The following is a 288,358-nucleotide window of genomic DNA, read 5'->3' on the forward strand; positions in this document are numbered from 1 at the left end:
CATTCCCCTAGGCTCTCTGCATATGTCATAAACCAGGTTGGAAGGCCAAAACAAAGCATTCTGATTCCTCTCACCTTTGCATCCTGGGTGTCAGATCAGGAATCCATGGAAAGTTCTGCACTCTGACTCCCTAAAATCCCTTAACTCACGGATGCCTTATCTGCCATCAAGAGTAGCATCTGAAGAGGGAAATGGCCTCGCAGAAGCTCCACTCCTGCCCTGCTCTGCAGTGCTGCTGGCACTCTGTGGCTTCCCATCGAGTGACACTCTGAAGCTCCAGTCGTCACTTTCCACAGCTATGCTTTTTATTGTGTCTCTTGGGACATTCAGCTTTTCAATTTATGTCATTAAAGGAAGAATCATCAGAGCCCCCCCTGAATAGCAGACAAAGGTCCTACCTCTTTTTATTGTAATGGTTAACCCAAAAAGCAAAAATTCATGAAGAACACCAGATACTCATGCTTTGAAAGAGAGGCACACCCACCCCTATATAAAAGGCATCCATTTCTTTTTATTTTGAGACTGATCTTTTAAGACATCAATGTGCCATCTGTGATTTTACAGCCTCATAATAGCAGGCATGGCTCATCAAAAAGGTGAATGATCCTGGCAATTTAATGTCCTGTATCTGTGATGCAGATAGAAAGAAACTGGAGAACAAGGGAGGACAGAAAAAGCCGCCTATATCATATGTATAAAAGTTTCCACCTATGTATTTGAACTAGACCAAACCATGTACCATTATATATTAATTTAAGTCAAATCTGGTGAATCTGTTCAAACAGAATCAACCACATGTACAAAAGGAAATTTACTAAACTATAAGAAAACTGGAAATTTCTTATTCTCCAATCTTCTGAAAAAAACAAAATCCGATGTTAAATTGAATTTATATCCCTAGTCCAAATATAATCCAACACTATCAGAATTTCTACAGCATAGTATCAGAATAGATGATAGTAGAAATTTATTTTGGATGAACTGTTATACTAGAATCTGATCATCAATTATTGCTTTCAATTCTTAAGGAGAGACATGATAGCATAGCTGAGAAATCCAAACCAAAGTTTGGCCCTATGGATTATGTCCAAAGGCATGCATGCCTCTGTGTCATAAAACCTTGGGTTCATTGGATGTAAAGTTGCATGTGTTGAGTGGTTGAGTGGTTATCCCCAGTGGGACAGGGCTGATGTCTTTCTTCCCTCTGTCAGGAAGTGCAGTAGAATTGACCCCATATCTGGGGATGTCCATAGAAGCAACTATGAAGATCTAGAAAAAACAAAGGCATAGACTACAAAAGAAGTTGACAGTAACAAGGTAGACAAGCATACATGGCAGATGAGTAGAATCAGACAAGGAGAAAAAAAAATTTCCATCAGTCAAAGTGGAAAATAACTTTCTTTCTTAAGCACAAGACTTGATTTCCTCTGAGGTAACTCTGCAAATGAGAACTGAGGGCACAGTGGAATTTTGTGCCTAGGCTGAGATCCCTGACCTTAGCACCAGCACAAGGCTATTTATGCTTGGTCAGAAGAGCCTCCCATTAAATAATTGATTATTCAAGCCAAGACTATCCATGTGGAAGGCTTCATCTCTTTCCAATTTTCTTAAACACAAAGTCCTGTGGGCTCCCCAATAATGCTGAAATTTAAAGATGCTGTTTTGAAAAGGCAATGATTGTCAGCCCCCAAGTTTCTCTCATTTGCCTTTTTGCAAGTAATATTTTAGCACTTAGCAACACTTGTTATTTAATACATGTGCCTCTCCTAATATCAGAACTCATAAGTACTATTTAAATTTTAATAAATTTATGCATAGGATTGTATTATTTAAAATTTGTCCATCACCCAATCTTGCATATGTGCTGAGTTTCAAATTTCCTTTTGCTGTCTTTGTGTTGTCTCTGGGTAACACAAAGCACTTAATTTAATTAAAGCAGGTGAATATAATTGACAATTGTAAGCAGGCGCTTGGAATGAGACAAAAGCAGAAAGATGCCTTAACCGGGCTAATTCATATCTATACTGAAAGTTACAAATTCACTCAAATTTTTAGCACATTTTAGGGCAGTGTATTGTGAATAATACAAAAATCAATTAACCATGGGCTGTGCCATCAAGGACCCAGCAACCTAAGACAAAGAATTACAATAATAACTGTAGTAAGAGAGTATGTTAAGCACCATGTGCAAGGCAAGGAAAAATGACACATAAAAATGAGTTTCAGTTGTTACAGCTGCATAACAAGTTCTCCCAAGACTCACTGATGTTCAGTACCCACTTCTTATTGCACGATTCAGGATTAAGGATAGGGAATAGCAGAGACGGTTAGTCACTGATCATGATGTCAGCTAAACAACTCAAAGTCTGAAGGCTGGAATCATCTGCAGCCTCATTTGTTTGCATGTCTGGCAGGTGATGCCAACTAGACTCATAGGACTCGTGGGCTAAAACGCAGTGTTCCTAGGGCACCTCACTCCTCTTCATGGCCTCTCCACCTGGTCATTCCAGCTTGCCTCGTGTCTTGAGAAAGAGTGCCAGGTGGAAATTGTATGCTCTTTTCTAACCTATCCTTGAGTTACTTCTGCCACATTTTTTTTTTCACTGAGCAATTCATTAAGGCAAGGCAATATTCAAAGGGAAGAAAACTGGACTCTACCTATGATGGGAGTAGTGTCAAAGAATGTGTGGGCGTGCTTAAAGCCACCATGCTGGGGAATCAGGAAAAACTTCAAGAAAGTACAAGCATTGCCTTTGAGTTGGGTGTTGGAAAATTAATGTAATTTAAATAAGCAGAGGTGAGATAAATGAAAAGCTAGCACAAAGATCTGCATTATCAGCAGGTGAACATGTAGAAACAGATAGGACCGGTTAGGAGAGGGCATTGGGAGAACAGAAAATAAGCCTAAATATAGATGGAGGTATAGATACCTCTAACAGATGGTAGGGCAACATGTAAATGTCACACTAAGATCTTGGATTCGATTCACCTGGGAAGGGAAAGTAGTGGTTTTCCACCTTTGCTGCTATTGGAATCATCTGGGGAGCTTTAAAAACGCTTATAACCGAGTCTCACCCCCAGCAAGTCTAATTTAGTTGTTCCTGAGTGTGGCCAGATGTCAGAAGTCTTGAAAGTTTCCTACTCAGTTCCAAAGCCAGCCACCGTTGAGAACCAGTGCACTGAAGGATATTTGAAAAGATCGTATCAGGGCTCATTTGGCTCTCTTTGGGATACCAGTAAGTAGTTTATAGCAAATCTCCTTTATTTGTTTGTTTGTTTATAAAGCCAGACTCTTTAATTTATGGCTGCTTGAATGGAGTACCAAGGAGTCAATAACCCTAAATTCGTTAAAATCTAGACTTCTCCTTTTGACCATTTTATATTGTAGTTTTATTGTAATCTCTAAGAAAAAAAAAAAAAAAAACTTCCTGGTCTGTTTTGTCCCGGGAAAACAGGACTTCTTAGCAGGTCCTCTGGTCACCAGGATATGGGAAGAACTGTTTTAGCCCTGAAAAGGAAGTGCTTATTTCACTAAGTTCTATACCACCCCTTTATCTGTTCATGTTAGGATCCATTACTGGGTCATAGTTTTGTAATTTATATTTTTGTTTGTATTTGGAGTTTTTTGCTTTTTGGTTTTTTGGTTTTTTTTTTTTGTTTTTTTTTGGTACTGGGGTTTGAACCCAGGGAAACTGAACCACTGAGCCACATCCCAACCCTATTTTTTATTTTGAGACAGTTTTTCACTAAGTTGCTTAGGGCCTTGATAATTTGTTGGGGCTGGCTTTGAACTTGGGATCCTCCTGCCTCCCAAGCCGCTGGAGTACAGGCGTGTGCCACTGTGCCTGGCTACTTTAAGATTTTTGAGGAACCTCAGGCCATTTCCAGATTGGCTGCACTAAGTTACATTCCCTCCAGCAATATATGAAAGTTTCCTTTTCTCTACACTGTCTCTAACATTTATTAGCTCTCATCTTTTTGATAGTTTTCCAATGGATGTAAGCTAATATCTTGCTGTGACTTTAACTTGTATTTAACTAAGAATTACTGGTTCTTGAGAATTTTTTTTTCATATACCTATTGTCAAGTTGTATGTCTTCTTTTGAGAAATGTTTCTTGGGGTCCTTTGCCAATTCTTAAATCTGGTTATTCTCTTGCTTGAGTTATTTAAATTCCATATATAGTTTTGATATTAACCCCTTACTTGGTGTATGGCTTGCAAATATTTTCTCCCATCCTGTAAATTGTTTCTTTGATTGTTTCCCTTGCAGTGCAGATGCTTATCTATTTTTGCATTTATTGTCTATGCCTTCAGGGTCGTGTTAAAAAATCCATTGCTGAGACTAATGTTGTAGAGGTTGCCCCCTATGTTTTTTTTTTTCACTAATTTTACAGTTTCTGTTCTTATATTTTAAGTCTATAATCCATTTGAAGTTGATTTTTGTATATGGTATAAGGTTCTGGTTGCATTCTTCTATATATGGATACGCAGCTTTCACAACACCATATTGAGAAATTCTTTCCCAAAGGTTTGTTCTTGGCAGTTGTATCAAAAATCAGATTTACTTCTGAAATTTTGAAAACTCCTGAATTGATAGCTGGGTTGGTTTTATGCCAGTACCACCCTGGTTTTTGTTTGGTTTGGTTTTTCAATTTTGTTGTTTGTTTGTTTGTACTAGGGATTGAACCCAGGGGTGCTTAATCACTTAGCCACATCCCCAGTGCATTTTTTTTTTTTTTTTTAAATCGTGAGACAGGGCCTGGCTAAGTGGCTATACCATGCTGTTTTGACTGTGAGCACATTATGTATTTGGGAATTGGGAAGTGTGATGCCTCCAGCTTTGGTCTTTCTGCTTAAGGTTGTTTTGGCTATTTAGGTATTTGTTTATTCTATACAAATATAACATTTTTTTAAACTTCTGTGAAAATCGACAATCAGATTTGATTATGATAAGCTTGAATTTGTAGATTACTCTGTGTTGGAATAACTTGGGGTTCACAGCTAATAGCTACAAGCAGCTCAGAGTGCTAGGAAAACCTACGCTCGCTCCTACAGGCCTGACAGGAACACCTGCAGGATGGGACGCTCTGCTCTAGGGAGCGTCTGTGAAATCATGTCCTCAGCACCTGTGGTCAGCGTTGCCAAGCTACCAGACTACCAGGTCAGGAAACAGAGTCAAGTGCTTCAGGGCAAGTAACCCCCAACTCATAGCCCCCATCCTTTAGGGACAAAGACCCTTCCAGACTGCCTCCCATCATGACAACAATATTTAGTGCTTCTTCATAGTGAGGTTACATTAGGCATAAGGTGATTGGCTTAGAGCTGTTAAGGTGTTTGTTTGATTGGCTGGCACGCCCTACCTGAACCCTATAACAGCTGAATGCATTCCAAAAATAAATGAGTTTGAGCTTGCTGATGAAAGGCGACTGCTGAACGTGGACTCCGTTTTCTCATCAGCCAACTTTCTCACCAGCTCCTGGTGGTGTCCATGTGTTGCTTTGACACCATATCTCTACCCCTCATGACTGAGGTAGCCCAGTGACCATTGACCAGAACCAGTGGCAGGAACACATATAACTTTGGATAGTGTGGACATTTTCATGGTATTAATTCTTCAAATGCATGAGCACAGGATGTTTCCACTTATTTGTGTTTTTCTTTGATTTTACTCATCAGTGTTGTATAATTTTCAGTATATGCATTTTTAACCTCCTTGGTTACATTTATCTCAATATTTTGGGGGGTTTTGGCTATTATAAGTGAATTATTATTTCATTATTCCTTTTTCAGATAGTTCATTATTAATGGACATAAGAGTATTACTAGTTTAAGTCATTTTTTGAATCAACACTATACTATATGTATTTGCAGGGTATGATATGATGTTTTGAAAAATGTTTGCATTGTGTAATGATCCAATCGGGGTGACTCCTACATCCATCACCTCAAATATTTATAATTTCTGTATGGCAAGAAACATTCAAAATTTTTTCTTGTATGTATTTTGAAGCACAATGTTATTAATGATAGTCACCTTCCTATGCATAAATGATTGTTCCTGTCTAACTGTAACTTGGTACTCACTGAACTACCTCTCCTCTTTGCTCTTTATCCTCCCTGAAGCAAAGGACCCCACCTCTAGTAACCACTATTCTATCATCTGCTTCTGAGATAATTTTTTTTAGATTCTAAATACACTAAGATCCTGCAGTATTGGTCTGTGTCTGGTTTATTTCACTTAATGTAAGATCCTCCAGGTTCATCATTTTGTCCCAAAATGACAAAATCCCATCATTTTTACAGCGGAATAACGTTCCATTGTGTGTATGTACCACATTTTGCTTTTCCATTCATCAGTTGATGGGCACTTAGGTTGTTTCTTTTTCTCAGCTCTTGTGAATACTGCTGCAAAAAAACATGGGGGTTTGGATGTCTCTTCAGCATAATGTTTTATTTATTTTGTGTATATACCCAGTAGTGGAATTGCTGAATTGGATGATAGTCTTATGTCAGTTTTTTGAGGAACTTTCTTACTGTTTCCATAATGACTTTGCTAATTTACATTTCCACCAATAGTGTGCAAGCATTCTCTTTTCTCTGCCTACTCACCAGCACTTGTTATCTTTTTTTTTTTTTTTTTTTTTTTTTTTTTTGGGAATAGCCTTTCTAACTGAAGTAAGGTAATATCTCATTGTGATTTTGATTTGCATTTCCCTGAGGATTTGTGGTATTGAGTATTTTTCCGTGTACCTGTTGGCCATTTTTATATCTTCTTTTGCCTTTGTTTATTTATTTGGACAATGCTGGGGATTGCACCCTAGAGCCTTGTGCATGCAAAGCTGTGTTCTACCACCCAGCTACATCTCAGTCCTTACCCATTTTTAAACTGGATTTTGATACTGACTTGATTTCATATACATATCGAACATTAACCTCTTGTCCGATGTGTACATGGCAAATATTTTCTCCCATTCTGTAGGTTGTTGCTGCACTCTTGTTTCCTTTGCTGTGAAGCTTATATATAAATTTATATGTATACACACACACACACACACACATATATATATATACACATATATATACACCTTCCCATTTGTCTATTTTTTGCTTTGTTGCCTGTGATTTTTAAAATCTATAGTAACTGCCATGAAGCAATTACCCATGCTTCCTTCATGGTTTCATAGTTTCAGATCTTACATTTAAATCTTTAATGCATTTTGAGATGATTTTTGAATTACCAATTAAAAAATCTTGAATTGGTGTGAGATGTGTCTAGTTTCTTCCTTCTGCATGTGGATATCAATTTTCTCAAAACCATTTATTGAAAAGACCGATTTCCAAATGTATTTTCTTGGCACCTTTGTCAAAAATCATTTGGTTTTAGGTACATAGATTTAGTTATGAGCCATACCTAGCACTATACTGTTTTTATGTCCGTATGAGACCATTTTGTTTACTATTGTTTTATAATATATTTTGAAGTCAGCGTGTGATACCTCTAGCTTGATTTGGCTATTTAGAATTTCTTGTGTGTGATACCTCAAGATTGATTTGGCTATTTAGAATTTTTTGTGGTTTTATACAAACTTGAATGCTTTTTCTGATTCTGTGAAGGATGTGATTAGTATTTTAACAGGGATTGCATTGAGTTTGTAGGTTGTTTGGGCTACTATTCACATAATAATAATCTTCCAATTCAGAAACAGAGACCATCTTTCTACTTATTTGTGTCTTCTTCAATTTCTTCTCATTGATATTGTAAGTGTAAAGATCTTTCACATCCTTGATTATTTCTAGTTATTTTTCTATGGCTATTATAAACTGGATTGTTTTCTGAATTTATTTTTCAGATGATTCACTATTAACATATAGAAATGCTATTCATTTTTGTATGCTGATTTTTGTATCCTGCAACTTTACTAAATTTGTTCATTTTTAAAAAATTTTATGGTGGAGTCCTTAAAGCTTTTCATGTACAAGACCCATGTCGTCAGCAAACAGATTTTTACATTTTCCTTTCCAATTCAAATGTCTTTCTTTCTCTTTCCCAGACACTCTAGTAGGACATCCAGTGTTCTATTAAACAGAAGTAATGGCAATGGGAAACCTTGTCCTCCAGATTTTAGAGAAAAATCATCTCTTCTCCATTCAGAAAGATGTAGTTCTGGGTTTGTCATTTATGACTTTTTATATGTTGAGGCACAGACCCTCATTCCAATCATGAATTTTTTTTTTTTTTTGGATTTCATTGTGTTGTCTGTTTTCTCTTGTATCTCACCGTGTTTTCCTGAGATCATTACTTTCAATTCCTTTTCAGACATGTGCAACTTTCCCTTTCATTAGAATTAGTTACTAGAGAGCCATTGTGTTCCTTTTATGATCTCATGCTTCTTTGCTTTTTCATTTATCTTGTGTTCCTTCCTTGATGCCTGTGCAGCCGATAAAAGTATTTCCTCTTCCAAACTTTACACAGTAGCTTTCAGAGAGAAATGCTTTCACCTGCAGATTGGGCTGATTGTGCCTATTGGGAAGGGTGTGTTGGCTCTGGTTCCAAACAAATAATGTGGTATGACTTCTGTGTAGCTTCTTCACAGTGATCAGTGCCAGCAATGATTCTAGTTGCCTCAGTGACATAAGCTACAGGAACTTGTGTCAGTGGCAATAACAGTATAGGCTGTCAGGGTCCTCGGTACCAACAGTCTTGGTCAGTTTATCCACAGCAGGAAAACTTAGCAAGAAGATCCCACTTTGGTATTGATTTGGACATAGCAAGCACCTACAGCAGTAGCGGTACTGCATTCTAGGACACAGGTGCTCTGAGCAGTGTCCTAGTCTCATAGAACTATTGTTGCACCCGAGTCTTGGGGTGTAGTTTTACTCTGTGAGATAAGGTTAAATGTAGATTGTGCACAGAGCTGATGTCTGAGACTCTGAGGCACTACCCAACAGCTCAGCATTCCCCCACCCCCACCCTGCCCAGGGATGGAAGAATGGTAGCATAACTGCCCTGGGAGACAGGGAACAGCACTGGCCTGACTTTGGAAAAGAAGGAATTCTCTGGAGGTTTGGGCTCAGAGACCAGGTTACAGATACAATTTGAGAATCAAACTCAGAATAGCACAGTAGCAACTAGGTCTTGGGTGATAAAGCACTGTGTACTCTGCATCTCATAGAAGAAAAAGTTGGCCCTAATCTCCATCTCGTGGGGTCAGGCTCCAAATTCCTTAATAGGACACCTATAGCACAAGAGTTAAAATCAAGAATCAACAAATGGGAAATATGCAAACTAAAAAGTTTTTTCTCAGCAAGAGAAATAATATGCGAGGTAAATAGGGAGCCCACATCCTGGGAACAAACTTTTACCCCTCACACTTCAGATAGAGCTCTAATCTCTAGAGTATACAAAGAACTCAAAGTTAAACAACAAAACAATAAATAACCCAATTAACATATGGGCCAAGGACCTGAACAGACACTTCTCAGAGGAGGATATATAATCCATCAACAAACACAGGAAAAAATGCTCATCTCTAGCTATCAGAGAAATGCAAATTAAAACTACTCTAAGATACCATCTCACTCCAGTAAGAATGGCAGCCATTATGAAGTCAAACAATAAGTGCTGGCGAGGATGTGGGGAAAGGGATACACTTGTACATTGCTGGTGGGACTATAAATTGGTGCAGCCAATTTGGAAAGCAGTATGGAGATTCCTTGGAAAGCTGGAAATGGAACCACCATTTGACTTGGCTATTCTCCTCCTCGGACTATATCCAAAAGACCAAAAAAAAAAAAAAGCATACTACAGTGACACAGCCACATCAATGTTTATAGCAGCACAATTCACAATAGCTAGACTGTGGAACCAACCTAGATGCCCTTCAACAGATGAATGGATAAAAAAAAAAATGTGGCATTTATACACAATGGGATATTATGCAGCACTAAAAAATAAGATCATGGCATTTGCAGGGAAATGGATGGCATTAGAGCAGATTATGCTAAGTGAAGTTAGCCAACCAATCCCTAAAAACCAAATGCCAGATGTTTTCTCTGATATAAGGGGGTGTGACTCAAAATAGAGTAGGGAGGAAGAGCATGAGAAAATGATTACCACTAAATAGGGAAGAGATGTGGGAGGGAATGGGAGGGATAAGGGGAATTGCATGGAAGATGGAAACCCTCATCGTTACACAAAATACATGTATGATGTGAGGGGGAAGAAAAAAAGAGAAAGGTGTCACAGTAGATTGGGTAGAGAGAGGGGAGGGGAGGGGGGATAGGAAGGGCAGCATAATAAAATATGACACTAGTATTGCTGTATGTATATAAGTGGCCCTATAACCAATGTGATCCTGCAACCTGTACACATGGAAAAATGAGAATTCATACCCCATTTGAATCAAATGTATGATATGTCAAGATCATTGTATTGTCATGAGCAACTAATTAAAAAATAAAAATAAAATTACATTATAGTTTAAAAAATAAAGCACTGTGTATTGGTGACTGCAAACCTTGGGATGGCAGGGCACAGGAGTATCCAAGATTCTGAGACTAGATGAAGCAGCAGCAAGGACACCAGAGTGGTAGACTCATTGGTTGGTTGGGCAGAGGGAGCAGAAAGCACCAAAGCAATAATTCCAGTTCTCAGGGAGGCAGATCTCTAAGCAGCTCAGATTCCAGATAGTCCATTTTAAGGGACAGGTACCAGCCTATAGGGAAGGGTATCTCAGCTTAACCAATGCTCTGTTTTCCTAGGACATAGGGCACCTTGTCACCTCACTCTTGGGATATGTGGTTGCTCAGATCAACCAAGGCACCGGGAGCTATAGCTCAGGCCCATGGGGTAGGACTTCTCTGAGAAGCCAAGGCACCACTTCTTCAGAAGAAGGAGGATGCTTTAACTCATGCACAGAGCATGACTATACTGGACAGTCAAAGTACTGTTCACCCATGTCAGCTCACAAATAGCGGAGACAGGAGTATGATTACTGCTATAGTCAAGGCATTATTTTTCTCAAAGGAAGTATATATATTTAGTGCAGACACCAAGGGACAGGTTATAGAAGTATTTGGGAGGAGTAGATGGAGCAGTTCCATAAGCAGCATGGTCCCTTGGGGTGAGGGATAGCCGGAAATGTGGCTTGGGGAGGATGAGCCATGAGGCAGGGATCATTCAGTGGTGGCTTAAAGGCCTCAGGGATGGAATGCTACGGCCATTCACCCCCAAAGCAGGACAAATTCCAGCAGTGTCTGCAGTTCCAAGGTGGCATAGCCTAGGAACCATTGCAGGCTGTTGGGGGTGAGGCTCATTGTTGACCTCTTCTCTGCAGTGTTCATGGGGGCTGCCGGGATCCTCTGGCTAACCTCCTTCTCCAAGAGAGACACCCCCCTATTTCCAAGGTTCCAAGCTGGGGATGGGCTGATGGGGGCCAAATGATTCCTTCTGTCCTCCATGTAGCTATCCTGAGCTTTTATGCTCTATGGGGTTTCTGTTACTACTTTGATATACTCTAGTACTTTCTTTTGGTTATTTTCATCAAAATGTAATGGTTTATTTGGTTTTTTTTTTCCCTTTGGGTGACTTGATGGAGTGAAGAGTGCAAAGGGCTTCTAGTTGAGCCTCTTGCTGATGTCACCCTAAATTATTTCGTATTTGTATATTTCTGTATTCTATAATTTTTGCTAAATTGGTTCATCAGGTCTAACGGTTTTTGGTAGATTCTTTAGGATTTCGAGTAGGTTAAGATCCTGTCCTCAGATAGCAGAGAGAATTTTCACATTTTTCCTTCCCTGTTCACATACCTTTTGGTTCTTTCTCTTGTCTAAAGGCTCTGGCTGGAACTTTCCGTCCAGTATTGAAAAAGACTAGTGAAAGTGGGTATCCTTGTTCTGTCTCTCATGTTGAAGGAAAGCTTTCAACTTTTCTGTTGGAAATGCTGTTAGACTTGGGTTTGTCACTTATGTCTCTCACTGTATTGCAGGATGTCCCCTGTGCTAGAGTTCTAATGTAGTTTCCCTTCAAAAGTTCATGGATTGAAAACTGGGTCCCCAGTTTGGCCATGTTAGTCGGTGGTGGGACCTATAAGAGATAAGTGTGGTGAAAATTTGTTGGTAATTGGGGTACTGTACTTGTTGTTTTTTTTATTTTCATTTTTGTTGGTTCATATTATTATGACATTAGGAGTCACCTTGACATAATTATAAATCCATGGACTATAATTTGCTTCAATTCAGATCCCAGTACTTCCCCTTTCCCTCCTCCCTCCCTCTGTTCCCTTTCCTCTACTGATCTTTCTGCTATTTATTTACATTTTTTCTAAGTTGGTGTCTTGGGGATATACCTAATAGTGAAATTCACCGTAGTATAGTCATATATAGATGTAGGAAAGTTGGGTCAGATTCATCCCACCATGTTTCCCTTCTCCTGTCCTCCTTCCCTTCTCCTCAATCCTCCTCTTCTACTCCCCTAATCTTTTATTTTGATGAAATAGCCCCTTCATTTCTCCCCTTCCTTCTCTCTCTCTCCCCTTTTCTTCCCCTCTTCCTCCCTTCCCCCCCCTTCCTCCTGTTTCTCCCCTCTCTCTCTTTCTCCCTCTCTTCCTACTATGACTCTGTAGTATGTTTTGAAATCAGGTGTTGATGCCTGCAGCTTTGTTCTTTTTGATAAAGATTGTTTTGTTTAATACAGGTCCTTTGTGCTGTGGTGTGTGTTTTTCCCCCTAGTTTTATGAAGAATGTCACTGGTATTTTGATGGGGATTGCATTGAATTTGAACATTGTTTTGGGGTAGTATGGGCATTTTAACAATATTGATTCTTCAACCCATGAGCATATTTAATCCATTAATTTATCAAAACTACCTTTTTCGGTTTCCGTGTATTGTTTCATGAATTAGTGGATATTTCCAATGTTTTCCTTATTGATTTCTAATGTGATGACTTTGTACTCACTAAAGATAGTTGCTATAATTTCAGTTCTTAAAAACTTGTTGAGAGTTGTTTTGTGGTCTATCATATGATCTATTTTGGAGAATATTCATGTGCTGATGAGAAAACTATATGTTCTGCAGCTTTTCAATGGAATGTTCTATAGATGTCCCTTAGGGCCATGTCTGTTAGTTATAATTTAACTCTGCTGTTTCTTGGATGATTTTTCTGTCTGGATGTTTTTTTTTTTCATTGCTAAAAGTGAAACAAATGAAGTGTTAAAAACATTCAATTACTTGGGAAGTTTTATTATTTCTTTGAATACAAACTTTTTACATCTTTGGCATTCTGGAGTTCTTGAATCCCATTAACCCCGTAATATTTGCTATTTTAGTACTGCTCCAAAATCCCATAAGCTTTCTTCATTCCTCTTTATTCTTTTCTCTCCTCCAATGATATATTTTCAAATAGGCAGCCTTTAAGCTCACCAATTCTTTCTATTGATGTCTCCTATTATATTTTCAATTTTGTTGAGTGTATTTTTAGCTCAAGAATTTGTTTTCATTTTTAAATAAAAAAAACCTTCCCTCTCTTTAACTTTCACTGTTAGAGTACTGAAACATTTTTCTGTTTTCCTCAGATTCCTTGAGTTTCCTTAAAACAACATGGAGTTTTTGATTCTCAGAGTTCTCCCATTCTGATTGTTGTCTGCCTTTGTCTCTATTTGGTCAGTTTCTGGGAACTTTTTTTTTTTTTTTGCATATTATGATTTCTTAAAAGCCCTTAATGTTTGTTGGCGTGTAACATCATCTGGGCATTGAAAAATTAGGTATTTACTCTAGACTTCAAACTCTGGCTTCTTGCCCGTCTTTCCAGGAATTCTAATCAGGCTGCTTATTTTCTCTGAGCCTGTAGTCACTTCCACTATTTCAATAATGGATGACACCCAAGTCTAGATTTATAGGAATCAGCCTTTGGTGTTGTTTTACTGTTTCAGTACTAAAAAGGAAATCCAATTTCAGTTTTGTCTAAAAAACACCATTAGTGTTTTCAGAAATAATCATGAGAGTACGTAGAGGTAAGATTAGTCTGCACCCACAAAACTCTCCCAGGGACTATGGAAGAACTAGATGCCAAGCACAGCTCTGGGGTAAAACGGAGGTCCTCACAGCTGTGGGCTACTTATTGCTGAGGTGAACCCATGGCCTAAGACATTGCAACCATCCCCAGATGATGCCAGTTGGACTGCAGGTCTGATTGACTGGGGTTTTGTATCTTCCCCTAGCATTGGAGCTGGTCCAGAGGCCATGGAAATCGGGGCATTAGGATCTTCCCAGTGTTATGATTCACCATGCCAGCATTAAGTTCCAGGACAAAGTCCCATGCTTACTATCCAGCAAATAGTCTTGTAGCATACTAAGCTGCCTGGGGTGAGGAAAGTGTGGGTGAAGGCAATACCTTGGTCACCTAGGCTAATACTAAGCTGGATTATGCCTGAGTCTCACAAATGCAAGGACATGTACAGTGTCAAGGTTGCACCAAGGCTCAAGCCACAGCTGCTAGACTGAGTTTTGGCTTGCCTCACTATCTCACTGGGGTACAAGTCTCTGAAGGTATTGAAGCGGTTCTAGAACCCCATCTTCTAGCAGTAGCCTGGTGATAGTTGGCATGTCCAACGTTGAGGTACAAGTGGTAGAGACCATCCTTTGGCCACCAAGGTTTATACCTGAACCTCACAACCAAAGGGGCCAGCCTAGGCTCAGGAGGAGCAAGACAGTTTTTGCCTGGATCACTCCAAGTTTAGAAATGATGCAGGCCGAAACTTGAGTCTGTCCCACTGGTGTCTGTGCCTGATGCCAGGCCTCATCCAGAGGTTCCATCTCTGAGTTCTGGCCTGCAGATGAGCCCATTTCTACAAGGTACCATAATGTCATGGCTCTGGGCTCTAAAACAGAGCCCTGCCATAGTTGTCATGCCCTGCTCCCAGCAGGTTGAGTCTTGCTCCCCACTCTGCCGCCTGAGGTTGATGGAGAGGTAGGAAAGTCCGTCACCAGTCCTAATGCAATGCTACCAGCACAGTCCATGGATATTCTCCTGTCAGTAAGGGTTGTGAAGCTTAGCCCAGCACTGAGTTTTTACCACGGCAGTCATGGCACTGGGCTTCAAGTCCAAGAACTGGAGTTAATTCTCACTCCCTTCCCCAAGGACATATCTCCCTTCATACTGGGCATCTTAGAGCTTGGGGAAGGGTGATGTGAGCCATCCTTTCTTTGTTTCCCATCTTCTTCAATGCATCTTTTCATCTTGTTATATTGAAAGCAAACCTTATGAACTCTCACCTGATTTCCTTCATTCTCATGAAGGTAGTTTGGTGTATGAATAACCATTCAACTCAGTGTGTCCTTGGGGAGGTGATCCCTGAAGTATCAACTGCCATCTTGATCCCCTTCCCCATAATTTGTATTTCATAACAATTTATTGTAGCAACAGTTGTTTTTTTTAAAAAATAGTTTTCTTTCAATCATCTTAGGATGAAACTGATTTACACATTGCCCTTACATAATTTTTTTGTATGTCTGTTACTGATACCATTGAGTTTTTTATTTTTCTCCTTATTAACATCCTTTTGTTTCATCTTAAAGAAGACCTTATTACAATTTCTGTAAAGTGCTCCTAGTATTAATGCAATCTCTTAGTTTTTGTCAGGAGAATTTTTATTCTGATTCATTTCTGAAGGCTTTAGTGGATACAGGATTCTGTTGGTCATTTTTTTTTTCTTTCAGCACTGTTAGTCACTTTCCTCTTACTATTGAAAAAATAATTGAGATTTTAATCAACTTGTAAAGGGGACAGGTTTATTTTGGCTCATCGTTTTGGGGGTTTAAGTCCATGAGTGATTGTCTCTGTTGCTTTTTGGTTTCTGGTGAGGCGGCACACCATGGTAGGAGATAGTGGTGGAGCAAACTGTGCAGGCCAGAAAACAAAGAGGAAGAGGAAGAGACCAGGGTCCCACAATCCCTTTCAAGGGAATACTATCCAATTACATAAAGCCTCTCACTAAGACTCACCTCTTAGAAGTTTCTGCCACTGTCCAGTAGGATCAAGATGAGGCCCAGATCCAAACTAGCAAGAATTCTGAAATATAGTATCCCATTGTCTCCTGGCCTGTGGACTTTCTGCTGAAGACTCATCTGAGATATCTATTGTCCTCCCTTGAATGCGATATCCTTCCTACCTCTTGATGCTTTCCACATTGTCTTTGAATTTAGATAATAATAATCAATAATTTGATTATAATAATATGTCTTGGTGAACTTCTCTTTGGGTTAAATTTTATTGATGATCTAGATATTGTCATCTTTACCCAGACTTGAGAAAATTTGACATTATTTTTTTACATATTTTTCTATGCCTTTTTCTTCTTTTCCAAGTATTCCTATTATATAAGTTAGTTCTCTTGTTAATGCCCCATACTTCCAAAAGGATTTCTTTATTCTATTTCATTCTTTTATTTTTGTTCCTGTTTGCCTAATTTCAAATGTCTTATTTTCAAACTCACTGATTTCTTTCTACTGTTTGATCAAGTCTGCTAAAGAAGCTCTGTATTAAATTTTTCATTTCAGTTAATTTATTTTATCTCTAGGGATTCTTATTGTTTTATTTGTCAAACTTTTCATTATCATTTTCCAAATTTCATCTAATTTGCTATTTGTATTTCCTTTTTGTCCGCTGTACTTCTTTTAGGGGCTTATTCTGATTTATTTGTCATTCATTTCATAGATCTCCATTTCTTCCAGGTCTGTTTTGATGCTTTATTAGTCTAGTATAGTAGAATTCTTTTTTTTTTCCTGATTTTTTTTCATAATCCTTGCCTCCTTACATTGATGCCTGCATTTGGGGAGATAGTCATCTCTTCTGGCCTTTGCAGGTATTCTTTGGGGTTGATAAACATCTACACATTGGTCTAGTCTGGGACTCTGAATCAGGTAGACCTTGATGCCGTCTTTTCTCTAGTTTGACTAGGTTGCTGTGTTATATAGTCAAATAATATTGCTGGCTGTATTCCCTCTTCTGGTGAGACCACTATCGGGACTCTGCTGTCAGGAGGAATAGTTGGCTGGGCTTTGTAAACATTTCTGATTGGGCAGTATGGCTAGTTGTCTTCCTTGGATGGGTAGTAATGTGTAATATCTGTAATTGTGTAGGCCATGTAAAGGGCTTCAAGTGTGGTTAGGGTATCTGGAATTGCTGTTCAAACACATGATATAGAGAGCCAGAGACTATGCACTTCAGATTCTTAGACTTGGACTTGCCTCTTAGCTCAGGAATGGCTTAATCAGAACACAGGTTTGGTGGAGGTATATTCTTGCAGTTGGGATTAGGCGGGGTCAGATATTCCTTTCTCCTGGTCTGAAAAAGACTTAATGAAAGCACCACAACTTAGTTAAAGCACCTCTCCACCACTACAATTGTGCAGGGACAGATGCTCCTTCCACATGTAATCGCTAACCTGCAGTTGGTTCCAGGACTGGGGAAAACTAATGTGAACACTGGGATTTAATTTGATTACCCTTCCAACACTAGGGACAGGCAATGCTTGAAGATGCTTCTCAACCTTGGAGAGAATTAATAAGAGGACCTGGCCTGGGTGTAGATCCAGCCTGAAAGACTCATAAAAAAAAATGTTTCCTGCAGCATGATGCTATTGGCTAGTTTCTCTGAGATTTCTCCTTTGGTTGGAATGCAGAGTGACCAAGATTCATGCATAGGTCATTGTGGCCCCCACCTCCTTTCTTTGTTCCTAACTGACCCCAGATGGACTATCCCTGATAATATTCCCAAAGATTTCAGTGGAACAAGATAGGAGAGAGCCTTCTTTGAAGGGACTTAGAAGGGAAACTGATTTATTGCCTCCAGCTCACTTTTCCCCTGTAGAAATCATGGGTACAGGAAAATTCTATAGAGCTGGGCTAGCTTGGAAAAGGAGCAATACTGTCAAAGCAAACCACTGCTCCTATTGTTTGATCATGGATGTCCTTAGTTCTGTGATGTAACAGGGTGTCTCAGCCCTACTATCAAACTCCAAGATATTTAGAATGGTATTATTTGCATGTTGATATTGTTAGTTTGAGTTATAGGAGAATGGAAGAAGAAATCAGAAGACTTCTGCCATCCTTGTAACATCACTCTCTGGATCTTAATATTAGACAATGTGTTTAAAACTTTTGGGGGGTTGTTTGTTTGGTTTTTGTGGTACTGAGGATTCCCAGGGCTTTGCAATGCTAGGCAAGTGCTCTGCCATTGAACTACATCCCCAGTCAATGGTCTATTTTTAATAATATTCTATACAAACAAGAATAAAATGTAAAATAGGAGCCCAATGTTGGGGAATCTGCAGTTGTTAGAGATAGATAATGCACAAAGATACGTTTCTAAATATTTAGTGCTAAACTCTCAAGAGTATTTCTTTTTTTGTTTTATGTGGGAGGACTGGAGAAGCTTTGTAGGGATAAGGGAATATTTTTCTCTCTGGATTTTAGTCCTCAGCTATTCTTTCCTCTCTTCCTTTTGAGTGTTACTAAGGAAATATGAAAGGTAGGGAAGTAAATCAAATTATCTATGTACTTTTAAGAAGTTATTTATTTTGAAGCATGAAGCTCACCATGAATTTCAAGCATGTCCTCTCCCATGTATTTTTCACATTCCTCACAAGCACCTTGTTAGATGGGTATATTTCTCATATACATTTATGATTTTAGGCTTAGATATGCAATGCAATTCTCCAGGAGCTAGTTAGAAATTGTTAGAACTGGGTGTGAGTCTTGTTCTGACTAGTTCCAAAACACTACTCCTAAATACTATCAGATATTACCTCCTGCTGTAAGCAACGACTTATGTAGTTAATTACATTTATATGGCATTGGCATTGAGAATAGTAGAGAATGATCCAAATTTGAACCAAAACATGCAAAATTTAAATGCAATATGTTCACAAAATTGATGGGATGAACACTAGACATATGTTCTCATGAGGTGAAAAGAACTTGGAGGGGAAAAACCCCAGTTAAATTCACATATCCACAAAATATTTATACAAATTCACAAGGTTAATATATATAACTGCTGCCCATTCAGATCTAGTCAGGGCTTGATTTTTTTTTTTTTTTAAGAAGGACCCAGTTACAGTAAGCTTAGAAATTTAAAAAGTCTTAGTCCTAATGTGAGGCTGTGTACTCGCCTTTATCTGTTTTTCCATTAGAATCCAGTCTAACTTTATGGTATTCGAATTTGAGGGCGAAAGACTAAATACTTAGAATGTAATACAGGTAGCATGTAATACAGGTAGCGTTTGTGCAACAGGTAAAGTCACAAACACACAAAAGGGAGCATTGACTCCGACTCCTTCTGTCCTAAAACTCCCATACAGCTTTAGTATGTTGGGTGAGACTTGAGAAATCATAGTAGAATTTCTCAAAAGTATATACACCATCATGGAGTAACTGATGTGACCTGGGAGGAATTTCTAAGAAAATTTTAAAGTTGGTTGTACATAAGTAGAGGGACAAGAAAACTTATGGGGAAATATTTAAAAGTGAAGAAAGCTTTTTTTTTCTTGGTTTTAAAAAAAATGGGAATACTAGAATATGAAGAGTGAGGCTTCCAAGGGTGATCCAAAGAACACAGGCATGGCTTTAAAAATGAAATGACTTTTTTTTTTTAATCTCCTATTAGCTTCCCTTTTTATTCTCTTTTGTAGTGACCCCACTGAATTCTGCTGAAGCTGTATAAAAGGCATTTCTCAACAGATTTTTTTCCAAAACCATAAATGTATTGTGTAAGAGCCTCTTATTATTTACTATAATTCAAATAACTGTCAACATAAAATGTTAGTTGTTTCTCCAGTCAGAAGAATCCCTTTCGCCTATGAAAGACATGGTAATTAAAGAGCATCCCCACTGGATTTCATTGATCTTTCGCTCAGGATTAAAATATTTTCTTTAAGAAATCAGAACCCACATAATAAGTTAGCAGTTGCATATGAGGCATCAATATCCAATGAGTATTTAATTGCAAACACTGACTGCAAAAAAAAAAAAGAAAGAAAGAAAAACATTAGACTGTAGTCCTTCATAAGGCAGGAAAGATTTGTACCTGCCTTGCTGTAAATTGCTTAATTTTAAAAGGAGAGAAAATGTTGTTCAGGTTCACATGTACAACTTTTTAATTTGTAGTCAGTGTATATAAATTCTCTGTGTGCCATGATGTTGTCTGATTTCTGTTTTATGTTTTTCTGTGTTTTTTATCATTCTTTTTTTTGATAAGTTCATACTACAAGGTAGATATTAGACATGTTATCATGGAAATATATATATGCATATACTATATATTTTTTTGAAGAAGTGATTACAAAATAAAATCAATACTTGAGATAATAAAACACACATGGCAGCACTAGGACTGGTTTTTGTCATCAGTCAATGCCTCTGTTTATAGATTTTTCTGGGGTCATCATTGTTATTCATCGGCTTAAGTTTTTGGTTCTGGATATTGGAAAGGTTTTATCTCATTACAAACCCATTGAGTTTCTTTAAAAATATTACATTTCTACATCTGCTACACCTAAAATATGATTTTTTTAGTTGAGATCTTTTTATAACTGCATAAAGAGCATAATAATCAACCCATTCACCTATACTCCTTTGCAGGCACTATTCTGAGTACTCAGAACAAATTGAACAAAACCAAAAAAAGATCATTATCCCCTTGAGCTTATGTTCTACTAAAAGAAAGACATACATCTTAATAATTTTTTTAAGTGGCATGCTATTATATGGAAGGGTGGTTAGTGTTATGGAAAAAGAAAGTGAAGCTGAGTAAGAGGAGGCAAGAGAAGGAGTGGGATTCCCTTCTTATAAAGTGTGGTAAGGGCAGGCCTCACTGAGATGACAATTGAAGAAAGCTTAATGAGCTTGAGAAGGTCAGCTAAGATATCTGGGAAAACGGTATTCCCGCCATTGAGGATAGCTAGAGCTGACATAAGGTAGAAGCATGTCCAGTGAGCCAAAGAATTGCTAAAAGGCCATTGTGCCTGTAATGGAGAAAGCCAGAGAAAGAACAGTAGAAGAATCCAAAATATGGAGACTTGTTTAGCTGAAACAACTAGGAGGATGGGAGTGTCAGTATTTGGAAAATATATAGCCCAAGAGTAAACTTAAATAGACCAAGATGTCTAATTTAAAAGTTTAGACTTGGGCTGGAATTGTGGCTCAGTAGTAGAGCACTTGCCTAGCACAGGCAGGTCCTAGGTTCGATTCTCGGCACCGCATAAAAATGCATTGTGTTGTGTCCATCTACAAAAAAAAAAAATTCATATTCTCTCTTTAAAAAAAAAAAGTTTAGGCTAGATTTCCAATTTGGGGTCCAGCATATAAATAGTTTAACTGTTGCCACTCCATTTCAAAAAGTAAAATACCTGAATAAAGTGGTGGTGTTGGTGAAGCAATCTATAAGTGTCAACTATGTCCTGTTGTGATTAATGGTCCTGTTGAATTTAGCTATGTCTTTGTTTAATTATGCCAAATATTTAAGGAATAAATTATACTAAATATCTACAATCTCTTCCAGAAGACAAATAGATCAATAAAACAGAGAACCCAGAAAGAGACCCACATAAGTGTATAAAGTTAACTTATCTTTGATAAAACTGATATTTGACAATACAATGAAACAGTCTTTTCAACAACTGCACCTAGAACAACTGGATATCCATATGCAAAAAAAAAAATGAATCTAGGTAAATAACCTTACCCCTTTTCTAAAAGTTAACTCAAAATGGATCATAAACCCAAGTATAAAATGCAAAACTATAAAACTCCTAGATTACATAAGAGAAAATTTATATAACCTTGAGTAGGAAGATGGCTTTCTAGATAAGATGTCAGAAGCAGGACTCATTAAAGAAAGAATAAGTTTGGCTCAAATTACAAATGTGTGTTGTGGAAAAGATAATATCAAGAGAAAGAAGACACAATCCATGACTGGAAGAAAATATATTCAAACAATACATCATGTAAAGGATTGTTATCCAAAAAAATTATAATGTAGGTATAAACATGAAGTAAATAAATGAGCATTCAATTTTAATAATGGGGAAAAGGCCTAAATGGATATCTCATCAAAGATTTGCAGATGTCATGTAAGCATATAAAAAGATGTTCAATAGCACATGTCGTCATGGAATTGAAAATTAATTAACTATATTACTAGAGAATTGCAAATTAGCAACAACGAGATGCCACTACATAGAAATTAGAATGACTAATATTAAAAATATTGACAAACCAAATGCTAGGAAGGATGTGGAGCAATGGAAACTCTCATTTGTTATTTGTGGCAATGCAAAATGGTACAGCCACCTTCAAAGACCAGGTGAGAGTTTCTTATAAAACTAAACATATTCTTACCATACAATCGAGCAACTGCACTCCTTCATATTTTACCAAAATGAGTTGAAAATGTGTCTACACAAAAAGCTGCACACAGATGTTTAGAGCAGCTACATTCATAATCACAAAACTTGGAAGCAAACACGATGTCTTTCAGTAGATAAAGGGATAAAGTGTGATACATCCAGACAATGAAATATTACTCGGTGCTAAAAAGAAATGAGCCCTTAAGTCATGAAAAGACAGAGGGAGCGTATATTCATATCACTATGTGGAAAAAAGCCAATCTAAAAATTCTACATATTGTGATTCTTACTATATGACACTCTAGAAAAAGCAAACGTGTGGAGATAGTAAATTAAATGTCAGTGGTTTCCACGTGAGAAAGGAAGGCTGACTAGGCAGAGTAGGGTGAGTTTTTTAGGGCAGTGAAATTATTTTGTGTGTAGCATCTATTTTAAATTCCTGTCACTCTTAGGTAGATCACCATAGTAGATACAGAAAAGTATTTGCCAAAATTCATGCTCCTATACCTAATTTCAGCTTTAAAAGGACAACTAAAGAACCACAGCCTGATAAGAGCAGGAGACTCATGGATGAAAATCTAGGTCTAGGTGGCTCCACCAGCCATGCCACTTGGACCAGCAGAAATGCTACCTAAGAGTGACGGGAATTTAAGTGACACAGTACTATAGAAATCATGATAAACACCATCCCATAGAAGCTGCAGCAGATGCAGTAAACTTAATGTGAGATGCAAATGGTGAAATTAAATGGGCCCAGCATAGAACAGTAATGGCAAGTGTTTGTTATGCCCAGATCTACTCAACTCCCTTCATAATTTCTGCCTAGCCTACTCCCAGACCCTTTGGAGACAAAAACCACATAGTCACCTCTGTGTGACACCTGTGACTCTTTGTCCTACTAGCTCAAGTTACTAGAGCCACTTGTGCAGAGACTGGAGTGTCTGGAATTTACAGTCTCAGAATCACCACGCCCACACCTTTTTCCCTTCATTGTGTCCTTTGTGAGCGATGAATGGAGGGGCAGCATAAGAGCCTAGCTTAGTTCCAGGGGTTCAGGACAAACTCCAGGATGCAATTGACACTCCACAGTTCCCTTGCAGCACCAGGGCTGCAGCAACCCTCCAGAAACTGCACTTTGGCTTGGCTTCTTCCCCTTTCCTCTCCCCCTCCTCCTCCAGTTTCCTTCAAGTTTCTCTGGGGAGTAATTTTCTTGCACCAGAATCCTTGTCTTGCAGTCTGCTTCTTGGAAGCTCAAGCAAAAACATTTTGCTTGAGCTTCCATAACACGGTGTGTTTTTACTTTATATTACTAAACTCGTGGGCAATTATTTGTTCAAAGACTGTCTTCCCTGCTGCTATATAACTGCATACATGCCAGGACCAGGCTCTCTGTGCACAGCGTCATCATTAGTATCTAGCCCAGTTTGAGGCACACAGATTCAATTACGTGTTGGTTGATTCACAAATAAGCAAATCAAGAAGGTCAAGATTAATTAGCAAACTAGTGACATGTTTGCAATTTTTTTTTAAAAAAAGAAAGCTTTATTGCTTTCAAGTAGATTTAATAAATTGACTTAGGATAGATACACAAGCTCTGTTATTAAAAAAACAAAAGTCCTTAGGAATCTGACAGTTTTCAACCCATCTGGACCTCTTTCCTCTTCATTGTTGTTTATTCTGTATTTTATAGTTTGAGGTCACTATCTTTTTAAAAAAACGGGGAGGGAAGCACAGCAAGAATGAAGTAGGTACCAATTACACTGAGTACCAAAGTTATCCTTGGCCTCCTTCTCCTAGGGGTCTATCCTTATAGTTATAATAAATTAAAAGATATTAAGAATATTTGAATTTTTTTAACAATATCAGCAAAGGACAGCAGCACATGGTGTGAACCCCAAATCACTATTGTTGCTGCTCACAGGGGCTAAGCATGGTGTCAGCAAATGGGTCAGGTTGTTAGAGTAGTAAATAAGAGGAAATTTGCATGCTAGTCCACCCACTGGGGGCTCTTCAATGGAGAAGGAACTGACTGGTGAGTACTCCCAGTCACTTAAGGACACCAAATTGCTTCAAATAGATTCCTGAATAATTTTAGGGCAAAGAATACTGAAGAAAAGAATAGACTGGGGGGGGGGTCTGTTTTCTATGCTAGCTTGCCTAGAGTTTTAACTATCAAATTGAACTGATTTGAATTCTTTGCTTTTAGAACGCTTTTTTTCCCCTGAGTCCTTGTCTTCCTCTGTGAGTTGAATACACCTGAACCAATAAAAATGCCAATTTGGGGTTGTAACATGGAAAAGAGACATGTTCAATAATCCTGAGATCTTGCCTCCAACTTGTGCCATTTTCCCTTTGGGAGCTAAAGAAACTTTGCTCCAGATGAAAGAAATTGGGCTCTGCAAGTTGAATAGAGTCCAGGGGAGGAAAAAGTCAACGTACATGGCTTGCAAAAGATGTCTTCTTTATAACAGCCGCCTGCTAAAGTATTAGTTTTTCTTCTTTCAATTAGTGAAACTTCTATGTTTGACTTAACCCACTAAAGGAAGGGGCATTTTAACTTCAATTACTAAAATCTCTATTGAACTGCATGTTCCAATTGTCTTAAAACATAAGTAATTTATTTATTCCAAACTTTAGACAAAAGGTTTAGTCACATCAGCAAATGTACTAAAAAGAATTAAAAAGAAAAAAGAAAAATGGGGGGAAAGCATAATTCATGTTAGTATTGTTTTATTGTTTTATTTCATTGGGGTTTATTTGGCATTTTCTTAATGCTCTTTCTACAGCTTGATAGTCATGTTTAATTCTTAAATGTGCCTGTGCCCTGGTCTTTCAAAATGTTTAATAAGCTTACAAAAAATATACTTCCATGGTTTTCAGAGATATATAGCAATTCAAAGAAAAAATAGGAATTCAAAAAAATACTAAGTATAGTAGTCAATCCTGGTTAAGTGACTGAACTAATGTGGCTCTGGCTTCCTGGCAGTCAGCCACACGAAAGAAGAGAAAACCCCACTACTTCCTTCCATGAGACCTTTCCCAATTCTAAATTATAGACTGAATTTTTCATTTGAAGATTTTATGTATGAGAACTGTGGGGTCCATGAACATTGTTTCTGGCAACAATTTCACAGCAAATGCATGATCCTTTTTTTTTATTGGTTGTTCAAAACATTACAAAGCTCTTGACATCATATTTCATACATTAGATTCAAGTTGGTTATGAACTCCCAATTTTACCCCAAATACAGATTGCAGAATCACATCGGTTACACATCCACATTTTTACATAATGCCCTATTAGTAACTGTTGTATTCTGCTACCTTTCCTATCCTCTACTATCCCCACTCCCCTCCCCTCCCATCTTCTCTCTTCCCCATGTACTGTAATTCATTTCTCTCCTTGTTTATTTTCCCATTCCCCTCACAACCTCTTATGTGTAATTTTGTATAACAATGAGGGTCTCCCTCCATTACCATGCAATTTCCCTTTTCTCTCCCTTTCCCTCCCACCTAATGTATCTGTTTAATGTTGATCTTTTCTTCCTGCTCTTCCTCCCTGCTCTGTTCTTAGTATGCTTAGTGAAGCTAGCCAATCCCTAAAAGACAAATACCAAATGTCTTCTTTGATATAATGAGTGCATGATCCTTTTGTCAAATGTAATTGGCTCAATATACAGTATGACTGATGGTGATTCTTTAAGCCAGGTTTAGGTGGCAGACTCATCTAATGTGTTTTAATGGCTTTCAAATTACCAAAAGAAGAGAGTACCTTGTCTTTCCCAAGTGGAAGTTTCTCGGCCAGGCTTTTGTTAAGAGGTAAATGGTACATAAGTTAGATTGTACTCTTTGACAAGTGATTGAAACACAAATACAGAATCACTGGGGTTACAGGCATATGTCACCACACCAGACTTAAAGACTGAAAGCTTCTGTATTATAAATATCATTTAAAAAATTGGAAAAGAAGTTTGCAATGCATATTACCTACCATTAAATAATAAGCAGAATGTGTAACACTCTGTAAACACTCACTCATATACACACACACACACACACACACAAAAAAAAAAAAAACTGATAGAAATAGTTAAAGGACATGAACTCCCAAAAGAAAACCCATGGACTGGAAATGTAGCTTAGTTGGTAAAGTGCTTGCCTTGCATGCACAAGGCCCTGGGTTTAATTCCCAGCATCACAACAAAGAAAAGAGAACCCACATAACTATAAAACATGAATCAAAAAAAAAAAAAACATACCAACTTCAGAATAGATTAAGCTTTTAGAATGAGGAGGAGATGAATTAGGAAGAATGTTCCCAGGAGAGACTTTGTTTTTTGTTAAAATTGAATCAAATATAGCAAATATGTCAGCATTTGTTAATATATCTTCTATTTTCATTATATTTTAGAAAAAATAATACAATAATCATAAAAATCGGGAAGCCCCCAAGTTCAGAGTTCTATTAACATCTCTGGACTGCCTTTCTTCTTGGAAACTCTAATACTTGGTTTTCTTTCATGGTCTTCCCACTGACAATCTTTCATCTACACCTGCCTAGACCTGCTATCCTGGTTCTTCCAGTGCCTGCTCCCTTTCCAGCACTTCGCATGGCTGGCGCTAAGATATTTGCTGTTATGACAATAAGGGATCACTTGTTAAAACACTTTCTTGTTTTTCATAATAAAATCAAGGTATCATCAGAATATTTATCCTCCTCTTATTCTATCAGAAGACCATCTATCCAGTAGATTTGGTAGAGGGATTGAACTCAGGGGCACTCAACCACTGAGCCACATTCCAGCCTATTTTGTATTTTATTTAGAGATGTGTCTCACTGAGTTCCTTAGCACCTCACCATTGCTGAGGCTGGCTTTAAATTCGAGATCCTCCTGCCTCAGCCTCCCGAGCTGCTGGGATTATAGGCACACACCACAATGCCCCGCTATCCAATAGATTTTAAGTACACAACTTCAGTGACGATGATTTTGGATAGTCATTAAACAAAATCCCAAATCAAACTGGTTTCAAACAATAAGGCAACCCTAAAACTGTTAGGATTCTTTCACTGTCTTCCCATTGACAATTTTTCATTTACATCTGCCTAGATCTACCACCTTCTAATATTTTAATCTCTCACTTTTACTTGGAAGTCTCAAAGATGACTCCAAGCAAGATATAATCTTTTTTTTTCAGTTTTCTTTCTCCACAGTTGTCTTGACTATGTCTTTTCTATGTATATATTGTCTTTCCAGGATGACTTCTCTATGATAGCCAATATAGGTAGTTGCTGCCGGCAATAGACATCTCTTTCTTGACACATCCAACAAGAGAACAAAATAACCATGAGATAAAAATACTTCATCAATCATTTAAATAAGCCATGTTACATCATGTGGCCACCATTGTACCAGAGGAATTACATATGCTAATTGGCTTCAGATTGGGTGTTTTAACCAATTGTTAGCAAATAGGTGGATTGATTATTACTATGAATATGATTGGTCCTTTTCAAAACATATGTTGAAATTGGTTCCTAGTGTAACAGTGTTGAGAGTTGATGGGACCTTTAAGAGGTGTGTGGATCATGAGTACTACTCTTGTGGAACTGGGTTGATTCTCATGGGATTGGATTAGTTATCTTGAAAGAGGGTCCTTACAGTGAGGCTGCCCTTTTTTTTTGTCTCTTCTGTATATGTCTGTCTACTCTTCTGTTTTCTGCCATGAATTGAAGCAGCAGTATGAGGCCCTATCAATACCATGTTCTTGGACTTTCCAGTCTCTGGAGTCATAATTCAAAATAAACTGATTTTCTTTGTAAAATTTCAGGTATTTTGTTATATACAATTACCAAGGAAAACTTTTGAGTTGAGACTTTTGAGGAATCAATTCAGCTCTAGAATTGGAAATTGTTTTTCCTAATCCTCTTGGGTCCAGTGGAAGAGTAGGTCTCTCAAGCACATAAGGGCTTGCTTGGAAAGGAGGAAGAGAAAGCAAGTCCTAGGTAGCCAGCCAATATGTTTACTACTTAATTGACCAGACTAAATCTAAGAAATGGTGATAGTAGCAGGGAAAATTACTTTAGAGACTATTATCTGGCTTGTGAAAAACCCATCTCTACTTAACCCAAATTATTGAAGAGGGAGAGAGAGGTTTTTAAAAGACTTTTCTTAAATATTGTATTAAGCTCGGGCAGCTTGGCCCATACCCAACAGTAGTCTGTAGAATCAAAAACCGAAAAACTCATGCTTTATGCTGCTATGAAATTGTGTCCTCATTTGCATATGAATGATTGCTATGGTAATTATGATGTTGTGTGTTGAATGCTATCACTTCAGAACAGGATCAGCAACGAAAGATCTTGGGACCTGAAAAGAAAGACTTCTTGCTAATAAGAACAAATACAATTATAAGTTGGGCATCAAAACAATGAGATATACTATGCAAAAGAGAAGATCTTGTACTTCAAAGAGACACACTTGAAGTTCAAGGAAATGAGACTGTATTTCACTTAGGATTTATCCTACTTCTAAGTGATCTTGAGGTAGCCTTTAACATGAAAGCTCATAAAACTTTAGGGCAACTAAAAACTTGAAAAGAGAAGGAAAAAAGAAGGGTATAGAAAGAGAAAGTACTCTGGGGGATTTGGGATGGAGACTGTTTCCCTTTTCCAATTTTTTTTAAGAGAATTTTTTAATATTCTTCAGTTTTCGGTAGACAAAACATCTTTATGTGGTGCTGAGGATCGAACCCAGCACTCCATGCATGCCAGGCGAGCACGTTACCACTTGAGCCACATCCCCAGCCCTCCAATTTTTAAAATTTGCATTCTGGCCAAATTTTTCAACCTCTAGCTCAGTAGCTTGCTTTTCAACAGAATACTTGCTACTATATAGCCAGTGTATTCAGCTTGTGTATACTAACATTTTACTTCCAACAATATAAAATTATTTTATTAATACATACTAATTATACATATTAATGGTATTCATTGTATTCATTGTGATATTTCCATAATGTATTCAGTATGCATTGATCAAATTCAACTATCCCCTTTTCACCCTGCCTGCCCCCAACAATACGCCCTTCTCAATCTCTAGTCACCACTATTCTACTTTCAGGTTGACTTCGTTTGGCATCCAAATGTGAGAGAGACCACCTAAGATTTGTCTTTCTGTGCCTGGTTTATTTTATTTTACACATTTTCCTCTAGTTCTACCTATTCTGGCAATGACAGGATCTTATTCTTCTTTTGGCTGAGTAATAATTCATTGTATATGTATATGCCATATTTTCTTTATTCATTCATCTGTTGATAGTTACCTAGGCTGATACTATGCTGTAGCTATTGTGAATAGACCCATAATAAACATGGGTGTGCTGTATGTCTTTCATATGCTGATTTTATTTCCTTTGTATATATACTTAGACGTGGGATAACTGGATCATATGATAAATTGGTCTTTAGTTTTTAATAATCCATACTCTTCTCCAAAATGGCAATGCTGATTTACATTCCCACTTACAGTGAATAATTTCCTTTCTCTGTGCTTGCCAGCATTTGTGTTTTGTTGTTGTTTTTGTTTAGTTTTAGGTTTTGGGGGGTTGTTTTTTTTGTTTGTTTGTTTTTGCTTTGCTTTTTTGTTTGATAGTGACTCTAAATGAAATAAGACAGTATCTCTTTGTGGATTTAAAATATATTTGTTCCTTGTGGATTTAATTTGCATTTCCTTCATAGCTAATGATAGTGAACACTTTTTCATATTGGCATTTGTATTTCTTCATTTTAAATTTTTCTTTGAAGACCATTTGCCCATTTTTAAATTGGATTACTTGGTTTTTGGTTTTTTTTTTTTTTTTTTTTTTTTTTTTTTTTTTTTTTTTTAGTTTCTTATATATTCTAGGTATTAAGCCTCTGTCAAAAAAATAACTGGCTGGGCTGGGGATGTGGCTCAAGCGGTAGCGCGCTCGCCTGGCATGCGTGCGGCCCGGGTTCGATCCTCAGCACCGCATACCAACAAAGATGTTGTGTCCACCAAGAACTAAAAAATAAATATTAAAAAATTCTCTCTCTCTCTTTCCTCTCTCTCTCTCCTCTCTCACTCTCTCTTTAAAAAAAATAAATAACTGGTAAATATTTTCTCCTGTTTTGTAGATTTTTTTTTTCTTCACTGCTGTTTCCTTTGCTGTGCGGAAGCTTCCTAGTTTGATGTAATCCCATTTGTCAAGTTTTGTTTCCTGTGCTTTTGAGATTCTGTGAAGAAAATCACCTGTACCCATGTCTTGATATGCTTCAACTATGTTTTCTTCTAGTAGTTTGAATTTCAGTCCTATTTTTAGGTCTTTGATCCACTTTGAGTAGATTTTTGAACAGGATGGTCAAGTTTCCATCTTCGCTCTGTGAATATCCAGTTTTCTCAAAACCATTTGTCAAAGAGGCTATCTTTTTCCAATATGACTTTGTGAGAAGCAGTTGGCTGTGGATGTGTGGGACTATTTCTAGTCTATCTAGTGTTTGTTTCTATGCTAATATGCTGGTTTTGGTTATTGTGGCTCTGTAGTATGTCTTGAAATCAGGAATTATAATGCCTACTGCTTTGTTCTTTTGGGTCAGGATTGCTTTGTGTATTCTGGGTCTTCTGTGTTTTCCATATGAATTTTAAGATTGTTTTTCCTAGTTCTGTGAAGAATGTCATTAGTAATATAATCTACAGATTATATTGATTATGTAGAACATTTTCAGAAGTATGAGCATTTTAATAATATTAATTCTTCTATGAACCTTGGAGGGCTTGCCATTTTTTTTAGGTGTATCTTCTTTAGTTTCTTTGTTCAATCAGTGTTTTGTAAATTTGTGTACATCTCTCACATGTTTATTACTTTATGCCTAGGTATTGTTTTTTTTTGTGTGTGTGTGTGGCTATTGTAAATGGGATTGCTTTCAATTTATTTCTCAGAAAATTAATACTTAGTGTCTAGAAGAGCTGTTGGGTATTATATGTTGATTTTTATATACTGCTACTTTGCTGAATTCATTTATCAGTCTAAGTCTTTTAGTGGAGTCTTTGGATTTTTATATGTACAGAATTATATCTTTCTCCTTTCCTATTTTTGTGTCTTATTTACTTCTTTCTCTTGCCTAATTGCTCTGGCTAATTTTCTAGTATTACATTGAATAAGAGCAATGAGAGTGGACATCCTTGCCTTATTATCTTTCAGTTTTTCCCTTTTTCTATTATATTGGCTACAGTTTTGTCTCATACAGCCTTTATTATGTTGAGACATGAACCCTGTATACTAATTTATGAAGGACTTTAACCATGAAGGGATGGTGAATTTTTATCAAAGGATTTTTGTGCATCTGTTGAAATGATCATATGATTTTTAGCTTTCGTTAAGCTGATGTGGTGTATTATGTTTATTGATTTGCATATGTTGAATCATCCTTACATCTCTAAAAGGAAAGCAACTTGATCATTGTGAGCATCTCTTTAATGTGGTATTGAATTTAATTTGCTAGAATTTGGCTGAGAATTTTCTCATCTAGTTTCACCAGGGATATTGATCTATAGTATTTTGTTTTATTGTTGTTGTTGTTGTTGTTGTTTGTCTGCTTTTGGTAATAATAGGATCATGCTAGCCTATTAGACTGGTTAAGAGGATTTCTTCCCTTTGAATTTTCTTTAAAAATAATTTGAGAAGGATTGGCATTAGTCCTTCTTTCAAACTTTGGTGAAACTCAATGTGAAGCAGTCTTGTACTTTTCTTTGTTGGGAGACTTTTATTGCAAAGTCACTCTTATTACTCAGTATGGGTTCATTTAGATTTATTTATGTTCTTGGTCATCAATTTTGGTAGGTCCTACATGTCCAGAAATGTGTCCATTTCTTTTAGGGTTTTTGATTTATTAGCATATAGTTATTTTTATAATAATCCCTAAGGATCCTTTGTATTCTGCAGTATCAGTTGTAATGTCTCCTTTTCATCTCTAATTGTATTTATTTAGATCTGTTCTCTTTTTTTCTTAGTCAATCTAGCTAAAGGTTTGTTTACTTGAAATCACCCCACTTGTCTTTTATGTAGGTATTGTTTGCTATCAGCTTCCTTATTACTCTTTTGCTTGTAAGGATTGGTATGTTGTGCTTACATTTTTTATTTTGTTACAAGAAATTTTTAATTTATCTCTGCTTTCCTTAATGACCCACCACTGTTCATTCAAGTATTTTGTTCTGTCTTCAGATGCATTTATATTATTTCAAAAGTGATTTTTGTTTTGTTGACTACTTTTTTCCCATTGTGATCAGAAAATATACAGGGAGTGATTTCAATTTGTTTGAATTTTTAAAGCTTTGTTTTATAGTCTAATATATGGTGTATTCTAGAGTAAGTTCCATCTGCTGATGAACAGAATGTGTATTCTATAGCTTCTGGGTGGAATGTTCTGTAAAGTTCTGTAATAAAGTTTAACTCTGTTTCTCTGACCTTTTGGTCTAGATGATCTCTCCATTAATGTAAGTGAGGAACTGAAACTTCCCCCCCTATTATTGAGCATATCTTTCCCTTTAGGTCTAAGAGTGTCTGTTTTATATAATTGGATGAATAAAGATTTATAATCATTATATCTTCTTGTTGAATTGATCCTTTAATCATTATACTGTTAACCTTCTTTGTGTCTTCTTACAGTTTTTCTTCTTACAGTTTGTTTTATCAGATGTAAGTACTGCTACTTCTGCTTGGTTTGGGTTTACATTTGCTTAGAATATAATTTTTTTATCCTTTTACTTTGCCTCTGTGTCTTTACTGGTAAGATGAGCTTCTTGTAGGCAGCAAATTGTTTTGTTGTTGTTGTTTTTGTTTTGTTTTGTTTTATCCATTGAGCCAATCTGTATCCCACCACCACCTCTGTACAGGGAATTGAACCCAAGGGCAATCTACCACTAAGCTATATCTCCAGCCTCCCACCCCCATCACCCCACGCTGCTTTTTATTTTATTTTTTTTTTTTTTTGAGACCAGATCTCATTAAGTTGCCCAGACTAGACTCAAATTTGCAATCCTCCATCCTCAGCCTTCCAAGTAGCTGGCTCAGTCTGTATATTTTAATTGGAGGATTTAGCTTGTTTATAGTCAAAGTTGTTATTGATAGGTAAGGGCTTACTCATACTTTTAATGATACTTAGAGGCTAAGAGTATAGCTTTGGTGATAAAGAATTTGGCTAGTACATATAAGGCCCCATATTTAATCTCCAGTACACACACCCATACATACATCACATTATAAATAGTTAATTTTGTTGACATTTTTCTAGCTAATATTCAATTTTCTTTGAATATTCTTTGTTCTCTCTTGTTTGTGACTTAATGATTTTCTGTAGTGATGATGTTTAATTCTTTTATGTTTATTTAAGTATCTATACTTTACCATGCTTGCATGATGGCAATTACCTTTCACTATTAGATGTAGGACTCCCTTGAGCATCTTTTATAAGGCTGGTCTGGTGGTCATGAATTCCCTGTTCTTGCTAATCTTGGAAGGACTGTATTTCTCCTTTATTTCTTAAGGACAGCCGTGTTGAATATAGTAAATATGGCTAGCAGTTGTTTTCTTTAAGAACTTGGAGTATATCATTTAATTTCCTCCTAGACTGTGAGGTTTCTTCTGAGTAACAGGATTTCTCTAGTAAGACTCCCTTTGATGTAATATCATTCATTACTCATGCATATCTTAAAATTCTTTCTTATCCTTTTTACAATTTGACTATAATAAGTCTTGATAAAGATCTTTTCTGCTCAAGTCTACTTGGGTCCTGTAAACAGCTTCCTATACATGCATGTCTGTTTCCCAGGATTTGGAAAATTGATACTATTATTTCATTGGACAGGATTCTCTGCCCTTAGCTTTATTCTCATTGCTTTTGGGTATTCCAAAAATGTGTATATTTGTTTAGTCAGGGGTATCCCTAAGGTCTTGAATACTCTCATCACTGTTTTTTTCTTCTTTTCGTTCCTTCCTCCTTTCTTCTCCCCCTCCCTATTCTTCCTTCTCCTCCCCTTCTTCTTCCTCCTCTTTCTTTTTTTGTGGGTATTTCAAAAGACCAGATATTTGTTATTCCACTTGATTTAGACTATTTTGGGGACTTTTAATTCTATTATCATTTGACCTATTGAGCTCTTCATTTTCAATATTTCAGTTCAGTTCTTTTTCAAAATCTCTTTGCTAAGTTTCTCATTCATATCCTGACTTGTCTTCTGAATGTCTTTTAACTGTTTGTATTCTTAGAAGGTACTAAAATTATTTTATAATCATTAAGGTCTTTATCAAGAATTTCTTTCACTTTGTTGTCTTTGGAATCTGTGCTACCACATTATTATATTCTTTTGAAGGCATATATTACCTTGTGTATTTGTATTTTGCTCCTGTGTTGAGCTTTGGGCACCTAGCAGAGCAGATATCTCTACCACTTTTATGAGGCGGCCTTCTTAGTAAGTGGCTGAATCCCAAAGCTGTGCCTTGGGGGGTTGGTTGGTTATGCAATGTTGGCTTTGATTCTAGATGTGCACCAAAGTACAGTCTCCCTATAACTTCTATGGCTGTAATAAATGACTTTGGAGCCAGAATATACCATGGCAGAATTGAAGAGACCCACTATCTCTGTAGTCTCCATGAGAATGGAGACTTTACCAAGTAGTTGTGGTATAGACAGAATGCATATGGGATTCTCACTGTGTGGCTACCTTTTATAATAGGAGTGGTAGTCCCCAATGCAAGGATGATTGGCATTTTCTCAGGCACTATGGATACTAGCCCTGGTACTAGCAAGGGGCCCTAGTACTGGAAGCCCCTGTAGTGGGGAGGGGACTGAAGAATTTGAATTCTGACCAATCAGAGGGGTAGGCTCAGTTGTTCTACAGGGAGAGGCCATAGGGGAAACCACAGCACACTCTCTGTGTTGCTCCCACCTGATAGCAGTGTTGGCTAGGATGAGGTAATAGAGGGGGTAACTGCTTCTTTGGTGACAATTTCTGCCCAGGCTAGATCTGGGAAAATTTTCTTTGGGAGCCTCCTTTGGCTGTGCACACCCATGGACAGGGATAATTGCTGGGATTTTATCCCTCCAATTCCTTCAGTTTTAGTGCCTGCCCAAGAGTAAGAAGGAGTGGGACATAGCTAGAGCCAAGTAAAGTTGCTTTTCGGCCCACTTCTGTAGCGTACCAGGGTCAGGGTGATGGCTAGAGCCATGGAGTTGATCAAGACTCCTGCAGTGTGGCCCATTGTAGTGGGCAGCCGTGAGAACTGTGGTGTTCCCTTCCCACCTTGTCAGTAATAGGAGTTTGAGAATGGTACAGGGGCAGGGATGGCAGGAATCGGGTGTCTACCTTCAGTCCTAACACTGGCATGAGTCCACGTGTGGGTAGTACCCTCTGTTCCCCTCCGTATCACAACAACCTGCCTACAGCGCAGGACGCCCAGCAGGCTCGGGTCACAATCAGTATCCTGGGTCTGGACCAAGTTGGGTTTGTGAAGCAGCTGCCCACCATGCCAATGTAGTGGAATGTCTGTGGAACCATGGAAATGGGAATGTGCAGGAATTTCTGACCCTTAGACCAATACAAATTCAGACAATAGCTGCCTTCTCTAGCTGACTCCTGGCTATAGCACACTGAGGGTTCGTTGCTAGGTGATGTGAGATTCTTTCCCAAAGCAATGCTATTGTGCAGATGATGATTACTTATCTAAATGGACTGAGAGCTTATAAGGATTGTGAAACTTTCCAGAAGCAAGGACTGACGGCACGTGCAGTGACAAGAGTTTGCAGGAATAAGGATGAAAGAATTCAAGCAAAGGGGAGACTCCCTCTCCCAACGGTGAAGCCATGGTGCAGATACCAGGGGATTTTGTTCCTTTTACTATGCTGTTGTCCAAGATCTGAGTCTTAAGTTTCGGCCCCTGATTTCCAGTGTTCTCCTAGGGTCACTCCCCTCAAAATGTAGCTATAGATCTGCTACTTTGGTTCCTCCTTTTGGAGGAGGTAGTAAGTGTTGGGCAATTCTTTTCAGCCACCTTGAATCTCAAAATTAAGCCTTTTTAATAAGGTGATATTTGCATCTTTATTGAGATTATCAGCTATACTTCTGAAGTTCTTGTTTTTTTTTCCCCCCCTTGGTACATTCTTTTCTTTGCTGAGTTTTGTTTCAGATTCATAATTGTGGCTTCCCACTAATGCTGGGTGATTCTTGATAGTATACACATTTTTGTACTAAAATTTCCATATTAGCCTGTTATATTTATTCTATAATTTTCACATTGGAGAACTGGGGCAGGCTTTTAGGCCTCTTTTTAAAAATATTTATTTAGTTGTAGTTGGACACATACCTTTATTTTTTTATGTGATGCTAAGGATCAAACCAGGGCCCCACCCATGGTAGGCGAGCACTCTACCGCTGAGCCACAACCCCAACTCCTGTTAGGCCTCTTTAAGTGTGAAGGAGACGGTGGGAGAAACTTCTAGGTGGCTGTGCTCATTGCTAATAATTTGAATATAGAGAATCCTTTTCTCCTTTCTCCAATTCAAGTACCTTGCTCTCTGTTCCAGTCTGGAAGAAATCCTCTCTAATGCTCTGTGTTACCCAAGCACAGAATGGTTGTATGCAGAAGTCAAAATGCCCAGCTAAACCAGGCATGGTGTTGTACTCCTGTAGTACCAGCGGCTTGGGAGGCTGAGGCAGGAGAATCAGGAGTTCAAAGCCAGCCTTAGCAAAACTGAGGCACTAAGCAACTCAGTAAGATCCTATTTCTAAATAAAATACAAAATATGTCTGTGGGTGGGGCTCTGTGGTAGAACGCCCCCGAGTTCAATCCCCAGGTCCCCCTCATCCCCCAGCTATTGACAGTCACTTCAGGATCCCAAGACACATGGATCAAACTTCCTTGTTTGGAGCACCCTTGCAGCTGTCTTTTTTTTGTGTGTGTATCTTGAACTATGGGTTTGTTCTTCACTCTGCTCCATTTGTCTATCTTTCAAAAATGTATTATAATCACTGGCCCATACAGTACACTGTTTGTCATGGTCTAGTGTAATCACGGATTTGTGAAAACATCTTTTAAGTCATTTTCAAGGCTTGAGGCAAGAAGAGGGACGTTGTAGCAGGTACTCATTCTGCCATTTTGAAGTAAAAATTTAATGTTTCCCAGTGATATGTAAGATACAGAATTAGCTAGTAGTGGAAATTTTTGAAAACATATGAGAATCAGGCCAATGTATATTTTTACTCCATCCGTAATGGGTCATAATTCAGCCTACCATGGGCCTTGTTATGTATAAAAAACTTGATATGCAACTGTACAGCTAGAATATTTATGTAGCAGTAGATAGTCCCTTCAGCATTGATTTCTCTACACGCCCTTCCCACCTACCCATTCTGAACAAATGGTATAAATTACCACCACCCAAGGATCTTGACTCTTAAGACTAAGACCATTGAATTTCAGAGTTAAGGAGGAACCTTACAACTCGGCAATGTAGATGTTACCTTCATTTGTTATGTGAGGAAACTGAGGCTCAGTGAAGCTGTTCAAACTCGGCTAGTTAGAGTCAAATGTTGAGCTTGCAGACATCTGCCTGTCTCAAGTCAAATATTGATTCAGCATAAGTCGGCATACTTTACTATGGCTCCATCTCAACGTGATGATTCTCTTCTGTAACTTCTATTGTATTTTCTCAAATTCTCACGCCCAAAGCAAAATCTCACCAGGTTGAACTCTATTTGTTTTTACAGTCGAAATATGGTCAACAATGGCTGTCTTTAAAGACAGCAAAATCAGGTTGAAACAGAATGGAGAAGATTTTACTTTTTAGTAGCCAACACATGCATTCCTCAGAGGTGCCTTGAGCCTGCTAGGAATTCACCTTGACAAGCCAGAATAAAGCAGGCCGATCTTTCCAGGAATGGCTACCAAAGTTTCTCATGGAAAAAAAAGAGTTGTTCCCAGAGGGAGGAGGAATCTTATGACAGAGTGCAAATTCTGGTAATTAGGGGAAATAATTAGGTTTACTGCTTCCTCATATCAAGAAAATGAAGGTTTGAAGCAATCGTACCTGGATTTCAAGGAAGCTTTCCCTAGATCTAAGATAGTATTCTTCATGTGTGTATTAAGCAACCAGCACCACGAATCGGGGACCAAAGCTGTATTTACACATATGGCAGTGGTAGGCATTCATTAAGTGTTCATTGAACTAAGGAACAATCATCCCAATTAAACTGTCAGTATTTTACTGAGTGTCACATAAGATAATCTGCATTTTTCTACAGTGCCTTAAGCATGTGCTAAAAATGTGAAAGGCATTCATTAAAAGCTAGATTCTGATTGTCAGTCTCTCAGCTTTCAGACTGGTAAAAATATTCTGCCATGATATGGAAATTAACCTTTGTCCCAGGGAAGATCAGATCATAAACTTGTAAAATGATCACATAAGAGTGCCACTCATTTTGATTGATGTACTATGCCACTTAAAGTTGGGGCTAATGTTCAGTGTAGGGAGTCTTATTCCACCATGTTATTTCTGATTTCCAAGTAGTATGTGTATATTTTCCCAATGGTGTGTAAGCTTCTTAGTTTTACTATTTCTTTTTTAGGCAATATACTAGAAGGGAATGACTAATGTTCTAATAATTTGGTAACTAAATTAAGTTTAATTTTAATCCTTTTGGATTAAAAGACAGCTTTATCACAAACTAATTTTAAAAAATCTCTAAAGATCATTCTAAAATTTTAACTACATCATGATAGTGCAAATTAAGAAATCTCTGCATATTAAATACCTCATTATAAGCACATTTTAAAAACGACTTTTGTTTTATATTTAAGATAATTATCTGTATTACCACCATCCCATGGGAGTGTTAAGATAATTAACAGACATCTACCCAAAGTAAGGAACAACATTTTGAGTAAGACAAAAAACACTGAGATTAAATAATTTATTACCATTGCTAAGATGAACACATACTTAATACTCAATTTTTATGTGGTACTTTAAAAAAATAGTTTTAATACAGTATCAAAATTTACACAAGTATTTTGCAAAAGACCAGCGTCCCTTGTATTAGCTTCTGCAGGTTCAGCTGCAGGCACAAAAACTTGTTTTAAACATTTTCGAGTGTAGGAATACAACAACTTAAGGATAAAAGCACTTCTATGAGAGAAGGTGGAAATATAGCAACCAATTTAATACAGTAATACTTAAAAATACATTTTAAAAGAAAGCAGCTTAAACTAACCCAATTGTGATAGAAATAATTTTATAATAAATTATTTTCTGAAAATAGGGTAACTGATGAAAAACAGCTCTTTCTTAAAGTATACATTCTCTCACCATTGAGCATTAATACATTGTGTAATGGGCCACTTTAAAACAATATTTGCTACGAACCAAATCTGAATAATTTAGAAGATGCCTAAAAATTGTTGCATCCCTACCTTTGTAATCTTGAACTACAGTAAAAACGTAGCATTCTGTCACAGGCCTCTTGCACATTCATACAAGAAACTATCATTGCATTTAGATAAACACAAATACCTATCATAGCATTTCCAGTACACACATTCTAATATTATATGTATATATACCAAAAATAGGAAATAAACTAAGCAAAGCTAACACACCTCTGTTTCAAACCTCAAGCAATCTGAAGAGCTTTTAGCCTTAATAATGAAGGACATGCGTTAGTTTCAGAAAATGCTAGATAGCTGCGGTAGGCAAAGAAAGCTTTTTTCATAAATGCAGTGCAATATTGTAAAGTTTACATAAAGTTTATTAAATATACAGCATGTCTAGAAACTAAATTGTAGAAATTGACATCTCACAGCTCGAAACACTTAGAAAAATTTATGTTTAGTTGAAATTGATATACTGAATGAATGTAGAGGTTGGTCTGTCCCCAGAATGTGCTTTTATGAGCAACTCATCAAGATTAAAAGGTATTTTTTGATCAATCAAAATAAGTGGTACTATGATAGGCACTCTACAAACTCTGGCTACCCTTCTAGCCGGCTAAGAGAAATGATGTGGTCTTCGTAGCACCTAAAATCAAAATAAAACCCCAGAGATCAAATCTATTTGCATCCAAATAAAGGATGCATCAGGAACTTTTCTCAAGGGAAGTAGAAGAAGGTGCCCAACTCTCAACTTTGGGTAGCTGGCAAACCTCTCCAATACAGCTTGGTAGAAAGTTCCCACCATTGTATGCTATGAGTCAACTCTTTCCAACCATGCAGGTTTTCCAATTACATTCTCAGTTCTGGGGAGTTAAAAATGCTTTTGTTCTAATGAAAATAGTGGTACCAAAACGGCGACTCTTTTTTCCCAAAGCTAACTTGTTTGTCATGAACACTAAAGTGAGACACAGAATATCAGCTTGATGGGGGAAGTGTGGTACTGAGGGTGGTTTCAGAGGGGAGATATGTGCAATGTACAATCACTCCATATTATTCCATGAGTCCAGGTTTGTGGAAATCCACTCCTCTCTTCCTTTATCTCTGTCTGGCAGTGGTGATCTCAGGTTTGAAAAAGAGGGCTTCTCACATGGGTCCTTTGTACTGGTTTCCTGATAAATGTTGCCTAATTCCAGGACACGAACCTGCAGCATCTCCAAGTTTCCTCCACACAACCTTAAAAAAGAAAGGTAGAGAGTAAGCGTCTTCCTTGTCCTTTCACAGGGATTTGTAGGTCTCAAGGTGGGACTTTGAGGGGGGGCAAAGACGGATGTGGAGACAAGAGACAAAATATTCACACGAATGAGTTCAAACACAAGATGTGATGAGCTTCTGAAGCACAAGGACTGTTCTACCTTGCTAGCAACCACAGTCAAAATTAAAGAACACGGTGCCCATTTACTCAAGTGGTCCTTAACTCTGGCTGTATGCTAAGCTCTTAGGGAACTCAACAGTAACTCCCACCTTCAGACATTCTCACCTCAGTGGAGGTGAACACTGGCATCTGTTGTGTTTTCTAAAGCTCCCCAAGTGATTCGGATGCATAGCCAGAATTAAGAACCCTTTAGCAGGATCATCCTAAAGCATACATGAAGTGTCTAATTCACTTAGGAAAATGAAGGAGCTTTTGTTCTTGAGCTGGTCTTAGTAAATGTCGGAGGACCTCTCTACAAGCAGGAGCCTTGGTGGTCACAAATCTTAGCTACTAAATAATTCTTTCAGATTGCTAAAAACAAAACATCCAAGCATAGGGAACAGATCTTTGAAAGACAGTTATAACCTGTTAAAAATTGGGACACATTAGAGGGATGTTTGCAAAAGTGAGATCAAAAATAAGTATAGCCAGATGCGGTGGAGCAAGCCTGTAATTCCAGCATCTCGGGAGGCTGAGACCAGGGGCGGGATCATGAGTTCAAAGCCAGCCTCAGCAATGGTGAGGCACTAAGCAACTCGGTGAGATCCTGTCTCAAGTGGCCCTGAGTTCAATGCCCAGTACCAAAAAAAAACCAAAAAAACAAGTCAGCAGTATACTGTCATTATATAAATTGGAGTAGTCCTGACCCACATGCATGCACACAAAACAGCCAAAACCTTCCAAGAGTTTTTCACTATGAGGATTATGTCAGATTAATTCCACAAAAATTGACAATGTTCACACAGGAACAAAAAACTGGTTTCTTCATTAGTTACTCAGACTGTTTTTTATTATGCTATTGCTTTATAAGTAGGTGAATGTTCCAGGGAAACACAATACCATTCACTTATTACTAAGAACAAAGGTCTATCTTCATTTCTAGGCCAATGGAACTATTAGTGTTTGAGCAGATACCACTATTGTCAGCAATGTCCTGTTGTACTCGAGGGGAATTACAGCTATGGTCCTTGAATATTAGGAAAGGAATTATAGCGCAATGGGAAGCAAGCCAAAAGATACTATGAACTTTGCCTTTTTAGCCCCTCAATGTAAGTCTACTTCCCAGAAGGTGTGGATTGGAACTTTAAGGCCTTACAAGGATCAGAGACGCAAAGCATCAGCTGGCCATTCTCAAGTGCAACTCCTCATAAATTGTCCAAATATGAAGCACAATGGGCCTTCACCCAAACAGGATGTAGAGAAAGGAAACAGTGGCAGAAGTCTGAATTAAACCAATGATCCTAAGGGGGACACAGGAGTAGGGACTGGGTAACTGAAAAAAATAAATTAGTTGGTGTGCATTTGAGAGCAGGACTGAAATCCCTGGTCAAGTGTTTCATCAGTGAGTTTACAAAAAGCTAAACAGACAAATAAAACGAAAGCATTACTACAAACATTTTTTCTGGGAAGAGAATAACCAAGTAAATGCTTACTAGCCCACATCATTGTTCCACTATACAGAAGGCAATGATTTATCTCCAGGAAGAATATCAGAAATAATGGCAAAACCTCTTATCCTAACTTTTCCCTCAGTCTTACAACTGACTTTATGCAAAACTGGTTTTCATGTTATTATAAAAGCATATAGCATTATGAGCCCAAGGCCTCATAATCCTTACTAGGTTGAGAAATTATCTATGAAACTTCCCTGTAATCTGCGTTTCTCTCTTCAGTATTTACTGTGTTTTTCATCTTGGTATATGGGTATAATGGTGACAAATATTTTAAGTTAAGCACTCATATTTGAAAATGATTTAAAAGACAAGAAGTGTTAAGAATCATATAGGGTTAGGATTGTATTTTTTTCCCCTCCAGTTCCAGGAATCAAAAAGAAAAGTGGACAGTTAGAAAAGATACCTTCCTTGTTTATGTTAAAAGTTCTTTAGTGTAAGTTTTTGATATTTTTTTTTTTAAAGGACCTTACATAGTGAAAAACACCGGCACTGTATGATGCTATTTGAAGCATTTATGGAAATACAGGCAAACAAAAATATCAACACAAAGCTCTTCAAGACCAATGCAGTGGTTGCTTTCTTCTCAGAAAAAAAAATATTAATTTTCTCATGTCCAGAAATCCTTTATAAGGGAGTACAAGAAACAATCCTAGCACAGAGATATTAATGCTTTTTGTTCTTTAGGAAATTCCATGATTTCTGAACTTGGGAAAGAGCTAGTCCTTAGGAGATATCTGGTCCTACTCCTGACTTCATTATTCAAGATCTCATGTATGGATCTTGGTTCATTCAAACATAAAATGTGAAAGTTAGAGTTCTTATCCGAATCACCTATGGATAGGTGATTAGATGAAACTCCATCTTTATCCGATTACCCCGGAGCTCCATACTCTTTGCAGATCACAAGAGGATGACTGAGGTTCCTTCTAGTTCTATCATTCATATTGTCTGAAATTTATTGCTCATTACACAGTCAATAGATGAGAAGTAACAGGCACTCTTAGGCATGTAGCTCAATGTTTTATCTAAGGAAAATATTCAAGTTAAAACTACAGAAGGTGAAAAATGGGTGTTTTAGGAAATTATGGCGTCGATAACTAATTATATTTTTAAAACAGACAACAGATATGCAAGAAAAAAACACACACACAACTTGGAAAAGGTTGCAAAATAAAAAGCAGCCACAACACCGGCAAGCAGGAGCTAAAAAATCTCACCACAGCACATATAAAATGCCCATGGGACCCGTGTTAACATTTACTGGATTCCAGAAACATCTCAAGGAGGTCAATCAAGGTTTGAGAATATCTGGTTCTAACAGAAATACCCTTTAGCTTCAGGTCTAAGAAAGTTTGCTATCCTAATGGAGAAGAGAAAGATAAAGTATACTATAAAAAACAACTAGTTGCTTAATATATGATCAGTGCTTAACCATGATTTCTTGAATTTAACAAATGGCTTCCTCTACCAGATTTCAATTAGCTCTTTAAAGTTTCACAAATTGTGTTCTTAAAAATTTAGTTGGCAATTAAAATCCACGTTAATAATTACAGTGGATATACTTTATGAAAATAGCTTTCTGTGTGCTCCTCTCTCGATGCATGGATCACCTTCCCCACTCTGTCTCACCTTTCTATACCCTGAGTTCATGGCAACTAGTGAAAGATAAAGACAATATTTTTAATGACATGAAGAACTAAGCAAACATTACCAAAAAGTTCATTATTTTCAATAGATACAAATAAATCTGAAGGTTATGTCTTATCTATTTTTAAACACTGATCTTTAAAGAATGTCTTAAGTGACAATCCATTTAGGCAACAAATATTTAGAAAATGTTCATAGATCATTCTGGAATACAGAATTGGCAGATCATTTCTGATTGGTTTTTTTTTGCAGTGCTGGGGATTGAACCCAGGGCTGTGCACATGCTAGGCAGAGCTCTATCACTGAGCTACATCCCCAGCCCTCTGATGGAATATTTTATAATGATTATTTTTAATAAGCCTGCAATAAAACATTGAAGATAAAAACAAAGGCAATTGTATCATAAAAATGTGAAGACATTCGGTCAGCACTTTTAAAGTAGTCATAAAGCAATAACTAAGCTATGATGAGGCTTTCAACACAGAATACACAATAAAGCACATTAAACTTACATTGCACATTTCTCTGACTATAGCTTTTTCTGTCTCACTAAGGTCATGTTCATACTCTTTACCCTGTTGACGATCTATAGTTTCCTGAACATCCAAGACCTGGATTTGTTGAAAAAGAAAAGCAAATTTCACATGGGAAATTGTTAGTTGAGATAAAACCATGAAAGAGCTCCATTTTGTAAGAAACCTTTAGTTTTCTCTGTTTGCATCTCAGAGCGGAATACTATGCGACAAAACCTATCTAGAATAAAATCAACTTGATTTTTCAAATGGTCATTAATAGTCAACTGAATTCATTAAAGTCTAAATCAATTTGGTGCATTTAATTCGGTCATTAAGATAACCTAATAATGTGTACTATTTGGAGACAGTCAATACCTCTTGGTCCATTGTAGTTGTGAGTAATGTAATTATATGCCAAACAGTCCAAATGATATGTAGACATGGCATATAGAAAAGATAACAAAAAGAATATGCACATAATAACTATTGCCCTCAGTTCTTGCCTGAACATATTCCTAGTACCTAAGAGAAAGTGGAAATGCCTCTTTGATGGTAACAAAGAAAAACACTAGGTTTTTAGGATGAAAATATTTTTCATTAGAGTGAAATGTCTGGGGATAAAGCATTTTTAAACAATTTTACAGGCCTATCTTTCTACTCCTAAATTGGTTTTAAAACAATGTTCATTTAATAATTCTAAAATTTTCACATGGATACTTTCTATAATGCAAAAGGAGAGAAAACTTTGAGTGCTTCTGGTCGTTCTTCTCCCTATCAATCGACTTTTAAATCAGAGCTAATGACTTTCCCAAAGGCTCCTGCTAACCTAGCTGGTTCTATTGTCTTCATGGTCCATACTGATGGCCACATCTAAAACTGTCTCCTGAGAATTTGCAACAATGAACAGTAGGGACCTTTATGTCAAGTTCATCCATATTGAGACTAATTAGAGTTTATGAATTGGATGTATTTACAGGATTAAACTGCCATCTTGTTAATTAAAAAAATCCTAGCCATTACTATATAGATACCATTTCCATAAAGTCCTGACACTTGCTTCTTCTTAAATTACATTCTTTACATACCTAAGGGAAATTATTGACTTCGCTCAGTGAATATTCATATAAAACTTTAAAATCACCTTGAACAAGCAGCTCATTTGCCTACAAATTTGATTTGTAATACACCTCACAAAACTGTACTTCAAATCAATTTCTACTAAATGAGGTGAAGGCCAATCATGGATTTGAAAGCCATAGAAATATGGTATTATTACAAATGGGCTAATTTCTCATACCGATTTACAACACTCCCCCTACAAAATATGATCGTAATTTATTACACCCAGAGTTTTCCTTGGAATACATCAGAAAGTGGGAAACTGAGCCATTGTTCTAATAATTCCTTTAGAACACAAACTTCATAATATCAAATTTTTAATAGAGACCTTCTTAACAGTGCAGACATTGTCTTTTGAAAATGCATCTTAACTGTATTGTTTTTCAATACAGTTAACTCAGAACCAAACATCTCGTATTCAAGGGCCTCTAGTTATCCAATAAAGATGCTTCAGTTGCTCAGTATCACCCATCTGCCAACCAAGGACACTTCAGTGCTCCAATTAATACATAATATCTCCTTCTCTTGAGACAAAATTTCACATGAAAATTAGAGAATGAATTCAGAGAAAATTGAGAAGCCCTTCTTTGCCCTCCCTTTCCTTTGAAGCTGCATTGAAAAATTAGAAGACTTCAACGTGACCCACTATGCTGATCAGATAGATTCAAAGAGCCCTTGCCCTTTAACAAGGCAACAGATTGAGACAGTTGGATTAAGAGGGCGAGGTGCTGCTTTTGGAGTTTGTCTAGGCACTACAATGCTACAAAACTGACGAATCTGTGGCCCATTTTCTTTTCTGAAATGCTCTTCAGATGGCTAGTGCCCGATTCATGTTAAAGTTCATCCAAATACTGCTACACAGAGCAAAATGGTCAGTAAGCCAAAACCCATCATGCTGGCTGTACTGTCCCTTGAATTCCTCTTAGTTGCTCGCTTTGTAAATTATTCTAGCCAAGACAAAAAAAAAAAAAAAATGCATTGCCAATGGCCACCAGCCTGATTCTCCTACCTTTCCTCATTAAAAATCAGTTTGTGTTTGGAAAAACGCACTCATAAGCTAATGCAAAATATATGGAGAGCGCCAAGCCTTCTGCTAAAATTAAATCACCACAAGAACTGAACATTTCTCATCTGCTTTACACAGGTTGTGAAAAGGGTGCCACACTCCAAAAGAGCATCTTCAGTCTTAGGATTAATCATTCCAAAATTGAAACAATTTTCAGAAAAATTATAAAATATATGTAACAAAACACAACTAAAGCATTCTACCTAGATTAAGGATACCTGTTAGGAATTATAGATACATTTGATTTCATACTATGGGACTGATAAATTGAAGCAATTCCTTGAAATTAAGATTTTCATTACCTATTAGTTTATGTTCATCAATTTTACTTATTAGAAAACTCATTATTGGTTAAAAAAAATTAGCTTTACATAAGACCATACAACTTTTTTTTTAATGCTCTTTAATACAGCATTAACTGGAGTTTGAAGACCTAATTTCTACACAGAAGAGTAGGCTGTTATTTCTGTACTGTAAGTTGAACAATGTACTTCAATGCATAAAGTGAAATAGAGTACCTTCCTCATTTTGACCAACTATTAACTCCCTACTTCTGAAGACATCCATGCTACAAACATTGCACACATACCTATAACAATATTTCACACATATGGATATGCATGCATAGACTTCAACTTCAATGCATATAGGTATGAATCACATTACTCAAAACAAAATGATAAAAATAGAGATTCAACCATAAGTACTCAAACCCATTGTTAGTTTAAAAAAATTAAAATCATACTTCAAAGATGAAGATTAAAAAGTCATAGCATAAGGGATCAAAAAAATAAAGTATCTATGGTTAAAGCAAGACTGTGAGGATAACCAGAATACAGCAAACAAGCCACGACACAACTGAGGTTCTGGATAAATGGTTGCACACAGTTGGTTACCTTAAGAGAATGTACCACAGGTTCAGGCTGCTGAGAAGGTGTGGTATGTCCACTGAAGCTAGCTGGAGAGTTGGGTGAACTGTTACTCCCATCAGCCCCTGATGACAACCTAAAAGAACCCTTAGTAGAAAATCAACAACTTTGTTATTAAAACAAAAGTCGTTTATAACTACATAGATGTCATTCAATATGCAATCTCACTGCCAAATGAGAATTAGCCACCTTTTTCCTATGCTATCCTAAGATGCTATCAACCTGCTAATTTGAGTTTACTTGCTGTTTGACCTGCAAGAAAACTAAAAGACATCCAACAGGTCCAGACGTCATCTCTGATCTATTAAAGAAAGCAATGTCCCCCAAGGAAAGGCCATTAGCAAGATTTCTAGAATAACATTTGAATCTTAAAGATTCTCAAGAGCAGGGGAATTCATGAATTACTCCATGGCTAAGTTCAATGTGCTCATTCAGCAGGTTAAGTGCTACTTTCCATGTGTCTCAGTAGATACAGACTCATCACATTTTTGGACTGAAGAAACTGTCTCTTCTAAACTGTTTGTTGAGGGAAGACCTGTAGCAGAGCATTTTTGAAAAAGACTGGAGCAAATTCAGCATTTTCTTCAAGGAATTTTTCTATTTTTTAATACTTTTTAAAAAAATGTAAACAAAATAGATTCAAATTAAATAGTTTACTGATTCAACTCAAATGGTGAGATATAAGAAGTGAGCATGGTTAATTAGACCTGTGTGAGCCACAGTCATCTATCTGTACATGAACTGGGAATCTCTCCTAGAGGTCAGCCCTTTTATTAAAGATTGCTTGCAGAAAGACTAATGGATCAGTAAAGGAACAGAGAGCAACAGTTATCTACTCTCAAAAAATATATACATATATATGAATGAGCAGGAATGGAAATTTGGGGATTTTCCAAACGTTTTTAAACAAATGTATACATTTTGCCATGTCTAACAGTGATTAATCTGTTAGACATGGCAAAATGTATACATTTGTTATCAACCTAGTCCCCTCAATAGGAGTCACTGAAGGTGTAACATGAATTCATGAAGGAAAGATGGGTTGGGATATTAAATTGCAACATCTCTAGGTAAGTTTTGGGGGGTAAATTTTAGGTATGGGAAATGTGTGCAAAGCAAACGGTAGAAGGTGTGTGCTGTATGCATCCAGTGATTTTTGCAATGATTACTATTTGTGCAATTTGGAATATTTTCTCTCCTTGGTGCCATCATGTCTTCCTATGTCCCTGAAGGATCCCTTTGCCTACTTGCAAGCCTTCTAGGGTCATGTTCAGTTCCCTGAGACTTGGGCAATCTAGGCAGGTCTTCCTCCACCCCCACTAGCCAACAAGTAGAGGAAGCAGTAAAATATGACACTTAGGTCACTTCTCCGGCTTCTGTCTTCTCTTGCTACTAACTTCAACTGAAAGCAGTTGATGAAACAGGTCAGTCAATTATAAAAGGCCAATGGAAAGTGTAATCTTAAAATTTGTTTTCCTGTATTGTGTAACTCAAATCAAATAAGACATAATAATTCCTGATACACATCATAGAAGGGAAACTATTTGAAGTTTAAAAATGGTTAAGAGACATACCCTCCCGCTACCTCCACCACCAAATTTTAGGACAACTTCTCTGTCAAGAGCAAATAATTCCAAAACTATGGAGTACGAAGGAAGCTCCTCCTCCCTGACTAACCCATGTCCTCGGGCGTTGTGTTTGCTTCCCCCTAGTAGTACAACCCTTCAGAAAAGACTCCTGGAAATCATACAGAGTTCACTTCACCTCACAGTGCCACTTTTTTCCTCTGCTAATCTGGTTTTCTTGTGATGCGTAACCCGATTTCTAACTCTGGGCTATCCTTTTTCCAATTCTTGCTTTCAAACACACTCTGCCCAGTCTTTTTCAAAGGCTTTCTTAGATTTGGCAAAAAGGTAGGCATGTCAATTCTAACATGATCTTGTTTGGGTATGGGCCTTTATCTTTCAAAATCAATGTTAATAGCATCCTAATAGCCAGTTAGCTTTGGTCATCTCTCTTCAGAGACAACCAAATGCACATTTTTATTAAAGGGGGTAGGGCTATTGAATGCTATAGTAGAATCTTTCAAAGATGTGAGCGTTATTTAGTAGGGGACAACGTCTTTCAAAATTTTAAGTTTACCTCAAATTAGCTTTGAGAGTCATGAACTAGTAATCAAGGTTTATATTTTGTGTTATTCTTGTGATACCAGAAAGCAATAAAACATCTGGTAAAACTTAGTACCAATGGGTACTAAATAGTTTTCTAGGTTATAACATAGGCAAGCCCGTCACTCTACCTTTATTTTGTACTGTAAAATAAAAGGTTAGCTTTCTGTGTGCTTAACAGAGTAAAGCCAATCCTTGGAGAATTACTGAGGTTCAATCAGTACGTACACTCAGCTAACATTTTTTTTTTTTCCACCAAATTATTTTCTCTAAGTATGCTACTAAATGAAATGCCGGTACACCAAATGATGTTAAATATTCTCTTGGAGCTTATTTCAGTGAAATTATTTAAATGGTACATGCCTGGTTCAGGAGACGGGAGATTTAAAAAGTGGAAAATCTTAATCAAATTGGAAATGTGATTCCCAGCGTGAGTTGCTTGTTTTTCAAGCTCCACAGGAATACACACTGCACATCCCTCTTAGCCAGTAGTCAATGGCAAAGGACAAGGAATAATTTCCCGAGCAGCTGAGACACGACTGGTGGTGTTCACTCCTTCTCACAGCCCTGGATCTTATTTCTCTTCATAAAAGGTGCAGGGTAACTTTGTTGTTCTTGTTAGGGGTTGCTCAACTTTAGTCTCCAGGTTCAGGAAGAACACTGGTAACAACCGTTTTAGGAAACAAAAGACAATTTCCATCCTCCCTCCCAGTTTTAGACACACAGCCACCTTCTCCCATGTGTTTGGACTCATTCTCTATCCCCATGGATAACTTTTCTTCAAACAGCAGAGCCATCTGGTTACGCACAAGCAAATGCAGCCAGCTGACTCATCTTCACTCACCGGGAGAGTGGGCAGGCATCGTCCTATTCCTCGGCACCCTTGCCACCACTGCAAGACCCGCCGGGCTCTGGGCCCCCAGCCTTTCTCCATATTTGAGCTGTTTCTAGTTGGAGGTTGCCTTCTATTCTGGGTGGCCTTATATTTGGAACAATACGGTACAATCACTCAGAAAAATACTGTTTCCCAAGTCTCAAAAAAAAGCAGATAGAACAAGATGCTTAATGAAATGAACCACAATGACCACGATGGCAAGCTGTGACATGCACCTTCAGCTAGGGAAACACAAACATCAGCAGTCTGAAGTCTGTTGTATTACAGCTCAGACCGATTTCTTCTACATGTTTTGGCAAAAGTATAATTCCATTCTCAAGTTTTCAAAATGAGTACATGGTAAAGGTAAAATGGCAGAAAAATCTTGAAGCCATTTAAACATTATTGCATGGGTTTTACCTGTGAGAATCAGAATTACCATATGTCTTCCAGGTATCTAAATTGCAGAACTTCATACAAGTTACTTTTTTTCCCCTCTTAATAATTGGAAGCTGAATGCCCTTTTGTTCAGAAACTCAAGGTGGGAATAATTTCAATAATATGCAGAAAAACTGACACTAATCAAAGTTTTGACAAAATTGCTGCACACTGAAGAGGATGTAATCAACTAAGAAACTTCCACTGCATTAAAGTAACTATTTTACATAGAATTTTTAATATTCATGTAGATTCTCTATTAATCACTTAATTCCCAAATGTCTATGTTTATTGGAACTAGAGATCACACAACTGAAAAAACATTGTTTGTTGCTTTTTTTTTTCTTTTTCTAAATTTCAGCTTTTTTCCCCATGGTCAAATGGTATAATCCTATGAAAATAATCAGAAGCAAAATAAACTTATTTGAACATGGTTTCCTTGCACTACCAATTTTCACCAACTATTGACAAAGAACACTGTCCCAAAGAACAAGGAAAAAAAATATTATGGAAAATTCACAGGCTATTCCAAAAATGCTAGTAGCTAAATGTCGAGGTTAATTTGGGGAAACTAATAATATTTTCATTCATTTTCTTGGAAGTTAGTATGTGCTTCTAAATGGTGCTGGCCTAATTTTCACTTGTTTGGAATTTTTGGATGCTGAACAACAAAAATGAATAATGGTCTTAAATGAAGTTTTTTAAAAAAGGGAATTAATATCTAGCAATTACTACTCAAATTCTTTTCTGAATATGAATTCAGCCCTAGTTCCTACCAAATAAGTCATGCACATTCTATTCTTCACATATAACAGAAATAATTATAAACTTACATTTGGGTAATGATGATTTCAACGCTGATATGAATATTGTTTTGATAGTATTTCATATGTAAGTGTGTAATCTATTTCCATCAGCAAAAGAATTATATCCAACAGTTTACAATATAATTCTTAAACTGAACTTCTAAATATTTCTGTGATGATTAATGAGTACTGCAAACTGTATACTTTTACAAATAAGGAGACCTATCATCTGGATTTGGTTCTTTCCATGGCTTATGCATCTCTCAGATCTTATGTGTTCGATTCAACAACTAAGTAAAACATTCAGGAATTCTTCGGAATTCTATTTTCATTCATTCTTAATGTTTAGAAAGGCTAAATCCTAATGCCTGTCCACTGTGAGAGAACTTATTGCCAAACCCATGAAATCTAAGGTTGCATCTATAACCATTCAGATACTCTACAGAGAATGCACAATATTTACCCAGATAGTATATAAAATAACAAATACACAGGTAAATCTTATAACTAAAGATAAAAAGAAACTTATATTATAAATACATATCTCAAAAAAGAAGGAAATATATATGGACCAGACTTTTGTGGAAGAATAAAATGTTTGATGCAACTCTTTTAAAGGAAAAAGTACTCTTTGGAACCAGGATTATTGATTTCTTATTCATATAAGCAACTTTTTAAAAAACCTAGGCACAAATAAAAATGTGTTCTGGGCCAACCATCATATTTGACCTTCAAATAAATTGTATCTGAATGGCATTTCTATACTAATGAAGGCTTAGCCCTTTTGCCAGGATTGGAATCAGTCATGGTGTTTTCTTGAAGACGGCTTTGTAAACCTCAGCAGGTCAGTTGTTGGACTTATTTCTGTAAACTTTGGGGCTCAAAAGTGGGTAAGCTAATTCTGGTCATCAGTTGGAAAAACAATTCCAAATGATCTGAGGGGCTTCCTGTTTTCTGAGGACTTTTGTTTTTCTTGGTCTTGTTTTCAGTGATTTTTCCAAAATTTAAAAGTTACAAAAGAAATACCTGAGTGACCCCCAATTTCATAAGTTTGTATATTGGTCAGCTACTTTATATACAGATACATGGCACAACTAACAAATTATTTTAGATACTGGGATAACTCCCTAAATAAGAGAAAGTAATGCTCTGCACCAAGACTGTATGGGATGTAAATTACAGATTATTTACTATGTGGTAAGTGCCCATGATAGAAATCATGAATTCTAATGCTGTAAACAAGCACTCTTGATCAAGAAATAAAAGTATCCCTTCACATCACAGAAAATATGAGTACTTCTATGGCTCTTACTAAGTATCTGAAAGACTTTCCATGAAAGTTGAAAATTTGTAAATCTTGTATTATTGCCCTTAAAATAATTAATGTATCCTCAATGAAGACTAAAGCCCAAATTTTAAAAGAAGCATCTAAACAAATAGAATATATATTATTTATTATCTTGCTGAGTAAAATTATTGTAATTTGTAATATTACTTTCAACAGAAGTGGCAGAATGAAACTGTTGTAATTAAGTTGTCATTTTGCTATTTTGTTATTATGTTTTGGTTATAGGTATTTTTAGTAAGATTATTTTAATTAGCACTCTGAAAGTTTCCATTCTTTTGTCCTACAGAAGAACACATTAAAAGATTTAGCAAGAATATTGTCCTTTTTCCCCTATTATACAAGCAGTAAAATAAAAGCAAAGTAGGAGTCTGAAGTATTTTAAGATTATTGTTTTCAAAGCAAAAAGATGTATGCACTTTGAGTACTGTAGCAAAATAGATCTTCCTCACAGCAAGACAGTCTTGAAAATTGCATCACTATTTTAAATTCTAATGAGATCCATATGAGTTTCCTTTCAAATAAGAAAATGATACTAATTGCTAACATGATGCAGTGGGCATAGATGTATCTCATCCTATCTAGTCTATTTCCACTCAGCTTTCTCCACCTTATAAGCAAGACTAATCAGTAGAATAGTTTTTAGAAAAGAGCAAAAATTATACAGGAAATGCAGAGATTTTACCCATCCACTTATATCCATTGTTTCATTAGTTAAGTAACTACCCAAATTAAAGGGTTACATAATTTTAAGAATAGCTGTGAACAACTCAGTCCTTTTTCATAAAATACAATGATATTCCAACAATCCTATTGCCAAATGTAAATAATTTTTGAAATTTAAAAAGTTATTCTAATTTTACACATACTCCTTTATATAATTCCTGTGTATAATTATGCAATGTGACTCAATAAGAAAAACTTGCAGATAAACAAGCAAATGGTGAAAGAATTAATCAATTTTTTCCTCAAAAGTTTCTATACAAGTGTGCCGTAGTCTATTTTATTCCTCTCAAATTCTAAAAACTTCTGTAAGGGGGATATTATGAGATCTTGTGGAAAAAGAAGAGCTTATGAAATTTGTAATGAAGAAGTGAAAATTAAATCCTAAAAGAAAAGGGAGCTATCCTGGTTGCATCCTTTAATCAGGCACCTCAGCAAACTGCAGAAATACAGAGAGGGGAAAAAAATGTCTCTAAGAACTAGCCACTGCAAGCCTCAGTAATAAAGAATTATAAAGCAAAAAAAGTGATTTTTTTTTAAGGTAATGGGAATAGATAAGAGTCTGACTTGGCAACTTTTACCTTACCGACTTTGAAATAAGAGATGGGGAAATGAATTTTCACATGGACAAATGTGTAGCTTTTGCAAGAGCCTAGGGACTCAGGACATCCCAGGGGCAGATGTTGGATGGTTCTCCAAATTCCTCTGTACTGAAACATGAATTCAATATGGCATCTTTAACCACTGTCCATAACATTATCCCTTCAAACTATGACCATTCTTTTAGTTTTCATGTATTTTATTTAAAAAATTTCTTTAAGACATAGTAGTTTCTCTCTTCGTTCTTGCTCAGAGTTTTGGGTCCTATATGTAAATGAAGAAAACAACTTGCAAAACAGAAAACTTTTGCTTTTCTCAAATTTATGGGAATACATAAAATGTTATTCCGTGTAGAAATAATGAAATAACATAAAAATGAACATTTTTAAAGCATATTAAAAATTACAAAAGATGTTCACCTTGAATTTAATTTGTGGTCTCTGCAATGAAGAAAATTACCAAAAAATTAAAATTTCCAGAAAAAGTTCACAATGTTTCATTAGAGTTGAGGAAAAAATTTTTTAAAAAAACTGAAAGTGTTTCCTGAGATAAGTAGAAAACAAAACTATATTGTAGAGTAATGAAAGATAAATGCACTGGGCTGCTTATTGAACGTGTGTGTGTATGTATATATACATACACATATATGATGTCTCTATCAGATGCTGCATATATACACACACACTCCATTGATTAAAATCACAATAATACTGTAATGTCCTATAAAATGCAGGCCTTTCACTTGATTTAAATCAGATGTAATGCACCTAAAGCAAATTTTAGAGCCCAGCCTTCTTATCTATTATAGGAAACCAACTATGAAAGCCTGAAGATTGATTAGCTTAAAGTAGTTTCCTGGTACTTAAAGATGTTTAATCTTTTATAAGTCCTGAAGCTTGGTCAAACAGTATCTCATACCTCTATCAGAATATGTGCCTAGTTTAGGATGGGAGACAAATTCTGTTTTTCCTTATTATAGGGCAAGGACAGATGCTTTCCCTAATTGCAGGAGGAAAACAATGTTTCACTGAAGTTGGCCAGCCTTCATCCTGATACACTAAAACTGCATTAAATAGAAGCTCAGATTAGATAAGAGATTTTAAAGGTCGCCTATGAATAGACTTGTAGATGCTGAGATCCTCAATTTTGTTCTCATAATATTTAGTTGTTTGAAGTAAAAGAAAAGCACATTTCATTTAACTAAAGAACCTATTCAATTCTGATTTATAATATTTAAAGTTTTCCAAAATTTATAGATATTCATTCACTTCATAACTATGAAGCATCTATCAGACAATATATTTCAATAATTTTTTGTTGAAAGAGAAACAGTTCCAATTACAGCCTGTAGAGTCATGTCGCCTCAATTTAAATTCTTTATCTGATACTTAGTTGTATGACTCTGGACAAGCTATGTGACCCCTCTGTACCTCAGTTTCCTCCTCTATACAATATGGGGAATTGATATGTCACCATATGGTCTTAAATCATAAGAAAACAGTGCCTGGCTTGTGTAAGTGCTCTATACGTATTTGCTGTCATTATCACGAATGTTTTGGCTTTGGTTGTCAACACATTTTATAATGTGTCAATTTACTTTCACATACTTATTATATATAGAAATAGTTCTCAACCAGGGGCAATTTGCTCCCCCAGAGGGTACATTTGGTAAAAACGTGTACCAACATTTTTAGTTTTCAAAACTGGGGAGTTTCTACTAGCATTTAGTGCACAGACGTCAAGGATGCTACTAAACACCATGCAATGTGTAGCATGGGCCTCAAAGAACTTTCCAGCCCCAAGTGTCAACGATGTTGAGAAAGCCTGATTTAGAGAAAGAGAACTATGTTGGAAACTTGCAATGCAAAATCTCTGGTGACAACTCTGTGTAAGATGCTGCATGTCAGGAGAAGATGCCGGCAAGATTTGGAGCTCAGCAGTAGTGCACTGGCATGGGTTTGATTCTCAGCACTGCATATAAGTAAGTAAAATAAAGGTCTATCAACAACTTTAAAAAAAAAAAAAAACTAAAGATTTGGAGCTCGAAACAACTAAAAAGGAAACTCCCTCAGTTTCAGTCTTGAAGTATTCTGCACACAAAGGCATATATATTCCCATCCCCAAATAGGAAATGACTTCATAACAAATGGAACAGAATTAAAAATGTCCCGAACTGTAACAACACAACAAAGAAAGGGGGGGGGGGACAGCACAGGGCAGTGGTCCAAAGAACAGAGTTCCAGAGTAAAGAGATACAGCAAGCTGCAGCACCTTGAAAATCAAGACAACATATGGAGAATGAAATTGTCAGAAGGTGCTTTGTGGAAATTAAGGAAAATAAAACTTCCTTAATAATTATATTATTAATATTATTAATAATATTCCTCACTTTATTCTTTCCTACAGTGACTGTTTAAACAATGCCATCAAATAGAAGGTCCCTAACACTCCAAACAATATCCTTTTGATGGTAAGAGCAATATGCACGAAGAAAGGAGAGCAACCGTTCTCTCCTTCCGTGACTAAGGTGTGTAGTCTGTCTACATGTTTGTATCCTTAGTAGGTAGAAGACTTGAGAGGCCTTTGTCACAATGTTTCCCCATCACTAAGGCCCTACTACATGTTAGGACTATCCTAAGTGTTGACAATTTAAGGTGTAATAGATCTGTCTTAATCCTTTGAGAGTAACTGTATTAAAAAAGTTTTTTATATATATATATAAATAATTTAATATATAGTATTCAAACGACTCCACAGCAGGAAAACAAGCCAATTTTTAAAACATGGGCAGAAACCCAAATTGACGTTTTTCCAAAGAGACACAAATGGTCAAGAGGTAGATGATAAAACCCTCAGCATCACTAGTGGGACAAATGCAAATCAAGACTGAAATGAGATACAATCTCACTCAAGTTAGAATGACTGGTAATAAATAGAAAACATAACAAGTGCTTAGCAAGGGGAAATCTTATATGCTATCATTGATAATGTAAATTAATAAAGTCATTATGGAAATCAATAGAGGCTCCTCAGAAAAGAAGTAGTTCTACCTAAAAATAGTAGAACTACTGTGCAAACTAGCAATGTCACCTCTAGATACAGGTCCAAAGGAAATTAGTTATGTCAAATAGACACCTGCATTCCTATGTTCATGGCAGCACTGTTCACCAGCCAGGATATTCTAACAACCAAGTGTCCATCAATAGATGAATTCATGAAGAAAATGTTGGAGGCATACATACAAAATATAAGACTACTCAGGCATAAAAGATGACTACTCAGGATAAAATTCTGTCGTTTGTGACATGGATGAACCTGAAAGGCATTAAGTAAAATAAACCACACATACAGATATTGTGAGATCTCAATCATACATAGAATCAAAGTTGCTGTCCTACAAGTTGAGTGTAGAACAGTGGTTACAAAAGGTGGCTGGAGGTGGGAGGACTGGGGAGATGTTGGTCATAGGATACAAAATTTGTTAGGAATAAGTTCAAGAGACAACATGTTAACAATAATTAATCATGTGTTCTTGAAAATGCCAAGAGTGGATATGAAGTGTTCTCACCACAAAAATGATAACCTTGTGAGGGAATGCTATATACAGTCATCCCACCATGTATACATATTTCAAAATATCATGTACTTGGGTAATATAATTTTTTCTGCCAGTATTTTTTTTTAATTTTTAGAAGGTGCTGTTCTCAATACTTGATACTTCAATGATTTTTTTGTTTGTTTGGGGACCTAGAGATCTCTTTCTAGTCTATGTATTAATGTTCTAGCTCTTGGGCTAGAGGAAGATCCTGATTAGAATGACTTGGGGGCATGAGGATAGTTAGATTAAGAATAATCACACTCTCCTAATGATAAATTAATGACTCATCCAGATGAACTAGTACATACAGCTCTGTGCCCATGTGACTTCCTGTACTCCAGACCCAAAGCTGAAGCCATAATAATACAGAAAGTCTATACCTAAAATATTAATGAAATGGTTTTCTGAAGTTACCTATTTGTTGAAAATTACTGCCAACTCATTTTGAGGTGCTATGTAGGTCATGCTATAAATGAAATATAATAGGGATCCAGCTAAGTACAGTGATCTCATTAAGAGTCTAATCTCCTATTCCAACTTTCCTCTCTGAATTTGAATTCTAGTCACTCTTCTGAATCCTTCACTTTTTCTTGTCCCATATCCTTGATCAAGGATGTTACTTTTTTATTCTGGTTCCATATTTAGCATCTCTTCTTTTCTCCCTTGTCCTACAGTCTAAAAATCTTGTTTCAGACCCAGCTTTGCTAATGAGCAAGTCACATTCCTGTGAACTTTTCTTCCATTGCCTGACAGATGGGTATAATCACCACCCCACCTTAAGGGTAACTGACAAGAGTTCTGTTCATGGGTTAATTTTAAGCCCACTCACATTTTATAGTAATACTTCATACATCTTAGAATACTGAGGCTATTAAGTTTCAGAATGGACAATCAAGATCTATGCATGAAACTATGGTATTTCTTCTATCATCTCAAAAATAGTTATATATATGCTTTGTGCATATGTATTTGGTAATTAAGAGTCTCTCAACTATTAAGTGACTGAAATGCACTTTTGGAGTGCTAAAATGGCCTGAAATAAGTGACATTTACAATGCTTTTGATGGTCCATTTTGGCAAATCTGCAGTTTAAACATATTATAAATTCCCACTATTTGTCTCATTAGCCAGTTATTGGGGCAAAGTTTAGTTTCTCCTCAAAATCTTGAATCACTTAAATCAATTTCATTAGAGAAGCTAACCTGTTAAAACAGTAACTGAAAAGATCACAAGGAATGAATAACAGACCAAAAAAATCACACTATCACTGCAACATCCAAAGTATATATTTATCAAAATCTCTATGTAATCTCCACATCAAGTGGAATTTTTTTTAAAAATCTGATAATTGCTCTCAAATTCATTAAGTGTAGACCATTCTACGTTTCCACGAGATCTTAGCTAAGAAAACTGGAAAGGAACTTTTACTCATTTATTATGACAAACAATGGCTAAGACTGATGTCTGCGGAGTTGGTTAGGAACTCTGACTCAGAGAAATGAAAATCATAGAGTGAAGACATGGATGCGAGGCCCAGAGCAGGCAAAGCTGAGGCTGCCGTGACATAAAGACCTCAATCCAGAAAAATCTTGAAGGCTGCAAGAAGAATTTGAAATTTATTCTTCATGGAGCCGCAAATGGAACTGATTTGTGTACTAGACTGATGTGGTGATACTGTGAAGAACGATTTGATCAACGCAAGACTAGCTAGGATGAAGTTTCAATTACAAGATTAACAAAGAAGTTCAAAGTAACAATTACTTATTGCCCACACTGGGCAACAGTAGAAGGAATGGAAACCATGATGTTGACAGATTAAAGGGCAGGTCACTATGAGTCTTAATATTTGTTTGAATGTAGACAGTGAGGTTGAAAAGAATCCAGGATGACTCCTCGATTTTCAACTAGATGCCTTCCAAATGGTCTTATCATTAACCAGGCTAGGAAATACCAAGGGAAGTAGCATATCTAACTCCTTCCTCAGAATTTTAAAGCCAAGATCAAAGAGGTGATTAATGATATAAAGCCCTCAACCATTCTTTCTCCCAGGTAACCCCCAAATGGCTTTCTTCTGATATGGGAGATAAAATCATGTAGAACTTCAATGTTTTGCACACTTTTAACTACATGTAATGATCAACTGGTGAAAATATCTGACTAAACACTACAGTGTTCTTGGAAGGAAAAGAAAATAATTCTGAAATATCCGATATTCCAGGTGAAATTTGCAGACATAAATATAGTGTCCAAGAAAATAAATAAAAGTAATTACAGAAAGTTTGCAGGATCCCCTTTTTCCCCCAAGAATTACAGTGGTCAAACCTGAGGAACAAAAGCATTAGTATATTGAAAGGGCAAAGATAGCAAACACACTCTCTCTGGAGCCAGACTGAGAATAACAATAAAGGTGTGATTAAAAAAATAAAGCTGTTAAACAATAGTTAGGAAACGTGGACAACTGCATTCAGCTAAGATAATGAGTTTATGTGCTTAATTTTTTACTTATGGTAAAGACTTCTGGCATTGATGCTAAGAGGAACATATCTGAATATTTTTAGGCCTTGGACTTATAAGAAAAAAGGAACACGAGGGCATGAGTGGGACACAGAGCAAGGGCATAGAACCGAATTGCCTGTGTAGAGGCAATAGCAAAAAATGCAATGCTAATTAATATTGCATTTGACTTGCAGAGCACAGCCCATTAAGAATAGCGTTAAGCATCTCAGCATGCCATCAGGGCCCCGTGGAACACGTGTGCGCAGCTACAGTCGCAGAAATTAAACAGCTATTGAAAATAAATGTTGAGTTGACTAAGAAATGTTACATTTTAAAGTGGAATTTGCTACACTGACTTTGGTAATAAGAACTATTCAAGGAGTCTTCCAGAAGCTGCCACACAAAGTGGAAGGTCAAGAATGAGAGAGACCTAGCAGAGAGGCAGAGTCAACTTCATACAAGAACGCTACCATTGGAGGATATGGATCAATAATACAAACAAGGACTGTGGCTATTAGAATGCAGTCCATCTGTCATCTGTTGAAACTTAATTAAAGCATTAACAAGAATCTTATGCTTAAAGGTTTGCAAAAATAAAAGTAGCCAACATGAATCTAAGCAGTGTAGCTTCTGCCTAATTGGTAGTAATAAAATTGCCAGCGGGGAGAAATGAAATCTGCCATTAGAAAGATCATCACAGCACAAAAGCAGCTTCATGGAAGCAAGAACTCTGATTGTCACAAACAGTGCTTACTAGGAAGAAAAACAGTAATTTCAAAAAAAAGTCTGCTTTCTGCCTCTTTACAAAAATAATGTATGATAGTATAAATCAGAAAACCTTATTTTCTATTTATTCACATAGAATAATATTCCATTTAGCTCCATGAAGTAAGTCCTCCATAATTCTCAGAGTCTGAAAGAACTAAGTAAGTTTCTCCATCCACTCTCCACTGACTCCTCCCTTGTTTCTTACCTTTAAATCTTGGGGTGTCCCCAGGACACAGTCTACAAGCATCTTTTCTCAACACTCATGCTAATTTTAAAGCCATGGGACCAAATGAAAACTGGTGCATGTGGGGCATGTTTATTCACACATAGAAGTATGTATACTTCATTCTTCCGTCTCCAGCTCTGACCTCTCACCCAAGTTTCAGGTCTATGTCTCCAACTCCAAATACAGCAACTCCTCATTGATGTCTTGATACCTCAAATTAAGCATGTCCAAAATAGAAGTCGATTCCCCTGCATCTCCTAACCTGTTCCTCTCAGTCTTCCCCATCTCTGCTAATGGTCCGTCATACTGCTGTTTGGTGGTAACAAATACTGGTCTTATTCCCGTTTCCTCAACCATGCCTCACTGATTCCTAGCCAAAGCTTTTGTTCTTGTTCCTGTTTTCTAGAATATTCTTCTGCAAGCCATGCTCCTTCACTCAGATTTTTCTTCAGTTGTCACTTCCTAGAGAGGCCTTCTCAAACTCCATGTTTCATCCCCTCTCACCTGAGTCACTAACTCTATGCCCTGCTTTGTTTTCTTCATAGTGATTACTATTTCCATGTATTATATACTAAGGGTTTTAAAAGTAATGACCCATCTATTAAACTTTAAGCTACATGAGATAGAAATTACTTTTCTTATTCAAGACTATATTCCTCATTGCCTGTGTTTAAGAGATTATCAAAAATATTCAGAACATTGTGGAAGATTGGAATGATGGGCTTCCATGATTTATAGAAATTATATTCTCTATTAAGGGTTTTTTTTGGTTATAATAAGAAATGCAGGGGAAGCCCAGTAAGCACCTATCCCTGAATGAACAGTCCTGTACCAATCCAATGATAAATGTCTACATTTTTTTTTATTACAAATAGCAGGATCTACATGCGATTCTGGGGATAATATACATCTTAGATAGCTAGATTAAAAAATAATGTCATGTCGTCCTTCCAAGTTCTAAACATAGCTAATGCCACAAACCAAAGCTGCCTAGTTTAAAGAAAAAAAAGTTTATTTTTTCTAAAATCTTTGGGTAAAGAAGTGAAAAGAATAAAGATGGCCAAAATCCTGAGGGAATTACCTAAATAAAGGTAATGCTTAACAGAGGCACACACACAAAATTCTCTCAAAAGCAGCATCATGAAGCTCCAGGAAAGGCAAAATTTTTAAAGAAACTAAAAATTACAGTTTGGCAATTAAAATAAAACTTGTAATTACAAGTAAGAATTTTAGCCTAGCAAAGATATAAACCAGAAGTATTCAAAGTTTGGTTAAAAAAATTGTAATAAAAGCAAAACTAAGAAGTATTTTTCTAACTCAAAAGACAAATGACCCAGAGACCAATGAGCTCCATAAGCCACTCTCTGACCCTTAGCAAATCACTTCTCCTTAGGGCCAAAAAATAAATAAGCCTATCGATAGGGGTGGTAGCACACACCTGTAATCCCAGTGGGGCTCGGGAGGCTAAGACAGGAGAATTACGGGTTCCAAGCCAGCCTCAGCTACTGCGAGGCACTAAGCAACTCAGTGAGACCCTGTCTCTAAAATACAAAACAGGGCTGGGGATGTGGTTCAGCGGGTTGAGTGTCCCCGAGTTCAATCCCTGGTATCCAATCAATAAATAAAAGGCCTATCAATGAGCTTCATGTGCTGGCTAGGAAGTGTGACTAATAAACCTGATTATAGCATTCACTGCTTTCAGAATGCTTTACAGAGAGGTTTCATGACAGCTAAGTTGCCATCAGTCACCATACTAGTGCTGTGAATGGATCTGGCTTATCTTTTTAAGCTTTATTTTTAAATTGACAAATCACAATCATCTCTCTGAGGTACAAGGTGAACATTACAATGGTAAGTTCCCTTCCACCTCATGGCTCTTCTGATGTCCATCAGTCCTGGTGACAAAGACAAGGAATGAAGATTCCTCTCACTTTCCTGTTCAAGTCTCTTTCTGACCCACAGAAAACAGAAACTATCCTGTGTTCTTTGTAAAGTATGTTGCAAATCTCGATGAATAGATGCTACACAAATGGCCAACCAACGGCATTTTCCTTTCCTTTCCAAGAACACGGAATTAGAAACGTGAAGATGATCATGGGAGGAGAATATATGGATATGACAAGAAATAAATTCTACAAATTCAGAGCCTATCGATGGTCTGCTAATTGCTCATTTTCCTATGAAATACCCTCACTTAAGGAAAATAGGAGATTGATTTCAGATCTCTTCCTTAGCCAGAAATTGTTTCTCATTCACAGATAGTTTTAGAATTTCACTTGTCTCTAAAGGGCTACTTAGAAATTAACATTTTTTCCAAGCTACCACATAGTGGTATCTAGTTTAAAGACAAACATATCCCATGTTATTTTCCTAGCAATCTAAGATATGCAAGAATATCCAGGACACAAAATTAATATAAACACTCAAGTGTAGCCTCAGTCACCATAATTATTTCAGAAAAATTTTCTAGCCAACAGCACCAAAACCGTTTCTCCCAAAGGCGGCAGCCTGTCGAGTCAAATGCAAGCAAGCATCCTGACCTCTAATTTATTTTTATCCTAACACTAATGGTTTCTTAGGAAAGCATAACTTGCCTCTTGCTAAACTACTGATTTAATCACAGCACTTTTCAAATTCCAATACTGATAACAGACTAATAAAAAAAGCAAAGAGTAGGAAGAGCATTTGTGTATAATAAAGCCTATTTACAGATGAAAATTTAAATAACACTATAGAAACCAACTCTTAACAAAGAATGATACAAGAGATAAATTTGTTTGGTGAATGTTATGATTTTAATGAGGTCTCCCCCCAAAGCTCCTGTGTTGATACAGTAAAATGATAGAATTCTGAGAGCTGTTGCCTAATCAATCCATCCTTGTTTAATTATACTAACTGGGTGGTTAACTATAGACAGGTGGGAGTGAGCCCTAAAGACTTATGATACTGAACCCATACTTAAAAATTTGAAGTATCAATCCTAGTTGGATTTAACATTTAAAAAATCAATATGGTAATACTGAACATTTTCTACAAGTAAAGTACTTTTGATTCACAGATTATGGCATCATCTATAGCCATGAGAAATCAGAAATATTTTTTTTATCTAGAATTGAAAGATGACTTATCACATTTTTGCGCACGATTCTAATGAAGTTTGACAATATCAAGATCCTGAGCAACACACGTGTAGGTGAATATGATTTGGGGGGCAACAGACTTCACCTGCTCTCATACCTATTTTGATCTCACCTATAATGTCAAAAGCTCAGCACAACTCTTTTTCCTAACCTTGAGGATCCTCTCCAATGTAAACCAACTCCTATGAGGCCACATGAGCCACTTTCTTCATGTGACCATTTGGAAGATGTAGTCTTCAAGAGAATTCTTCAAAGTCCTTTCCAACTGCCAAAGAACCCAAGCTTCCATCAACAAATATCTCACCATTTGTAGAACTTACTGACGAAACATGTGAGTTTTACTAGTTAAGGAATTGTATATTAAAATAGGATTGGGGGGAAAACAGGAGTAACAAGTGAATGGACGTCACCCCAAACAAAATACCTTTTTAAAATACAAAGAGACAAAGGTGCTAAAACTCCCCTTTATCTGAAACTTTGTCAGATGGATGCCATCCAAATTCTACCTGAAACTTCTGCTAACTTCCAGCACTCAACAATTGGGAGGTGCAAACAGGATACAAAACCATCATTCCAACACAATTTGTGATTAGATTTTCCTGGTTATGTTTTATTTCTGAATAAGCATTTTATATTTTCCACTTATGAGATTTCTATAGTTGTAGATATGAAATTCCCTAGCAAATAAAATGTTTAAATAAAAAATTATCTCTTACATTAAAACACACTTGCCTTTGGTGTCAAAATCGTTGATGTATCTTGGTTATTAAAAAGCCTTCTTTCTTAGAGCCAGTTTTTATATCAGTCCAAAATGGCTCCCATCTGGTCCTGAGTTTATTAGTTATTTGTTATCTGTCAAACATTAGAACTCCTGCCTTGCATGCTGTTCTGAAGTAAATGAGAGGCATTTTAGGTCATAAGACAGTACCAAATTCCTCTATTTGCTGTACTACATTTGAGTCTGAATTTTATTTTGTAATCTGCATCTCTGTACAATCGTTTTTAGATTAAAACTTCTAAGAATAATTAGATCAACAAAAAGAGTTCATGATGAGTTTTAAGTGGGGAGGTTAGCTGTTTCCTCATGGTTTTTTTTTTTCTGCTTTTAAAACACGATTCAAAGATTGCTTCTCTACCACTAGCCTCTGATAGATATTACAAAAATCGAGAATAAAAATTCTGAACATCTCAAGTAAGCACTCCTAAAATCCCACATACCTCTGAGTTAATTTTTCATGAGTTACTATGAAGTTTGGGGACAAGAAATTCTTCCAGAGGGAAGAACTAGACCAGGTAGACACATGTGAGTCAAAAATAATGGAATGACTTCAAAGGGAGAAATAATTCTGAAAGCTGCCTCTTGACTGGTAATCATCATTCCCACCTCTATTCCCTAGGATTGGCTCTAGAATCCTGGGGTAAGAAACTACTTTTTCAATGAGTTTGGGGCCTAGAATAGGGTATAGCCCAAGTAATAATGGAACTGTCTCAGCCCCAAGAATATTAGAACACTTGGGATCTCCACTGGTAGGAGCTGTGGGAAAGACCAGGGGGTCAACAGCCAAGGTCAGGGTCAGGGGGGGTGAAGCTCAGAAACTCATAGGGGTAGGCTTAAGATAGTGGGTGAAACTTGTAAACCTCAGAGGCAAGCGGCTCACAGGGGCTGAGCCAACAGGGAACAATTACCATCTCTGCGACCCCAGTTTGGGATGATTTGATCTGAGTAAACTGTCTATCGTGCAATAATGCCACATCTACAAATGCGGGTGGCCATTACTTATTGACGTAGAGATACTTTTAAGGATTTCTAGAATAAACTCTAAATTAACCCCTCAATATTCTCCTACTAAGAATTATTTACCAAGCCACCATCAAAGAACCTCAAATAGTAAAACTATTAAGCTAAAACCCGTCATTTATTCAATATGTTCTATTTCTTTTTCTCCCTAAGCAAGCACACTTAAAACATGCTTTATTTAGTTCCATATGCTAACCTGGTACCAGGTTGTATGGGCTTAATATTCGTCAATGTAAAAAATGTGGAAGAGTTCACTCTAAACTGTAAGCACTACACTGATCATTACCTCACAGCGTACTTTCCAATTTTTTTCTTTCATTCTCTATGTCAGCAAGAAAATCTAAAGGCCCCATCCACTTGTCTCTGGCTGTTACTATAGAATAAATTTAACAAATCAAATATCCTTTGAAAAGACATTTTCTCCCTTTTCACATTGTTCTTTATGTGGCTGACAAGTATGGCTCGCTTTGATTTATACACTGGTTCTCTTCTGCTGTAGTCCACAGTCTAGCAATACTGCAAAAACTGATGTGTGCTATTTCGAATCTTTGTCATCTCTTTTTCACAGTAACTTATTTTGGAAATGAATTGCTGAAAAACATGCTATATTTTTAAATAAAGAATTTATATTGTTTGGGTATAAATTAGAGGTAGGTAACACATAATTCTTATATCTTCTATACTGGCATTCTTTCATCATAATTTTTAAAATTTCCTCTGAAATATCACATCCCCATTTATTATATGCAATCTTGGAATATTTTTAAGTGTGATCTTTTAAAAACATTAGGTTAGATGCTCAAGAGAAAATCTCGTAAGCTCAGGTGATTTTTGTCATTTGTGCCAACTTTTAAAGGAATGGCCCCCAACCAATGCTTAGCAAATAAAAAGTAATAAGATTGTTCATGTGTGTGGACTGTCTCTGAAATATCGCATTCACAAAATAGAATTAGAACACATTTCAGGGATCCTCTTAGGACACCATAGTCACCACAGTGGTGCCTAGAGCTCTGCATTCACTGGGAAGACCTGTCATGGCAGTGGTATTGACATTCCACTTCACTTCCTGTGGCTCCTTTTCACCTCTGGATCAAGCCAACTACATTTTTAATGTATTTCTCTATTCTTTAAATAGTCCTTAATTCTGAAATTGGGTAACTTTGCAAGGGTATAAGACATCTTCCCAAGCTTTTATGTATACTTAGGCTCAGGATGTTTAGAATTAGAAGGAACCACACTTTTATGTGAAGAAAGCAAGGCTTGTACCTAACCAGAGGGGGATCCACTGACATTTATCACAAAATATATATACTGTTAGGGAAAACTAGCATTTTCATATTCATTGTATATGATTTCATTTAAGAATATCATCGAGGGGATTGCATATTATCCCTCAAAGTACATGTAAGCTAACACCACATGAAGCCACTTGATGTGTGTGTGTATGAGGTGTTGTGTGCCTCAGATATACCTATCACTGTGTGAAACTGAATTAGGAGCTATCCGATTTTTTTTTTTTTAACTTTAGAATCCAGTGAGGTCAAATAACCCACAGCAACATAAACAGAATATTAAGTATGGTAGAAAGTTTTCATTCTAAGAAATTTTAGCCTCAATACAAAAGGGACACACCTTTTAAGGTATACATTACAAATAAACACTAACTTTCTCTGGAAAAAGAGCTGTAAATTTTCAGAACTGAACAGTACCTCCATATCACCTATATAAGGGTCAAAGAGGTTAGAAGTGTCCTCCTGGTCAACCAGCTAACTAAGAACAGACATAAGCCAGGACCTATTCAATGTTCTTTCTCGCACATCCACGGTACTTCTTTTGATCATTTGATTACTGATGATTATGTCTCCACTTTCTAATATGACCCAGTTATGTTTTGCTAATTTTTCATACAATGAATGATGGCTATTCAGTATAAATTAACAGTCTCCAATTGCTTAGAAATTTGTATAAACTATCTTATTTTGTTCAAGAATATAGACATTTTCCTACACTACATTGTTTATGTGTGTTATGGTTGTATTTAGGTGAGATGGATATTATCTGTTACATTTGTATTTGTCAAATTTGCATAGAAAGAATTTATGAAATTATTTACCAATTATTAAGAAGCACCTACGTTAATTTTTAGTGTGTTCTACTTATAAGGTGCTTGCTTTGTTCAGGCTATGGCAAGAAATAAAGTATAAGTACAAGACTTTTGGTTGAAAAAGGTCTAAATTCCATTGTGGGAAAGGTCAGAACCAGGAGGAATAAGGCAGCTTGGCTTAGGCAAGTCTTTCCCATCAGTCAGGAATGGAGTGAAGTGCAGCAGGAAATGGAGATGGAGGAGACTGTGCTATCAGGAATCATGGCCTCTCAGTGTCCATGAAGCTTCATAGTTTACTGCTATTTAAAAGTTAATTAAATTCCAAAATCAAACACTGTCCAATGCTTTCCATGTTCTAAGAACCTGTTACCTTACCCTACTTAGAAATAGGAAGACTGCTACATCTTTCACTTTTTAATTTTGGCTTCATTTTTTTAAAAAAAAAAAAAGTAGAAAGTCATTTCTACTAGTACAGTTCACTATTTCTCAAAAATCCCTGTTTAAATCTGCCCAAATATTTTTTTGATATTTCTTCTAATTGAAATATCTATGATTCTTGTTGATATAAGTATACCATAAAATCTGATGCTCAACAGAGTCCTAAAATTTGTTGTCAAATTCATCCAGGACATGGTTCCAAAAATGCCATTTTTATGGCTTTGACAAATCAAAAATTTTAAATGTGCCCTACTGAAATAATTACAATGTGCTAGTGTAGATATGAAAAGACAACAGTCGTAAATGTGAATTGTTGATAACACAGCCCCTGCTAAATTCAATATATATTCTATGAATTAAGTAGCATTACCATATATTCTCTTTGTACTTCTGGCTCACCTATATTTGCTCATTAGAATAAGGATTTCTTATCATGTAAAACGATATTCTCAAATAAGGATCTTTAACCATGAGGGATCTAAGAATGTTATAAATCCCTTCACTTTGTAGGGAAAAATGTCTAAAGCAACATAAGGGCTTCCAAAGTTTACTCTTCAATACACATTAGCTTTTTTCTTAATCCAGTCTCCATTTACGTTTTCTAGCATGAATTTCTCCCATAAATTTGCTTCCTATACCTATTTATCTCTTCTATTCCAATACGCCCATTACCACTTGCATAGCATCCATCTGTCCCCTAAAAGCTCTACTGAACTACAGACTTTTTATTAATTATTTAAATTGTTCACAAGCACTAGTCATTTGATGGATTCCATTCCCCCCCTGAAAAAAAATATGAGGAGCTACCAATCTTCAATCGGTTTAATTAATTTTTCCTATCAGTAGCATCCAGATTATACCCAGATTGTGTGACATAATTAGGGTTGCTATTCATGAGAAAAAAATAATTCTGCACAAGTTACTCTTCAGTATGCCAGAATGGTAATTTCCACACAAATAACAGTTGAAGAATACCACCACTTGATTTCAGCATCTCAGAAAACATTACTCTGACTCTTGAGCAAGAGTTACTGATGTTTCCCTTCTAGAGCCATTCCAACCCTGAAAGAATCATTTATGGCTTTATTACCATAAAAAATATTAGCAAAATATAAAGTAAGGAAATGTGAAAACAAAAAAGAGGAAAAAATAAATATCTCCTGTGGAAAGGGAAAGCACGTAAGGAGAATGTATGTGTCAGAAGAACCTGCCTTCACTGCCCGGCATGCTGGACCCAGGCTGTGTTGCCATGGAAGTGAGAAGCTGAATTTCCTTAGCTCTTGTGTACCACACTCAGCACTTCTGGCAACGGGTGACAGGTTCTTTCCTTTGTTCAGAAACTGCTCTGGAAACAGCCTTGCCTCCCTCCCAAGGCACTGAAAGACTGCATTGTGAGGCCACGCTGCAACCAAATCATGGGGAGGAGATTTTTCATTTCCATTCCTAAAATTAGATTCTTCTGTGTGTGCTAGCACAACAGAAATAGCAACACTTGCTGAAAGGGGCCCACTCAGTGGAGATCCCAGTTCCCTGCCTTTCAAACAGGTCTGCTGAACCCCAGCACACAGGCAGGGCTACAACACCAGGCAGCTTCAGGAAGCTAGCTCTCACATGTTCCCAAGAGGTGGCTGGTGTCAGGAAGGGTCTCTGAGGCACAGAGCACACACGGTACTTGGCAAGCAGATGTTGATGCCAGGGCATTTGATCAAAGGGAACAGATTTCCCACTAGGACTTTTAACAAATGTACTTAATTGACTTTGCAGTTGCAGCAAACTGCTTGCTTCATGTCTTGAACCATCTTCATGATGCCAAAGCCAAAGTCAATATAGAGTAGGTAAGAATGGTTGAAAAACAATGTCTCAGGGTTATAGCTGAAAAGTAACTTATCTTTGAAGGGAAGCCCTATTTTTTATAATAAAGACATCAGATAAATAGTGTATATCATCCATTTAAAGACTTTCTAGTTGAATAGATTTCTGCAAATGCAGAATATAAATACATTACTACATCTGGATGAATAAATTGATGATTGCTAAGAAAGGACCATGGAACGAGCAGAGAAACCTAAGCAGAGTTTTGAATTGGGGCTAAAACATCATTTAAATTTTCCAAGTTTCAATTTTAAAAGTGCCACTATCTGTTCCCTACTCACCTCCAGCTTACTCTAGACAGATAGGCCTCTGACTATATCTTATGCATGAAATTTCCATGCAGATTTATCTATGAGTGTATAATAAAATTTTATGACTCTGGAGTATCTGGAAAATGTTTCAGGGAGAATACAACCCTGTAAAATGCAGTTTTGTTTTGTTTTCATTTGTAATAGTTTTTTTTTTTTTTTAAGAAAAATAGAACATTTCCCTTAAGACAGGAAAGAAAAAATGCCTAACAAACCTTTGATGACTAAAGAGGCCCAATGTTAGTCTTTAAGATCAATATTGGGAAAAAGTGAATTTGACAATAAGATTGAAATAGATTCAGTGGTTTAATTATACTAAACTATCTTAATGCTATGAAATGATCAGAAAGGGTACTGTGCATATACTAGAAAAACCATGGAGTCAGTCTGCTGCCTTGGCCCGAGACCATCCTTAATTAGCTGTTCATAATGATACCCCTAAGTATGATATGCCTTGACTCAAAAAAGGAGTTATCCTATGTAATATTTAAGGTTCTTCTCAAATCTGAAAATATATTACTATACCCAAAGCTAGTTTGTGTTTATAGGTAAATGTATACACAAAATGGTTGTATTTATTTTTTGTTTTTACCAAAAAAAAAAAAATGTTTAAAACTACAAACTTTACCCCACAGTAGGTCTGTTATTAATAAATGCTACTTATGTTTTTGTGGATGACCCTACTTCATTGGATTCAAAAGTTAGAAATACTTCATAGAAAGCAGTTATATCTACTTAAGAGTCTTCATTTGGGGTTTATATCAAATTTGCATCATGTGGGACTAGTCTGAACAGTTTTAGCATCACGTGTATAAAGAGATTTTATGCAATCCTCTGAAATATTTTTAAATGTGATCTTAAAATGATGTTCACATTAGTTTACATGCTTAAAGAAGAATACCCGAAGTTCAGGAAATCTTCCATTTTTTTCCCCAAAATAATAATACTGCATTTTCTAAAAATAAAACTTTTCACTTTAGGATACTGTTGAAATGTGGTGTTCACAAATTGAATATGAAGTACAGTACAGCTTAAGGAACCTCGTAGGACACAATAGTAGTCCCCATGGTGGTGCCTGGAGCTCTGTGCTCCAGGTCTTTGCCCCTGACCAAAAAGTCGTCACAAGCACTATACTCTTCTTGTTTATTTTTAAATATGTATATTGCTAGAGTAAAGTTTTGACTTTCTATTCACTATACACAGTTTTACACAATGAGTAAAATAAACATTAAAAGGTTTCTTCTTCCAGGGCAATGCTTTAAATACTTTAAATAATTAGCCTAAACTCTAAACTATCATCAAAGGACCTAACATAGCCAAAGATATCTGATACACTTGGGATTCTGATTGCCAGTTGCATCCTTATTCCTATTTACCCAAAGACAAATGGATATATTTTTATAAACTTGGGAATTAAAAGGAATACCTTTAATCAAGGCACAGTGGAAGCTCTTATAATTGAAAATCAAGTGTTCAAATATTGAGGCTAATTTATTCAGGAATGTCAGCATGTCGCATTGAATTGACCTTGCAAATCAGCTAGAATGCAGTCAGAAGTAGTTCCTACAGGGAAATCTCATCAGACCTTATTTGCAATAGTACCAATAACATCCAACAGTAAGGTGCATATGCCTTAATGCTCCCTGGCCCAAGTCAGCCTTCCATAAGGACTCCCTTCACACAGTTCTCACTGCTCTAAGATCCATTTGTAGTGTTGCATCCTCGTCTCACCCACGAGCTGTGCTCATGTCAGTTTCTACCTATAGAAGTAGTCGAACCCGTGGTTCTCTCATATCTTAGGCGTAGATGAAAACAACAATCTCCAATACAAAAAATTTTTTTGAACTGAGAGATTCTTTGTTATTTGCACATGTCCAATAACATACCATTTCAAACAATGGATTTTCTTTGCATTGAAGTACTTTGACAGGTAGCCATTAAAAAATCTGAAACATTGTTTTCTCATTGTTAACATCTCTGAAAACAGCAAGAATCTGACATGGTTTAATGAATATCTTTTTCTTTTTGTAATAATGCATAATAATGGTGTATCCCACATCAACAAAATTTCAGATTCAATAAAACAACCTTTCCTAGCCATTTCTCAGAGGGAGGAAAAACAAACCTAAAAGTAACCTTCCTTAATAGCAAAATGCACGAAAAAGCGCATAATTGAAAACTACCCTGAGAAGTTAATCTCTCCTAGTCTTAACTATGCAAGTACTATATATTTAAATACATACACACTATAAGAGCTGAGGACTCTTCCAATTTTCCTTCAAGAATTCTAATACTTGCTTTTATGGTTTGTTTTTTTTTTAAATAAATCTTCTAATATTTTTTACATTTGTTGTGCTTGTTTGTTTTAATAAGATGGCTTTCAGGCTACCACTTCAGTGTTATGTGATACTCAATTCCCACTCAAAGAGAAATATTACCTGTCTTTTTTTCTACTCTCGTCTTTTACATTCTCCGTTGTCTAAGAGATGGTGTGACCATTTATTAAAAAAAATTAAATATTAAATATTTTCAGTCAAGGGTCCTAGTAAAACCACACTCTTAGCCCAATATAAAAGACAAAGAAAAAAATGAAAAAAGGAAAGGAGAAAAGAAAAACCTCTACCAGTAATATTATATGATACAAATAATCCCTCTGTCATCACACATTCTGTGTCCACATGTAGTGAGAAGGGGGAGAAGTAGGTTCATTAATCTCATGATTTCTAGGCAGTTAGTTGGTCAGTGGAATAGAGGGAAAGGCATTCTTCCATTCGGTACATGATAGCCCAAGTCACCATTAATGAGTAATCTTATAAACAGATTAAAAACTCCTAAAATGTCTTTCCAAAGAATCTTTGCATTAATATTTAAATCCCTTTTGGGATACGATCTTTGACTTCATATTTAAACTATTACTTATGTTTTAGGTATCATTTTCCATTCATCACTTATAAAATAACCACCAAAATGCAGAAAGAATGCTAATGACTAATTGCTTAGAGAAAATCCATTTCATATAATATTAGAATACAATTCTATCTTCATATCTGTCATGGAAATTAACCTAACATCAGTAGATGAGTTCAGCTCAACAAAATATTTTCTGACAGCACACAGAAACAATGTTGTAAGTGAAATATATGACAAGACATTAAAGATCCCAGAAAAAGTTCCACTTTACATTCACCAGGAAGAAAATGAAGTTCCAAAGTAAAAACTGTCAATTACTGTCATTGCTTTGTTGCACTAAAAAAGATCACTTAAAGCACAAAGAATCTTAGAAAGTATTAATTTGATTAAAATTAAAACTACCTGCAGGTTTATCCCACTCATAAACTAGCAATTTTTATAACTTAAATGAGTCCTTGTCCTATATTCACTGAGTACATGCATATGCATAAGAGTAATACAAACAAAGGGACTTTATTTTCTATTCCTCTATTTTCTCTTCCTTTTAAAATTATTTCACCTTATTTTCAAACATCCATATCCTTGATATACCACTTACAAATGTGGATAACACGATGGCCCTCATGGAACATAGTCACACTCCACATGATGAATGGCTATTTACAAAATGACTTCTGTCATTTAAAGGAGAACATGTAATTGAGACTTTACAGTTTAAATAAAAAAGCTACAACTCCAAAGACACTGACTAGCTATGAGCTCTGGAAGTCACCCACCTGGGGCAGCATGCGATTTTCTTCCTCCAGCTGTCTTACTCTTGCCTCCAGCTGCCTAACATAGGACAAGGTTGATTCTAAAATTAAAAAGAAAGAACTCAGATTATCCACACAGGTCTTGTTCAGTGCACTGTCAGGATATTTCTGGTTTGATTTATTTAAATCAGACTAAGTGACTACTTAGTCTATTATTTAAGAAATATATTCCCCAGGAAAAATACAACAGAAGCCATGGAAACTATAAACAGTTTTGAACAATTGTGTAGTGATAAGAAGTATGAGAAGTTTCTAGGTGGTGAGACTGCCGGATTTGCACACCAACCAGCCCTTAGAACATTAAGCATCTTTAAGAAAGTTACTCCATCGTTCTATGCATTTTGCATATTTCTGTAAAATGTGATCTGTAACCAAAACAAGGTCATAATAAAAATGCCAGATACTCAGTTCCCTTCATTTTCCCAGTAAATAATTTAAGACCAACATTTGTTCTTCTCAAAAATCTATAGATATTGAAAACAGACATAACAGGACTAAATATTTTAATTTAGGCTAAATTTTAACTTTTATATTGGCCACATGTGGAATAAACCCAAATTTTCAGGTACAATCTGGGCAACTGAACTAAAATTGATAGTCTTCAATTCTTCACAATCTCAGATGGATGCTGAAAGTTCAGAATCAGCATCATACTCATTTTCTGTGCCATATTACAACCCCAAAGTTTATGGCTTCTTCTAAAAAAAAAAAAAAAAAAAAAAAAAAAAAAGGATAACAGATGGAAGAAAGTAGAGCTTCAGTTTTAGGAAGAATATTAACAGTAACTTTTTATAAAATGAAAATATTCAAGCATGTCATATAATAACATAGTTGCAAGTAATTCATTACCCAAGAACAAACCTTTTAGGTATAGAGTAAAGTATACCATCGCAAAAATCCCTGGAAAGCATGCTTCCATAGTTAATACTGAAGTAGCAGAACCTTCTCAGTGATCATGTTCTTTGATCTCTGAATCACAAAAGGGGGGGTGGTAGTGCATTTAAGAGGCAAGTGTTTGGAGCCTGGAGCACCTGATAATCTGAAGTTAGGCTAAATATTCCTGTATTTACGCCATGCTCTTAAATTTATCATGGAAACCCCATTTTTATTTTTTGATATGGGAATTGCTTGGATGAATTCAATTCCGTGTGTGTTTTCAAAGCAATAAGCTAACATTTTATTTTACATAGTAAGTGCCAGCCTTTTATTCACAAATATCACCATTAAGCTCATCTCTGCTGTAGACACAGCATGCCTGTTTCACAATGATTTGCAGAAAGCCCCCATCATTAACATTAATATAAGGACACACTGACCTCACAGGGATAGAGAAGATTTGCCTTGAGTATTCTTTATGTAAGAAATGGAAGGTAAGGGAAACTGAAGACATTTGCTAGAGAAGTTTTTTTTTTTAAGCTTAATGAAATGTTAAAACTCTGCTTTATGGACTTTCCAAAGGCAAAAAACAAGTATACAGCATAAATGAATAGCAAAATTATTGATTTCATGAGTCTGCTTTACTCTAGCAAATGAATAAGTGATTTGCAGATCATCAAGATGTGAATGTAGATTGCCTGATTTACACAGTTTTGCAAGCCCAGCTCTCTCCTCTAAAAAAAAACAACTACTTGCTAAGGACCATCCAAATGAAAAATTGATCAGCAATATTCTATGTAAACCATGAAAAAAAAATAAAATTATTTTCTCCTTTGTTCACAATTTATAGCTTATCTTAGTGCCCCTGTACTTCACTATCTCAAAATCTGTGACATTTAAAAGACTCTACGTACCATGATTTGAATAATATTTTTAAAATGCCACTAAATCGAATTTGTTTTAATTCTGTGACTAACTTCAGTCACTTTAATACATTTCTCGTTCAAATCTTTACACATTTGATGACCTCTCTACTTAAATAGTAGTATTCTGCCCATAAAATAAATAAATGAAGCCAGAGGGCAAAGGCAAATTCTAGAGTTTGGAAAACATTCTCTAATTTCCATTTTTAAAGTTGAATTACAAAAGATCAATTCCAAATCTTTGTTCCAAAGCATTCACCGAAAATATGGGCTAAGGCAGGAATAGATGGGAAATAGTTTATACCCATAAAATAATGGAAAAAATACTAGAACTGAAGGCAAAGGCAAAGAAAGTTTTGAGTTCATCCCCTTAAAACATTACTCTAGGCGCTGTTCTAGAGTTGGAAGAGAATATCAGTTATTGCAAGTCTTGTTTCCAGAATACCAGTTCTCTTTTAGGATTACAAGCCGTGTGCTAGGTTCCAGAAGATACTGTTAATTAATCCAGGCTCCTAGCCTCTTTTGCAATTATTAGTTAACTAAAGAATATTCCAAATGAAAACACTGTCCTGGAAGGAAAAAAAATACCTCATCTGCATGCACAAATCAGAGTACTCATGCTGTTTGTTGCTTCATTCAATAAAAGAGCTGATTATATAATCTTTTAATGAGAGTAGACTAGGCAAACACTTTTCTGAAATATAATGCCTAAGTCCCTAATCCCCCAACTGGAATGGAAGAGAGAAATAAGTTAATTTTGTTAATTTATGGAAATTTCAAGGATTATTTGTACTGCACCATAAATCAGCTGATATAACCTTATAACCAGTAATATGATAGGAAATGCATAAACTACTTTTTAAAATAAAATGGTATAGGATAAAGAAACTCCACACATCACAATTCCTGTCCTTGTACTAGTTGAATGTCAGGAGAAAAAAAAGTGACAGAATCTTCTTGTGGGATAAAAAAGAAAGGGAGTCCCCTGAGCATCAGATCATATTTGACCATATCGGCTACAACCTTTTCTTTCTCCACGATGACAACCATAGAATAAGCTGGTGTCTCACTATATACAACAAACATGAAAGACAGTAGTACATTGACTGAAGTACCTGACAAAAACTGGCAATCTTTTTAATCATAAAGTGATAAACAGAAAACTTCGTTATGATGTATTATAATTTGAATTGATTATATTTTATACCAGGGACTGATAGTCTCATAAACTGATGTTTCAAAATGCCACTTGAACTTTCAGAATTCTGAGGCTGATGATCCAAAAGAGCATAAAAATAGACAAATATTCTGCTATAATCTACATAGATGTAAAATGTGTTAAAGAAGGACCCTTTCTTCCAGAAACTATAACCACTTGGGAGAAGTAACAGGGGGAAAATAAAACCAACAAGGTAATATCAAATTGAGTGCTAAATCACATAGAACAAGAATAAAGATCAACAGGGGCTACATTTCTTACAAAGGCGAAGCCTGAACTTCAATGGATCAATGGAATTATGAAAAGTTGGAGATGCGTAAGGGGAGTCACAGGGTAGACAAAGGCCAGAAGCTAAGAGTAATCCTACTGCATACAGAGAAGGAAAGTAATCATATGACAGAAGAGTAAGGGACTATTAGGGAGGGAGAACAAGGATGGGCCAGGTTATGTCCTGTGTCAGGGATCTGGAAAAGCCAACATAAAAGCAGATTGACACTTGGATTACTGTAATTTTAAGTTCTCCAAAAAGTTATTTCTCTTTCCATCCTGGGAACCTTTAGACAACTAGACATTGGAAAAGCAAAGAACAAATCATAGCAACATGAAAATTCAGTGACATGCTAAAGATGTTCTTTGGGTAAGTCTCAAACTTTCTAAGCAGAAGCCATTTTTTCTCCATGCATCTCACTTTTCTTTGAGCCTATGTGTACAATGTTCACAGCAGCTCTTGCAACAAGTGTCAGAAATCAGCCGAAGAATTCCACTAGCTTCTCTATCTTCTAAATTATTCCAATTTTAGAGGTGGACTGTATCCTAGCCTTTCTATTCCATATTAACCCCCAGTCCCCAGGCTACTTTTGCAGATGAGAGAACTATAGCCCAGAGAGTAGTGAACTTGGATCTTAACCCTGAGGATTTGTCAAATATATTCAAAATATTCCATTCCATTTGCTAGGGCACCACAATGATTCCCGTCTTAGATCTTCTAATAATGAAGTGACGTCAAGCTTCTTACCCCGATAGTTGAACACTAAATTCTCTTTTTAGATATTCTTAATGGATTTATCTTTATAATCACCTGATATTTTCCTCAAATGATATCTAATTTCATTTCATTTTACCTGAAATGTATTCAGTTGTATAAAGGAGCTCTATTTTTTCCCCTCCACTATTGATCAAAATATTAAACACTCTTTTCTTCCCTTTGGTTTCTAAAGCATCCTTTCTCCTACTATGGAAACATCCACCTTTGCAATCTCTCATCAATGACCCTGATTACTATATATAAAGGGTTTACCATTGGTAGTTAAAACTGTCTAAGGTTTGTCAAACTTCCAAGTGGTTTTAATCTGCTTGGATAAGAGAACTCTCACGTTTCCATTTTAGAGCAAAAAATAAATCTGACGATGGTCCATTCTAACACAGATACCAACCACAGTGATTTTATGGTGTAGAAAGGGGAAAAATCATTCCAAAGACTATAATAGCCTTATAGTTGTACAAGTTTCTGTGGCTAAGAGCTAAGATTTGAATGTCCCTTTCAAGACTCTTGTTAAAATTTAATTATAATGAGAGGGGACCTTAAAGAGGTGATTAGGCCATGAGGTCTCCCCGACTTATGAGTGAGATTGGTGCCTGACCCTCTCTTGCCCTTGAGCCATGGAATGATATAGCAGAATGTTCTTGCTAGATGCCTGCCACTCAACCCTAGCCTCTAGAACTATGAGCCAGTAAATTTATGTTCACCATAAATTCCCCAGCCTTTGATATTCTGCTCTAAGAGCACAAAATGGACCAAGTCTCTCTCAACAAGGATCCAACAGCCACAGGATTTTCATTTCATAGGCAATCTTTTCAATGAACCCCAAGCTCAATAGACGTGGTTTGAACTAGTTCCAGATTAATCCCACCAGTCAAAGGCTTTAACACATTCCTGAGGAAATTATTTCAGAACAGTACATTTTAAAAATCATTACTGTTCTGACAAAAGTGTTTCTCTTTCTTCCTCAGGCAAGCTAAGGTCAGCTTCCTACTTACAATTCATATTAGCTCTGAAAGTATAAGATTACATGTCTCACTATAATTTGATGCTTTTCTTATTTAAAAACTTCTTGGAATCAGCATTTTCAGATTTGTCTGGATATATAATTCAGACTGCTTTATTGGAACAGTTAGGATTTTTTTAAAATGGAACTTTAATTACCCTACAGAATTAAAAATTGGTACCAAGCCTACCTCTACTATTGATTAATTCCACTCCTCTCAGTTCCTTCTCTCTATGCTAACCTGAAGGAGAAATGAAAGTTATTTCCTATCCCTCTTTCCCCATATTGAAATCTGTTCAGTTTCTCACTGGCCTAGAGTTCTCTTAGCTCTGCTTCTTCCCATAGCCTGCCCTGACCATGTATACCCTCCTCGTGCCACTCTGCCTGGTCAAACTCTCCTTATTCTTCTATTTACAGAATTAAACATTTTATCAATAGGGCTGTGAAAAATGGGAAAATACTGCCTTGTGTAATGATGTGTCTCACATAGTTTAGATGTGTTCTGAGAAAGCTTGATGAGATGGTGCAAAGATTTTTTAACCTGTGTACACACTGTTCGGTTGGTCCCTTTAACTCTGAAGGGAAATGATTCTAAAATGTTAAATTCCACCCACTCTATATGTTCTCAGCTTTCTCCTTGTCAACAGATCACATATTGAGTGCCTTGTGAGTTCCCTACTTTCTTATAGTGTTGTTTCTTTTCAGCATTTGCCCAAGTAAGCTAAATGAAAATACTACAACCCCCACATACTGACTGGTAGTGTTTCCTGAAGTGGTTAATGAATACTTGATTCTTCAATATTAAAAGAGGTCTCCAGCCAATAGTTTTTAATCTGCTGTATGCCCGACCAGTCCTGGAGACACAGTAGCAAGCAAGAGTGGTAAGATCTGGGTATTCATGGAACTCGCATTTCAGTAGGGAAGACAGAAAATAAAAGGCAGACAAAGAAGATATCTTATGAAGGCAAAAGATACAATAAAGGCAACTAAACAGTACTAGGATAGAGCAATTTCAGAAGAGAATTACTATAGGGTGGAAGGCCCAGGAGGAGCCCCATTAGGACTGTGACTAGCAAATAAACCCACCATACAAAGATATTGGAGAAATGAGTTGTAGACAGAAGGAAGCAAAGCAGTGCTAAGACTCTGGCTGAGAAGATCCACATTCTAGAACCCAGTCAGAAAGGGGGCAGTGACAGCAGCTTGAAACAGAGCTCTGTCTTGTCACCTTCCTCCACTGCTTATGGTTTTAAAACCTTGTGCTTTTCTTTGGATATTCCTAGTTAGACCTAGTTGTAGACTGTTTGATTATTGAGCATTCATTTTAACAAAAACTTTATTATGCATGATTCCTTTCTCTCGCACTCTATTTCCCATCCATTAGAAAATGTGTTGTCTATCTCCAATATTCTGAAAATCCTACCGCATAAGAGTCTAACAGGTGTCCCTGCTTGCATTCTTGCCTCCTCTTCCCCAAGATTTAAAATCATTCACAATTTGTTTCAAACACGAGGTATCCGGGGTTTTTTCTTTCTAAGTCAGATCTTTGCAAGCCCTGCAATAGCTCTCGGCAGCAGCATCCTTCCTGATCTGACCACCTGAAAACCTCTCTGACTTCAGGTCATTACTTGCTCTTCTCCAATCACAGGACTTCCTTTGTGTTCTCGAAACACTGCAGGCATGCTTCTGCCCCAGCAACCCTGCTTCATTCATTCCCTCTTCTTGACATGCTCTTCCCCAAGTCAGCTGTTTGACCCCTTTCTCTTCCCTGAAACCTCAACTGATCTCAGGGAGACACAGCCAATCCTCTGCATTTAAATATTCACCCAACTGCCACCACTTGCACCTCATCTCCCTGACCCTGTTGTACTTTTTTTTTTTTTTGGGAAAAATATTTTATCAACTCCTATCATGCAAACTAGTTTGTTCTTATTTTTATTGTATAAGGTCTGTCTCTACAAAGAATATAAACTCTGCAAGGTAAGGACCTTTTACTACTCTGTTGCATGACATAGTCCCAGTGCCTGGAATAGTGTCTGGCCCAATAAAATGTTACAAAATGAACAAATCAAGCAGTTACATACACAGTGCCCCCCAAAGCAGGTGACTTCATAGTACAAGTCTATACCTTTTGATCAGTTCAGGAAAGAAAGTTTGTAATTACATGAAGCCTAACACCAATTTCATTGTATTATGTGAAAATCATTCTGTGGCACATTAAATGTTGAATGGAAACTTTGGGGAGGATCTCAACTGATGTCAGATTCAACTCTTTTAAGTAATTTCAATAAGAGAATCTGAGGTGTGTTCTCATCAGCCCTCAGAGTTAAAATGTTACAATGTAAATATCTGTGTCCCTACCAAAATTCATATATTAAAACCTCAACCCCCACAGTGATATTAAGAGATGGGGCCTGTGGGAGGTGATTAGGTCATGAGGAAATCAGATTAGGGCCCTTACAAAAGGGGCTTGAGGGAGACCTTTTGCTGTTTTCCCAAGTGAGGACACATACTAGGTGCCGTCTATAAGGCATGAGACCTTAAACTCCAAGTCTGCTGGTGCCTATATCTTAGTCTTCCCAGCCTGCAGAACTATATGGGTAATTAATAACAGAAATTTTTCAGTCTGTTATTTTGTTACAGTATCTTAAAAGCACTAAGAGTAGGGGAAGTTTGGAGACATGGACAGAGAATCAGTAGTAGAAAGATTGCAAAATGTAGACCATGTCTACCACGAAAGTCTTGGAACACAATATGAGTGCCCTAATCTGCTTCAGGCAAATGAAGTTCCTTTTGGTTATAAATAGCCACTGGAAGAAATTTAAACTTCACCTGGAAATTTTCTCCCTAGTCTCTTCCTGAGAAGGTCTATTGAGGGAGCAGGAGCGAGTACAACTGTGGGACACTGTGCCAGGCAGGTGTCAATTGAGCACTGAGTGAGGGAATCTGAGCTGTCAGAACAGTCTGAGGACGGCTGTGGGCAGTGGTCCACATCAAAACAGGGTGCGTTTCATCATGAAAAGAAAAAAATCTGTCACTTCAAGGCAAGGAAAAAAAAAATCCTGTCTTGTTTATTTTAATTAGAATGAAGTCTGGAAAGACTGAGCCATTTTACCAAGAATAGTTTGACAGAAAAATCATGAGTGCTCTTTGCTCTGCTTCAATGCCTTGCAAGTATTATATTTCCTGAAACAGTATTGATTTTCTCTATTTTCTATGAAAGAGTAAATGGACATTTAAAACTGACAATCTACATAGAAATCAATTTGAAAATCAGGAAAAAAAATGTCAGAGTCTATGCCCCAACTTTTATAAACAAACACTATAAATTTGTTCAAGATTCTCTTGTCCTAAATGAGTTTTTTTTTTTAATGGCATTTTATTGGGTATTTGCTACCACCCACCTGTTGACCTGATCCTTGGTGCTGTGGATTCAGCACATCCCCTGAACTGTCGTGTGTCAGAAACTTAACCCTCAAAGTCACACGTTAATGGAGTTTGAGAGGTGATTGGGTAGAACACTAATAAATGGATCACTCATTTATTAGTGGAATGTCAAGGGAGTGGCTTTAATGTAAAAGAGCTCCCTCTGGCATGATTACACTATCTCACTATGTGGTCTACCAGGTTTCAATGCAGCAAGAAGGCCCTCACCAGAAACTGAGCAGATGCCAGGACCATGTTCTTTGACTATCCAGCCCCCAGAACTATAAGAAATGCATGTGCTATCTTTATAAGTTGCCCAGTCTCAGGTATTCTGTTACAGCAACAGAAAATGGTCTGGGACACTGAGCATTGACACCTGTCTGTCACAGCTTTGATTCCCTTCTAAGCTGGAGACCCTATCTGATAAGGCCTTGCCTTATATTTTTTTTCCCCAAGTTTCCCCTATGACCACCACAGTGCTATATGCTAGATGATGTTCCATAACATTGTTGAATGAATGAATGCCCTCCTTATTCTGTTCCCAACTACCCTGGGAGTTACTGCAAGTTTTGTGTTCTCAGGATAGTTTGAAACAGTTAACTCAAAATGTGGGTCAGAGTTCCATCTATAAAACACAATAGCAAGCAATCTCACTGAAGGGTGTTGTACAGGAATTTTTTTTTTTTATGCTCTAAAATTGTGTTCACTTTTACTCTTTTTCTCAGAAAGTGTCAATCCCACATAGGAGGTAGCAGGTAAGTAGCAATAAATTGGGCTAAAGAACTAGTGACTACGTGGAAAATATTTCAAACTCTAAAGAGCTATTTAGTATGAGTACCATTTTAACAGCTTTTCAGGGATAAAATGTATCTTACTTTCCACTGTTACGTTGCTTGTGTTATTGTTGTCATTTCCCAGAGAAAATAACTGCCTTTTCCTAATGCCAGAGGATAAAAACGAGTGTCATTTTAACAAGTGTTACAATTTTCTTTAATGTACGTAGCTCCCTTGTAAGTGCATCCTGTTTGGTATTGTCAATGAATGCATAAGGAAGGAAATATGCAAAAAAACAGAATTTCAAAAGACAGTAAACCTATAAAAATGTCATTTTTCTCTTAGCATAATTAGTATGCTTTTTATGTATATTTAGCTGTTTTAAAAGCTTATATCTACCAACTTCTCTATTGCCATTTTACTTTTCAGAAAAATAAAAATAAATTTTATCAAACGGCACAAACATCAATAATTTGAACTCCATCAGCTGGGAATTCATAAAAGTTTTTTGGATTTAGCCTATGTATACACTCTGCACTGGCTAGGAAACAATAGTTGGCAAAACAAACTCAGTGCAATAATGTAGCAATCAGCAATCGTTATATTTGGAGAGGAAATTTTTGCAAAATTTTAAGCACTATTTGTACATTGAATGGTTATTTAAAATGAATATGTTAGTTTAGTTAAACAATTGGAAATATTACACATTTTGGCATATATTTTGTAAGTTAGCTGTTGGGGTGTGTTTATAATTGCTGTGCTTTGTAATCTTTGAGTTAATACATTGAGCGCTTACTATGATCTAGGCACTCTTTCACGTGCTAGATACAACTCATGAAAACAAATACGGCTCCTCCTCCTTGAGAAATATTGTACTTGGGAAGGCAGGTAGACAGGCATGTGGGCACGCGCAGACACACACACAGCTGTTCTAAACATGCCACTCTGCTTCAGCTTACACCTAGATCAGCAGAGACTAGGGCATCTAAGTCCAAATGTGAAGGTAAATAAACTGGTAATGAACTTTCCAAGCAGCAAGAACATAACTTGTAATGAGTCCAAAGTGAGAATGAACCAGAGGCATTCAAAGAACAGAAAGAAGGCTGGAGGGTTTGAAGTTAGTTTCAGGAAGTGAGGGGACAGGAGAAAAAAAACAGGGAAGATGGATTTGTTTCCTGGGCGAGGCAATTTAAAGAACTTGGATTTTTCCCTGTTTGCAGTAGGGAGCCCTTGGGGAAGGGAAGATGTGATACAAGTAGCAACATCTCACCTTACTTATACTTTTAAAATAGGCATCCTATTTTCTCTGAAGATGACAGAGGAACAAGAATGGAGGTAGGATATCACTGAGGGAACCTCTGCAGGAGATGAGCGGAGCCAGATTCAACAAGTCTCCAGCAGGTAGGGCCAACTAAGCATGTGGATAGACAAGATGTGAGGTGTTAAGAAAAAAGTAATAATCAATGGTAACTGCCATTTGGGGCATGAACAGTTGGGGATAGTGGTAAACACATGATATCTTAGAAATATTAAACCTAGTATGAACAAACATCTAGGGCAACTGCGAGAACGCAATGGAATAGATGAATCTAGAGCTCAGAAAAGTGATCTACAGTTTTGATTTAAATGTGGAAGACAACAGCAAAGAGCAATTGTTGAAAAGAAGGATTAGGATATGGAAGGGGCAGAGCCACATGGTAACATTCTTCAATCCCCTTCTCCCAGACCTGAGCCAGTATCCAGCCTTCCTTGTAGACACAAGCACAATTACTATGTATCCTCTCCTCGATACTGCTATAGTCAACTTTCCATCATTATAATAAAATAGTTGAAGCACTTAATTATTGTAGTTGATGACTGAAAAGTTTTATTTTGGCTCATAGTTCTAAAGGTTCCTATCCAAGATCAGGTGACCCAATTGTTGTGGGTCTCCAAAAGCACTGGGTCTTAATTGTCAAATAGGAACACTAAAGTTGATGACCTTTCAGACTCTAACACCCATAATTTCTGGTTTGCAGTTGTGCATTTTAGAATTATCCTAACTAATGTCAGAACTGTGAAAGGGGGCTAAGATAGGATTTCTAAAGGTATAAGCATATTATTTGGCTACTCTTTTATTTATTCATTAAGCAGTTATGGAATACCTACCAATAAAGAAGCAGAAAACATGTAAGACTACATTGTAGTGTTTTGAGAAAGGGAATAAGGCACACCTATGTGACAGATGCACAACTGTTTGTAGCCAAAAAACATGCTCATCTGAAGCAGGTTTATATTTAGAAGTACTATTCTTTAAGAATCTCCTTACCTCCTTAGAGTCTTTCCCAAACAAACATTGAATCCTTAAAAACATCCTTCCCTGAAGAAAATGACCAGATTAAGGAAAAACAGTTCTCCAATTTTAATTCTATATAATGAAATATTATTTGTTGTCATTCTTATGATCCTATTACTGAACACTGGCAAAAAAAAAAAAGAATCAAGAATTATTGAAGAACTACCATGTTGAAGCATCTATGGTATGCTAATTGAACTCGAAATATCAGGCTATTGTTTTCTACAGGCATTAATAAAATTGAAATGACATAAGTCTTAAAAGTCTGGTTCAATTGAGACCACACAAGTTAACCTGAATGTGTTCAGTGTGTTCTTCCTGTTCTTTGATTTGAGAGACTCTTTAAAATAGTGTGGTTAAGAGAGAAAGTTCTAGCCAGGAAAATTTCAGCTGACCTTGAAGTTCATTTGGGCTCTGCTAGCCTCACAAGGATTCCATCATTTCATCTTTGCTAAACAGTTACTAGGCAACAGCAGAGTAGTCAATTTGGTCAAGCAGGCAAATCAGACGACACAAATAATGGCTAATAACTTTAATTTATTGTGTATCAAGCACTCTGCTAAAAAGGCGCATGCATTTTTCACATGCATTAACGTATTTGATCTTCACTGCAAAACTAAGTGGTAGACATTATTATCTTCATCTTATAGAAGAAAGATTGAAGGTTTAGAAATATAATGTAACTCAAAGCCACAAAGCTAGTAGGTTGCAATTCTGGAACTCAACCCCAGGTCTGCCGCAGCAAAAACCACCACAGCAGCATTATAAATATTCCTTATTGCATAGACAAAAATGAAGACCAGATTAAGCTGTTGTTATCAGCAATTTGATCAACATCCATCATCTACTTGACTTACTTTCTAAAATACATTTGTTTGTTTATTTATTTAGGTGGTGCTAAGGATTGAACCCACTGCCTCACACATGCTAGGGAAGCACTCTACAACTGAATTACAACCCCAGCCCCAATCTACTTGATTTGAACCTTCTTATCATTTTGCCTGAACAGTATCCCATCACTCAGTTTTGTTCCTTCAAGAAATGTTATCAACTATTTTTCCTAAGTGCATAAACTTCAAACTGCACTTGATGGTACCCTCAGGTGAACAAATCAGCCAAAGTGAGGAGGACAAGTTTCACAGTCAACAACCACCAAGCCACCCCAAGCCATGTGCCTGGATCTATAGGTCATTAGTGGGCTTAATAAGTACAGTGCAACCTGTGGAAATTTTCACAAACATCTTACAACCCACGTCTCAGAAAAGTCCACAGGCTTCGAAGACATGGACACAGGCAAGTGGTAGTTTCTCCTGGCTTGTTAATGTCTAATTTTAGTTTTTCAAAGGAGCTATTTTCTAGAATTTCTCCAGGATTCCCTTCTGGATAATTGGGAAGCCAGTGAAATATTCATGGCATTTAAAGTTATAGCTATTCATGCAGTTGACATTATTCTTGGGTCATAACAGAGAACTTGATGTATATTACCTAATAGAAGTAATTACAGGCATTTGGACAAAAGTTGGTCCCCTCACCTAAATCAAATGTCCAATGCACTATGTTTAAAGTGGTCATCCCTGCCTCCCATGAACTCTCAAAGTACATATCAGTTCATGATACCTCAGAAACCAAAGTAAATATAATAAATTTCTGTACCTAAAATAACTAATTTTTATGTAATGGTTTCTTAAGCGACATACAACTGTGTATAGCCTATAATTATACAATCAAACCAAAAGCATATTTTAAATCCATCTTGGCCAAACAATAAAGTCTGTTAAATTTTGTTCTGCTTTTGCTAACTTTCAGATTGATTTTATATTACTGTAGAAGTGCTGCATTATGTGTATAAAATGAAATTCTAAATCAATTGTTTTTATTCGCCTTTACAAAATAAAAGAATGCTTCTGTCACTTTCAAAGAAAATGGAATTGAAAATCTAAGTTTTCACTTGAGTTACCTCTCTTCACTGTGTGGTCATTCTGTTTAGTAAAATTTTATGCCATAAATAAAAATTTACACATCAAAAAGTGTAAGAGTAGATTATGAAATTGTAAAATAGAATCTGAATTCCATGTCACTTGGGGAAGGAACTTTGTTCATCTTTGTAAGCCCAAGTCTAACATCCTTATTAAACCCCAGATAGTCATTCAACTAAGGTGCTAGCCTCCTTAACATGAAAACACCACAAGTATTTTAACAGTTTAAAATGTCTCTGGAACAAATCCACATATTTCAGCCACCTGATACTTGACAAAGGTACCAAAAATTTATATTGAAGAAAAGATAGCCTTTTAAACAAATGGTGCTAGGAAAACTGGATCTCTGTATGTAGAAGAATGATACTAGATCCCTACCTCTCACCATGCACCAAAGTGAAGAGGACAAGTTTCACAGTCATTAACAACCTCATCTCTATACCTGGGACATTGATCTACTTTAAATAATAGTGATAAATACAAAGACTTAGGAATTTGACTAAAAACTTTGCTATTGCTAGAACAAAATCCAGGGTCAACACTCCATCATATAGGTCTTCCTTCACAAGACCCCTAAAGCTCAAGAGATAAAACCAAGAGTCAACAAGTGGGATGGCATCAAATTAAAAAGTCTCTGCAAAACAGAGGAAACGGTTAAGGGTTTGAAGAGAGAGCCTATTGAATTGGAAAAAAAAAAATCTTTTCCAGATGCTCCTTTGACAAGGGTTTAGTATCCAGAATACAACAAGAACTCAAAAAACACACCAAAACAATCAAACCCCCCAATAAAATAATCAATAAATGAGCAAAAAAACTAAGACATTTCTCGGAAGAAATGCAAATGGTCAACAAATATAAGAAAAAAATTGCAATATCTCTAAATAAAAATGCAAATTAAAACTACACTGATTTCACCTCACTCCACTCAGAATGACAGTTATCAAGACTGCTAATAATAATAAATGCTGGCGAAGATGCAGGCGGAAACACACACTCATACAATGTTGCTGGGACTGCAAATTAGTACAACTCTGGAAAGCAATATGAAGATTCCTCAAAAAACTAAGAATGGAACCACCACATGACCCAGCTATCCCACTTCTTGGTATTTATCCCAAAGAACCAAAATCGGCATACAATGGCAATACATCCATTTCAATGTTTATAGTAGCACAATTCACAGTAACCAAATTATGGAATCAGCACTGGTGCCCATCAAGAAAAGAATTGATTCAGAAATTGTGGTATAAATACACAGTGGAGTTTTACTCAGTCATGAAAAAGAATGACATTATGGCATTTGCAAGTAAATGGATGGAACTGGAGAACATGGTGGTAAGTGAAATAAGCTGGACTCAGAAAAATCAAGGGTTGGCTGAATTTTTCTCTCATGAGTGGAAGCCAGAGCACAGTGAGGGAAAGAAGGTGGGGGTGGGGTCAGAAGTCAAAGATATAGGGAAGATCAGTGGAGTGAAAGCAGGGGATGGCTATAGGGGAAGGGAAAGGGGAGGAAATGCAAAATGAATTTAACAAATTCTCATAATGTACATGTATAAGCACACCACAGGGAACGTCACCTTTGTGTATAGATACAAAGCACCAATGAAAAGTAAATAAATGAAAGAAAAAGATCAGTAAAGGAAGGAGAATAGGGAGAAAAGCAGAAGTAGGGGAGGAAGAGGACTGCAATGAAGTAGATTCTGGCACACATGATTTTGTCAAAAATGGAATTATGTCTAACTATAATGCCCTAATAATAAATATAAGCTAAAGTTAAGATGTCCTAGGAAAGTTAGAACGAGAGCTAAAAAAATATTAGCAATTCACTATAAATACCAAGAGGGTCACAATAAAAGCACTACCTCTTAGGGCATATTAAGATGAAAAAGAAAGTCCACCTGGTCCCAAATGGTTTGACACATTCTAATTAAAAATAATAATAATTAAATAATTTGTATTCACTAGGGAAAATTTCATTCTGATAAAATATCTCAGGGCTGGCGAGAAGGATGTCTGTTGCCTTATTTTTTAAAATAAATTAGCATTATTCTCTCCTGGCTCCAATGGGAGTACACAGCTATCTATTGGGGGCACTACCATTGCATAAAGGGAATTAGAGTTCTGCACCCCACCCCCAGAATAAACAGAATTATGCAAGATTTTAAGACAACAGAAGAAAGTGTAGGGTTCACTAACAGAATTGCCTATATATACACCCTCTACCCACTCCGTTGGAAACTCAGTTTTGTGTTAACACCAACAGCCCAATTGGCGCTTTAGTTTGAAGGTACTGGCTTATCAGATTTACTGAGAAAGGCTTCTTAAATCATCATGTTAGACCTAGAAATGAAACAAGATGAATTGTTTTTAATTTGCAGTCTGTCCTTAGGAAGTACACAGGAACATTTAGAATAAAACAATAGGCCCCTGGCCTGTATAAATTCAAATCCATGGAAAATGATGAATATCTCCTACATTTATAAATATATATATCTTTCCATAAGTGATCGTTTTAATGCACTGGCCTAGAGATGAATTCATCTTTTTAGTCTAAATAACAATTCACTTGAAATTTATTCTCGTCGCTTTGGGTCTTATGCTGGGGTGCCAGAGAAGTCAATCATCGTGAAAACACCACTGTTTCACATCCTGGCATGGCCATGGAGCTAGGAATGTAGTTCCAAATACATATGAAGAAAAATTAATTACTTGGAAGAGATATGCATTAATAATTCTAAAGCAGGAGCTGCTCAATTTTCTGCTAATAAGATCCAATCAGGTTTTATATACAGGTTTAGAAAAATACTTGCTTTGAGATTGACACCATGATTGCCTATTTGATAGATTTGTAGGGAGGAAAAATAATTTTAGGTTTTCAGCCAGGTTTCATATAAGCTTAGAGAAGCTACTGCTTCAGGAAAGAATATCAAAAGAGGGGAGGGAGGATATTCTATTGTTTTCTACCGAGTTGGACCTAAGCAAGCCAATGCAGTGGTCCTACCAAAGTTAAACAGTCTCCCCAGAGCTCCAACACAGTCTCCCTTACTCTAGTTAGATGTGGCCCTCAGTCTCTACATTTTCAGAGGCGAGTTCTCTTGTACTGCTGTTGAATCTCAGCACTTGAGGTCTCAGCTCACTGCCCATGACTTTGTGTGGCAGGCAATTCCCTAGCCAACTTCAGGACATCACACAGAGGTCTTCTCTGAACAGCTTACATCTTCTACCTGACCTCAGCTGCCCATATGAACTTTTCTGAAGCAAATCTGACGAATGTAACACAGACCAGATGGCCAGTATGTGCATAAAGCACAACTTACCTCCTTTCCTCATACATTCAGCATCATTACCACACAGCTATTCCAACTATTTTTTCATATATATTATTCCACTTAATAGTATCTGAAAAGAGTATGAAATATTTATTTATTGCAAAACAATATCTAAAAAGGATTAATAGATTCCTTTAAAAACTTGTTCAGGTATGATGTCTTTTCCAACATTCTTCTTACTTCAAGAACCAACTCTTTGCAGACAGGTCATCTGGGATTTTGTGTAGACTGGTAGTTAAAAGTGAAGTGCAAGAACTGGGCCTCCTGGATTTGAATACTTCCTCCACCTACACTGTGGCCTTGAATGGAGCGATGCAAAACTCCTGGCTGGGCATAATGATGCATACCTGTAGTCTCAGGGGCGCAAGAGGATGGAGAATTCAAAGTCAGTCTCAACTTAGCAAGACCCCGTCTCAAAATTTAAAAATCGGCTGGGAATGTGGCTCAGTGGTTACATACTCCTGGGTTCAATCCCTGGTGCCAAAAAACAAGATGAAACAAAAAATACCTCCTGTGCCTGTTTCCCCATTTGCAAAAGGGATTAATACTACTACTTACCTATGTAGTTGCTGTGAAGAATAAGTTACTATGTATAAATCACCTAAGATAGTATCCAGCACATCATAAGGCCTAGCTATTTATCGTTACCAGCATCTATGTAGTTTTTATATTGTGACCATTACTACCATGTCCCTGGCCCTCTCCATAGGGTAGATTGCTTGTCCCACTCTACCCTCCTGATCCAGTGCCCTGAGGGCTGATAGGAGTTTGCAGTCTTCTTTCTACCCAAGGCAGCCCACATGATCGGCAGCCTCGCTTCCTATTCTAGACTTTCATGGGCTGTTCTGTCACTCAGCCATCCATACTAAACAGCAGTAAGAACTAACAACTTTCCCTGAGTGTACCCTGACTGCTGTATTGGGCACTGATCACAGCAATGACAATCTGACAAACAGATGTGAGAACCAAATCACAACAAATGGATAAGAAGATTCAAAGGAAAAATGCATATTTTTGGAGGCACACTGACTAAATGACTACGCACACAAAATTTGTTTAACTAGTGTTTCTAAACTGACTAGCTATACTGTTAATAAATATTATTAACAGGCAAAAAAAATGAAAGCTATACATAAACAGATGTTTATTAAACAAATAATTGAACATTCTAGATACTAGATTATAATGGAGAGCAAAGAAATAGATAATATATAGATAAGAAACAAAATAAGTGCATGAAATTTTAAGTGTTATAAAAGAATGATTTATGGTCAGAGAAGGCCACTCGGAGGAATAGGCATTTAATTGATAATGAATGAAGAAAAGCTAGCCATGGTTAGATCATGAGCGTTCTAGACTGAAGGAACCGTTTGTGCAAAGGGCCTGTGGTGGGGATGAGCTTAGCATTATAAAGAAACTGAAAGTCAGGAGCCTAATGAGCAAGGATATGAAATAAGCAGGGACAAGGTGACACAAGGTCTTACAATTCATGTATTAGGAGAAGAGCAAGATACTTTTAATAGTGAACACTCTCCTTCCTAATTGTGCTCTCTAAGCATTAAGACCTGTATCCATCTCAAACCAGTTGGGTTATTAGGATCATACTATTCCTTCCTTTTCTTAAATTCTATTAGTCTCTATAGAAGGTGATATATTGATAAGCAGATTAAAGAGATCACATTGTCTCCAGCACCTTGAACTGCCAGAGCAAGGTGTTTCAGAAGATGAAGGGCACAGCAGGTATCAGCCTTAATTAGAGGAATAAAGAAGATGGATTGAATTTTAGACCCTCTGTGGTAAACCGGTGAGTCAAAGATGGCAAAGCAGGTGAAAATCTCCGAAAATTCCCCAACCTCATACCTATAAGACCCTACTTGAGGATAGAGGTGGGGTTCACAGAGAAAGCAGGAAGTAGAAATTACATAGCATCAGGCAAATGGATTCAGGAATGATTTAGAATCTAAAAAGAAACTAATTCCTATTTCTAAACTGAAATGGAGTTTTTGTTTTTATGAAGAGTTTACATCCCAGATTGTTCAAGAACATCAGTCAAAATACTCTGCATACTCTGCATGGGGACTTAAAAAATATTTAAAGTCCCTTCTGAAAAATGCACTTCCAATTAGGAACACAGCTCAATATTTCAGGTAAAATTTCCTCTTAATGAGGAAAGAAAAGAGTCTAGGGACAGATGGACTGGGTTGCCTGGCTAAGTACTTAATTTTGCACTTAGCTCTCTGGAAGATGAGGCAGACAACCTTAGTTCATGCATTAATATTTATTTTAAAAAAGGCAATAATGTTCCATTTGGGAAGAAGATTTGGGGGAAATGAGGCACTGGCAATGCTAGCTAAGGCTTCTAGACTGCTCCACATTAGTGTAGGTGTGCTCCTTAATACAGAAAGTAAACCTCCAATTAACATGGAAGTTATTTTATGAAAATATCTTTAAAGATAAATTGCTTAAATGGATGGCTAGGAAACCATAGCAACTATATATTTTAATTAAAGTTTGCTGCTTGAAAGAAATCTTAAATAATTGGTGCCTACAAGGTCTTGCTGAATTGGCTTAGCTATGAAAAATCCACACATTTAATAACAGGAAAAAATCTACCATCTTCCCTTCATGTATGCATCTTATAAAAAGAGATAACCTGAGTTAATTTTCCAATATTTGAAGCTAAAATTAGTCCTATTAATAGGAAGTCCACTTGAACACAATAGAAAAAAAATTATAACTCTGGTTTAGGAACATTTTCCCAGCCCCATATGATAAGACACGCAAAAAAAGAAAAGACCATTTTAAAAACCCTTTGTGACAACTATTATTAATACTTTCAATTTAATGAATGCCAATGATGTCTGTTTACCGTAGAAAAGTGACATTTTGACATTTTGCGAATAATTGCCTGAAACAGAAATGGGCATCTTCAACTACACATTTATTTAAACATTTATGGGCAGTCAACTAGGTGTCTGTAGTGAAATAAAAATCCTCCGTATATTTAGTAGAATATCTCCTATGATAATAATTTCTTGACACTTTGTTTTAGCCTCCAAATAGTATTGTCTCTATTCAACAGCTAGGGCAGATGAGGTCCAGCAGAATGATATTTCCAAAGCAAGTATGAAGATTTTATCTACACCAGTAAACCAGTTCAATAGCTTCAATAGAACTGATCACTGAGCCCAGCAACACCATATCCATTTTCCTAAATAACAAAGCTAAAAATAAAACTGAAGTGGGTTGTTGTACTGATTTTTTTTTTATTGTCCTGGCTGGGCAGTGGGGATGATACTGGGGATTAAACCACATCCCCAAACCCATTTTGTATTTTATTTAGAGACAAGGTCTCATCGAGTTGCTTAGTGCCTCGCTTTTGCTGAGGCTAACTTTGAACTTGGGATCTTCCTGCCTCAGCCTCCCCAGCCCCAGGATTACAGGCATGTGCCTGGTATACTGATCTTCATATGCACTCAACAGGTCCATTGGGTGGATTCTGAACCCCAGGCTAAAACAGAACTACAATCCTGGGGCTTTGTCTGAATATATGAGGACAAAAAGAGGGAAATGGGGAAAAAAAAACTATGAAAGATAGTGAGGACAAACCAATTTTTTCCTAAGAATAGGATATAGGAGAACAGGACAAGCCAACGGTGTCCTGCTAGAGATTAATGGGTAAAAGCTATCCAAAGCCAATTAGACACTAGGGCAGTTCACATGAAAACCAACAACATTTCATGTTAAGTTTATAATCTCACTAGCTGTTAACTAATCCAAACAGCTAAGTTCTTTTAACAAATTTGTCTCGGAGATAACCTTTATCTAACAGGTCCCTGCCCCCTCTTCCTCTGGACCCAGGTCTTCCAACACCAAGTGCACCAGTGAGATGGCCCCTCTAGCTGGTCTGCACAGCTCCACCGTGCTGGGAAAATCTAGAATTAACACTACACAGGGCCATTGGCACTGTCTCTCTCAGTCTACAGTTACAGACTGTAACAGCCCACGTGCCACATCATTAAGGGGACTGCTAGTACCCACTCTCAGGCACAAAACCCACTGCTTGGCCAGCAGGATTTTGAACATTTTATGTAAAATTTGATTTGCTCATGCTTTTGCTGATCTAAACATTCTTTTATCACTTTCCTCTATGAAATTTATTAACTCCACCTCTCTTTCAAGAACTGGTCTTTCTATTCTTCTATCTTGCAACCTCCTTGGATTAAGTTAGCCTATTAGACTCAATTAGGGTCAGCCCATCTCTGAATTCATACTATACTTTCCTTTAACTCAATGAAATACCATATAGATATTTCACACTTAACTTCATTCTAATTTATTTTGTTGGGGGCCACCTCAGCTGCATAAGTTCCTCAAGGCAGGAGTTTGGTGGATAGCAAGTACTTGCAAAGTTGATAATGCCTATTTGAGTAAATACTTTCAGTCTTAAAAAAAAAAAAAAAATCACTCCCATAATTCAATTCAACCACTAAGAAACAATCACTTTCATTTCATGAAATTTCCCCATTCCCAAAAGGCTGCTGGGGAAGGAAAAAAAAAAAGGCAAGCTGTTCTTATTTATGCAAAATGCAGTCTGATAAAACAATTAGTATTTTTCCTACTCTTGATTACAAACTGTTTAAATAGATTGTATTAAGATTTACCTCAGTCAACCCCAAGGGAGGTAGAATGGGTGGGCAGAATTCCAAAAAGTTTATTTGCAAATCACTTGTTTGGAAAAAGGAAAACACAATCCCTGTGGTGGAAATGATGCTCCACAGGTTTAGTTTTCCAGAAGCCTGGATAGATGAAGTAAAGAGAAGGTCCGGTAAGGATACAGAAGTAGATTTGGGAAGGCTGACGTGAAGCCCAACACCAAAGCTCTGGAAGGGGAAGGCAGAACAATTACAGGCGCTATCCACACCCCTTCCTGAAAGTGATGCTCTGAGGATCTGGGAGATCTCCAGAGCTGGGAGACAGGAAATTCAAAACAGAAGTGTAGTCTCCACTGAAGCTTTCAAAAGGAAAAGAACAAGGAAATGTCCAGTTAAAGTTGTGGAAAGGGACCACCTGTGGCTGCTCAACTGACCGGGCCACTTGTGTATTAGAAGGGCAGATGTACTTGCAGGATGCTCAAATGGCACACATCTAGAAATCACTGGGTCTTGTCTTTCTCAAGCCGTGTTCCTTTGAGTTCTAGATTCTCTCATCAAATCAATAGCTGGACAACAGAAACGTTCCATGGTCAATCAGTTTGAGAACGACTAGGCTAAATAAAATCATAGTTTACTAATTGGTATTCAGTTAAGAACAAGCATTGTAAATCTTGGAAGTGTGGGCGGAAATATACTACGTAACATTTCCAAAACTGTTTAACACAGATTTTTTGTTTCAAAGGACAAATGGGTGTGGCCACAGGATGGAAAATGCACATCAACTCTTCCTGCTCTTTCTACACATGAGAAAAGAACTGAGACCTGGGGAAGCAATATCATTCTTTGATGATTTTTCAGGGATGAGTAGAGATTAGAAGTCACATTTCTTATGCCAGGTCAGTTCTCTCTGTTCTACACTATCACACATATTCTGATCACAGCTCTGTTCACAGGTCAAATTCCATCATACCACAGTGCCTTAGCCCCATCTTCTTTCCTGAGAATTCTGATTTTGGTTTCTTCCTCCCCTCATGTCTAAGTGCCCAAGGTCACTCAAGATTGACCTTAAGTCTTGTCCCTGATCTATTCTACTTACTAGACACAATCTCGCCTGCCAGCTCATCTGGCTATCTGCATATTACCGGCTCCTAGAATCCCTATCACAACATGACTGGTCCCCAGACAAAAACATCACCTGCTACCTTCAACGGACCTCCTCAATACTAATGACCTACTTGAAGCAATGCCATCTCCACAGGCCCAGCCAACTAGAATACCTCTCATAGCCTCCGCTAGGCTCAACCAAAGTCCCTGCCCTCCCTAAGTTCTCCTGTTCAGCCTAGTTCCTCGTGCCACTCACTGAGCTCTTCGTTGCCCCAGGCAACATTGCATCCTATACCAGTGCCCATAGGACAACCTTCTGCCACAGCAAGTATCCATGGCAACCAAATGGGGCTGGAAAACAGAATTAAAGTCCACAGATGATTCCCTAAAGTTGGCTTAGCCAGTAGATGATTTATCAGAGAAGTGAACGTTTGGCAAAACCAAGTATATTGTATTCCAAATCCTCTTTGTTGCACTGTGGTCTGCCGGGCAATGACATGGCTTGTAATAAGGGCCTGGAAAACATGGAGAGCAGCCCAGGTTTGCCTGGCTTGAAGGAAAATCACTACCTAGGGAATCAGACAAATGAGGGGAGGGTGCAAGTCGGGAGATCGGTTCTCCTTATTCCTCAACTCATCTAAGTTTACTGAGGGCCTTTGATTATGCCAGCCACTATAAGGAATATAAAAGAAATAACATGTGAGATTTGCAGGCTAGTCAGGAAAGTAAAACTGAAGTGTATAAAAAATAAATATGATTTAAGGACTATCAAGATAAAAATAGAAAAGAGAATTATTGCAAAGAGGAACATGATTAGTTGCCAACTGGATTGTACAAACAATAACAGCCAGGAATGTTCAGAACAGTGTGATGATCCCTCATCTATGAACATAACAAAATACTTTCAAGATGCACAGGGTAATATTGTCATCTGGTTCATCCATCTTTCCATAAAATGGGCATGTTCAGACTTACCCGATGTGAGAATTAAATAACATAGTATATAATGGAAGCTCTATGAACTGGTTTATCATTTTAATATTTCAGGATCAAAACCCAGATCAACAAGTCAATCTTTTATATATAAGACTCTAGAAATATTACATAAAAAATATTTACCCGGTATTCAGTTAATATTGTCAGTATTTAATATCAGAAGTGAATTTACTTAGCACATATAGTAAACACTTGGAATCAAATAAATTCATGTTGAAATAAAAGTGCTGTATAATGTTTTCTTTTTACCAAGTTAGTACATGGTGGACATGTATAAAGCAAATCATGTTTTCCTACTGATACTATACTGTAATTGGGTGTTTGTTTCTGACCAAGGATTCAGTATTACAGTAGTCACACGTATGATCTATAATGTCATAAAAGTAAAGATTTAAAAAAATCATAAATCTTTATAATCATGTAAAGTAGTAAAGTTATTCTTCAAACCCTATAATATGGATATCATTCATGGTACACTTTGATCAAAGGGCCCTAAAGCATCATAAATTGTAGCTATATCACAGAATACAATGCTATTACATTCTATATTAAAACCTAAATTACTGTAGCAGCTAGAATAGACATTAAACATTTAATTAGCAGTGATTTCTTGCCCTTTTAGCACCATCTCCAGGTGTTCAATCATAATCCAAGAAATTCTGATTTAGGCTCCCATTTTATCCTGAAAAATCTCCCTTATAATAAGCAGAAGCTTCTCTTAAATCATTTCATCAACTATGCCCTCGGAGAAAGAGGTTCTGGGTAGATATTTGCTCTTGTTAGTGATAGTGATAGCCATGTTCCTACATGTGCAAAAAATATATATATATATCAATTTGTAGGTCATCATTAGCTTAATGCTTCTCATTTTCCATGAGGTGGGTACGTTCAAACTTAACTGATATGAGAATTAAATAACATAGTATATATGGAAGCATTTGGGAAACATAAGAGCTTCCAAAAAAAAAAAAATGATGTAAACTCATTTTTCTCCTAATCCTGGCTTCTTTTAAAGTTGGAAAAGCAGACATCCAACATCAACCACACCAGTGCCACTAAGAAACAAGTGTCACTGGTCCTCCTTATCAGCTGCCTCTTATGGATCTGAACTTCTAAATAAAGCAGCACTCCTCAAACTTGAATGTGAATCCAAATCACATTTTGTTTAACTATAGATGTTGATTCAGTGGTCTAGTTGTGTGAGTACACTCTTGGAGCTAGTGTAGGAACAATCCTTCAAGAGACAAGGTATGAGAACATCACGAATGCCTGATCCCTGCTCCACCCTGCCTAGGAAAGAGACGACACGTCACAGTTTTCCGAGATTCTTCTATCTAAAAAAGGGAAATTATACTGCTACGTTTTGGGTAGTGCTATATTCTTCTTATTCATCATCATCATCCTCATCATCCATCATTTTGGTGGCTGGGATTGAACCCATGGCCTGGAACATGCTAAGCATGTACTCTATTATGGAGCTCACTCCCAGCCCTTTGGTATGCAGATAAACTGAACTCTCGTAAAAGCTCTTAGCACTGTGCCAACACATGGCTAGATTCTTACTAAATGTTAGTGACTTTCTCTTCATTGCAAAGCCATTAAAAACAACAGTAACAACGATTAACAGATCATGAGCTTGAGCTTTTAGAAGCAGTTTCAAAATAGCTCTCATCAGAATTGTGAAAAGCCAGCAAAAGCCCAAATCTTGTGCTTAAGCATTGTCAAGCAAGTGGGGGTGAAATGGGGTAAGATCCTGAGACCTTGGGAGTGGTGTAAGTCATGAAGTGTAGATGGGGTGAGAGTGGTAGAAGCCAAGAGGAAGGCTGTCCCAAATGGTTGACTATAGAATTTGAGACATTAACGTGTGTTTCTTTCTCTCCGCTTTATCATCAGAGACCCAAAATTCTGAAGAATGTTTAAAGGAAGAAAACATGAATCAAAACAATTCTTTCCCTTCTATATCATAAGTCAAAACACTAGCATCTAAGAATAACATCTCTCTGGAAAAGTCCAAATGCACTGTCATTAAACTTCAGTGAAATTTAGGTGGAAAGAGTCATTTTCTATTTTCTCCCTAAATTAAAAGTCATTAGCATTGCAAGGATCAATCATTCCTTGAAACTCTGCAAAGACAGAGAAATGGATCAAGCAGTGGAGGCAATAGGGCTTATCAGTCTTTGTTTTCTGTCTGTTCAGGTCTATGAAACTGCACTGGAAAGTCAAGATGCAATGACTCCCCTTTCTAAAAAGGGATGCAGTCGTCTATAGAACCTTGTGTCTACTTTACAGCATGAAGGGATTCTGGATGCTGCTTTTACTTAATAGCATGGATTGCTGTAGATCTTGCGGTTATATGTGAAGGGAGGAGCCCTGTAACAGAAATCTCACTTCCTTGGTCCCCACTGTGGTTCCTTAAGAGGGCATTCTCAAATGCTGAAGTAAATCAATTCTTTTATTGTTATTTTCTTGATATGTTAAGAACCAAGTCGATCCAGACCTATGATCATCATTGTGACCCAATTTTGCAAAGGCCTTACTCTAAGTTACAATAGAGGAAAGCCATTTTGTCTCAAAAGGAATTCTTCTGAAACTTTTATTAGATTCCAGATAAACACCAAGATTTCCAATTTCCAATTTCACTTCCAATAAGTGCAATTAACAGAAATGAGTAGCAGAATACTGAATTCCAGCAAGAATACGTACTACCCTTCATGGTATCCTAAGCTCATCCTTAGTGAAACTGCTTCTTATAATTGCCCCACCACCACACACACCCGCGGCCTTTTCCTTCCTGCCAGAACAAGTGAGCATCCACTTAGCCATCAGCTGCATCAGTGAACATGGTCATGACATTTCACCCAAGGCATGTCCCTGTCTCACTGGAGACTACATGTGTAGGTTAAAGTGGCTGGAAACATACAGAAAATGACTCTAACCCCATCATAAGTTGCATACAGCCTGGAGCAAGTCATAGCTTTAGGTCTCCAATTCTTCCTATGTCAGATGGAACAAAAAGGGAAAAGTTGATGGTGTGAACAGTGTGACTCCGCAGGGTCTGGTACAAATACATAAAGCTCTAGGAATGAAAAGAGGAAGAACTACAACCTTCTCTCTGGGGAAAGTGCACATTGTGTTATAAACACTTAAGAAGCAACCATAAAAGTCTAGGCACAGACCTTTAGCCAACTATGCTGTGATGGCTCCCATCTCAAACACGACTGCCAAAACCCCAGAACAGTCTCGAAAGCTTTCAGCTTTTCAGCAAACATCCTTTACAGTCCTCTGCTGTACAATGGTCAAAGTCAATGATAGTCTTTCATATTGGGATACATTCAAGCTTCTTTATTTGTTCAAACTCTTCTGAGAGCCGATTTCTAAATGTGACAGTCCAAAGATAAATAATTACCAAGTATATTCATCCACAAAGTCCACTAATATGCCCCAGTTCACCCAACTATCCAATTTTATCTTGACAATCACTTTTATTGTTAACCAAATGCCACATGCAATCTTGACACGTCTCCCATCAAGATCACCATCACTTTCTGAGCAATACATTGTGGCATTAAAGAAGCTATTGCTACATCATAAAACATTTAAGAAACCAAGCCTGTGATGCCAAGCAGGGTTACTGAAGCTTTCATAATCATTATGCTGGCAGTGTCCCTTCGCATGTTGCAAGCTGAAGTCCATAAAACACATTTATAAAACCACTATGATCTGCGTAGCTGCCTATCAGATTTAAGAGCTGGGTGTGCTGTCAAGAAATTTAATTTTAACTATCTCATGAAGGCCTCATAACAAAATGTTTTCTAATTTTCTTCCTTCTGAACAGTCCTTGAACCAGAAATAAAACTGAAGCTTTACTCTACAGTTACCTTCTGATGAAAAAGTTTTGTCATAAAAGTTCATTTCTTTTTCCTTTTTTTTTTAAACCCATAATGCATAAATTTCCCATATGACCAAATAAATTATATTTAACTCTCAGGACGGAACATCATATCAAGAAAACTATTTTTCATCATTTCTATAGGAAGCACCATCTCTAATCCCAATGGAGGAACATTGGAGGCTGAGGGAGTCACATCTCTCACTACCTTCCAAAGAGTTCTGGTTTCTAGAGAGCAAGCCTCTTGCTTTCCCCAGACCACCCTCTGCTAAAAGTTCAACCTCCTCCATTCTTCCTTCCCATTCAGCAACATGGGAAATAGAAGTTCAGGATTCAATCCTAAATCTAGGTGACCCCAAAGCCAAATCATGTTCTTTGTCCTATAGCATAGAGATTGAATGAAATAGAGCACAAGGTAGACCTTCCAAAGGGCTGGGTTTAATGGATATTCAATAAACATGAATTCTCTTTCCTTTTCCACATATACAAACGCAATTCAAGTTGGCACATTCTCTTTGCCAGAAAAAAGACAGTATGAAGCAGAAGTGGCACCTGACAACAAATATCCAAGGTTGTTATTATTAGGACCCATTTTTCAGTTAAAGGAAACTGATACTCAGAGAAAATTTTATTCTTGTTGTGTTTTTCTAGTTCTGCCCTGCTAGAAGGGAGCAGAGCCAGGTTTTGAATCTTAACTCTTTCTGGGTCCACAACTAGGTTCATCTTGCTTCAATTTTAAGTAGATCTTTACAGTTCAACAGTTTCCTAAATAAAAATTGTTTGTTCAAATGAACCTCTGGGTGAATCCAGAACCCCTGGATAAATCTATTGATGAGAGTCCACCAGTGTTGCCTTCCATTTTAGTCCAAGTTTGGGTTTCAGTAGAAGGAAGGAGGAGCTCTCCCTATAGAAGTACAGATAGCTGAGGGGCTGGGGTTGTGGCTCAGTGGTGAAGCACTTGCCTAGCATGTGTAAGGCACATGGGTTCAACCATCAGCACTACATAAAAATAAAGATATTGTGTCCATATACAACTAAAAAGTATTTTAAAAAGAAGAAGTACAGATAGCTAAGAGTGGCATGCAGAAGAGTAACATTTTGATGAACAGCAACAAAATATCTTGCTTAACAAAATGTCTGAAAATAGTGAACCCTAGAGGCATCTCAAGACTCACTCTAAATGTCAAACTACTAGGTCACCAGAGACCCTCCAACGGGTCTAATCATGCTACAGAAATAAAAATAGAACATTATTACAATGAACCAGCTTCAAAATTGGAGTGACTCACTCACATAAGACATATCTCCTAAAGGCACATAAGTGTTTGCTGTTGATGATGATGTCATCATGGCTATGTTCAAAAAGGACTTCCTGTGTTCTTATGCACAGCCAAGCTTCCTTTAACTGGAAATAGCTCCTGTTCAAAGCACTCAAGAAATCAGTCCTAGAGAAGAGTATCCACATATCTACTTATCCATACATAACAGTTGTATCTAGAAAAGGTTTTCTGTACATATAAATCACCATTTCTATGTGTTAAATTATCCCAAACTGTTTACTTTAGACAAAGATCCTATGCCTTCTGCAGCAAGGCTGAAAGCAAGTGGGAACACTGGGCATTGGAAGGAGATATAAATAACCATTGTAGGCTATTCTATCAGCTTTCTTTTACTTTAGATCAATGTTGGAATGGACTTTGGCATCGTGTGTATGATGATCTCTCTAATGAAGCCATAACTGGATTGACCATCTTTATAACATGTACAAAAGACACTTGGTTTTAAAGTCAGAGACATGCATTCTAATCCTGGTACCACCTATCTCTAGGTTCATTATTTTGGGTGGCTTTTCATCTCCTTGAACCTTGGTTGTCCTACCATAAAATGAAGATAATTCACAATTTGTAGAACTGCTGTAAAAGTAAGAAAATTAAGCAATATAAAACATTCATTGATGTACTCATTGTTATTTTTAACATGGTTACATCAAGAAGAGCCAGCCCAAAGCGCCTTCATGTATGAGGGTCACTCCATGGAAGAAAAGGTCTAGTTTATTCAACAAATGTTTATTCAAATTTCTCTGCTACCTTCTCCAAGTTAGAGAACAGGATTACACTGCAAATGAGGGGAGTCTGAATAAAGCTCAACTCCAGTGAAAAGTGGGTCTGAGAGCACTGGGGCCTGAACCAGTTTGGGTTTTTTAAGTATATGTCGTAATTTCTGCATTATGAAATATTTCATCATGATAAACTCTGTTACCCAATCTTTTTTTTTTTTTGCTTTGCATACTTAAGAGTAGGCAACCCCTTTAACTGGTAAGACTGTATCATGAAAGAAAATAAAAAATGAGTTCAAAGCATAGTATTTATAATAAACTTTTACAAAGGCTTTAATTGCATCTATTCAAAGCACAGAAACTAAATATAAAGAACTCCCTAGATTGTTCTGGATTTAGCTGTAGTCTTTGAATTTTTTTTTAAATGCTTAACTTTAATTTCATCTTAAAAGTATACATTGTTTTAAAAAATTAAGTATATAAATTGTTAAAGTCACAAATTTTGAGTCAACAAAACCACTAACTCTGAATTCTCATTCAATCCATCTGAAATAAGAAGATATTTTGTCCAATTGAGGAAAATTTAGCCTGACATCACACCGAAGGGGGAAAAGAGATGTAATGCGCTTCAGAGGATAGTGTCCTCAAATCTGGCCGTGTCCTCCTAGATCTGCTTGTCCCAGAGGTTAGGCTTTGCTTCTTACTCATTGCTTCAGTTCAATATCCAGCTTGGACTTGGCAGAGTATGTGCTCAATAAACAGCTACTGCCCAAACAAGGGCTGAACATACTTACTTGAAATTTTAGTATGCCTGGCAGATCTCCACTTAGAAACATTATGGGCCATTACAAGGGATGATGATATGCAATAAACATGTAGTAATAAAACCCTTATAATTCATACTTCTTAATATCTGAAACTTGGAACTGAACATTTTTTCTGAACTAATGCCATCAGGATGTATAGTTGCATATTGTAGTTTTTTAACAGGAGCAAAAAATGTAAATATCCTGCATACCATTTTCAATCCCACTCAGAAACAATTATTGTTTAAGATTTGATACATGAGAATTCTCATAGACAATGATGTAATAAAGGAAGAGAAGCCACAACCTTCCTGCTATAGTCATCAATGTAGTCATTGCACTTTGGCAGAACACTGGCACCTAGCCAGACATAATGCAGTGCTTGTGAAGGCACTGGAACGAAGAAGGAGGGAGGAAGGGGGACAGAGAGACAGACACAGAGACACACACAGAGGGAATTGCTTTGTGGAACCAGTCTATAGTTCTATTAAAAAGAAATGTGTCAATCTACAAACTGTCATTTTTGCTACCTAATGTTATTATGTCATTATTCAGGACACAGGAGGACTTGATTATTAAATCAGCAATGCTAATTACAAAATGAGAAGTACTCTGTGCTGAATTAAATTCAGTAATTAATCAAAGCCAATGTGCCCCCTTGTAAATATCAATATTGAATTTTAAGCATATAAACCAGCCAATCAATTAAAACTGAAACCATGACTTTAATCAGTGAAAGCGGAGATACAATTTGCTGAATTCTGCAAGTAATAGAACTTAAGTCATTGTTGAAACCTAATCTTGCTGCCTGTGAGGCAGATTGCCAAGAGATCCTGTAATTTGACTATGTCAGGACCTATGTGCTATGCCCTTATCTTTTGAATAAAGCTGGCAGGAGAGGTTGTATACTTTCAAGTTCTCTTCCAACTTCAAACTTGGAGGGAATGTATCAGTGTTTAAGAGCACAGGAATTAGCAACTGCCCAAGTTTACATTTCAGCTTCCCACTAACTATCTGAGTGACCTAGGGCACGTTATCTAACCCTTCTCCAATTCAGTTTTATGGGGTTAGTTGTAACTACCTCATTTTCTTGTTGGAAGATCAAATGATTCATATCCTGGAAACACTGAGAATAGTATGTGGTAAACTAACTGTTTGGTAAATTTTTAAAATTAATATACAAATGTATTCATCTCCATTCATTAAAATGATCATGCACCAATAGCATTATTTCCTAAATGTATTCATGACCACCGTTATACTTGGTGAATCTGAAGGATAATACCCTATATATTTTTATTACAAACATTTTGAGAAGACAATACTAAAAATCAGACGTTTTCTTTAAAAGATTTAGAAAACATTTCCCAGATTTCCCCATGGATAAAAGTTTAGAACAAGCATCAGCAAATCCTATTGTTTGCGCCTTTGCCTCTCTCATTTTCACTTTCACCATATTATTATTGTTGGTCCAACAGCTCTTCCCATAATTTGAATTTCCTATTCCACCACCAGCATGATGCAAATAAAATCAGCATTCTTTCACCTCCTGATTAAGTCTACTTGGCCCATGAACTCTCACATAAATACACAAATCCTAGAGGAAATTATTGATGTCATTGTACAAGAATCGAATTTTTATGCATATCATATTCCTCAGATTTAAAATTCTATTCAGAGTGTGTCTCCAAGTGCCATCGTTGAGCATGAGTGCATTTCAAAAAACACTTTTTTGTTTGAAATGTCAATTCTGTGAATTCTCCATAAGTCTATAAAGCCCAAATTATAAGCTCTGCATTCAATTAAAACTAAGGAATCAAAGGTGAACTTTATTGTCAGGGGCACCGATCCTGAAACGGGATGGGATTTCACATAACATGTCATATTTCCTAATGAGGAGGCACTTACAACAGCCGTGCAGAGAACAATTACAATTTCCAACTAATTGAAATAACTTATATAACTGCTGTCGTTCGATAACAATCACAAGGACACAGATCCAGTAACCACTCTTTCCTCTTTTTGTTCCAGTTCTTATCTCTTTCACAGCTCCTTCTGGCTTCACTTGATATGATGGGCTTCCTCAGCTCTTAGTGTCAGTTCCCCAAAACGCCCTTTGCAGACTGTGAGCTCCTAAGCAGCATCCATTAAGAGACACTCACGTCAAACAACATACTGCTTGTCCATTAATGATGCCAGAATGGAACAGTCTAAACCATGCTTTGAACTTATCAACTAATTGGTCCTTGAATTCAGCAAAGATGGTTCAAAACCTTTATGGATATAGTAATTTTCTTCTCTCAATCAAAAATTAAAGTGCCTGGTAATTTCTCATGTCTACTACGTCAGCAACTGTTGAGAGCCACAGCCAAAGGGGCCCCAGCAAACTTCCAGCTGCCAGCAAGCTTCAGACTGCCCCAGCAACATCTAGCTGATTGGCTCCTCTGCGGTGATGTTCATTGGGCTGTTTCCCTGCCCTTCAGACTGCCAGCTGATGATTGGCTCACAGCGGCCCCAGCAACATCTAGCTGATTGGCTCCTCCACGGAGCTGCTCATTGGGTGACTTCTTTGGCTCTGCCCACGCAACCCAGCCAATCAGCCTCAGGAGCAGGAGGATTGTGGGAGGTTGAGAGGCTGGTGTGGGAGAGAGAGGCTTGTGGAAGCCGGTGGTGGCAGTTGGGCTCTGAGGGTTTTTCCCTGGAGCTGTTTTGTTTGGCGTTTGTAGTTCTAAAAATAAAGTTAGTTTCTTTTTGACAAGTGGCTCCTGATTTGTGCCAAGCCAGACTTCGGCAAGCAACCATTCAGCTAGGAAAAAATAATGATTTAGCTCTCCTAAAAACAAACTCCTTATTCTTCCAAGTCTTTTTCCTACAGCAAATAATACCATCCATGACATGTCTTTCCCACCTTAGCAAAGTCTAAGACTAACCTGGTATTCAGCCAGGTTTAGGGTTCAAATGGGGTTATTCTCTACTGGTAACAGTCTTGCAGGTTTCCTCTTTCTGCATGCAACAAATACTAATTAAGCACGTACTCTGGGCCAGGTATTGTGCCAGAAATTGAAGGTAAAAGAAAGAGGAAAATAATAGTTGATGCCCCTGGATCACTGCAGTCCAGTATTATGTCTTTTGAGCTATTTTTAGTTTAACCACAAAATTATGCACATTCTTTCATTTAATCTTATATAATGATTGTTTACTACCTGCCAGGACTAGAGATATAATCTACAGAAGAAACAAACATAACCCTAGGCCTCATAAGTTCACTCCAAATCTAGTACAGAAGATATAGCCAAGTAAACAAAGTTTTGCAATGCAATGATACAGGTTTGTGTAAGAGTCTCTCTAGGATAAGGAGGTTGGAGAGGGGAGCAGGTCCATCAAGAGTCATAATGTGTAAGAGAAAAAGTACCCCTCTGGAGATCTCAAAACTTGGCTCACTCTTCCCTCAGGTAGCGTGATGTGACACTGAGCCCCCCACTTAATTTAGCCTCTCCTCTATTTGGTTTTCAAAACTAAAATTCCCTAACCAAAGCCTGCCTATTTCATTTGTCTTACAGGTTCAGGATAAGCATAGAATCAGAGGAAAGAAAAGAGGATTTACTAAGACCCTGTCTCAATTTTTACACTAGGCTGGCTAAGAAGGAGGAGATAAAAGGAAGGCTACAAAGAGCTTTCTCCACAAGCAAAGAGCTTTCTCCACAAGCAAAAATAAACAATGCATGGACACACACACACACACGCACGCACGCACACAGTGCATCTGATTTAGATATTTGTGAAAGTAAGCTTTATGTTGAAGTTACAATAAGAGTCTATGATGAAGTCATTTTTGTATTGTGTCTTTGCCCAGAAACCATCTTTCCAATACAAATTAATTTCTGCCTAGAGCTCTTGGTACTAAGCATCTAGTACAAAATCAAATGTATTTTTCAAAAAGAATTTTCCTCCAGTAATCATGTGGATCTATTTTTCTGTTCTGAAATTCTAGAGTCCACACCCATTTCACTCATGGGTGAGAGAACCAGGTGTGCTTAAGTATTACATGTTGATTTCAGTGGCTTTACCAATCTTCCTGTCCCCCAAGCTCAACTCCAGTCAGTTTACCTCCAAGAAGCCCCTCTCCGTTTCTTGCTTCCTCTTAAACAGGTAATTCTATTTTCCCACGTGAAAGGAATCCTTATTGTGATGGAGTTTAAAATAAATTAATCTGCCCCATCTTTTTTTAAAGGCATTCTTTTTGCACGAAATATCTGCATTAATGCCAAGAAAATTCAGATTTCAAATGATCTATAAAGACTTTCTCTAAAATCGTGATACCTACTGTTATGGTTTGGATATATGGTATCCCCCCAAAGTCTCCTGTGTCCATGCAGGAATGCTCCAAGGTAAAGTGATTGGACTGTGAGAGCTGTGATCCAATCAGTTCATCCTAGTTTGAATGGACCGAACGGGTGCTAACTGTAGGCAGGTGAGACCGCCTGGAGGAGGTGGTCACGGAAGGTATGACCTGGAATGGTGCATGGTCTCAGTGACCCTTTCCCCCGCTCTCCCTTGGCTTCTTTGCTGCCATGAGGGAAGCACTCCCCCCCCCCACGATGTGCTTCCTCACCTTGGGCTCAGAGCAATGGACTGTCCATCTATGAACGGAAACCTCTAAAACCACAAGCTTCAAATAAACTTTCCCCTCCTCTAGGTTGTTCTCCTTGGGCATTTTGGTCAGAGAGGGGAAAAAAAAAAAAGCTGACTAAAACATCATCTTCAATGACCTTCCCCTTCTTTTTTTTTTTAAATCTACTTGGTATTAATCACACCTTGTCTAAAAAAGCCATAATTCATCCCCATGCATCAAGATCATTGGAAGAATATCTAAGATATACATTCCCATACTCCAGCCTCAAAAAATTCTGATTCGAGAACTGCATCCAAAGAAACAGCGTTTTAGCTAGCACCCAGGTAATTCCACCATAGGTGGTAGGAAGGCCATACTCTGAGAAATTGTGCCCTACCACAAATCCATCCTACGATGACAGGACTTTGGACATGCATGTACTTTGGGCATATAAGGACATATCATATACACGACAACATACAGGCACATCTAACACTTTTGGTGACCACAAAGTGACTTGATCCGATTCTTAAATACTTCATGTAACCCTCAGAAATACTATTTTGAGAGGGAAAAAGCTCTTAGGGTAAAGTCTTATTATTTCAGTAACAGCATCCAAAATTTGAAGGTTGACTTTTATAAAATTCAGATTGCAAACTTATTTACAGATTGAGCAGATTACAAAAACACAAGAAGTATTTAATGTTGTTCTTTCTACTCATGGCTGCTTATGAAATAAATTCAGGGTTTCAAAAATCCAGATTACTTAGATGATACTTGAGACTAAACATTGCAGTTTATTTGTAAGAAAAATTTTAAATGCGACTCAAAACAGAACTTGTGAAGCAAGATTTACCAACTTTGCAGGGGAAAACATCCCAAATGCAGTTATACTTAGAAAAAGCATCGTCCCCAAGCAGGATATTACAAGAGGTAGACCAGTCCATTCACCCTGACTGCAGTGCCTAACATTGTAACCTGTTTTTAATCACATCTGGTTGTGTTCTATGTACTGTGGGTGGGTTCTTTAAATTCTCTGGAGGAGAAAGAATACATTCACTGAGTTCACATCCTTGGAAGACAGGTGGCAGCATACTTGAGCATACAACAGCATATCTGTTTTCTGCTCTTGTATTTCTCATCCATCCAACCCATACCATTTAATCAGGCTCTGATAAGATACCTCTCCATAAACTAGGCTCAGCCTTGCCCCTAGGTGACCAAAGCTGCCCACATGGTGGGGGAAAGGGAGCCAGGAGATTATTGAGAACCAAGTCAAGTCATCAACAATTCAATATTAAATCACTTTTACTGATAAGATTGCTGCTACATCAGGTCTATTCTCAACATTAAAAAACAAGTTTTTCCAAATATCAACTTAGAACCTACTTGGAATGATACATGTTATTTACAATCTAGACAGCAAAGTCAAACTTTGCCAATCCCTTCCCCATAGGAAGACTGTGTCCCTATCTCACTCCACTAATGTCTGGAGCTGTATCCTGATAACCTGTCCATGTGCCAGTTCCTTTGAGTCTGGGAGGCCCAGTCACTTTGGAAGGGCATGGCCTACCTCTACAGGTACTGTTTCTGAAGGCTGGCTACCCTAAAAGCCAGCCCTACGATATAGCTTCAATGTCACCTGAATGACTCTCACCTCCCACCATTCTCCCTCTTGTCCTAGCATCTCGCTCAGCTGTTGATTCTAATTCTCCCCAGCTTGGTGGGGTTAACTCTTTCATTCCCCATTAGGCCCTTTGAATTGTCACATGTAGGAACCCCAAGAAATGCATCTTAATTATACTTAACACTGAATCACTGCAGACCTTTACTAGAAACTCACTCTCTAGACCCATGTCAGACTTAAGAATGCAGTTATGAAAAGAAATGGGGGAGGGGAAGTCAAGTCTAAGCTGTTTCCATGAGGGAAGTTTTAAGTAAATCACAGCTAATATTATCTGGGTGACTTTATCTAGTCTGTTTAAAATGACCTGTTCCTTACCTCACCCAGTTTCTTGATTCTGGACAAATTCACCGACTATGGCCCCTTCTAATCTATATAGCAGGTGCACTCTCCTCTTTTGAGTCAGATTAAGGTAACCGACTATCCTCTGTTCTCAGCACTTTGACATTCAGTGCTGCTCATCCAAAAATCAGTCAAGTAATCTGTTTCCAGTGGTAAAGTAAGGAAACAAAAGATATCTGTGCTCCAGGACAGGGTACAGCCTCAGGATTCCAAGCAGAGATTATGAATTTTAATTCTCTATTAGAGTACAGACACATCCAGGCAAGAACATTAGGAAAGACTAATCAAGGAAGAAATTGGCAGGGGGCATCCATGCAGAGGATCACTGATAGCACTTGAAACTTAGCGCAGTCAAGGCTAATAGGCTCCTTACATCCTTTTCTCCCATTAAAGATGCCCTGGAAACAAGCTACCCAGGAATATTGCCGCAGTTATCACAGTTACCAAATTGGCAGGCAATATTCTCTAAGTGCACTGGGCCAGGAGCTAAGGATTTCCTGTGCACCCTCTACTCTTCCAGACTGAGTGCAGTTATAAGAGGAGCAAGAGCGGAGGTACGGGGATAAATAATGCATGAGAACTTCAGGTGCAGAAAGCTTTATTCAGGCCTGCCACGCTAATGCATGACTAAGCCTGGCATTTGCTACAGTGTATCTGTATTTGCTACCTTGTGTGTCTGAAATGGTGATGAGAATAGAAAAAAGAAGCTGTACCTATGATCTGGTCCTTTGTCTCTCTCCAACTGTTCTGCTCACTCTGTGTTGCTATCCCATCCCCAACCAGACCTCTCCCCTCCAGGCTCTGGAAATTTGGTAAGCTAATAAAAATCACAGCATTTCAAAACCCACAAAGGCAAACAGAAGTGATATGCATGGTTAAATAGTCCCTCTATTAGGAAGACCCCAAATTTCAAATTTTGAGACTCCAAATTTCCTACTGCTGTCTCTGATATCCTCTGATCTTTCAGTTAGCAAGGTCACCACAAATCATTTAAATGATTTTTCTGGACTCTAGTGGTCCTAGAAGGAAATGGAAGAAATTTTAACACTGGAAGAGGGTTGATACATTTTACAAATTCCTTAAACTCATTAAGTCCTCAGAGAATACATATCAGATATCAGACGTGTTTATCTTAAGGATTTCTGAATTAAAATTCAGCTAAGCTCTGAAATAGAATTCAGATTCTGAATACTTACCGAACTGTCAATATGTTCCTTTATTGTGGAACAAGATCTCACTTTTTATCCATAATGCAGCCTAACATGCAGTTGAAATGAGGGCTTTTCTTCAGGCTCGCTCCTTTCTGATCCGAAATTCCACAGTGCTTCCAGGGCAATACAGTCTGTCTAAAATCTGTTCATATATCAGATGCTTCACCTCTACAATCACCCCTATACCAAATTCAGAGCATGGGGTATCACTTTATTATTGCATATTTTCTCTGCTGCTGCCACTTTGCAGTCAGTACTACTCAGTCAGCCTCCAATTGTCTGAAAATAATATACCAGTTGCTATTCAGCCAATATGTCTGCTAACATAGAATCATTGTTATGGTTTGGATATGAGGTGTCCCCCAAAAGGCTCATATGCTAGGCAATGCAAGAATGTTCAGAGTGTGATAATTAGATTTGAGAATTGCAACTTCATGAGTGGATTAATCTATTTGATGGATTAATAATCTGAATGGACTATAGGGTGGTAATTATGGGCAGGTGGGTGTGGCTCAAGGAAGTAAGTCACTAGGGGCATGGCCTTGGAGATTGTAGCTTATCCCTGGATCCTTGCTATTTCCCAGCTGCCATGAGCTGAGCAGTTTTCATCTTCCATGTCCTCTTTCCATGATATTCTGCTTCACCACAGGTTCAGAGCAATAGGGTTGACTGACCATGGACTGGACCTCTGAAACAGAGCTCAAAATAGATATTTCCTCCTCTAAGTTTTTTTTTTCTTTCCAGGAGATGAATATGTTGTTGATAGCAGAGCCTCATGTTCCAAACATGGAACAGAGGTTGGAAGGTACTATCATTCCATAGCCCTTTTTTATAGTCCTAAATACTGCCAGTGGTTGATGCCAACCTCCAACCATCTATCAAATGCCATCCAGTTTGGCAAAGTGGGCCTAAAGGAAAATGAAGCTCTGGACATGGTTCCACATACCAATATCAAAAGCACCCACATCATCTCAAAAAGCAAGCTGTAACACTCACCTGGACTTAGTGAGCAAGTTCTATGCCTGCTGTTCTGTGCTAAACTTTACTAAGAGGGCAGACCTGCCCTTCAGAACCTCACAATTTAACACAAAAACCTACCAATGAGGAACCAGCTCCCATACTCCTGTACTTGAAATATATTATCAATCAATTAGACACTTATTGAATAGTTACATCACAAATTCTTCAATTCTTGGCCCTAGTTACTAATCGCATATACATGCTTTGGGAATAGAATACATGTTTCATTTCATACAAGGATCACACAATAGGGAATACAGGCTAGTACAAAGACTACAATAAGAAAGAATACCAACAGAAGGACATGGTTTTCTAAACAACGAGCTAGAGAAGGGGACTGCCTCACCATGGTTCCGAGTAAGTTTCTCCAATTCATCCACAGTCTACTTTGCATACCGACAAGAATCCACGTCAATGCAACAAACTTTCAACAGCTTGCCTCTCATTTCCTCTGATCATTTTAGTGCCACTATGGGAAGCATTTGTAATGGGCTTACAGACACGTTCCCTCACCCCCACCAACAAGTATTACTTCAGTAAATCCCACTGAGAGCATACTCCAGAAAAAGCAGGGCTTGCAAAACATCTCATGCTCATTTTTCAGAATTCAGAATGAAGTGAGTAACCCCTGATATACAATAAAAATGATTAAATGCAAACACTACTGAGGCTGTATAATAAATATTTTATATATTAATGTTTTCAAAAGTCTTATCTCACTTTTATTGCTTTTCTATATGGCATTATTCTATTTTAGTACATGAGATGAAATAATCCTCCATGAAAAAAGCAGGCACTTCTGGCCCATTTTAAATAAACCAATGGATAATTATTGTGCTATTAATTTGCTATGTAAATTGTTTAAATTGCTAACTCTTTTCTCTTTCCATTCATTATTAGAGACAATTCACTCCTTCCCAAGGAAAACGGAAACTTTCCTTCCAACGTTAATTGTTTTCTTCCCTCATGTCCAAAATACACAACCCAGTGGTCGATCTGGGGATTGACAAAAATGGACCATAACCAACAAAACCTTTCAGTATAATGCCTGTTTAATGTTTATTCAATTTAAATGCCATGAAAACTCCCTCCCCTCCTCTAGAAGCTACCACTTTGCTTCAGAGAAAAACCAGCCTAGAGACCTCTATGAGTCAGAACAAGGTGTTCTGTACACAGGTTGGATGCCTCTTCCTGCAGGCTTGGGGTGTATCAGGTGCTTCTCATTTTCATTTGCAGTTTTGGGGAAAAGAAGAAAGTACCATATTCCAGGGATTTCTCACTACGTTATACACATTTTTTTATGATAATTCATAGCATCCTGGCATAGTTAGGCAAAAAAAAAAAAACCTTTTGAACTCTTAATGACTCCGGGATAAACTTTTAACAGAGATGCTCCCTATCACAGCAAAATAAGGCACACACACCATTAGATGCATATTTAGAAGCATCTAGAAATGGGGAATACTGAGGAAGAGAACAAAAAGAGGCAATGAAAGCTGTACCCAGGAGATCCTGCCAGCAAGCTACAGTTCCTGATGTCACTTTCACATTGAGAAGATGAAAATTGCTACCTGTAAATTTCACATTTTTAAAAACTCACTTCTCATTCATTTTCAGAGCTGCCTGCCTCCCCCCCCCCTTTTTTTTTTTTTTTTGTATGTGTAAGAAAGATGTCAACACTTACAGGCTTAATTGGAAAGTAGTAGGAAAACCTGTCAGCTAGATTAGCAGAATCCTGACAGAAATTCTCAGGGACAAACACTTGGGCAGTGAAACTGGTGGCCTCACACCCCACCTTCTTCTTGCCACTCACCTTCTGTTTCTCAGGGGCCTTTGCCTGAAGCCACAAGCTAGTATGGTGTGAGGGGAAAGGCGGATTCCTCCAGGCATGGCTGTTTATTTCCCATACTCCATAGAATTTTCTGACACTAGATAATGATGCCAACCTCATGGGAAGAGGTCACTACAGTCATAACCTTGATTTAGACAGAAATCATCTGGAATAATAGTGAGGGGAGAGGGAGAGGGAGAGGGAGAGGGAGAGAGAGAGAGAGAGAGGAGAGAGAGAGAGAGAGAGAGGAGAGAGAGAGAGAGAGAGAGAGAGAGAGAGAGGGGGAGAGAGAGAGAGAGAGAGAGAGAGAGAGAGAGAGAGAGAGAGAGAGAGAGAGAGAGAGAGAACTGGTGTCTTTCTTTCTCTATCAGAGAAAGAAACTGGCTACTCACACCTATTGCCAGTCCTCTGGGTGGACTCCAGAGGCATTCTTTAAGAGGTGTGGTGTTCCCCCAAAAGCTCACATCATGTGAGACAATGCAAGGTTTGGAGGAGAAACGATTGGGTTATAGCTTTAACCTAGCCAGTGAATTAATCCCTGATAGAACGCATTGAGTGGTAACTGGAGACAGAGCGGGTGTGCCTGGAGGAAGTAGTTCCTGCAGGGCATGGCTATGGGTTATATATTTTGTTTCTAGACAGTGGAGTCTCTCTGCATTCTGATCACAGTGTAAGCTGCTTCCCTCTGCCACACTCTTCTACCACGATGTTCTTGAGCCTCCAGGAATGGAGCTTGCCGTCTATGGATTGAGACCTCTGAAACTGTAACCTCCAAATAAACTTTTCCTCCTCCCTCTACAATTATTTTGGTCATGTTATTTAATCATAGCAGGGAAGAAAGCTGAATAAAACAGGGGTTAACTTCCTTTCCATTAACCGCCTGTAGGCTGAGCTTTAGCATCAGAAAAATTAAAGGCTATCAGCATATTGCTGATCAGTTGTATTCATGCTGCATACAAAAAACTATTGTTGAAACCAGTATTGTGGAAGAAATGGTGGTTTAGTAAACAGCAGAAACCTTATGTAGTTCTCACTGCATAAAAACAAAAATTAAAGTTCAGTAACAATCTTAATTACAGCAAAAAGTAAATTAATAATACAATAAATGTACTGGTTAAATGGACTTCTTTGAAGTTTTGAGACAATTTTTTTTTTTTGAGGGGTGAGCATTTAGGAAGGCATCTGACTCAATCTAGAAAAAAAAAAGACGGAAACAACTGGTCAATTCAATGAAAACAATCCAAGCAAAGAAAACCCTAACTACTAAGATCTGGATATTGTAAATAATATCTTAAATTTTATATTCATATTGGGTAATAGAAACAATTTAGTCACAAATTTATACTGTCATGTATTCAGTCCTCAGCAATGTCAAAATCACTATCACAATAATTATTACTAACACCACCATCCTATACTGGCTATTTTGAAGAGTTAGCAAGTAGAGGCCTTAGGATCCACCATGTGCTCCCTGGCAGCTACTCTCTTCAAAGCACCAAGACTTGTCTGGACTGTCTTAAATGTGAAATTTTCCAGATAGATATTCTCCCCTCCAGCCCCACTGCTCCAAAACATTACTGTCTCTTCATACATAAATTCCCAAGTTTTGATGCTGCTTGGGTAAGTGTTTCATCCATCATGGTCAGTGAATCCCTCTGTGATGGTAGAGCAAGTTACTAAACAAAGATGTGAATCAAACTGTCAGCTCTGTATGGAGTTATCTGACTTCATGGACAAGAAAATAAACCAAGTCTAAGATGTCACTCCCACACCAAGAATGTCAGGGAGTAAATAACATTCCTACAGAATGAAAACAAATACCATGACTTAGAAAACTGGTTTTAAAAGCTCATCTCTGGCATACTTTTGGCATTTCTCTACATGGAGTCTTACAGCCTAGAATAGTCCAACCAGTAAATTTGGTGAGTAGCGAATGAGTCAATCATATGCCATAGATACCTACTCTTCATTGAGGCTTCCATCCAGTACCCAAGCAGTCTGAGCTCCGAGTCTGGTCTTCTTTAGCTGGACCAGTCTAGTCCTCTGAACCTTCTATTATTTGTATATATGCCATGACAGGTAAAATCTGGAGTGCTGGTCTAATACCTCTGTCTCCCAATTTGACTATCAATTGGATTTATAGGATTATTCATTCCAAAAAACTGAGAAAACTGTCACCTATTAGGTTCACATACTAACCCATTTTCTCAGTTTCTTTTCATAGATGGTATACTCAACGTTAGCCCTCATGAGATGGGACAATGCTCAGGCAGGAACCAAAGTCTATGTGCAGAAATCCTGCCACAATGCTTTTGTGGTTCCTGAGAAAACATATCCAATGGATACATTCAAGGGACTCGGGCCTCAATATGGATCCCTGGTAACCAATATGGCTCACGTGGAGTATTTTGGTTTTACCTTAGTTAAGAGTCAGGGAGAATTGGATTACAACACTGAAAGCAAACAGATCAATTTCTCAAACTTCATCCTATCTGAAATCCAACTGAATATTCATATTACTTTTCTCTTCTCAGGATATGGAAACAAGAGTTTTGAAAATCCCCATAAAGGTCACAATGACTGTTTTGGACCAGAGGGAAATAAATGAAAATGTATATCCTCTGTAGAGCTGGAAAATTATACTGAAGTTCAAAATGTCTTTGCTTCAGTAATAAATGTTTTAATTGAGGCATCCGTTTTACTGAGACATGCCTCAAATTTGCTTAATTCCATTCTGTGTTGAATTAAGCAAATTTGAGGCATTCATAAATATCACCCTCATCCAGGCCAGCCTTTCTTTCACACAGGCCTGCACCAAGCATCCCAGTAGCCTCTCTGCTTCCCCATTTCCCTCAACAATTCCTTCTATTCAGGACTCAACATGAACTTTCTAATACATAAATAAAAAGATGCAATCCTTCTCCATGAAACCCTCGATTTCAGAATGATCTACAGTATTTCCTTCTGCTCATCATCTTGATGGCTGGATGATCACCATCAATGATGTAACCATGAGTTCAACCCAAAGATGAGCAAGTCTGAAACAAACAGCAAAACTTCACCACAGATACAAACATCCCATAATTCATCTGACTTCATCATAGCAAAGAGTCAAGCATGTTTAATCATCTTGTACACAGGAAATTGCAAAAAGCTATTCTCTTTCCCATTTTCACCCCACAACATGATAGATCTTCCTAGCATCCCTCTGACCAAAACTGGGGAAGGTAAAAAGAGAAGGTGTCGTGTTCGTATTGGCAAAAATTTGCACCTCTAGCATTTACATGATACAGTTAATACAGAACCAAAATAGCTAGAAAAGACAGGAAGATAATAACACAAATTCAGGACTAATCTTTGATTGATTATAGACAATAGAGGTTGAAAACTGTAATTGAAGTATCTGTACAGATGCAAGAATAAGAGCAGGAAATTGTAGAAGGATGTGGCCAAGAGTAGTGCTGAACAGAGAAGCAGACTGGACAATAACTCAGAACCAGATAATAACAGGAAAAGGTCTGGCTCAGAACCGAGCCCCCCAAGCCCCTTAGGATAAGTTTTGACCAATAACCTAGTACCAGAAGCTCTTAAATTTCATCTGTAGATGAAATATAAAATATCAAATATTTAAATAGAAAGCATCTTACCAAGAGATTATACTTTGTTATCGGCACACTTTTATGATTGGAAAGTCCTTGTGGGCTTTAACTGTAGCCCTTTAAAAATAAACCATTAAATTAAGCTTTACTAACTGAAAATTCTTAACAATTCAGACAACAGAGCTAGGGTTTACATAGCATGCATAAAGTACACAATAAAGGGGTGAACAGTGGAAGCATGACAGGACAATGACAAGGAGGGTTTTTCAGAAACTAATCCATATGTCCTCTCTGGTACCATCCCTCATCATCTGTTGCCACCTATAATATAACTACTACTAGACTCCGCATTCCAAGCATATCGGAACATGCGTCTTCCTAAGCATGCTCCCTTCTCTGCTCAGCACATCCTTCCACCACTCATGTTACCCCTGCCATGGCTCAGATAGCTTCCTTGAGCTCCCGTTCATCCCAGCCTGGATTAATTGCATCACCCAGAACCCACGAAATTCTATCAGAACCCTTATACTATGCCAGATGATCCAATTCACTTGACAATTTGTCACACCGATATCGATATCCCCAGTGTCCACCATAGTAAAAAGCAGTGATTGATAAACATAGGCAGCACCAATTGTGCATGGAAGAAACTCCATATGGTTAAAAAAAAAAAGAGAGAGAGAGAGATGAAAGAGTAGTAACCTGAAACTGAAGTCAGCAGATAATTTAAAAATCATGTCATGTTGCCTACTGGCTTGTGAATCTGTACACTTTCATTTGACATGTTAATTGCAGTTTAGGCAACTCTGCCAGTCACCTGCAACCATAGCTGTGCCCCAGACCCCGATTCCCTCCCAAGGCCATTCTTATATCACCTTTGTGTACACGGAGATGCTTATTTCCATTTTAGTGAAACTCTCAACACCTAAAGGGTCAGTATACATGGGTAGAAAGCTCTCCATACCCAGACCTTTAGACATAATTAGCTTCCTTTCACTGCAGGGAGTGGGTATGATAGTCCCCCTCAAGTCATCTGAACCATTAATGTAAACACTGAATTACAATATTTCAAGAGTCTTTGACTAGGAAATGGTGTTAATTGTGGTACTTTAGTCTTCAGATCTACACTCTCAGTACAAGCAGATTTACTTTTTAAAAAGTTATTGATTTGACTTTAAACTGGTGGGGAAAAGCAGAAACAGGACCCCAGGATATGAAATGTAATTCTCTATTGGTGTGTTAGAAAATATACCACAGAACTCAGTTCTGAAAATGTCATTTTCATGCCAAATTAAAGGTAAACATAATTATGGCTAATACATCAAAAGTACCTAATTAAACATACTCTTCAAGGCTAAAATATGCAGGCAGACATAACTAATTTTAACTTATTTCATAATAACTTCATCATTTATTTATTGAAACATGTCAATCAAACTTAAACTAGTTTTTGTTTATTTGAGAGAGCTTAAAAACCAGGAGTGATTGTCATTGTTATTCATCCCTGGTTTTCTGCTTTGGGAAATACATAAGCCTCTGATTTTTTTTTTCCCCTTTTAGCATCAAAATAAAGAACAAAAAGAAATTTTAAATAAGGAGCAGTGGTGAGTGAAGATAAAGCCTGGTGAATGATTATGATCTTGAAACAATAAAAATGCTGGGATTGTGACCAGGTATAAAACTACTCATCATGCTACTATAAAGGCTTCTGTCCCCCTCAGTCCATCCATTCATCCCTCTGTAATGAGTAATTTCTGGGTCATCTGTGCTCCACTCAGCAGTGGGGAGTAAACTGCCAATCATTACAAGAAGCATGGGGTTCAGATGTGAGGCGGCGGCCAGGTTCTACAATGGAGCCTCCAAGAAGGGCTGAAAGAAGATAGACTCCCAAAGTGTTCCCAGAGGGTCTCCGCCGTGATTCAAAATGCCCCATGGTAGCTTCTAGGGCAGAAGGAAAACCCAAAGACAACAGGAACTTAAGAGGCCTAAAGTCAGGCTTCAAATTGGGAAGAAAATTTCACACTCCCAAAAGTAGTTCACATTTATATGCACAGAACGTTGTGTGCTCGGTGCTAGAATGTCCCATTTCTTGAAATCAGGCAAACTGTGAAAAGAATTCAAAAAGGGTAAAGATTAGAAAATAAGAGAAAGAACAGGCTTGGAGCCAAGAAAGAGGAGCCATAAAAACACTGGGTCTGAAAGGCTGAGCTTGGTATAGATCTGGCAAAGAATGAATGTGGGATGTTCGGAGACTAGTCATTCAACCCTAATATGTATCCCATAGACCATGGGACTTCTACATCAGGGCATAAGAGAATGAATACGAGAGCTGGACTCACCCTCCTGCTCTGAACAACTAAGAAGTTGGGTGCAAATCTGGTCCCCGTTCTCAGACATCAGCCAAAAAGCATTGCAAAGAGTAACCCTTGAAAGCAAGGAAGCCCTCCAAAAAAGCCCATGTTTGCCTGAGTTTCTGTCTGGGGACATTTTCCAGACAGTGGCACAGGGAAAAGACAGCCAAGCAGAGCACTGTGTCCCTGATCGGAGGAGCTGGAGACTGAAGCTCACAATCACTAAAGTGACTGGACTTTAAGGGGCAGATACTAGAAATAAGACAGTGCCCTGGAGGGAGCAGGGCACCCAGAAATCTGGGTCTCCCCCAGATTGTACAGGTGCAGAGTGAGGCTTCAGGCCTGGCAGAAAGTTGCTTCTGTGAAGCTGAGAGATGAACAAAGCTAACTGTGCTGGAAGACACTGGCACTGTAGTGCCCAGAGCAGAATCATCATTGCATGACTTAGCACTTAGTGAAGGTCACAGAAAGGTACACCTTTAGAAAAGACACCACTCTCCCTAAAGTAAAGGCCATAATCCAGATATAAAGACGAAATCTAAGATAGAGTCATCCTAACAGACAATAAAACCAAGTCTGACAGGATCCACTAGCAATTACTTACTGCCGGAAGCAAATTCAATTTCCTTTCAAGGAAGATAACATACTCCAGGTTCCCTACAAAGAATTGTCTTTGATGTCCGATTTACAATAAGAAATTATAAGGCATACAGAAGAAAATGCGATTCGTAATAAAGAAAAATAAGCAGCCAATATAAAGAGACCAAGAGATGACACAGATGTAGAAATGAGTAAAAAACAGTTTTAAATAGTTATTATAAATATGTTCAAGGGCTCAGAGGAAAATATGGACATACGAGTGAACAGATGGAGAAGTCTCAGTAGAGACTGGAAAAATAGAAAAGAACCAATTCTAGACTGAAAGGTAGTATATTTAAAATGAAAATTTCACCAACTGGGTTTAATAGCAAATTGGAGACTATAGCATAGAGGACCAGTGAACTTGAAAACAGCACCCCCAATTGTGTGTGTGCACGCGCGCGCACACACACACACACAGAGATATCTATCCATGTAATTTAAAGAACATAAATTATTTTAACAAAAAGGCCTCAATGAAGACCTTCTCAATAAATATCAGTAGTCTAATGTGTACCATTGTTAGAAGAGAATAAAACAGAAAACATTTAAAGAAATAGTTGAAATTTTTTCAATTTAATGAAATATATCTACCTACAGATCCAAAAAGCTCTGTGAACACAAATAGACAAATACAAAGAAACCCACAACTAACCACATAACATCAAACTGCTAAAATAGAAAATCCTAAAGGCAGTCACAGAAAAACATATGAAACAGAGGGATAATTATTTGAATTCTAGTTGACTTATCAGAAACAATTCCAAACTAAAATAAAATAGCATCTATATTTATACTGCTGGGAAGAGGCAGGGGTGTTGTTAACCTAAAATTCTATATCCAGGGAATGTATCCTCCAAAACTGGAGTGAAAAGAAAAAAAACAGACATCTGAAAAGGTACAAAAATCTAAGAATTTATCTCCAGCAGACCTGTACTACAAAAAAAATTTTTCTTCAAGCTGTAGGAAAATCATACCACCCTAACACACAAGAAGGGAAGAAGAGCATTGGTAGATAAAATTAAAAGAAGGTTGCTTTTATATTTATTAAAAGAAAGCAGACTATTTAAAGCCAAATAATATTACATTATAGGATATATATAGCATATAGGAATAAAATATAGAGCACACCATACAAAAGACAAAGGGAATAAAATGTAATTCTACAAGAAAAATTGTTTAAAATATGCATGAAACATACAATAATTTCTGAAAAGACTGACAAATTCAATTTGCATACTGTATTTATCAAAGCAATAATTTTACTAATATAGTGTTATAACAAATACTTGATTAACCTAACAGGAGATTAAATGTTAAATTAAAATGAAACAAAGGCAACAAAGAGAAGGGAAATAAGATGAGGCAAATAAAAAACAAGTTGTAAAAAGTTAGACATCAAGTCAACCATATCAATGAGTACATCAAACAGAAAGGTACTAAATAAACAAAAAGGCAGATACTGCCAGACTGGATGAAAAAGCAAAAAATCCAACATTATGCATAGAGGATAGCATAGGAACTAATACACATGTAAAGCCATATATGAGATCAAAGTAAAAAGATGGAAAATCATATGCTATATAGATAATGTGCACAAGGAAGTTGTTGTGACTATTAAGAAACTTGAAAATAAATATAGTTACTGTAGATAAAGGACAATTTATAATGATATCAATTTTCAGAAATATGATATAGATATGCATAACAGTGTCAAAATAAGAAAAAAGCTTATAGTGCTATATTAGGACTAAATAAAAAGGCAACTGAACACCCTATCAATAACAGACATAGAACAAACTGAAAATTGGTGAGGATGAAGAAGATTCGAAGGTCATAAGTCAACACTACCTAAAGCACATTTAGAAATCACTGTATTCAGAAGCAGAGTTCAAAGTCTTTTCAAGTAAAAATAGAATAGTAATCAAGAAAGCAGTAAGTCACAATAAAATCACAAAATATTGAAACATTAGAGATTCCAATAAATAAAGACAATGGAGATCAATTGGAAAGCAGTAAAAATATTTAGAAATACTTAAGTATTTAAAAATTAAAATTTAAATAGCCTATTTATCAAAGAAAGAAATCACAAGGGAAATTTAAGTTAATAGATGATATAAATGTATCAAAACTTATGGGATGCAGGTGAAGTAGTGCTTAGAGGAAAATGTAGAGTTTTAAGTACTTAGAAAAGATAAAAGGCTTTAAAAAAAATCAAAGCTCTAAGTTTCCTTTTTAAGAAGTTATAGAAAATTAGACCCAAAGTACATAGAAGAAAATGACAAAAATAACACAAATTAATGAAATAGAAAAAAATACAGACAACAGAAATGCAAAAAGCTAAAGCTTATACATTTGAAAGTAAAAATTGATAAACCCATAGAGATGGTAAGAAAAAGAAGAAAATACAAAACTGGAAATAGCAGAAAGGAAAGATGTTCTATCATTACAGATCCTACAAACACTGATTCCATAGCAGTAACTTTAACTTAGATGAAAGATTCATTGCAAAATAGTTTGCTAATAGTGATTTAAGAACCAGTACAACTCTGACACCAAAAACATCAACCAAAGAACAATTTTAACAATAGGAAATCCAAACACAATAAAACTTCATGACCAAGTAAAGTATATTCCAAATTCAAAGTTGGTTAAATAGTCAAAACTAATGGAATTAACTTCAATGGAATTTAAAAAAAAAACTATTATCACACCAAATAAAAAAATTATTTGACCAAAAAAAATTTTCCATGATAAATATATATACACCATTTGTCATTTGTGTACAATGAATTGAAATGCATTCTGCTATCATTTATAATTAGACCAATAAATAAATCTAATTAGGTATATGACAACAGAGTACATTTTGATTCATTGTAAAAACATTTTATTTATACATATAATATATACATATAAAATATGTATAAATACATTTATTTATATACACAAAATATATACATATATACATGTACAATATATACATATAAAATATGTGTATTTTATGTATTGTATTTTGTATATTATATATTCAGGAAACTGGGGTAGACGGGAATAGATCATAAGGGATCTATACAACACTAACAGGTAACATTATGAAATCTCTAATATCAAAAAGGACTCCCATTACTGCCATTCAGCACAGTACTTGAACCCCTAGCATGCACCCAATAAAAATAACATGTATTAGAAAGAAAGAGACGAAATTGTCATTTGCAGAAGACATGATTGTTTATAGACATATTACATATAAGTCACTATATGTGTGTAATATAACATAATTTAAGGCCAAATATATTTGAAAATAATCAAATTTATACACACATATTTGTGTGAATATATCTTAATCAAATTTGGAGAACTCATGCCATCTGACTTCATGACTTACTATAAAGCTACAGTTATCAAGACAGTATTAATGTAAGGATAGAAAAATGTTAAAATCCAGAAAAGATCCACATATATATGGCCAACTGATCTTTGACAAAAATGTCAAGGTTAATCATTGCGGAAATAGGTCATTTTAACAAATTGTGCTAGAACACAGATTTATATACCCCCATCAAAAAGAATGTCATTCATTTCTTCATATAATAAAATTAATTCAAAATAGATCATAGACCTAAATGTAAAAATCAAATGTAAAAGCTCTAATTCAAAATATAGGGATAACATTTGTGATCTTAGACAAATATTTCTAAGGAAACACTGAGACCAAGTCAAAAAAAATTATTATATTAATTTTCATCAAAACTAAGGACTCTTGTTTACAGACTCTTAAGAAAATGGCCAAACTACAGATTATGAGAAAATATTCATTGTTGTCCCCCAAAGCGTAGATTCCAGAATATATAAAGAACTCCAGAAACTCAATAAAGAAACAATCTAATCAACAAAAGACAAAAGTGCATGAACAGACTTCACTACAAATATGTACAAATGGTGAATATGTACATAGCTTGATCATTATTCAGACAAATGTAAACGAAAGCCACAGTGAAATACTCTTTCATACTCAGCAGAATGGCTAAAATTAAAAAGCCCGACAATACCAAATGTTTATAAGGATGTCAAACATCTGGAACTTTGATACCCTGATAGACATGTAAGATATTACAATCACCTTCAGAAATTATCTGGCAGTTTTTTCTAAAGTTCAACATACACCTACCCTACGGCCTGCAATTTCAATCCTAGATTTATTCTTGGGAGAAATGAAAACACACTTTCACAAAAAGACTTGAACACTTATAATATTTATAATAGCCCCAGAATGGAAGTCAAGTGCCCATGAATAATATTATGGTTTATATTTGTGTGGGTGAGAGAGTATGTGTGGGTGTGTGAGTGTGGGTATGTACACACACACATACACACACACACACACACACTCTTACACTGAGCTACATCCCCAGCCTATCTATCTTTGGTCTGAGATACCAAGGCTTCCCTTGAAATCTCAAACTTGGCAATCCTCCTGCCTCGGCCTCCTAATTTTGGAGGCTCATGTGTTATCAGAGCTGTAACCTCATCAGTAGATTAATCCACATGATGGGTTAATAATCTGAATGGGTGGTATCTTTGGCAGGTAGGGCATGGCTGGAAAAAGTAGGTCATTGGGGGCTTGCCTATGGGAACTATGTTTTGTCTCTGGCCTCCCTTTCCCTGCTTTCTCGCTGCCACTAGGGGAGCAGCTTCCCTTTGCCACACTCTTCCCCATGGTGTGCTGCCTCTCCTAGACCCAGAGCCATAGAGTCAGCTGACGATGGACTAAACATTTAAAATCATGAGCCAAAATAAACTTCTCCTCCTCTAAGTTGTACCAGTCAAGTATTTTGATAGATAACAAATATATTTTAAAAAATTGTGTTACATTTAGACAACTGAATAGGAAGTCTATTCAAAAAACAGAAAGAATAAAGTGAGGATACATGTAAGACCATGGCTAAATCTCAAAAGCATTGTATTTAATAGAAGAATCTAGGCAGATGAGTAAATACTGTATGGTTCTAGTGACTTGAAGCTCAAGATCAGACAAACTGAATATATGATAATATAAATAAGAACAGGAGTGGTCTAAGTAGCATAGACACCGATCATAAAGGAGCACAAGGTTACCTTCTTAGGATAAGAGAAATGTTCTAAGAGTCCACTGAAGAATCGGTTATATCCATATATTGTCTATCAAAACAGATTTTATACTCAATACCTACATTTCACTCTATTTAAAACTTGATCTTAAAAAAAAAAAACCTAAGATTTCTGGTGGCTCCAATATCCCATGAATATTAATTTCTAACACCAAAAGATAATCTAAAGCTTAATTACTTTATTGGTGTAACTAGATAATAATCACTTCATTAGCACAGAGAATTACCTCACCAAAAGCTTGTGGTGTTGGTGGGGAGGGGGCAAGGACAGAAATAGCTTTTCAGTGAGACTGTATGTGCTAACATCATTGCTTCCCACCCATGCCTCATTTTTCTCTGATAATCTCTCTCTAAAGCTAAACAGCATAACAAAGGCTTCTCTTAGTGGCTTGGAGATTAATTCCCATCACTGTTGGCAAACTGCTTTGATCTTTAAGTATCTCCCTTCCGTGGACTTAAGAAGTGACTCCCCCCAAAGCTATGAAGCATTTTTAAAGCATGAAGTTAACTGAACTTGAGATGACTTTACGTAAGTTCTACACTACTCTTCACAATGGACAAGAAAACTGAGGTCCAGAAAGGGTGATGATACTATCTGAGCTGCATAACCTCTCAGAAGGCAGGACTCCTGCCCGCTGGCCCAGGGCAAAAAAAAAAAAAAATCAGCTCCAGATGCCAGGCCAGCACAACTGCATGAACCAGCAAATTCCACAGAACTTGAAAGCATTGCACAGAGTAAAAAGATTCTAAGAAAGACAGCTACCCTATGCTAGCACCTTGTGTTTAGGTGGGGTTGAGGATAACTTGCAAGGTAAGGTATAAAAGATATTAAGATGATTTCTTTTGCTTTCAAATTTTAGATTAGGGAACTCTACCATATGGTAAAATAACTTGTGGCTACAGCACCATTTTTCTTCTGAAAAGCCTGCCCATGACTCGGGAGATGCAGTGTAAACTCCTAAAGACCTCAAGGAGTCAACACAGGTCACGTATCTACAGCAAGTCTTCTAGAAGAAAAGGACATGGACTACACAGCCTCCGCAACCCTGGGAGAAGCCACACCTGGGCCCAGGCCTCCCCAAGCATAGCAATCCTCACCAGCCACATCAGCAGTTCCACCACCTATGAGAGGAATGGCCAGCCCCTTTTTCCCCATGCCTCTTGCTGGCCCTCACACACAGAGGAGAGGGGAACATGGAAGGCACACAGTAAGGAAGCAGATCATGCCACTGCCACGTCAAGCCCCTCAGGTTGAGCACCTGACACCCCAAGAACAAAGGGACAAGGTGAACCCCACGCCAGATATCAGTTTGGAGTATTCAGCTGGACCAGACCTGAATTTGACTTTGTTAGATACCTAAAAGTCACCAAAAAACCTCTGGGATATGTCCACAATACCATTTAAAGGTCATAAAGAACAGTTCAATAAAGCACAATTACAGGATGTGATTACAGTTAAACTATTTTATGTACTCCATCCTCTTCAGACTCAGGAAGAGAGGAAAAAAAAGTGGGGCCAGTAGAGAAAACATTCAAGCAACAGTCACCTGCTCATCTCTCTAACCAGCACTGAGGTCCTGAGGTTCTAGATCCGCACGCTCAACTTCCCACTGGAATATTTCACTCATATTTTAAAAACCTCTCCACACTCATCAAGCTCAAGATTAAAATCACCATTACCTGCCTCACCTTCACATTCCCAAACCTCCTCCTCCCCTGTATTCTCAGGTGATTCCCCCAGGGTTGCCTTTAGTAGCTCTAAACTGGACTGCTGCTTTCCCCATACCTCTTACCCTAGTTGCTCCTGAGAGTCATTCTTCATGCTGCTAACACTTCCAAGAAGCAAATATGATTTCATGGTAGTCCCCCATCTATAATCCTTCAAAAATTTCCTGGTTGGTTTTTAAGATCTAAGGCCCTTTCTGGTACTGGCCCTGCCTGCCACCCCAGCTGCATCTACTCCATATATTCTCACATGCTTATCTAATCCCATTCATATCTCACATCGAGCTGTTTGGAGCTTCATGGCCTTTCCTGTCACTTTCCATGAATGTTGTCTGTCCATCCATGTCCTTTCCAGTGCTTCTGAGCTACTCATCATCCTAAACACAGTACAGAAGTCACCAGCTCTTGGAAATCTAGGTGATGTGAGTGGTACTCACTACATTATGGAGAAAATACCAAGGGGCAGCTCCTGAGGAGACTGAGTCTAGGGAATGGAGTTTCATCTTACTCATGTTAACACTCCCAACATTGAGCAGAGTGCCTATTACACAGAGACTGCTTAATAGATGACAGCTAGAAGAATAAATGAATGCACCAAGATATGAAGTCTGCCAAAGATCTCTTCCAGAAGATTCTGAAATATAACATGAAGCATCATCATGCAGCAGGCCAAACTTTGGGCACTGCTCTATGACTTTAAACAAATCATGCAAAAATGTTTTTATGCTCCTCATCTCAACCATCAAATGGAGAAGTCAGTTGAATGTTTTTTGTCGACTCTAGATTTTTATGGCACTCTGATTCTGCATTTATGCAGAACCAATAAGGAGAGGGGGCAGGAAAGATTTGAGTTGGTCACAAGAGAATCTCTTGAAGTGATATTTGAAGGGTTTTGTTTTCAAAATTTTCAGAAAACCCATCTGTTCCAAATGGCTTAATTGTGCCTATAAAATGAGGAGTCATGCAAGATGACGACTTCCCAACTACTAGAATATAGACTTTGAAAGCGTAGGTAGAAGTTTCCCATCAAGGAAGACCAAGGCAAAGTTTCTAAAGAACTAACAACTTGGCATCTAGGACCCATTTAAGCTGTTGAGTTATCGTAAAAGAATCAAAGATTCATTGAGGACAAAAAGAAGTGTCAAAAGAGGAGGACTCAGTGGCCTCAGAGAATCCCAGCTACTGAGATCAGCTTACCACTCTCGCCTGCTCTCTGAGGACCTGGAGACTGTCCTGTGCTCCTTAGCTATGCAATCACTCTAAGACCCCCATGTCCTCAGTCACCAACTGGAAACCGAAAACAAAGTTATCTGTCGAAACAGATTCTGCTTGGCAAAGTGATCCCTGGTTGGATTCGCATTCCAGATACACATCCACCTTCAAGCTAAAATACATTTCACCAAGATTTCAAAACGGCCCTGGGTCACTAATCAGGCATCCTCAGGAAACAGCATATCAACAGCCAGTAAGCAAAACCAGAAGCACTCAAGAAGAGGAAAGTTTCTACATTCCTAACCTTATAACCAATCCTGGCATGTTCCCTGGAATAACATTACACTCACACCCAGAAGTCCCAGTAAAAAGAACAAGAGATTAATGAGTTTCTAAATTTATCTAATAGAACTATAAGGAGGGGAGGTGCCCTATATCTGTTTCACATGGTGTGAAATTCTCTCAAAGCCATCAATCTGACTAAACTGATTAAGTGTGAAATCTTTCTTTCCTGAACCAAATTTAAACAGGACATAGAGAACATGAGGGAAAGTCATGAGGTTAGCCACAAGATTTTAATGTTCCGACTCGACTTCAGTCTTTTCTCCTAATTGGTACAACTAGACCTACAAAAAGGTACCGAGACAAAAGACCCACTCGGGTTCCTAATGAACTTTCACCTCCTGTTTCTGGCTTCTGGGTGTTAGGTACCTCCCTCTGCAGGATGGTAGATTAAATGAAAGTTTTTTCTGCTTTACTAAACTGGCTATCATTCCTCTTTAAGCTTTTTATCTTGATAAATTTTAATAAAACCTATTATTCACCAATGCTATCTTCTTTAGTTATGAGTTTCATATTTAAAAAAAAAAATCAATGCTCAATAACTTTACTATTGGTAAAATTTTGAATGAAGAGGGGGAGATCAAATAAAAGCAATATTAAAATATGTCCCTTTAAGTAAAGGGAGAAAGACATACACCTCTAAGCTGTAAGCAAACATATTTAGAAATGGACATGATCCAGCCCTATCTTCCTATTTAGCTCCTGACCTGGATTCCAGAACTAGGCAGAAATTAGACGAAAGTTCATACATCCACCTGGTACAGGTATCTCATCAATGCTATCATTTGGCAAAGACAGCGGGGACCTAGGCAGGAATGGCTGCCACTGATAGGAATAGCCAAATTCTGACATACTGGTGCCCCTGAGCTTGCTGACTATGTCTGAAGTTTCCCAGCACTTGACTTGGCTTAACTGCCTGGTACTTCCTGCTCAGACACAAAGGAAATCACTGCCTGTGCCTACATCTCATCTCTAATCAGGCATAGTCATTCAGCAATGGAGGTCTCCCTGCTAATTGGTCTAAACCTTTGAGAAATCATGATGAATCAGGATGAGGTTTACAGGAAGAGGGAGATAAAAGCTAAAATGAACTATTATCACTAGTCTGTCTCTTTATGAAGCAGCCTCTCTGGCAGCCCTGCCCTACAATTTTACCTGCATACCTGACACTGGCTACATAGCTCAGGTATAGCCAAAGCAAGTAGCCTGTAGGATACAGGGCAGGGAGCAGCCCTGGGTCATTCATAATGCCCCTGTCTCCAGTTAGTGCTCTAGTCTTTCCAGGAGTCTTCAAGGACAGCCAACTAACAATGAATACCTGCCTTCTCCTTGCCCTTACAGCTTAGCTGTCTGAATCCAATCCTTTGTCCGAACACACAGGATCTACCAACCTGGCCACCGCACAGTTCAATTATAACTCATTTCTCAAATTAGTACCCCTCCTGAAGACCAGCTCCTGACCAAAATCTATAGCATTTCATAAATGACTCACATCTGACCCAAACCTGACTCTTCCCTCATAACTGCTATTTAATAAATCCAACAGGTGATGTGATAGAGTACTCTAGTAGAGTACTAGAGTACTGGAGCTAGATAGACTGGGATTCAATTTCAGCTAGGGATCTTAGACAAATCATTGTATCTCCTTGGACCCAATTCTTTTTCTGGAAAAATGAAGCTAATAATACATACTTAATTCAAAGAGTCATGAAGATTTGACAAGATAACACGATGATTAGCACCATGCATGAAACAGAATAAGCACTTGATAAGTATCAGCCTCTCCCATCAGAGCTGACTGAGACGTATAATGAATTTAATGTTTATCCCATGGTAGACTGCGGAGAGCATCTTGGAAACATCACTTGGACTCTGCCTTGACAGTCTTGAATTCTCAAATAACTTTATCCTTATTGCCGATTTCTACACGCTTCTAAATCCCAACCTTTAATTATATATGTAAAACTAATCTTTTGATCCATGACAACATTCAATGCACATTAAAGTCACAAAAGTAAAACCATGAGGTCATTAAAATTAATTTGAACCCATAAAATAGCTACCAAAATAACTCCTCTAGGTTTAACAGCTCGTGACTTAAATGGAAAAGCAACTATGCTCAGGGGTACACAGTAATTGACATATGATTGCAGATATCTACTTTACATCCTAGGTATTTAAATGGAAAAGCTAAGATAGTAGTATTCAAAGCCCTTCTTTAGAGTTTAAAAAAAAAAAAAACATGGTCGTAAGATACTAAGTACTAGCAATAGTCTTACTATCTAGCTTAAAAATTCAGCCTTCAAATATATTTAACAAATTAACAGAAGAGTAAACTGATTTTCAGGGGGTTTTTTTGCTATCAAAGTATGAAGTTATATGAAAAACTCTCCCATGATTCCTGAAATTTTATGAATGTCCATTCACTAACATCAATCATCACACCTTTTTTATCCTACCACTAACTAAAGGAAGTGCAGATCAGTCCAGATTGACATAAGCACATGTATACATTTCCCCTTTAAGCTGTTGGGAATTCCTGCGGTGTAATAAGAACACGTGGAGCCAACTTGACAGGCTGTTTCTGCACAAAATGAATCCGACACTCACTTAGCCTGACAATACCACTACTGTAAGAAAATATTTAGCAGACAGAATTCCTAACGGCAATCCAACTGACAGATATGCATACTCCATGTTGAGTGTAAAATAGAATTTGCCAGCAAAGCTAATATGGATGGAAAACATAATAGTGTTGTTTATGGGAATGGATTATCCGAGGCAACCCAAAGGAATAAATGGGTATTAACTCCACCATGTGCCCAAAGCCAGACTAATAATTGCATATTGTCTCTTTTTAAAACAGAAGGAGGCTTTTAGCAAGGGGGAGGTGGTACTAGTGAGGGGAATGAAACAGCATCAATTACATACAGGGATTTTTAAGCACATGCTTAAATTATGAGAGCTGAATGGGATCCCAAGAGTTGTAGTCACTGATGAAAGAAAGCGCCACTCTCTGACAAGCACTCTTGGTGATGGATTTGATGAATCATCAATTCATATCAGCAAAAGCAAATTTACTGTGAAGATAATGAAGCGTAAGCTTCTGGGCCCACATGTATGTGGGCCTTTTCCAAGAACCTGGGAGTGTGTTCACATAGAGTATGTTGTTGCAGACTGAAAAAGTGAGGTCCATCACCACTACCATTAAGATTTCTTCCTTCCATTCTATTTTCCTCCTTCATATACACACATATCCTTGCTGAAGGGCAGCATAGGTTCATGAGTGTTTAGGGAACCAGTTATAGAGAAGTTGTGTTGGGAGTACGTTGAATTGGGATTTAGTGGAATGTTTATGTGCTTCCATGTAAGAAAAGCGATTGCTATTGGTCCTGATAGAGAATTAGCTTCCAGGAATGCTCATAGCATCATTGTCAAAATTCCCCCACAGTGTTGTGACCCAAAGGTGCAGGGCCAGAGATTATAAAGTAAATATAATCTTCACTGCCCCACAGCAAGAAGGAATGGATATGGAAATAGAAAAATCAGGCTTGAAATAAAAGTTCAAAGCCAGAAACCAGTCTATACAAGTCTTCCAAATCTTATAAGATACTTACAGTGAAAGAAACTTAATGGAGTTTTTCAAATTTGATGGCAATCCTAAAAATTATGCATGACATTACTAGGGAAATTATTTCCAAAGTAGCAATGAAAACTTTGTCCTTTAGCAAGATTGATTGGAAAAATTAAATTATCTTTCTCCTCTTTCTATAGAAAAGATTGAAAAGTCATGAGCCAATAAGAAAGTATATAGCCAAAAAATTTTACATTTTTAATTTTTTTTTTCCCAATGGACAATTGAGGCAATTAATAAGATGGACTATCCCAGCGACTTGGAAGGCTGAGGCAGAAGGATCACAAGTTCAAAGTCAGCCTAGCAACAGTGAGGCACTAAGCAACTCTGAAACCCTGTTGCTAAATAAAATACAAAATAGGGCTGGGGATGTGCCTTAAGTGTTTGAGTGTCCGAGTTCAATCTCTGATACTCCCCCTAAAAAATATGTATTTTCCTGGATATTTTATGATAATGGTGGTATCATTCTTGTTTTATTTTCTAATTCTAAGTATTCCATTTGCACCTGACCTTTTATTTGAAATCTTGTGATTTTCCTTAAAGAGAGTCCTTCAAAATTTTATGCTTCAAGCCTTACAAAACCTCAACCTGCCTTTGCATATTAGATGTGTCTTCAATGTTCCATAGGATATCACTCCTGATACAAATATTAAAGTCCCAGAGACTCAGAAACTTGACCTTACTCAGTGTTAACCTGAGACACTCATTTAAATCTTCCAAAAATATAGAATACACTAACTAAAAAAGTAGTGACAGCATAATTCAACCAAGATTTTCTTTCATTTGCATGTGAAGTTTTAGGGGGTATCATTAAACTATTGAAGAGAGGAGGATAGAAAGTCCAAGTGAGATGTCTTAATTACCTGCCTCCCCACCACCATGTGGCTGGGGATTGAACCCAGGGCCTTAAACATGCTAGACATGCACTCTACCAGGGAGTTAGATCCCCGGTCCTCTTTGATTTACTTTTAAGGATAAACTGTGGACAGAGGCTTTGGGAGTCTACTGAACTTCACACCAAACATGGTTAGCTCTACAGTCACAAGCCCTTTAGCATTTCTCTCTAAATTATGTTCAAGGAGAAATCCCAGATGTTTCTAAATCCTACCAGTTAAATTTTGGCTAATTATTAGGGCTTTTTTTTAAATCATAAGCATAATTTTAGAGAGAAGTTCAAAATAGTATGAAGTGACACTAAATTCCACACTCCAGTGTTCTTAGTGACATGCAGATCTATTTGGTTCTCCTCTGCAGTTCACTATGCCAAACAGACAGTTTCATGCTGGAAGCACTCAGTAAACCTTCTCAAAGGCCAGTGCTGGATGCCAGCCGGCTGGAGCCGTGTTGGCATTCTATGTTAGTTCCATCTGGTCCCAGTCATTACAAAGTCAAGGCTCTGTGCACTATGTTGAATATACCAATCACCTGTTTGAAGAAGAATCAAAAAATCTGCATGAATAAACTAAAGTGATTTTAGCATGCATTACATGTAAATAAGCAAGGAGATTTCAAACACTCATTCCCAAAGGATTTAATCCATCTTTGCACATATCCGAGTTTTTGTTTTAAAAAAAAAAAAATCAGAATAACAGTATTGGCTATTCAAGAGATCTGCCCAGGGAGCTGGCTTGAAACCTATTCTGCAACCTTTGGCTAGGGGTGGTGAGAACTGGCAAGAGAATGGGGTCTGGAGGGTGTAGGAGGAGGAGTTAATCACTATTTTTAGGGTCTATGAAACGGTTCCATTTTAGAACAAAGTCTCCTTCTCAGTTGGAAATATCACAGACCAAGTGCATGAATACATTTCATTGTCTGTAATTACATAGTACATCATCCCTACATTGCATTTAAAAATATAAAGAAGATAAGGCTGTTATCGTGCATGCAAACACATGGAAGATTCACAAATAGAAAAACCTCATAGATCTTGTTCTGACAGCTACTCACTTTTTCTTCAAAGCAAACCGCACCACCCCCTTTAACGCTAATGGTTTTTCAGCTATTCTTGTAACAGCAGAGAAGCCTAATTCCCCACTAGTGAAGCTTAAGCATCATCATTTGAACAATTTGCTAATACTCCTTTGAATTAAAAGGACCCAATGAAGGGTCAGGGATGCAAGTAGGTGACAGCAGCAGCCACAGAGGCCAATGGACAGAGAAGCTCAAATACAAATAGTATCCGGGAGCTGCAGAACCCAGGTAAAAGTCTCAGTGAAACTTCAAAGCCAGGATCCCTTAATCTTACAAAGCCCAAGGCTTTCCTCAGTACATTTCCTATTAATCACTGTTAATCTTAATAAGTAGCCGTGTTAATAGAACTGTTCTCCAGAGAAGAGATCACTCTAGTTAGTTGATTCAGTTAGGCAACCTGGATGCTTCTGGCAAATGGTATGTGAAGGACAGCTTTCCTTTTCCCCCAGTTCAATGCCTCCTCTTCTCCTTTTCCTTTCTTCCTACCTCTTCTAAGACAAAGTGTGAGGAGCATCTGTGAGCAATGCCTAGCATACTGCACCGTTAAGTCAGAGTAGAAAGTGGTATGAAGAAAAAGAAAAGAAAGTAAGGGTCAGAGGTGAAACTATACCTGAAGAGACTGTTATTGTGTTCTTTTTGTAGAGAAGTCCTGGAAGTTTCCCTTAAAAATGTGATATTTTGCTAGATACCTGAATGACATAAGGTTCTCAAGCAATAACCTGAAGGTGGAAAATAGAGGGAATAGCACATGTAAGGGTCCTGAGGTAGAAAAGTATTTGGTATAACAGAAAAGCAAGAACACAAGGATGGCCAGAGAGGAATGAGTGAGGTAGAGAGGGCCATGTGGCATGCTCAGAGAGGAAAAAATAAATAAAAGGTCAGTGTTACCTTTTAAGAGTGCTGCCTTTTAAGTCCTAGGAGGACTTTTGCTTTCACACTGTTAGAAGAGAAGACAAATGGAAGGGTTGTGAATACAGAGGAAGTTGTGTGGAAGACAGAGTAAGGGTGTAAGCAGGAAGACTAATTAGGAGGCAATTACTGAAGGCCAGAAGAGGATAATGGAGGCTTAGAGCACTTGGTAACATGGGTAGGGAAAGGGGATGAACTCTGGATACATTCTGAAAGGACAGCTGGCAGGATTTGCTGGGGGTTTGATATGCAATTTGAGATTATATATTATATATATATTTTATACGTATTATATATATTATATAAAATATATATTTTATATATATAATATATATATATATTATATATATAATATGAGAGTCAAGGGAGATTCCTACAATCCCAGTCTTAGAAAGGATGTTGTTGATTTATACTACCAAGACTGGGCAGGGAGGCAGAGGAACAGATTTGGGGCATAGGGACATTAAAGTTTGGTTCAGGCCATGTTAAGTTTGAAACCCTGTTGGATATTCAGGAAGAAATATCAAATAGGTAGTCCGAGATAATATTCCACAGAAAAGTTCGGGTTGGAGGTAAAATTTGAGAATTGAGAGCATGGACATGATATAAAGTTTGGATAAAGCTGGGCAAGGTGGTGCATGCCTGTAATCCCAGTGGCTTGGGAGGCTGAGGCAGGAGGATTGCAAATTCAAAGCCAGCCTCAGCAACACAGAGGTACTAAGCAAATCAGTGAGACCCTGTCTCTAAATAAAATAGAAAGTAGCACTGAGGATGTAGCTCAGTGGTTAAGTACCCCTAATGAGTTCAATCCCTGGTAACCCCCTCCATGGGAAAAAAAAATAAAGATTGGATGAAAATGTGAATATAGTGGATGAATATATAAAAACTGGATGAAAACCTTCATAGTATGAGGCTGGATGAACTCACCTACAGAATGAGACAGGAAAGGAAGAGGACCATGACCTGACATCCATGGCACTCCAGAGTGGTAGAGTTCATAAGTAAGGAGATGAAAAGAAATTAGCAGAGAAGGCTGAAAATAAATCCTATACAAACTAGAATATTTGTCCCATTGTAAGAGGAGAATGAATCGACTCACAGTTCCCAAGAGCCATTTCTCTACAGAAGAAAGAAGGCGGCTCAAATGTCCACACCATCCCACTCATCTTGTAACAAGTATCTTGCTGAAAGTACCGACTCTTCACTTGGGCTTACAAACAGTCAATGGGTAACTAAAAACAGGATACAAACGTGGCATCTCTGCATCCCATTTTTGCATTTGTCTCCTTTGCTCCGAGTCATCCTCTCCTGTACTCATCCTGGATTCCAGGAACAACAGGTCTGTTCAATCAACATCTTTCGATGAGTAGAAACTACCACACGCCACAGCAGTTTTCTTATCACTGCTGCCAAGAGGGCCCTCCCCATCGATCCCGAGATAATGACCAACCAGACCACAATTTGACCAATACTGCTTACTATGCAGCCTTCTGGACCCCCTTCCTTATGTGTCCCGAGAGCTCATATCAGGGCTGAGAGCTCTGGTCCCCTTGGTCTTGCTGTATAGCTGTACTGATTCAAGTTCCTTTCTTGATTTCATCCCTGCTCATCACTTCCAATAACATCTTGGGATAGTGGTAGAATCCAGTCCACTGGAACCCTTCAGCCTTGGCCTTAAAAATTTGGTAACATTTTATCACACACACACACACACACACACACACACACACACACACCCCTACCTGGTACGTGCCCCAGACCAGTTCAATATACAGTGACCACATAAATTTAGGAGGATACTTACTCCTGGGTTCCACTGGGACTACCAGCAGAGCTATTGCCTCTACTCACCCACAAAGACAGAGGGTCAGTAGAATAAAGGACTCACTCTGGAACTTTGTGGTCTTGTCCAAGTTCAATTACATAGAGTATTATCCCAAAGGCAGTAAAATCAAAAATTAAAGTTCCAGTTGTATTCCACAGCCATTCAAACGTTAAAGAATGGATTTTTTTTAAATCAAATTTCAGTACTTAAAAAAAAAAAAAAACACTAACTAGAAAATCTAACCACAATGACAGTTCAAGACAAGGAATACCATGACATCCTCTTTGTACCAGGACCACGGTGATTCAAGGTGTGCTGGACTCTATAGGAATTTCATGCATCTGGTTTATATTCCATTTCTACAGCATGTCACAATGTTCCAGAAAGGTTAAGTTTTACACATTCTAATCAAGTACTTTCACTTGCTGTGTGCCAGCCACTTACAGTATTTCTAGTGCTATTGGGAACTAAGCCTTCATTTGGTCTCCTCTGGTGTCTATCAATGCTTTAAGTGGTCTTGAAAAAAAAAATGTTCTCTGAGGCACCTCTTACTTATAGTATTGAGATTATTAAACCTATACTTTCCCCAAGTAATAGAGAGATCTAGTAGGGACAGAAGTGGACAAACTATGTCCTGGAAGAGATGAGTGGATGGATACTTACATTTTCTATTTGTGAGCTATTGTGCTAGCCTTAGATGGACATTCTCTGCACCGGGGAGCTTGTCTGGGATGGCACAACCGGAAAGCAGAATTCTGAGAAGAGACAGCAATGCCATCTTAACCTTACTTTAAACATCAAGTCTGATCCTGCTGTGGGCTCTCACAAACACGATTGCCACTTGCTACCAGATACCACAGAGAATTTAATGAAAACTTAGTAATGTGTAGATGGTTTATTGATGGCCACCACTTGGAAGGAGCATCTCCCAGTGAGGTGAGGACAACTCTTGATTGCCTACAGACACTTGATTCACACCGTTTATCTAGCAGTCCCCTAATCTCCCCATCCAGGCCTTCTCATGCAGAAAAACCCTTTGGAGCCAAAGAAATCTGGGCAGAAGCCAATTTGTATAACACTGAGAAAAAAAATCATACATTTATTTCTAGCAATTAGTTACAGAAAGGAGTGAAATAAGTCAAACCCAATCATTCTGTTTGCAGTCAATTCCCAGAACATCTGACGTATTCCTGTTCATACTAAGATAATAGGAAAATTCAAAACCAATAACAAATGCTAAATGATCTACCCTCCAATTATCTATACCTCAACCAAGGTTTAGACTGAAGAATCAATTTAACATATGAGGAGTAAGTGCATAGCTACAAGAGACTCTCCCTCTCCACTGACCTCCCAAATTGCCTTTAGTCCTATTCCTGGCAAGTGAAATCTAACCACCAGAGAAACTGGGCTTAGGCAAGTTGTCCCTTTTTAATTTGAAGACACTCCAAAATCCTATAACATATCATATGGCAGATGTTCACTAAATACTTATTGGATGGAACCAGGGATAAACGAATGGTGGATTTCATTAGCTCTTTCACAGTTACCCATCTGTGCATTTGGACACCAAAAAGGTGCTGAGAAGGAAGGGCCAGAACATGCCACGCGCTAAGCCTTTGGGCAGTTGAGAGCTACAGTACTCCAATAGAGGACAGCACAAGGCGGCATATGAAGAACATTTCAAAAACATATTTCCCCTATAACACAATTCATCTCAAGTCACTAGCATTGTTTCTACATTCTAAGCTAGCTGTAAATTTGCTGCTGCTTCTCATCTCATGAGAGATTTGAGTCTTTGAGGACAGGGTCCATACCAAATGTTTACATCTCCCACACGTATCCAAATCAATACCTTGCACATAGTACAGTTTGCCTAAACATTGAGTAAGAAAACATTTACTAAGATGAAGCACACAGATTGTAGGAATACAACCAAAGTGATCCTACTGGGCTCCAGTACATTTTGCATTTCAGATAGGCTTAAAGGAGATAGATCTTAGCTTATAAATTTGGTTAACTGATGAGTGAACGCTCAAAATAGCACCAAGGCCATGCCAGAGTCACTTTTGATGCAGCAATTCAGAGGCACTGGTGATATGCATGTAACACCAACACAGGGAAATAAAGAGGATGAAAACACAAGAGCTTATAAACACGTTTCTCAGCCTCTTTCTTTCTGCAAGTTTTAGTCTTGGTTCTAATTCAAGAATAGTATTTTGTATAGCACTGTGGTTTTAAAAGTGCTCTCACAGTTTCTTTCACATTCTGCCTGGTGAAGGAAGCTTCATTATCCCCATTTAAGAGATGTGGAGGCTGTCTTCCCAGGAGACTTGGTGAATTTCCCAAGATCACCCAAGGCAAAACTGATCCTGGATGCAAATCTAGGGCCCCGACATCTGATTAGGGCTACATCAACTTTGTCACTAAATCAGACAGTTTTCACTTCTTTAAAATATACACAATTTGTACAAGATGATTTTGTAATATTCATACACACATATGTATATACATTTATATATAAAACAATTTTTCAAATTATATTAGTTTTGTAAAGGCAAGAGCCATGAGAAAGAGCAGACCTTATAATCAAAGAGTAAATGCCCCGGGACCAACAGAGACAATTCAGCTAAGACATTTAGCCAACAAATAGAATCACTATAAATATCTTTTATACATCGATAACCTTTTCTTTATACTGAAGAAATAACCTACACAAGGTTAAAACTTGCCCAAACATATGTACCATATGCACATGGATTCCACAGCCAATGAAGTTTACGCCAATTCTAGAGCCATGCACCTAAGCAGCAACGTCTAATGAATGCAACGTGACTACTAACATGGCCCTCCCCTGTTCGTTAGGTTGAACTATGGAGCCACATCATATTGGTGCTCCTGCTGGCCGAGAAGCTACCATGACATTTAGAGTAGCTTTAAGGAGAAAAAAGAAAAAGATACTTCTCCCACTGGACAAATGTTTCATGTTCGTGTAAGCCCAGGTTTGAATAAATTAGTTCCCCTAATTACTTCAAGCATGACTTATGACATTATGGGAAGTTGCAGACGTATCCTGGAAAACAACATGGATCAAAAAGATTGCGATTCTTTCAATTCTAGCCAAAATCCCCAGGAAAAACAAGTTTGAAAAACTCTCTACACCAGTGGAAGGCCAATGTTTTAAGGATAGCATGAGTTACTTTGCCTATTGCTCGTCTATTCTTTTTAGTCTCGCACTATACTGACAAAAAAAAAAAGATATGCCGATTTTCACACTGGAATTCCAATTATCAGTCTTTCTGCTCTTTGACCTTGTGATACCCATCACATCCTACTTCTCATCTTAAAATGTTTTCTGGTTGTTAAGTCATCACCTTAACTAAATCCTTCAAATAAGACAACATTTGAGTAGATTTGGCCAAGAAAGTACCAGGGTCTCAGCCAGATTCATAAGGAAACAGGCTCTCCTGGGTTTGGTGGTGATGATCCAACTATCAGACCTGGTCCCCAAGATTGACTAATGCAAAGTTCAGCATTCCGTGCCCAAGGAAACTTAGGTGAAATCAAATGTGACCTGTGGGATCAGTGTCTGAAGAGGTCCATTTTGCAGGAAGGGCAAAGCAGCTTCATGGTTTTTAGTCCATAAGAGCAGGACTTCAGTTAATGACTATGTTTCTAGTCCTTGGAAAATAGGTTTTGAGAAGATCTAGAAAAGTAACAGCTCCCAGCCAAACAAAGTTTTGAGTGATCCCAGATTTAAGAAGGTACATTAAGCAGAAATTGAAACAGATGCTCAGTCTGCAAATGCCAAGAGGATAAGGGAAAGGTTATTGTTCTGTAGATAGCCAAAAACCAGAGAAGGAGCATGGAAGCGAAACTAATTCCACTGCTACCCACCAGTGGGCCAGAAGCTCCCCATATGCACGTTCTTGTCCCCACTCAGCACTGCAGGTGACTTAATAGACCTGAAACCATAGAGGGAGGCAGAAGGAGACCTGGGAAGCAAGGACTGAGGTAACAGATCTGGGTATGTTAGGATCATGTCTGATGGTGGAGTCTTATGGCAGGTGGAAGTGGTGGACCAGGAACAGCATGGTCAATCTGCCCACATGAATAAAAAAAAAAAAAAAACACTGTCTTCAGTTTTGTACCACCCCCATTCCCCATGATTTCTTGCACCCCAGCTTTTAGTGATATCATAATGAATAAGTCCATAGACATTTTCCTCATTCTTTTGATTCCTCAGTGCCCTGCTTCTGCAAAGTCTGTCTTCTACCAGCTTCTAGATCACTGCACTTCTTCCTCCCTTGCAATGGGGAGCCTCCATTTCCTTCCACAGACACACTTCTGCACTCTCCCCTCCACCTCCTGAGCTCAGGTGCTGCTGGACTCTGCACTCCACCTCCTTCTACATCCTCATGCTCCTTCCTCAGAGACTGCCCCACTCTTTCAATGCCATTTCTGAGACCAAAGTTAATATCTGAAGGACATCTCTCATAGTTTGGCTATGATGTAGGGAGTACAAATCCTAACCTGTTCCCTAAGTTGATCAAAAAGCCCTTCTTCCCAATTTCCCTATTTCTATTGATTCTAATATCTGATCACCATCTTCAATCCCTTCTATATACAGAGGCATGACATCTACAGCACCTTTCACATCTTCTTCACGTCAAGTCAGAGAGCAACTCTCCCGTTCAGATTTTCATGATTTCTCATTTACATCATCACTATAGCTTCTTAATTCATCTCCCTGCCTCCAGTTTCTCTTCTGTCTTACCTATCGCTGAATGCACACCTAATTAAGTTTCTTATGTATATTTAATTATCTCATTCCTCAATTTTAAAAAGCACCACTCCTCACCCAGGCATCTAAAGGCCTCCACAATATGCCCAAAGCTAACTTCTTCCCATACATCTTCCTTGTAACTTCCCTACCCCTATTTCTTCCAGACTACATGACCACATTCACATTTTCCCATCTTATCTTTTCCTCCTATTGGTTTTTCTGATCCTCACTACACCCCCATCCCTACCTGTCCTTAATTTCCCTTTCACTGTCCCACCATAATTTGGGTTCACGTCATAACTTAAGGTTCTCATCTAGTACTACCTTCCTCATGAAAGCTGTTCTGGTTTCCTAATTGGAAATGATGTCTTTCTTTCTTGGGACTCCTATAGTTGTTTGCTTATGTATCCAACACATTCCAAGTTGCATTGTGATTATTTATACCTTGCCACCATTTCCCCACTATGTACATATATGAAACTATATGATTGCTTAAGTCAAGGATAGAGACTCAAATCTGTGCTTTCAAAATGCCCATAGGTTCTGAAACAGCACCTTGAACATAGGTCATCATTAAATGTGTATTAAAAGAGGCCTGAGGTCTAATCATACCACAAGTCATGGGTAACCTATTATTCTGCATTCATGGATTGAAAGAGTTGTACTATATGGCCTTCAGTTGAGTACACTCCCTATAAGAAAGCTCACTCTTGTCAAAATAACATTGACAAGTTGAATCTGTTTGGGATTACTACCAGTTATTTTTAAAACCTTCAAGCACAAAATGAAAAGTAAATGGCATTCATCCAGCAGCACTTTACAACTGGTGCCCGATTTTGTTTTCGATCTTTTCAGATGGGTCTGCCTGACAGTTCACTCTTTTCACAACTTCTGAAGTCACCCATATTTACTAAATGTAAATGGCAGTCATTCATACAGCTCAGGCATTGGGCCAGGAAGGTTCTATTTATGTAGCTGGGAAAAAAGAATCAAATCCAGTCAAATAATACCCAAGTCAACTATGTGGCTCCCAAATTAGGATTTAAAAAAAAAACAAAAAAAAACAAAAAACAAACAGAAAAACCTTCTTGGAAGTTGTGTTAAGTAAATGCTAAAGATCTAATCCCCTTAAAAAAAAATCTGACTTAATACCAGGAATGAATTCTGATGGGTATAATTCACTCCTTCCTTATGCATGAGCTATTTTAGTCAACCACTGTATAATTGAATTTTCTTTAGGCAATTCACAGCTAGGCTGACTGACAGGTTTTTAAACTGATAACACTGATCAATAGGCCACCAAGGACACATTGTGCTCACTTAATAAGTAGTAATAATAAGCAGGTTCCTAACATCTAAAAGATATTCTTATTAATTCTCATACAGTCATACCAAGGTGTCCTGACTCTGCTTAAAATGATGTGTAGTCAAATCAACCCAGCAGGTTGGTGCTATTTCCCTAAAAATACCACAACAATAAATGCATAATTAACATTTAATATTTTTAGTTTCCCAACACTAGCCCTACATAGGGCTCTCTGTATTTTGGCCTGTAATTAAGATATATTTGAATTCTGACCTTTTTGAACTAACTTGAATATATGGTCCTGCCATACAACTTACATTTCAGGATTTTGAAGAGTACCCTCCAAGGATCTTGAATTCAATCTAGGATATGTACATCTTTCCATCTCTCCTATCAATCCAAATATTTCTCTGTATTTTCAACAACTCCTCTTATCTATTCTTCCTATCTCTAAGAAGGAAATGACCTTTCCTGGTTACTAAGGCTAACCATATATTCTACCTACTCTTGACTCCTGTAGCTCATTTTACTTGGGTTTTCGTTTTGCTTTCTCCACATACTCCTTATTCTATGCCTAACATCATGCTAATAATTTAGTTCTCCCCACTAAAAAAAAGACCTAATGACTTTAATAATTTCATATAATTTTGTCATATGAAAATGGTACACATTAATTATAAACTTTTTAATTCCTAGATTTAACATCTACCTCCTTTAAAGTCTATGAACTCCCTAGGATCATAGACACAATGCTTATTCATTCTTAAAATGCAATGCCCAGCACAGACAAAGTAAGAAATTAATAAAAAGGTATTAAACTGATGTCATTTGCTTTGTATCTTCAAATGTTTATTTAACACAGTACTTGGTGTAGTGCTTGGTTTCTAGTAGAAATTAATATTAATATGGCACTATATCCTCAATAAACATTCTATAAGTGTCTCCCCATTTCCATTCATTTGTTTCAGGGCAGAGTTCATTTTTATCCTCAATACTACTGCTGCCATCACCTTCTCAAGTACAGACAGACAGCATCAATAAAATCTATACAGCAGCATCCCCAAAGGAATAGCTGGGGACCCTCTGAAAACTTGTTAGGAGTACTTTATGAGCTGTGAACAGGAGCTAGATATTAATCCTTTCATATTCATCAAATCCAATAGCCCTCATTCTTTTAGATACCGGAACAACTACTACAACAACTCCTGCCTGTTAAAAGGGCAAGTACAGATAAACTACATTATATAGAGAGATGTGTATGTCTGTGCTTGTGTAGGTATGTATGTCCATGTGTGTTCAAGAGTAGAGTTAAGGGGAATAAGGAATACATGAGTAAACATGATACACTTATTTAATACTCAGATGTGTCAACCTGTAACTCGGATCCATCACAGCCAACATTTGCTTAGATGGACACAAAACCTATCACATCTGTCCTTTGTTTTGCCAGCATAATTTTGTCCCAAATCTGTTTTCTGAAGAAAGATTTTAGTTGAGTTGATTAATGATCTAAACAACTGGCTTGGTTATTCTGCCATGTTTTTAAGCCAGAAATCCAGAAGCCATCCTTGATATCTTCCTGTTCTAGTCTCTATGGCTGATCCATCAATGAATCTTGTCGATCTTTACTCTAAAACAACTCTCAAATCCACCCCTTGGCTGCATTGCTACCACCACCTTGACCAAGCCACCTCCTCTCCACCATAGACTGTTGCAGTGACCTCCTGTCTGTCCTGCCCCTATTCACTCTGCCTCCTCAATCTATTCTCCACCTCCCAGCAAGAGTAATCTCTTTGAAATTCACTCCAATCCTCCCCTCCCCTACTCTTTCAAGCTCCTGCACAGTTCAGTCTTGCCTTCTGCAATCTCATCCTATACCAGGATCTCCCCCCCCACCCCCCCACCCCCGCCAATCCCACTCTGGTCTTCTGTTCTTTTAATGCTTCCTGCTCCCTCCTGCAATGGCAGATCTTGCCTGGAAACTCTTCCCTCTACCTTTGCTTTAACATCCTTGAGCTATCAGCTCAGATAAGACTTCCTTAAGACGACTTTTTTGGCCATTAGATAAAAATCTCTAAACCAACCTGAAGAGTTAGAAACGGCAATCTTAGTTTACCCTTTGATAGGGTGTTGAAACTGGAAGTGGACACAGCGAGGTTCTGGGTGCTGCTAAAGTTCTGTCGCTTGATCTGGTGCTAACTACACAGGAGTGCTGTGTACCAACTCATTGAGCTATGCATCGGAGACATACACTCATCCTCTTATACGTACAATTTAGTTTAATAAAAGCTTTTTAAATTCTCAGTGCATGATAATCATGGTATATTTCTCCTTTTACATATAACACATTTTCATAGCTACAGTTTTATGTTATTTGATTCAAGTGTAACAGTCCCTCCATTCAACAGGAAGCTCCATGGACACAGGCAGAATTTGCTCACCATTGCCCTATGATGCCTAGCACAGGTAAGTACATAAAGAATATTTGATGAATGAGCAAAGAGTCTATGATGGGATGTACCACACAGAGAAACAGAACACTAGTCAAAGTGAATGGCACAGAATATCTCTCAGAAGAAACAACAGCCGCTTCCTGCCCACTGTGGGCTTTCCACTTGTTCAGGGTCCCCTCTGCTTTCCAGCGTTTATCCTAGTGTAGGGAAGCAGAAGTTCCTCATGATAGAGAGAGCAAACCAGTGTGGCTCAGAAAGGCAGAAAGAAAGTATTAAAGGACCAGAGAAGGGAAGGAAAGCAAAGAGTCACAACAACAAGAGCAGGGACAGCAAAAGGGAGTAGAACATAAAGAAAGGAGCCTGCTTTGTGACAGCAAGGAAGGAAAGAGAAAAGACCTGGGCCTGTAGCAACACAGACCAAGGGAGGTTAAGACAAAGAGGAAGGTACACCATGATTAAATGACACTAATAGAGAAAAAAAAAAAAAAGAACATACAGAAAATAAGCAATTGGGAAAGTGTCAAGACTAAACAGCAATGAAAATGACAAAGCCCACCACACCCAGGGCAAACCCGAAGGAAACCCAACAAACATGTTCCCAAGAGTAACCCTTGTTTTCTACGCCTATGGGCCTAACTTTTTCAGAGAATAACATGGGCTCTCTAAGCCTACCACCACCAGAAGGAAGCAGAGCCCTCTCCAGACAGATCTTAGGGAAGGCCTTTTGCAACCCAGGCCCTTTAAGTCCCCGAAGTTCACCAACATATTTCAGCCTTCCCCACAGGTCCCACAGGATCCCTGCAAGCAGAGAAGGCAAGGAGACAGACGACACAGACATCATCTGATGAAGAGTGTCAGACCAGAATGTCCAGAAAGAAACATATAAAAGTAAAAGAGTTAAACTAAAATGTGCAGATAAGCTATTAGAGTAAATAAAATTAGTAAATAAAATTAGAGCAAATAAAAACAGCAGAGAAGAGAGCAGATAGGAATACTGAGACTCTGACAAAGAAACTATTTCAGCAAGAAACCACAACCTCTAAAATCTTTCGTATGCACTTCTAATATTCCTTTCTGCTCTGATTTAACAGGTCATCTCTGGCAATGACAAATGGTAGAGGCAGTGTATATTAACCAAATGCCTCAATTTGGTGGGGAAGGAATTTGTTTTCTTTTCAAGAAGCATACATTAGCTGCTCAAAAGCATTATAAACCTTCCTTTAAAATACCCACTTCTTGAAACCCAGAAAAGAAATTGTTACCTGCTGCTTTTCAGGAGCTTGGACTCTTGTTCTCAGCCTGCATGTCCTGGCCCACACCCTCCTACTTCCCCCCCCCCATTCTCCCTCCCACCTGGTTTCTTCCCCTGGCGCAGGCTGCCATGTTGAAGTCTCCAAGGAGGGCTTTTTCTTACATCTCTTTCCTGGCCAGGCCTATGTCATCTTATACTTCAACAATGTTCGAACAGAAAGTTCACTTTGTTTTCTAATATCAAACAGAATATTTTCACTGGTTGTACTCAGGTTAATGTACATGGAAATAATTATAGAATGCGACTAGTCCTGTGCCAATTGCAGAATGAGGTTCAGAGAGATTTCTCAATCTCATACTTAAACGTGGTGAGATGTTAAGCTAAAATGTTCTAAGTGAACTTTACAAAAACCAAATAAGCGCCAAACTCTTACATAAATTGATGTGTGTTGATAGACGCTTCCTTGGTTCCACTAGGCCCTTTCCCTTGCCTTCACTCTTACAATAACCCCTCAGTACTGGTCTACACTTTAAAAAAAAAAAAAAAAAACCTATAAATACACAGATCTCACCTGCAAAGTCCCACCTGCCCTTCATGGCTGCTGGCACAACTGAAGGCATTACTGCTGCAAGATACTCAAAAGCAGAAGCAATGCAAAAAAATGAGGCAATGAAGTCATTTAAATATAGCTATAGCAGGGCCTGGCAATGTTACAGCAAATTAAATTTTAACGAGACACAGAAAATGCTGAACCTTCACAAAGTTTATCAGAGGAAGGGGCATACAAAGGACATAAATGCCCCAGGGCCCAGATGCAGACACAGAGGAATAAGTATATGCCAGGACCACTCAAGGTCAAGAGTTTGCCAAGGACACAGGTATCCAAATGGGGGGATGCCAGCCCTCTGAAAATATGCTAGCTTTTACTTAGAAGGCAAAGCAAATTGATGTAAGCTTCTTTTTGAAGGCTCAGATAAAACTGGTATGTAACAAGGTCATGCTTCTATATCAAAGAAGTATGTATGCAACTAACCTAAAGGAAGCTGATGGCCAAAGACCTCAGAGATGCCACCATGCATCTTTTGAGGTTGTCCTTCAGGGACAGATTGGTATGTGGGCCCTTTATAAGATTTCCCCAGTGTCTCTCCATAGTCACTCTAGTCTCCTGCTCTGTGCCCCACTGCATCAGTCTGGCTCCCCCGACTTCCAGCTTCTCATTGGGCAGAGCCAATAAAAGTCCCTGGCAAGAGACAGGAAGAAAAAAAGAAACATAAGTTCACTAGCCAACAGGCTGTGGTCTGGCAGTGGGTGCATCCTTCTGCTTAAGAAAAAGGCACATCTGGTGACCCTGTGGGAGAGCCACTATCTTCCCTTGTCCTGGAAGCTCTGATCTATAGGGATTGCAGTCCTGGACTCTCTCTGCCACTGACCTCCCACTGGGAAGCAACTGCAGGATACTGGGAAAAACGAAGAGAGCAAGGTTCCTAGAATTTATTCCCATAGCAGTGTCAACTAGGGCTGGCCATATACAAACTGAAGGTCACAGACCCTGCCCTTACCTTTGCTAAGAGTCCCATCTATTCTTGACAGAGTCCCGATCCACAGAGGCACACCTCCATATGACATTCACAACAATCACAATAGCTAAAAGGATGGGTTATGGCAGACTGACCGGCTCTGGCAGTAAATATTCATTTGACCTTGGGCCAGTGACCTATCCTCTTCCAGCTTTTTCAACCTGAGGATCCTCAGGGAACCCCATTGAGAGTATTTTCTTGGCAACTTAAATCATGTATGTGGCCCTTGGCTCAGCCCCTGCCACATAAAGGGACTGATGAAAGTTCCCTAAACACTATCATTGTCATTTATAATCACCACATTCTGGTTCTTTATTCATCGACTCCCACTATTGTCTGAGATTTCCATATCTGTGTTGAGCCTCTGCAGAAGCCACTTGTGAAAATAGAACACTTAAGATACCACTGAGATGTGTGCCACAGTGGGAGAACGGGGACACCAAGGACTCTGAATGGAAATCAAGACCTCAGGAGACAGAGGCCAGCACAAGAGGACAGAGGGTCAGAAACTAAAGATTTGCTTCCCCATCTCCCTGAGGACAAGACATACTGGTCCAATAAACATGAGTCTTCCGAGTTCACTGCTTTATCCTGGCACCTAAACAAGATGTCACGATTGTCCTCCCCGAAAAAAGAAATCATCAAGGCTACCCACTCTGCCAAGGGAGCATCTTTCAGGGTCAGCCAAGTTCAGAATGCCTCTTTCACCCTAAATCCATCATCCTCCTTGCCACTAGCAGGACATTTTCCCCTCCAGAGCCAATGTTGCTGTGGAATATTCAGAAGCGGGAACATTTATCACAATGACATATCCTGACTTCCAAAAATTGAGACATCTAGAAACAGCCATCTGAGTAATGTCACTTATATCCCCTGTCACTTTCCGAAATGATCCAGCAAGAGAGAAAGATAAAGTTGCTGTGACTTTCTGTACAGCAGGTAAAGCATGAGTCTCCCGCTGCCCAGAGAAGGCAGGACTATTTCTGTAACACTCTTTCCTCTGATTGGCTTGGAGCCCTCTAACTTCTAGTATCAGCAAAAGATGGGGACAAGAGTTTCTGCTTTTTTTTTTTTTTTTTTGGGGGGGAAAAAAAATGCATCCCTTTCTCTTGTGATATAGAATTAAAGAGTCATATTTTATAAATATACATTAGAAGGTCAAATACATCTATCTTCTATGTCCCTCACATCCTCTATGATGTTGTACTATGTTTATGTTTTTTAATTGCCTAAGCTTTTCCATTTCACACTTATATCAAAGCACAGAAAAGACACTTTCATCAGTTGCCATCAAAACAAGAAGCAATTTGAAAATACTCCAACACTTCAACTTTAATGAGGTGACTTCAAGGACCCATTTCTCTCTGTGGCCTACTATTGTATTAAAGGCCTAATCAGTCTCAATGACCAAAAGCAGGCAAAAGCAGGACAACACTCCTACAACTTCAAGCTTGCAAAGGAATCACCTCTTAATAGTTCAAGTTGTGGGATCTCTCCAGGAAAAACTGAAAAGGAAAAAAATATATCTTCCGAGTTTCTCTAACCCCCAAGAATAGAATAATGACCTGGTCCTGTTCCATGTATTGAACTCACAGATGAGTATTACAATGAATTCTAAGTTTCTAGTTATTCACTGCTATGGTTTGGATAATGGTCCTTCAAAAGGTCCACATATTCAGGGTGAGTCCCAGCCCACAGTGCAAAGTGGTAGAAGTTTTAAGAGGAAGAGCCTAGTGAGAGGTCTTTAGGTCACTGAATCTATACTGAATGGGATTGTGGGACCCAAGCCTCTCTCATTGTCTCCTTACTCCCTATATCACCATAAGGTAAGGCTTTGCTCTGCCCCACACTGTTTCTGTGATCACATGTTTACTGCCCGACCACAAGGCCCTAAGCATTGGGGCCAATTGATCATGGACTGAAACCTCTAAAACTGATCCAAAATAAACCCTCTCATTATAAATTGATCATCTCAGGTGATAGAAAGCTGACTAACACTGTCACTGGCTATAAGAAGGTTTTATGTTATTCCTCCCAAGCAACATATTTTGACTACAACCCAATATCAAAGAGCCCCACTGCAAATTCAACTAAGCTACCATGTCACAGGGAAAGGTACCGTGAAATCCCTTTAAATTACCCATTAACATGAAGCAACTACCTTCTTCACTCATGACCAGGCCAAACTTGGTTCCTTAGGCAGGACCTGTAGTATGGTGTAACCATGTTTGAGGATGTGATTTAGAGTACAATACATCTGAATCTTCATACTAACCCTATCGTAAGGGTCAAAAAATGGCATCAATTGGTGAATAAATATCAATTGATAAATGGATATGAGATTAGAGATACGAGTGTGTATGTGTGTGTCTCCAAATAATGGATTATTCCTTTTTAAGGATGAATAATAAAGTACTGATATGTGATATAACATTAATGAGCTTTAAAAACATTAAGCTGGGGCTGGGGTTGGGCTCAGTGGTAAAGTGCTTGCCTAGCATGTGTGAGGCACTGGATTTGATTCTCAGCATCACATAAAAGATAAAGTTATTATGTCACCTACAACTAAAACATTTTTTTTTTTTAGAAATTATGCTAAATTAAAAATGCAGACACAAATACCACATAATATTGCATGGATCTATTTATATGAAATGTCCAGAATATGCCGCAGTCTGGCTGGGCACAAATCACGAGCCACTGAAGCAGGAACAAACTTTTGCTCGTCACTCCCCCGGTTATTTTGCTGCAGCCGGACTTCAGCAAAAATAGGCAAATTCCTAGATAGAAACTAGATTAGTGGTTGTGGGGACTAAGGGAAAAATAGGGAGCAACTGTTAATGAGTACATTATTTCTTTCTAAAGTGAAAAATATGTACTAAAATTAGGTAGTATTGATTGTTGGACTAACGTTCTCTGAAATATAACAGGGGAATTTAAGACACATGAATTACATCCCAGTATTTTAGGAAAATTTTCAAATATGAGTGATGGAGATTTTAACAGTATGCAAATTTTGGTAAAAATTAAGCAACTTCATGAAAATCTTACAAGACAAACATATATATAAAATATGTTCAAATAAAGATTATAAGTTCTGAAATTCCTTAAAAGTGAGATTCTAAAAGTTTCCCAAGAGAATCCTCTAACAAATGATCACATCTTATTTCCAGTAACTGCCACTTTGAAGGATAAAGACCACATGCCCAACAAATGGGGCCAGACCATGTGCTTTCTAAATCCAAACCCAGGAATAAGCTTTAACTGGGTCTGAAGAATCAAGCTCAGTGACTTCTGATGAATGCCCTTAGCAAAGCAAAACTCACTCCAGAAACGTTGGTTAATGAAATCTTTACCCTGGAAACAAATAGTGCCAATTTATTTCCCAAGTAACTTGTACTGTGCCTCAGTATATGTGTATTAGAGATGTTTTACAAGGCTCTAGACCCTAACCTAAGTGATTCAACCTGAAATGCACTTGGCTATCTTCCAGCAATGTGCAGTTTCCTGCAAAGTTATTTTGAAGAGGAAATAAGAACTTGCCAGATAAAACCTACAGAGAGTAATCTGTCAGCAAATACAAGGCATTAGTCAGGCTGGCTTTATAAGCCTATCATTTGATGCCATTTCTCTCTGGAGCTTCGTCATCCAGGGGTTTCTCTCTCCTGCCCTCCACTTTTAAACAAACAGAATAGTATGGCATGCACATCAAGTAGGAGGGCACTTAATTATCTTCTCATCAAAACAGGCTGACTCAACAAACTCTATAGTCATAAAGTGACCTTGACATCTGGTGAATAAAATGACAAAATGTCTACTCGGGGAACTCGAAAAGTAAACTCCCCTCTTCAACACTAAATTTCAGTGCACTTTGCAGAGGAAACCTGTCTTCTCTTTTCAAGCTTCTTTGCAATTATTTTCAGCTACCAAGGAAATTCTTAATTATAAGGATCTATTACACTCTGGGATAGCAGCAAGCATATCAGCATAATGCTCCATTTCACAGAGAAAATAATTTTTTAAAAAAATAAAGTAGTTAGTCTTTAGCAAACCCATAGAAGTCAATGAACTAAGATTTTACACAACACTTAGCAAATGGGCCAAATGCAGAAAGGAATGTTTTGTATAGACTGAGCCCATGTTTCAAAAATAATAAAACTCTTCTATAGTGTTCTTATATTAAGAAAGTGGTCAATTCTTTAGATAAGAAATTTCAATGATGATGTGAACAAATTATACAATTTACTTGCTTCAGTCTAAGAACTTAGCATCCCTATGTAAAGACAAACCTTCCAAATAATTTTTTCATATTCTAAATATTTGATTTTAATGATGTTCAACAAATGAAAACAGGCTATACAGACCGTCAGGATTGAGTCACAAATAATTATCTTTATTTTTAACACAAGGATATCCTATATATTACGTTTGCTTACTTTTTAATGAAAGAAAGTGAAGGCCAAGTGCTACTTTTACACAAACCTGCTCTCTTGAGGCAGCATGGCACTGTGGGCAGAGCCAGGCTGGACAGCACACTTCTGCAGACATGGATTCAAAGCCCCAAACTGGTACTGTGTGTACCTGGGAAAATCAGAGTTACCCTTTTAAGCCTCACCTTTCATTTCTATAATTAAAAGATAATATCTACCTTTCAAAGTTGCTGAGACAATGCAACAGGAAAATAAGTAGTTCATGCATATCATAGCACATGACACTAGAGCAAGCCAGCATTTCCTACCAGGCCACCATAAAGACACACACACACAAAAAAAAAAAAAAAAAACAAAAACAAAAACAAAAAAAAAAACAATATTCTCTCCGTTGACAAAAAAAATTGCATTTTATTCAACATTATAACAAGTTTCATGGTTTGTTTTATTTTTAATAGTTAAAGGTAGTATAGCATCATCAAAAAGATGATGAAACTGAGTTTGAATCCCACTTTCCTTGTGTACCGATTAGTGGATCTGGACCAAATTTTGTAACCTCCCGAACTTGGTTCTCTTCATGTTTAAAATAGGTATGAGAAAGTAACTCCTTCAATAGGTTATTGTAGGGTTTAAGAGAGACATTCATGTAGACTGAATAACAAAATGCTTCACACATTAAGTAATAACTACTTGCTAATAAGAGCCTCATGAACTTTTCTACTCAATTCCTTTATGTATAAATCTGCTGAATCTCCACAATGTTACATGAGAGCAACATCAAGATAGAAACACCTGCAGATATCTGCTTTCTGGCTCCTGAACCCAACCCTCTCAGGCAAAGAAGCTGGGCCTGCCTGTTATTTCAATTATAACTGCAGCGAGATAAACTAATGGTAGATTACTCGTGCTCTCTAAAGAGGATGTCTGGCTTTAGAGGAGGTGCACAAGCCATACTTGAGCAACTGATGCCCCACACTGAGCAAGCTCTGCAGCTAGACATCTCAGTGAGGCCATCAGACTCCAAGGTCCTTCCCCACTGAGAATCTAAATGCAACAAATACTGCAATAAGCACCATTAAGAAATGCCCCCTTGGCATTAAGTCAGCATTTTGCACGGAACCAACTGAAATACATTTTGATGAGCCATGTAAATAAAGAGTTCATGGGAAAGCTGGAAAACACAGAAAATAGACAAACTCATCATTATTACAGAGGAGGGACCCTACCCGTTACTTCCCTGAAGGACAGCGAGTATTTTTTGGTGGTTCAGCATCATTCAGGCTTTCCCAGATTGAAAACAGAAAACAGAATGGAGACAGAAGAGACCTTGTGACTTTGTACAAATGTGAGGCCAAAAATGCTGAATCTGCAATTTTCAGAAAAAAAAGGACCCATTCAGGAGATTTGGGTTCTCCTCATTCCTCCACTAAGGAAAGTCTGACCCTTATTTTATCCCATCTGCCCGAGTTATCACTCCTTGTCCTGACACTCTGCAGGACATTTTTAGATTCTAAAATGCAATGTGTAAAGTGTGGGTGGAGAATTAACAGAAAATAAAAATGAATGCAGATGTTTCATTAGTTGGTCTTCTGTCCTTTCCAGTGATCTTCCTCTCTGAGGCATAGATTGCCCCATATCATCTTTCCTGGCCTCTCAGTTGTCCCAAGTCTCTCCCCACTCCAATTGGTTATGCACATATCCTTACTTTCCGATACCCATGATTGTGTCGTTTCTCTACTCAAATGGAGAACAGCTCTCCACTGCCCTCCAATACCAGGTCAAACAGCTAAAATAAAGTGTATTCTAAGTATCAGGTATTGCACAAGGACCTTCCTTTCATGATTCTCAATGCTTACAATGATCCTGTAAAGCAGCTGTTGTTAGGATTCTATTATTACTACTATGCCCAATACTAAACCCTAAATTTGGTCTCATCTGTTTTCAGCCTTTCTCCAACATCCTTCTGGAACCACCACCAAAATGAATTTACTGTTTTCTATTTAAGCTATTCCATTCTTGCCCTTTGATCTTTGGTTTGTTAGCTACTTTCCCTCCATCAGATATGCTCTTCTATATACATTGTATTCTCTTTTAAAAACTGGTCTCAAACATAACTCCTAGGAAGAATTCTTAAACTTAGTGAAAAGCAAATCTTATTTTCCACCTTTTTCATACCACCATTAAGAGACATTTAATTTTGTGCATCTCTCTCTGCTAGACCACCCACTGTGCAAGAGATTGAGTATTATGACATCCATGCCTGTGCTTAAAAATAGGTGCCCAATACAGTGGTTTCAGGAACAACTAATACATGAACATCATCCTTGAGAATAGAACCTAATCTCTCTTTTCAGTGTTTTATATATTCTGCTTCTCTAGCAAATTCATTTTCTTAGTCTTTTTCCCTAGATTTACCTTTTGTATGCACATGTGTTAAAAAAAAATCTATCAAAGTCAGCCTATTATATTAGTATTCAAACCATATCTAATGATGACTATCTAATCAAGACTCTGGTTGGTTCTACAGTAAGTGGATCTTAACAAGAAATCAGGGGAGAAATCTATATAGAAAATTCCCTATGCCTATTCTATTAACTATTCCACATAAAGATATTATCCACATTTTCATTTAGGCAAGTTTGCAGATTAGGAATAAGTTAGTACTTAGCTTTGTTTTCTTCCCCTATCACACTGCACGCCATTAAAGAAGCCATTTCATACAATTTGCTGAAGGTATTTTTAGCTTGTTCATAGGTCTCCATGGGAATTTAATGGAAATTAACGACCCCAAACCTTACATCCGTTTTGATTTGTTTCTGATTTTAGTAAATTCTTTTTCACATCCTGAGATGAACTCATTTATGCTCAGGCTGATGGGTATATGTGAACATCTACTAAGCTGTTTCTATCAACAGAGATGATAAAAGCAGTTCAACCTTTCATAACGTGGTAATTATTATTCAACGAATAATTAAAACATAGTATCTTCCCTAAAGTCAGCAAATACACAGGCAAGCAAAGAATGTGTAAACACTCGGGTGAAGGAGGATGGATGCATAATTAAGGGGTTAGAAAGATTAGATCAGGTCTCAGCATCTTAAGGAAAGTTTAAGCAGGCTCTGGAGATCATGCACATCTGCAAGGGAAATGAAACCCAAAGAGGAAAGAAGGTAAGTGATCAATAATGAGCAATTCGAACAACAGCAAGTCTGAGAAAAAAGACTGACAAGATGAATCTAGATGGGAATGAGCATTAAATAGGAGACAATGAAATCCAGGCTAATGTCTGTTTTAATCACAAAAATAACTGTAGGCAAGATACTATGAAGTGATCAGAACAGTTTCTAGGAATGAAGAGCTAAACAAGCTCAGAGGGGATCTAGGACCTCAGTAAATGGCTGTTGCATTGCCTATCAGATTCATGGCACCATGCTAAGAATTACTGAGCTGACCTGGCCCTCTGGGAATGTAGGGATCAGGGAGTCCAGTGAAATGTCAAAAAAAAAAAAAAACGTTAATACTGCACCCCAAAAATGCGAAAGAATGACATTGAGATCACTTTCCCAAGAGAAGCACCCACAAATTATGAGAAGCATAACTGTCTAGGGGAAGAAGTGACTGGCTTGTGGAGGACATGCTTTAGTATACACATTATTCTCAATCACAGAGAAGAGAGCGTTAAACATAAAGACTTGTCTACTTTGTCTTGTCTACTTGTCTACATGTCTATGAAACAAACATGCTCATTTTCATGGACTTAGGCTGGCACAAAAATACAAAAAAAAAATTTTTTTTTTTTTTAAAGACCAGAAAACCATATTACAGATAAACTGATTCTTTGAAAAGTAAAAAAATGTCATATGAATGCAAGCTAACAGTAATGAAATGCATAAATAAAAAAAAAAAGAAAAACAAGCTCTAGTAACATCCTGTGTTAACCACATAGACAAATATCCTATTTCAAATACTGATGACTAGCTCAGGAAAGAGGGATTTTTTTTTTGTTTTGTTTCCCCAAATATCCACATCACTAAGTTTTTAGAGTAAGTTTTATCCCTAAAAACGCTTGAAAATAGTGTTAGAAAAATAATTTAGCCCTTGGTGCATTTCTAATTTGATTATGTATTAGTCAACTGTTCTCCCTTTTTTGACCATTAAGTGGAAAGTGCACCTTTTACCCACACAGATGGCAAAACAGGGCATTACAAAATGGGGTCATCTCAAGTAAGCAACAGGAAAAGAACGTGGTGAGAAATGTATCACAAGGTCCTTCCCTCAAGGGATTTACAGATGCTGCAATTAGCGGTTAGTTTTGAAGGTCATTCCCAAAGTTACTACAATAGCTGATGAGTATTACTATAACATCTCAGAGTAGGAGTCAGCAAATGACAGTCTGCTGCCTGTTTTTGTACTGCCCATAAGAATAAGAACGAATTTTTACAATCTTCAATGGTTGAAAACTATTTTAAATATCATTTTGTGATGATATTTAGTTACCATAAATGAATGACTGGAACATGGCCACACCCATTCATTTATATATCATCTATGGTTTCTTGGGCACTGCAATAACAGTGTAGTAGTTATAACAGACCTTGACCCACAAAAAGAAAAAAAAAAAAGACAGCTTAAATATTTACTATCCCAACCTGAGCAAAACAGGATTCCACAATATGAATGCTTACGGTGAATTTACTCTGCTATTTTTCAAAGGATAAACCAAGGAAGATAAACAGTCTCATTATGGAACAGGCTCCAGAGCCACAAAGATGGGGTTCCAGTCTTGGCTCCTGAGCCACCAGCTCTATAATCTGCCAAGTGACTTAGATCAGCCTTTGTTTCCTCACCCACCCAAGAGAGGATTCCCAATCCAAATCGGTTTCTCTCCCCAGGGCTGGATAGGCCGACATGTACTTGGCATTATGTTCTTAGCTCACATACAAGCCTTCCTTTCACATACACACTTCTGAGATGCTTGTATTTTCCCAAAAGACAATGATCACATAAAGACACAAAAGAACTAAATCCTGAAGCACAAACCAAATATTTTGCCAATGTCAGTCCTTCTTAATGCCTTTTAAAAAAATCACAAGTCCTTTTGAGTATGATCATTAGTCTATTTATTCATTTAACCAATATTAATAGAGCTCTCACAATGTGCCAGGCAAATCCCAGAAAATGGGAATAGACTACTGAACCTCTGATATTCTGCAGAAGAGACAACACGCACAGTGCATTATCCCTATGTGCGCTCATGAATGCAATAGAAATTGCTAATAAACAATTAGCAAGAACAAGAGTGACATTAATAAGTGCTTACTGAAGAAATGAGGTTAAACTGAGATCTGAATGACATGAGACAGCCATGAAAGGGAAAAAAAGCACTCCAGGCTAGGCAACACCCAACGCACAGGTCTTATGGGGAGAAGGTTCAGGGAATTTAGGGGGAAGAAATAAGGACCATGTGGGGTAGAGAACTGCAGGCAGGGCAGAACTCTCTAGGGAAAATGAGGAAAGTGATACTGCTCCAAGTCACCACTAAGATTTTATCAATGGAATAAGCCAATGTAATTTGCATTACAGAGTGAGGGAAAGTGGCAGTTGCAAGACTAGAAAAAAAAATGGTTCAGTCAAGAGCCATGATGATGCCTTGGACTAGGGTAGTTAATCATCCAAAAATATGAAAATATTTGGAGATGGAGTTATGAAAATGGGATCGCCAATGGGCTGGGTGTTGAGGGCAAGGGAATGCAAGGAATCAAATACAACTGCTCAGTTTGGGGCATGGGTTATTAGGTGGTGCCATTTTCTAAGATCAGCAATTCCAGGGGGGAAAGGAGCCATGAGGAAGAAATCCAAAGTCAGATGCTAATTGTACATATTCCTGATAATGCTGAATAGATATTGAGATGAGCACCTGAGGTCTTATGAGAAGTCATGGCTAGAGGTAGAGATTTGGAAATCATCTGTATTAGCTTAGCATTTATAGCTATGGGAACAGATGCATTTACCTAAATATATAGTAAGAAAAGAGAGATACCAGGGGGAGTCCTGGAGCCTTCCAATGAGAGGTCAAGCAGAAAAACAAGACCAGGCCCAAGAGATAAAATGGTCATAAAAGGAGAAGAAGAGTGTGACATCATGAATGCCAAGAAATAAAGTATTCTGAGAATGGCTATGATTATCTAATGCTGCGAGTGGTCAAGTAGCAGAATAGTGACCCGTCAACACAGAGTTGTCTCAGTGAATTGTGGGAACTGAAGACTGCAGGAACGAAACAAGAAAATAATGTGAAATGAGTTAACAACCAACATCTCTGGTAAAACAAGGAGCTTTTTCCCAGGTTGCGGGGAGGAGCATGCACAGGCATATAGCAACAAATATGGGAGGAGGGGGTTACATAACAAGTCCTCTAAAACTAAACTGCCTAAGGTTTTAGGCACCCCATTATAAAGCCTTGGTCCACAGTGAAAACAGACTACCGACGTTAACTTTCTCATTCAACTGACTGATTCCTAGATTGAATCCTAGAATCATGAGTCCACAGGCCATTCTAATTTTTTATTGTCTCTTATCTTGCCCATGAAGATTTTTTTCCCCATTAGAAAAATCTTTTTTCCATACAATAAAATCACTTAGATTCAGAACCCTGGGGCTTCATTATGGCGAGTGGAGTTAGAATGACTCTAGCCATTTCAGTGATTTCAAGGGATACTTTTAGGCGAGAGGAAGCTGTGCACAGGCCAAGGCTCCCAAGACCGCTCATTCGGAGGTTTGAATAAATACTTTATCTCACTATCCAACTTGTTTTTCTTTCCATCCCAGGCTGGGAGAATATGATTAGTATAAGCAGTTTTATCAAGAAGCCAGTAAAGATATTTTCATTCTTCTAAACTCTTCCAGGAGAAACACTGGTGTCATGCTAACTGAATGAGCAGCTAGGATATCAAACCATCAGACCCTATCAGAGTCAGAATTTCATATAGTAGTATTGAAGAAAAAAAATGTTTTTGTAACATCTCTGGTTTGCTCCTATATTTCAACTTTAGTTGGCATGTTGCCCTTTAGTAAGAGAAAGGGACTGAACCGTGTAGAGTAAGTTTACCAATTTTTTTTTTTTAAGTAACGGTAAAATATCAAAACTGGATAAGCAAAGCTGATTTGGATCATGCTTCATAGCTCATTTAAGCACCTAAGCAGACCCTTGATAGGAAAAAAATAAAAAATAAGGCAAAAGCAGAGTTTGAAACTGCAACAGTGCATTCTTGTTATTTCCTCCAGTGTTTATCTACAAGGTCCTTTCAGTGGTTCAACACCAATGCCAGAGCCAAGGGCTTGATAGAGAAGGTCACTACATTCATATTTTAAGCAGATGGGAGAAAACAGTGAGCAAGTAAAAACAAAGAAATTTAAAAAAAATGCTTATTTTTTTGAAGATATCAAACACATTTACATTTATTTTGGTTTAATTATAAGTTGTATTTATTTTGTTTCCATTTTACTTTATTTTAAATTTTATATATATATATATAAATTTTTTTTCAATTGGCACATAGTAATTGCACTGACTCATGGGGCACAGTGTGGCGTTTTTTTTTTTGTTTTAGTTTCCTGCTCCCCCACCCACCCTGTCTTAAGATGAGGAAGGCTTGAATTTTAGGCATTTATTGAAAACTTGCGCATGCCATGTAAATGGATTAGACCCGTTAGCCGGCACACCAACTTCCCACACAAAGCCGTCCACTGAACCAGGAGGCCCAGCAGTCTTTGGAGAAGCTGCAGCCTGACCCGTCTTCTCCACCATCACCCAGGAAGGATGAGAAAAGGCAAGTGGCGAGCCGACTCACAAACCCATGCTTAGGCCAGTGCTTTCCTCTTCATCTTTTATTCCTATGAGTCCCAGGCCAGAGAGGGATCCATGAGGGCTAGTGGTTCCTGGCAGGAGGATGACGTAAAGGGTACCCGGGCTCAGGCTTTTCGGTAGAGCCTTCCAATCTTGTGGCTCCAACGCCAGGCTGTACTCTTTGCGTTTTCCGCCTTTAAATTCTGCAAGGTCTCCCGCTCCGAGGGAGGGAGGGAGGAGGTCTCATTCTCAGACCTGCGGGCCTTCTCGATTCTGGTGGTGAGCTCCTAAGCCACGCGTACAGGTGCCTGGGGGTTAGGGCCTGCCTGCCTTTCAGCTTCCAGTCCTTGCCTGTGAGGACATGGAGGGCCCTCTGGGGTTGCCGAAAGTTTTGAATTTCAGGAAACAGTATTTTTCCTGTCTTCTGCTTTGAGCATCTGGAGGCACGATCACAGCTTCCAGGCCACCAGAGAGGCTTGGTAGTTCCCGAATATGTCCTAAGAAATCTTTACCTACTCCAGATAAATGGTTTCTCGGTTCTCAGAATCTCGTTCCAGCTCCTTAACGAGTGTGTCACAATCGAGAGTGAGTTCTGTCACAGGTCTCTGTACCTTTACGTATACACCTTCCACCGGAAGGCCATTCAAGCACTTGGTGGCCAGCTGGGCAGCTCCCAGGACTTCATACTCTAGAGATGAGGCTGATGCGTTTCCAGAACAGCAGTCATTGTACGAACTGGGCCAAAGCTCCTAAACAGCCTCTTCAGAGCACTTAGGTTCCAATCTTTGCTCAATGGCCCAGCATAGATAGTGGACATCTCTGTCCACTTGATATCTGTCCACTTGATCCGCATCCTTTGGTTCACTTCCTCAGTGAGGAGAGGTGAAAAAGGCTCCAAAGAGAACCGAATAATGCTGAAGGGGTACAGGCGCACTTGCCTTCTGGCCTGCTCAAAGACCTCTCTGTTGGAAAGGCACTTAATAGTCTCACAATCTTCAGGAGATGGGAGTTCAATATCGTCTGTCTCTCGGGATACAAAAACAAGCTTGTGATGCCCCCCCCCTGGTAACCTGGTAACGGAAAGTCAAATGTTCTCATTTCCTCCTCTGTCAGAAGGCATCGCAGCAAGCCCACCTTCTGAGAGCCATACTTTTGAATGACCGGGTCATTCTGCAGGTCGACCTTGGGTTTTGTACCGGCAGATGGTACAGATCCTCCCATGGTCTTAGGCAGATATCCAGCCGTTTGATTTGGTAGCCCGATCACATCAGCTAGAAAAGTAGAGGCAAGCGGAATTTGTGTTGGAAGGCTTTTTGGAGAAATCCAAACTCCAAATAGAACCTGTAGAAGTGGAGTTGACTCATCCCTTGAGGGATGACAACCACTGTTCTGCTCAGTTGCTTTCCGTACAGAAGCTGGCACCACCTGGGTCTCTCAATAACAGGTGCAGCCAGAACTGCATACTTGAGCAGCTCACATAGCTGTTCGTGGGTTATTTCACAGTTTTCAGCCATTACAATGCCAGACAACCGGGCTCTCTTGGGCTCGGGCTGCCTGTCCACGAGATCCAAACGGGGTATCCTTGCCTCGGGCGTCCCCATCAGCCAGTCGGGGACCGTCTCCTCTGGCTGTTCAGCCTCCCGGTCTTCAGCTCCATGATCCTGTACTTGAGTCCTTGTTGTGGAACGCTGTCCTTGGCGTAGAAAGCTGTCCTTGCCTTGATGCCAATCCAGCGAGAGAAAATGTTCTTGAGAAGGAAAAAGGATGGTTTATTGCTTGGCCAGCAAAGGAGAAACAATGGTTCAAGCAAAATTTTAAATGATTGCTGCTTTAAAATGGGTTAAATTAAAATTAAAAAGGTGTCACAATGAGACAGCCTTTTTTTTTTTTTTTAATTGGGGAGTTGGGGAAAAACTCAAAAACAGAATGTATAAATTGAGAATGACAAGGAGGATCAGCCATGGAACGAGCCAAGAAAGGAAAAAGGCTGTTCAATTTCCATTTTTTTAAAAAAAAAAAAAATCACATTAGAAAATATTGAGTTTAAAACTATTGGCAAATAACCTAGGCTCTGCAGTTTAGCAGCGGTATTTCTAATAGCAGAAAAATAAATATGAACTCCAAGGATTGCCTGTAAAAGAAATTAGTCATTACTTCTTTTATTATGTTTTCAATGACTAATAAGAGCAGGGAACACAGAAAAACAACTGCTTGTACTTTTACTGCAGTGTCCAGGAATTACATCATCTGCCCAAGGTATCTGTCCCTAGAGTAAGTCTATGTTCCTAAATTATCACTCATGAGTTACTAATATCATAAGCAGAGAAGGATTCAGTTCAATTAGTCTAAGTAATTGTGAAAATTTCATCTAGCCTCAACAAAATGTTCAAAATACAGCAATGAAACAAAACATCAAGTTCAAAAAGTCGAATGTTGTACACTCTGGGCTTGGTGTAGCCAAATATCTTGCTATTTCACAGGCTGATTTTGACAATAGGCCTGTCTAGAATATTTTTTAAAAATTGACCCTTCAATACTTGCTCAAGCAAAATTTCACTGACCTCATTAATATCTTTATCAACCTTACCAATCTTATCTGACAACTATATAAAGAAATATATTTTCACAATGAAATATCAGAGGTGAAATTTAGATACATCTTTCTTATGTTAACACAAAGTTAGCTCAAGGTGAAAGTTGTATTCATTCCCTAGTGAAAACCCATTTGTTGAGACCGATTCATTTTTGCCTCAGATAACAAAGACGATGTAGGCTCTTTAATTCTAATTTGTACCATATATACTTTGGAAAAACTCATCACATTTCATATTTCATTTTTTTAAGAACAATCTAGAGTTAAAAGACTTAGTTATCTGTGACTGTGCTTCAACATGGCTCTTCCATCTTTAAAGATCAAACAACAAAAATTTATGGTCACCTATAGCAGAGATCAGAGGTATATTGTAGCTTTTTTTGACCTTTCCCTTCTTTCTTCTCTTCAATCCTTTCTCTTCTGTTTCCTAAAAGCCCAGCTTACCACCAACACCCAAAACAAAACCTTGCAGAACTAATATCTGCAATTGCAGATATTAGTTTTGCAAACGGTCCATTCTAAGGGTGTCATTCACCCTTTTGCCATAATTACTAGTGATGTTAATAACATCAAAAAATATTAGAAACATTCTGCAAGTCTATGTCTTGATCATGTATGATTAGTCTCATTACAACCTAATACTATAAGTAAAAAATGCTGGATATGACAAATGAAGATTAGCATTAAGGCATCCAAGAAAGCCAAAATTTCCCAATAAAGATAAGACCTAAGTTCTCTGTAAAAAGTAACCAGGACAAAGCAATCAGACTATGGGGAAAATTCTGCTATTGATTTCATGTCTCATAAAAAAAAAGACTCCTAAGCAGGAAGACGTTTATAGGATCTTTAAAAGCTTTACAATCATCAGATACACAACAGAAATAAGGAGAACTGTATAACGGGAAGGGTTTAATGAAAAGTTTCTCATTCAAGCACATCATTTTCCAACGAATACAAAGTTTATATCATAGGTAAAATGCATCTCATTTTTGAAACTTAATGTCTTCAAATATACAGAATTCAATAAAGAACAGAAGGAAAAGGAGGGGAAGAGGCCATATGCAGATTTAAGTTATTGCATATAAATGTCAGTATCACAGCTACAAACATTTACTGTACACTATGTGCCAAGTCATGCATTATTTAATTCTGAGAAAAATCTTTCAGTACTATTATCAGTTATAGATAAGGAATTTGAGGCACAGAGAATTGAGACTTGACCATATCACAAAGCTTGCAAACACCAAAGCTGGAAAATACTGGACTAGCTGTCTTCAGAGGAAGTCCTTAGTTTTGTTAATTTTCCTTACATACATGACAATAGTGGAATGCATTACAATCATAATTATCCAATATTACTTTTATCTAAATATTCTCTAATGTGCCATGGAGAAACTTGAGCCCTCAGCTTTGCTATGTACCATGTCCTTTAGACAAGCATCCCTTGATCTTTCAACAATTCAATCATTTCTGTGATTCTGAAAACAGACTGATCTATCCTACAAGTCACAGTGAAGGCTCATGATTATAGTAACTACTGTGTATGGAGCACCAGTGTCCAAATAAAAGAACTAATAACAATTCTTGAAATATAGGTGAGCATACTTCAAAAAAAAAAAAAAAAGGCAATCAGATCATCAATAACTCTCACGATGAGCCAACAAGGGGGTCCGAAATAAGATTCAAACTATAGAATTGGTCCTAATTGTCCCCCCAGAAGCTCCTGTGTCCCCAGCCCATGACATTGTTGGGAAGTCTTGGAACCTCTAAGTGGAAGGGGCCTGGTGGGACAAAGTCAGGTCACTGGAGGAATACTTTTGAAGAGGATATTTGGACTCCAGTCCCTTTCTCTCCCTTTGCACCTAGGCACAAAATGAATGTGCTACTTCAGCCGTGTATTCCGTTCTTTTTCTGTGTGATGCCCTCTGCCACGTGTGATACAGCATGAAGGCCCCTGCCAGAGGCTAGGACTCTGCTCTGGACTTCCCAGCCTCCAGAACTATCACCCCAGTTAGCTTCTTCCCACAGAAGGCGACCAACATACCTTCAGAGACCTTAAACTCTAACAAGGAAGAGACGTTGGACCGATATTCAATTACTATTAAAACAAGAATGTGATAGAGATTTTGGTATACCTGACAAGAAATATGGTTATAATTCCAAGATGGCCCTAGAAAAAGATAGCCTATGGGTTGTAAATTTTTGGAAAGGAGCAATGGGGAAAAGGTATTCCTTTGTACCTAATGAGTCAATTGGGAAAGTTTCCAGAGCCAGTCAGAATATCCACATAGTCCAAGTGCACAAAACCAATTCTTGCTTAGAAGATTTCCTATAACACAAATACAAGAAAGATATTGCTGCCGTGGTCCACTTTTCACTCCAAGCTATTTTCCCCACAAATAATGAAATCATTTTAATAAAAAAATGAATAATAAAACCTTGAATTATTTTTAAAATCTGAAACGTTTTCTTTCCTCTGTTGCCAAGCAACACACTCTTGCTATGATATGATCTGAGACCTTGATTAACATTCTCAGTTGTATAGAAGAGATCTAGAAACAGGGTATCTTGATTATAGAATGCAGTTCTTAAAACTACATACATAAGTGAAAGAAAAGAGAATGGAGAGATGCAGGACTCATCAAGTCACTGAATTTCTACAGTAGGAACACCAAGCCACAGGTTCTTCAATTTCAGAAGCCTCATTTGCAGAGGTAACTACCCAGGAGTATTCTATGCAGCAACTCAAAGGGCTGCAGGCAGAACAGAGCAATGTCACTCTCACTGCATTAGCGATAATTATGCATTTTCAGCTACTAAATGGTTTTCATTAGTTTTTGTCCCCTTCTGGAGTAAAAGGTGCCAAAATTTACCTGTTGAAATTATTCAGGATGCATCCCCCAACTTAAGTTCAGTTAGCCCTAGATATCCACTGATTCATATCCAAATTCCAACCATGATTGAAAATGTTCAGAGGAGGGAAAAGTCACCCATACTGAACATGTATAGACATTTTTGGTCATTATTCCCCAAGTAATGCAACTATTTATACAGCATTTACATTGGGCATTAGGTATTCTAAGTAATCTGGTAATGACTTATAGTCCATGGAAAGATATACATATGTCATATGCAAATTCTGCTCTATTTTACACAGGAATCTTGAGCATTCATGTATTTTGGTAGGAGACTGGGAGTCCTGGAACCAATCTCCAGTAGATACTGAGGGATGACTATAATCATAATCACCAAAAAAAGACATTTGGGAGATAAGAAAAAAATTCAAGAGTTTGACAAAATATATAAGGAAGAGATGAAATTCATTATATCAAAGTTAGCAACACCAACTGTAATGACATGTATTTAAAATTCATGAATTGGGAAAACACAATTTGAGTTTGTGCTAGATCATGGAGCTTTAGTTGACCAGAGGTTTATTATGAGAAAGTGTGACAGAGTTGCTTCAAAAAAAATTTTTTTTAATGACTGAATGTTACTAAGTGCTGGACATTGTGCTGAGTACTTCACTCCCAAGAACAGTTCTACAGGACTGTTATCCTTCCACTCATCTATTAGTTTGATATTTAATGAACACCTATTATAATTCTGGCACTGTACTAAGAACTGAGCATTTGGATAATCAAAGCAAAACACATAATCTCTGGCCCTCATGAAATTTATAAACTAGAGAAGCTCTAAAATTTATGATTCTTCTTTTGTAGATGAAGAAATTAAGACACATTCAAGTAACTCTTCCACAAAGTTAGTGGCAGGCCTGAAATTTTAACTTAGATCTATTCTATTCCAAAACCTACAATCTTAACCACAGTTCATCAGGTGTGCCCTGAATAGGGGAGATAATAATTGTATTGTTTACTGCAACAGTCATACCTGGAAAAACAGTCTGGGACACATTTTAAGAGGGGTATTGATTTCCAATTGTGAAACAGGAAAATGGAGTATATCTGGAAATATATCAGAATAATCCTATGTTATTTTTAATCACAAGAGAAGATTTAGGTGGAGCTATTGTAAGTATCTTTACATAATAAAGATTCTAAGTGTGTGTGGGCAAAGGGACAACAGTAATGGCTAGAATAATATCAAGGCATTTTTACTGTTTGAATTGGAGGAAAATTCTTCTATAGCTTTATGCATTAGGTACCAAGAATATCACACTGTAATTATACATTTGGCCCCCCAAATAGTTTTGATACTAGTAGCTATCCTGCAACATGGCAATTACTGTATCAAACATGGGAGGAATGATTTCAATGTCAATGGATGGGATTGACACAAAACTTTTAAGGGCAATTCCTTTCTCAGTACTCCATAGTGCACCATAGGTATACTATGGTCCATGGGCCAAATTCAATCTGCTGTCTATGTTTGTAAATAAAACGAGGTGCATCCATGTCTGTTTTATGTCTGCTTTTGTGTGGAGTACAACCCTTGTGACAGAGACCCACAAAACAAAGCCTAAATATTTATTACCTGGTCACTTACAAAAAAAATGATACTTGTCTATAAAGTTATTACCGATTCAACTTTTCAAACACAATTTATATATCCAAGTGAATTCTCTTGCCTTCAAACATTCACCTCATTAGGTGGTTTACATTCATTTCAGTGATATCACCATTGCTCAAGACTTTCCTGAAGTTTGCCTTAGGGCTGGCTTTTAGGCCTGAAATGCATGCTTTCTAATAGCCCATCCCTGGAAAACCTTGGCATTTAATGGTAAGTAGATAGCTATTTAGAAACAAAATGGTAAATCAAGATAGGTACAACTATCATTGATTGATATCAGGTATCTCCGGAGCAATTCAGCGGGCATTCCCATGAAGCATATAAATTGTCTTTGAAAGCGATTTCAAATGAGTTCCATAAATGATTTTGAGTAAAGACAGCATCTTGGAAATAACTGTCGAACCTCCTACTGTCATTCTTTCGAAAAAGAAAGCTCGTTAGGATGTCTAAATTCTGGTATATTGGTTAAATCGGCCTCTTTACTTCCCAGTCACATCTCATATTGGAGACTTAGGATACATTTGTTATCAACGGGTGGGAAAATGTGGCTGATAGGCCCCTGAATATTATGTGCCAAGAAAACAGATTCACAAAGACATTAACTCTCCCTGGTTCAATTAGTCATGATGGGTTCCCTAATAGCTGGAGGGCCGGTATAGCTCCATCCCTGGCTAGATTCAGAAATTCACTCTTCTATAAGTCAAGTGTTCCAGCCCAGTGCTTCTCGAAGGGAATACTCCTCTCTGCATGAGTGGACATAAAAATAAGGCAACCTTATATGTGAGTGTTTCCAAGTCTTAAATAGCACATTATGTGCTATTCTGTTAATTTTTAAAGTTAGAAATAATTCTTATGAATAACATCATGATGTATGCCTTAAAAATACATACAAGTTCAATTTAACCAAATTTAAGTTGATCATTACTATTAAGTTGATGAATAAAAGCTAAAACCTCCCCTTGGAGTCTACACTGTAAAACGGAATATGAATACAAGCCATAATCTCAATTTTCTAGTTTTAATATCTCACTCTTCTTTAAACAAGAAGACAAGAACATTAAAGAATTTAGAAATAGAATGAGAAATCCATAACTTAAATTCATTCTAGATTTTTGTGCTTCTAAATATTTGACATTTTCTTACCCATCTCCAATTTGACAATTTTCATTAAGCAACTGATCTTTACTGGAAGTTGCAATACCACTTGATTTACTTTTCACAGAAAAAATAGCTCTCATTTTACAATCATAACTCAATTTTGTGGTGTTTCATTAGATGAACGAGTACAAGCAACAAACAGGTTTGGGAATTCACAAAGCTCACCTCTGGTAAGCAAACCACTCAACTAGTGGGACAAGTAACAAGCAGATTAGAAAGCACACTTCCAACAAGTGTACCAAGTTCTGTGAACATCAGACAGCATATTTCACAGAGAAAAAGGACAGTGTGGGTTTGTCTGTTAAGCAGGTTCCATGGAAGCTGGCTAAATGCATACCCACCCCAGTATATGTGTGATGCACAAATTCATGATGTGACCAAAATGCCTTGTCAGTGCATCATTTAAGTTGCCAAGAGAAGGCTTACACACAAGCCAATTCTATTCTCAAGCAGCCAAGTCTAAGCCCGCCTTGGACGTCTCTGTGTAGCTCATCTCTTATTCATAAACCAGTGCTCGTTACTGGTCTACCAGGAAATGAAGTCAGAAAAGCAAAGAACCACAGAAATCATTAGAGGATTACAAACTTAAACGTGGACGTTTCCACAAAATGGGGATTCATTTGAAAAAAGGATGTAGCCCAACTTGGTGAGCCCAATGTGGTATCACTAGGGCTGGGGGTAGAGGCAAATTTGTAGGCGTTTGGTGGCTTTTAAGTGGCTTCTCTATTGCCAAATCAAGAGACCCTGCATCCTTGACCACCTGCATCCCTCTTCCCCTGCAGACATATGGAAATTATTCATTATGTGCAATTTTTTTTGTAGTGAAGCAACAGATGAGGATATCAATGAAGATCCACTTTCGATTGCTATTTTGTTGTTAGGCAAGGCCAGACTTACTTAGCTTTTAGGCAATCCATTTGTGGCTTGTCCCATCATTAAGCACACTGACATTTCTGATGTGAGATCTTCCGGAAATGCCATTTAGCTACTAAGAAATAATGAAGTACAAGCTGCCTTCTCAGAAATGTCCGACCTACTAAACTGCCTGCAATGAAAGGAATATTAAGTGATAAAATTTCTGGAAAACAAACAACTACTCCATGTGGTTTGGGTTTCTGTCCGAGTTATTCTCAAAAGTACATTTGTCTTCCTGCAGAATCATTATGCATTTAAAAGCAGCTCATCTTTATCATAATGACAGCTTACTGAATCACTATAAATAATTATGTTTTATTCTGTTAGTAGTTTAGAATTTTGTCCTTATTTTATACAACTGAGTTTTTAAAAAATTCTTATTTTCAGTACATGGAGAATACCTGAGTATAATAGTAGGGTGAAGGAATTTAAGTAGAAACAGAATCAAAAGGGACTTTAAAAGAGAATATTTGTGCCTATATTGACAAATATGCTGATATGTGAGAAAGGATCTTCCAAGAACAGTAACATCACAATTCCTTGAACAGGTCTTGGTCTCTGACCATCGCGCTGTTCCCATGCATACTGCTCCCTCTGCCCCAATGGCTTTCCTCATCTTCTTATCTTTAGATTTGATCTTGGATGCAATCTTAGCAAGGCTTTCCTGCTGCCCCATACAGCCATCATTCCTTGCTCCTTACTCTCATCAGATACCACTGCACTGAACTCTTACATCCATTAAACCATCTTGGGACCCCTTCTATTCTGCCCCCCGTTATACATCAAAGGCAAGGAGAACATCTAAGTTTTATCTACTTTAAGATCTAGAAATAAACCTGATCTACAATGATCATTGGACATTTACGAAGTGGATGAAATACAAAAACAAAAATGTTTGCGAGTGGGGGGTGGGGTGGGTAAGAGTGTAGTTATTGTTTGAGACAGATGAATATTATGCAGTTGCTCTTTGGTTAATGGCATCAAACAAGAGCACAGAGGGTAAACAGTCAGGTGAGAGTTAAAGAGTTAACCTTGCAATTTTAGGGGGATAAAGGGGTTCCAGACAGTAAATAAAAGCAGAAAATATGTTGAATCACTGGAAAGGTGGTTTTGTGTAAGACACTACCAGCAGTTTGTTCCTGCAGCAGAATGAAGCAGAGAGTAGTTCAAAAAATGACGAGATTATGGTTATGTTTTGTTGTATATAAATAACTTGAGATGGCTGGTTTTAAAATGTAAGATCAAGGAGAATGTTTAATATCAGCTTCTTTATTGTTATAATGGTGTCCTAGGTTAGCATTTATTACTTCATAGTTCTGATTGATCACGTGTCCATAATTACATTAAGGATTCCTGAGGAAAGATACTAAGTTGTTATCTCCCATAACATCTGACTCAAGGCTGAGCACACCACCAGCACTCTGTACTCTTTCTTTCCAGAGTGGAACCACAAAATGTAACATGAAACAAGTGTGTGTGTGTGTGTGTGTGTGTGTGTGTGTGTATGATATACATGCATTTGTGCACATATGCACAAAAAGTCACTGTGAAGACAAAAATGTAAACGAAGTTTAAAGAAAGTACTCCCATGTTAACCAACCTTTTTAGTATCCTGATACTCATTCTAATGACTATAGTCAAAAACGAAGACTACCTTGGAAAACCTAGAGATTCAGTTTAGGAAATGTCTCGGACTAAACACGTAAGTAATCATCAGCATACCCTGGTAGATGAATAAAACGATTTTCTCATTGCAATAATATATTTGTGTCTACCTTCCCTCTGCTGTTGCCTCTGGCACCCTCCAAACCTCATAAAAAGTCAACTTTTAGTTTCAAGAAGTTCTGCCTCCAAAACATTTAGTATTAAAAAATCAGACCAGGACAACTTGCTCAGCCTCTTAACAAGTCAGCGTCATAGGACAAAAGGTGGGGACTGATGTAGATGGGGGAAAAAAAAAAAAAAAAAAAAAATCAAGGGACATGATAACTATCTGCAAAGAGTGGCCTAAGGCAGAATCTTGACAGAACAAGCACTAAAGGATAACTTGAAGACAATTTAAATTTCTAGTATGGACCAGGTAAGAGGTAAGATGTTAATTTATTGATAGAGATGAAATAATAAAGCAAATGACTATTGGCTCAAAAATAGACTACATGGGCTGGGGATGTGGCTCAAGCGGTAGTGCGTTCACCTGGCATGCGTTCGGCCCAGGTTCGATCCTCAGCACCATATACAAACCAAGATGAGTCCGCAGAAAACTAAAAAATATTAAAATTCTCTCTCAAAAAAAAATAGACTACAAAGAACATGTAGAATGTCATCTTAATTTGGCTTAAAAAACATGTACTTAGAAATGGATACAAAAAATGTTTTAGAGGCTGTTAATGATGGTTATCTGTATGGCAATAAGATGGTGTTTTCATTTGCTTTATTATGTATTTTCTAATTTTCTACAATGGTTGTATCTTTTGCTACAACGCAAAATAAATAAAAGCTTATTTTTAATTTGAAAAAATAGAGAACTTTATCTACACTTTAATACATGTGGTTTTACTCTGAAGTGTTTACAGAGTACAGTTTCCATTTTGTTTTAAACTCTCACAAATAAAGGATATTTAGCACTGTATCTGCGTTCACAATGTATGTATAGTAGCTTAAATTAAGGGCATGTGACAAAGGAAAATTTTATGTTGTTAAAAGTTTATCCTTATTTTTTCGCTGTTTTTGTTTGGTGTCTCAGCAAGATTTTTCATACAAGATGTTATATCAGACAAGATACCATATGTCCACAAGCCTCAGCAGGAACAACTCAGAGTCTATAAAACAAATTTAATGATGCTTTTCCATAAATTGACTTCCTATGATCCTTAAAATATGCACATATTTTTAGAAACCAATAATCAGACAAACCTAATTAAGAAAGACATAATTATGGCTAACAAAAAAAAGATCATATACGGAGACTCACATGTTTGCCATAATTTTCATGTACGATGAATATAATAACTATTCAATGCATGCTTTAATCCTTAGATAATTAAGATATACTACATTAGGCTTTTAGAGCAAACATTTTGAGCTTTTTGTTTTTACCTTATATAGAAAGAGTTTTCCCCTTTTGCTTCAGGACTTTATGCCTTTGAAAAGAAAGCACCTTATCAATATTGGCTCTCTTTATATAACATTAACACATGTGGGTATGGAAATAAGTCAATTATCTATTTTGACTTTCTAACAAAATTTATTTTTAAAGCACCAAGAGGATATGTTAGGCATTCCAGTTAAAAATGGCTAAGCTGGGCACAGTGACCCACATCTGTGATCCCAGCAGCTCATGACGCTGAGGTAGGAGGATCACGAGTTCAAAGTCAGCCTCAGCAAAAATGAGTCACTAAGCAACTCAGTGAGATCCTGTCTCTAAATAAAATAGAAAATAGGGCTGGGGATGTGGCTCAGTGATTGAGTACCCCAAATTCAATCCACAGAATGCAAAAAAAAAAAAAAAAAAAAAAAGCTAAACATATTTCTCCTTCAAAACCAATAAAAATGAAACAAAATATTAAAGGTGGAGAACACTTACCCAGGGACAACTACAAAGCAAACTGAAGCACACCTAAATGACAGAAGCTGATATTACTCCTTATACTTCCTCATAATCAGGGAAACAGGTTTCCCTAAAAGCTTAAGCCACACTAGGTCTCCAGGGGAAGGCCAATCTAGTGATGGCAATGACCAAATGAAGTAGTGTATGTCTGTGGCAAGGGCAGGAGAAGGAATGGGTGGTGGCCACAGAGGCCTAGACCAAGTCTGTCATGGAAGACAGTTAAAACAGAAACCCTTTACTACCTCCTCACTTGAATTGCCTCTGCAGGAGGGAGGCTGCCAGAAACAAAAACAGCAAGGCTAGTGCATACACAGTCAGCCTCTGAACAATGGCATGTTGCTGTGCAGCCCATCACCTGTTAAAGGTCGAAAACTAGGGAAAGAAACCCACAAGGCAAAGAAGATACCTATTTGGTTAGAGGCCTTTTGAAGCAAAAAGTCAAAACTGAATTTTTTTTCCTTTGAATTGTCCCAATTCACATTCTCCTTTCTCCATGAGCAAAAGATAAACATAACAAAAAGAACAACACAATAAAATGGGAAATTTCAAGTCAATCATTTTTCATGACTACAGAGAAATCTTGGATAGGAGAGTTCATAAAAGGAGAAAACAAACTTAAAACCAAAATAAAAATAGTCTGGCAGAGTTTAGATAAAATATCGCTGAAAGAAAAAATAGGAGAAAGAGAAGTAGGTGGAATGAATACAAGTAAACTCACCAAAAAAAAAAAAAAAAAAAAAAAACCAAACACCAAGGTGGACAAGATCCAGACACTAAAAAGGATAGATGCGAGAAGAAAATAGACATGTATTCGTACTTAAGAGAAGTACGAGCAGATTATTCAATATATAATAGGCTTCATTGGTGTCCAAGAAGAATGAATTAAAACCTAAATGAAATATTAGATTATATCCACCAAAATGGCAACAAATTCTTAAGTTGTACAATAGCAGCTGTCAGCACGTTAAATGATCAGCAGTTTCATCTACTGCTGGTGGGAGAAACCTTATCTAGGAAGGCTGAAGACCCACTGCTATGGCTCAGCCATACCACTCCAACAATATGCACACTTATATGCAGAAGTGTATATTATATATATAAGTTCATGACAGCTTTCCTCATGACTGCCAGAAACCAGCAGAATGCGTTTATCAGTAATTGAACAAATAAATATTTTGGAGAATATTCATGCAATAGAATATTATACAGCAGGGGTCAGCAAACCTTTCCAGAATAAAGTGCCAGATGGTAAATACTTTAGGCTTTGAGAGCATGGGATGTCCATTACAATGGCTCAACTCTGCCACTGAGCACATTTGACCACCTAAATGAATTAGCATGGCTGCATTCTAATTGGACTTTATATACGAATAGTGAAATTTCAATGTCAATTTTCACAAGTTTTTAGATCTTTTTCAAACATTTTAAAATGTAAAAACTAGTCAACTTGCAAGTCAAAAAAAAAAAGAAAGAAAAACCCCAAGACCCAAACAAGGGACTAGAGGTGGCCTAAACAACTCCCTGAACAAGGCTGAAGAGACTTTAAAGATTGAACTTATTCAAATTAAAAAAAAAAATTTAAAGAGTACATTCTAAATAATCAAAATTGTATGCTATCAATTAATAGAGAAAAACTATGACAAAAATCCAACACCCAATCTTGATTTAAAAAAAAAAAAAGGAACAGAAGGTGGCTTCTTCAAATTGAAGAATACATAAGTATAACTGTGGGTTTTTTCCTTTAAAAGTGAGAAACTGGACCCTTTGCCACCAGATCCAGAACAAGGCAAGAATGTCCTCTTCTCCATTCCTATTCAGCTTTGCAATGGAAGTTCTAGTTAGCACAGTAAGACAAGAAAAGGAAGTGAAGAGTATATAAATAGGAAAAAACAACATGGCCTCTACAGGCAGATGCCATTTTGTTTGTGTAGAAAATCCCAAAGAGTTGACAAGCAACCAACCAAAAAAAAAAAAAAAAAAAAAAATCTTGAATCATCTGGACTTTCCATCACAAAAATTCATTCAAAATGAGTCATGTACACCCAAATATAAATCACAAAATTCACCCACTATATAATTAGCATCCTGGTAAAGTCTTTCATATATGCACCATCAGTCCTCCTCACCTGGAGTTTGCAAGCATCATGGCAATCAATGGAAAATCCAGATGATTCAATTATGCAGCACTTCCTCTGCACAGTATCAATCTAAATGATTTACCCATACTGAGTCTCAAAACATGCCCATAAAGTGGGAAATATTACCATCCTCTTCATACAAATGCAGAAACTGAGGCCGAGAGTTTGCATCACTTGTTTAAAGGTCATACAATAAGAAGAGATGCCAAGATTCAAACTGTACAGCCTCAGAGCTTGTACTCTTCACTTAGATTACACTGATGGCAATACTTCCCCCAGAAGGCTGCTCTTATCCACTTAGTCTCGTCTCAGCAGAGCATTTGAGATCACCACCACCTATCAGTCAAACCTGGTCCCCAGTGCCTGTCCAGCCTTATTGGAGATATATCTGGTGCCATATTATGGCCCTCTACTTCTCCCCCTACCCGCTATATCCTGCTGCTGACTGCAGACCTTCTCTCCCCCCAATCCCCACTCTGCAATTCACTACCCAAGGTTCCCCTACTAAATCTGAGCCATCTGTGATCAGGTCACATTTAGAAGAGATCATTTTTGATTGCTCTATTTTAAGCAATGAGGTTTTTCTCCTATGCCCAAATTGAGGCAAGGAAGAAAAAAAAAAGAAAAAAAAAAAAAAACACTTCAACAGCAACTTTTTATACCCGAAATAAATACTCTTTAATATCCAGTCATTAAAAGTACATTAGTCTCTTTTCAAGGGGTTCCTAGAGTGCAGAATAATAAAAATTTTAAGAGGCAGTTCAATCCCTGTTTGGCCTAGATCCTAGAGTCTAGGGATTCAAGCAAAAGTCATCCATCACCCCTCTTCCTCCAACCTCCTAAGAAAAAAAGGCAATTCCTAGAAGAACTCTTTGTTTGAAACACAGGTAATTTTAGCTTTGACTCTTGGCAATACAAAGAGCCTACTCTCAAATTACAGACAAATTTAAACTTCATAAAACAAGGATGTGGATCCCAATTGCTACAATACCACCTTGTCACCCAGCCTATTCTGAGCCTGTTTCTACAAGGTGTGAAATAACAGATAAATGCAAGATGTTGGCCTAACACCCTAAAAGCAGGCAACTGGGTTCCAGGACTAAGTGAGCTTGAAATTGTGAAATTCTGGACACACTCAAAGTATATGGAAGTGCTTATTTCTTCATTTAGAAATAATGGCCAAGGTAATCCATCTGAAAGCTGTCAGAGATGACATAAAAGCACGGAACCCTAACCAAGACTGTAGTCAGTTGAAAGCTCTCCACCTCTCATTTCTTGAGTCAGTAATCTTACATCCTCTTTGCCCATAATTAATGGCAATTAGCTTATCTATGAGGCTTTTTAGCTTCTTATTTGCCGAGATTACAGTGAGAAAATAAGCAGCTCACAGGTGAGGAAGAGGGCTGTCCAACTGTCAAATATAAAACTTGGTGCACTACTATTTTCTCTCTGGAGCAACAAAGAAGGCTAACATTTATCAACTTTCACCTTGAACTTATGATTTCATAAACAAGGCGAGAAGTGAGTTGTCCCAGATAACAAGACCTTAAGAGGAAACTAGAACCAGGGGTATATAGTATGATTGGCTCCAAAGCTCAGTCCTCTCCACTCTACCAGCCTGCTTCAGATAGAATTCCTATAACATGGGCTACTCAATGAGGCAATGTTTCCCAAGTGTAGATGCACAAAGCAAAGACTGTCTTGACATTTACCAGTGAGAAGTATATTGAAGACTTTATTTTTCTGATATACACAAATATATAACCAAGATGCCTGGATTTTAGATGAGTATCTTTCATATTTACCCTCCAAAGTACATTTGTTCTCTTTTTGTGTGAAAGCACAAGGAATGAAGCATTCTCTGTCAAATACAAACCCAAAGAGTCCTCTCTCCCATCATAAGTGCTCTCTGAACACTGCTATTCAGCAACAGGAACTCTGGAACAGAATCACTAGAGGACTTCAGTCAGCCAGCCATACCATAAACATTTACCAAGAGCTTATTATGCCAGGTATTGACATAGAAAGACAAAAGATGGTTTTTAATCCTCAAATCTGAAACTGAATTGGGAAGACAGCAAACTATTTTACTGGGATAAAGGGTATGGGATGCTACAGGAACAAAAAAAATGGGAGAGACAGAACACCATTGAAGGTCTCCAGTGTAGAATCTGGCCAAGTACATGGACACAATCATGGCAAGTACATGGACACAAGTGGCCGATATAACCAGAGCAACTCGGGTGTGATGGGTTAGAGGGAATGGAACAAACTGGATTTGATGTCTAGGAGCCAAACTGGGTCCAGATATCATAGGCCCTTCTGTGGCATGGGAAAAGGGAGATTAGGTTTCATCCAGAGGTACAGAGATGCCACTGCTAACTTCTGGGCTGACAATGAATATGATACGACAGAGGTTTTAGGAAGATCACTCCCAAATAGAGAACAATTTGAAATGGGGAGGTGTTACAGATAATGGGAACATAAAAGGTACATACATGGCTTACTACTAGAAGTCCCAAGAGGGAAGTTACAAGGGTCTGAGCTAAGAGAGTGACAGAGGAGACAGGGGACAGATTAAAGAAGTATTTAAGAGGGTAAATTGGCCAATTTTTTTTTAATTGTCTAGAACTCTAGGCAAGAAAATCTTGAATAACACCCAGCATTCCACCTGAGGCAACAGCAAGACCTTCACTGGAGGGAAAGGGGTAAAAACGAGAAGGAAGGTTACAATGTTAGTTCTAGAAACTTTTCCTTCACCTTACTTTACACTGTAGTTGCTTTATTTTGAATGTTCCTAGTAGTATACCACCACTAAATAAGATTATTTACAGAGATCGTGATAACACCCACAGGATATTTTAAAAATAACAATCAAGCAAATGTTCTGGCCCGAATTCCCTAGAATAAGAAAATACAGGGGAAAATGCACATACCAAATAAAAAAAAAAAAAAAGATCAGTGAATGAACTAACAGAACACATTTCTGCAGTGCAAATACAGGATGTGACCTAAACAAGCATGACTTGCACTCCAATGGATCATCTCCCCCACCCAAGATTATACACAGCTCCCTGGCATGGGGAGTCCAGGCTGTCTCCCATTTCCCCCCCCTCACCCCACCCCCGCTCAAAGGGAACACTCCGTTTCTCTCTTGTCAATGTTCATAATGACAAATCTAAGTTCCAATTGGGGTTTATCTAAATTTGGAGGTAGTGAGGAAGTACAGTGATTCCCCAACTCAGATTCCCTTGGAGAGTCAAATAGGAGACATTGATAAAGAAGCCTGGAGGCAATGTTAACAGGGAGTGGAGAAGAGTGTGGTGAACAGGAACTTGCCTGACCCCATCACTGCATTTAAAACAGTCACATAAAATGGGCAAACAAAAGTACCATTTTTCCAGGAGAAATGAAATTTTTTCATATGTTTTTGGCCTTTTGCAACTTCCTTAACAATTTGGGAAATGCAAATCAAAACTATACTGAGGTTTCATCTCAATCCAGTTATAATGGCAATCAAAAAAAAAAAAAAAGAAATGCTGGTAAGTATGTAGGAGAAAAGGAACACTCACATATTGGTGGGACTATAAATTAGTACAAACACTTTGGAAAGCAGTATGCAGATTCCTTAAAAGACTAGGAATGGACCCACCATATGATCCAACTAACCCACTCCTTAGTATTTATCCAAAACAACTAAAATCAGCAGACTATAGGAATACCAATGCATAGCAGCATTCACAGCAGTGCAATTCACAATAGCCAAGTTATGGAACCAGCCTAGGTGTCCCTTAATAGAGAAAATGTGCCATAAATACACAATGGAATTTTACTCCACCATAAAGATTGGAATGATGGAATTTGTGGGTAAATGAGTAGAACAAGAAAACTTCATGCTAAGTGAAGTAAGCCAAACTCAGAAATTCAGGCTTTAATGTTTTCCATTATACGCAGAAGCTTGAGAGAAATAAGGAATTTTAAAAGAGGAGGGATCTCATGAAAATAGAATGGTGGAATAGAGGAAAGGAATCTAGGGGGAAGGAGAAGGAATGGGAAAGGAGAGGATGTGCAGAATAAAATTGGCCAAACTATTTTATGTGCATGTATGACTAGATCACAATGAATTCCACTTTTATGTATAAGATAAGGCTTCAGTTTTTAAAAACTAGAAGACCAATAGAAGAGAAGAGAGGGCCAGAGGAAAGGAGAGAAGGGTTAGCATTAGGGATTGAAATATAGCAAATTATGTTATGTGCATTTATTAACGTCACAGTGAACCCCACAATTATGTACAATTAATGCACTACACACACAGAGCTGCAAATTCCTTGATATGTAGCTCATCAACAGATGGAGTAATTACCCTTCTTGCATCTTAATGGGCTTGTGCACTGCCTCTACCAACAGACTAAGAAAGTGACAGTGTGAACTCTGAGGCTAGGTCACAAAAGGCCAGGCGGCTTTTGCCTGTTCTGCTGAACACTTGCTCTTGGATCACTGAGCCACCATTTTACACCGAGGCCAGCACACTGCAGTAGGCACATGGAAGGATCCCACGGAATTCCCGGAATCTGCAGAGACCAGGGCATGCCCACGAAGCATCAATCTATCCCAGGCCATGCATATAACATCTAAGTAAAGATGACTCCGGATAATTCCTTCCAGTCTCCAGAACCCAAGTCGCCCTAGCTGAGGCCTCAGAAATTGTGGAGTGAATACTACGCTTTGTCCAAATTCCTGGTCCACAGAACCCATGAGGATAATGAAAATGTTGCCGTTTTACAGCACGTAACTGTTGAAATGGTTTGTTACACAGAAATAAAACACCACAACACCTCCACTGAACAGGCAGCCAGTGCTCTTCCTGCTGCTTCTCTGTGAGATGAAGGTCTTCTGACACTGGCCCCACAAGTTTAATCAAGAAAAACCAAACTTAGATCTTGTGACTTCTCCAATCTTAAAACACCCTGGGCCAAATAAAACAGAATTGTGACTGAATCTGACCCCTGGCCCACCAGTTACAAGTCCTCACATGGCATGTAGATTCTCTAGAGGCAGGGATGCATCTTCAACAGTCACTCAGAGCTCACGGTTGGTGGGTCAGACACCCTGTGGATGCCACTCTGTACCATGCTAGCTTTTGTTTTTTTGGGTTTTTTTTTATATTATGTAAATCTGCTGTATTGAGGACAGATTTTTTTTTTTAAATAAAACTCCCCCCAAAATTCCAAGATTTGCTGTAATTCTGAAGTTTGGGGTAGATTTTAAGGTACATTTTTTTTAAAAAAACTAAAAGCAGTAGTGATAATTATCAAAGTTAAGGTCCAATAAATCTGAGTGAAATTGGAGCTCACATGGTAAACCTAGAACCCATTACCTGTACAAGCAGAAACTCAGATGTGAAACAAAAGATGAGCAGAGAATCTACTTCATAGTAGTAGCTCAAGAAAAAACAAGTGTATAAAGAAGTGGCCAAATAACTTTTTTCAAGAAGGGATTGATGTGGCTTTCCCTTATTCTATATTTTGGCATTTCCACAAAGAAAAAGAAAAAAAAAAAATCACAGCTTCATTTAGGTCTTAAACTAATATACATTGTTAAGTCTCAACAGAAATGACAATTTTCTTCAAACTGTCATAAACAGTACAGGATATTCATCGTAGCTCATCAAAGATAAAATACCGTTGCCCAATGTTGGGCAAGGTAGTGCAGGCCTGTAATCCCAGTGGCTGGGGAGCCTGAGGCAGGAGGATAAGTAGTTCAAAGCCAACCTCCACAATGGTGAGGCACTAAGCAATTCAGGGAGACCCTGTCTCTAAATAAAATACAAAATATAGCTGGGGATGTGGCTCAGTGGCTAAGTGCCCTGAGATCAATTCCTAGTTTAAAAAAAAAAAAAAAAAAAAAAAAAAAAACTTTGCCCAAAATACAGAGTATTAATAAAAAGACCATTCACATTTCCAACTACCCAGTAGCAAGTTTTATATAAAGTTAACATTTAGTTTTGAAAGGGAAAAACAAAAGCAAAACAGATTCCTATTTGTATCTAATTTTTTCTAAGCATCACTCAGGCCTAAATTAATCTTCTTGTAAGTGACTAAGGTTTTATTTGTCTGTTTTAGTTTTCTTTATAAGGAGCACAAACAAGCATTCACATGACATTCAGTAAAATGTTTATTTTCAAACAGGCTACATTAAACAAATTAGCATTGTATTTACTTTCTGTGAAATCACTGTACCGCAGCCATCTGTACTAGTGAGCCATGGTATCAAGAATGAATTGTAGCTGCCTTTCAAGATGGTTGAATAGAGAAGGTTGCTTTCCTGGCTGCTCTGTGGCAGGAAACCAAGAAAGCAGACCAGCAGCCTCTCAGCAAGGTGGGCGAGCAAAAATGGGGCGGGGGCTTTACTGGAATTTAAAACTAGACTTTCAAAGCAGATCAGGTGGTTGGATATAATAAGGAAAAAATCCCCAGCCCCACAGCCACTGCTCCAGCCAGAGACACAGCCAGAGTGGTCCCTCCACAACAAAGTGGAGGGATAAGGGGAATTAAAGAAACCCCTCTTTAAAAAAAAAAAAAAAAAGTGGTCTGAGGCTTATCTGAGTTCAGAGAGTTTAAGAGATCAAAGACACTGACCAACCAAACTGAAAGGCACGCTGCACAATACCCTTGTGTGGGGATAAAAAGTTGCCACCTCTCCTGTGTGTGGAGAACAGAGGAAGGAACTGTTGTGTAGCCACTGCACTAAGGATGGCAGCTGAGGCAGTCTATTCCTGCAAAGCCAAGTTTGGCCCAAAATACAGGCCTGGCAAACCCATACTGCATGACAGTATTCCCAAGAGAAGAGGAGAAAAATCACACGTGGAGTGAGGTTTACACAGGGGACAACTGGTCACAGAAACCCACGTGGCTCTCCCTTCCAATCCGGCAGCTTGCAGGACTCTTGGGAGTCCTGCCTGGCCAGGGATTCAAAAGGGCAAGGGTGGAAGAGATCGATTTTGGAGACTAAACCCAGTACCAGGAAATATGGGGTCCGTAGGTGACCTAGAGTAAACCCCAGGGGAGATCCCTGAGGGTGCAGTCTTTCCAGCATGGACCAGCAATTAGTGGGCCCTAGAGTGCTCCAGTTTAAAAATCTCCAGACCAATTGGCATTGAGCGGAACCTGGAGCCCAACTAAGCCTAAATTTCACCTCCAGGAATTCCACCGATGGGATTACTGCTCTCACTTCAGCAATCTGGAGGGTGGAGCATCATGCTCAGGACAACTCCCACCTAAGGCTGCTGAGAAGCTGAGAATCTTTTGAACTCCAATGAAAACTATTCTTTAACTGTCCAGATTTTTCCCTCTCCTTTTTCCTGGTTTTCTTTTAATTGTGACCTTAGTAGTTCATGCACATTTATACATAATCATATTTGCTTCTCATTTCTAGCAGTTTTGAAGCCAATTATTTTTCATGGATCAGTTTTTTGAAGACTAGGATATTTGATTATTATATTTCAATTTTGTATTTTTTTTTATATTTCTCTCCTGTTTCCCTCACTTTTCTTCCACTGACAGCTAATCTCTATTTCTTTCACTCTTCCTTAACTTTTTTACTTCATTTTCTCTCCTCCCTCATGATCATCCTATATCACTTCTATTCTCTTTGTTCACCATTCAAAATTGTAAGCCCTTTTGCAAATTTACTGCTTTTATTATAGGCAATAATCATATCATTTCTGTTTATTGTGACAATTAACATTGAAGATATCACAGCAAGAACTATTTGATTTAATGATATATATTGTTTGAATTTATAGTTATTTGTCTCCCCCTTGATAGTGAAGCACTGGAAATCTTTAGACACTATAGGTCCACAGGGTAGAAACTCTACAGGCTCAGATCCATATTGTTAGATGGGTAGACATCCCAACATGAAGAAGCAAGGAAAAAAAAAACACCCCAAATGAACCAAGATGTTCCAATAACAGAATCCATCAACACACCACAGTGGAAGAAATGTCAGAAGTTTAGAATGTACATAGTTAAAATGATCTGTGATATAAAGGATAATATAAGGAATGAAATCGGAGAAAAATACAGTAAGTGAAAAAAAATTCACTTCAGTCAAGAGACTGAAAAAAAATAAAGCAGAAATCCTCAAAATGAAGGAATCAAACCAAATTAAAAATTCAGTTGAAAGCATCACCAACAGACTAGAGCACATGGAAGACAGTTTCACACAATGAAGACAAAATGTTTGATCATGAAAACAAAGCAGATCATGGAGAAAAGATGTTAAGAGACAATGAACAGAACTTCCAAGAAATGTGGGATAACTTGAGAAGATACAAATCAGATAACATTAAAAAGAATGCATCATAATCAACTGGGGTTCATCCCAAGGATGCGAAGTTAGTTCAACATTCAGAAATCAATAAATATTCATCACATCAACAGACTTAAAGATAAGAACCACATGGTTATCTCAACAGATGCAGAAAAAGCACTTGTCAAAATATAGCATCCATTCATGCTCAAAACACTGCAAAAACCTCAACACTGTAATAGCTATATATGGAAAACCCATGGCCAACATCATTCTAAATGTTCTATTGAAAAATTGAAAAGCATTCCCTCTAAAACCTGGAACAACACAGGAATGTTCTCTTTCACCAATTCTATTCAATATAGTCCTGGAAACCCTTAGCCAAAGCAATTAGAAGAAATAAAGAGATCAGTATAAAAAGAATTCAAATGTTCCTATTTGCCAACAACATGATCCTATATTTAGAATAAAAAAAAAAAAACTCCAGAAGTTTCTTGAACTCAAACAAATTCAACAAAGTAGCAGTAGATAAAATTAATGCCCAGAAATCAATTGCATTCATATACACCACTGAAAGATAAATCAGGAAAATTGTCCCATTCTCAATAGCCTCAAAAAATAAAATATTTGGGAAACAATCTAACAAAAAAGGTGAAAGACCTCTACAATGAAAACTACAGAACACTAAATTAAGAAATTGAAGAAGACCTTAGAAGATGGAAAGATCTCCCATTTTCTTGGATAGCCAGAATTAATATTGTCAAAATGGCCATACTACCAAAAGCAATATACAGATTTAATGCAATTCCTATTAAGGTTCCAATGATGTTCTTCATAGAAATAAAAGAAGCAGTCATGAAACTCATTTGAATAAAAATAAGAGGTCCAGAATAGCCAAAGCAATCCTCAGTGAGAAAAGTGAGGGAGAAGGCATCGCAAATGCATTGAAGAATAGAAGACACAGAAACAAACCCACATAAATACAATTATTTCATACTAGACAAAGGTGTCATAAACATACATTAGAGAAAAGATAGCCTCTTTAACAAATTGTGCTGGAGAACTGGAAATATAGTAGGTAAGAAAACAAAATTAGACCCCTATCTCTCATCCTGCACAACACTCAATTCCAAGTGGATCAAGGATCTAGGAATTCGATCAGAGACCCTACACCTACTAGAAGAAAAACAGGCCCAAATCTCCACTATGTGAGCTTAGGAATTTAATTCTTCAACAAGACTCCTAAAGCACAAAAATCTAGAATTTACAGCAAAGGAAAAAAACCAAGAACAGGAAGAGAAAGGCTATAGAAAGGGGGGAAAAAAATCTTTGCCACCTACACCTCAAGTAGAGCATTAATCTCCAGGATATATAAATAACTTGAAAAACTTAACACCAATAAATAAATGGGCAAAGGAACTAAACAGACACTTCACAGAACACAGTCAACAAATATGAAAAAAGGTATTCAATATCACTAGTAATCAGAGAAATGGAAATCAAAACTACCCTGAGATTTCATCTCACTCCAGTCAGAATGGCAATTAATAATACAAGTAACAAACATTGGCAAGGATGTAGGGGAAAAGGTATACTCCTACATTGCTGGTGAGAATGCAAATTGGTTCAACCACTCTGGAAAGCAGTATGGAGATTCCTCAGAAAACTAGGAATGGAACCACCATTTGACCCAGCTATCCCACTCCTTGGCATATATGCAAAGGACTGAAAATCAGCATACTGTAGTGATGTGGCCACATCAATGTTGTTTAGAGCAGTTCACTTCACAATAACTAAGCTATGGAACCAATCTACATGCCCTTCAACAGATGGATGGATAAAGAAAATGTGGTACATATACAAAAATTGTCTGTTACTCAGGCATAAAGAATGAAATTATGGCATTTGCCAGTAAATGGATGGAACTGGAGACTATCATGTTAAGTGAAATAAGCCAATCCCCAAAACCAAAGGCCAATGCTGACCCACAATAGGTTGCGGGGGGCAGGGGGAGTGAAGGTTCACCAGACGATAGGGGTAAGTATAGGGGAAAGGAGAGGAATGAAAATGGGAAAGACAGTAAAAATGAATTAGACATAACTTTCCTATGTTCATATGTGAATATACAACCAGTGTGACTCTACACGCACAACTACAAAAATGGGAAGTTATACTCCATTTGTGTAAGATATACATAATAATAGAATGTATTTTGATATTAACTAAAAAGAACCAGTAAAAATTTTTTAAAAAATTTTTTTAAAGGCTTGGGTATATTCTCAGACAGAAGTTCATATGTGCCACCATGCTCAGATCTGGTCAGAGGCCTGCAGAGCAGAATGGCAGACTGACTCTGCAACCTGAAGATTCCTTCCTTTCCCATCTAGCTGCCCAAGTGTGTTTGCACAAGGAAATCCTTGAGAAAGGTGAACATTGCCCTTTTCTTCCTCTATAGATTATAAGCAGAGGGGTTTTGAGGTCTGATATGGGTACCAAGAAAATTCTGGTTTCTTAGATATTATAAGTGGGTGCTAAAGACCATGAAGTGCCAAGAATTGACAAGATGAGGAAAAACATCCCGAGACAAAGAACCAAACCTGCCAGCTCTCCTAATAAAGTTCCCTTTGCCCCCACCTTCCTTTTATCTATCACACCGGATGCTGCTAAATGAGCCTAGAGGAAAAAGAGGCAGCTTAAAAAATAAAACCAAACCACTCATTCCGACTATAAAATCCTATGAAACCCTTGAGTTGAGCTGGGCTCAAGACACTGCTTGACCCCCTGGCAAGTAGTTTACCACATGCCCAATAAATTCTCCCAAGATTCTGTTCTTTCCCCGAAACCAATTTTTTTTTTTTAACTTATCTAGGAGCTGCACTACAGAGAATAAAGAATCCTGTGTTGTAAAATATACACTACTTCAAAATACTGTGCTGCAGAAAAACAATCTTTAGTGATTTACCCATCCAGTGTTGTTTTATGCATATGTTTGTATGTACCCATATGGGGTATCTGGGGAGGAGAGAATTTGCTCTAAAACTTTATTTTATATATAAAATTAGCTAGAAAGAGCAATTTAGCATAGTCTTTATGCCAATAAAATTTAATATCCAGAATTACTAGAAAAAGCCAATTCCCATAAGTTTATATTCCTATAAGACCTCAGAATTGAAGGCAGACTAAAACCTTAGTCTGTGAATGGTAATCCATAAATGTCACAATAAAGATCACATTTATCTAATTAAGTCATTAAAACAAACTCTGCACAAGTAGCTTCACAGTGATTACAGGTAAAGAAGTAGTTAAAAACAGGAAAAGGCCAAGTGTTGGTGGATTCAGATATAAACTTTAAGTTATCCTTAAGTTTATTATTTTTTATAAACACCATTAAATATTACCAGCACCTCTGCAGCAGAAGTTAGCAAGTTTGCTTTCCTTTAAAGAATTATATTTTTGTTTCTTCTCCAGCCCCAGAAGGCAATGGAATGAAAAGAACAGATGGTGAATACCAAAGAGGAGAAACAAAATTTTTTAAAGATAACACCAGTTTAAATGTCTACCTCTGAAAAAAACAAAATCTCTGCACCTATAAATTAACTTGACTACACATGTTCACAACATGCTGGTCAGCACAGCTGTGATCCGGCACACACTCAGCAACAAGAGAATCAAGATCCATTGTTACCTGGGATCATCCATTTACAGGTCCAGAAGTCTGGCTAGAATACCCACAAAGTCTGCCTCTTTTGGCATCTCTGGGTTACACCAGAAGTTCTCAAACTTTGCAAAGTCACTTTTTTTTCCCTCCTCTCCCTCCCCAAGTAAGGGCTTAAGTTGATATGGAAGAAACCAACTGGTTAAATATAGCAGTGCTCCAAGTGAAAGGCATCTGTGGTGGCAGTAATGGGGAGCCTGAGCACCAATCCCCTCGCTACACCCGCCCCGCACTAGCCCTAGGGAGTTTCCACAGAGCATCTCGGGGTCAATGGAGCACAGTTTGAAAAGCACCCCCGAGACTTCTTATAGAACACAAAAAAACTAAAAGGAGGTCAAAACTTTTCTGAACCACTTAGTTCAACCACAAAAATCTAAAGAACATTTTACATGATCAACAGCATTATCATGAACACCCATGAATAGCATTTTATGCCCTATGAAATCACGCCCCAAACCACTGTCCAGAATTATCTTCTCCAACCTTAACACAGATCTTGGTACAAACCTGCTAATCTCTTCACTGTTCCTTAAACAGTTTGTTCATTTTCACCTAAATGTTTTCCCTCCCAGACATCTTCATTCTCCTACCACACTATCCAATCCAACCACTGCTCAGGAATCAGCCTCCCAACATACCTCTTCGGAGAGCCTCTGACATAGTGGCCTGGGAGCCATGTCCCAAGCCCATGAAGGCCCAAAGCACCAACCACTCATCTTGTCCACTTGCTTCATAATTATACACCCCCTTTGTTCCTTACCTCCCTCCACCCATGGACACATCACCCTGAACTCCTGGTATGAAGGACCCATGGTTCATGTTCCACTTTTTTGCCTCACTTCACAAGGTATCATCATGCTGCATCCACATGTATCAACAATAAATATTTCTTAAATGAGTGCTTATTTTCAGTCTCTCAGCTACATATAGATGGAACCATGACAAAATTTATATAAAGTAAAATACTAGCAGACGTCAATTTCCTACTACAACCCACACTCAAGTCTTTGATCAGTTCCTGCTTCCCTTTAATTGTCATTTATGTTTGTTTCACCATGTTGTTTATCTCAGGACACACTCTGATTAGACTTTAATTTGTTGTAATAAATCTCTATTATCCCTGACATTATTTAGAACGCATGGCTGCCCGATTAGTCAAGGCAATGATTTATAATAAAAATCGCTATAGATTTTACCCTTCCTTGCAGTTAGTATTACCCTCCAAATTTCATTGGAGGGCCTTACTCCAAACTAGTTCAAGTGCCAGCTACGGAGTAATAAGATTAAAATACTAAAGAGAATGTCATTTTTGCCAAAGATTATAGGAAACGATTCTTACAATGTGGTGTTATGGTATGAATATGGTTTTTCCCTACCCAAAAATCATACTGCTGCTTATAATGGGATATGTAATGTGATGATGTTGAGAAGTGGTAAGGTCTTCAAAAGGGGTAAATTTTTTTTTTTTTGGCAAGACTAGATTAATTCTTCCAGGTGTGGATTAGTTACTGAGAGAACAGGTTATTATAGCAATCCTGGCATGTTCTCTGCATCTCTTGCCCTTCCATTTTCTGCCAGAAGTTCGAACAGCATGAGGCCCTCACCAGAAGCCAAGAAGATGCCTCACTCTTGGCCTTGCAAAACCACAAGCCAAACTAAGCCCATTTTCTTTAAAGTGTCTTATTACAACAGAACAGTAAGACGTCTGCTTAAATGAGACATAACAAAAGGGAAGGGGAGGAGTTAAAACCTGGTGCCATCATTTGGTCACTGGTCTTACTCTCTCCCAATATTTAATTGATGAGACATGTTCTTCCGTCTGATGCAGAGACAGATTTGAGAAAACCCACTCTACAGTGGAATAGAAAATAAAATCCTTCACTCTGATCTTCCAGAGCACTTTCCCACCAAGGAAGTTGGAAAAAATATGTAAGAGTCCAGAGAGAATACACTTTTCACAAGGGCCAGTACATTTATGTCTGCATCCCAGACCTGCCCAAGCAGAAGAAACCTAGTGACAACAGACCAGAACCATACAAATCCCAAGTCACCTCCACTATACCTTCTCTGGTTCTTTGTTCACCCATGGTACTCAGACTTATTAGTGAGGCTTCAAAGGAAGCAGGATCTGACAGAATCTGTTTTCTGTTGTAAACTGTTATGGTTTGGATGTGATGTGTCCCACAAAAGCTCACACGTGAGATAATGCAAGAGGGCTTATAGGTGAAATGATTGGGTTAAGATATTCATGACCCAATCAGTGAATTAATTCCCTGGTGGGATTAATTGAGTGGTAACTGAAGGTGGGTAGGTTGTGGCTGGAGGAAGTAGGCGTCTGGGGACGTATCTTTGGGGTGCATATTTTGTAGGTAGTGAGTGGAGTCTCTTGCTCTCTGCGCTTTCTGATCATCATGTGAGCCACTTCGCTCTGCCATACTCTTCCACCATGAGGTCCTACCTCACACCTCAAGCCTCAAGGAATGGAGCCAACTATCTTTGGAAAGACACCTCTGAAACCAAGAGCCCCAAATAAATGCTTTCTCCTCTAAAATTGTCCTTGTTAGGTCTTTTAGTCACAGCACCAAAAAACAAAAGCCAACTAAAACACTGATGCTGCTAGACGAATTGCTGCCACTCTGACAAGTTCCCCCACCAGGCACAGAAGTGCAGAGAGAATTTAGAGCACTGGTTTTAGATCATGCTAAGCACAGTGAACTTCCCACCTAAGCACAGAATTTGTCTTAGAAAATATCCTCACTGCTCCATATTAGGAGACTAACCTAAGGTGCACAACCTCTGGAAGTCAGGTGTGTTAACAAGCAGGGAGAAGAGGCTCTAGTCCAAGCTGATCAGACTCCCATCTGACAAATATCCCTTTTTCCCCATCATGGAAGGGGAGGGACAAAAAGCTGGAAAAGGTACATGAGTGGTGGCTCCCAACTTCTTCACCGAAACTCTGCCTAAGACTACTAAATTTACCAAGACAAAAACCTGTGTGAAACCAGATGTTTTATGACAGGTGATATTCTAAAAAAGCTCCAAAGCTTCTTCTACACTAGAAATGCACTTTGTGTTGCACTGTTGAAAACCTAGAGTGTTTGTTATTATTCAAGATAAAAATAGATGTCTATCATCACAACATTATCAGCTGTTTCTTTGGACAGACTGCATTTTAGTAAGTACTTTTGTTCGTAAATGTCTTCCTTCATGAAATGATGGCGTTAGTAGATGATTGTTTTACTGACCACAACTAACAAAGTAATAAGTTGACAATTCCAGCTTGATTCTTAAGTATACTTTATCTGAAATCCAAATTCTAAGGCTACTGAGTTAGACAGTCTCTATTTCCAGTGCTTTACTTAGCAGATAAACTATTTTGCCCACAGTTTGATGGATACTAAAGGTCACACAGCAAGAAAGTGGAAAAACCAATCCCATATCTACACTGCTAGCTGGGATAATGTGCCAGCATACCCTTTGGGAAGTTAGAGTATCACTTTTTTAACTGATAAATTTGAAGTTATTATTTTTAAATGTTTTAAAGCAAAATTTAGATCTCATTTTTATTCACAGAATAGAGATTAGCTAAGGAGGTTTACAAATTTTTTTTCCTTTGCTTTTGCATCTGTAAATAAAGCTTAAATACCAGATGCCAATTAGGATGGGTATCTACATATCATTTCAACCTATGGGTGAAATTCCACAGATACATTCAAACACAAAAAAGCTAGTTATGCTTTGTGAATATGTATAATAGTACCAGCCTAGCTCTGTTTTTCAATGTGTGCCTGTTGTATGTATGGCTGTATAGACTCTGGCAAAAATGTTTCCATTCGAAGTAGATTTATGTGCAAGAAATCCTAAAGTGGGCAATTTTGAGACTGCAACAGATAAAAACAAAACACATTAAGGATGAATACTATAGGCATACAGTTTTAGGATAGAAGGATTTAAGAACTGATCTCCATTTATGTGCTAAAGACATACTGTAAAAATTAGCTATTTCTAAGCCTGTTCTTCCGGATTTTGAAAAGCCCGATTTTAAAAGGTTTCTCATAAAAGTCACTCTACTAGGGAAGCTATTCATGGCAAACCACCTGGCTAACGTTTATTCCTAGACCTCAAATTGATCATAATTATAAATGTACTCTCTTCGTAAATGTCCTCATATGTAAAACAAGCGGTTCAATTCAGCCAATTTCCCCCATGACTCTATAAAAAGAGAAATTCTGATCAGCTTTCCTAACAACCAGTAAGCCTGCCCTGCCAACCAACATAAGACCATTAACAGCATGCACAGCCAAACATCTTTTAAATTCTTTATAGTGTTTCCCCTCCAACTGGTGTCTCTTACTCAATTGCCTTTGTCTGCTATTTTCATTCTTTTTTATGAGTTGACTCTTACCTATTAAAATCACATCTAATCCATCATCTATGGGTCTGACTAATGACTCACCTTTCAGGGTTTTATCCTGTTTGAGTGGAAGGGTGACTTGGCATTTGCCATCTAGGGAAATGGGAGAGACTCTGAATTAACAGGCTTAATTTGAATTCTCAAGAGTGGCTGGAACACACCAAGCTGCTGGGAACAAAAACCTGCAACTCAGTCTGACCTTTTAAATGCCATCAAAAGTGGAATGCAACTGTACTTTACTTCTGTTGATGGTAGCATAAATCAGAATAACTAACTTAATTAGTTTTGTTTGCAGTAAGCCGAGTTATTAAAAACAAAACTTCTTGACAGCAGTTGGTGTTGCCATCTGGCTGATCCCTTTTCTCCTGGTCTCTTTCTCTTCTGTTTCTGGCCATCTAGAAGCCTTTACTTCTCCTGACACACAGCATGGTAGCTGTTAACCCAAAGTGGGGTGTGAGGACCAGACTAAAGTCAGTCTATTTTCCCAGGAATTATTATCTGGAAGAAGTATTGCCTTGGGGTGGAAGAGACCATGCCAGTCATAAGAATGTTAGACCTCCCCAGGCCAGGAATGAAAGTGTCCCCTCCCTTAGGGATGCATTTTGGCAGTTGTCCATCTATCTGTAAACTGTGCCCCCTAGGGATGGGCCAGAGGTTCCCAAGAAATAGACCGAGGTCACCTACTAGATCATCAGGTCTTCAATACTTCTCCAAACCAGAGCCTAGTGACAGCCACCTGTCTCCCACTCTCATCATTGCATGCCTCTAGTTTTCTAGAAAGTCCAACATGAATGGGAGAGAAAAATGGCTTTCTACTCCATTAACATTCCCTTATCACAGTGGCCTCCAAATATGAAGAATTAATGCCCCCTTTATATAACTAATTCTGTGCCTGGGGAGTTAGTAGAGGATCCGAAGAAATTGAGCTAACTGCCTACTGGCTTTGGGAAAGTTGTTAAACTTCTTTGAAAGTCAACTTTCTCATTCAGAATATGGGAGAGTTGAGTATTTAGTGTCTTTAATGTTGATTATTTAGAACTCCAACTTCTGTGTTTTGTGTAGTTTTTGAACTAAATTGAACTGTATGCTCTTATTTTATTTTATGGTATAGGGGCGATGTACCTGTGAGCTACATTCCCAGCCCTTTTATTTTGAGACAGGGTCTCATTAAAGTTGCTTAGGGCTTCAGTATGTTGCCGAGACTGGCCTTGAACTTGCAATCCTCCTATCTCAGCCTCCTGAGCACCTGGGATTACAGGCATGCACCACAGTGCCCAGCTAATCTTTTTTCTATTCTTTAGCATTGAGACCGATATGCTCTCAGTTGACTACAAAATAGAACTACACACATGTGTATACAGTCATGCACCAATTAATGATAGGGATACATTCCGAGACTTGATTAGGAGATTGTCATTTGTGTAAATATCAGGGCTTAGTTACACAAATCTTGATGATAAAGCCCATGACATACCTAGGCTATATGGTATAGCCTATTGCTGCTATGTTACAACCTGTCCAGCACGTTACTGTACTGAATTCTCTAGGCAACTGTAACAATGGTAAGCATTTGGTTATCTAAACATAGAAAAGGTTCAATAAAGATATCAGACAACAGGAATTTTACAGTTCCATCAAAATCTTCAGGGACTGCTGTCAAATGTTGTCCATGTTGACTAAAACGTTGGTACATAACTACACACACAATTTTATATATATGTTTTTTCTTAAGACACCTTGCACAAATCTTAACTAGCAAGTACAGACATTTAAGAAGCTGTAAATACATCTACAATCCAGATCAGAGATCTCCCTAAAAGCCAGAAGTCTCAATAATTGAGAAAAAGATGAGAATAACTTTCAGTTTATTTTATAATCAAGACCAGAAGCAAAATACTGTGTTTAATGCAATGATGAATCGACTTGACTAGAAAAGACAACTCAAAGCATCAAAGACCACCTTCCAAAGCCTGGTCATCAGAACTTAACTAAGACCTGCTATCCCTCAATCATACCTGCAGGCAAAAACCAATGTTGGACATATTTGATATGCCCAGTTTTAAAATGTAAGGATTCACTTTTCTTTTGCTGAGAACGAAGGTGGAAGAGGTGGAGGAGGGGGTGCTTCAATATCATTAAATTCAGTGCATTTAACATTTAATGTTCTATGAAATACACAGCATTAAATGCTACTTGTATAGTGTGAGAGCACAAAGAGTTGAAACACTATGAGCAATTACCAAAGGCAACCTTTTCATCTGCCTCAGAAAAAGTCTCCAAAATACTTAAGGTTCTGAATAAAAACTAAAATAGCCATTGCTAAGGTTTTATTTACTCAGCAATTGAATGTGCACCTAGCTTCAATTGAAGCCTAGATAGAAGGAAAAAAAAAATCCCAAGATTTCTTGTACTCTTTGATAATGATTTGAATAACAGAAGCTCTTATGATACATATAACTCTGTTATGTGAGCACCATAAATGAACAGCCACATGTGAATAACCAGTTATTGCCCTTTTCATAGAGGACAAACTAGTAATGCCTTTACAAGGCTATCAGTGCCGACTGCTACTCCCTCTCCCATCTTCCCTGCTCTAAACACCTCTTCTGCCTCTCTGCTGCCGATGAATCCTCTGCCTCAGAGAGCAGCATTTCTTTCTATTGGAAACACTTGAATGGCACTCTAAAGAGAAAGCAATTTATGTCAGGCACAGCAGTAACTTGAACCATACTCTTTTGCAGATTAGAGACTCTTATAAATTCGAGCCGAGATTTCATGTCTATGTTCTCAAGTATCCCATAGTCTACTCTTGATATGGAGTCTCAAATTTCCTAGCTCTCTTGAAAAGTCAGCCCCATTTCAGAACATGAAGCTATTCATAGTTTTCTCAGGATCAAATTTGAAATAAATGCTTTTTCAAATATGGATAATGCTCACCATAAATACTATACATTAAAGTGCTAGTATGGACAACTAAATTATGTCAAAGTACCCCAGAAGTGAACATTTAAGTTCTTATTACAGAAACACCTTGATTATTTGAAGTATGGCTGAGACTTTGAAAATAAGGATAAACCTTGAAAAGCCAACATACTGATAGAAGGATGATACATGAATCATGCACTAAAGCTATGCACTTTCCACACAGAAGGGCACCTCAAGATCATTTATTCTTTCTTCAAATACATGTCTAAGCAGTGTGGTCATCTATTTTCCCAAGCTATAATGATTCATTAGAAACAGAAGAACTTAGACATAATGAGAAAATGAGTTAGGCCTGCTGAGGACATAAATGGCATGGCTGAGAGCAGGGAAGGTCTGCTTTTTAAGGAGCTATTTAAATGAGAATATCCATCACAGCCATTTAACGTAGACAATTTTACCACTTAAATCACAAGTAAGTGGCTAAAATTGGAGACGTTCTAGAGCCTAAGCTCAAACTTTCAGTCTGGAAAATTCCCATCAGGCCCAGTGAGGTTACACAGTAAGATATAACATACGTATTTGCTTTGGCAAAAATTGGCTTTACACTTTTATTTCTGACCAGTGAAACTTGACCAAGATCCCAACAAAATGCTTCTAAAATAGCATATCCTTACTATGAGTACATGGATCGTCCTACATATTTTGTATTTGTATTGCATTTTTTCATGTATTTATGAATATGCATTCACATATCTGTATTCATTTGTTATTTGTAAAAAGTTGTTACCTGATGAAATAACTCAAGTTTTTCACTTTCCCATCCTTGGTTCTAAATTGTTTCAGTTAAAATGAAATGATAAATGCATCACTAATTCAATGATTATGTTGTTTTCTATTATGTCTGCTGAAGATTTGTAATGAGTCAGAACATTTAATTGATTTCAACTGAGTCTATAGGACAGGATCATAATCAGTTGAAAGAGATTCTTGATTTAATTCATGACAACAACTAGCTTATATGACTGGGTGCCAGATGCATTTGAACACTTGTTAGAATAAACAGAATCAAGTGAATATCTGGCATTGTTCAGATACAATATTGTAGTTATCAAAATGAATATAATACATGTACACATACATAAAATTGATAAACAAGCTCCTTAGGAAAAAGATTTAAATGCCCGCCTCCCATATTTAAAAAACGTTTATAGCCCTGGGCTATTATTGCCAGTGGAATTGAAAACCTTAAATTGTGCTAGATAATGTCATTTTAAGGTATTTCCTAGATTTTCCAATAATTAGTACCTCTTAAATATTTTGCAATTTTCTTAAACTGCACTTCCAATGTTAAGCTTTCTATCTGACTAAATCAAAATGTAGTCTTCTGATCAGTGCATTATGCTTTGCACATACAAGTATGGTACAAATAAATCAATGTTGTTTTTCAAAACTTCAATTGACGTCCTATCAAAGTGTCTAGAAGGTTCCCAAGTTACTATATTCAAACTTAAAGAACAAAAACTACTATTTATTTTTGTAAGCCTCTACGTGTCAGATTGTACAACAGAAAATATACACAAAGGACCTCGATTAAAATCTGTTCTGGTAGTCCTTAACTAACTGTTGAGGCTTCTCTCCCAAGAGATGTTTGATTTCTATTGTCCAAATGCATTCATAAATGATGTTCTGATTTTTTTCTAAGCAAAATAAAAGACGTATGAGTGATTATTCATGTGATAGTGCACCACTATTAATTCACAGCCTTGCTGCCGAGAAATCGCGGTGAGTTCCTCTACTCAGAAGTTATCTTACTTCTCACAGACAAGGCCACTTTGTGTTATCAATGTCTTTAGTTACTCATTAATAACCTGAACAGAAAATAAGGAGCAGTAATATTAAAATTCAGATTAAAACTTCTTAAGTGGGAGATTTGCAATGCAGCATTCCCTTGTGGGAAATACTCTTTAGCACTGCAGGGTTTGCCTGATTTATACTCACTACTAATGTCAATTGCAAATTCCATCTTGATGTGAAGTTTTCAAAAACCAAAGCAGACTCGAACCACACATGTCAATTTCCCCAAAATTAACAGAACAACTCCACCTGCAACCCACACTCCAAAGTAGTACATTTTCACATAGCCTTAGCCTAGAGTTGACAGGGCAAAGATTTTTACCAGCTAAAGTCAGTCAGTCCGTCCATCCTTCTCCATCCTGGAACTCAGCAAAGGAAAAAGGAGACATCAACATTCTTCTTCCAGAAGCTTGGGTGTTTCAGACCTTCACTCACACCAACATATCTGGGCAACAGTCCCTTATATAGGGAGTGTGCACCTGGTCTACTCATTCAATTCACCTGAGGAGCACTTTTTGAAAAGTGCCCAAGCCTGGTACCGAATCAACTCAATTTACATCTCCTTGTGCTAGGCTCAACCACGGGTATTTTTCAGAGCCAACGTGCTGTTAATCTGCAGCCAGATTGAAAACCACTGCTCTGAAGCAGTGATTTTTTTTTTTTTTTTGGTGGGGGGTTGTAGATGGACACAATATCTTTATATATTTTTATGTGGTGCTGAGATTCGAACACAATGCCTCATATGTGGGAGGCAAGCACTATACCACTGAGTTACAGCCTAAGCCCCAACTGGTGACATTTTTTATTTACTCATAGGTAAAATCCTGGGATGCTGCTAAACTTCCTAAAATGCATAAGACATCACCTCACACAAAGAATTTTCTGGTCCAAAAATCATTGCCACTGCTGAGAAGCCCTGAGATACAAGAAGACTTTGGGGGAGAAATACCCTACTCTTTCCAACTCTAGAGTCACTCACAAAGTAAGGAAAGAAATAATAAGAAGTTTTCAGGAGGAAGACTTAGAACCCTGGCATTCCAAATAGCAAGGTCGAATGAGTTCTAAGTGGCCCTTGTCTAACACAAGCAAATAATTTCCTTGTGTGTGCTCCCACTGGCGAGGGTGATATTAAAGAAGAGGATGAAGCTGCTATTCACTAGAATGTGCTCGAAGAAAGCAAGAGGAAACAGAACCAGCAGGATGGTTAACCAATTATCTTATTTTTAGAAGGGAAAAATAAACAACATGATACAGAGTAATGGGGTTATTTATTTATTTATTCCTTCTCATTTGCAGCAATACGTGCCTCTGGAGTTAAAATCAAACAATGTTACTAGTTTTTCTTGATAGTGCCTAATGGGCCAGCTGCCTATAAGGGCCCCTAATCATCAGAAGCTTATTATCTAGAAGGTCAACAATCAACAGATATTGCTAGAACCTGCACCATCCAAAACACCCAAGGCCTGAGCAGAAATAGGTATCTGTTAAAAAGCAAATATCTGCCAAAACTCCTTTGGAAAGGAAAATACTTTCACCTTCTATGAAAGTTCAATTCCACTTTGAATTTCAATGGATTAGGTAAGTGAAATCCCCATTCTCAGTAGTTGAGGTCAGTTGTGTACTTTTATAGCTAGAAGTGGATATTCAAATTACATATTTGCTAATCTGGAATATAGCAAGCAACCTTAATGAATGTACAATGCTTTAATGTCTAGATTCGATAAGTGTTGAATGGAACTCTACAAACTGGAGGGGGGAAAAAGTAGTTGAATAATAACTTCCAAAGAAGAAAATGTATTCATGAGGATTTTTTTTTTAACCTTAAAGGTTTTTCTGTGTTTTTTTTTTTTTCTGGTTGCATGTGTTGCTTGTGTTTTCTTAATCAGCTATTAATTAACAAAGTTACAGAGGCTTATTTTTAAAACAGAAAAAAAAATACCTAAAGTTTATATTTGCATTCTAGTTGGAAATTAAGCCACTGGTTTTAATCAAAGGAAACTCCTGGATACCAAGTTCAACTACTTCATATACTGAGTTTCTCATTGAAAGACAAGAAGATTTAAAGATGGCCAAGGCCCAGTCAACTAAAACAGCAATCCTTTTCATTGACGTTCCCTCGGTATGCATAAGTGTGTGTGTTTGGAGAAAATGCATATCTTACAGGTAGGATAATATTCTGCCAGTATATGTTTCATCTCTCTGCCTGCCATAATTTAGGCACTCCTTCCTTTTCCTTTCATCTGCTTTTTGTTCCTACAAAAACATGCAAGAGCTGAGCCAAAACACTCATAGTTTACCCCAACCCTAAAGGAGTAGCTCTGGGAATGACTCAGCGAATCTGTAATTTGGGATTAACCTCGCTACTACTTCTTATCTGTCTATACACCAATGATTCAAACAAATTGTGTGGCCATTTTTAAAATGTGAAAAAGCATGTCTTACCATCCATATCCAAAATTAATTTGTAACGGCAGGATAAATACAAACTACCAATGCACAAGTTTATAGGCTGATGATCCATAAATATCTCATTGTGCCACTTCATTTTCCAATTAATTACTGAAATGAAAATGCAATCCAAATGTACTATAAATATACTCTGGTGAGGATATCGACTGTCACCAGAAGATCTGAATGACAAAACTTGAAGTAGTCACAAGAATGGGAAAACTTGAAGTAGGCACAAGATGAGAAAATTTAAGAATGAGAAAACTTGAAGTAGACGCAAGAATTAAAACTGCAGTGTGATTCAATAATGTAGCTATTAAATCAAATTTGTAGCTAAATTAAGTTGTTCAATTCTACAAAACATTTGCCTGACCCACCATGTTTACCAGAATTCAGGCAAAAATAAGTCATGATGTAATGTGATCTTTCTCTACAAATATACCTTGCTTTGTATAAGGCATTGTTTATAAGTTATACCTAAAAATCTTTCTTTTAAGTCAAATCATGCATCGATTAAACTAGAGGAAAACTCCCAACAGAAATCTTAAAAACATTTGACAAAATTCAAGATCCTTTCATGGTAAAAATCATTTTAATTATAGAAGGAATGTACCTCAATACAATAAAGGCTAATATGACAAACCTGTAGGTAATGCTATCCTCAATAGTAAAAACTTGAAAGCTTTTCCTCTAAGATACTCACTCTCGCCACTTCTTTTCAACATAGTATTGGAAATCCCTGCCAGAGAAATTAGGCAAAAGAAATAAAAGCCATCATAATAGGAAAGGAAGAAGAAAATCGTGTCTATTTGCTGATGGCATCATTTTATGTTTAGGAAACCCAAGTATCCACCATAAAACCTGCAGACCTGATAAGCAAATTCGGTAAAATTGCAGGACACAAAAATCAACATACAAAAATCAACAGCACTTCTCTAAACTAATAATAAACTAACCAAGAAGGAAACATAAAAAAAAATTAAGCACATATAAATTTAATCTAGGAGGTCAAAGATTTATATCCTGAAATTTATAAAACACTGATGAAAACAATCGAAGAAAATTCAAATAAGCTGAAAGATGTTCTGTGTTCATGGATTGAAGAATTAATATTGTGAAAATGTCCATGTCCACCCAAAGCAATCTAAAGATTCAATGCAATCTTTATTAAAATCCCAATGTCATTTTTCACATAAATGGCAAAATATATCTATATATCCTTAAGTCCATATGGAACCACAGAAGACCCTGAGTAGCCAAATAATCTTCTAAAGAATAGAGATAAGGCATTACACTTCTCCAATTCAAAACATATTATAAAGCAGTTATCATCAAATAGCATGGTACTGGCCAAAAAAAAAAAAAAAGACAGATTGATGAATGGAATGGAACAGAAACTCCAGAAATAGACCCAAACACTTAGGGTCAAATAATTTTTGACAAAGTTTTCAAGAACTTACAATGGGGACAGGACAGTCTTTTTAATAAATGGCATCAGGAAAACTAGATATCCACATGCAGAAGAATGAAAGATTTTTGTACCAAATACAAAAATCACATAAAATCTTCAAAATAGATTAATGACTTAAATATAAGACCTGAAACTATAAAATTATTAAAAGGAAAAATAGGGACAATTTCTATAATACTGGTCTGGGCAGTGATTCTTTGGATCTAACCCTAAAAGCACAGCAACAAAAGTAAACATAGAAAAATGGGATCATATCAAACTAGAAAGCCTCTACACAGCAAAAGAAATAGTGGAGAAAGTGGAGACAACACACAGAATGGGAGAAAATATCTTCAAGTCAGACTTCTTATAAAAGGTTATAAATTCTTTATAAAAATAATTTATAAAGTTGAATACTCTCTAAAATGTTCAAACAACTCCACAGCAAGAAAACAGCCCAAATTTTAAAATGGGCAAAAGACTGAACAACATTTCTCAAAAGGTCTATAAATGGAATACAGGAACACAAACAAATGTTCAGCATCATTAATCGTTAGAGAAATGCAAATTGAGACTATAATGAGATGTCACCTCACACCTGGTAAGGTGATTTTATCAACAGGTTGCAAGATAAATGTTGGAGAGGATGTTGAGTAAAGGGAACTCATACAATGTTGGTGGGAACATAAATTAGTATAGCCATTATGGAAGATGGTTCAGAAGTTTCTCAAAAAATTAAATATAGAATGATTATATGACCCAGTAATCCTACTTCTGGATATACTTCCAAAGTAACTGAAATGAATATGTAGAAAGAATATCTGCACTACCACATTTATTTCATCATGTAGTCACAACAGCAGGGATTTGGACTTGATCTAAGTGTCCATCCATGGATGAATGGATAAAGGAAATGTGGAATATATAGAAGATAGAATACTAGTCAACCATTAAAAAAAGGGAATCCTTCATTTGCAACACCATGATAAAAATGAAGGATATTATATTAATTGAAATAAGTCAGATACAAAAAGACAAATGTCACATGATCTCACTTATCCACAGGCTCCACTCAAGTGGAAGTCACAGAAGTATACGGTAGAATACTGGTCATCAGAGGCTGGGATAGTGGGAAAAAAGAAAATGTGGAGTTGTTCCTTAAAGGGCACAAAATTTCAGACAGGAGGAATAGATTTTGAGACCTTGATGACCATAGTCAACAACAATGTACATCTCAAAATAACTAAGAAAGTGCATTCTAAATGTCTCATCATAAAAATATCATCAAGGTAAGATGTATGTTAATTAGCTTAATTTAATCATTCCACATTGTATACATAGATCAAAACATTTCATTGTACCCAACAAGTATATACAATTATAATTTGTCAGTCAAAAATAATAATATTCAAGAAAAATAAAAAATATACTAAAGTTCTTTATAAATAAAGAGTCCTTTTATAAATGGAAGAATTATTTATTAAGTGAACCACCTGGCTAACTATTGTTTTTTGTTTGTTTGTTTGTTTTATTTTGTTTTAGTTTAAGAAACAAAGTTTCCTTAAAATAGTGCACATAGTTACTTCTACAGCTCATTAAAATGTAATCACAAAATGGAAAAGTCATTAACTATCTCCCCACTGACCCATTACAGCCCCTGAAGACAAGTGTCATGGCCAATGACCCATCTCATGATAATCACACAACCAAAATATCTTTTTAAATGAGTTTCATCTCTTGTGGAGACCTGCAGAGCCAAGGCCCCTCCAAAGCCATTGGGGCACAGCTGCTGTGGCTCTTGGCAACAGTGAGTGTAGGTTCAGTCAACTTGGTCCAGACACCAGCCAGCCAGGAGGCCTCCAGGAAGCAGGTGAATTGGCTTCTCCCTGCAGCCTCTTACCACAAACAACCCAGAAAGCAGTAGCTTCCTATCCCTCCCCTCCCTCTTTCTAGTTCCATTTGCACTGAAAAGAACACTGGCTGCATTAGAAGCCAAGCTTCCGGAGTCAATTTTCAGCACTATGAGAAAAGGATTAGCCTGAAATGGAATCCAACAGGTAAATCCCCAAGTACAATATTGAAAATTTACCCCTTTGTGTCACTGCTAAAACCGGCAGCCTCTTCCACCACTGCTCAGAGCTAGCTGCACATAAACTCTATAGAGCAGCTCCCAAATAGAGGCAGGGGGAAAAAACTCAGATGTTTTGAATGAAAAGTTCTACATTTATAAGAACCAATCACTTTAAGCTTCAACCCAAGGATAAGTAACACAAAAGAAGTGTAAGGTTGGGGGGGGTGGTTGTGGATTTGCGAGAGTGTGTGTGTGTATGTGTGTTGCTTGTTTGGTTTTGATTTGTTTTCTTAAAGAAATGATTTCTTTCTCTCTTGAGTTCAAAGTGGTTTCAGAACCAAGATGCAGAAAATTAAGCCTCTTCCAAAAGGTTTAAAAGCTCAGGTTTAGTGCCGCCTCAGCAAACGCAGTGGATGTTATGCTTTGGAAATCAAAGGAGTGTCCAAGCACATCTGTACATTTTAAAGAGGTACATTTAAATGACCCAGAAAGATGTCTTATGTAATGTAGAAGAGCATACTATCCAGAATATGTTTAGGAGGGTTTGGTTAGAGGGTTGGTGAGTTTTGAGTGAGTAGGGAAGAGAATTATCTGATACATTTTTAGATACAAATAAAAATCACAGATTCATGCTACCACCCCCAACACAATGGGAAAAAATTCTCAAGATAAAGGAACATTTATAAGCACTCAAGCAAAGTAGCATCAAGTCTGCATCAAGGGACACCATATTTATTTTTCAACGTGTCTTTTCAACATAAATATTGATTTCTTCCTGAACATAAGATACTAGCTTGGATTCAGGACCTGCTCAGACTTCATTCAACAAATGAGCCCGAGGAGGAAACGTCATACAATTCAGTAAAGATCAAGAGGAAAGAATCTATTTTTATCTCCAATATTTAGATTTCACCCAGGCAACTCAGGGTCCCAGGGAATTATTGTTCCTGTCCCTCCTCTAATCCCTCACCCTTCAACCTTCTTCAGGCTTACTTGACTGATAAAATTGTATTAAACAAAAACAAATTGAGGGAAAGAAACACACATCATAATTCCAGAGCCAATGCCTCTTCCTCCTCCCAATCCACCCCTTTCCAGCCTGGCTGGAAAGCCCTTGGTCATTCAGAACTCTACTGAGTGGCCCCAGTCAACGCAGTTCCCCAGCACGTACTGACCCACCGTTCATGCCACTGTAGACATTCCGGTGATGGAGTGACGCGTCCTCCTGCGCCTGCCGTCTGAGGGTGCCCTCCCTGCTGCCTCCACCACTGCCTCCGCCTCCGTGTTTGTGATCAGGGCTCCCCCCAAAATGCTGTTTGAGATGCTCGGGGCTGGTGCCCCTGGCTCTGGGTAGGTGCTCCAGACTCCCACCAAGGGCATGTTTCTGCAGATGCTCGGGACTCCCTCCGCTGTGCCTGGCGTGTTCCGGGCTGCCCCCTGGCCTGTGCTTCTGGAAATGTTCTGGACTCCCGCTCAGCACGTGTTTGGGCAGCATTTCAGGACTGCTTCCAGGGTGTGGGTGCCTTTGCTGTTCCGGGCTACCCTTGCACAACGGTTTGTGGTGCTCGGGGCTGGGTCCTTTGAGTGCTTTGGGGTGATCTGGGGTCCCGGAGGCCCTGGGTTTCTGTAGATGTTCAGGGCTGATGCTTCTGTGCTTGGAGTGCTCCGGGCTGCCCTCACTCCGGGGCTTCTGCAGGTGCTCAGGGCTGCCACCACTTGCATGGTGCTTGTGGTGGTCAGGGCTGTCAGTGCTGCCAGTGCTGGAGGTGCTGCTGCCATCGCCCACATCCCGCACATAGGGTGCGGTGGAGGCAGTGAGTTGGCACAGGCTGGCCTGGCTGTCAATGGAGCAGCGGCTGCCAGCGCAGCCCGCACCCTTCTCCTCGTCCAGGAGCACGCAGAGTTCCTTGAGCTCCATGTTCTCCTTCACCACCTCCTCCTGCTTCACCTCTAGCTCCTTCAGCTTCTGCAGATATAAGGCCACTTCCTTGTGCATCACCCCAGCCGTGTAGCGGCCCAGTCTCTGCCACTCTCGGGACACCCTCTTGCCTTTCTGCCTGTCATCATCCAGGAAACAGCAGAGGTCCCTCAGTTCCTGGTTGTCCTCCTGGAGTTTCTGGTTGATATCCTGAAAAGAGACAGAGAACCATTTTCTAGGGAGGTACACATAGGAGACCTCATTAGGCCAGATTTCCTGGGAGCCAGAGAATGTGGAAATGCTAAATTCTCCAGGATATTGCCAGAGGAGGTAGGAAGGTGAAAATAAACTGAAGATTTTTAAGTATCCTTAAAAGTTAAAAATAATAGGCATTGGTCATGTTCCCTGCACAATACTTTACTTGCATTATTTTATCTAATATTCACCTAAACACATAATACATAATAATTATTATGGTTCTGAAGGGGACCCATAGATGGGACAATGACTTCTCAAAGCTTAACTCATCCAAAGATCATCTAGACAGTATTTAGAGAACAGCCAGTTAATTAACAGGGAACCAGTCAATAGAAAAACAAGGTTCCCCCTGCCCCACCCTCTAGAAAGAAAGATGGCTACTTGCCACCTACTAAACATTTAAAAACTCTGAGGCAGCAGGGCTTTCAACAGAGCAAGTGAAGGACTACTTAACTTTTAGCCCACAATATGGAATGAGCAACCCCAATCCCCCCACTAGGGAAAGACACAATTGCCCTCTAGTGGCATTTCAGTCCTGCACATCCAACCCATTTGCCATACCCAAACAAATATCTCCCAAGCATCTGACACTTGAGCCTCAAGGACCTCTTGATACACAACACCCCTTCCCAAATTACACGTTTCAGCAAATCCCACCTCCACCTATGCTCTTCTTAAGAACCTGTAGTTATCCCTGGCATCTCCTCCCTCACCTTCTACTTCCAAGCCAAACAAGTTTTGGGACTTGATTTCCAAAATTAAGTTCATCTAGTCACTCCCGTGTTTAAAAAAAAAAAAAAAAAAAAAACTTTGAATAGCTTCTCATTGCCTTTAGGATAACAACGTGCAAGATCCTTCAATTCTCACAAGATCCCAGACTTGCTCTACTTCTCCAGCATAGATGGTGATCCATTTGTTCATTCACAAAGATGTGGTAAGCATCTATTATGTGCCAGAAACCAGCCCAAGTGGTATGGATATATGGATATATCAGTAGAGGTAGCAGATACCTTCACATCCCCCAGTTTTCATTCTGATGGAAAAGAATAGGAAACACACACACACACACACACACACACACACACACACACACACAAGCAAAGCACATAATGGCTCATAATGAAAGATTCTGGGGTAAAAACTAAAGCAGATTAAAAATTACCACTTTTCAAGAGAAGGTGTCTCTACAGGAAAGGGAAACATTTAAAGCAAAGACCTCAGTGAAATGAAAGAGCAAACATGTCAGTGAAGCTGATCCCAGGCAGAGACAAGGCAAGTACAAACGTCCCTGAAAGGAGATGACAGCAAAAGCCCAAGTCACAGAGAAGCCACTATGTAAAGCACAGAGATAAGGAAGGTCTGAGTTGTCAGGGACTGAATAGTGGTCAGACTTTGAGTTGTTGAAGAGCTGAGAGTAGAGGAATGACATATGATTCATTTTGTGAAGAACCATCATAGTTCAGTGTAAAAAAGCAACCAGCTGGGGTGGGGAGGGGAGAGCAGGGAGGGAGACAGGACAAAATGGCCACCAGACCAGCAAGGAGACTACTAGGCTGGTCCAGGCAGGAGATGATGATAGCTTGGATAGGTGGCTAGCAGGGCAGAAGGTGAGCATCACACATCACATTGAGCACTCCCAACCTACCAAAGGGAAAGGCCTTCTCCTTTTTTCACTTGCAATGCTTTCTTTCCCCAGCCTTCTACACAGCCATCAGGGTTCATTTTATGTCACACCCCCCCATAGAAGGCATTCTGAAGAAGGGCCACCCCAATATAAAGGAGGTCTACCTCTATGTTCTATATCACCCCTTAGACTTCGCCTCTGTCATACTTATTACAATACTGCCATGTATGCCTGCTAATTCAAGTCTCCACCCTCACTAGAGTCATGAGAATGGGAGCCTCATCTATTCCACTCCCCTGTGCATCCAGAATGCAGTACACTCATTGTAGGTACCCCAAACTAAGAAATTTAAAACTGCATTGTGCCATTCCCACTTGCTCTCCATTCACACATATAGTGAAAGAAGCATCAGGGTTTGGTAGAAATGATATACAGGCAGCTGTGGGACTGCTACCTAAGAGTGACCCTGTTTTTCCAAACCTGAAATCCTCTGGTCTTGCAATTTCATCATCCAATCCAGAACCTGAGGTTCTCAGAGAGGGGACTTCCTTCTTTTAAACTGAGGTTGATTCCCATACTTCCCCTGATATTGACTAGTAAATACACTTGAAAACATCTGCCTACCATATCTTTCACTTCCTGACATTAACAAGGCCTAAGATGAAAGGGAATTTTGAGGCTTGAGGAAGAAGCCTATGCAGCTTCGTTTCTAACTCCAGTTGTAACTCTTGGCAGTACCAACAACTCCATTTCCTTGTTTCCAATGCCGGCCTCTTCCTTTTGCTTCCCATGGCCCCTTTATGACTAGGAAACTTTGCCAACAGTTTCCCAGCTGGCCTTTCTGCCTTAGTTTTCCCTCCCCCACTCCAATCCAAGCACTCCTTGGCCTGCTGAACCAGACTGATCTTCAACTCCAAAAACATTTCCTGAATATTTTGCTTCTGCTGCTGACCAACCCCCAACACCTTCCCTTTGCCAAGAAGTGAATAAACTCCTCGGCCAAGCCTAAAAGGATTTTTCTGCCTTTCCACCTTTAGCTCCTTCTGTCAACTACTTTTGAACCCTGAGAATACCATGCATTCCAGCTAGAAGTATCACCTTCCTGAACTTATTTCGCCGAAGGATAGATTTCTCTGAGAAGTCTCCTCCTGCATGGAGCACCACCCATGAATAAATGAATGAAGTAACATCCCACCTGTTGTTAATGCCTGAAACACACTTGAGCATTCATTGGGCATCAGTTATCTCCTTTCTCATATAGACATCATAGCTTCTAGAAGGCAGAGGAGAAGTCTGATGTCTTTTTTTTTGGGGGGGGGGGGACATTTGCAACATATTTATTATGATACCTTGAATATAGTGGGTGTTTAATATGTGTTTAATACGTGTTCTTGGATTGATCAACCCTTTAAAAGCCCTAGGATTGAGACCAAAAAAGTCTACAGCAACCCTAATATTGTATACAACTAAAATGAGCTAATAAAAATAAAGAAATAAATAAAATTTTTTAATGGGGGGGAAAAAAAGGCTACAGCTGTAGCTACTGAAAAAGGGCTTCTTACAATTGTATTCAGTGAGCCCTGCCATGTTGGAGTCCACAATAGTAAGAGGATAAATTATCCCTTGATGCAGATGCTTTAGAGAAAATCAGAAGCTGTGGCTATTCAGAGAAAATAATACTAAACAAAATTAATCTTTCTAAGCTTCAAAAAATTGTTCACCATTTAGTTTAATCCTGGCATTTGATAGAAAGTTCAAGTCATGTTCTTCTTCATCTGAATGAATCTACGTCTGAAAACACTTCCTTTTGACTATTCCCACAGCTACTCCTGATTTCTCTAGAACGGGGATGCAAACTGGAATTCCAAAGGCTTCTCAGTTAATGTCCTCTCTAATTAATGTCCTCTCCAAAGAACCTAAAACAGGCCTTTCTCAGTATTCCAGGAAGGTGGATGGGAGCAGGTATAGGCCCATTTACTTTCCTTTATCACAGTTCCTTCCATTATTAATTTTCTCAGAAATATTATTTAGTTACTAATTTGGGGATATTTCCTTCACCCTCTGATGCCCAGCTAAGCAACCAGCTTGATAATAACCTTATGAGCTGGTTCTTCAAATCTTCCTCATTAAGACTTGGAATTTCAAGTTATAGTAGATGGGGTAGAGAGAGATGATGGGAGGGGAGGGGAGGGGAGGGAGGATAGGAAGGGGCTAGGAAGGGCAGCAGAATACAACAGATACTAGTATGACAGTATGTATAAACGTGATTGTATAACCAATGTGATCCTGCAATCTGTACACATAGGAAAAAATAAAAATTCATACCCCATTTGAATCAAATGTATAATATATGATATGTCAAGATCATTGTAATGTTTTGAGCAACTAATAAAAAGAAAAAGACTTGGAATTTCTTTTTCCAAACCCTAAGTGTTCTTCTGACATCACCATAGTCCAATAGATGTTATCCCAGTGACTAAAATGGACTTTTAAACCTTGAAGTCCATCTCCTAGAATACCACCCAAACTTTCAATCTTCTGCCTGCGGACTATGAAGAACTACATCTATGATTAAAGAAATGTTCTAATTTGTTCTTTCTTCTTACTGCAGGATTAGGGGAAGGGTTAGATTGTTAGGGAGCAAGTAGGAAAATTAATAAAATTCAGACAACAAATCGACAGAGATTCAGTTGCCCCAGAATCATCCCCCCAACCAGGATTCTGGGCCAGAGTAACCTGAAGGTTGGTATATGCTCAATAGTCCAAAGAAATGTTTCTCAGGAATCCAGCACCCTAATCTCCTTTCTCCATTCCTTTTGAGTTCACACATTCTAATCAAAGAATGTCAACTACCCAAGGAAGAAGAAAGTAGTTCTGTTTCCAACATTTTAATCTGTGTCACTTTGAGAAAGCTAACTAGGCTCACTGAGCTTCTGCATCTGGGTATCACTTACTCTTCACAAAACTTAGTATGGAATCAAAATCCCTATTGAGCAGATGAGAAAAAGACTCAGAGAGGTTAACAGTTTGCCCATGCTGACCAAATCATACAGCTGCAGTCCTATGTACTAGCCTTAAAAATATTTAGATATTATGTCAATGTCAGTTCACAGAAAGGGGCACAGCAAAGAAAAGAGTTGTGACCTTCATTATCCTACCTTTACATCTCTCAATGCAGAGTATCCCAACCATCAGAGGCCCAAATATAAAATCTCTTTTTCTTATGGTTAAGACAAAATAAATAAATATACCTACCATTAATTCAGTCAATCATGTTTCTGATTGCTGCTGTGTCTAAGGAAGCTCTGAGGCCAAATGCTGAAGAGAAGGGAGAATATTTATCTCTCAGCAGAGCCTTAACCCCATGGCACCCTCAGGCCATCTCCTGAATTTGCCCAGGGCTGACATCAAAAGAGTATACTCTGCCACAGAAAGTAACCACCTCCATCATTTCTGAACTTGATAGAGATAGGCTAGGGAGTCTTTTAATGCTAGGTCATGAATCTAGGCCACAGGGAAACTTTCTTACCTGGTTGCCACTGCTGTTAACTGGCCAAACAGCTGTTTCTCTACATGAGGCTCCTGGAGTAAAGAACAGGCAGCCCACCACCCAGACCACCCCCTCCCCACTCACATCTAGACCCTCATACACAGTCAAGCCCACACAACCTAAAAGAATGTTGAAGAATTTCTTAAGCTATTATGTTGATTCTTCATAGCATTAAATATTCAGGAAATTAATTGATTAACTAATTTAAAACTTTCCCAAGCCACATCATGGTTCAAACCTTGGAAGATTAAATTGGAGGGAGAATTAACACCACTGTCTAGCTTTGCCTAAGAAACCCAGACCTGGAAATTAATGACTGTACATGTATATGTCCTCTCCTGATGACTCTAACCACCATATTTTGCAGTCAAGTCCAGTATTAAACCTTTCCCTGTGTGATCATAACTTACTGTCACAACACCATAGGAAATGATTCTTATCATTTGCATTTTATTGATGAATAAAATAAAGATCTGACAAATTAATTAGCCAAGCTCACCTTTCTGGCAGATGCTGACTCTAGATTCAAATCCACCTCTGATATTCCTTCTCACTATTTTAGCCTACTTCTATTCCCCAAAGTGCCTGGTTCTTAATAAATACTCCATTAGTAATGAATTAAAATAAAGAAGAGAGCAAGCCTTGGGATTTCTCTAACCATGGAATCTTCCTTATTACACCCTCTCTAGGGACTATATGACAGTGGGTTTGGGTCTGTGGGAAGGGCCATTTTCACCCACACTGACTTTAGCACACAGGTGAGTCTTGTGCACCCGCCCCTCCCACCCCTCTTTGCCCCAAAATCCCAGGGCATGAGGCAATTAACCGAACAGAGTCCACTGCCTGAGAAGTGGGGTGGAAGTGGAAAGGGACAAGAACAGCTTGTGCCTGCGGGAATCTGCTCCCTGAGGTCTCTACAGTGATTTCGTTTGTGTCTGGCTTCCTATAAACAAAAGCAGAACAATGAGAGGAAGGAATACCAGGAGGCACCAGGCAAGCCTTGAGGAGAGGAAGTTTGCAGTGCATGCCGGCAGGGCGGTTCCCGGTCACCCTGCCACCAGGTCTGCTACAGCCTTGTGGGCATGCTGCCGGCACACACAGAGATTTCCAAGGAGAAAAGTTAGGTTAGTGGGGCTTGGGGATTCCCCCCTCCTTTTGCTAAGGGCAGAAAGATGACGGGCTCAAAAAGAAAGCATTACTGCCCGACACTTGGGTACCCTTTCAAAACCTTGACCCCTCCATATTGAGTCCTTTGCTCCCTCCCTCTCCTTTACACGCTGGATAAAATTTAAATCAAACTAGGGATGAACTCGGGAGGGGAGTAAGGCAACTTCAGGTGACGTTAGCCGAAGTGAAGGTGAGAGCACAAAAGCTAGGAGTCTACTTGAAGGCAGAACTTAAGATCCTCTGCACCCGGTAACACACATGCAGTCTCCAAGGGTGGCGCCCGCGTCTCCTCTCTGGACACCCCCACCCCCCACTCCTTCTCTTGGCAGTGGTGCCCTTTCATCGCCCTCTGCTCAACAGAGAGCTGGTGGCGCCAGGGCAGCCATATCCCTGACCCCCGAAGTCTTAGCTGCCCTGATCTTTCTCCTTTGCTCTCCTTTCCCCCTGATTGGCTATAACCCGGCTCCCCAAAGTACCGACTTTACAGGGTCCTTTGGAAATTAAAGGTTTTGCGTGCCCATCAGGTCCCCACCCCGCCCCGATTTTCAGCATTCGAGGCGCCATCTCCACTGGCTTCGAAGGACCCTAGAGAGCTCCACGCTGGCGCGCCCCAAATGGAGAAAACGAGGCAAGCAAAAGCCTCCAAAGTTTGAAAAACTTTCCTAAGGGCTGAGGATGAGGGTGAAGGGTGCTGACTGGGAGAAAGGGGAGAATCGCCTGTTGAAGGAGCGAGGGAAAGTTTGCCTCCCCCCCCCCCCAGTGCAACCCGCTCCCCGTTTGACCCTGCGCTCACCTTGAGCCCGCGGATTTCTCCGAGATGCAGCTGCAGGCGACGGTTCACCTCACGGATGAGGTTGCTGTGGTCCAGCATCGCGCTCACCTTCTCTGCCTCGGCGCGCCGCAAGCTGCGGATCAGCTCCTCCTTGCTCCACTGCAGCAGCTCTTCGTCTGATACTTTGGACAGATCCTCCACCGCGGCGGCGGGGGACGAACCAGCCGGGGCTGGGGGACAACTTTCTGTCGCCGCCCCTGTGCCTCCAGCAGCCTTCGACATGGTCTGGCGCGGTGGCAGGTGCGAGTAGGTGGAAGAGGCAAAGCGACTCGCGAAGACGCGGGCGAAGCGGGGCCGCCTCCGCCCACACGCCTGTGCGCTCTGGAGAGTCAGCGGCACCGCCCGGGGACCGCTGCGTTGGGGCGGCGGTGGTCGCGCTGGGCGTCCATCCTACCTTGCCATCCCCTTGCGCGCACCCGCGATGCCCCAGGGCTGGGCAGTCAACTGCGGGTTGGTGCTTTGGCCGGTTTCAACTCCGCGCAAGTCCATGGTGAGCGACGTCAGGGAGCCGGCTCCCACGCGGGAAAACCTTGCGTACCGGCGGGGGCATCCAGGGGGCTGCGCCCTCGAATTCCCTGCCCTCTCCTCCGCCCTACACCTCTCTCTCTCTCTCTCTCTCTCTCTCTCTCTCTCACACACACACACACACACACACACTCACACGCACTTGCCTCCCCCTTTCCCGGCTGCAGCCCCTGGGGTCCTCTTCTTTCCTAGCTGTGCAGGGTGCGCGGGGCTCCGCGGCGCCTCCCGGACTGCTCTAGCACGCCGTCGCCGCTGCCCGAAGGCTCGGCGCGGCTGGCCGGCTGTGCTCCTCCTGCTGCCTGCGCTGCGCCTGCCGATGCTCCAAGGCTGCTCCGGGAAGCCTTGCAAAGCAGAGCTGAGATGGGGAGGGTGGGGGGCCGGCAGGAGGAGGAGCCTAGAGCCGGGGACCTTCGCAGCCCGCAGCAGCTCTCCCGCGGGCCAGAAGCTACTGCCGCCCGACTGTCACCCAGGTCCCAGAGAAGCGCTCCTCGCTATCCCACCCGGGAAGGCTGGGGGCGCGCCTCCTGGAGCGCTGGGGTGCGGGTGGGGTTGATATAAAAGAGCAGGTGCGGAGCTGTGGTCGCCTGGGCTTTGAGAGGCTCGCGCGCGCCACCCTGTGACCAAAGGCGCTCCCTCCTCAGCCCCCAGCAGGACAGGCTTGTCACCAGGCAGGGAAACAGCTGCCAATCAAAGGAGAGCTGCTTGGTATTTGAAGGGACTGGGGATCAGGAAAAATGGGGTAGCAGGACCTGAGGAATAACCGACCATGTGCACTTTGGAGAACAGGAGAAAAAGTAAGAAAAAAAAAAGGAGGGAGAGGTAAGAAAACCCTAATGCTCTGGAAAGGGGAAAAAGAGGCTTCCAGGTACTGCTCTTTAGGGACCACTCACCCCCAGGCCTTTGTCTTTTCTAAAATCCACTACTTTGTGAAGAGGCTTCAGGGGAAAGTACTGGATCTTTTAAATTTTTACTTGAAAAACATCAAAGCCTTTAGGAGACAATAAAATACCTTTATCCTATGCCTCCTGAAGCCTGGATTTTAAGGTCAGCAGTCACCTGCCCTCAGAGCAAAAGCAAGGTCCCCTTAGGCAATCTGAAATGCCAGCCAAGGAGATTTCCGTTTTCTTCTGCTGCAGGGTTAACGAGGACGGCTTTTTAAAAGGAAACTCTGCATCTCTGGGTTCTGTCTTTGGATTACTCAATGGCACAGTAGGCTGAAACCAACTTTGAGCTGAAAATATGATTTTTGCCTAAAGAAGCAGATGCAGTTGGCTCTGAGAATGTCATTTCTGGGATGGAGATAGGGTCAGAAAACTGTAGGGGTCTGTCTTTCTCTCCAACCTCGCCCCACACACCTTTCATGCACATGTGGACACACACACACACACACACACACACACACACACACACACAGAGAGAGAGAGAGTTTCAGTTAACCTGCGTGCAGAGGGAACCATCTCTATGTGGTAGGTTGAGGATCTAAATCAGAGTTCTTCCACAGGCTGGTTAATGTCCATATGTCCATCCCCGATAAAGCTGCTACCTGTTAAAGGTGATCAGTTGGGGGCTGAGACCTGAGACCTGGCTTTCTGGAGAACAAGGAAAGGTGATATTTGCTGCCCTCTCACCTTCACATTTCCCTCAGCTTGACTAGACACAGATCTCTTCCTAACTATAGGCTCTTGACCTCCTTTTTCTCAGAGCATTTACTTTAGTGGACTTTTAATTATAAATCCTCTCTCTGACCTATTGCAATCTAACTCTTTTCCCCACTTCTTGTTGGTTTTGGTTTTACAACCCCCTAACATCCTTCTCAATGATGTCAAGACAAGCATTGGAAGGCACTTATCATGACAGATCCTGTCTCCCAGGGTCTGTGGAGGGCAGGAGCCTAATTGCAACAAGCTCTGGTTGGCAATTGCAGGTGACCTCCTCACATTGACCAACCTCCCACCCCAATGTTCTCTGGTGCTTTTCCACTAGCTCACCTTAGTGCTTAACAACTCCTACCCTTTTGTCTCAGTAGAGTTTATTCAGTCTGTCTTTCAGTCCTCTTGAATAAAGTCTTCCTTGCCTGTTTAACCATGTCTGATGCAATCTTTCTTTGACACTTCCCTTTCTCTCATGCCCACAGAAGGTTCTCCTCACATAGTTTCCAACACTAGTTTTGGCACAAGAAGGGAAATTCAAGTCAGAAAAATATGAGTCCTGTCTCTGTTAACTTGTTAGTTTTTGCCCATGAACAAATCATCCAACCTTGCTGGGCTTCAGGCTGCTAATGAGATGAAATCTGTGAAGTTCTTTATGGAGATAACTCTACAGAAATGCAACCTTATTGTTGCTCATGTTATAGCTGGGCAGTCCTCTGTTTGGAAATGGGAACCATCACTTATATTTATTCCTCCATCCTCCATTTGTTCTTCAGGAGTCCTATTCTAAATTGAAACAGCCAGGGCTATTATGGTTTAGATATGGGGTGTTCCCCAAAAGCTCCTGTGAAAGATAAGGCAAGAATGTTCAAAGGTGAAACAATTAGATTCTGAAAGCTTTGACCTAATCAGTGGATTAACAAGTGTCCATTAACTGGGTAGTAACTGTAGGCAGGTAGGGTATGGCTGGAGGAAGTTGATCACTAGAGTGTCTTTGGGTTTTATATTTTACCCTGGGGAGCAGAACTAGTTCTCTCTCTCTCTCTCTCTCTCTCTCTCTCTCTCTCTCTCTCTCTCTCTCTCTCTCTCTCTCCTTCCTGACTACCATGTCCTGAGCTGCTTTCCTCTTTCATGCCTTTCCTCCATGATTCTCTGCCTCATATTGGGTACAGAGCAATAGAGTTGGCCAACCAAGACACTGTTCTTGTCAGGTCTTTTGATCACACAGACAAAAAGCTGACTAAAACAAGTGCTTTCTCTGCTAACTCCTTCAAATCACTTAACATCTAAGAAGACATTAGAAGGCAAATAGATGGCTTGAAGGAAAATTTGAACTTGTGTTGGGAGGATAAGGAAGAAGAAAACCAAAGAAAAACTTCTCCACAAATTTCCAAACACTTTTGAGGTAGAGTATCTTAGTGAAGTTTTAATGTTTCTAATTTTGTCATTGATTAGGGACTATTATTTAATGAATACTATTGCTTTAAGTTTCTAAGGCACTATGTGGTATCAGGGTATAGAAACTCAAAGCAGTCACCTAAAGGAGGTCTGGGTTTTCACTCATATGCTGGTATTTTAAAGATTGGCAGTTGAGGGCTAGCATGGGGTCATTCAGAATGTCATCAAAGGTAGAATCCTTCTCTCTGCTCAGCCATCTTTGGCCTAGTTACCTTGAAATGACTGCTAGAGCTCCAGCAAGCCATCTTTATTTAAGACAGGAAGATGGAAGCACGTAAACAAAGGGCACATTACCCTTTTAAAAGTCCTGGTAGTATGACCCATTGAAACGCATTCATATCCATTTATATCCTGACAACCAGAGCTTGTCAAGAATCTATGACTATTTTATTAATTTGGACATATTAATATCATAAGTAAAATCAGAGAAGAAAATAATACTAGGTAGGCAACAACTGTTACTAATGCCAACCTGGACTCTCCAAGTTAAATGGAGGTATCTGAAAAACAGTCGTAAGTCAGCCTAGGTCATTATTCCTAATAGTTTTATCACATATAGTGTTTTAAATCAACCCAACTTTATCCTACCTCACTATTGCCCAGTCCAGGTTTTCATGAGATTTTATGTGATCTTCTTCGCTGGTCCTTTCAACTCCAGCATCACCTTTCTCAGCTCTGCTTTCCTTATGACTGCCCAAGTGAACTATCTGAAAAAGTCAAGTCTACCTGCCTCATCCCCAAGATAGACTAAATTATCACTCATGATCCTTCACAACCTCCCTCTATTGTACCACCACTCTCCACCTGACTTTGTGGCACCTCCCACTCAAGGAGGAGAGTTGACCTTGCTTCCTCCCATGGTATGGTGCTAGGCCATGTGACCTGCTTTAGCAATGGAATGTGGCTGCCTATGGTTATTAGGATATTAAGTGATGCTGGAGTCATACATAACTTCCTGGCCAGATTTGGTCTTTAGGATATGAATAGATATGAATGAGATTCACTGGGTCATATTACCAGGACTTCTAAAAGAGGAATGTGCCCTTTTTTCATGTGTTTCTACCTTCTTCCTGTATCAAATGAAGATGGGTGGCTGGAGCTCCAGCAGTCATTTTATGATGGTATGACTATTCTCTGAAGTCTCAAGAGGCATTTGTCTGTCCACTCACCCACCTGTACTTTCACACTTCAATGAGAGAAGAGCTAATGTTGGGTAGTTGCTCTTCCTTTGGTCTGGGACCCAGACTCAGCCACATCTTCTGCTAACCTGAGAACTGCAGCCTGGATCAGAGCCATGCCTACAGACTCACAGGTCTGTGTGCAAGAATATATGATTACTGTTTATTACTACTTGTTGGGGAGGTTCATTTTGTGGCATTATTAATGTGGTAGTTAGCAGATACAACCCCTGCCTAAGGGTTGTCATCTTCTGCTGTCATCTCAGCACCTCTCCTTAGAGTGAAGCCACATTTCTTAGCAGAGCACATGAGATGGGCATGTGCCTTTTCCTGCTTCTCTAGCTCCACCTCCCACCTCATGCCTTGTCTCATCTTTCATATTTTTCCAGTTTTCATATTCTCCACTGATGGGATTCTCTCATGTATGGAAAGCCTTCCCTGCCTTTTTCTTGAACAACTCCCATTGGACTTCTCCACTGTCAGTACCTCATTCAGATCCCTAGCACTGGCCCATCCTTATCTCCACTCCCACAATCTCCAGCCCACACCTCTAGCCGAGAACCTAAACAATTAAATTGCATATGGTCTCCAACTTAACAATAATTGGATTTGCAAGTTTTCAAGTTTGTGACAAAGCAAAAGCAATAGAAATTTAGTGGAAATCATACTTTGATTTTTTTTTTTTTGTACCAGGGATTGAACCCAAAGGGATTTAACCACCAAGCCACATCCTCAGCTCTTTTTTTATCTTACATTAGAGACAGGGTCTCACTGAGTTGCTTAGGGCCTCACTAAATTGCTGAGGCTAGGTTTGAACTCACAATCCTCCTGCCTCAACCTCCCAAGTCGCTGGGATTACAAGCATGTGCCACCACGCCTGGCTGTACTTTGAATTTTGATCTTTTCCTGAGCTAGTGATATGCAGTGGGACACTATGAGAGCCAAAGCATCCAGTCAGCACAGTTACAGAGAGAATCCACTGAAGCACTGCAGGGAACTATGTGGCTAATTTCTGATATTCAGCACTTTAATTGTATCAAATGTATTTTTTTTACTTACTTCTTTTTAACTTACGGTGGGTTTGTTGAGGTGTAACCTCATCATAAGTTGAGAAGCACCCATATAGAAAATTATATGCTGAGGCTCAGACTAATCCTGTCCAACAAAAGAGTTTCATTCCAGCTCTGACTTAATAGTCTCTCTCTCTCTGTTTTCTCTACACCATACAGATTTTTGTCAAGCCCTACAGAACTCCGTGGTGCAACTGGGGACACTTTTGAGGACACCACTTTTATTGCAACCCCTGATGGCCCACTTTTCATCATTGAATAGGACTTAAGAGTATAATTTTTTGACTAACCTAGCGTCTATCTTATCTTACTTTCATATTTCCCCTCCCCATTTCTTCTTTTTTTTTAATTTGTCCTCTATGTATCTTCATATGCTCTCTCTGATTTGATTTGACTTGAATTTGATATATTCATTGATTTATTTATTTTTATTTCATAAAGGAATGAAGGAAAAGGCAAAGGAGAAGGGAGTTCTTCTCTTCTTCAAAGAAACATGATGCTTTTTGTCTCTCTCACTTTGATGTCTGCTATGTTTTGGATGTAAGTGCCCCTCTCCAAAATTCATATTTTGGAACTTTCATCCCAAAATGTCAGTAGTAAAAGATGAGGCTTTGGAAAGTCACTGGGCTGTGAGGGCTCCACCCTCCTGGATGGGTTAGCTCTTATAAAAGGGCTGCAGGGAACAGGTTCATCCCTTCCTTCTCTTCTGCCATGTGTTGGACCTTCTTTGCTCCTCTCACCCCTCCACCAAGTGAGAATGCAGCAAAAGTGCCATTTATGAAGCAGAGACCGAGCCTTCACCAAACATCAAATTCTAGCCTTTTATATATATATATATAAAACTTTTGGAGGGCAAGGATCTGTCTTAGTCAATAGTGAACCCTCTGCTACATCTGGCATGTAAAGTGCTTGTTGTAGAAGCTCAGTTAATGTTGTTCAAATATATCTGAAGCCCCATACCTGGGGTGCTATATTCTGATGTGCATGCAGGAAAAGTACAAAAGGAAGTGGCTTCCTGAAGAGGTCTTCATATGGGAAAGCCACCCTAACCCTAACCCTAATCCTGATCACCTGAAATATTTTGGAGAAGCCATATCCCCAGGATAGAGGAAAGGAAAAAAAGTGCTAAAAGCGTAGACTGCCTAACAAAACTAACCCGCAAGGTGAACTCTCAGCAGAACTGGCCAATTCCCGTGTCTCTCTGTGCAAACCTGCCCCATAGGATCTGGAAGATTCCAGTCCCTTTGTTAAGATTCCTGAAATAGACATGATAAAGAGCTTTCTACATGAAAACACCTCTTCACAATTTTTTCAATAGATTGATTTTCTAACACAGAAATCAGTTTCCCTGAGAGTATGCAAGTTTGATTAGGAAGTTCGCTCTTAGGCAGGTCAGGAAGTCTGCTCTGGACTACTCCTCAAGACCCTGGACCCTGACAGCATTGGTGTCACCTGGGAATCTCTTCAAGTGCCCCAATATAATCAAAAGTTATAAATGGGGGGGAGGGGGAACAGGACAAATTCAGGATCACTGTGATTCAGGAAAGAAACTTCCAGGGTGCCACAGCCACACTGTGACTGACTGTACAAGACCTCTCATTGCTGAGGCACATGATATTGAATCATCTATGTGGCAAATGTTCCATTTCACAGAAAAGGGATCCAAAGCTCAGGCCAGACTCCTGCAGTTAATCGACATGTGTAGAGTGGCTTCCAAAAGATCACCTTCACCAGAGGAAGCAGGAATGGTTTGAGATCTAGGAGGGTGGCTGTTGCGCCCCTGACTTTCCACAGCAGTCTCCAAGGAGCAGCATATGAGATCTTTAATGGGATGTTCAATGGAATCCAGGATTTGGGCATTAGCAGCACAGCAAGTAAAAAATGAAAACAATCTCTGAAGGGAGCAGAAAGGGAATCCTAATGCTTTAGCCATAAGGGAAAGGAGTCCAAATTGCAAACTAATTTGCCAGGAAGGAAATCATAACTTGTCTCCTATTTCTCTGGTAGCATCTGCAGAAGTTCCTAGATCAATCACACTCTTTACCACTCAGGGATATTGGCATATGTTGCTTCCCACGTAAGAACACTATGCTGCTTGCTGGCCGAATCATCCACCATCAAGCCTCAGGTTGCTAGCACTGCTGAGAGTCACCATGGCTGACCAGAGCCTCCTTTGTCTTTGAGTTCATCATTTTTTTTCCCTTTATAACATATATCATTGGCAGTTATTCTTCATCTTGCTGTTACAGTTTCCACTTTAAGGTAAGTTCTTCTATGAAGGGGAGGAGCTTTCTGTGTTGTGCTTGACCTTGGAGGTCTTTAGTAACCTGTACCAAATAAATGAATGACATGTGTTTAACATCTGCTGATCCGCACAGCAAGCCCCTAACCAAGCTGTGCTTTATAACAATTCAAATTCTCTCCAGGAACATTGATTCTATCAGTCAGAAATAAACCCTTGTAAATGTGTATTTGAAGGCTGCTTCTGATGCAGTCAGTAGAACAGTATGTGGGATCCTTGTGCCTGCCTCCCTCTCATGATTTCTACTTGTTCTTTTGCAGTGAGAGTCATGGCAACAGCCTCTTTTACACACTCCACTCGTTTCTGGGTCTTGGGATGTCTAATAGTATCCTAAGAATCCTATTTGCATTTTACCATTTACCTACCCATCAGAGGCCATGAATAAGACTGGAGAGGTAATGTTACCTCCTCAACACAATCAGTTGACACTTCCAAGCAAAAAGGAGAGACCAAAGCCACCAAAATCTTTGGAAGGATATTCAGGACAGTTAAGGGATTCTGCATTCTAGAAAACTTAATCTAAGTTTGTTAGCAATGAAAAGCAATGCACATATCGGGGCTTAAAAAAGAAATATAATTCTCTGAGAAGCTAGACCCCCCAGACTGGCCAAATGATCTCTAAGCAGGCTTGATTGAGGAGAAACCAGCCTTAAATGCTCTTTTGGCAATAATAGATAAGGAGTGAAACTAGAAATGACAGAAAGAGGGAGGGAATAAGAGGTCCCAGCCACGCAGAAATGGTGTCAAAAGAAAGAACAGGAAAAGAATAGAGTTCCTGAGAGGTGAATTTCACTCTGGGCCTTTACTAGTTATCCTACGATCAGTGAACCAGCAACATCTGCATCCCAAAAAAAACCTGTTAGAAATCCAAATTCTCCATCCCTACCCCAGAACTACTAAATCTACTTTTGGACAATATCTGCAGGTGACTTAAAAGGACATGGTTTACAAGTTTGAGAAGCACTATCATAAACTAATGGCAAGTAGAGGCTTAATGAACTAGAAGAAATTGCTTAGAATTTAGGGAATTCTTTGACTTAAAGGAAATCCCGCTGTGGACTTAGTCCAACCTCCATCATATTGAAGAGTAGTGAAAATAAGTAGGAAAATAAGACTCACCCCACTTTTGCTACTGGTTGTCTCATCTCTCCAAGGAGGGTGTCAACTCATTGGGGCCAAAAATGTTCATTTACCTTCTTCCTGTTCCTCACAGGGTACAATCTTGGGACCTGTAATTGGATTTCTGCTAACCAGTGACCAGCCAAATGAAGATCATTCTGGAAAGCTGACTGAGATCAGCTTCTACCATTTCCTCTTACGCATTCCTTGCTTTTAACTTTAGCCAGTGCTCCCAGGATGATATGTGAAGATCACAAGTATTAAGAAAAGGGTTCAGGAATCCATTTCTAATGTTCATAAATATAATGTGCCATTGCTCCAAGGTGGTATTTCCAGAGCTGGAAGTGTAGCTGACTATATTGTTCTAATCTGCACTAAATGCCCCAGAGGGAAGGTTACATAAAAGTGCAAGAACTCATGAAACCAATTTGGGTAGAAGTCAAAAACCAAAGCAAAACATTGGTTCTCTGGCTCATTGATTTCCATCTTCTCCCTAGGGTACAAAGAATTCTCAACTGTATCATAAAGATACTGCTTCTCTTTTGGTGGATGAACACCAATAATAATTCTTATTTTAGGAGCAATATGTCAGGTATTGCAAACATGACCTCTCAGTTAGCCTCTATTGCAAGGATCTTTGTGATATCACACTGCCCTGAGCAAATGCCGGTTTGAGTTCTTTTTTCAGAAAACTGCTGAACAAAGAGATATATGCGTCTGTATCCATAGATATATGTGTATATCATCTTTACAGCAAATAGAATAGAAGAAGCCTTGGACAGCAAGAATAGAAAATGAGTTTAAAATATATAATTATATGCCCATTTTCTTGGGGAAAAAATTGAATCTACACCAGCCTGATTTCTAGTGTTTGTTCTTTAAGAAAAATATCCCCCTAAACACACCATTCTATTTTTCCTAAGAAATGAACTGTTTAGAAAGAGCACTATAATGATCTAAAAATTCTTCTGGGCCCCATTGGCGTAGGTGGAAAGCTCCCAGGAGTCTGGACTGCAGCTCAACCAGGGAAGAGAGTTGACCTCTAACCACCAGGCCATGGTCACCCTGTAGCCTCTACAGCTATTTCCACACCTTTAAAATGATAGTAAGTATCAGGTTTATTTCTGTCATAACAGTCAAAGGAACATGTTTTGAAAAGTATAAATTGTGACACCGAAGTACAAAAGTTAGAGTATCTCTATTTTGTTATATCTTTCTCCTAACAGAAAAGGTATTATAAAGATTCACCACTCATCTAGCAGAGGAACTACAGCTTTCAATTGCTTCTGTCCCTCTAGAATTGCACGAATGACCCATATTACATAACTTGTGAAGAAAACAGGAATTTCAAATCAGCCAATCTCTAAGTCACATGGTAATGAAGGGGGCCATAAGTTCTCAAGGTATATTCCTACCTCTCCAGTTCTCAAGATATATTCCCACCTCTCCAGTCACTGCCAGACCCTTGAATAATCCAGAGGGAAACTATGTATGAATTAGCAAAAAAAAAAAAAAAGTCATCCTTCCTGGGGTGGGGTTTCAAATACTATATTAGTCTGGGTTCTCCTGAACAAAGGCAGTAAGACAGATGGACAGATAGATGGATGCATGAACAAATGCGCACACACACACACATATATTTGTTAGAAGGAGTTGACTCATGCAGTCACAGAAGCTAAGACCCAAGAACTGTAGCTGGTAAGCTGGAGACCCAGGAGAGCGAATGGTACAGCTCTAGTCAGAATATGAAGGCCTAATAACCAAGAGAGTCAAAGGTGACAGTTGCAGTCCAAGTCCAAGTATGAAAGCAGAGGACCAATGTCCTAGTCAGAAGACACTGAATTCTCCCTCAGTCCACCTTGGTGTTTTTGTCAGGCCCTCAATGGATTGGATGAAACCCACTCACTATAGGGAGAACAATCTGCTCTACTTAGTCAATCATTCAAATGCCAATCTCATCCAGAACACTCTCACAGAAATACCCTGGATAATGTTTGGACGTGCGATGGCCCATGCAAATTAACACACAAAATTAATCATCACACATGTGTGTATGGTGGAACCACAAGCTGCACTCCAGCCCCTGTCTGTCCCAAAGCGAGGCACCCTGGTGGAGACTTCAATCTACACAATCATACAGAGATCCTGCCTGCTACTTACATTTGATCTTCTCTAAGAAATGGCCCCTATTCTTTAGAATGGGCACCCTTAGAGTTCTGCCTTTGTGGCCCACTCCACCCATTATACTCTCCCTGAATCCTATCAAAGCTTCTGGACTGATAATGTCTTTGGCTCCATATAATGCCTCAACACAGTGTATTGCACTTCACAAGTTGATAGAATGCAGCTACCTGTAAATTTACAAGCTGATAGAATGCAGTTACCTTTAAATATTATACCTGAAGATTCCCCAGAAAAGCATCTGAGTTAAGTGACATACGTAGGTATGGAACCCTTCCTTTTAGTGGAAAAAGCACAGATCTCCTTGGACTGCTAGGCCTGTGCAAAACAGTCAATGCACACTGAGTATTAAAAAAGAGGACAGAGAAAAGGAAAAAAATAAAAACAACAGGAAGAACACAAGAAAAAGGAAAAGAAGAAGAAGGAGTAGTCATCATCCACAAGACAAGAAATGATGTAAACATTAGGGAAAATAAACAGAAATAACAAATGACTAAGCATTCAATGAGTACTGAGTCCCAGAAATGACACTTGTGCAGAACTGTAACATAAGGAATGAATCACTGTTTACCACCCATGGACAGGGTGCTGTCAAGTTCAACATGTGTGCAGCAATTAGGAGCGGAACATGCAGAGCCTGCAGAACAGTGATGTAGAGCTGGCATCTGAAAACAAACAAACCTTATTCTTATCATTTCTCCAAAAAGGGAGGGGGTACCCCCAATTCCAATTTACAACATACAAATGTTTCACAAAGAAAAGGTTTGAAGTAAATGGAAGTTCCAAGTGGTAAGAAAAAAATGGTTCAGATATTGTGGGCTAAGAAATGTAAACAATGCAACTAGGGAAAGCTAGAGAACAGAGTTCTAACTATGGTAACAGGTTTAGAAACCAAACATGACTCTATAGGAGAAGTGGAAATTTTTATACTTAAAGAGTAAGCATGAATATGGGGGGCGTGTGATCAAAGTATGTTATATGCATGTATGAATATGACACAATAAAACCCTTTGTTCTGCATATTAATTTGAACTTTTTATTAAAAATTTTAATTTAAAAAATATACACGTAGGGCTAGAGTTGTGGCTCAGTGGTAGAGCATCTGAGGCACTGGGTTCAATTCTCAGCACTGCGTATAAATAAATGAATAAAATAAAACTAATGAATTAAAATAAAACTAAATGAAAAAAATAAAACTAAAAAATATATTTTAAAAAATATACATATTTTTTTCAATGCTTATCTCTAACATCTGAAAACCTGGAAATGAATCCAAGATGCAAGAAGGCAGAGGAGTTTTGAGGTTGATGATTGTAGGTCATTTTTCACACAAAGAGTGGGAAATTCTGGCCTTTTGATTACCTATGGGATAGGACAGCTTTTGTGTATATTTGCTGATAAATCATCAGCTAATTTTAAAAGAAACGCAGCTTCAACACAGTGATTGGGAAATTCAGTTCTAGGCCAGTCTGTCTAACAGAAATCATGGACTAGACTCCCAAATGTCATTCATATTTGATTCTCCCCTTGAAGAAACTGGACCTCAGTCTCCAAATAAGTTGTTTCATTAATCTGGTCATTATTACCAGTCCACGTGAGGTTGCCAGCATAACCTAGTCTGATGCCCTTCACAACACATACGTATCCAATGGGCATCTCCAATCTAAACTCTCCAAACCCAAGCTCCAAACTTGTTCTCCCTATGCTATTCCGCATCTCAGGAAACAGCAACTCCATTTTCCAGTTGCACAGACCATACATCATGGAGTCATTCTCTACCTCTTGTCTCATATCCCTCATCTAGTCCCCTGTAATTCTAGTGGTTCTACCTTCAAAATATGTCCATAATCTTACAGCTTCACACCATGGCTACTATCATCACTAATCCAAACCACCGCCATCTTTTACCTGGGTTGTAGTTGGAGCCTCCTAACTGCACATCCTGCTATTTCCCTTTGCCATCTTCAGTCTGTTCTCATATACATTAAACATTGGTTAGATCATGTCACTCCTATATGCAGAATGCTCCAATGCCTCCCACCTCAAAGTGAAAGCCAAAGTCCTTACAGTGATCTAAAAGGCCTTGTATAATCTTTGTCCCATACCAGTTACTTTCCTGACCTTATTACTTTCCCTCTTGTTCACTCTGCTTCAGACACACTGATTTTTCTCTTTTTCCTTTAACCCAGTAAATTCAGTTCTGACTCAGGGCCTTTGTATTTGTTGCTCCCTCTTCTCAGGACACTGTTCCAGATGTCGTACCCCTTCATTTCCTTTAGATTTTAAGATCTCAACTAAAATATCTCCAGAAGGGATTACTTAAAAAAAATAACCCTCTCTTCAAGATTTTCAAATCTTCCAATGCAGTTGGGAAAATGAGAGAAAAGCAACTGCATCACATACAGTCTCAGGGGCCAAGGTTCTGCCATCTGAAAGACACACAATCTAGAATAGGCAATCCCCTGGAGAAGGAGAAGAGAGCTTCCAGTGGAATGCTAAACACCTGGACTTGGAAATAGGATCTATCAATTGCTTGTATATTTCATTGGCTTCAATTTCTCAGTTTTATCTAATTGCAAAAGAGCTAAGAAGTACTGTATTCCTAGTACTGTGGAAGGAAGGAGAACCAGCCCTATAATCTATACTATCAAATACTACAAGCTGTATCCTTGAAAATTCTTCAGTGCTTGAGCAATTGAAGTCCCTGCCACTCTATGTTATCACCCTAAAATTAATTCTAGATTGACTCTTTTCTTTCATCTACTCAACAATTATTTAAGAAGCAGGATCTCACAATGTTGCCCAGGTAGCTGGGACTACAGGTGCACACCACAGCACCTGGCTAACAGATGTTTTTTGAGTGCTTCCTTTTACGTGCCACACAATGTGCAAGGTGCCAAAGATAACAGCAGATACTCCCCCATGGGGGTTTCACATTCCATGGTTTCAGTAACTATCCATCAACTGCATCTGACAATATTAAATGGGAAATTCCAGAAGTAAGCAATTGATAAATTTTAAATAGTACACTTCTCTGAGTAGTGTGATGGAATCTCACCCATCCATACCATCCTGTCTGGCACGTGATCACCCCTCTGTCCAGCTTATCCACACTGCAAATATCCTCACCCAAAAGTCACTTAAAGCCAATGTGGTTATCAGATCAGCTACCAAAGCACAAGTTTAGCGATGCTAACATTTTTTATTACTGTGTGCAGTCAGGATTTTTCTATTTTATCATTGGTTATTGTTGTTAATCTTGTCTTGTGCTTAATTTATAAATTAAACTCTATGACACATATATGGATAAGAACAAAGTATATGTAAAAGTTGGTTAATATCTGCTTCAGGAATCCACTGGGGGTCTCGGGTCGTATCCCCCACAGATAAGGGGGAACTGATGTTCTGATTCTAGTGGCTGTGATGTATCTCTGGCAGAATAATCCACATCAGGGTGGGAGAGGCATGCTGCTGCAATCTGTGGTGCCAATGCTATCCCCCAGAGTCAAGGGTGTGCAAAACATGCCTCCCACCCCACGGAGATGTACAGAGGAGTCAGAACAGTCTCACCTCTCCCAGTGTTGCTATCATGCTACCAAGTTAAGCTTCTCTGAGTGTCATTGCTGCTCTCCCAGAATCTGGTAGATCCACTGTAGGCATGTGTAACCATATAACTTCATGATGTCCTTTCTTCAAGAAATAGCAACATAAAAGTGTTCATTGGATCACCCCAGAATGATGAATTGAAAACAAATATTGTCCTTCTTTGGACCTCAGGGAGATATAATCAAATTTTTTTTGCAGCAATTAGAAGCAAAATTCTCAATGTGCTCATAACAATAAGGGTAGATTTGAATTTTTTTTAAATGTAACATTTAGGGTAATGATGAATGGTGTGAATATACTTTGTATACAACCAGAGATATGAAAAATTGTGCTCCATATGTGCAATATGAATTGTAATGCATTCTACTGTCATATATAACAAATTGGAATAAAAAATAAATTAATTTTAAAAATGTAACATTTCGTAGTAAAAATGTAAGCTAAAATAAAGTGTAGGAACAATACATATAAGATAAAAACACATATTTGCTCAAAAATAGAAACCACTGGGGAAGCATACATGTCCAACACACAAGAATGGCTGCTGATGAGAAGAAAAGGGAAAAGGAGGTGGTACCAGAATGAAAAGAGGGAAAATAATAGAAGAGGAGAGTGTCCTTACATATACCATGGTATTAATGTGTCATCAACTGAAGAATATTACTAACTTGCCAAATATAAAATTTTACTTTCTAATGTCTTTTCTGCTTTTGTGGAGACACTCAAAATAACATTTGTCAAATGGATGAATGAAAAGGCACCAATCTAAAAATAGTCTTTAGAGCAATAAGACAGGCTGACAAGGCTTCCTTCTGTACTATCTGCAGCCTCAGGATCTTCAGGGAATTGGCTGCAGGACCCCCACAGATACTAAAATCAATGGATGCTCAAGTCCCTTATGTAAAATGATTTCGTATTTGCATTCAACCTGTGCAGATCCTCCTATACAATTTAAATCATCTCTATATTACTTATAATACCTCATACACTGTAAATGCTATGTAAGCAATTATTATAGTGTATTATTTAGGGGATAATGAAAGGAAAAAAGTCTATATGTTCAGTATAGACACTATTGTTTTTCTAAATAGTTTTGTCCTGAAAATATTCTTGGCTGATTCTACAAATGTAAAACCTGCAAATGTAAAGAGCAAATGTACTAGGTTTTAGACTCAGAGCTAAGTCTGAGTCGTCCATGATTACATATCATAATATTTGCTTAGGAAATGATAAGCACAAAAATTTGTAACACTGTTTTAGCAAAGATATGAAGGGGCATTTTCAAATGTAAAAAGTACATTTAGAAATGTAAAATGTACATCTTCTGAAAAGAAATACTTATTGAGAGCCAAAAAATAACACCCTATAACTCAAGACTTCCACTTTTAATAATTTATTACAGAAAATTAATTTGTGTACAATCAGATTTATTGTGTTCATTGGATTAAATGATGTTTCAGATAATATTACCTAAAATAGGAAATTTCAAATAACATAAATATTTCAAATAGCATAAATGGGAATTTACTAAATAAATGTTGTCACACATATGAGGATCAATTTAATTAAATGAAATTATATAAGAAAATGCTTATCATATGTTGTTAAGCAAATGTAGCATTTTAAAATGTGCCACATAATCCTAATTTTGAAGAAAGGAAGGATATATGCTAAAATATTAATGGTAATTATCTCTGAACTAATGTACTAATTCAGTTAAAACTTATAATTTCTGATTTATAGTTGACACATGTATTTTAACTTGAAAAGTACTAAAACAAAAATATCAGTGAATAACCCAATATTATATTTTATCTGTTATCCTATATTATGTCTCAAAGGCATGAAAAGAAGAGTATTTCTGAGATGGATTTTAAAATAAGTGCTTCCGTATTCACAGAATTCTCAATTCTTTTTTATGTGTACATTTCAACCATCATTCAGTCACATTTACCATGTCACCTTGAGCCACACTTTACTGTGTCCTCCTCAAGCCATGTTAATAATTAAAGAGAAAGTCATTTCGAGATAAGAATGTGGATAAACAAATATTCCCTATAATTTTCTAAACCTTAGCTGAAAATTCATTAAATATCTTATTAAGGTTCTGTTTGTTATCAAAATCAAGGGAATCCATTCTGTCATCCATGTGGGAGTTGCAGAGTTCAGTCAAGTCAGGATAAAAGAGAAATGACAGGACATGAGAACCCATTTCAAGCAAAGAGTTATATTAAAACCCAGGTCAGCTTTTACTTTAATAATAAAAAATAAATGCTATTTATTTACTTTTTTACTCTGAAGTTTAAAACTCTAGAGGGCTGAAGAGATAAGCAAGAGCATGAAAAGGTCAAAATCTAAGCACTGATATGTTTTCTATGGGTAATAGCTGGTTCTATTATCTTATCATTTTAAAAAAATGGATCTTCTTGGGAGAAAATTCAAAAGCATAATACAAAAAAGTTGCCTGAATCGAGATTTAAATTTCACTGTGAGTAAATGCCATCTGAAGAAATCTACTATAATTCTACTGTAATATATGTAACCATAAAAAACATGTATGATAAAGTACACGTCAATTAAAAAGTAAGGCATGGGACTGGGGTTGTGGCTCAGTGGTAGAGTGCTTGTCTAGCACGTGTGAGGCACTGGGTTCGATTAGCAGTATCACAAAAAAATAAATAAATAAAAATAAAGGTGTAGTGTCTATAAAACAAAAAAAAGTAAGACATGTCAGTAGTTAGAGGAAAGGTAGCTTATTCTTCCACCAGTATTGTTAAGACAAAAATTCCAAGGCAAAATGCTTTTAGCTAATATCATTTGGAGAATGATATTTTTAAGTGTTTAATTATAATTTTAATGTGTCATTGATTTTTTGTTAAATATTCATTTGCAAACTCATCTACCATTCATTACTTTGAACTATTGGCTTCTTTGATGTAATTTTTTCAATTCCATTGTGCAAACTACTTGAGTTACAAGAAGCAATCTGTAAAATCAGATGTGCTTAAAACTCAAACTAAAGAATAGATTCTGATGTCTTTCTTTTTATTAAATGATAATTACATCTAGACCTATAACTTCCATAGCATCCCTTTCTTTAGATAGGAGACACTAACCTGTCCTTTATATAAGACATTATTATGAAATAAATATTTATGTCTCCCAAAATGCATATGTTGAAGTTCTAATCAATGTGGCTATATTTGGAAATGGGCCCTTTAACAAATTAAGGTTAAATGAGGTAATAAGGGTGAGGCTCTGATCAGTTAATATTTACTATTGTTATGAGATAAGAGAACTCACTAGTCCTCTCTCCACATGTATAAGTAAAAGAGGACCTAGAAAGCATGTAGCAAGATGGCAGCCACAGACAAGCCAGGAAGAGAGCCCTCACCAGAAATTGAATAGCTAGGACCTTGATCTTGGACTTCTAGCCTAGAGAGCTTTGAGAAATTAAATTTCCATTATCTAAACCATCCAGTCTGTGGTATTTTGTGATGACAACCCAAATGTATGAGTGTGTGTGTGTGTGTGTGTGTGTGTGTGAGAGAGAGAGAGAGAGAGAGAGAGAGAGAGAGAGAGAGAGAGATTTCATCATTTGTATATTTATTTGGCACTTACTTTGTACCAAATGTAGTTAAGTTATTGATTGATTGTATTCTACCAAAAAATAAGCTTCGTTGACAATCTAGACTTTGAATGCATCTCTACATTGGGGATTGCAGACATGTGGTACTCATACTACCCTTCTCCTAAGTACATGATAGAGATTAATAGTTCATCACAACACTCTTTCTTACTGAATGTAGACCAGAACTCATAACCCTTTTTAGCATTCCAAGCAACCACTAGTAATGTATAAAAATAAACATTTAAGTTGAAATCTGTTTCCCATTCCCATGTTAGACTGAAAGTTCACTGACTGCTTATATATTATATTTTTTAAATTTTAATTTTTTTAATAATCTTATTGCTTTTCATAGCCTATAGCCCTTCACCTGGTAGGAGCTCTTAGTATAAACCTTCTATATAAGAGTTTTAGGCCAAGAATCAAGATAAGCTTGTCTTGGCTCTACACAAATGAAACCATTACATATATTTTTAACTTTGATTGAATTCTCATCAAGTATGAATAATGAGCCAAAATAATGATTATATTAATAATTCATAACAATAGTTCATAATCAATAATCCATAATAATGAATGGTGCATTATTATTAAGCTCAAAGCTAGAAGATTCAAGGACACAAAGGAGTGAAAAGCCCAGCCTCTGGCCTCTAATATCTAATTGTGATATCAGATATCACAATATAAGCAGAATGTGACAAGTGGCACTATCACATGAATGGTTTTGACAATAGAAGCATAAGATGTTGGGAGGAAGGAAGGGAAGACATCTTCAAAGCTAAAAGGAAATTCAGTAGATGAACCAGTGCCTCTATTTCCTCCTAAACTCCCCTGTGGTCTTCAGCTGATCTAGTGATTAGCTGTCAGGATAGTCATCGTCTATACTCCAAATAAGTGTATTCTCTCTACACTGATCTGCCCCATCATATGCAAAGCAGATAAAGGAGAATGATTTTTCTAAATCCTTGAGCCACTGAGGAGATGCCACATGCTGTCTTTCTTTTAGTGACTGAGTTTCCTGGGGTCAAAGTCTTGCCATTCCGACCTAAAATGTTCTTATCCTTAATGGCAACACAGAGCAACAGAAAAGATAAGAGAAAAAAATAAAAAATAAAAGGTTTGAGACTCCAAACCCAACTTTGAGGTTAAAAAAATTTTTTAGAGAAATTGGTTGGTTTTATGCCCTCAGATAGGCATCTCTTATGCAATACTTACTTTAATGAATCATATAAGGAGAGTGGAAATTAAACTTTTAACTGAGAAAGAATTTGGCCTTGATGGACTGACAATCATAGATTAGACTTCTTTTTCCCCAAATCTAGCAACTCACACATCTATCTTCAATAGACTCCTATCCAACATGCTTAAAAACTTGTTTCTTATTCTCAAAGTTGGCAATCTTATTTACTTGTGTAATGCAATTTCCCCAGAATAAGTACAGAGCTAACTGAGGAACTTAATGATTAATTTCTTGAGCCAAAAAAGATGTTCATATAGTCTTTAACATTCAGATTTGTAACTAGATTATCTGTTTGGCCTAGGAAGATAATAATCACACCTTATACCCAATAACATTAAAAATCAATGTGTAGTAGAAAAGTTAATTAAAATTATGAAATATTAATTACCCTTTTTGATCTTTTCATTTAAAAAACCATTCTCCCTTCATTTTCTTGATATTCAAAGCCAAACTGGAGATGATGCATCTCTGAATTTACAGGGCTATAACCACTGATATTTACATGATAAATCTTCATACCACACACTGAATATTCAATGAGAAACAACACACTGCCCAGTAGCTCCTCCATTATTGATACCCTGAGTGTCTGGAGAGACTGTAAATCTTTGCATATAGATCAAATTAAGTTTGCAATTAAATACAAGGTAAAAAAAAATCCTTCCATTTAAAGCCTTGGGAAGTAGTGAAAATATTGTCACCACAGAGCTTTCTGAAAGGGTCCATTTTACACAAAGCCAAATGCTTTTCCTATGAAGGAAACCGAACTTATCTCAAGAGTCGGTCCCACATCTCTAAAATCCACCTGGCTACATTTGGGAAAAGATTCCACGGTCCACATTTTTTGTTTTTTATTTGGTGCACATATATTCTATTCACCTTTATCAACCTAATACAGTTCATGCCTGCTGAAACCAGAAGAAGCAAGAAATTATGAAACCGTGGGTATTTAAAATCTAAAATTTTAAGATATATGCACATCCCCAATCCCTTTCTTTTATACAGAGTGAAAGCTACTGTTAGAACCTGTGGAGGAAGTGATCTCCATTTCGCTTTTATTGTGATTTTCAGATTACATAAAGGTTTTATTTGATATCCTTCCTACATGAGATGGCCAGTATACAGCTAAACAGAGTTGAAATGGGGAAGCTAACCAGTAAGAATACCCCTGCCCTGGATTTTACAATTGTAGTGGATTTCACTTATATTTATAGGAAATCTCTGGGAGTACTATCTGAGAAGGGGAGATGTGAGCATCCTAGAACCAATGAAGGCAGGTAGGTTTATAAAAGAATACAAGAGTAGCCCATTGCCCAGGACCTTGGAAAAGCAATTCCACTCCCCCACTCACCTCCACACCTCAGAGATCCTTACTCCAGTTGGTGACAGTTCACCTCAGGGCAAATGGGAGTGCTGGAGATTTCATATTTGCCGAAGAAGCCTTCAACCACAGAGAGAGGGAGCTTTCATAAATAGATACCCAAAAAGGGCAATACATGGAATCAATGAAAGAGGTTAATTCCTTTTCCTCTCAGTTGGGATAATACTGAACCATGTTTCACACTGTGTGCTAGATTTCCCATCTAACCGGTGGTAACTGGTTTGATTCATTATCCTTCACTGGCCTCCTTGACTTTCCTATTTGACATCTTAAACTCTTTACTGATATTTACTAGGATCATCTCCCCCAAATAAATTACTCACAGTCAAACCTTTGTGTGAGGGTCTATTTCTGGAGAAATCCAAACAAAAACAGATCCTGTGTGCTTTGGGGGGTTCAAATGGAAAAGCCATCTGTCTGTTCTTTATAGGTACCTAGAGAGAGCAGCGGGGCTGTGAACAGGTCATGTAATTGATAGAATGCCAGAAACAACAAAATTGCAGAATTACTACAAGGAAGTTCAGAAATCACATAGGCCAACTTCCTGTGCATGAAAATGACTGTACCTCTAACTACTGGGAAAAGTAATGCATAAAGTACTAAGGAAACTATAAAAAAAAACCTATTGTAATTAGAAAGGCAGAAATTAATGTTAGCTGGGGCCAATAAAGGTAGCCTTCATGGAAGAGACGGCATCTTTGATGAGCCTTGAAGTATAGATAGTCTTTCAACAGCATTTCCAGAGAGGGGATAAGGAACACAAATAGCATAAGCCAAAAAGGGCAATTCATGGAATCAATGAAAGAGGTTAATTAGCCTTGAGCAGGAGAGGGAGCACAGCACTAAAGCCTTCAGAGGAAACAGGAAGGAGCTGTCAGGCTACCTCTGGATTCATCAATGTGGCCAGGAAACTAGGGGCATGTAAATGGATGACAGTCCTCATTTAGATCATATGACAAGAAAGGAGAATCATGGTTTTCCCAAAAACGAGTGAGTAAGAAGGGAAAGATGGAACTAGTTCTAACATGACCAGTGGGAAAAATCATGGTGGTCAGCCACTTTTAATAACAGGATTATAGTTACACGGAGCACTAAGAACAGACTTTCAAGGTAAAGAGGAGATAACCCAGTCACATAACCCCGAGGCTTCAGTGAAGAGTAGAGGACAATTACCTCCAATTTGTCAACCCCACCCATAAAATCCAAAGCCCAGAACTCGTCTGCAAGAACTATGCTGCCCCCCAAAGCAAAGGCAAATCCTAATTCTTCTCTTTTATTTTATCTTGAGGAGAATTTTCAGGCATATTCTGTATCTTTCATTAAACAGATAAGTTTTCTAGGATTTTATGAATATAATAAAAGAGCAAAATGTATTAATGTGATGGATGAAATTATATTTTAAGACACACATATCATAAAATTAAAGGTGTCCTAAAAATGAGAAACCCATTCCAGGAGGCAGCACTCTTGGCCGGACACCAGTATCTGAATCAAGTGTGGTGTCTGGTGATATCTGTTCACTGCACAGAATTGAAGACATCGCTGACCTTGATGTGACATCCTCAATGGTTTACCACATTCTCTCACAAAGAGATGCATCCTTGCAGAGAAAATGAAACTTTCCAAGTCCTTTGGGAAAAAAAGAGAATTCTTCAGCTGAAGCTGCACCTTCATTCACAAAGAAAAGAAATATTCATCTAGCAATCATCTTGTAGGACAAATCCATGCTGCCTTCAAACACAGACAGGAGGTCCCATCTACAGATCATTTGCAGCTTGTGTAATTTTTGAATGCCACTACTAACTGGTGGCCTTACAGACATTTTCAAGTATAATTGAAAATCCAGTGTAACCTTAGAAACTAGAAGTGAATGTAATATTTGTTTCAAAAATCAGTTTCTCTTCCTCACTTCCATATAGATCTCAAAAAAAAAGAAAGAAAGAAAGAAAAGAAAAGAAAAAATGTCCCACTAGTCTCCCTGTCTCCCCAGTGTCAAGTCCTGTCTGCTAATGTCTTCTTTGTCAGCCCCTGTCATAGCCACAAAGCCTGGCAGTTCTTGATTCTAGGATTTTTTCCTAGCCATCCTTTTTTTTTTTCCTCATACCCATGAACACATCTTTAACACCAGAGATTAAGGACTAGTGAACTGTGGCTGTCATGCTAGGCAAGGGTTCCATCACTAAACTACATCCTCAGCCTGAAACCCTCAATTCTTTTACTATCTGGTCCATTATAGAAAATACTCACCTATTCTTATTTTCTTCTCAAATTTCTTTCCAGTAATCCCTACTTTAAAATATCCAGTACTCAAAACCCTCTATTGTATTACCCAATGGATCTTCTCTCTCTCTCCTCCCCTATCTCCTCCCTATCCATTACACACACACACACACACACACACACACACACACACACACACACATACACACTGATCCTCAGCACCACATAAAATAAATTCCCAATAGTATGATTTTCCATGATTGGGCGTGGCTTATCTCTGCAACCTCTTGTCTCCTTTCACTTGCTGTACTTCACCCTCACTGGTCCTTCTTATTTTCCTTCAAGTACAAATCCTTCCCATCCCAGGGCCCTTGCAACTGCTGCTCCCTTTTCATGCAATACTCTTCCCCACTCATCATTTGGGAAATGAGGGTAGCTGTCCTTTATTTGGACAACACCTGTCATCTTTCAAGTCTCTGCTTCAACACAACCTCCTCAGAGATGAGTCCATCCTTTCTTAAGAAGGTTTCTTTCACTCTGTTCTTTCCTGGCTCCTTATTCTTTTACAGCATTTATTTGTTTATTAGACTGTTGTCTTATTGACATAGGAAGTCATGTATTGTATCCTAACTTTCCTAACCATAGGAAGCCAAGTATTGTGTCCATTTTACTTATCAGTCAACATTCAGCTACTGCTAAAACAGTAACCACTCAAAGCACACATACGAATGAATGATCTTCCATTTATTCCCTCCAAAATATTCATTTGTTGGCTGGACACAATTAGCTCTCTGATTTTCCAGCCCTAGTTGCATGCCTCACTCCAAGTAAACTAAGATAATCTTCATCTCCCAAGTATAAATCCAACTTTTTCACTTCTGAACCTCCCCAAAACCACCACCTCTTCCATTTTTGCTCAGGAAAATCTTTCTCTTCCAGTCTTAATTCAAACAATTAGTCTATGAAACTGTGTCATAATAAAAATAATGCAACCAGTGTAATATCAAAACTATATTTCCTAAGAATGCTTCCTAGAACAGTCTTTAATATACTTTGATACCCTCATGCCAAAACACAATTCAATGTAAGCAATTCTATGGGGCCCATGTGATGACGCATTCCATTTAGTCTCTGGTTAGCTTAATTCATTGTCAAATTTTAGAATATCAATGGATGGATTATATTCAGGTTGTTTGCAATTGATATTTTCACAGCTATAGTTTTGAAAGTAGTTAGTATCAATAAAGTTTCATAGATATGCCTATTCTGTTTCAGTTAACTGAGCTTAGAATGACTCAAGCCCATAAAGAAGCTTAACACACTTCCTTTAAGTGAGGAGAGTATATTCTAATATCAGTCATGATGAGGCACCATACCCAGAGTAAAACAACCTGCTGACTAAGAGCATTTTTAGTTGACAATAATAAAACCTTATCATTTGAACAAAAGCAATATTTCAGTGTCTACTGCCTATCCAAATTACCTGAAGAGATAGCAACATATTCTAAAAACAGTTAAACAGGAGTGAGAACATAATACACCTCTGTAATGTATGGACCTATCCCTACCTTTGTTTTATACATAATATATGAAGCTAATGTAGGCCCAACTCTCCAATATGTCAGCTTAGGAAGTGACTTCCTCAACAAGACTCCTAAAACACAAGAAGTATAATCAAAAATCAATAGATGGGATAGTATCAAATTTAAAAGCTTCTTCATAACAAAGGAAACAAGAATGTGAAGAGAGAGCCTACAGAGTGGGAAAAATTTTTTTGTCACCTGTACCTCAGATAGAGCATTAATTTCCAAGATATATAAAGAACTCAAAAACTTAACACCAAAAAAAGCAAATAACTCAATCAATAAATGGGCAAAAGAATGGAACAGATACTTTACAGAAGAAGAAATACAAATGGTCAACAAATATATAAAAAATATTTAACATCTATAGCAATTAGAGAAATGCAAATCAAATCTACCCTGAAATATCATCTCACTTCAGTCAGAACAGCAACAATCAAGAATGCAAATAAAAATAGATGTTGGTGAGAATGTGGGGGAAAGGGTACACTTACTGGTGGAACTACAAATTGGTGAACCACTTTGGAAAACAGTATGGAGATTCCTCAGAAAACTAGGAATAGAACCACCATTTGACCCAGTTATCCCATTCCTCAATTTATAGCCAAAGGACTTAAAATCTGAATACTACACTGACATGGCCACATCAAGGTTTATAGGAGCTCAATTCACAATAGCTAAACTATGGAACCAACCTAGGTGCCCTTCAACAGATGAATGGATAAAGACACTGTGGTATATACACACAATGGAATATTACTCAGCCTTACAGAGAATGAAATTATGATATTGGCAGGTAAGTGGATGGAACTAGAGAATACAATGCTAAGTGAAATGAGCCAACCCTAAAGAACAAAAGGCTAAATGTTTTTTCTCTGATATGCAGATACTAATTCACAATGAGGGGCATGGAGAAGAATAGTGGTATTTTAGACTAGACAGGAGTCAAGGGAGAGGAGGAGATGTGGGGGTAGGAATGATAGTAGAATGAATAAGACATTATTACCCTATGTGCATATATGATTACATGGCCAGTGTAACTCTACATCATGTACAACAAGACGAATGAGAAGTATTCTCCACTTATGTATGATGTGTCAAAATGCATTCGACTGTCACATATAACTAATTAGAACAAATTTTAAAAAAGAAAAAATATAAGTAAAGCTTTCTGATAATAAGACTGCATCTGAATTGTTTACCCATAATGAGTTTATTGCTGACAATTACTTTATAATTTTTATGTTGCTGCTAAATCACATCTTTCCATTACTTGCTTAAGCAATTACTATTATAAGACCCAAGCATAGGAACATGTATACACATACACATGCATACCCAAATTTTGTGCTCCCTTATAACTTTACTTTATGTCAAGGGTGAATTTTGCAAGTATAGACTCCATGACCTAAATTCAAGCCATTTATAATTGCTAAACCCCAAAAGATAGTTTCCATATACCTCCGGCTCTTCCAGTTGATATTCATTATCCATCAGTACCCTAAATAAGCTATTTGCCCTGAGTTCTTTGACATAAAACATTAAACAAACAACATTGAGCTCTTGCTATCTATCAGGCCACTTGTTAAGCATTAAGGATTCTGCAATTAAATTTTTTTTGTAACTTTATAAAGCTTATAGCGAAGCCATAAGGATATCCAATAAGTAGTAACATGAGTTAAATTAGGCACTGCTCCAACCATTTCCTCTGTATTGTGTCATTTAATCCTTAAAAACAAAACAAATAAACCAAAAACACTCTGAGGAAAGAAATGTTATTTACAAAATACAGGCAGAACTGAAGTTTAAGGAGATTATTAACTTACCCCAAGACACCTCTCTAGAAAATGACAGAGACAATATTCAAACCCAGATAGTATGTCCCAAAACCTTTGTACTTAACCCTGCCTCTACTTAAGATCACCATGCTCAGCTGTGCAGGTTATGCACTTCTCGACCCACATCAGGGGAAGGGTCAACTAAACCACACCTCACACTGTCTACATAGCAGCCCAAATCTAGACACATCACCATATTTCTCTGAGCTATGATTTTTCTACTCCTGTTGAAGTCAAAAGCAAACACAAAGATAGAGGGAAATCAAGTGAAAAATGATACTAGAAAGATGCAAACTGAGGAAACCAACTCAAAAAGAAATCTAAAAATCCGAATAGACTTTTTAAAAAGAGAGAGAGAGAGAGAGAGAGAGAGAGAGAGAGAGAGAGAGAGAGAGAGAGAGAGAGAGAGAGGATTAATCATTTTAAGACTGCTCACTAGAGCTCATTCAAACCCAGATGTCTTCATTGGTAAATTCTACAAAATAGTCAAAGAATTAACACCAACATATCACATACTCTTGCAAAGAACAGGAGGGAACACTTTCCAACTCATTCCATGATACAGAATGCAAAAGAAACCAAATTAAAAATAAAATGAACATCTTTTTGTTGTAAAAGATATCATCAAAAAAGTAAAAAAAAAAACAATGCACAGAATATAAACTATAGACAATATAAACTATACAACTGATAGGGGACTAGTATGCATAATAGTTTTTTAAAACCTTATAACTCATTAACAACTAACCCAATTTAAATAGAATTTGAATAGATATATATCCAAAGAAGAAATACTAATGGACAAATGGCATATATCAATGGACAAATGGCATATAAAAAGATGTTTAGTATCCTTATCTACCAGGAAAATGCAAATAAAAGTTCAATGAGACACTATTTTATACCCTGTAGAAATGTCATGATCAAAATGACAAATAATTACAAGTGTCAGTGAGGATTTGGAGTATCTGCAATTCTAGTCCTACGTCATGAGAAGTGAATGCATAAATCTACACAGAAAAATACACAAATGTTTATAGCTATTAATAATACCCTAAAAGTGAAAACAACTCAAATATCTACTAATGGATGAATGGATAAATAAAATATGATATATCCAGACAATGGAATATTATTCACTAATATAAAGAAATAAAATATTGATACATGCTACAAGGACAAACCTTGAAAACTTCATGCTAACTGAAAAAAACCATCATAAAGGACCACATATTATATGACTACATTTATAGGAAACGCCCAGATTAGGCAAACTCGGAGCCACAAAGTGTGTGAGTGATTGCCCAGTGCTAAAGGATTTGGGAGAAATTCCATTGATAATGGGAATGGGTTTCTCTTTGAGCTAACAAATATATTCAAAAACTGATTGTGGTGATGGCTGCATAACTCTGAATATATATTCTAAATGATTGAATTGCACATTGTAAATGTATAATTAGGTGTATTATATAACATGTGAGTTATATGCTTATTTATTAATTTTATACATTTGTGGGGTTCTGTGTGATAACTCAATACATATATACAGTGTTCAAAGATCAAATCAGGGTAGTTAATACTTTCACCTTTGTAAACATTTTTAAAATCATTTTGATTAACACATAATAATTGCACATATTTATCAGGTACAATGGGAGGCTTCAATACATACAGATAATATGCACTGACAGGCTGATTAATGTTTCTGTCTCCTTATCATTTCTGAACTACAATAAATTTCTTACTAAAAATTGTGGAAATGGGAGGGACAGAGAGAAAGGGATCATTTTCATTAAGTATGGAATATTAAACACTTATTAATCTCTCCTGAAATCCTAATATAATGATGATAAAAGATGAAAAAAGGCATAATCTCACATAGACAAATAAAATGAGAGAAGAGAAACAGGAAAGGGGAGATGCCAACACAGTTTTGGAAGCTGTAAAGCAGATGCTGAGCACACTGACCTAATTGATACCTGAAAGCTGGGGGCCAAGCCTGTGGGGAAGACAAGATGAGGCCTATCTGTACGACGGACTCAGAATTTATCAGTTACTTCTAAAGAATGGGATGTACAATGAGGCTGAAAATTGGAGTGTTGGTTGAAAAATCTACACGAGAAGGATTTAAATACCCTTCCTAAATCCATGGAGTTAGGCAATACACCCCACTCCCATCCTACTGTTTCAGCCAGGGATGTGTAGTTTCCTTTCTGCAGAAGGTATGGGTCTAACTCTAGGCTCAGGGACCCAAGACACAGATGGTCAACTAAAAACAGAGGAATTAAGTCAAATGCTATATAGTGAAAGACAAAGTTTAGGAAATCCCACCGAAAGTAAAACAAAACAATAAAAGAGATAAAAAATTTTAAAAGGATGAGAAAATTGTGTGATCCATTTAGATAGATGGTCAAGTCCAGACTGTGTTTACTATTCTGTATTTAAACACCAGGATACAAGGGGTTCCAGGAAGAATGTCACAAATTAATAAATGAGATTATAAAACTTATAAAACTTTATAAAATTTCTTTCTGTGCAGCAAAGGAAACAAAAGTGTGAAAGAAAAACCTACAGAATAGGAGAAAATCTTTTCTAGGTACTTTTCTGACAGAGGATTCATATCTAGAATATATCAAAAACTCAAAAAACTTTACATCAAAAATCAGATAACCCAATTAATTAATAAATGGGCAAACAAATTAAACAGACCATTCTCAAAAGAAGAAATATAAATGGCCAAAAATTACATTAAAAACGTTGACATCATTAGCAGTTAGGGACATGCAAACCAAAACTACATTAAGATTTCATCTCACACCAGTCAGCACAGCAGTCATCAAAAATACAAATAATCATAAACGCTGGAGAGAATGTGGAGAAAAAGGAACACTTTTGCACTGCTAGTAGCATTGTAAATTAATTAGTTCAACCACTATGGAGGTTCCTCAAAAGACTAGACATGGACCACCACGTGACCCAGCTATACTACTCCTTAGAATTTATTCTGAAGAATTAAAGTCATCACATTACAGTGAAACATGCATACCCATGTTTATAACGGCACAATTCACAATTGCCAAACTATGGATCCAGTGTAGGTATCCATCAATGGATGAATGGATAAAGAAAACATACATAAACACACTAGAGTTTTATTAAGCCATAAAGAAAAATGAAATTATGTCATTTGCAGGAAAATGGATAGAACTAGAGATCATTTTGTTAAGCAAAATAATTCAAACTCAGAAGGTCAGGGACATATGTTTTCTCTCATATGCAGAAGCTAGAGAGGAAAAAGGAAAAGAAAGGTTGGGGGGTGGTAGTAGCAGGAATCTCATGGAAATCAAAGAGAGATCAGCAGAGGAAAGAGACCAGAAGGTGGGAGGAGGGGGAGAGGAGGAAAGTGATGGGGAGTGAAACTGGCCTAACTATATGTTATATTGTGCACATGTACAAATATGTAACAACAAATGTCATCATTATGTACAATTATTATACATCAATAAGACAATAGGAGAGTAAATAAATGCTAAAAAAAAAAAAAGATGAAGATGGAGATTCCAGGGAAGGTAGGGGTGAAAAACAAGAACATGGAGAAAAGAACATTATAAAATAAATAATACAAGAAAATCTTAGAACTTAAAGAATGTGCTTGCAAATGTAAAGGACCTACCAGGGTCCCACAAAATGTTCATCGTTATGAAATTTCTTAACACTGGGATTCTAGAAGATAATCAGTTTCTTCATAACCCTAAGGGAAATTCTATTAAACACAGAATAATATACTTGTCAAAATAATTAGCCATGTTCAAGAGTAGAGTATAGACCAAGAAAGAGCAAGTTAAGAAACTGGGAGTCAATACAGGACAGATGCAAAAAAAAAAAAAAAAAAAAAAAAATTGTCAGGGCTGGGAGCAGGGAGGCGGTACAAGAGATCTCTTAAAGAGATGGTCTAAGGAGCTTTCAGCCTCTAGGAGTGTAGGGCTGAATGCAGCAACCAAATAGAAGAAGCAACAGATTATAGGGAGGAAGATGATAACCCAGTAGTGCAAAATTGCAATTGTTGTGTTTTTCTAAGAGACCTGGTAAGTCATTTTCCTTTTCTCCACCCAAGTTTTGAGCAAAGTGATAAATAAAGCTAAGAAATTCAGATTAAGGACAAAATAATGTCATCTCCTCCTCCTTCTGTTCTTCCTCCTCCTCTTCTTCTTCTCTGTCTTCTTCTTGACAAAGGTTTATTTGGCTAACTTCCTGTATAAGGTTAGAGTTAGAAGATTATTGTCTGGTAGGAAGTGGCCTCCACCAGACTCTGTGTTTGCTGTGCCTTGATCTTGGATTTCTCAACCTCTAGAACTGTGAGAAGTGTATTTTTGTTGTTTTCAAAAAAAAAAAAAAGATTTAACTTGGCTAATATAGTTTATTTAGAGAGCCAAATGGGCTTTGAACCCCAGAATTAAGCAGATTTTCCCACCCACCTAGGGTAGGGCTGGACCTCCCAGTCTAATTGGTACAGCAAAGAGAGTTTGCTCCTGGCTATCAATAGCATCCAGAGGAGTAAAAAGGAAAAAGGCTTATCTACATAGCACAGTTACTAACCCTCACTGGGGGCTCAGATGGTCATTTGCTTTTTTATAACAACAAATAGATTTAGGATTACATTATTTTAGAATTTTACCTAGTATCTAATCAAGCTATTTTTGATGCTTGCAGAATCTTTCTTTCTTTCTTTCTTTCTTTCTTTCTTTTCTTTCTTTCTTTCTTTCTTTTTCTTTTGTAAGAAAAAAAAATTGCAAAAGGGAAACCCATGTTACCATCCCTGGATTTCCAGTCTCTCACCATGGTCCATATTACCTACATGCAAATCCTCTCAGAAGCCGTACTGTTCTGTACTGGCTCCAGGAGATGTGACCTCCCTATGGAGGTCTGGTGGCTAAGTAATTGAGCAGATCAGCTCTCAGGCTCCAGATCAGGCAGCCTGAATATAAATATGCTCCTTATTTCCTTCCCTTTATGACATAAAATTTAAACAAATAACCTCTCCTCATGCATGATTTTCCCTCCAAAGCCTACTTTTCTCTGAATTTGGGAGCCCTGGAGCTATGCCTCACCAGGTTTCTCCAGGAAGCCAGGGTCACTTCTCAAAATGCTCCTCCTTTTCATCACCCTCTTTTGCTTGCAATTAGACCTACAGGCAGAAATTCTGCTCATCCACTTTGTAAGCAAGGAAGGACACAAAATCTTCTCAGAAAAACCTTGTTTGTATGAAGAGATCCAAGGTAATTTATAGTACACACAGAGAGGCACCAATTTCCACTCAGAGAAGCAAAGCTAATGACAAAACTAACCTTCTGTCCAGACATCAGGAGAGACGTCAAGTTGGCCCTGGGTAATTTTTTCCACATCTCTTAAATCATGTTTAACCAAACAGCCACTTGATCTAGGTGAGGACCATCTTGTGGTGAGGGAATCAAAGAGATCATAATGATCTTGCTGGACAACATTATGAGTCCCATGTCCTCTTTGAACCCCATTTCATCTGTAACATGGGAGTATTGATCTCAAAGGTCTTTGCCATTTGAAAGTTTTAGGATTTTAAGTATAGACTGAGGGTTTTTTCCTGCTATCTGAAATCTGATCTGATGTTAAAATAAACATCAAAGAAGCATTAAACAGCTCAAATAAAATTTTTTCAGTACTAATAAAAGTATGGATTTCCCATCTCTTTTTTTATGATTTCTTTTACTTCACATTCATCACATTCTTTTTCTCCATATCCCCTACTTTGCAACAAGACCCTCCATTGTATTTTTTAAATCTTCTGTTCTTTTTCCCCAGTAGATGGCACCCTGTTACAACTTTCAATTGCTTTCTGCCTTATAAACTCATTTCACAGTCCAGAAAATAATTAGCCAGAAAAATAAATACAGAGTTGAAAATGTATAACATTTGTTTATTTTTTAAAAAGAAAGATAAATTTTATAATAAGCATGCTTCTAAAATATTCATTTTTTTCCAAAATTTAAACAATTAGGTTCAACATATAAGGTATCATAAAGTAATTAGAATGTTTTTATACATAACATGTCAGACTGAGTGTGTTAGAATTGAGTACTACACTTCCAACTGATGAACCTTTGAGATTACAGATGATCCAAATGATGCTGTCACAATGCTATTTTTAAAACACTTAGAAAACCATTTTCTGGGAAATACTCCCAAGAACAGTGTCTGGCCTACATGAGAAAAACAGTCTCAATGTTTCATTTTTGACAATCCCTTCCCAGGAGCATCATCTTCCTCAATTATCTTTGAATTCAAGGAACAGCATTTTCCCCGTTGGAAAGACTATTTCCAAATATTCTACACTCAATGAAATTTGGCTGCCCACTTTTAAGTATCTTGGAAAGGACAGAACTCAATGACAATTTCTGTCCTCTGTCTCCCTGCTGACTGCTTTCACCATGGTGGGTAGAGCATGACCTGTAGCATAGGAAAAATTATTCTTGTATGTTGACAAGTGAAGAAGCCAATAGCTTTAATGAGAGGGAACAAGACTCTAGCATTGGGCAACAGTCCCTAACAAATATGAATTTACCTACTAAGAAAAGTAAGGAGGTGAGCACATGTCCCACCCATCTCAAATCATGAAGAACCAGCCTCTGCTTCAAGCTTCACAGTGAGGTAAGAACCATAATCTCACCATATAGAGTCAGGATTGGTTTTACTCCCCTTAGTGCAGATGTAGAACTCCTCCTGGGGCAGAAGAAACTACCCAATACTCTAGGAGGAAGAAAGAACCATCCTCCATCTCACCCCAAAGCATTCTTATTCCTCTCCTAGAAGGGAAGCCTTGCTCCAAACTGTTTCTATATGGAATTTATTCCTGGTTCTGAAAACATGCCAGCCCATCCTTCAAAGCACTGAGGGGAAACACAGATTTGTAACACTCAGTCCAAACAATAGTTTCCACAGCAAATCTGAAGGGCCTCTTTTGGACATCTCCTCTTATGTCCTGTGTGAGATTCCATGACCCCTATACTCCAGTTTCTAAAATCTATCCCAAGCCCTGCTCATTATGACCTCTATACTCCATGACCTCTATACTCCAGTTTCTAAAATCTATCTCAAGCCTGCTCATTATGGTGACCCAGGTACCTGGGTGCAGCTACCTGGCTTTTCCAGGCAAGACAGAGGCCAGCACAGCCCCCAACCCCACTCTTTTAAATTTCCTTCTCTCTCTCAGGGGAATGAATCAACAATTCCTTTCTCACAGCTGGGATCCTGATGGGTAGGGAACATCAGAAACTTTTGGATTATATTCTAAAACCCTGGGCTGAACTAACTCTGAAGATCAGTTACCTGGGATTTCTAGTTACTTGAGCAATTAGGTTTCCCCATGGCTTCACCAGCAGGTGGGTTTTCAGTGACTTTCTTCTTCAGCTCCCTCTGGTGGTGGAAACCTCACCACAGGGCACCACACAAAGCTGCCTCTTGAAGCAGGTTTCAACACAGCTTACTGGCTTCCTGCGGATACTAGGGAACATTTAGTTAAAAGGTTTAAGTTAAATGGCAGGGAAACCAGGACATCGGACTCCCAGGTTATGTTTCCTGGGACAAATCTTCACTCATTTTGAATGACTTTCATTTTTACATCATATATGTTTTCTCCACAGCCGGAAAATCTTTTTGTCATGAGAAGATGAAAAGTAGGATGAGAGTGAAGATCAACATATATTCCTATAGCGCTGTTTAAGCTTTTATTTTTCCTAATATGTATTATTTGCTGTGTGCTAGTCCCTGTTGGAAGTACTTTTCTTATTCACACATTTAATCCTTAAAACAACTCTACAGGGTTGGTGTGATTATGACTCTCATTTTGTAGAAGAAAATGTTGTCATACCTCATTTCATGGGCCACAGCCAGAGAGAAAGGCAAGTATTCATCTCTCAGGTTCATCTATACAAGTTAGTGAAACCAACGGGCCTGTTAGGTCCGCAACAAGGCAGCAAGCGGCCCAGGCAGATCCTTAGGAGCTTAAGAGCTCAAAGGAAGGTGTTTGGCCCCTGAGGAATGCTATCACCAAACTTAAATCAGAAATTTCAAAATTGGGCTTTTAGGAATTTAATCAGTAACACATGGCAAGGACCAACTTCCAAATAGGACAAGAGAGGAGAAAAAAAACCTAGGGATACTATATATCATATAATAACATATATCGTTGATGAACCAACATTGTTGTCTTCCTAAAGAGTGACACTGTGACAATTTGCCTGGGATTGAGGGATTTCCCCACATATGGGACTTTCAGGGCTAACAACAGGAAAGTACCAGGAAAACTGGGATGAGCTAATTATGCTATCTTCTAAAGAAACTCAGTTCCTTTCTGATCTGTCAAGAGACCCCAGAGTTCTCCTGCTTCCCCTCAAGGCTCATCAGACTTTTGGTTTCATTGGCTTCCATCTACCCACAACACTGAAATGGGTGGGATGTACCTATTAAGGTCACCATCTGAGCTGCAGGTTCTAGTGCTAAGGAAAGAAAAATCTTCCTTTATACAATAGTAATAAAGTTATGGAATCTATAGCCATCAAAATCAGAACTGGAAGGAGTTATAATGCAAACCCATCTGTAGAGGATACATTCAAAGACCTTAAGGAGATGGGATCCTGATGGGTGAATTGCAGAATATTGAACCCTATATAGATTATACTTTTCCCATACATTCATACCTATGATAAAGTTTAATTCATAAATTAGGTACAGTAAGAGATTAACAATAACTAACATAGATGTAGAACATTGATAGCAATACACTGTAATAAAATTACCAGCATCACTATTCCTGTACATTGGGGACATTATTAAGAAAAATAAAGTTACTTGAACCCAAGTTCTGCAATGCCACCACAGTTGATCCAATAACCAAGACAATGCCTAGGTGACTAATGGGCAAGTAGTGTACACAGCCTGGATACACTGGACAAAGAGATGATTCACATGCCAGGACAAACAGAGCAGGATGGTTCCATTTCCAGTTTGCCACACTTGATTCCATCATCCATGAACTCTAGGCTCTTGGTTCTAAATGTTATATTGACTCCCTGCCTTCAGCCCAGACAGATACAGGGTTTAAACATTGTGTCTTCATCATGAAGATGTTAGCTAGACTCTGTCTTTACTTGTCCTTTAGGTTTCTGGATCTATCGTGAACACTGATAGGAACTCAGCCCTAGCCTTTTCCCTACAAAACCTAAACGACTCCCCACTATCTTGACTGGGTAATATTTGTCTCTCTTCCAGGGAGCCAGGCCTGAGATTTAGGAGTTCTAGAATCTGGCACTGACACTTCAATGCCTTGGGCTTCTGTTTTTCTAGATTAAAATGGGGCAATCCCTGCCCTTGCCCACCTCATTTGGTCACCTCAGAACAACTTCAAAAACCCCAGTGACACCCTTTTTTATACAACATTGCCCTTGACCATGTTTAAAAACAGGGCACATGTTTCAAACTTCAACAACAATAACAACAACAACAGACATTTCTGGGGCTGGGGTTGTAACTCAGTGGTAGAGCACATACTCGGCACATATGCAGTTCTGGGTTCCATCGCAGCATGGGGGCATGATGGCAAACACACACAACACTGACCCAGGCATGCAAAATACAAAGCAATTTAGAAGGACAAAAGAATTTGGTTAAACATGTTGAGTTTAACCTAAAAAATGAAAAGTAGTGTCTAAAATTGCTTTGCAGACTTGAATCTCATCTTCAGTCTAAAGTCTATCAGTGGCACGACATTAGGAAACTGCCAATAAACCCCATTTAGTATGATAAAATGATGATCATTATTACTTTAAGAGAGAAGACTTTAGAAGTGGAGAAATAACTTCTAGAAAATCATTAAGCAGGATTCATAGAAATGATCCCAGAAATTCAAATTTGCTAGTATCAATCTAGGGTCAATCTTGCCTCTTGCCCAGCATTTTCCCCAGAATCATTTGAGTGCATCCTTTGGTGCTCAGGTGGTCTGGCTTTGTTCTAGTGCTCAGACTCTAAAGTTCAGATATATGCTTCACAATAGGATGGGTCCTTGTCCAAGCAATGAGGCAAATTTTCTGACTAAATATTCTTTATATCCTCTGATACCTCTTTCATTTGCCCTGCCTCCCAGATTTTATTTATATCTCTTTGGAATAAAATTCGTTCAATCTTTTTAAAATAAAGCACATCTGCTAAACCCTGCCCCAAATAAACTTCCACTGCTCTATTTATTTAGTAGCCATGTGATCCACTAATGAGCACTGAACTGCAGAGATTAAACTGAGGAAATCTCTCCTCAGTCATGCTTTATCCATTAAACACGTGTGAATCTGTGATGATCTCGTCGTTCCTTGTGCCTGATGACTAATTGAGTTTGAGACGGTGGCTGTCAAATGCTGGAAAGGCATGATTTATGCTAAGGGTATTTTTGGTCTCTGACATACCCAGTTTCAGAGGGAATAAAAGAAGTCATTACTATATCAGAACTGTGACAATAAGCAGTTGCTAACAATGGAATTGCCTTCCAGTTACCAGCCAGTCTGTTAACGGAAAGCACTGAGTTTCCATCTTTGCTCTTACCCGCTGCTTCCGGGCAGGTGATCCTGCAGGTTTTCATTTGCATTTATTTCTGTGGCAACGTTTATTCCATTCCCAGTTATCCTTCCCCAAGATCTTATTGACGCTACCACTGGGAACCATGGAAATAAGTGATAGCATTTGTAAAGAACCAGCTGCCAGGCCTGAGCCACTGCTTGGATGATGAATGCTCCAGCTTGGCCCCTCTCTAAGACAACAATTCAGGAACATTCTGGTTGCCCATGAAGGAAATCTATTTCCAACCCACAACCTGATTGCTGCTGATCTCACTTGGAACTGCAAAATGACAGCAGGTGACTAGAAAGTTCAGGCTGATGTGTGTGAACTTGGTTTATAATTCTGCCCTTAAGAGGGGGAAAAAAGGACATAATAGTGGAGTGAGGCAAATTTGTAATTGTTTTAACAAACACAGGGTACAAACTACTTCAATCTGAAGGCTTAAAAAGAGCAATAACTTTTAAATGCTGAATTCTGGTGACTAGGTATTTTCCTAATTATTTAATCTTAAGATCTCCTCCCACTTTTGTTTTCCTTTTTCTTCTCTGCTATCTACATATGAGAGAAAACATATGACCCCTGACTTTCTAAGTTTGGAGTTTTTCACTTACATAAACAGGGATGCTTTAATCAATCCGTCAGATCTGAAACAGTGATAGGAACCATGATGCAGCCTTCTGACTCTGGCATTGCTTCCTTGGGTCCTCACCTTTCCCTGGGAGTTGTTGCTTATAGGTCTAGGAATATTACTACTGTTTTCCTGTTAGTGATCTCCAAGCTCCATCACTGTCCTACTATTAGCCCTGCCTCAGGGAGCACAGACAGGGCACTCTTACCAGCTCACCCTCCAACTCCTCAGATCAACCCTACTCTCCAACCTAGCAGCTGCACACAGATGCTGACTCCTTTTCTGATAATACTTTGTTAGAAGGTTTTCAATGGTATACATGGAAATGAAGGAAAAATAGCCCCTAGGCTTTAGATCCACAGGGGCAAGGAATTCAAAGGATAGGTATTGGCATCTCAGGGCAACAAGGAGAAATGGTTTTCATCTCACCTTTCTTTTCTTTCATGTTCTTATCTCTTCTGTCTCCAGCAGATGTCCAACGTCTTCAATCTGTATGCATAATTCTGCAGCCCCTTTAAGTGGTTTGCCTGTCTCTGAAGGGCCCTCTTCCCCAAAGAATTCAGCTCAGAATGTCCACCAGCAACAATTATGCAGAGATCAGGTAAGACACAGAAATTCATCTCAAACATCAAGTGAATCTACATAGATGAGAGGTTCAAGGAACAAACTGACTCCAGGGATAGATGGATCCAGGAGTTTAGACAACATCTTCAGAAATCTGTCTCCATTTCTCAGGTTGCTTTTCAGTCTTGACTCCATGTCAAGGAATAGAGTCTCCCTCTGTAATGGCAAAGAAGGCCACTAGCAGCTCCACATTTACCCATCCTTATAGCTACTGGTTCCAGTGAGAAGAGAGCATCCATGTTTATAGCAGCACAATTTGTAACAGCAAATTACAAAACCAGGCTAGGTGTCCATCAACAGATGAATAGATAAAGAAAATGTGATATATACACAACTGAGTTTTATTCAGCCATAAAGAAAAACTAAATAATGTCATTTGCAGGAAAAGGGATGAAATTTGAAAACATTATGCTAGGTAAAATAAGTCAAACTTAGAAGGCTAACGGTTAAATGTTTTCTCTCACATGAAAAAGTTAGGGAAAAGGAAAAGGAAGATGGTGGAAATTTTCAGGAAAGTCAAAGGGTAATCAATAGAGTAGAGGAAAGAGTCTAGGGAGCAAGGAGGAGAAGGAAAGGGAAATACTGTGGATTGATGTTGGCCACATTACATGGTTACATTGTATGTATGTACAAATATGTAACAACAAATCCCACTATTATGTACAAATATAATGCACCAATAAAACATGTGGAAAACAAACACTAAATAATAAAAAAAATCCCACAATGGGCTCTGATTGGCCTACTTTAATCATGTATCATCCTGAACCAGTCTAGATGGATTATGTACCTTAATTAGGCTTGGGTCATATATACCCTAAAACACTTGGGATAGGCTCCCTACTAGAAATAGGGCATCTATTACCAGAGGCAAATCCGGGCAAACACAAATGAAGATATGTTAACAGTCCACTATGTTGATTAAAATGGCTATGTTGATTACAATAGCTCAGCCTAGATGACAAGGTCCATAATGGAGAAATTTCCAGTACTCATAACAAGATAATAGGAATCGGGGCCTTTTAGAAACATTTAAATCATATATCCTATTCTGCCTATTTATTGTACCTCCCTCAAAATGTAATTATAATTCTAATGTATGGAGTTTTCTACTGGAATGGACACTGCCCAAGTATCATTCTCTAAAACAATGGTATTCACCTATTTTAAGTATCAGGACTTTTCTTCAAATAAAATTGCATATATAAAAATAGATAAAAGGTGAGCTGCTCCATTTACAGCTGAGAGTTGGAGGCTATGAAGAGTAGGAGTCAGACACAAAAATGAGAGTTTAGCCTCTCCCCCACTTGGCAGCCTCAAGGAAGTTCATCCATGGAACACCTGGGCCTCCAAGGGAAGACAATTTGAAACCAACAGATCCAAATGCTCTGGGCACCAGGCTCTTAATTATACATATTAGTTAAACCTACCTAATTCAGTTTTCTTACTATAACCAAATGTGAAGGAGCTCATTCAAATTAATAATAGGTGTTCTAAGATACTACATTGAAACAACACTAACCCAAGAAGAAAACAACCCACATCCCAATCTGAAATCCAATCAATATTTTGATTTATTCACATGAGCCATATCTAGCCATTGTCCCTATAAATATTTAATTTTTAAATACTCATAATAGTAGTTACAATTTTATATTGTACACTTTACATTAATATGATGCTATGTTTATTTTCCCTCCTTATTATCTCTCTCTTCCTCTACCACTAAGTAACCGCTATTGGCATCCTGTTTTATATCATTCTATGCTTTTATGCTCATACAAATTTATTTTGACATATATATAAATCTATATGGAGCAGTGGTTTTTTTGGTTTATAAATATGAAATTATTTTACAGTAGATATTTTTCTACATCTTACCTTTACCACTGAAGAATTATTTGTGGAAATCCCTCCTGCTAAACTACTATAGAACAACTTCATTTTTTAATATAGCTACATTATAATCCATGGTATAGACATACCAAAATTAATTTAACTATTTCCTAACAATAGATTAATTGCACATTATTTTTTATTTTTTTAATGTTTTTGTCTGTTTTGTTTTACTCTTATAAACAACACTGCAACAAATATTTTTGCACAAATATCCTTAGCTATTAGTTATTTTAGTCTCAGTTAGGAGATGGCTAAGTCAAAGGATATGCATGTTTTAAATTTTGATATTACTGGATTGATTTTTTCAAAAGTGTTATGATTCACATTTTCAGAAGCAATCATTAAGAGTTTTCCCTACATGTCTACTATTATAGAATATTCTCATTCTTTGTAAATTTACATTCACATAATGCTTTAGAGTATCTTTTATGATGGACACAAATGGTTTTCCATTGTTACGTTTATTGGCATTTCCTTCGTGGTTAGTAAAGTTGCATGTTCTTTCCTTGCAATGACAATTTTGAATTCTTTTTCTGTGGATTGCCAATTTAGTCTTGGCCCGTTCTTCTACTGTACTGTCTTTTTAATGAGAATTTTCTTAGGAACACTTTTATATTATAAATAATTTTTTCCTGTAGAGAATTATCTGTCTCAAAAATTTATTTAAACATCAAAAAGGATGGCTGAAAACCAACAGTATAAAATGAGGCATAGGGAGTTTATATTACTTATTAAATAATTAAAAACTCAAACATAGATACAGGATTAGGGTATGGACTAAATGTTTGTGTCTTCTAGGATTCATACCCTGAGACCCCAGCCCAGTGTGATGATGTGGGAGGCAGGGCTTTTGGGAGATCATTAGGTCATGGTGGGTCCCTTGTGAATGGGCTTAGTGCGCTTATAAAAAGATCCCAGAGAACCCCAAGCTAATTCTGCCATGTGAGGACACAGGGAAAACCCCTCTGACTGTAACCCGAAGAAGGCCCTCACCAGAACATGACCAGGAGGGCACCCTGATCTTATACTTCCCAGATCCAGAACTTGGAGAAATAAGTTTCTTATTTTTTTTAATCAGACACCCAGTCTGAGGTGGCTCTTTGTTTTGACAATCTGTATTAATTCCAACAATTAGTGTAATATTTAGATGCCACTACGGTGGACTTAACTATCAGCTTTTCAAATAGGATGGGTTCTAATAAATCCTTAGCCAAAAGCATCCCAGCTGATGGTTAGGTCATTGTCTCAGCACCAGATCATGGAGAACAGTATTCACTCTGTGACTCTGGCTCAGACACATTCATCTTGCCCTCAGAAATCAGAGATATGTATAAGAAAGAGCTCAGAGAATCTGTGACCCAATGGTCCAGCAATCTCTAAATTTATTCAGAGGCAGTTGGGTGACGGCTGGAGTGTGGCAAAAAAAGAACATTTAACAAATGTGTCCATCACACCTAAAGCACATGTTCTAGCATGGTATCCTTCTTCCCAGGGGAAATTCAAGATATTTTCCAGACATGCAGCAGAAATATGCTCTCTGGAAGCTCAGAAATTTTTCTCTATTTTTTAATTCTGATGACAAAAGAATCAACTATTATTCAGTTCGATAACTTTCTATTTGCCAGACATCTATTTGCCTACATCTTTAACTTTTCATTTCATTTGTTCTCCTAATAGCATTGTAAGGTATCACTCCAACTCAGTTAAGAAACTGAGATTCAAAAGGGTTAAGTAGCCTTCCCAAAGTCACACAGCTGGGTATATAAATGGAAAAGCTAAATTCTAACCGAGGCCATCCTAGTCTGTTAAACCAATCCTCTTATCACCACCCCATGATAAACTCAGCACTAGAATAACATACTCATTGAAAACATAAGGACACAAAATTACCTACATCTAATATAATCCTACCTATTTTTAAAAACAAATACATGATTAAAAATTGAAAGGGATATACTATAGCATTAATAGATCTATGTTGGTGAGATTATAATAGCAATGATAATAATATCTAAAATCTAAGTATTTACTATATGTCAGGCACTTTGCTAAGAATATTACATGAACTGTCTGATTAAATTCTCCTGACAACCACTCAGGGTAGATACAATAATTTTTCTCCATTTTACAGAGGAGGAAATGGTAAGTGACTTGCCCAAAGTGACATGGCTCATGAGCTCTGAACTCAAACTCAATCTCAATCTCCAAAAACTTTGCCCTAACACTACATTCTAGTGTTTTTCATGAACATATGGTTATGCACTTGTACTTTAACCAAACAAAAAAAATTAAAGATTAAAAATGAAATGATCCAGAAACTGAATTTTCTCCAACATGTGGTTACCCAGCAAGATGTGGGAGCCTCCTGGGTTTGGCCCACTATCAGTCATAAGTTTAACCTGTTCTATAAGGTCTCACATTCTCACCCAGGCCATGTTCCTGTGAAGACATACCCCACACTCACCTTCCCCAGCCATCAGAAGCTCCCTCCTCCATGGCAGGTCAGCTATGCCTACCTGGTGATGTGCTTCAGAACCAGGTCTATAAGCAAGGGATCTGGTCTGCCTTAGGAGCTTCCTAAAAAGATGAAGGGGGAAGAGGCACTCTTGGAGCCTCTTTAGCTTTACTTTTAGCTGATTTATATATAATAAAGTTTCCTCATAAGAGATCCTTTAAAGAAATTCCTTTTGAATGTGAAGGGGGTGGCAACAGAATGGAAGAGGAGAAGGAGAATGTGAAGATGCATAGCTCTGTCTGGTACCTCCTGCGTCCTTGTACCTCTCTGTCTGTCATGAGTTAGCAATCACCCACCTCACCCTCTCTGCCATGCAAAGGCTGGATGTGACATTGTCTAGCAACCCAACACCACCACCAAACCAGTATTTCATGAATGGACTACCTAAGTGATTATTTAAATGCTGATTTCTAGTCACCACCTCAGACCTATTAAATCAGAATTGATGGTGAGGGAACCTGAGGATCTGCTTTTTAACAAAGACCCCAAGTGATTATTAGATTCTCTGCACTGCCTGGATCTTGGGAGCTGGGAGATTTCTACCACACTAGGCATTTGACCTCCTCCCTCTTCTGGTAAGGGTCACTCCTCTGGATAACTGGATGTGGTACACAGCTCAAGACAAATCTCTTAGACAGGCCTGAGGATACTTTTAGCAACTTGCTTTGACTGGGGATTGATGCATTACTAGCATATGTTTTCACAAGCAGAACAATTCTGTTAGAGAGATGGTAGGAAGGAGGCAGACACAGGTATCTCTTAAAAAAAATTGCTTTCCTCTTTCACTTCTTCCTTCGAATGCAAGCGATAGCTTAGGTTACTAAGAAAATACTAGCAGTCTTTTGGGGAAGGTTTCTACCTCACCCCCAAACTTCATGGTAGGCTCATGAGGAACCCCCAGAATACCCCACAGGGACACTAAGACTTGCCATCTGCCTTGTGAGTCAGCATAGCTAACTCTCCCCTACCTCTGTGAGTGCTCCAAGTCTCCTTCCAAAGCATTTATCTACTTTCTTTGAAAGTAAAACTGCAGGAAACATGATGAATTCACTAAGGAGAATCTCTAAATCCTAACTTTGTATTTCTTCCCAGAAACCTTGAGGAGCAGGTTCTGGTTTCCCTACAGTAGTGATATCTATGGCCTCAGATTTCCCTCACTCTTTCCTCCACTGTCACATAAAGTATGTAAGTGGTAGAGAGTATGCTGTGCAGTCAGACAGACCTGGGGTTGGATCCTGGCCCTGAAGCTCACCCACTGGGCAGGTTAGATCACTTTTGAAGTGGAGGGTTGGAAAATGTGTTAAGGGCTAGTAAGGGCCCTCCTTTGCATTGGAGATCCTAGCCACAGGGCCTCTGTGTGAGATGATTGCAACGAGTCAGTAAAGTAAGGACTATGAAGTCCTTAGCCTTGGGCTTTGTACACTTTCAGACATGTACTGTATTTTTTGTATATGCTGCAGACCTCTAACAACGTACTTTCAAATTCTTATGGAATTCAAACCTTTTCTAGATGATGAGAAGTTGGTGAATTGAAGAAATTGAAGAACTAAGAGAAAACAAAGAGCCTGCAAGAGAGGAAAAGCAGGCATTCTGCTCGCACCTACAGTGCCAGCTAAGGAGAGTTTGGATTGAAAGGAGCCTGGAGAGCCTTTTACACTAGGTCCCAGACAATTCAAGGCAAGAAGGGACTTCTTGTTTATTCTACCAGAATATGTTACTCAAAGTTAAAAAGAGAGACAGCATAATCAATCAAATTCATCCTATTAGAGGAAAAAGTATGTTCAAAATTTCAGAATGAAGTGGAAGAAAATGAAAAGGTATTGAAGAAATTTTCTGAAAGGTAGTCATACTTCCCTCATGGGATGCACCTTCCTGATTTCTTTGGATCCCCTCTCCACTTGGTCACAATCTAACTCCCTGTCCATTTTCTCTTGTTAATCTCCCTTGTCTTCTGGCTGCTGGTTCTAAAAGTTTAAAGGTTCCCAAAACCATTTGGAAAATGATTCTGTGAACAATCATCTGTGAAAATTCAAATTTCTGGGCCCCATGCACAGTTTCCTGTCTAGCAGGTCAGAGCAAAGCCTGAGAATTTGCATTTTCCTCAGTTCCTGGCTGGAATATTATTTTGAACAGCACTACCCTTGCTCCATTCTTCTAAGTTCCTTCTTTCAGATGCCTCTTCTATATTTGGAGGATAACAGTTGCCTCCTAGGGTTCTTGTGAGGATTAAATGAAATAATCCTTATAAAGTTCTCAGAGCCATTTCTGGCATTTATCAAGTCCTTTATGAATGTGGACTACAAAAGCCATAACCCCATAGAAGAGTCTTCAACAAGGATGCACTCTACTAGGATATCCTCAATGCTTCCTTAATAAGACTCACATGACCCTTCAAAGCTGATCCTTTTCTCCTCATCACAGAAGGTGTCCTTGCTTGTGCTCATCATCACATCCTTCCAAGCTACACTAAAAAAAAAAAAAAAAAAAAACCTCGAATTTTTTGAGTAACCTTTATGTGCAAAGAATGCTAAACATTTCACTCTTTTTGTTACTCTCTCAATTCTTAAGACAAGATGTTTTTCCCACTTTTTGCAGACAAGAACAATGAGCTTGCAAGAGTATCTAAGTATCTTAATATGTTGCTTTATGTCCCACATCTTGTAAGTGGCAAAACTGGGATTTGAACCTCTTAAGCTGTCTGATTACAAAGCTCAGGCTCTTCACTACCCAAGACATAGCAAATAGATTTTATTTTCCAATCATCTTATCTGATCACAGCTTCCTGAAGCACAGGATTATGAGATATAATTATCCTAGATCAGGGGAAGGATCACTAGAATTGATCAGAAATGTCTAGCTGCCATTCAAGCTAGTGTCAGAATACGGAACAGATACTTGCTGCCCTTGAGTTTTGCAGTAGCAACACAGATGATGGTAAACTTCTCCTAATTTTATCAATTATAATTCACCAATCAGGTAGATTCTCCCATGGTTGCTAATGACTTCAGACCTATGATCCAGCTTCCCCACCCATCATAATTTAATTTATATGGTATTTCAGTACACACAAGTGAAGACAAGTGGCTATGTGAACTGAGACGCAACTATAGACAATCCAATATCACTTTGTTTTAGAGTTCCAGGAGGACTACAGTGCTTTAAAATTGTCTCTGACATCACTGATAGATATTTTAAGAAGTTTCTGGACAGTACGAACGCATTGATTTAAAAAGGAAAGATGTTCTATCTTTGGTAAAATGTGAAAAACCAAAGCTTCCACCTTCTGGACCTAACTCCTGATTGCATGAAGACATTATCCAATTGTTTTATGCCAATGGTTCTCTAAATTCAATGTGCAGAAAAATTGACATCAGGATATTTGTTCATAAGGGAGATTCTCAGGTCCCTTCCTGAAAGATTTTAATTAATAAGTTAGAGAATATCAGTTACATGGTTTTGCAATAGGAGGAAAATTTTTTGCTATAGTTTGAATGGATTTTGAATGTTTCCCAAAGTCCTATGTGTTGAAGTTTTGGTCACCAGTCTATGGTACTATTGGGAGGTGGATGTGTCTTTAGGAGGTAGGGCCTAGTGAAAGGAAGTGATGTTATTGGGGGTGTGTCCTTGAAGAGGATATTGGGTCCTCAGCCTTTTCCTGTCCCTCTCTTTACTTCCTGGTTGCCATGAGGTGAATAGGCTCCTCTGCTACACACTGTTATCATGATGTCCTGTGCAGCCACAGACCCAAAGCAACTAGGCCAAGCAACAATGGACTGAAACCTCTGAAACTGCAAGCCAAAATAAACCTTAAATCTCCTTTTAAATTGATTATTTCAGGTATTTGTCAACAACGGCAGAAAGCTAACTTAGGCACATTTCTACTCAAAAAATGTCTCAGATGTCACATTATTAACCTCAATAAACCCAATCAGAGAGATTCACCCATGAAGTATGATATTTATTTGGGAAAAGCAGAGCACTGCAATGGGAATACTCATGCCATAGGAAATCTTCAAGAAAGTTGAGGCAAAGGGAAGTTTTTAAACAAAAATGAGGAGGATTGCATCAGATATTATGAAATGAATCCTTGTCCACAATGATCAACAATAAGGGTGGTGTCAGTCTGAGGCTGACTAGACATTTGCTGGCAGATGTCTTGTAGAAGTTTATTTTCTGTAAGGTTGTGGTAGCCTGTCTTCCTGGCTGTGAGCTTGTGCTTCTGGAAGCTCTTTATGATAATAGTCACTATCGGGCAGTCACCCCCAGGAACCCTTCCTTCATAACCTCCCTGCCTGTTTACTGCTGGTTAAGACTAACACAGCAACTATAGGGTGATGCTGACAACTTCCACTTTACCTTCACAGCGTGGTAGTGATTAAGAGATGGAGAAAACAAAATCCACCCCTTCCAAAAAAAAAAAACTACAATTAATTTCATAACAATTATAGATAAATATGAGTCTTATTTACCACAATAATATAGATAATTCTATAAATCTTTCCTGTACAACATCATTCACCTAACAGGGAGAAGAGTCACACCCGTGGAGCCCTTACTGGGACAGCAGTGCACGCCGGTCCTGCTTTACACACAAATGTTCACTTACAAGCAAGAGCCCAGTTCTTTCTTCTATCATCTGCACACAAACAGAAACTCAAATTTGATTAAATTCTCTTTTTACTGTGATTTTATATCCTATATCTGCTTTCCAGTTTTTGTGCTTTAGTGCCTCAGACCCACATTTGTCAATGACCACAAATCAACAAAGGTATAGAGCAAAGCATTTTGTTATATACCATGATGATCTCATAAGGTGAGTTGGGTTGGATACAGAGAGTCTCATCATTAAAGAGGTAGTCACTAGGACACTGTGAGCTGCTGCCTATTCTGTTTTCTAAATTCCAAACTTCTCAACCTTAGAAGCTAAGAAATAGAAAGACAGGCTCTCCCTTCTTTAATAAAGATTTCCTGGGTTCTAACAAATGTGGCTAAGTAAGATTATCGTTCCCATTACTTTTTGCTTAAGCATTCAAATTAGCTTTGGTTCCCTGGAAAATCCTGAGTAGATAGTGGGAAATGCTGGTCTAGAATTCAGAATTCACAGAGAAAATCTATAAAGCACATGTCAGCAATTAAAAAAAAAAAAAGTACATAAAAGCCAAAGGAAAACACCAATAAACAAGAAGTATTAGCTTAGACTCTCAGGTAGCCTATCACCAAAGGACTGGTTACCACAGATTAATTTGCTACTTTCATAAAGAGAAACAATGAAGACTCGGACTGTAGGAAAGGCCCACTAGACATACCACACCAGGACAAAAAGTCTCAGAAAGCTAGCTCCATCGACTCAGTGCTGATCACTAGGATGCACCGGGCTTTAAAACCATCAGCCTCACAGATGATGGAGTTGTAGTTCATTAAGAAATGTTTGAAGGGGGATGAGAAAGAAGAAAATGAGAGCTGCTTGGAAATTTTTTTAATGCTATTTGTCTTCATAACACCAAGGAGAAGCACAAGGAGATCCAGAAGATACATTTAGTGTGTAATGACCTTTCACCTCTCTTGACCTCTGACCTGGCTGCTTCAATCACACAGACACAGGAGCTCCACAAAGCAATGTTTCAGGAGGCAGTTTTCCTTTGTAGTGTGGTGGGAGGGGAAGGGGTTGAAAATAGAATCTCTCCAGCAAGACAAATTGCCCCTGTGTTTCAGATGATAAAGGGTTAACAGAACTTCAGGGCTGGTTTGGCTTAGCTGTTTAATTGCTGCAGGCCAAGGAAATGGTGGAGGGAGAGGGGGTTGCTACCAGGGACCTCATTTGTCAAAGACCTGTCAGAAAGCAAGTCTACTTAATGGGTTTATACCGAAACCAGGAATTGGGTCTGTTCCCTAAATTCAAACTAAGAACCTACTGACCTGTCCCTCAGCAGAATTCTAGTTGTTGGCTCTCACAGTCCTCTCATCTGCTTATTGATTAGGTAAGCACACCATATATAAGGCATGTGTGGTGCATTCCAAAACTTGAGCATGCATCAGAATTACCTAGAAAGCTTATTAAAGCATAGATTGCTGGCTGCACTGTATGGTTCTGTTTTGCTAGGTCTGGGGGGCAGGAATGTGCATTTCCAACAATTCCTTGGTGGTACTGAGACTGCTGGTCTGAGGACCATTTTGTGAGAACTACTGTCCTAATATGTGCCTTACATCGTCTTCTCTCTGCTTTCATAATTACACTAATGCACATACACACACACACGCATACACATAATCAATGTTACACACCATCTGTTATAAAACACTAAATATTATCGACAGTTAATTTGAGTACTTACTGTGCACCACCATTATTAATCCCTGAGGCAGGCATATTGCCCCCGGTTAAGGGCTGATCCAACTCAAATCTAACTCCTAAATCCATGCTCTTAAATACTTTACCCTTTGCTTGAGTTAAAATCAACCAACCTACCAGTATATTTTTTTAATCAATGCCTTTTCTCTGTTCTACTCAAGAATATTGAGCTAGCTCTAATGGAAGAGTGTAATCTTTTTTTCCTTATGTGTCACTTAGAGCCAAAAAGAAGAAGAAGAAGGAGGAGGAGGAGGAAGAGGAGGAGGAGGAGGAGGAGGAGGGAGGAGGAGAGAGGAGGAGGAGGAGGAGGAGGAGGGAGGAGGAGGGAGGAGGAGGAGGAGGAGGAGGGAGGAGGAGGGAGGAGGGAGGAGGAGGAGGAGGGAGGAGGAGGAGGAGGAGGAGGGTTGTGGTGATACACAAGATCATTGTAAAATCAACCAGCCCTCAAATACGTTGAGTTTTCCTGAATATCCGAGGACCACAAGACAAGCCAGCTCCCAGATACAGTGACCCTGAAGTATCAGGGAATAATGAATGTCAAACATGAGTGCCACAAGATTACTTTTGTCTTGATCAACAGAAGTAGGTGCTAAAGGTCACAAGACGATGATCATGGGCTGATCTTCTCAAGCTTTAGCAGCATCAGCATCACCCAGAGGCTTGTGAAACACCTTTAGGTGCCTGCCAGTTTCTGATTGAGCAGGTCTGGTGTGAAGACCAAGGCTTTGCATCCCCTAGCAATTTCTCAAGTGATGCCAACAATGCCAGTCCAGGGACCAAGATTTAAGAACCCCTGCTGTAGAACAAGTTTTCCCAGATCAAGGTAGCCTCTCTGATCCAGTTTGATTCTTTGATTCAACAGACATTGCTTGAATGCCTACTATGTGGAAATCATCTTTCAAGCTCCCACATCGAGCAATAACCCAATAAGAGATAATGGATGCCCTCACAGAACTTGCTGTCTAGGAGGGCCAGCAGACAAAATTCATAAATACATAATATGACAAATGATCTGAAGAAAATCAAAAGAATGAAAGTGGACAAATGGACTGATACCATTTTAGATCATGTGTTTACCTCTCTGAACAGACAACAGCCTCAGAGCAGATACCTAAATAAGGTAATGGAGCAAGCCTGGTATCAATGTCTAGGTGGAGAGTTACCAGTGGAACAAGCAAGTACAAAGGCCCTGAGGCAGAAAAATACTCGTTATATAAAGAATATCAAGAATATCAACAAGATTGATAGCAGAAGGAGAGTGCTAGAAGATGAGTTTCAGACTTAAGAGTAATCCGCATTTTTAAGAAGCTCCCCAGGAGATTCCAATATACATACCAGTACAGAATGACTTCTTAGTTGCACTTATTTATAAAGTTCATCAACTTCTCTCAATTCTTATTAACACTATACAGGATCTGTGAGTAGACACCCATATGGGACATGCGACAAGAAATGCATCCTTATAGGGTAAGGTGTATGGACATGTCCAGGGACTGGCTTTGTGTGGTTTTATTTAAAGAAATCGTTTTTCTTTCTTAAATTAGATCCTGAGTGTAAGCTTCTATGTTGAGTGTGGAATGGATGAGAAGAACTCACTGCAAAGAGGAAAGGGAGATGAAGGGCAAAGGAAAGACAGACTGAAGATGTGTAGCCATACATAGGGATTCAAAGGAGGAATGGATTTATGTAGGTACAACAATAAGTTCAGTGTCCTACATGTATACGTAAATCAAATGGAATTGTGGGGAGTGCTGTGTTAGGGAGTGGGGGAGATGGCAAGATGGTGGGGAGGTGGAGTGGGAATCATGGCTGTGGGCAAACAGGTGACAAATGCAGCCCTAAAATCAAATAAATTCCCTGGAAGACCAGGACTAAACCCTGGTACCAAGAAGGACAGAGGGCAGAAGGAGAAGTACTGAACCCACAGCACAGTAGCAGACAGGCAGCATCCCCGCAGCATAATGCCCCAAATGACTGTGACAAAACTGCAGCAAACACAAAATGAGCAAAGGTCAGTTCACCTGTCCTTCAAACCTACGGGTATGTAAACCTATGGCTTTATAAAAGGGAACTCCCATAATGGAGAACACTTGATCTTATAAATAAGTCAGTCTCGATTATTTTATATCAAAACAATATCTTAGCTTTTAACGAGCACAACTGCCAATACTCCCGAGTCGCACATTATGAATCACTATTTGCTCCTTCCTACACTTTCTAATTTCCTGCTAAGGAGACAGGGCTGAATGGGGTCATTAATCTGAATTAGAAATACTGTGACCTGTTCTGCACTTTACTTGCTAACACTATGTGAAAGAGCTGGGTCTGTGGGGGGTTGGCACTCTGTACTGTTCTGAAGAAGAGGCAGAGTTGGGGGAGATGCTGAGCTCATTTTATTTTTAAACCCTTTTTAATTTCGAATGCTGTTTGGCATCTCAAATTGAGCTTTGAAATCATTGCTATCATTTCAGTGCTTTTACTGGTGTTGCTGTCAAATGACAAGCTTAGCTAAGCCTTTTTCCAGAACTCTAAAAGGCTTAAAACCTATGAAGACTAAAATAATGGAACCCTCCCCACATCCATTAGAAAAGGGGGTTATTAGTCAGCTTCACATCAATGTAATGAAATACCTGAGATAATTAACTTACATAGAAAAGAGGTTTTATTTCTGCTCACAGTTTTGGAGGCCCATTGCTTTCTGCCTCTGGAGGTCTTGCTGCATGGCAATGGCAGGGAGCAAATGGAAGAACAAACTGCTTACCTTGTGGCCAGGAAGCAAAAGAGAAAAAGGCTGAAGTCACACAATCCCCCTTGAGGGCATGACTCCAATAACATAAAGGCCTTCCATTAGGCTCCACCTCCTGAAGTTCCACCACCTCCCAAAACAGCGCCCCCTGGGGGCCAAGCCTTTAACACATGGGCTTTTGGGGGGATGTGTATTTTTCTGGTACAACTGACATAACTCGATGAGGAATGTTTCGTTAGTGAGTCCAGGGAGAGAAGCATCTGAATGAAGTAGAAGCATCAGCAAAGCATTCATTCCGGGAGTCTCTCTTACTACTGGGGGCTTAGATTAGAGGAAATACAACAAATGGCACTTGGAGAAACATAACTGCAAACCTATCACTTCATAGGTGCCAGATGTTTACAACTTACTCTGTAGAGTAGGAAAATAAGCCAAAATTTCAAATTTATTGATTCCCCTCCTTGTTTAAGAAGTTGTTAAAAAAAATTGATGGGATTGCTAAGACTGATGGGGGTGGGGATTATCTCCAGAGGTACCTCAGCCTTTTTCTCCTTGTTCCCTTGAAATAGTCACAGATTAGAGCAGGCTCCAGTGTACAAATTTCACACAGCTACCTTTGGCCTAAAGACCTGCCCCACCCCACTCTGACCTCTGATTGATCGTGGTCCTTACCGCTAACAATGCTACTGGTAGAAACTGACTAGAAATAAAGGCACACTCCAAAAGGGTTGGCTACATTGCCAGCAGGCAGGTCTGTTCAGAACGGATGCAGGGGCAGCCCCAGCCATCTACAGTCACCATGGAAGAGAACAGCTGGCATTCCCTTTGGGAATTCTGGAAGTCTCCCCCAGACTCAGAATGCAGAGCTGAACACATGCTGGGTCAGAGCTGAAGGTCATTTGTCTTTCCTATCTCCAGGGCTTTGCCACACCATTTCAGGGCCCTCAAAAGCTAGGAGGATGGGACCCTCGAATTTTCTTTATGACTCCTGCATGGAAATGTCTTGCTTTCTCACTGATCTTCTGCCTCCCTGCATCCTCTTCTAAGGTCCTGGGTTGTGGAGCCCTGAAACAGCTCCATCTGCAGCTTCACCCAGACCCTTCGGAGCTGGTCAGCATTTCCTGCTCCTTCCACATGCCTCACCTCCTGAATGACCCAGAAGTGACTGTAGCCAACTTGCTTGGGAGCCTTGGGCTTTGGGGGTTTTGTGCTGCTCTAGGGCTATGGAAAATTCAAGTAATTTTCTGCAGTCACAAGCCCCAGGGTCCCCAGTCGGTGTAATTATAAGTCAATCACTTCCTTCTGACTCTGGTTCCCCTTCCCTTTGGGCTGATAAAATCATTACCATGGCTTCTTTTCCCTCCCCAGTCAAACCGTTGTACAGGCCATTTGCCTTGCTTCTCATGAATCTTCTCAGCTGAATATTATTTGGGGCAGGGGGAGTTCACGTATTTAACTCAGAACTGCAAAAGGCATATCTGCCATTGATTTTCTTGCCTCCCACAGCCCACACCCGCCTTCTGTTTTTCTAACTGTAAGGGCAGGAACAGATGATCCCCGGGAGAAACCTTCCCGAGGCACAGCCCCACATGCAGCCCTCAGCCCCCACAAGCCTGGCTTGCAGACACCCTGGATCCAACACAGCCAGAGGAAGCAACCCTGTGTCTTACCGGGAGTCACTGTGGGCAGCACACAGAGAGAGGGCACTTTATGTGCCTGGGGAAATGTGAAGAACCCTTTCCAAATAGGGCCCATCCTTCCCTGCTGTGCTAACTGGAAAAATGAAAATGGCTTCCCAAGTCAGGTGGAGGGCCACATACAGGATGGTCAGTTATGGAAGGAACTTCTGTTGACCCAGAATCAAGGGGACTACTACGTTCTCCCAAGACACGCTCTAATCTCCCTTCATCTCCCTGCTGTAGCTGCAGCCCCTGCCCCTCGACCTGCAGAAAGTGTGCCCACCTCATCAAAAGCCCAGGCTGCAAGCTCTGGTCACACGAGCTCCATCAGGGAATGCCCCTCCATCCCCAATTCTTTAAAATTCTGTGTGTGTGCTTCTGAGGTTCCAGGATTGTAGGTCCCCTTATCTCAGGACACTGATTTCATATCTAACTTGGAGCCAGATTCACTGTCCGGCTGTACTTCAAAAGCCTTCTGCATTTTTAATTATGTCATTTAGCTGCTGTCAGCATTTCCACAACCATTTCTCATGCCCCTTCCTTCAGCATTTTACAATGTAACAGCAATTCCCTGAAGAGGATGTCAATATAGCAGCATAATGTCATGGGAGAACGTGGTCAGAGTCACTGGGGCCTGAGTTCAAATCCCAAGTCAGCAATTTACTAGCTGCGTGTCGGGAAGCTATTCAACCTCCCTAAATTCTGGTGTCTGCATGAACAAAATAAGGATGCTAACAGCAACTCCCTCACGTCACAGTTGTGAGGATTGAATAAGAAAACAAGTAGAAATGCTTTTCCTGAATCTATAGCAGCACTATCCTACAGATGCATAAGGTGAACCACACATAATTTTAAATTTTCTAGTAGCTGTTTTTTTTAAAAAATAAGCAAGGAAATTAATCTTATTGTATATAACCTAATACATCAAAATATTATCATTTCAACATGACATCAATATGAAAAATAAAAATAAGATATTTTAAGTTCCTTCTATCATACTACAATTTTTGAAACTTTATGTATTTTATAGCTATAGCACCTTTCAGTGGAGACTAGGTATGGGCTAAAATAAGGGGCAGTGCAGGTATAAAACAGAGAAGGTATTAAGTAAAGACAAGCTCCTTTCACTAAGATGCTGTCTTTCCATTCTTGGAGTTTAGAGAGATTTGGAAATAAATATCCAAGATCACTTTTAGCCCCAGGTCTAAAAGACTGTTTCTGAGAATTTCTTCAATGGCCCCTTTCTGCAGAAATGCAGTCAACCACTGGGTGCCCAGCCCCCTGTTCACAGGTAGAATTCCTGGGATACTCTATCATCCTGCTCTGAGCCAAATGGGCAGATACTGCAATTCTCCTGGTTCCTGGTTTCTTGCAACCCTCCAACCAGTGTTGAAGGGTTCCACAGTGGTCCAGTCTAATTTCTCTCAAATGATCAAGCAAGGACCCGTGCGAGTCCCTCAGCTTCTTTTTGAATGCCCTTAGAGATGGGAAGCTCACTATGCCCTCTGTATGGCCACCACACTTTCAGACGACATGGGTCCTAAGGAAAACTCCTTAACATGAGATCCATCGTTCCTCTCTCCACCTTCTACTCACTAGTCCTAATATTAACCTCTGGTGAGATACAGAACAAGTCAAAGCCATCTTCTGTGTGACAGTCCTGCCAGTGTTGGAAGCTGGCTCTGAAGTACCTTGAATTCTCTTTGTATTCAGGATAAATAGCCCCATTTCTTCTACCATCTGTTGGGGTGCTCACCCCGTGTCAGCTTCTCTTTCTTCCCAGGCTAATGTGCAAGGAGGGTCCAGAGTGCACTTCCCCACCCACACTCCAGCATCTGCAGGCCCTCCCAGCTGCTTCACAGCTTTCAACACAGAAGGCCAAGGGCTCAGGGGGGAAAGGACCTTAACCCCCTAGAGAAAGCAGCCAAGGAAGCTTCCCTTCATGTGATATAGAAGTTCCTACCTGGCCAGGCTTCAGAGTCTCCAGGTGTTTCTCTGCCATGGTTAACTTCACACCAAACTCCCTTTAAGACCTGGTAGAAAGTTGTGGGAGGCATGGTGCTTGGGGAAGTTGGGCCAGGCCAAACACTTCTCCAGAGATATGCAAGGAAAGGAGCAGCTGCAAGGGAAGATTAAGCTCAGCTTTGCTCCCATAGATCAATAAATCAGTCAATCCTTATTGAGCTCCTCTGCCCACACATGCTCATTAGCCAGCATGGACCGAGAAGGAGTGGGGGCTGGAATTTGAGGGGGTGGGGAGGCCTCTGGCCAAAATATTTCACCTCACGAAGGTCAGTGGTTTCCCTGTAGGGTCATTAGCTAATTCACGCTAAGGTGTTAGTGACTTATTAGCTTTTATTCTTTCTAAAGAGACTCTATCCGAGGAGGAGCTCTGGGAACCCATTTTGGGGCTTGGGTACAGACCACCTAACAAGGTAAAGGATGGAGAAGTAGATACCAAATATAAGTTTCTCTATTTCAACACTTCCCCTATGGCTCGATAAGGCTGAATATTAATTAGCACTAGGACAGAAGGTAAGAGCAGGGATTCTGGCAACAGCACCGCCTTTCAGTTCCATGGTCTGCGCTTCACCAAACAACCCACAGTTACCTCTGGAGATCCACAAGGCAGAGTTGGGAGGAGAAAGCAGTTAGTAACAGTTCTTGGTTTAAAAAAAAAATAACTACTGTGGTGGCTGCTTTTGTTCAGATCGAATTCATTGAATTAACAAGCCTAGGCCTGACAAGAAAACAGGAAGGGGTGGTGGATCCTCCTCAGCCTTCTCCTGTAACCATTCTTGTCACCCAGACTTTGTTGGATGGCCTTTTATGATACCATCATTTGTAAAATTGCCTACAAGTGCTTTTGATATTCATTCTTGCTCATTTAGATAACCTCCCTAGGTTACCTCTTAATTATCAAGTCTCACAAATTAAAATCACCACTTCTCTGAAATGTCCATGTCAAAGGCAGCCTACCCAGCCCCAGTGTTTTAGGCTTTTAATTCAGAATTTTATAAATTCTGCCTTGTCTTTGCTGAGACTTTGGCCACTGCTGCAGGGCCCATGGTGAGACTTGATGTCAGAGCCTTGCCTGCTTCCCACCATTCCTTTTCTGATTCATTCCTTCAGCAAACATTCATTGGGCTCCTCTCTGCGCTGCTGATAGGGCATGACCACAAAGATAAAGGAAAAGATGAGGACTGCTAGAGAGAAGGAAGGGCCCCTCAGGTGGGAAAAGGCTCAGAAGGAGGAATCGGGGCACTGAAGGATACGATGGTGGTGACAGCACAATGAATCCACGGTGAAGGGCAGAGACTAGAGTTGATGAGGGAATCTGGAGCCTGATCACGCAGAGCTTCCTAGCCCTAGGTGAACTTTATTTCAACCTTTTATTCCCCACATGGTTTATTGGCACATTGGAGTTGTCCATACTGATGGGATTTGTTGTTACGTAGTCATACGTGCACATAATACACAACTCACAATATGACAATATAATTTGGCCAGTATCACTCCCCAGCACTTCCCCCCACCCCTCATTTTCACCTTCCCTAGAAGCATTCAAAGTTTTACATCATGGCAGCAACATAATCTGATATGTCTTTTGAGAGATTCCCTTTGCCATCAAGGAGAGAAGGGACTGGATTTTGGAAGGAGATAGAGTGTAAATTCAGATATCTGCTTTAGTCTGAATGAGAAATGTGGTGGTCTGGACCAGTGGAGAGAATTAGACTCCAGGGGCATTTATGAATTAGAGGAGATTAACAGGATTTGGTCATGGATTGGATGTGTGCAGGGAGGGAAAGATCACCATGGAGTATTCTGAGCTGTATATGAAGGTGCACAAAGCAGGCAGTAGTAGAGAATCAAGTGTCCTGTTTCAGACACAGTGGTTTTGTGATTTCTGTGAGATGCGATGTGTCTAACAGGTGTGGATGGTGGGTGAGCCTGGAACTCACCAACCCGACCAAGGAGAAATTTGGAAGTCAGAGCATAAAGACCTTTAATTTCTGGGTTGGAGCACACCCCTCCCTCCTGCTAAGCATTCCAGACCTTCTCCTATTGACCTGGTCTCATGCTATTATGGCTGTTGAGCAGTCACTATAGCTGGCTCTCACAGTTTTCCACGTCTAACCAAGGAATCCCAGAAAACAACGGGCTACCCAAGGATAAGAGATCACAGCAGCAGCCAATGCTATTTCCTGTAAGCGACTCGATTTTAAGGAAATTGCATGTTGTTCATACTGTTCTGAAAGGAGCTGTTTCTCTCCCAAGGTTCACTGTAACTATTATATGTACCACCTGGCTAAATGGCCATCTCAGTAAGTATTCAGCCCACATTTGGTCTGTTTTTGAAAAGTGGACATAAAGGACTGTTCCTGTTTCTTATTGATGCCATGTCCTCTAGGTTAATTTTTTTTTTCTTTTTCTTTTTCTTTTTTTTTTTTTCTGGAGATTGAACTCAGGGGCACTAGACCACTGAGCCACATCCCAGCACTGTTTTGCATTTTATTTAGAGGCAGGGTCTCACTGAGTTGCTTAGTGAGACTTCACCATTGCTGAGGCTGGCTTTGAATTTGTAGTCCTCCTGCCTTAGTCTCCAGAACCACTGGGATTATAGGCATGTGCCATTACACCCAGCAATCCTGGCTTTTTAAAATAAACAGCTCTTAGACATTGTGTATGCCTATAACTAGGGTATTAAATGAAATGAAATATGAAATTTGATAAACACAGGAAAGGGCAAGAAATGGGACGCAGGCATCTTTTACCTCAAGGATACATCCTGGAGGGTGCACACTTCTCTAATGATTCTTCTCACTGAGGGGTTCCATGAGGCATTCTTCATGACAGCTAGTCTTTTCCAGCTTCTACATTTCTCCTATTTTAGCAACCAAAGGAAAGTTAGATTGATTTCCCTTTCTTATGTGCAGAGTATTGACTCCTAAGCAAGGTTAACAAAATTTAGATTTTATACTCCCTTAAATATTTTCAGAGGTAGAAATTTATGAACCTGTACTTAAAAATCACAGAGTACATGTACTCTGGAAATATTTTGCATGCTGTTGTGCTGTTTTTCATATGAATTGACAAAAATTATTTGGTAACTCCTTATACGCTCTCATCCTAAGGAGAATCAAACAAAGCCAGCCCAGCAACATTTTCTCTGTTTTAAACTGCAGCAGGAGCTTGAATTTGCATGCTAAAGTAAATGAAACAATTTGATTATATTTGCTGAAACAGCCCATTACTGTGTATCATTTGAGAAGACCACAAAATTCAGCCCATATAATCAAAATAGATTGCCTCCTTCTAACCCAAGAGCATTAAGAGGAAACTATAAAAACATTAGGTATGGTGATGAATTGAGTTCCCATAAATGAAACTGTTTAATTTTCTTACCAATTATCTTGCTATTACTTGAATACACTTTAAATACCACGTAAGTCTTATATCTTTGCATCCTGTCTATAAATATGTTGGAGTTTCCCTTAGAAAGATTTGTCCCTGCATTTATTTCTTTGCATCTAATCTTCTCAGATAATTAGATTTTCTTTGAGCTTCTAATGCAAAAGGAAGCATCGGTTGAATGTGGTAAGTTGCTTACTCTATGGAGAAAGTTCCTAGCATGTGACAATTTAAATTTTATTTAAAAGTTTCTAACATATTCATTTCTTGTTAACATACAAAGAAGAGGTCAAAGAAGTGTTTCCTCAACTTTCTCTGTGGAGTACCTGTGCTCTGTAGCCTGAAAGCAAAAATTAGAAATGTTCTTTAACTCCATGAAAAGCACATGGAGTCTAAAAGAGGTCCAGGAATAGAGGGTGGATAGAAAGCTTACAAGTCCTAATAAGGAAACACTTGATGAAATGGTGTCATATCTCTGTACGAATGCTCCTGTTCATTTTTCTTATCTATAAGAAATGTTAGGAAATTATAGTCCAAAAATGCAGGTGACTCAGCATGATTCTGGGCTTCTGGTTCCAGTGCAATTGAGGAGGATTTTTTTTCTCCATGGTTGATTCAATTGAGGGAGGATTTAGTTTACGACCATTCATAAATAAAACCAATAAAGATATTTCAAGAACTTTTCTCACAAGTGCTTTTTGACACAAAAAGTATTAATAAGGATATGAAGTCAATATTGAGCCAAAACTAAAATGATGGAAAAAGAGTGTTATGAAAAAAAAAATTTGAAAATCTGTGGAAACAAAATGAAAAACCAAAGCAGCATCATTAAGGAAATAACAAAGTGGAAGGATAGAGTCCAAGAAAGTATCACTGATAATCAGAATATAGATGTAGGATGAAATCTTGAGATAACTCAGGTACACTAAGTTTGAAAAAGTTAAAGCCACAAGAAAAAAAGATCATTGATATAAAAAGATACAGGATAACTTATGTCCCTGAAATAGCCTAAAATATAAAATAGTTAATGTATTTAAACATATAACATGGCATTTTATCTGAATTAAAGGATTTTTAAAAAAATCTATAGTTGGAGGAACATGTGTTATGTGAAAACTTAATATAGAACTTTACACAAAGACAGATGATCGTCACACTCCTGAATTTCAGAGATAAAATAATTTTTAGCCTCTGGACAGAAAATGCAAATAACCTATAAAAAGTCTTCCTTAGACTTTTCCACAGTATCAGTTGATGCTGTTAGACAATGGAACAAATGTTTTGAGGTGAAAATAGCATGACCCAATAATGTTATCCCAAGAAGAATATATATTTGCAATCAGCATGATGTTATCAGGCATTATTACACTACTTATATGTATGACAGTTGCTGAAACTTGACTATATGTAGAAACTTTTATTATATATATGTCTGAATGGTTAACATACATATATATATTTTAACAAAGGGCATATATTATTTTGGTTACAATAATCTAATTTTTTAAAATGCTCTATTGTTAGAGAAATTGTTGGCCATGGGACTCTCTTACAGGCATCTATCAGTGTTAAATAAATATTTATTTGTTCCAAAAAAAAAAAAGAGAGAGAGAGAAAGAGAAGGTACAATTGTGTGTGTGTGTGTGTGTGTGTGTGTGTTACACACTGGGGATTGAACCCAGGGCCTTCACACATTGCTGAGTATGCACTCTACCACTGAGCTACACTCAAATCACCCAGAATATATGATTTTTTAACAGACCAGTAATGAGCATTTAATCCACAAAAGTATTGGCCATTAAACAAATGAACATTGTAGTTAAAGAATAAAATGTAATGTTATAAAACCAAATGATGTAAAACTATTAATATAATTTACAAATGTTGGAGGTGAAAGAGAAATGATAGATGTGTGACAGTGCTCTGGTCCTATTTCTTTCAAAGCAACAAGTAAATTTAAAATGCTGAAAATTAAAACACATAATTTCAAATATCTTCATCCTGACATCAGTATTTTCCATATTTACTTAAACTTAGAAAGCCCTCTTATGGAATGGTATTTCTTGAGGTGAGGAAATATTTATTTGAAGTTTAATAGCTCCTCTAGTTTTACTTCAATAAGTTCAAGTAAAATCAAAGCTAACATTTTATTTCAAAATAACATTTATAATTTTAGAAATGTAATAATAATAATAATAAACTACATCAAAAATTTAAAAAAATATATTAGAAGCAAATATACCCATATATTAGCAATGGTTCATTTTAACTGATAGAATAGAGATTATTATAATTTCAGCTTTGTTCTTTTCTGTAATATTTTTTAATATTTAAACAAAATAAATAATAAAAGCAAGAGTTAGAGCTGGAACCAGGGATCTCTAATAAAAAAATATTTCTTAGACTTTTCTGATTCTAGGTCCTTCTTTCAGAAATTTTGTCTCAGTGCAATTCACAATAGCCAAGTTATGGAACCAACAGATGACTAGATAAAGAAAATGTGGTACATATACACAGTGGAGTTTTATTCAGCCATAAAGAAGAAATTATGTTATTTGAAGGAAAATGGATGGAACCTGAGGGTTTTATGTTAAGCACAATAAGTCAGACTCAGAAAATCATGGTTTCTATGTTTTATGTCATACATGGAAGCTAGAGGGGGGGAAAGGAAAATAAAGGAGGAGATCTCATGAAAATACAAGGGAGACCAGTAGAGTACAGGAGGTGGTTGGGGAAGAGAGGAAGAGAGAGAAAGGGGAAATACTGGAGAATAGAATTGACCAAATTATGCTATGTGCATGAATGAATATATCACGATGAATCCAACTACTATGCTTAATTACAGTGCACCAATATTTTTTTGAATTTTTTTGAAAAATGATTTTTGTCTTGAGCAGCTGAGAAATGTGTGTAGCTATTTTTATACTACTACATTGTGCTTATAATATGTAGGCATGTTTGTATAAGTATTTTTAGTGCTGGAAAAGGAAATAGGTAGCCACGTCCATTTTTTTGTCTTATGACTACTCCTCTGACTCTCCCCATTTCTGTCCCTGGCTCTCTCCTGTGCTTCTCTAGTTCAATGGATTGGAGGAAGACTGAACCATGTTATGTGTCATGAAGACGTCTACTTCCTCCTCCCTGGATTTAGGAGTCTCAGTTTGATAAACTTTTCCTTTGCAGGCCTTGTCACCTCATCTACAATAATCTGAGTCACTCTGAAAAGAACTTTCAGTTGGGATTGAGGATCATGTAAGAGAACTGGCTCTAGGACTGTGGGTAGCTGGCTCATGGCTAGACCCAGAGCAACCTTGGCAGATGTGGGCCAGCAGGGCAAACCATGCTGTAACTTTTTTCAATCATCAAACTTTCCTATTCTTTGTCACAGATTTTAGTGGGGAGCTTTGGAAGAAATAGTACAGGAGCAAAAGAACACGTTCCATAAATTTCACTAGAATGGGAAGAAAGAGGACTTGGGAGGCAAAGATGCCAAGTAAAGACACCACACTATGTGATGCTCTTTCAGTAAAACATCTACATGGCTCAGTGCTTCACACCTTCGCCTTGTTTGGCTCTATTACCCTGAGAGTTAAAGAGGCTTCTCCCCACAGTTCCCATTTCCCAGGGTTCAGCCTATTTAGGGACTTCCTCAAGGTCACTAGGTTACAGAGTGGTAGAGGAAGGCTTCTAAGCTACTATTCTTACCCTAATGATGATGCTCTTTTTGATACCCCAGTCTTTCAAATATAAAGTTATCCCAATTCTAAATTCACTCAACAAAGAAGCAGAGAACCTGAACAAACATAGTAAAAAGCTTTAAAAAAAAACATAAAAAATTCACAGTCTTGTATAAGGTAGTGAAATCTCTTTCTCCTGTCTTGGTCTGTGCCTTTTCCTTTGTGAACAGCATTCCATCCAAATGCCACGGGGTTCTCTGCATGCAGCATGCAAGGCTCAGCTAGAGCTCTGTAGAGATGAAGTGAAACAGCACAATGGGAGAGGGTGTGTGTCTCACATAAACTCGCTCATGAGGGCTTCATTCCCAAACCCTTTCATGTCTGTATGCAGACATCTTTATTGATCTGCTCGTAGCTGAGTGGGGCTAACTAGTAGGTGTCATGCCATCACCTTCATATCTCCACAAAGGAATAAAGTGTGTAGGAAATATTGATGTGTTTTATATTCTTAGTCCTTGGGACACCGCAGTTCTGTCAGTCTTCCCAAGTATCCCTTTCCCTCAGCACTCTGATTTCCTCATTCACCTGCACTAATGGAATCTATGGTAGCGCTAGGCAGAATTACCATTGTGAGAAGAGCTCACATTTCTTGAGTACTTGCAAGTTCTGGGCTAAGTGTTTTGCTGGCATTATTTCACTTAACCGAATTACTATCCTAATGTTGATGAAGATTGAACTGAGGATCAGAAAGATTAAGGAACTTACTCCTGATTGCATGGCTCTTATGTGAGGGGAACAAGATTCAAGCCATGGTCCCACTGATTCCAGAGCCAGATTCTCAACCACTACTGGAGCAGCATTCTACACATTTCACCTGATTATCCTTACCACTGGGGAGCATGAATCACCCGCTGAATGCCTAAGGAGCCTCCTTGAGAAGAGGTATGGAAGAGCTTTATGGGCAGCCTGGCACTGTGGCTAAAAGTATGGGTCTTGGAGTCAAGAAACCCTAAGTTAAAATCCCAACAACTGTATGTACAAGGAGCCTTGGCTTCTCTGGCCAAACAAGGTGTTTTAGTCAGCATTGTGTCACTGTGACCAAAAGACCTGACAAAAAACAACTTATAGGAGGAAAAGTTTATTTTGGCTTACAGTTTCAGAGGTTCAGTTCACAGCAAACTCCACAGCTCTGGATCCAAGGTAAGGCCGAATATCATGGCAGAAGAGCATGGTAGGGAAAAGGCAGCTCTGGACACAACAACCAAGAAACACAGAAAGAGCTCCACTCACCAAAGACAAAATGTAAACCCCCAAGGGCACACACACAGTGACCTACTTCCTCCAGCCACATCCTACCTGCCTACAGTTACTTGCCAGTTAATCTGCCTTACAATTACCTACCTACTGCCTACAGTTACTGCTCAGCAGATCAATCCATGGATTAGGTTACACCTTTTGTAACCTAATCATTTTACTTCTGAAAATTCTAGCATTGTCTCACACATGAGCCTTTAGGAGACACCGCATATCTAACCCACAACACAAGAAAAGTGACAGCACCAACATCATAGTGTTTCTAATGCTTAAATGACAGATTACCAAAAAACATGCTTAGCTCTTCAACTGTTATATCGCAAAGACTTGGGAATTTTACTGTTATTTATATTAACTCAAAACAGAAGAAACTACACCTTTCTGTCAACCTCCACTGGAAACTTATTGAGAGTATCGCCAACAAAAGTTTCCAAATTTTAAAATTATGGGCTAAAGTGGATTCATCACTTTTCAGAGCTCCCATCTTTCTACTAACACATTTTAATATCTACTTGAAAATGAGACTGCGAGGAAGGCTGGCGGGTGAGATGTATAATTTTCATATTTCTTCTCAATGTACCCAGAAGGTACATGGACCAACTAATATTGACAAGGCACATAATATTTGCAAAGTATTTTGAGACACAAAAGTAAATATGCTTTAAAGCTCCTTCCCTCAAAGAGATATCAAGCCTCGTGATATAACAATAGGATGCTAGGTAACAACAATAGCAACAGAAGGACAATCCATACAGGAGAGCTTGCAAAGCAACATTTGATAAATTGTACTTGTTAAGAGTATAAATGTCACTTTTAGCTCAAAGTTAGGTCTTATGAGCCAGTAAAGGTTAAAAGGAAAAAAAAATAAAAGAGAAATTTAAGAAAAGGGCAAAGACAGCAAGAAAGAAAACAAGGATGTCTGATGCTGCAGAGCCAAGGAAGGAAAGAGAGAGAAAGGTGGAGAGATAGTGGTGTGCATGTGGGTGGCCACCGCAGGGCATGTATGAAGACACAAAGGAAGAGGCGTAAACACCAAAGTCCTCAGACCCCTTCTGCAGACACAGCAAAAGAGTAGGAGAAGCCAAAGACCTATCATAAAGGGAAACTTCTAAAATCACTTTATCTGGGGGAATTTCAGCTGCATTATCTCTTGGAGGAGTTTTAGGGTGATAACAGCTCACCACTGTAAATCCACTCTGAATTTGGAACCCTTGAAAGGAAGATATGAGTCACATAGTCAAAATACAATTATCAGCTCATAAGACTGGCTAGAAAATGGGGTGAGATGTAGGGCCAAATTTGTAATTAATCCCCCCCCACACAGAAAAATTTATTGGCCCAATTAGGAGCAAAATAATACAACTATAGGCTCCCCCACCCCTGCCACCTTCCCATTCAGCTTACTGCTCAATGTAGGGAAGGAAACCATATACATGCCTCACGCAAAGGGTTCTGAAAGAAAGAGGAGCAAGGTCTCAGTGCTCCCAGCCTCCTCCCAACCTCACCAGTCAGATGTGGAGCCAGGAGAGGACAGATGTTTCCCTCCTTACAGTGACCCCTCCAGGAGTGAAGACTATATTTTTCCTGGCAGAAATGCAAGGAGGTGCACAAATGACTTTCTCAGACTATCTTTGTCTCAAAGTTTTTCAATTACAGTAAATAACAACTGAAAGAAACACTTTATCTTCTGTATTTGACTGCCTATATTTCCCTAGGAATTTACTATTGAGTTTTTATTTATATCTATTAACTAGTTTGTTTTTAAATACACTTCTGTGTTTTGAGGGTTTTAAATCCATTTGGACGATTTGGAAGAAGCATCATCGATCAATTAGCTTTCTATGAAATCCAAAGTAAGAATTTCAAGTACCTTTTTTTTAAAATGATTTAGATTTTTCAGGTTTAAACACATTTGAAATTAAGGATATGATTTTTCTACTTTATAAAAGAGATTGGGAAATAAATTGATATGTTTGAGTACTGACAGTATTTGAAGATTAGGAGCTAAACTTGAATCAAGTTCAAATATCTCTCCCAAAGAGCTAAAAGAAATGAAATCTATCACTGGGAATAAGCATATTAATTGTCTTGTTTCTGTTTAGATTTTGCAACAGAAAACCTAAATAATGTAGTATGAAAAGTATGTGCATTTCTCTTCCTTCCTTCTCTCAACCTATTTTAAAACTTCATTTTCTTAATTATTTTGGCTAAGCATTGATCTGATTAAAGCAAACAGTAACAAGATGACTGACCAATAGTCCCAAATAGCCCAATGTGCATTTACATTCCAAAGATGCACTTCTTCACTTGATGTGGGTCACTGGACTTGACAAAGCTCCTTCCCAGTACGGATCACAGTGACTCTTTCAGGAACAAACCTTGTATGAACAGTAACTCCTTTTTAGTGTTCCAATGTTCAGGTTGATGCCAGGGACAACCAAGCAAGAAAGTATGATGGTGTCATTTCAGGCAGAGGGGGAGCAATTGGAGGCCCAAGTGAGCCAATCACCTAGAACTGAGGTGGACTAAGAACTTTTGTGATCTGGCACAAGTGAGCTGCCTGGGAAATTCAAATATTTCAGGTGCCTAGGGGATAGCCAACAAAGTGACCCTTGCCCAAGCCAACTCAACATCAGTACTGATCTTTCAACACTATGATAACATGACAGAACTCTCCAAGCTTTGCATGCACACTGCAGAAGACAACCAATTTCAGATTTCATATTTTTCTTCAAACATCCCTTTTCTACTGCTCGTTTCTCTCTGATGTTACTGACACCAACACTCCAAACCAAATCTCTCTAGCCATGGTGCTTCCACATCATCTCTCCAGCAGGCACACATTTGTCCCACTAAAAACTCTTGTTTCTTTTCCTGTATTGCCACATTCCTTTCACATTGAAGTCTATCCCTCACATAATCTATTCTACAATCCACTCTGAGCTCCAAAGGAGAGGCCCACATTTAGAGGATTTTTCTTTAAACAAAGATCATGGGGACACTAAGATAGTCTGTTCATCTTCCTGATCCCTTGTGGGCATAGGTGTTCTTATTTCTGCAGCGTTTAAGTTACTAGTGACTCCCCAATTAATGACACCCGTGAATTTAAGAGCACAGGTAGCCCTGAAGAAAATGGATTCCACTTTCCCTAAGAGTAACCTCCAGGAGTCATAATACAGCCAATCCTCGAATAGAATCTGCTATATCTTAAGATAGAGGCCTAAGGAACAAGAACAGCGGGAAGTATATTGGTACTTAGAGTGCTGGCATGCAAGGTGAATTGACATTGCCTCCTGGTTGTGGTAGGTTGCCCCACTACTCATTCTTTATCTCTTTGCAAGTCTTCCTAGGTTAAAACCTAGGAGCAATGGTTCCCAGGATCAACAGCATTAATTTCTCTAGGATTTTGTTGAAACTACAAATTCCTGGGTCTCACTCCAGATCCATTGAGCCAGGAGCTCTGGGACTGGGCCCAGCAGTGTGTTTTAAGGAGTCCTCTGGGTGGCCTGGATGCTCACTAAAGTTTGCTAAGTACAGCTTTAGAGCACCACCCAAATATCCCCATTGATTCCTCAAGCTGTGGTTGATGACACCAAATAACAATTCTCTTCCCTCCCCTGCCCCAGGTACTGTCTACTCTTCAGGGGACCCTGGAATCCACAGGTGAGAAATACTATGACTTATATTCAGGGAACCCAACACTGGTAACAAATTTTTTTATTCTCCCCTTAGGGGTTTTTATATACAAAAGAATAAGCCTATCCATAATACCAAGCCCTGCTCAGACCACAGCTTTTGGAGATTAAAACATATCAACAACAAAAAGCTTAGATTAGGTTAAGTCTACTTTTAAATTCTTTTTAAAATTAAATAACCATTATTTGATTTCTACTTGAATCTCAGGTGAAATAATGACCCTTGACCTTGATTTTACCACGTCTGCCAGCATGATGCAAATAAGTTAATTGCACAAATTTTGGAAACTCGTTTATTGTTTCAAATACTACTTGAGTACTTAAGAATCTAATCAGTAAAGATTGTTTTACTTACATCATTTCCTTCCCTCTACATTTCCCTATCTTGCTGTTAACTGGCCTCATCTCAGCCAGGGAATAATCTCATATCCAGGCACACTTACAAACATTAAAAGACATTTTAGGCACCAACTTAGTGAGCAAATGCTAATTGGAAAAGGCAATAAGAATGGAACTCAGAAAGAATGGTGGGGAATCAATTTAGGGAAGGAAGGAAGGACGAGGCATCAAATTCAAAGAATGTAATAAGCCTCCCACACACTAAGTTCAGCTCTGGGTGGCCCATAAACTCAGTGTGTGCAACTAGCATCATTGGTAAATTGAGCTGAAGATGAGTCCAACTGCTTTTAATCCATTCCCAAGCAACTTTCTCCCTTGTCCAGAGAAGCATGAGCTGGTTGAGATTGCTGTGAGCGAAACAGGTTTCCTTTCCTCCACTTTTTATTTTCTAGGTCACTCCTATCTTGTTTCCAATATATTTCTGAGAATTGCTTTGGCCATTTTAGACAGGCCTATTGTTCCAGTAGGTTCTGTTCAAATTTTCTTGAAAGGCAAAGAGCCAATCTGAAAAGTAGAATTTGGATTGATCTGAAGAACTAGCATTTATAATTGTGATATTCTGGTCTGAGTGACAACTAAGATAATTATTTTCTCTGACATACACACACACACACACACACACACACACACACACACACAAATGGCTTTTATACTTGTAGTGAAGATTATATTCACACGGTCAATCATACCCTGTCTCTTGCTCCATCCCCAATCATCCTAAATGTTGAGAGGAGGTTCTATTACTTTTCACCTACCTAGAATGTTCATTTTTGGTCTCCAATTCTGCATTACTGGGCAGATGATCCCAAATAAATGTATCTGATAAAAGAGGGGAAAAAAATAGAGAAAACCACTAAAAGAGTACCTAGTAGATACAAAGTCAAACGTGTCTTCATTTCCTTTTTTTTTTACTTAAAGAAAACATGTTCAAAAACAAAAGTGATTATTCTCTTGGATGACCCTGGAAAGTGGCATGTTCATAGAGGAATGCATTTATATAATATATGGTTAGAAGCAAATCAATATTTAATTTCTATTTCACAACAACCAAATGTTCATATAGGTTATTTGATTGTTCTTTGGCATTTTATTGGTTAAATGAAATTAAATTATTCCACATTTATTAAATGCTTACAACAGTGCCTATTATATAGTAGATATCTGTAACTCGTGGTTTATAAAATTTCTCAAGAACTTGCTATATGCAGTCATGTTACTATGTTTCCTGGGTAAAAAGATAAATAAGCAGGGATGGGAATTTTTCCTTCTCAGAGCTCTGACTCAGACTATGAAATTATTTGCATGTCAAGAGTCTCCAGCCTCTTCCTTCCTCTCTCTCTCACCATTCTCACCACTGCTAATGAGACAAGAAATCTAAAACCTTGAGCGATGCACCTATAAATTCATCTTTAAAGATCTACTCAACAGTATATCCTCCCCTGGGCCCACTGCAGGAAAATATGCACCATTTGAAACCTAAACCATCTATCTGCTGCCATACAAAAATATATGAATCAAATGCAGTTGGCCCACAGCAAATTCCTAGGCTCACTAGCCCGTCCTCTATAGTAACTCCAAACACTGTTATCATGATGGTTTGCTAACCAGGGTAGAGTCACCAAAAGCGATTGCCCCCATAGCTCTTCCAGCAAGGAGGAGCTTTGAGATTAAAGCGATCCCCTCAGATGTGAACCTTCCCTGATAGTCCCTTACCCCTTTTCCTCAAAGGAATCCTTGTGGTCTTTGTGCTGCCCCTGCACTTAGAAACCTCTGTGAGACCTTTTATCATATTCTTCTAAAATTATTTGTTGCATACTTACCTGACCCTCTTGAGAGCAGACACTTCTTCATCTTTGAATCTTTAGCAACTCATATAATAATGCACTGGCACATGAAAGGGGTAAATAAATGGTTTTCAGGTGAATCCTCTTTGTTCAGAATGAGTCAATAAACAAATATCACTTAGCCAGCACCCAGCAAATTGTGTTATCATTGAAAGTGTCTTTTCAACTTTCTGTATACCCACTGAAAAACACTTAAAGGTATTGGTCCAAGTTTATTATTGTATGCAAAACCTAGAAAATATTTTGTCCTGTTATTGTTATTTTGTCAAAGTAAAACCGTACAATTTTAGAGCAGGTATAACCTCGAAGGTCTAGTACAGATCCTCTCATTTCACAGGTGAGTATCTCAAGTCCCAAGAAGTTAAGTCAGGGTCAGACAGCTAATGAATGGAAAGGGTGGAATCCTAGTCTCTTGGATCTTTACCTAGTGCTTGATTTACCAGTCACCAATCCAATTCAGTTTGTTGGGATATCTTGAGAGCCTCATGAAGGGACTTGGAGAAGACACTGGAATATTACCTGGATTCAGACAGAGGGAAACCACCTCTACCAGCTGATCTATTTCTTTTACCTCCCCCAAGGCAAGAACACTAGCTAAAAAGCTGTCCTAGTATAAGTAGTAAGTAAGAAAGGGTGGTGGGAATGGTAGAAATATACATAATATGCAGCTAAATGGATATCAGGAGGCCCTTTAGGACAGTTCAGGATTTATAATCTGGGGTCAAGAAGGGTTTCCCTTGATCAGATCTTCTGCAGTGAGCTAGCTACAGAATAGGATCTTTAGAGGTACTATGGCTGGAACTATGTCTCTGATGGACCTGGAATGTGTGTAGCCCATGACTTTAGAAAAAAAAGGAACAAAGGCAATATTTCCTGAGGTTTTTACTAGGAAAGTGCTTCACCCATTAACTCACTCTAAATGCCAAGGAGCTAAGCTCAGCCTCTACAAAGACAAAGGAGACAGAATCCCTACTCTCAGGTGCTCAGTATTTGTGATATCTCTAAGAACTCTTTGGAGGGGCCCAGTATACACATCCTCTGCAAACAGTGTTTCAGAAACACAAGTATCTCTGTCACTCAGGATTTGTTACTCAGTGATGGGCATGATATTACCCTGACACCCAACTTTCAGTCTCATGATGAACATCATTTAGGCATCTGCATATCTGTTCTGTTCTCAGAACCAAAGGCATCTGGGTCCAAATGTTGTGAAGCTTTGTGGATTGCGCCTGTGCAAAATTCCAGCTTCAGAGAGAAGAGTATGAGCAATGAAAGATTTTGGCAAGAGAGAGGAAGATTAATTCCCATATCAAACATCCCCTTTCAGATAGAAAGGCTGTGACAGATTCTCACTTAACTCGTCAGATGGCATGGCGATGTGTGATTTGGGAGGTACTCACAAATCAGTACTATATGCACAGCAGCTGCAGGTAGAGATTAAAGAAAATTTCACAGGAAGCAATTCATATTAATAACTATTAAGTTTGCCTTTATGTACTTCTAGACATAATATGCATTGGAAATAATAAAAATTCTTTTATTACTAAAATTCTTATATTATTAAACTACAACCAGATGAAATTTCAGTGTTGGAATTGTGAACAGTTTAATATTCATAAACATAGTCAAACTTTAAAATGAATTTTAAATGTCAGCCTTATTGAGAAATTGTCATATTTGTCAATTATAATTTGTATTTTACCTCTTATCCTTAATAAGATAGGAGAAATGTGACATTTAGTATGTATAGGATATATAGTATGAGCTTTGATTTTTATGTTTACTCTATTTTTGACAATATCAAATTATATAGTTTCACACAAATATATTTTATTTTTTATCCTGTACCTCATTTCTATAAAGAGCACTCAAATTATGGAAACTTTTGAGTAGACAACATAATTAATAGTTTTGCTAAAATAAAGAGGAAAAAAAGTATCTTATAGAATAAATTACTTGGTAATTGGTTAACTATGCATATCTCTTACTACTTGTGCAAACATCACTGGCCCATCAACAGAATACCAAGGCAAGCACCATAATAACCACATTAAATCATGTTTCATATTTTGCCAACTTTCTATTATATAAGAACCAAGGCTTCGCCCACATTATTTTTGTTGTATCATTATGAAAGTATATCTGTCAAAGTAGAAAGTGAGAACACATTTTATCTCACAGTTGGTGAGCTCAATTTAGAGTCTTTAGGAGTGTGGACATATGGTTTGTGGGCCTCCGTTTGTCCTCTCATCCCAGGTGCTGAAAAGTTACAGGCCACCAGTGAGTGAGTCACCATGTTAACAAAAAATGACTGAAACCCCAAAGGGAGGCAACAAGAAAAGTCAGAAGTAAGCTTCTTCTCTTTTCTTGAAAGCAGGATTCTTTTTTTTTTTTTTTTTCCTCTTGAGACACTCTCTGTCTCAAGCAAAATCATACAGGCATCTAGGTTGTGATGACCTGGAGTGTTATTGTCCTTGGAGTCAGTATTGGCAAGGTCTGATTCATTCAGCCTTGTCCAGTGTTCTTGGAAGGATTGATCTATAGGGATGGATGCAGTTTGCATCTGTGTTTAAGTACAAAGAATGGGAGGAAAAGAGGGGGACAGTGCTTTTCAGATTTAGAGGTCCTGCCAGCAGCTTCCATGTTCTGACTATAATAGGGATTTGAATGGGATCAGTCTAGCAAGTTCCTGCCTAGCTGTGACTGTATGGCCTCTGTGGGTCTGATTCATTCCAGTACGTTCATAACGGTCAAAGCAAGGTGATGGCAAAATATGATGATTCTGATTTTGGTTTTCATTTCAGAGACTTTAGAGAGAAATGCCTTAATCTTTCATATATTAATGTGGGTTTTTTTTCATTTACCTTTTGTGACTCTTTTGGTATATCTTTTTTACTTCTCCAAT

At 38.3% G+C, this 288,358-nt stretch overlaps 1 protein-coding gene, 1 long non-coding RNA gene and 1 pseudogene across 8 annotated transcripts; 1 reads left to right on the plus strand and 2 right to left on the minus strand.

Moving 5' to 3' along the window:
- Positions 1–39,370: 39,370 nt before the first annotated feature.
- Ccdc85a (coiled-coil domain containing 85A) lies at positions 39,371–215,671 on the minus strand. Of its 7 annotated transcripts, XM_021724280.3 has the most exons (7): positions 215,021–215,671; positions 206,890–207,838; positions 75,431–75,507; positions 51,055–51,189; positions 48,010–48,129; positions 44,926–45,024; positions 39,371–41,074 (listed from the first exon to the last, which is right to left on the minus strand). In XM_021724280.3, exons 1-7 carry the CDS (start codon positions 215,279–215,281, stop codon positions 40,985–40,987), a joined length of 1,731 nt encoding a protein of 576 aa, XP_021579955.1. In that variant the 5' UTR covers positions 215,282–215,671; the 3' UTR covers positions 39,371–40,984. The 7 variants fall into 7 exon arrangements, with proteins under 7 accessions (XP_021579955.1, XP_021579957.1, XP_021579956.1 ...); XM_021724282.3 differs by lacking the exon at positions 51,055–51,189 and having other exon boundaries at positions 215,021–215,670; XM_021724281.3 differs by lacking the exon at positions 44,926–45,024 and having other exon boundaries at positions 215,021–215,670.
- LOC101957987 (RNA exonuclease 5-like) lies at positions 163,386–191,208 on the minus strand (annotated as a pseudogene).
- A 470-nt stretch (positions 215,672–216,141) lies between the features above and the next one.
- LOC120884901 (uncharacterized) lies at positions 216,142–227,561 on the plus strand. Its single transcript, XR_005727316.2, has 2 exons — positions 216,142–225,465; positions 225,587–227,561. It is a non-coding gene; the product is annotated as an uncharacterized LOC120884901 (long non-coding RNA).
- Positions 227,562–288,358: the final 60,797 nt, after the last annotated feature.

Source organism: Ictidomys tridecemlineatus, chromosome 12 (assembly GCF_052094955.1).
Source record: "Ictidomys tridecemlineatus isolate mIctTri1 chromosome 12, mIctTri1.hap1, whole genome shotgun sequence".
NCBI classification, from domain to species: domain Eukaryota; kingdom Metazoa; phylum Chordata; class Mammalia; order Rodentia; family Sciuridae; genus Ictidomys; species Ictidomys tridecemlineatus.

Excerpts from the sequence above, each read along its gene's own strand:
- Ccdc85a (XM_021724280.3), bottom strand. The coding sequence starts at position 215,281 with ATGTCGAAGGCTGCTGGAGGCACAGGGGCGGCGACAGAAAGTTGTCCC. Across the intron at positions 45,025-48,009 it reads CTGTGGTACATTCTCTTAAG|GTCTTGGATGTTCAGGAAAC; the intron begins GTAACCAACTGT and ends CAACAAATCCAG. Across the intron at positions 41,075-44,925 it reads TAGTCAGAGAAATGTGCAAT|GTTGTGTGGAGGAAACTTGG; the intron begins GTAAGTTTAATG and ends TTCTTTTTTAAG.